Below are 250,239 nucleotides of genomic sequence, written 5' to 3' on the forward strand. Positions count from 1 at the left end.
CAGTGATATACAGGAATTTTGATTCACAAGTAAAATTACACTCGTCCCTCCACATCTGTGGCTTTGATTTTTGTGGATTTGATTATTCACAGATTTGATTAATATGTGCTCTGTAGGAATATCTAGGTCCTCCAGCACAACTATATGGTCAACTGTAATGAAAAATCGCACTGAAGGGCCTTGAGATTCCTAGGGTGAACATTTCACTAGGCATTTGTAGCTCCTCCAGCACAATTCTATGGTCAATGTCTGGCAGATGTTGACCACAAAGTTGCACTGGAGGACCTAGAGACTCCTAGAGAGGTGTTTTCTCAAATAAAAACATTGTGGTTTTGTTGTTTGCTGTTTTTCCACGTTCACAGGGGTCCTGTGCCCCTAACCCTGGTGAATGTGGAGGGATGAGTGTAGTACAAAAAACGTCAGTAAGAATTCTGAATGGGTAGTATGGGAGGAGGTCAATGGGGGGAATGACACCATGAATTACTGTACCAACCCTGGTGATGGCACTGGCCTACTACCAATGAAAACTAATGTCTCTTCCTTGGCTTGCTGTGCTGTCTCTATGTAGGAAGAGATAAGAAAAAAACCAGGACAAACAAAATGTATGAAAAATAATAAAGATAACGTGACAGGGAGTGAAGGTAGTTGGGGTGCCCACCATCTCCCCCAACTTGGCCAGAACCTTATCTGTAACAAAACACCTCACAAAGGACAAATGAAGACCATCCAGAGATACGGCGGAACCTAGAGGCAAGAGAATGGAGATGAAAGACTGGAGACGGAGCAAGCGGTGGTGAGGTGAGACTTGAGTGTGGAAAGTTAAAAGGGTAGAGAGAAGTGAAGAGGTGAGGAAGGTGGTCAAGATAAAAGTGAGCGAGAGAGCAGAGTATGGAAAGGAAGGTGAGGTAGTGGCCATGGTAAGGATAAGGGACAGGAAGAGAGGAGGAACACAAGTGAGGAGACCGAGAGCAGATGAGCTGGACAATAGAGGTTTGTAGATGGAGTGGGGACCCAAGGGCAGTTTAAGGGGCAGGAGGCTACCCAGAGACCAGGTAGAGTGGATATCAGGCTGCTAAAGGACATCAGCAGGAAGGCCAGTGAAGATGCCTGCAGCAGCAGCAGCAATAATTTGCTTGGACAGGTCAGAAAACAGGGACAAAGCAGCCATAAAGGACCTAGGCCAGTAGAAAATGAAAAGGCAAAGTGGGAGACATTGGAGAAACCCTGACTGGGAAGAAACAGAGGGTGGAGTCTCTGTAACAGGACAAGGGAAGGTGGAGAATTGATAAGACTATTTCATTTATACTCCAATCAGATATACTTTGAGTTGTTATTGTTAATGCATGGCTCTCCATCCTACTCCCTGTGCAGCTGGTAGTTGGAGCAGCTACAAGTTGAATAAAGTTGTGTGTTCAAAAGTTGAATGGAAAAGAGTCCTACATGTTCTGTGAGGATGGAAATGGGCCTAAGCTTCCCCAAACTGGGGCCAGGGCTACAGCTGGAATGCCTCTTTATGCAGTATGAAAACCACAAAACTAATGCTGCAGCATAGTCCCAAGGTAAACTTTCATGGAACCAATGAGTTGCTTTAACCAGTTAACTGGCATATGAACAGATTTTGATGAACTGGGGATGGGGTTTGTTTTTGTTTTTGTTGTTTTGCAATAATTCACCACTCAGGGTTAGGAATGGGACAACAAGATATAATTTCTTCAACAGAAATTCTCCAGCATGTCCAGAAGTTGGGTGGTGCAAGTTACTAAAGGTACAGTGAAAGCTTTAATGATTTTTTATTATTATAGATCAGGTTTTGTAGAGTTGTCCTCTACACATAGGTCATCTTTTGTTGTTTCCTCCTTAAACAAAGCTTTGCCATTAAAAAAAATTGCTGAGTGGATTAAATTATATCAGATCATCTCATTTGTTTCTGTTCTCAAATATCAGTTAACATTTAGTTCTGAAAATCAGTCCTTTTCTGTCTCTTACTATAAATGCATAAATTCAGGTTTCAGTATGATCGAACATGACATAAATTTTCATTAAAGAAAACACTTTATTATGACAGCACTAAATGAATCATCTGCAATCACTTTTAAAATCCTTGATTTATTTCCCACTGTTGGGAAAGCTGTACATTATAAAAATATGTTCACTGACAAGTATGAAATATAGACCATATATAAATTTTAAAAAAAACCTGTACCTGTCAATATGGTAAGCCTCCAGGTTATACCTAGTCACATTTACTTCTTTGATAATAATACTAATAGTGTGGGGGAGGGAAGAGAAAATAAATTGACCCCCTCACATAGAATCAGATCAAATTCATCACAACTGAAGATAATATTTTTCCCTCGGAAATGATTCATATGCACATAGCTTTCTGGGATATGTTCATATATTTGGTGACATTGTGAAATGTCATTGAAGAAAAGGCAATTTAGTCTAGCCTTGAGCAAACATGTGAAAAAGTAGAACTGTGCATATGCAAAAGAGAGAGAGAAGCCTCCTTTTTTCTGCATCTAAAAATAGAATTTCTCTCTATCTCTCCTCCCCCTGCCATCAATCAATCAATCAATCAATCATTTTATTGTGGTCACTAACCATTTTAAATAACCATATTCCCAAATTCATATGGATATATAAAATACATGCATACTATGAACATTAGTAAGATACATCACCTATGGACATCAATAAAATACAAATATAAGTCATAAAAATATAAAACATAAAATATAACTCATATGCAAATAGTAAAAGCCTAATCATTTACTACAACCTTATTTTTATGGATCTTAACTGCAGCAGCACTAAATTTTGCTATCTTGGTAAACATCCCTGTATACTGCCTTGACATCAACAAAAAAGTATTAAAAGCCTCTGGATGACCAGAGAATGCCTTTATATACAGTTCAATAGGAGTTTCCCGAATTCCCCTGCAATCAAACGTACATCATACATACAGAAGGGAAGCTAACCTTAACCTAGTGAGGAGGTGCATGATAAGAACTTGGTTAGCAAACATGGTTGTGCAGTCAAATGACTTTAATAACAAAATCCTAGCATAGTGCAAAACTGACTGCATTTGCACTCTCCAAGGAGATCAATGTGTTGTCCTCATTGATTTTCTTCAACCAGGATACCTGGATTACGCATCAGGCAAGATTTCTCCATTGTAACTTCTGAGCTAGCTTTCAGGATGCCTACCTCTGTCCTACAACCAGAAGGTCATAGAAGTATAAACATAGCTCTCATGCTACAGCTGATAAACAGAGCACAGTATAAACTGCTAGGCTGTTGTATCAATCACGCACAAAAATCATTATATTAGTGCTCAACACACTCCTCTTTATTGCCTATGTAGCTCCCAAATAAATGGGCAAAGATACCATGTCTACAAAATGAAACACTTTGCATAGACTTATTTAAGATTGGAAACACTTTAAATGTAATATAGTCCGCTTTATAGCAAGAAATCAGATCTCAAGGTAGCACAGAAAAAGTGGGCTTAATTCCATCCCAATGTAAATTTAGTACATCTTCAGGAATCAAAATAAGCTTACTGTTTACTATGCATACACATTTTTAAACCTATCCATTCACATAATAGCAACATACTTCAGCAGAATGTGACAGCTGACGATCCTTTTGTTAAGGAGTTGTAGTTTCCCCATATGTTTGTTTTGCAAGCACATAACAGAAATGCATCAAATTTCTCAATTCCAGTGTAGACAGGAATTAATATCATGTCATAAGGTTTTCACATACATTAATGTTATAAACTCATATTATAGGGCAAAGCTGGTCACAAGCAAGAGGAGGCCCTGACTACAGGAAGCAAAATACAAAATTTCATCTTTTGGTCTGCAGATCAGTGGTTTTCCCAAGAGTGTTCCTCACGCATTGGCTACCATCCAAAGTCCCTCAGCAAGATGTGAATATCTACATGTGGAGAGATAATTATGCAAGCACTTTCCAAGCCCCATTCAGAATGGCAACATTGTATAACACATGCCAGTGACTAGATGCTATTGTGCAATGCAAAATGCACAACCCAATATACAATATCTTATCCACAACCCTAGTTCACAATGCTCAACTGCAATATGATGAGGTTGGTGATGGCGAGGAACTTAATTCTTCCCACTTCCACCAATTTTTCTTTCCAAACACTTATCTAGGAATTTTTGTCTACCTGTCTCTTTGTTCACCTGATTCTTTATTTGCATCAGTTCATTTTTGTGAGGAGGGAACCACACAGAGAGGAATTTGCAAAGATTTATGCAACCCTTCCCATCTTCTGACTTGTCCTGTCAAGTCCTCTTTACTCTGTATGTGCATTATGATGAAAACAGAAGGTTGGAAACAGAGTTTGGAACAAATACAGCACTCAGAATCTCTGGGCAGCATAGCCAGTGGCCATTCTTACTTTGAGTTGTAGAAACACCAGCAAGAGCTGGAACTGTAACATTTCCCAGCTCTTGTTGGGGTTTCTACTCTCACTAACTGTATGCATTGAAAAATATTGTTAAATTCATTATTGACTGAAGAATACAACGTTCTGTCTGTTTGTCTCATTTCTATCATTTCTTTATTTGTCTGTTTATTCTACCATTCAAAACACAAATTGTTCTCCATAATGGATTACAACACAATTTTGAGATAATCCTTTACGTTTTCTCAGAGGTAAATTCAACTGAATTAAATGGAGTTTATCCTTATGTTAGTGGGTATAGGATTAAGACTTCAAAGCATTCAAGAATTAACAGCACCAGAGTAATGTAACAGCCACAAACAATATATAAAGACATATATAAATCAAAGCCATAAGATAAAAACAAAAATGTTTTCAGCCGATGCACAGTAGTGAGTGAACCTGGGAAAATGGTCAGGAATGAACCTTGATCTTTCTGAGCACTCTTCCAACAAAACACTCTGTAGCCAGAAAGTTAGGTTCAGAGGTTGCTCAGCACTCCACTGTTATCAAGGTTTCACAGCTGAGTAAGAATGTGAATTTGGATGGATTTTCCTCGTGACACTGGTATACTACAATTGCATTGTACAATTGCACAGTTGCACTGTTTTGTCCTGTCTTTGCCTGGAGCTTTCCCACAGTGCAATAATGACACCCCTCCCCCCATCCACTATGATTTAGTAACTTCTTTAAGTGTGAATGTCTCATTCTGCTTCACTACAATATTGGAATCATAGTGGACATGGTGTGGCTGTGGTTTTATTCCTCCTTCCTTGGGGATTGCCAAGGGATTTCTGTAGCAGAAGACTATTTCAGATGTTTGGGCTGTGTGCAGACAGTGATTCCCAAGAGTTCCCAACATTTGTTCTCCGATTACTATTATTTATTTATCTATTTATTTATTTTAATGAGAGTAGTACAGTTGTGAAATTCTGATATAATCCTACTAAGGATTAATGCCTTGAGAAACCACAGGGTTCAGTAAAAGTTTTTAAATCGAATAAAGAGTACCTTTATAGAATTTTAAAAAGTAATATACAAAAGGAGAACCAGTCAAGTGCTGGATCATTAAAAAAAAAAGCATAACAACAATGGTAGAAATTGAATAGTGTGTTCATCTTCTTGTTGGAGTGTGACAATTCCATAATAGCTTCTTTACATTATTCCACAAATGTGAAAATTAAAAAATAAACCATACCATTCATGGAATAGAAGGTGGAGCAAATAGTATAAATGGGGGATATATGTTATTTATGCAGTACAAATTGTGCTTTTTAGTACAAGAAAAACTGTTTTCAAATGGAATGACCTGAAACAACTGACTAGTGTGATAAGCACCATAATCAAACTCTGGATGATATTCATTAATGCCACTACTGTAAACGTTTCAGATCATTTTTAGTATAAATTGGATTATGGGTGGTGGTGGATGTTGTTATCTTGCCTTTCCCCCAGTTCAGGACTCAAATACAAAAGTAAAAACAAAAACCACTGTTTATTTGGATATTGGCAATGTCTATATCAGTAAGTAAAACAAGAGCTTTAAGCTCTTGTTTTTTATTTTTATTTTTTACTCAAACTCCCACAGTTCTTTGGTGGACTTTGGGAATTATCGTCCAAAAATATCTTTGTCAAGCTCTGAATAAACAGAACATATCAGCTTCTGAATTAATCCTGAGATCAACAGCTTCCTTTGATAAACAACCAAGGTTTTGGACAAATCGTTTAAGCTACTTGATTTGTGTTTAATCTAATTAAGTCCTATTGTTTTATTTCAGTACATATTTTAACTCATTTAATTACCATATTGTTAAACCTTCCTGATGTCAGAGCACTGGTATGCTGGCACATTTACAGATCTAATAGAGGAGGTGGTGCAGAGGGGATGATGTTTTAGACCAAAGGATATTTTAAATGGGTAGTGTTTTTTTTTCCTAGTCCAGATGTACATTGACTAAAGTGCAATAAGACACACTTAACAGCCATGTAGACTGCAATGTAAATCTCTGACATGAATGATGGGAAATGAAAAGGAGTCTTCCAATGGAAGTATCTGATTTCTTTTATTATTATTTTTTCCACTAGATTTCAACTGCTGTTTCTTTAACTTTTTAAACTCCTGGTACCAACCAATATGGAGAAATGTGACTCATTTCAAACTTCGTATGCTTGATCTACATGATAGGAAGCTAAATAAACATTGTAAAGTAATTTGATAATGAATAAGTAGAAGGATACACAGAAGGAACTCACACCATTGTTTAACCTCGAAACTATGCTAATAAGTGTTGGGTGATAGACATGAAGCTTTGAATAATGGAGCTGTTATTCTAGCCCAGCAGGGCTGTCTCCAGAGACTCATAAGTGGATTTGCCATGCCATGACTAAACACAGCTCCAGTACTGCATTTTGCATTGCCTAAAGTATCTTGTTGCAGCCTATCCACACATTTATCAAACTAAATCACATTTGGAAGGAAAATGTGTTCCTCTATTCCAGATAGGAGACATCTGTGTACCTTATTTGCATACTGTGTGTTGACATACATATAAAATGTAAAAATTTCTGGAGGGTGGGGAAATCTGCTAGTGAAACATGTGACAGCAGTACTAAGGGACTATTGACCTTTAGCTTTTGGGGGGGGGGGGGAACCTAGGGAGGATTACATGCCCAGTGGTATGAAAAATCCTGAAGAATGCAAAATGTGAAAATAATTTCTATATATAATGTTGTGTGCCTTTAAGCCATTTCTAACTTATAGTGACTCTATCACTAGGTTTTCATGGCAAGTTTTGTTCAGAGGGGCTTTGCCTTTGACTTCCTCTGAAGCTGAGAGAGTATGACTTGCCCAAGGTCACCCAATGGGTTTTCACAGCTTTGTAGGGATTCGAACCCTGGTCTGCAGAGTCATCATCTATCATCCAACACTCAAACCACATGCTGGCTCATACACAGCAAATTTATATGGCAGACTTGGAGGAGGGGGTCATATCTGGAGTCTTGGAATGATATCAACAGTTACAGTATTTGCTATAGATGGACCAATGGTTTTACTCCATCTCCCACAATCCAACAAACATCCAAAAGTTAACTTTTTGGATTACAGCTCTCAGAATCCCCCAGATAGCATTGCCATGCTGGCTGAGAGCATTTGGGAGTTCTAGTTGCAAAGGCAACTTTTCCAAGCCCTGAGACAGGTTCATGTCTTTCTGGCACAATCATTGTTTCTGAAGATCTTAAATGAAGCTTTGAACATGTCCTTCACCAACCCTCCAAAAGATCATATGACATCTTAAATATGTGCTAATTCTTATTATTTTTCTGTGTGACAGACTCTAGTTCCCAAAAGCTGGTGCTAGTGTTGATAATGACAATCTGTAAGGTGTTCTAAAGGCTCCCATTGTTTTTGCTGTAAAAGTCTTGAGTATTATTGGATGAATGCCTTTGAAATCTGAGGTTTTTATAATTGTTTATATGATTCTGACAGACTTAGCTATTTTAAAGAATTTTAATAATATTTCAAAGCCTCATTTATTTTTCAGTGTTAAAAATGGTTAACCTTCTCAAACATCCTGGGGATTTAAATGTTTTTCTATTGTTACTTTTATTTTGCTATTTCATTGATGTATTTTCTTGGTATTTTTTTGGTTTTTATTACTGTAATGTGCTTTGGAAATTATCTTTTTCAAAAGAAGGAAGGAAGGAAGGAAGGAAAGATTAGGGGAAAAAACCTCAAAGAAAAAAAAATGATCATAACTACAAGAAAGACAAAGAGTTATGGCTAGGTTGGTTTGTACCCCTTCCCCCCCACACACACACACATACACAGAGACGTGAAAACACACACACACTTGCACACATGTTTGCTTGACCTGAAACTGATTATTAGGCAGATCATAATGCTAACAATATGAGAATAGCTTCAGGGGAAGCCATCTGCAGTTGTTCAGCTCTGAATACTCAGTGCATTTCTTTCTTTTTACAACAGCCTTGCCATGCCAATAAAAGATCAAATGCTTTCGGTTACTGGGCTGAATTTTGAGAAAGTACTTGATGTTCCCTGTGAATCTGCTCTTAGTTACAGCTCATTAAAGGAACCGGTCTACTGGTGATTCTGTAAACACAGACATAAGTCGAAAGTGCCGTTTTCAAAGCAGAATGCACAAGGCTGATGTTAAGTGATTTCCACTTCGGTCTATCTTGTTTATACAGTCCTCAAAGTGTACGGTTATGCAAAAGGTTTGGGAGAAAAAAGAAAAGAGAGAGCGGGATTGAAGGAGAAATCTGTTAAGGGCTCAGTGTCCAATTTTCAATCGACCTTTTGCCAGCACATAACCACACAATTGCATTTCGGGGGGGGGGGGGGGTCAAATGAAGCAGCACCACCTTCCATATGTTCACAGAGGAATGGTTTAAATAAATGATGTGTGTATGTGCCTTCCAGTCACTTGTCGATTTATGGCCATCCCATGATTTTCATAGCATCTTCTTAGCAAGGAAGCCATACTTTAAAAGCTAAAAAGCAGTATCTTGTGTGGTTGTTTTCTTTCCAGTCACTGTCAACTAATTTCCCTGCTATATTTTCAAAGATTTTTCTTTTTTAGAAGAGGAGAGTTGGTGGGAAGAGATTATCTATAGGTGTTCTTAACCTGCATTTCTTACCTAATCTCTTTTTATTGGCACACCAGGCCAAATCCACACTATTATCATCCATGGCTACTGAAACAGTTGAATCACTGCCAATGTACATAATGTGCTTGAACTCATATTCCTCTTGTGGAACTTAGGCTGCATCTGCAAGGCAGAATTAATGCAGATTGATATCACTTTAATTGTCATGGCTCCATTCTACGGAACCCTAGGATAGCATAATTTAGGAATGACTTGAAGGCACACAACAACAAAGTGGCACCAGAGCTCTGACAGGGTAGGCTAAATATCTTACAAAAATACACACCCCAGAATTTCATTGCATTGAGCTATGGCAGTTAAAATGATGTCAAACTAAATTATTTCTGTCATGCAGATGTGGAAATAGTGTGGATTAGTTCATAGCTTTCCAAAACTCATTTCAGGTTGCACTTTTCTTGCTGTGATGTTTTGAAGGATGTCCCAACCATTCCTTCCACTGCAATATCAGGGGTTATCCACCTGCCCCACTGTTCCTTCAGTTATTGTTACAGCATTCAAGTCATTTCAGACTTATGGTGACCCTAAGGCAAACCTGTCACAGGGTTTTCTTGGCAAGATTTGTTGACTGGGGAGGTTGTCATTGCTTTTCTCCATGAGTGTGTGACTTGACAAAGGTCACCCAGTGGGTTTTCATGGGCAAGTGGGGATTTAAGCCATGGTCCCCCAGAGTCTTAGTTCAACGCATAAACCAGGACACCATGTGGGCACCACCTTCCCTACATTTATGCCTCCCCTTATCCCAATTTCAGCTCTGTCCTGAATCTGCCCTGAGTCCCAAATCCACATTTATACAACCCACTTGGATGCATTTGTGAAATTGTGAGGCTTTGTGAAGACGTTACTGGCACATCTGAAATGTGTGATAGGAGCAACTTTAAATATAGACCTACCACAGAGAAGGTCAACAGGCAGAGGCTAAAGCATGATGTTACTCCCCCAGGAGACTTTAGAAAGTTGAAGCTCTCTGCTGCACCCCATGAAAAAAATGAATGTTTCACTTCCCTGGGAGTGTCAGGGACAATTTCACCATGTTATTAGCCCTCTCCAAGCCAGTTTAGCACAAGTGTGGTATAGTAATTTGAGCATTGGACTGTGACTCTTGAGTCCAAGGTTCGAACACCCACTTGGTGACTTTGGACAGGTCACACTCTCTCAGCATCAGAGGATGGCAATGGCAACCCCCCCCCCCCTTGAAGAAACTTGCCAAGAAAAACCCATGATAGAGTCACCATATATTAGAAATGACCTGAAGGCACACAACAACAACAAAGTCACAGAAAGTGAGGGAATTAATTTCTGGGTCATTTCCTGTTGGAAAAAAGGCCTAAAATGGCTGTGGGGAAAACATGACAAAATGCTTCCCATCCATTTAGGCATCATTTGAGCCATTTTGCAGCAAATAAAGGTGAAAACTCAAAACATCAGGATAGCTGGGAGTTTTGGGGAACTACAAAAACAGTCATTGAAGTTGCCTGTGACCTACAGGCTGCACTCATGCACACACCCCATCATATTAACTTATTTAAGATTGGTGCATTCTTCTAACTCCCACTGGAAGGAAGAAATGTGTCAATTACTCATGACTATGGCTGCATCAGCACTGCAGAAATGAGCTCTTCTGACACCACTATAACTGGCATGTCTCAGTGCTATGGAATTCTGGGAAGTATCGTTGGTTATGGCACCAGAGCACAGCCATGGCATTTAAAGTGGTTACAAAGCGGATGCAGCCTTTGTCATATTTATGATTATTTTTTTCTCAGATGGAGAATTCATCAACTAAGGCCTTATACAGACTGGTCCGAAAGGCGTCCGACCTGTGGGTGGAGTCAAAGCACAGTGTCCTGATGGCACACACCCTGACTCCGCCCCCAGGGCACCATGATGCCACATGCCACTTCAGATGACTCAGTGCTGAAGGGGCGCCATACAGCTGCACCACCACAAAGGCCGAATCAGGGCTTCAGTGTGAGGTTGCCGTGGCCCCAATCCGACCAGGAAAGGGGCAGCCTCCCGCCACCCCTTAGGGGCAGTCTGTAGAGCCCCTATGCTGCTAATTAGACAAAGAATCCAAAACACAGAAAAAGAACCAGTTTGTTTAAGCAAACCACATCTGCTCACCTTTGGCTCTCAGATATCATTGCCTAACACTATGCAAAGTTCTAATTATAAAGTCTAAATATCTTGACCTACAGTGGACCCTTGTTATACTCTGGAGTTTGGTTCCAAGATCCCCCGTGTATAACCAAATCCGTGTAGGCTCAGGTCCCATTAAATATAATGGCATAGCAAAATGGTGTCCCTTATTTTAAAAAAAAGGAAATCAAGGTTTTATATTTGAAATTTATACTTTTTTTGAACATTTTCAAACCATGTAGAAAAAATCCATGTATAAGAAGGGCTGACTCAATCCAGCATTCACTAAGCATACCACAAATATCCATATACAAAGGGATCTTGTAGCACCTTTGAGACTAACTGAAAGAAAGAAGTTGGCAGCTTGAGCTTTCCTAGACTTGAGCCTACTTCCTCAGATGCATGTTTGGAAGTAGGAAGTAGGCTCAAATCTACAAAAGCTCATACTACCAACTTCTTTCTTTCAGTTAGTCTCAAAGGTGCTACAAGATCCCATTGCATACTGATTTTCCAGACTAACACAGCTATGTCTTTGAATAAATATTCATGTGAAGAGACACACTAAGCCAGGACCATGTAGTCGCCTTGAAGAACAGTTACATGTACAACATATGTCAATGGCTGCATGGTGTTGTGCAATACACAATGCATAATGCACAATGCATGCCTGCAATACACAAGGCACAATTGCAATGCACAAGGTAGAACCGCAATATGTATTTGTAGTGCATAGTGCTGCTCTTTGCACAACTCCATACCACTGCTGTCAGCAGAATGTGTCTGTTTTACTATAACAAATAATTCATCCTGCATGAATTGCATGACTGAACACATCTGTATATCATTAACAGCCAATGCCAGAAATATGCAATTCTCCAAAATGAAAGTATAATCCCAAGTGAAAGTCTTTATGATGGTTTCAGAAGGTGCTGCTGAAACATTATTGTACATGGGAGCTCTGCAGTGGGCTGTCTCAAAGTTCAGTTCTGGGTCTCCTGGGACCCTTTTGCACTACACAATCTTGGCTTGTAGGAACAGTGCAGGATTGATTTGCTCTAGAACCCATTTTTAGCAGTCCACACTATCCTTAGGACTCTTCACCACCACATCTAGTTTCTCACATTCCACATTTCTATAATATGTGTTGTGCAGCTCCAGACTTTCTTCTGCTGCAGGGGAAGCAAAGACCATAGGAAGACATTGTCAGTCTGCACAACATAGGAGCCTCTGCTCTACCAGTTGTTTTAATGGGTCTCAAGCTGAGAGCATGTTATATCAACTCCTTCCCAGTCCTTTTAACTGGACTTGGTAGGAACTGAACTTTCCACTTATGAATCATATACATTAACAATAAACTATATCCCCGACAAAAAGATCCATTTAAATTTAGTGCTCCAAACAGCAAAGGAGTCCTTGTAAACCAGTCCCCTTGCCCTCTGAAATACATATGTTGCTTACGATGATGACAGGGATTTGGCTGCTATGTAAATGAAATGTTTACCCTTCCCTGAATGCTAGGTTTCCCTCTTGCTATTCTGTTCCCTTCCTCTTTTCTGCCATTTAGCAGTCCTTATTATCGAACCATTTTTTTAGATCACTTCATTAATTTCCCCACAGAGCTGTAAAACAAAATTAATACCTTTGTTTTCATTGCCAAATTACTGAAAATATATATTAAAGAGCACTTGCCAGGATGGTAGTACTTGAAAAGATCGCTCATAATCATTATAAGCATTCTTCTTCTCCTTGTTCATTAATGTCCTGATTATTAAATGATGAAAATAATCTACATCTCTGAATTATGATCCAATTCATTCCTTTTACGATCCCTAATCAAGGGTGATGCAAATATTGTTTGGCTTGAAAAGACAGAGGAATTGCTGTTTATGAGTTTCAATGACCTCCTGCCTCTGGGATTATCTAAGGAAATGATCAGACATATGGAAACTGCAGGGGCCTATGCTGAGTACACTTAAATAAAATGATGTCCTCATTACCTGGAAGTAATGTTGTTTCCCTGAGCTTGAAAATCTTCCATATATAACTGAAACGTGCATAAAAGTCAAGGTAGAGAGAAGTGTTTTCTGTTAATCTGATCAATATGCTGCATCTGTCGCTAGCTGTGCCGATGAGCAACCATTTATACAATCTTCCCCTCTGCCACATGCACAGAGCAATCATATGTTCAAAATATGTCAAAATGACATTAAGAACCTCAAAGACCTCTTATCAGTCTTAATCAGTCTCATCCAGTATCTGGGAAAAGCCAGGGGAAATAAGCGGATCTTGTAATATGCACAGATCTAGGCTTCAAGAGACCATATGTTGTATCTTTCAGGCACGCATTAAGTCATAGCCCATATAACTTCTAAAATAGCTATAAACATATGAAATCTGGACACTGGTGTCCAGATGCCAGTTAGCACAAATTAGATCAACAGTTTATTTTCTACAGATAGTTGATCTGAATGGCCATTCTTATTATTTTCAGTACTTGAAATGATAATTTAAGTCACTGCCATCTGTTTTTAGATTTCTTTGCTTCTAAAGGTCTTTCACTCACAAAGTGAAAATCAACTGACTAGAAAAATTCCAGCGGGGAGTTGTGTTACCATATTGTTGCAAAATCAACAACAGAGTCCTGAAGGATGAATGATGCCGTTTTACGCATGTGTGTTCAGCAGTGACTTCTACTCAGTTCAATAAAACTTACTCTCATGTAAGTATGTAGCATTTTTACTGTGGAATGAGATTTTGTATATAATAATAATAATAATAATAATAATAATAATAATAATAATAATAATAAATTTTATTTGTATCTTCCCACCTCTCCCGATTGGATTAAGGCAGGATCACAGCAGAGTTTAAAAATACAGTTATACACAATGGGGGATGCAAGATGAACATTAAAATCAGCATCATTTGTTTATTTTAGTTCCCAGTTCAAGCATTTCAGAGTATCATCAATGCCCTACAGCAGAGTAGGGAGCTCAGGTCCTGACGCTAATACAGTCCTCCTAGGGTCCCAATCCAGCCCTGTAAGAGTAACCAGACAGCCATGATTGTTTCACCTAGCAACAATCTCATGGAGAACAAAAGAATAAAGAAACAGAAACCTCACATTTTAAAAAATGGAAATATTCAGAAAGAGATATTTCAATTTTGCAGAACATGTTTGATGATCTGAAGAAACCATTATTTGGGGGCTAGACTAAAGCTCAGTATACACAAGGGGTTACAGACAGAAGGCCCAAGCAATATTCAATACTCAGCATCTTTAGTCAAAGGAAGGTGGTTGTGACAGCCCCAGATAATGCCTAGGATGCTGGTTTTAGGTGACTTCAGTTTCCATGCTAAGGCAGTACTTTGAGGAATGGCTCAAGACTTCATAATTTCCATGGCATCCATGGGACTCTGCCAGCATGTTATCAGTCCAACAAGGTAGCAGAGCAGACCCTTAGTCTGGTCTTCCTTACTGGACAGAAGGACAGCAATGTTGAAAAGAGAGACCCACTGACCCATCAGTCCCATTATCAGATCATGGTCTGTAGAGGTTTAGAGCAGTGGCTCCTTTCCCTCCTTGTAAAGATACAGAACCTGTTAGGATGGTCCTGAGTAAAATGATGGAATCTTTTGGAACCTTGATGGCACACCTGCCAAAGCCCTACTCTCCCCATGAGATGAGGTGAAGAGAGCGGTTCACATTATTGCTCTCCCCTCTCCCCTTTTACCAGGTTCATCTGGCATCAAGGTGGAGCTGAGAGCAACAAAGCAAAACAGAAGGCAGCTTGAATTCAGATGGAGGAAATCTAATGCTGAATCTGGTTGAACACAGTTTCAAGCTCATTACTGAGCATTCTTTGTGGTAGTAACAGTGACAAATAGGCATTTCTTTTTCATGACCATTGGATCTTTGTGGTGTCATCCTTCAGAATTTTCCACTTAGTTCATAGCCTTTCACAAGTTGGATTTTTTTTTAAAAAGCAAAGCAGCCCCTAAGATTATTAACTTTAAATTAAATTAAGCCTTCCAGGTGAAGGAGATTCTGTGGCTTTAATGTAGATATATGCTAGATTATAAAACCACTAGTCTTTGTGGTGATCTATAGAGTTAACACTATTTCAGCTGTAATGGCTCAGTGCTATGAAATTTAGAAGTTTGTAGTTTTGTGATATATTTAGCCCTCTTTGTCAGACAGCCCTGGTGCCGCAACAATCTACAATCCCTGGTTGCCCTCCTCCAACCACCATCTTGAGGGGGAGAGAGGCCTTGGCCTGGAAACAAAGAGCCCTCCCCTCCACCCCCATCTTGAGGTGGAGAGCGCCAGCCCTGGACGACAAAGAGCCCTCCTCCACCCACCATCTTGAGGGGAGAGAGGCCAGGCTGGAAGACAAAGAGCCCTCGTCCAACCACCATCTTGAGGGAGAGAAGGCCTGGCCTGAAGACAAAGAGCCCTCCTCCAACACCCATCTTGAGGGGGAGAGACAGGCGCAGGCCTGGAAGACAAGAGGCCCTCCTCAACCACCATCTGGGGGAAGGGCCTGCCTGGAAGACAAAGAGCCCCCCAACACCCTCTTGAGGGGGAGAGAGGCTGACCTGGAAGACAAGAGGCCCCGCCCCAACCACCATCTTGGAGGGGGAGAGAGGCCAACGGCCTGGAGACAAGAGCCCTCCTCCAACCACCATCTTGAGGGGGAGAGAGGGCCAGGCCTGGAAGGACAAAGAGCCCTCCTCCAACCCCCATTCTGAGGGGGAGCGAGGCCGGCCTGAAGACAAGACCCTCCCCAACCCCACCTCTGAGGGGGGAGGCCGGCCTGACGACAAAGACCCTCCTCCAACCACCCCTTGAGGGGGAGAAGCCCTGGCCGGAAACAAAGAGCCCTCCTCCACCCCCATCTTGATGGAGAGAGGCCAGGCCTGGAAGACAAAGAGCCCTCCTCCAACCACCATCTTGAAGGGGAGAGAGGCCTTGCAATTTTTTGTATTGTTTTGCAATTTTAATGATCATTGCGGAATAGCGGTCTATAAATAAAAATTATTATTATTATTATTACAAATCCCAGGCTTTCATGGCAGATAAAGCTGTGTCAAACTACATTACTTCTGCAGTGTAGATGCAGCCAGTATCTAAGCAGTAATCCAGATGCTTCTAATCATAAGACTTTCCAGTAGAACCCTATGCGCTTGCCAATTGTGTGCATTGGTGTAGCCCAGTAAAGCTGACTGTGATCCCAGAAGCAAATGAAAGAAAACCCAAAATGAATGCCATAAATACATGAAATAATAATAATAAAGATATCACTACTCAAGATGGATTGCTGTCAAAACAATAAAGAAAGCTGAAAAGGTCATTGTTTTACAACCAATTACTTCAGCCAGTTGAAGAGGCTATGAAATATTGCTTGATGCAACATGAACTTTTCAGTAAAAGGATCACATTTCTGTCTGAAATACTGCAACTCATAAAAACTTATGTGAAAGAGAAACTTACAGTTGTGAGGTGTTTTCTGAATATCATATCCCAAAAGGTATTACACTTATGTCAAAATAGATGCAGTTAAGATTGGAGTTGGTTTGGAAACATGCTGGTTAATTAATAAGAATGAAAAATAATTAGGAGATACTAACTAATATCCTCAGATTGCTTAAAATAATATTTTTAATTCTGGAATGGCAGGCACTGTAGTCTTGCTTATACCTAACATATAACAGCAGTCTTTCCTCTCATCTCCCCATCTTTTTTGCACTTTCCACTGTTAGGGTGTAAGTAGAAAATCTGTGGCAAGCAGCCATAAGTGACCTTCTTTTCAATTTGTTGCTGGGTGGTGAGCAGTGTTTCCTATTTAATATACTTCACCTCTGAAAATTACAGCAAGAAACACTGTGCCACACTTAATATTTTGACCTCTGAAAATCTTCTTCCCTTCTGGAAAATAAGAATGACCTCTTCAGATCTTGGAGTGAAACAGAGAGTTGAATTCCATTTTTGATCTTTGTCCATCAAGTCTCAACATTTTAACCTTATCTCCATAGCTGAAATATCTAAAAGGAAGTATCTAGAGAAAGCTCCCAGGTGGTAGTTTGCGTTGGCATTTGAGTGCCCTTTCACATCAACTTTCATGGTACATCTTGTTTCTGACTCTGGTTGCTGAGCAGACCTTTAATGTAGTTTTCTACATCTGTTCCATCAATCCCCCTGGCAGATCTACCAGCCTGACTTTATATCATTTTCTCAGAATCATCTGTCTTGGAAAGAGGAGGCATCTTTTGGCAGAAGTGAGGTTTTGGCTGATGTTCATTGGAACAGCCTCCTCCTAGTCTGGTGCCCTCCAGAAATGCTGGATCACAATTCCCTGCATCCAAAGCCAGGTCAGGCTGTACTTAGCCTTGTCCTCCAGGCATGTTGTACCAAGTTTCCATTGTCCCCAGGCAACATGGCCAGGCTGACTGGAGATGATGGGAAGCATAGTCCAAGCAGGGGGAACAGCTCAAGAAACTCCTGTGTCTTATTACTGTCATTTCAAATTGTAACTGGTTGAGTTATGCCTTCTTAAAGAAGCAATGTTATTCTACTTCATGCACCGTTTAGCATTTTAATCAGGCCAGGTTTTTCTAAAAAAAAAAAAATCTCCAAAGATTTCATGTTCAGAATTTTAAGCATGTTAGGGCAATTATGAGGACACAATCAACCTATATATCTTAAGCTGCTGCCACACTGGAGAATTAATGCACTTTGACACTGCTTTAACTGTCATGCTACAGAACACTGGTATTTGTAGTTTGCTTTGGCCCAGGGCTCTCTGACACAAAACTACGTATTCCAGAATTGGATAGCATTGAGTCATGGCAGTTAAAGCAATATCAAACTGCATTAATTCTGCCATGTAGATGCAGCCCTGGATATGGTAGGAACTTGCTACTGACAATTTTGACGTTTTATTTATAGCCCTTCCCAGCTGATTTTTGCCTCCCTCATTCAAAATAAATGTATTGATGCATCCCCTTTAAAGCAATAAATGGCTTAGGCAAGGGATCCCTTAGGGAAAGGATGTCTTCTCCCATGCTAACTTATTTACATCCCAAAGTCTGGTGGAGATGTCCTTCTCAGTGTCCCACCTACATGGTGGCACATTTGATGGTGATAGCAAAAAGGACCTCTATGGATGGCTGCACCAAAAAAATTGAAATTCCTTGCTCCGGGAGGCTAGTTGGCATACTCTTTGACCATATTTTGCTGTATGGAAAAGTCCTTCCTATTCAGGCAGGCATTTGTTTTCCAGGTTTTACGTAATGTTATCATTATATTATGTCTCTATTTTTAATTATATTTTTCAATTATATTGGGTTAAACCCAAAGTTACTCCCATGGGACACATGTAAGTCATGACTAATCAGTTCCTGTCATTTCAATGGGTTTTGCTGTAGCTGGAATGAACACTGGATTCAACTCATTGTGTCATATTGCTATTAGTTGACTTGAATGGTGTGTAAACACTACAAGAGGAGAATATAGGTTTTCATACAAAACAACAACAACAACAACAAATGAACCAATATAAAATTCCTAAATGGGTCAGGGACATGTATGGAATGCAGACTTCTTGGTCTAAAGGTCTGATCTCTCTGTGGGCCAAACTAGGCATAACAGTAATTATACTAAAGAGATTATTGCATGGCCAAAAAAAAGGTGACACCCCTACTGGGTTACAGTCACTTATGGGATTCAATGGCATGAAAAATGCTGCCAATACCACCCGGTGACTGCATCCCAGCTGCATCCCAGCTGTACTTAGCTGGCTGATTTGCAAACATGGGAAGCTCCCATATTTGCAAAATGGCTGGCTGAGCATGGTTGGGAGCCAGGATGCAGCTGGGATGCAGTCTCCCAGTGGCATCAGCAGCATTTTTCACGTGATAATTTCCAATTGCATCCCGTAAGCAACTGTATCCCAGCAGGTGTTAGTCATTTTATTTTTGCAAGCAATAAGGTCCTAACACAATTAACATACAAGCTATATAGGAATATATCTGCTATGGAACTATGGGAAAATAAATGGAGCGTTTATACTGAACTTGTTTGCCATGATCCCAAATAAAGGCTGCATTTCAAGGGAAGCTCCCAACAGACACCAAGTTGTGACAAGACCACAGGAAGGACAGAAAGAATTAAACTACCCTCTTCTGGTAATTTGGAGATTGCTCAGGCGCGTTACAGACTGCCCCTTTGGGGAGGCCTGTAGGCGCATCTTTCCCAGCCGGATCGGGGCCTCAGTGGCCAGAGCAGCAGCCGCTGAAGCCCCGATCCGCCGCTTTCCGGGCTGCGGGGAAGCGGCAAAAGGCACCTTCCCCGCAGCCTGGAAAGGGGTGTCCTTGGGGCTTCAAGCCCCAAGGACACCCCGTGGCGGCGGGGAGAAGGAGAAAGGGGCCGTTTGGCCCCTTTCTCCTTTGGTCCACTGGGCGCAGCCGTCTGAAGGCTTCGCCCAGCGGACCAAACCAGGAAGGAGCTCCGAAACGGAGCTCCTTCCGGAGTCGCGGAAAGGGCACCCTAGGCGCCCTGCCACGACCCCAATACGTCACAACCGCACCACCTCATTTGGAGGCGGCGCGGTCGTCCCGTATCGATGATGGCAGCCGTGTGGAATGGCTGCCGCCATTTTGTGCGCGCACAGCACACACTAGGGTTAGGGGGATGCGGAAGCACCGCCCTGTCTTAACCCTAGCACGCGCTCCGCGCGTACTTTTAAGCCCGTCTGTAATGGGCCTCAGTTTCCACATGACTGGGTTTCTGTTGTTTGTTTGTTTGTTTGTTTTTTGCATAATTTGAATGCAAAACATGCAGGTGTTGTATGTTTTCATGTCATTAACTACATCCATGCATCTAATGTACTGTCTGGTTTGGCCTGGGGAGCAGGGGTTGAATATGAACTTAGTGTACATTTCAAGAAAGCTTTCACACTCCATTTATGCAAGAATTAGAAGCCATGACAGGTTTATATGAATGACCCTCAACTGATACATGATATGATTTCTTTCAGTCACTATTTCCATGTTCTTTGAATGTTATGGAAGGTGGATACAAAACTAAGTAGAACTACATTCTAAGCAAAAAGATATTCTATGGCAGCAATCATAGGTCGTTGAACTACAGAAGAAAGAGACAGAGTCCCACAATATGATGTTATGTTATATAACCAGCACTCCTATGTTACCTGAGTCTTTTATTATGAAAAAAAATAGTTCAAAATGAAAGATGGGCGTAGCTGTTCTAGACTAAGGAGATTATTTTTGCCTGGCTGTGCACAAGACAGGATCAGGCCGGAATGGGGAAAAACAGGTATTACCACATAGTAAATTGCTGCTTCCGTACCACCAAAATTGACCAGCAGAGTATGCCTGGAAGACGGATGATGGTCGGGCAGCAGCACAGCAGCAATTTACTGTGCAATAACACTCATTTTCCCTGTTTTGACTAATCCCGTCATGTGCATGGCCAGGGCAAAAATGACCATGCAGTAATCTCCTAAATATTGTCTCATTGGCAAAATATATTTATATCATCATATATGTTCATATATGAGAGGCATATATCATATATTAGATTTGGGATATCTCCAAGTACAGCCAGTATACATACAAATCAATGGAGCATGAGTCTTAATGCCATGTTTTGATTATTTATTTATTTATTTGATTAATTTATATCCCATTTACTTCCCAGCATGGGATTCAAGGGAGACATGACATGGGCAACAAAGTTGGAGACACTTCTGGTTTCTATCACCACCTTGCACTTGCTTTGCTGGAGTCATTTGACACTGTAAATCAGGAAATGACCTATCTTGTGCTTTGGATATAGATCTACCTGCCTGGTATTTTTGGGATGGATGCAGGGGAAGCACTCAGTAGTCAGTCAGCATTATTAACATAAGATGATTACTCCTTGATGAGACCAGCAATGCCAAAATACAAAACCAGACCAGGAAATGGCAAGCAATTGGTTTTTCCTACCACCTGTATGCCGATGACACCCAGCTGTATTTTTCCTCCCCTGACCTTTCTCCAAGGCTTGAACAGCAAGTCTCGTCTTGTCTCACAGCTGTCTCGCAGTGGATGCGCTATCGGCGTTTGAAGTTCAACATGTCCAAGACGGAGCTTCTTGTCTTTCCACCTAAGTCCACCCTTCAACACTCTTTTTCTGTCTCTTTGTGCAACACTTCTATTCAACCAGTCCAGCAAGCCCACAGTCTTGGTTTTATCTTTGATTCCTCTCTTTCCTACATTTGTCCTACATTTGTCCCGGTTTGGAGGTCCTGACTTATGGCAACCCTAGGCACAGGGCACCCATGATTTTCCTCTGCTCTGCGTTCTGGATTACCAGTGTCAAATGGCTATGTTGGGAGTCACTGCCTCCCCTCTTCTTCCACTGTCATTGCTCAAGGGTAAGTCTGTACCTCAAAGTGCTGTACATTTTTGCATCATGTTCACTGTAAAATGGTCACATTGCTCGCTGTTCTTATTCAGTGGTATGGATGTTACAGCTCCATCAATGCTCCCCACTTGGAAATATGACCATTCCACAATACTAAACTATGAAATCATAGGTCAGTTCACAACATGGTACATGTTCAACAGGACACCAGCCAATATTTTAAATACCTGATGCTTTTGTTAATTTTATGTTTTAATTTTTCCTCTTTTATTTGACTGCAAGGGGCTTTGAGTCACCTTCTTGGGGAAAAGGCAGTGTATAAGTCAAATAAATGAAGAAACAAAACTCAAATGCTGAATGTGGACATCTGCCATTTCCTTAGCTGCCAGACAAATGTGATGCCAGAATCCAATAAATACTTACTTGGCAATAAATAAGCAGAAGTAAATATACCTGAGTAAATATAGGCAGGTAGGTTGTGTGTGTGTGTGTTGAATAAGCTCTTCCAACAGGGAACCAACCATACAGTATGTAATACTTTTTCTAGTGCAATGACAATCCTCTTCAGCTGTGTAAATGGAGCAGCTCCTAGCATGCTGTGGGCTGGATTGTCAGCATGCTGTGGGATTGCATTCCCAGTGTCAAAATTAAGGACATGTCGACCGATCCTAAACAAGGAAGTAAGATGTTCCCAGGCAACCAGTAATCTAAATAAATAGGATGTCTTTTAGAATCAAGTATGAAAGAGAATGGACATATTATGTTAATTGGGTTATAAATAAAATGGGATTATGCAGGCTTGAAAGACAGGAGTAAATGAAGGAAACATAGCAAGGAAAATGTGACAGTTAAAACTGTGGCCCTTTGTTTTTGTTGCTGACCTTCAAGTTGTTTCAAATTTATGGCTGCCCTGAGGCAAACTTCTCATGGGGGTTTTCTTGGCAGAATTTACTGAGGGTGTGTGTGCCTTTGCCATCCTCTGAGGCTGAGAGAATGTGACTTGCCCAAGGTCACCCAGTGAATTTCCATGACTGAGTGATGCTGTTAAATGCTAAGCCAAGCCAGCAAAGCCAGCATGATCAGGGAAGATGGATATTGTAGTCCAACAATATCCAGAGGTCAACAGCTGCCTCATCCTGGGATACTGAAACTCTCCAAATCTGACACCATTTTGGTTGTAGTGGAATCTTATACAGATCAAAATCCATAATAGATTTTGACAAATAAAATCTCACATTACAAATTTGTGCTGGGTGTTAATGATGATCATGTCTGTTTTCTTTTTCTTTCTGTTCTGCAATTTTCCTTTTGAATTGTTGAATGAAAATTTCCCCAGGGATGATAACCAAATGGACTGGGAGCATCAGAGAAAATACTAAGTAGACCGTAGCTTCTTAAACCAGGCAACAACTTGGGGTCAAATTGCTTAAAAATAAAAATGTTTCATGGCATTAGTACTGGACCATAATACATAAACACATACACGCACACACAAAAGCATCTCTACGTCAGAAAGTATGTACCACAACAACCTTTGTTTTAACATTTAAGTAAGATTAGGCACATAAAAGAAAGAAAGTAATGTGAGGACAAAGTTACACAAGCTACTGTTAAGACAGCCTAAAGGTCAAAATTGTAATATTAAATAAATCTTACATGGTTTTATAAACCTTAATTTATTGTCTATGTGCAACTGACATTTTAGCTCTTGGTTTAATACCACACATTTCAAAGTAGTCTTGTAGAAGAAAGCTTGATAACCCTCTTACGCAGCATAATTGGAATTCTGTATGTTAGAACACTTGGTTTCAGAAAGATTTTTGTAAATGTTAATGGCTGCCTTTTAAAATGCTGTAAGTGTGAAATGCTATGAAAAGCAAAGGTTTAAATGTCAGAATGTCTATAATTTCCCATACTGTGAAAACTAAATACTATTTTTTTTCCAAAGGGCCCGCTTCAGCTTTCAAGAAATGTAAACTACCAATATATTACTGTTTTTTTAAAAATAAATAAATGATGTAACAGTTAGATATAAGAAAACAATAATAGCATTGTTTGTTCCCAAAGTGATTGGATCATTGGATAAAGAAAATTTACTACCCAGATCTATATTTCACAAGCTTTGCTGGTCTTCGGCATCACTCTTTTCTGTTGTTCCATTGTTAACCAGGTTCAGTGGTGTTACTATGGTTGGTGAGGAGGGGGCATTGGGGGGACTGCCCCTCCCTCCTACTGCCTTGCTTGCCTGTCCCCCAGCTGTCTGCAGCCCGCCCAGCCATACTGTTGCTAAGGGGGGAGGGGGGCAATGCCTTCCATTTAGGATCTGGTGTGACTGCTCGGATGTCTCTGGACAACCCATTTAGAGTCTGGCATGCCTGCTTGGCAAAATAGCCATGTCAGATCCTAAGAAGAAGGAACTTCTCCCCAGCAGTGCTTCAGCAATCAATATAAATAATAAATAAATAATAAAATCTTTATTTTTATCCCGCCCTTCCAGAAAGATCAGGGCGGCTTACAAAAGTGCAATGAGTGCACACAAATACAAGTTAAAAACACAAAACACCAATACATCAGTACAACAATAAAACTAAAAGCAGCAATAAAAGCCCCATCGCCCGTCCTCATGGCCACGGAAGAGGAGGGGAGGCCCACAGGATCTTAATCGGGGAATGCCTGCTTAAATAGGAAGGTCTTGAGATCCTTCCTAAATTGGGCCAGGGTGGTAGATGAGCGGAGCTCGGTGGGCAGCGTATTCCAAAGGGCTGGGGCAGCTATAGAAAAGGCCCTTCTAGAAGTAGAAGCTAGCCTGGCCCCAGGCACCTTCAGCAATTGCTGCCCAGATGTTCTGAGGGTGCGAGGCGGATTGTACGGGGAGAGGCGGTCCTTTAGGTATCCTGGGCCCAAGCCATTTAGGGCTTTATAGGTAATAACCAACGCCTTATATTGAGCTCGGAAGCGAACGGGCAGCCAGTGAAGGTCTTTAAGTACAGGTGTTATATGGCTGGTCCTGGATACACCAGTGACCAGCCGGGCTGCCATATTCTGTACCATTTGAAACTTCCGAGTTTGGTATAAGGGTTGCCCCATGTAGAGTACATTGCAGAAGTCCAATCTCGAAGTTACCAGAGCATGTACCACAGTTTCTAGGTCCCTCCGGTCCAGATATGGGCGCAGCTGGCGAATCAGCCGAAGCTGGTAACAAGTGCTCTTGACCGTCGCATTCACCTGAGCAGTCAGATGAAGCGACGAATCAAGAAGCACTCCCAGACTGCGCACGGAGTCCTTCACAGGGAGCGTGACCCCGTTCAGGACAGGTGGAACCACCGCCATTCCTGGACCGGGGGAACCTATCACTAGTACCTCCGTTTTCTCTGGATTCAGTTTGAGTCGGTTTTTCCTCATCCAGTCCATTACTGACTCCAGACAGGCCACGAGAGGAGAGACGCCATCCCCGGTCACTGCATCAGTCGGAGACATAGAGAAAATAATCTGGGTGTCATCAGCGTACTGATAACCCCGCGCCCCATGTCTCCGGATGATCTCTCCCAGCGGTTTCATGTAAATGTTAAATAGCATGGGAGACAGAATGGCTCCTTGAGGGACCCCGGTTTTAAGGGCCCGCTCGCTGGAGCACACGTCTCCCAGCTGCACCATCTGGGACCTCCCAGAGAGGTAGGATCGGAACCACTGGAGCGCAGTGCCCCCGATTCCCACCTCAGCCAGGCGTCCCAGAAGGATACCATGGTCTATGGTATCGAAAGCCGCTGAGATGTCCAAGAGCACCAACAGGGACACGCTTCCCCGGTCAGCGCTCAGACGGAGATCATCGACCAAGGCGACCATGGCCGTCTCAACCCCGTGACCCGCCCGGAAGCCAGTTTGAAATGGATCCAGATAATCCGTTTCATCCAAGACCGTCTGAAGCTGGAGCGCAACCGCCCTCTCGATCACCTTCCCCAAAAATGGTAGCAGCGAAACAGGCCGATAATTGTTATGTACCAGGGGGTCAAGGGAGGGCTTTTTTAGGATCGGTCTTACGATGGCCAATTTAAGATCCGATGGAAATCGCCCATCCCTGAGAGAGGTGTTGATAATCCGGCGTAACAAAGTAGTTACCACCGGTCCCCCCTGGGCCGCTAACCATGAGGGGCAGGGATCAAGAGAGCAGGTTGTTTTCCGAACACTTCCGAGGATCTTGTCCACATCCTCGGTACTCACCAACTCAAACTGATCCAGTGTAACATAGTCCACGGAGGCTCTGGACACTTCTACCTCAGGCTCTGCCATAATGTCGGCGTTCAGACCTTCGCTTATACGAGAAGTTTTATCCACGAAAAAGTTGTTAAACAAGTCACAGCAGGCCTTAGAAGGTTCAAGGATCTGGTTCAGGGCGGGAGGGAGCTGAGTTAGCTCCCTGACCACCCTGAACAACTCTGCCGGACGCGATTCAGCGGACGCAATACGAGCACCATAGAACGAATTCTTTGTTGCTCGTACTGCCTCTCCGTAGTCCTTTAACAATCGGTCTAGGAGAGTCTTGTCGTCTAAGCAAAGGTGTTTCCGCCAACGGTACTCTAGCCGTCGCAGAACCCGCTTCCTTGCCCGGAGATCTTCCGTATACCAGGGCTTACGATTGGAAGCAGGCCTGAGAGGGCGCTTGGGAGCGATTCTGTATATAGCCCCCGAAAGACCGGTATTCCAGATACCGGTAAGGGCATCAACAGAGTCGCCGTCATTTCCAACCGTGAGCCCCTCTAGGGCTTCCTGGAACCTCTCAGGTTCCATCAGCCTTCGAGGGTGGACCATCCTAACTGGTCCACCACCCCCAGGGGGGATCTGGGTAGAAGCCTTGATTTTCGCCTCTACCAGGAAATGATCCGTCCATGACAGGGGGGAAATATTAACTATTTCCGCCCACGGATTTTCCGCGTCCGAACAGAAGACCAAATCGAGAGTATTACCCGCACAATGCGTGGGACCCTGTATCAGCTGGGACAGGCCCATGGCCGCCATGGTCTCCATGAATTCCCGAGCTGCACCGGATGGAACATAGCTGGCCGTGAGGGAGATATTGAAGTCGCCCAGGACAAGAAGCCTGGGCGTCTCCAGCATCAGCTCAGCAACCAGCTGTGTCAGCTCGTTAAGGGAGTCCGCTAATGCACGGGGTGGCCGATACACCAGCAGAATCCCTAGACTGTCCCTAGCCTTTAGGGTCAGGTAAATACACTCGATATAGGAGGTCTGTCGGATGTGGTTCCTGGTGAGGGACACGGTGTTCCTATGTACCAAGGCCACACCCCCCCCCCGCCCACCTAACCTGCGCTGGTCCTTCACCGAGTACCCAGCAGGCAGGGCCTGAGCCCACACAGCATCCCCTTCAGGCCCCAGCCAGGTCTCGGTAATGCAAGCCAGGTCACACTTAGAGTCCTCCAGGAGATCCTGGAGGATGTGGGTCTTGTTATTAATAGACCTGGCATTGCACAGGAGCAGCGACAGGGTTTGTGGCACGGTTGGAGTGACCCTCAGGTCCTTCAGGTTGGGAGGGGGACAGGAAGGTGGGATAGATATGATGCATCTATCTCGCCTTCCCCTGGAACGGAAGTCCCTTCTCCCACCGCCATACCTCCCCCTGCCCCACACTACCTCAATAGGAGCTCCGCCCTCCCAGATGTCATCCCCAGCCCCGGCATCCCCCGCATCCCTAACCTCCCCCCAACCCTCTATGGCCGCTGATGGAGCAGAGGGCAGCCACTATAGGCATCCTCTGGCTCCCTGGCGACCCAACCCTCCCACGCCCGATGGAAGCTGCGCAACTGCGCAGCGTCGCAGCTTCGCCAAGCCAGAACAGTCCAGGTCCCAGTGGGGAAGTTCCCCGAGTCCGAGGGCGGCTCTCCCGGGGCGGTGCACAGATGCGCACCTCTAAACACCACCGGGAGGAGGCCGCCCGGCGAAAGGAACGGTCCCGGCGAGGCTGCAACGGCGGCGGCGTCCGGCGTGGAGGCAAAGGGGGCGTGTCAGGAGGGTCCGGTTCCCCGGCTTTTGTCCCCGCCGCTCTCACCTGGCGGGGCTCCTCCCAACTTCCCCCCAGATGGTCCTTAAAGGGCCCTCACGCCCTTGCTGGCCGCCAAATGCCAAGCCAGAACAGTCCAGGTCCCAATGGGGAAGTTCCCCGAGTCCGAGGGCGGCTCTCCCGGGGCGGTGCGCAGATGCGCACCTCTAAACACCACCGGGAGGAGGCCGCCCGGCGAAAGGAACGGTCCCGGCGAGGCTGCAGCGGCGGCGGCGTCCGGCGTAGAGGCAAAGGGAGCGTCTTAAGTCCCTTCTCCCTTGCCACACCTCTTAAAGGCAGAGTCCAGGGCTGGGGCTCGCAGATCTTCCCAGGGGCCTTGGGAGTTGGAGTTCTTAAGTCCCTTCTCCCTTGCCACACCCCTTGAAGGCAGAGTCCAGGGCTGGGGCTCGCAGGTCTTCCCAGGGGCCTTGGGAGTTGGAGTTCTTAAGTCCCTTCTCCCTTGCCACACCCCTTGAAGGCAGAGTCCAGGGCTGGGGCTCGCAGGTCAACAAGATTCAACAATGCAGACCCTCCTTTCCTTTCCACTTCTCCATCAGAAAACACACATGCACATAAACAAAACTGCCACATAGTCAGCCTTCTCACTCCTTCCCCGCTCCCCAGACACTGTGATTGTGCCACTCAACCATTTTTCTGTAGTCATTAGGGTATATTGTTGCAGACGAAACATTTCGGTCACGTTTATTGCTTAGTGAAAACAAGGAAGCCCTTTGCAGCAGCGGTGACAGTACTAAATCTATTGAGCTAGTTTGCGTGCTGAGGCACTGAATGACACCAGGACAGGTTTTATGGCTCAAAATAGAGGACATTTTGGAATTCTTCCCAGACCCATGGACATAAGATTTAAATGTAGGACATGTCCTGGAAAAGGAGGGCTTCTGGTCACCCTGTGTTGAAATGCTTCCAGCTACAGAGAAACAGCCAGACATTTCATTCCTTTGCTCTCCAATGATGTGGAAATGGCAATGTTGGGGAGGGGCTGGATCACTTAAAAGGTGGGTCATCATCTACACCAGGTCAGCTGCTAGTCCTGTCCTATGTTTTTCTTCCAACACCACCGACTCTCTCCTTCAAAATCATACACACACCAGTATTACTGAAAGACCAGATCCCAGTGCTTTCCCATTGTTCCATAAGCAATATATATCAGCTATATCCCCAAAATATGCCCGTCTAATACTGGCCACACTTGCAAATGTAAGTGGTTTATTTCCTTAATAAGGAATACAACAGGTCCAAAAAACTCAATTATAACATGTTCAGTACACCAGATCCATAAAGGATTGTCCCTCAGTGTTTCTAAAAGTTCTTCCACACTGATCTAAAAAAAATCATGAGTTCTTCTAACATAGCTCTTTTGTTTTTCACTGGCTTTTGTCAGTGATTGTTGCCTCTGCATGCATTTGTTCACTTCTTTGGGGACAGTTGTTTGTAGTGATTTCTTGGATGTGTCCTAGGCCTCTTCCACTCAAGGGCTATAATGCAACAGTGTCACTTCACTGGTGCACTATAATACTAGAGAGAGGGAGAGAGAGAGAGAGACTTTTTTTGTTCCATTATATAGTGGAATGAAAAAGAAACCAACTTAAGGGTGAGAATCAAATGTTGCAACTGATGCTAGGAATCAGAAAATAGTCCAACAGAAACATTATTTAGAGATATATATTATATATTAGATCTTGCATATAATTTTACACACTAATATGTAAAATATAATATATTATATATAATGTTACTATTGGTTATGCTATTTGTCACTGTAGTTCTTGAGTTTTATATTCTGTCTATCTATCTATCTACACTTCTCCCTCCACATTTGCTAGGGTTAGGGGCACAGTACCACCATGAATGTGGGAAAATTGCAAATGATAAAAACACTATGTTTTTACCTGAGAGAACAACTTTCTAGGAATGCCTAGGTCCTCCAGTGCAACTCTGCGGTCAACATCTGCCAAACATTGACCATAGACGTGTGCTGGAGGAGCTACAAATGCCTAGTGGAGTATTCTCTTTAGGAGTCTCTATTATTAATTAATTAATTTATTTATTGCCTGCCCTTTTCCCAAAACTAGTACTCAGAGCAGTTTACAAGATTAAGAACAGTACTATTTAAAAAGTCACATTAAACAGAATTAAATTATCACAATATTAAGACAGATTGCATACAAGAATATAATATAATTAAAAAGATAAAAGTGATTAAAATACTTTAAAAGAATACAACACCCAGCTTGTTCTTTAAAAACCTTCCACTTTAAAAGCCTGTCTAAACAGGTAACTTTTAAACCACTGGCAGAAGGCCAACAAGGAGGGAACCATTCTGGTCTCCCTGGAAAGGAAGTTCCACAGTCCAGAGGCAACTATGGAAAAGGCCTTCTCTTATGTCCCCACCAACCACACTTGTGATGGTTGGACAGAGAGAAGGTCCTCTCCTGACGATCTCAGGGCTTGGGGTGGCTTGTATAGGGAGATATGGTCTGCCAAATAGCCAGGACCTGAGCCATATAAGGCTTTGGGGGTCATAACCAGCACTTTGAATTGTGCCCGGAAACAAACTGGCAGCCAGTGGAGCTATTTCAACAGGGGCATTGTGTGATCTTTGTAACCTGCCCCTGTTAACAGCCTGGCTGCAGCTCGAAGTTTCTGAACACTCTTCAACAGCAGCCCCAAGTAGAGCATTACAGTAGTCCAAATGGGATGTAACCAAAGCGTGTACCACAGTGGTCATATCCGACATCACAAGGAATGGGAGTAGTTGGCACAAGTTTTAAATGTACAAAATACTCCTGGTCATTCCGAAAACCTGGGCCTCCTAGTTTCAAAGCTGAGTACATCTTCAGGGGGAGTATAACCCCATCTAACACAGGCTGGATCTCTATCCCCTGATCTGCCTTCTGACTGACCAGGAGCACCTCTCTCTTGTCTGGATTAAATTTCAATTTGTTTGCCCTCATCAAGTCCATTACAGATGAAAGACATTGATTTAGGACCAGGACAGCATCCTTGGATTGAGGTGGAAAGGCGTACTAGAGTTGAGTGTCTTTGGCATATTGATGACATCTCACCCCAAAACTCCAGGTGACTTCTCCCAGTGGTTTCATGTATATGTTGAATAACATAGGGGACAACACAGAACTCTGAGGGACCCCACAGGTCAATGGCCAAGGAATCGAGCAGGAATCCCTCAGCACCACCTTATGGGTTTGCCCCTTCAGGAAAGAACAGAGCCAGTGTAAAACAGTATCCCCAAGTCCCATGCCAGGGAGGTGGCCAAGATGAATACCATGGTCGATGGTTATCGAAAGCCGCTGAGAGGTCCAGCAGAACTAACAGAGACACACTCCTCATGTACAGTTCCCTTTGTAGGTCATCCACCAAGGTGACCAAAGCTGCCTCTGTTCCATAGCCAGGCCTGAAACCAGATTGAAATGGTTCTAGATAATCTGTTTCATCCACAAATCCCTGGAGTTGAGAAGCCATCACACATTCCAATAGCTTGCCCAAAAATGGTAGGTTGGACACTCGCCGATAATTATTCATTATTCATTATGGTGGGATTCAATGATGTCTCTAAGTCCTTCATAGAATCATAGAATCATAGAATAATAGTTGGAAGAGACCACAAGGGCCATCTAGTCCAACCCCCTGCCATGCAGGAAATCCAAATCAAATCATCCCCGACAGATGGCCATCTAGTCTCTGTTTAAAGATCTCCAAGGAAGGAGACTCCACTACACTCCGAGGGAGTGTGTTCCACTGTTGAACAGCCCTTACTGTCAGGAAGTTCCTCCTAATGTTGAGGTGGAATCTTTTCTTGTAGCTTGCATCCATTGTTCTGGGTCCTAGTCTCTGGAGCAAGTGAAAACAAGTCAGCTCCCTCCTCAGTATGGCATCCCTTCAAGTATTTAAACAGGGCTATCATATCACCTCTTAACCTTCTCTTCTCCAGGCTAAACATCCCCAGCTCCTTAAGTCATTCCTCATAGGACATGGTTTCTAGACCTTTCGCCATTTTACTTGCCCTCCTTTGGACACTTCCAGTTTTTCAACATGCTTTTTGAATTGTGGTGCCCAGAACTGGACACAATATTCCAGGTGGGGCCTGACCAAAGCAGAATAGAGTGGCACTATTACTTCCCTTGATCTAGATACGATACTTTTGCTGATGCAGCCTAAAATTGCATTGGCCTTTAGTGCAACTTTTGGTTAAAGTTGACCATGGAGTTGGGCTGGAGGACCTAGATATTCCTAGAGAGAACATATTAATAAAATCCATGAATAATCAAAGCCACAAAAGTCAAAGCCACAAATGTGAAGGGACAAGTGTGAGTGTGAGTGTGTGTGTGTGTGTGTGTGTGTGTGCAACAAATAGCATAACCAATAGTACAATTTGGCTTGTCTGGGGGGTGCATATTTCTCTTTCACTTAGAAACTATCAGCTGAAAACACCAGGAATCTAAAGCCTCCTTTCTTGACCATTAATGGGGGTGGGGGTGGGGTAGGCAAGGTCCTCCACATATGTATGTGTTCCATCATAATCTTAAAAGGAATCCATTTACATACCCTGATGCTTCCATCACAGTACTAAGTGGCCACCAATTTTCACACATATTTACATGCAACTTTGACCCATGGCCTAAGAATTAACAGACAATTCAATAAGGATCCATGATTCTTTGTATGTCCTAAAAACCTGCTCTGGAGCACTGGGAAATCTTCTGGAGCAGAGTTTTGAAATCATTGAGGGCTGAAGTGGAAGGAAGATTGTGGGACGGAGTCCTGGTTTCACTGGCACTGGATGTGGAAGTATACAACTGGACACTTGGATACATAAGAACATTATTAGATCTTGGCCAATATCTCATTATATCATTGAACCCCAAATTAGATCTCAGAATATACCTACCATAAACGTTAGCTGATCTGTGATTTTTACTCAGTAGTAACAGAAGTTATTTATCTGAATCCAGGCCTTAAGAAAACATGTGTTCTAAGGCAGAAATGATGGCATAAATTATCCAAGAGCATGTTGTCTCCTTATGACATCCACTTTTAAGAAAAGAAAGCACTTGTTGTTATAGGAAATGACCATGCTTTATAAAAATGCTTTGTATTTCCACATTCAGTCCAGTGAGACGGAAAAATCCCACATTGCATATTTATTCACCATCTATCCAGCCACAGCGGTGTTTTGAAGATGGTCATCTACACCACATATGCATCCTGCCACTGTCTGTTTTTAAATCAAGTACAAAATACTAACACCATAATGATATTATGGAGAAGGCATGGCAGCAGTTCGAGAAATGTGCCTAGTTGGCTTGGCTGTGTGATAAATAAAATAGAATCATTTTATAAACTGAATAAAAGTTTGGGGTGGCCACCTTTTCCAATCTTCCTATTTTCCCCCACAGAGAGAGAGAGAGAGAGAGAGAGAGAGAGAGGAGTGTGTGTGTCAGTGGAGACCAAGTGACCTTGAAATCAGCACTGGCATTTTGCTGGCTGAAAAAGAAGCTCCCTTTTCTCATTTGCAAAAATGAATAACAATTTGATCATTCTTAAACTTCTAAAAGGTTAATTATGCTCTCTCCATGAGCACTGAATAAAAGCCTGCTTTATCTCAGCCCAGATGAACCCCACAGGGTTTCTGTTCCTTCTAACTCTGCCTGGAAACCAAAGCATGTGAGCTGTCAATTAACTCCTATCAGCTCATAGATCTGTGTGAGCTACACTTTATTTTCTCATCCAAAAACTGACGGCTCTCAATTGCCAGAGCTGTCTGCTGACTTTAAAAATTTCACAGCAGGAAAAAACATTATCTAGTTGTGGGTTTAGCAGTTGGAAATGGGGGGGGGGGGGGCAGGGGGGGGAGGGCACAGAGAGAAAGCAAAAAGAAACAGACACCAAGGTCTTGCTTGAGAGAGGTCAACATGAGCTAGATTTCTGTTTGCTTGCAAAAACCCTGTTTGAACTCCAGTAGGAGGTTTAAAAATAAAGCAACTCAAAAAGCATAGAGCCAAAAGGTGACACAAGAAAGGCACTATGTAGAGGGGCTTCTCTTCCCTAACACCAGAATAATGGCCAGACCCCTGCAAGACAAATCAAGTTCATCTCAGAGAGAGGTGTAAAGCAGGAATGTCAGCATCCAAGATTATGGTGCTGCTGCTCTTTCCCTATTGGTGCTTTAGTCAGAAGCAATAAGAAAAGTCAGAAGCAATAACAAAAAGCAAATAAAAATGGAGAATATACTCTATACGGGGGAGGGGGATAGTATTTCATGTTTATTACAAGCAGAAAAAGTCATAATCATAAAATAAAACTAAAGGAAAATAATAAGCTAAAAATTATTGGATGGTTAATGATCCCATTTATTGATTAATTGATTGATTGGTTTTCAGGGATTGTACACTGGTGCATGTAGATACAGTGGACAGCTTGAGAAAAGGCCTTTTTTGAACTGCCACCTCACAGGTTATGCTGGCTGGAGAATTCTGATGGCTATAGTCCAAAAAAAGCTCACTTACCCCAGGTTTGATTCAGAGCCATCGGGACACTACCTCATTGGTTTTCACTTGCTAGATCTCCAAATGTATTATGGCTGGCCTGGTCTAGGGTGAATTGTAAAAGCAGCATTGGCCTGGCCTAGGGTGAATTGTAAAAGCAGCACAAATATAAGGTAATAGATAAAAGGCTCATCAAATACACTTTCCTGCAAAATGTGCTGGATGTGAAAGGTTAAAAATAGTGCAGTGCACTAAGTGTGGTCTATCTTTGAAAAAGATATTCCTCTTAATTGAAAGAACAATGCCACAGGTCAAAACCACCAACCACACTGGAAGGAATACAGAAGGGCTATTTCCCCATCTGTCAAGCCCCCTCTGAACAAAATCCCATTATAGCAATAGCATGTACATATCTATACTGCTTATCAGTGAACTCACCAGTTTCTAAGTGGTTTACAGTCTAAAAGCTAATTGCCCGCAACAAGCTGGGTACTCATTTTACTGACCTATGAAAGGATGGAAGGCTGAGTGGACCTTGGAGCCCCTGGGATCGAACTCATAACCTTGTGGCTGCAGGACTGGCCTTTAACCACTGCACGACCAGGGCTCCCTTAGGTGATAGGATCACCTTAGGGTCACCATAAGTCAGAAACAACTTGAAGGTGTACAACAACAATTTCCTCATCATTGGCTCTCTTTACAGGGTTCTGAGCCCAGTCCAGGAGCAGCTGACATGCTCCCACCCTCTCCAGTTGCTAGATGTTGGGATGTAACTGGGATAAATATGACTAGTGGCCATGCTCGTTGGATTCTGGAAGCAGTAGTCAAGAAAATTTTCGAGATTCCAATATGGACATACCCACGTCTGTTACTGGAGAGCTCTACACTCAGCCTGCTTTTAGGGTTATGACTGTTTATTTGTCTATTCTTTTAATATTCTCCCTTTCTCCCATCACAAAACCCAAGGTGGTTTTCAACAGGATTAAAACAAGACAGAGTTAAAAACCAAATGATAAAAATTTAAAGAACAGTTAAGCAAGCTATCACATTAAATCACTATAAGCTTTCTTTACCTCACCTTCACTTTCCAATGCCACCTTCTTTCAATGGTTGCATATTACAGACACATTTTATTAATCTGACACAGATTAATGGGAAGAAGGGTTTTTGAAGTTTGCTGTGAGTGTTGACTTCCCACACCAACATTTCTGTCCTTTTAACTCTTAGTGAAACTCAAATAGATGCCACTGCCAAAAATCATTTGTTGACAGAAAGATAGTGCATGTAAACAGATGCATAAATAAATTGAAGAGCACTTGGTCTGCATAAGAATGTCATGCCAACCAATACAAGCATGGGCAAACAGTAGGCAAATAGTGGAGTGGCTTCTCCTCTAGTTCAGGGATAAGCAAACTGCAGTCGTAGTTGCCTAGTGTGGTCCCAAAGGCTGTTTTTGTGAGCCCTTGACCCCATTAGACTCCTCTGGACTGCCTGTTTTATGGCACAAAAAAGAGATGATCCTCCCGCTTGGGCCCTTTCACTCCCCGCAATTATAGCATTATGATTTCACTTTCGCTGTCAAGGCTGCAACCTATAGAATTCTGGTATATGTATCTTCGGTGAAGCATTAGAGGTCCCCAGCCGAAACAACATGCCCCTCCCTAAAGTGCAAATCTCAAGATTCAAAAAAGTGTTGACACAATTGCAGCAGAGTTGATTATTACCTTTAAAGCCCTGCATGGCTTGGGCCCGAGTTACTTGAGGGAACGCCTCTTCCTACACAATCCGCCCCGCACTCTCAGAACATCCAGGAAGAATTTATTAGAATACTCAAAGATCAGATTAACAACAACTTCCCACAGAGCATATACAGCCATAGCCCCTAAGTTATGGAACAACTTGCCAGAAGAGATCCGTCTTATTACCACTTTAGATGCCTTTAAGAAGGCACTAAAGACAGATCTCTTCTGGCGGGCTTACCCATCCGATCTTCTATGAAGAACCAAAAGAAAACCCTACTTTTGGCTGTAATACTGCATATTAGATGATGTTTTTATTGTCCTGAATTGTATTTTTAAATGATAATATTTTATTGTAATCTAGATGTATTGTGGTTTTATGCTTATAATCTTGCTTTGATCCATTGGGAGAGGTGGGAAATAGAAATAAAATTTTATTAATATTGTTGTTGTTGTTGTTGTAGAGTCACAGTGGTATGCGTGTGTAGTATGAAAGGGTCCCTTGAAACCCCCAGTGGAACATTTAAATAGCTTACAGTTCCTTCATTTTTCCTTCAAAATATATAGTCATTTTTTTCCCAACATGGATGCCTGGCTGCTACCATGTGAGTAGATGGAGGCCAAACCACTTGCAAAAAATTGGCCCCGAGGTCTGCCAAATTTGCTCACCCTAATCTAACTGGAGAAAGTGTGGTGACATTTAAATGATCAGTCATGCAAAATAAAGAGATGTTTGCACTACTGAATCTGTCATTTTTATTTTAGCAATCAGCATGAGGTTTGTAATGAGGGTGGTTGCCACAAATCAATGCCATTGGGCAAGCTGGAGCTAACAGTTTCAATGAAATGGATATAACAGATTGTAGAAAATTATCCCATAGTTTTCCACCTTTCTCATATATATATATATATATATATATATATAAAATCAAAAGTGACTTATCAACATTATAGTGCTACTATTAGTAAGGCATGAGTGCAATAATGGATAATTTTACAAATCTCACAAATATTACAAAGCTGTATATTAAAGTGTTCTAAATGAGTCTTTATTTCCCAGTTCATTAAGCAAGAAAACATGCAGAAATAGACATTTAGGATATCTTATTATTTATGTATCAACATTCTTCTACCACTGCTAAGCAAAGATAATGAAGAAACGATGCTCAAAATTATTTAATTACACTTTAGGAAAGCAAAAAGGATATAATATATGAAACATATGCAAATATAAAAAGTCATAACTGCTGCATAGGCTATCTGAAGGGCCTGAATACTAAGAAAGATCCAGTCCATTGATATACTATAATCACAATGTTCTATACTTAAAAATTTGTCAATGTAATGTTTCATTACAATGTTACAAAAATGTGTTTCATTCTTATCAATAACTAACTGAGCTGAAAACTATCATGTCTCCCAGTCCAGCTTGAGCAAGCACAAAACCTGAAGAAGTTCCCTTTTGGACTGCAACCCCCAGAGTCCCCAGCCACTTCAGTCAGGGTCATTATGGCTACCTGAAAGAATCTGGAATTTAGTGTTTAACAAAAGTAATTTTTCCAAGCTCCCTTCCACCCTTTAGAATAGATCACGTATGATGAGTAGGCTGGCTAGCAGTACAGCCAGCTGGAAAGTAGAAAAGCTTTTTAAAAAGGTGATGCTACTGCCCTGAAAGCACAGTTCACAGTCACCCAACCATCTAATTTCTGGCAGCAGAGGATCAGTTGGTTGCCAGTAGAGCAGAGTATTGTGTTCCCACTCCTACATTAGCTACAGTGAGGGAGCTTTTTGTCCTTTTCCCCTCCACTGTCTCAGTCATGTTAGGTTAAGTATGGGCTGTATTTGGCAGGCTGAATGTGGGATCAAAGGTTGGTGAAGAGACCTAGTGGACTTTGTTTAACTACTTAAGATAACAGAAGGGCACAGTTACCATTAAGGGGAACAGAGGTCAAAAGTAGAAGCCTGAAATGGATAGGAAGGTGGTGCAACTGGGAAAGCCCTGGCATGACATAACTGAATCTGCTAGTCACAGTTAACAAACCAATAGCTGTTCTGGGACCATCTGTAACTTGTAGGACCTTTCTAAAGGCAGCCCCACAATACAAAGCATTGTAAATGTCTAACCAGAAAGTTACCAGAGCAGAGATAACTGTGGCCATTCCTCTCTCCACCCAGGTAGGGCTGGCAGAGGGCAGTCCAAAGCTGATTAAAAGAGTTAATGTGGGATCAGTAAGCACAATCAAATTGCAGTAGTGGTCAGTCTTTTGTTAATGAGAAGAGTGCATTGCCTTGAGGGTACTCAGAGGCTCCCTGCCAGGATAGTGGTTATGGAGGAAGCTTGCACTGGACCAAAGCCGAGATTGGGTGAGTCTAATCTTTCTCTCTCTGCTACCCCTTCTGTCTTCCTCTTCCTCCAGTCTAAAAGGCTGACATGGAAGGGACAAACTGATCTTGAAAACTTGCATTTGCAGAATTCTAGAATTAGTTCAAGGCCTGAGATAAGGCTATGAACTCCAGGTGGTTAAAAGGTGGCAAGCTTCCCAGCCCTGCTTTGAGGAAGTAAAACCCATTCTCAGTGGAGGCCACTGGCTCTGATGTCACTTGGGAAATGAAGCTGCTTTGGGTTTTAATACAGACTAAAAAGAAGCTATCCAAGGCAGTGAACTTCTTTTAGAACTAGGGTTTGGCACCTGGATAATACCTTCATTTTCCCCCTGGATCTCAGAGTAGATTCATGAAAAGACAGAAATAGAAACCAGCAGCATCCACTGCCTATTCTAGGACAGAGTGAACACATACTCACCTTACCAAAGAAGTAGAATGGAGCAAGTAATGCATTCTGGGATGATTTATGAGGCGGAAGATTTTGGATAGTTATGTAGCAGAGGTTTTTGTGATACAGAGTTTCTATCAGCAGATACTTTTTTAATGGGAAAAAAGAGACAAGAGATTTTAAAAACATTACCCTTGCTGCAGTCCAAAATGCTATAATTCCAGTAAATCCACCATGGCATCATAGTCTGAACTGGGATTCTGGGAGAGCAAGATACAAATCCTCATTCACCCATAGAAACCACTGGGTGACCTTGCACAAGTCACATACAGACTCTGTGAGTGTGGCTGGCAAACCACATTGTGTCAATCTTACATGGGCGCGTTACAGACGCACCTATAGTGCATGTTAGGGTTAGGAAAAGGCGTGCTAGGGTTAGAAAGGGGCATCACTTCCTCACACCCCTCAACCCTAGTATGGACTGAGTCCGTACAAAATAGCGGCGCCCGTCCACACGGGCGCCGCCATCTTGACATCGCAGACGCGTAGCGTGCTGACGTCACAACCCGGAAGTGATGCTGTGAGTGCGCAACTAGTGCCTCACGGCACCACTTCCAGGGTGCAAAAAGAAGCGCCATTTTGGCGCTTCTTTTCGGCTGCACCTGGGAATTGCGTGGTTTGGCCTCTGCGGTTCCCAAACGCAGCAACTTTTAGGCGGTCTGTAACGGGCCCAAGAAAGCCTTCTGATAGAATCACCATAAATTGGAGTCAACATGAAGGCATATAAACAACAAGAATTACTACTGCTATTGCTACTGCTTCCCTCCCCACCCCGGAAAAAATAAAATAAAATCCCCAGGAGGTTTGGGCCATGTGATTTTTTTCTGAATCATTCTCATAATCTACGGCCAAGCTGACTGCCCCAGCTACAATAGCATGGGAACAGGTACTTGGATTGATGCTGCTTTATCCCTGTCTTAAATCCAGTATTTGTTTAACTATATTGTGGGCTGGTTTCATTCTCCAGCATTCTGACCTGTATTTGATCTACCAGTCAGCAGGACAGTCTGTGAATATAATGGACATTAAAAAGTATACATATTTCCTTGACAATGTACCAAATTCTTGCTCATCAGTCACTGGCTTTCTATTCATTAATATTTTTTTTCTTTTAGTGTGATCAAACCTCAGAACCAGCTATGCTGCAATAACCATCTTTCATTGTTGCAATACAGAGGCGAAAGGAAATACAAGGAAAGCATAACAGAGGTATTGAGTAGCACAGCCTGCAGAATTTTGCCAAGCATTGGTTGCCAACAGCACATTGATCATCAGCAATGGTGGTGATGACATTTCATCAGTGCGGTGATTTTGGACATTACTGGGAAAACAAATCTAAAGAGAATGAAATCAAAGCAGCAGCATTAGCACAGGAGAATATTCGGGAGTACAAGAGCAAATGAGGAGAATGAGTTGGCAGAGGAACACAGATAATTCATGTGACACCCATTGACATATCACCTCCCATAATAATGTTGATCAGTGTTCTTGGACTCTGCCCAGAAGTCAGTAGGCCACTGGGAGGGAAAGACACTGTGTACACAGAGATTAACATCAATAGGGAAAATGAGCAATTAAACAGTATAAATAGCTCACGCTTTGGAAACTGATCCTCTCTTTGAGACTCAAGTCCTGTTATGGTTATTTTGTCTATCCATTTCATTCCATTCCTTGCATAATGTGTCCTATTTGTTTTTGAAGGAGCCCAGGGTGATCTACCTGCAGTTACCCCCATTTTATCTTCACAACAATCCTTTTGAGATGTCTTAGGCTGGTAGGACTCTGGAGGCACAGCAAGAAAATTGCTTGCCGGTTTTGAAATAGAGATTCTGTAGCTTTCATAGTTACATAACAGGAAAAGTATTCACAGGTGCAGAATCTCCTACCATTAAAAATATTGTGCAAGTGGGTGAGGGAAGTAAGCAGCCCTGTACAACAGGGATTAAACATGCTTAACATAGTATTGGGTTGTTGTGTTAGTCTTTGAATTTCACTGCATTCCACTGAAGGCAATGCTCTCAGCTACCTCTGACTAACTAAAGAGGAACACTCCCAATCCACCAATCACAACCAGATCTGCAGATCATTTTGCCTCCTATTCAAAGAGACTGGAGAAACACACTAAGAACATTACCAGTCCTGTCAGTTCAAAAACCCAGAAACATACAGGTTTCAGAGCAGCCATTTTCACACATCTTCACAATCATGCAACTAGGGCTGCCACCACCATCATACACTCTTCTTGACTCGCCCTTAAACCCACCTCCCTATCCAGTGGGTCTTTCACTTTTTAATGTTATTTTTATTTTTTCAGGCAGTTTCAAAGCTTGCTACTACATTTTTAAAAAACCAATAAAAATAGAAAATAGAAAATAAAAAAGGAACTAGACTGCTTGGGAATTGGAAGTGAGGAAACAGGGGAGAGAGGAGGAGACACTGACACCACATGACTGCTAATATCACAACTGCTCCAGCAGTGATGTTTTGCACCTGGGAACTTGCATGATTGCAAGCTCATTGATGGGTTCCCCCATCAATGAAAAGAGATGTTCTAACCATACTTCAGAGACACAGAAGCTATGGGTCAGAAGTGTTATTGTGCAATAAGTATCATCACATCTCCTAAATCTTCCTAAAATGGGGAAAGCAGAAACACAATCATGCTGTTGTGGGGCCAATATAAATAACATGGAAATACTAAAAATGGAGAGCTAGCTAATACATGAGAAGACAAAAAAGTAATTCAAGATTATTTTGTCAGAATGAGAACTGGCCCAAAACAAAATGAATTCCTTGTTCTGCAGAATTGTCACATAAGTGGAGTATCTGTTTCTTTGTTACCTCCACCAGAGTATAGGACCCAAAACAACATATGCAATCAAATTATAAGAAAGAGGATTTTGACTCATTATTAGGAAGAATTTCTTGGTGTTTCTAGATGTTTGATAGTGGAACAGATTGCCCTTCTAAATCTGTTTCTTCAGTAACTCCCATTGAATGTCATAATATGCTAACAACACCAGATCCTAATAAATAATAATAATACGTTTTATTTGTATTTTCCCAGGTCTCCCGATGGATCGAAGCGGGATTACATCAAGGTATATAATACAATAGAGATATAAATGCAATTACAAACAATTCCAGTAACAATTATTAAAAACAAAGTATAAAAACAATCATCTGCCTAAAAACATGCCAAAAAAAAAAGCTGTCTGATCTTGGAAGCTAAGGACAGTCAGCCCTGGTTAATACTTGGATGAGAAAGTGTCAGCTAATACAAGGTTCTGTAGGCTATATTTCAGAGGAAGAAACTGGCAAAACTACTCTGAGTATTCCTTGCCTAAGAAAACCCAATGAAATCTGTGGAGTCACTATAAGTCAACAGACAACTTGAAGGGATATACATACACACAAGTATGCTTAAGCTTGCAGTTCAGAGTAATTAAATGAAGGCAAAGCCTAGTTCCATTGCAGTACCTTTTACTACTGGATCTACATGACCAGAGTTCTGCATGTTGGCATAGAAAAATAGTGATACTGTGTAACTTACAGCAGATTGAAATATATATCATCTGAAGTACATGGTGCTTATTTTGTGTCATAGCTGCTCTTAATCTTTATCTGTTGTTATATGGTAATAGTGGTCAGATACAGGTTATGCTCTGCCAGAGATAAACAAGTCATTTATTTCTGCTAAGCCACCTATCCCACAGAGCACTGGGAATATTTCCACTTATTTCCAAGGGTGTTAATGAAGACTTCTGGGTTTCAGCCTCCACTTTTTTAAAAAGAATATCTAGAGGAGTGCTGTTAACTGACATTATTTTCTAGACACTAGCAATTGTTCATTGACTCACAATTTTTAGCTTCCCCCATAAAACCTATATATTGATATTCTTTATATGTCTGCTGTATCTGTCCAAATCACAGAAACTTGTTTAACTTATGGAGAGTTTGTGACTGCCCCAATAAAAATGTGTGCAAAAATGTGCTTAAGGGATGTTAGAATATATTCTGGAAGATTGATCAGGATTCATATTTTAGCTGTCCTCACTTCTTTGCAATTATCCCCTCTCTCCACAAAAAAGAGAAAGGAAAGAAAGGAGATTGCTACTCAACAAGTTCTTTAAAAAAAACTTGAAACTGAAATAAATCACCTTCTTCAATTTGACAAGACAAGATGGTTAGTTTTATAGCCCTCAAGTGTTCTTTTCTCAATTCTTTGGCACTACAGGGCCATGTATTTTGAGTAATGCGGGGTTTTTTTCTTTTTAATTCTGTGGACCTTTTCTCTCAACTTCAAAATCACAAGCTCTTTGTCATACTAACAAAAGCTGTGAAAAAGCTCAAGTGAGAAAAGAAAGGGGGATATCATTTTGCCGATTTCTGAATTTTGTATGAACCAGCTCCATTAAACACTGTCAGTCTCTGTGACAAATTACCTCTGAATGATGTTGTGTAATTTGTATTCCACTGGTGTTTATTAGACAACCTATTAAATACCGGTTCAAAGTCACAAATCGAGAGGGTTTGCAAAAAGAAAGAAAAAGGAATGCTGAATATAGCCCATGCCCCACTGAAGAAAATGGCACAAATATTCCTGTTGGTTTTAATGAATCTACATTTTGTTTAAGGTTGCATATCTCCTAGGTCTTTTTCTTCTTTTACAAGGTCCTGCTGAGATTAATAGAATGTGTAAAATCATGGATTCTAAAAGGTTTTGTCCTTGACAAAATTTCTATTGAGTTTTTAAAGAAACAGAACAGCATCTACTGCTTTTAAAGTCTACAGACATAGGTCGCATATTAAAAAGAGTAATATTTCCTGACTTCCATATTTTCTGGTAGATTTTTTTAAAAACCTACAGTATTTTAACAGGGTACATATCTGGAAACTCCTCCCCCCCCCCCCCCCCAAATGCCCTAAAGTAACCTAGAATGGGTTCAGGTTTTAAGGAGATTTTGGTTCAATTTGGAATGTCTGAAGCCATTCCTTTTACTAAATATTTACTGCCCAATCAATTAACTCACTGCTGATTAACAGATAGTGGTGAATTAATGGCTGGCTGATAAGGATTTCTCCAAAGGAAAATTGATTGTGCTTATTCTCTAGGTTCTTTTTGCTTTCAGATATTCTGAAACAAATTTGGAGTCTGGAAAACAGCATTGAAACAAACATTAATTTAAAATGCTACCTTTTCAACCTTCCTTACAGTTTGATTTGTTGGTCAGAATCAAGGCCAGACCTACCAGATGAGCAGAGCAAGGTGGCCACCTCAGGCAGCAGATACTGGTGGAGCAGAGAACGATAGCAAAGTCTGCCAAAAAACCCCAAAAAGCCCTATTGGAAAATGGTATCCTGCACTGGATGATGGTTTTATTGAAGTCAGCAGTCACTACTGCTGGAAGATAGTGTCCTGTCATGAATGTTAATGAAATAAGAGTCAGATGCCTGCCTCTTTGGCTTCTGTATGTGGAAGGGCCAGGGCAGGGGAAGACATGTTATTTTGTGCTTTGCTTTAGGCAGCAAACACCTCAGACTGGCTCAGTTAAAAAGGCGTGCATATTTAATGGTATATACAATTAATACAGAGATAGTGTGGTGAGTTCTAGATGAAAGGTATGGAAACTAGCACCAAGATTATAATAACAGGGTGACAGATAATTGGATTTGGATAAAGTGCTGCAAATTACAGTGCGCCTGGTACAATTAAGAACATAGCTAAACCAGTGGTGATGGAGACCCATGTGTTTAGCTATGTCCTTAATTGCACCATGGTTTGCATAACTTGTAACACCCTCCAAATGTTTTGGACCTCATCTCCAGAAGCCCTTGCTAGCGCAGGCAAGTAATCAGATATTCTGAGACCTAAAAGTCTTAAATATTTGGAAAGCTGAAGACTGAAAAACATTAACCTAAACAAAAGAATCATTGGTCAGAGACAATAATGAAAAAGACTAAGAGGAAACTAATCATAAATAAAATCAAGTGTATTCTATTAAGACTATTGAGGTGTGTAAATTGCAGTAGTGGGGAAATCTCTTGCTCTTTCTTTTTCAGTGGTACAGTAAGCTATCTATTTTGAAAATTTTTGAAATAGAACATTGGTATGCATTTTGACACATAGAGGAAGGGAATCTTTCTATGCCCCATTAAGATTTTGCACACTCCATATGTCACAAGAAGGGATGCAGTGGCTCAAGTGGTTGAGACGCTGACTCTGTTGATTTCAAGATTGGCAGGTTGGCAGTTCAAGGCCCGGATGCCACATGATGAGGTGAGCACCAATCGCTAGTCCCAGCTTTTGCCAACCTAGCAATTAAAAAGCATGTAGATGCAAGTAGATAAATAGGTACCACTCTGGTGGGAAGGTAAACAATGTTCTGTGCAATCATGCTGGCCACATGATCTCAGAGTAGTCTCTGACAACGTTGGCTCTTCAGCTTAGTAACAGAGATGAGCACCACCCCCTATGGTTGGACATGACTTAGCAACCTCACATACTCAATTGACGTACACTGCTCCCTCGGGTTACGAAATTAATTCGTTCCGCGGCCGCTTTCGTAACCCGAAAAGCCTTCGTAAGCCGAATTGCCATAGGCGCTAATGGGGAAAAGCCGCGTTTCGTGCGAAAAAGCGCCGAAAAGCACCAAAAAAATTTTTCGTAACCCGAAAAACATTCGTAACCCGGAACAATTATTTCCAATGGGATTTTTTCGTATCCCGGAAATTTCGTAACCTGGGTATTTCGTATCCCGAGGTACCACTGTACTCTAAAGGTAAAGGTATTTCCCTCGACAAGATTGTCTACTTGTGACTGACTGTAGGGGGCGGTGCACATCTCTGTTATTAAGCCGAAGAGCCAGTACTGTCAGTGACAATTCTGTGATCATGTGGCCAGCAGGACTTCACAGAATGCTGTTACCTTCTCACTGAAGTGGTACCTATTTATCTACTTGCACTTTTACATGCTTTTGAACTGCTAGGTTGGCAGAAGCTGGGACTAGCGATGGGTGCTCACCCCATCATGTGGCATCTGGGCCTTGAACTGCCAACCTGCCAATCTTGAAATCATCAGAGTTTAGATGGGACTAAAAGTAGGATATAGGCCCTTATATACTCTACTAGAGGCATCACAAGGAACCTCTTTGCTTCATTTCATTCAGGCCCTCTGAGAAATGCTTGCTCCAAATGGCCAGGACTAGACTGGCAACAGTTTCCCAAAGGACCTTTTTGTCTACTGCCCTCAGACTGTGGCATGCCAGAAGAGATGTGACAGCTGAAAATGTTGGCAGCATTTAAAACATTAAAGGCTCATCTCTTCCAGCAGGCTTACCCAGTCAATTTTAAAACATGACTTTATAGTGTGTGTGTGTGTGTGTATTAGCTCCATCAGGACTAGCCTGGAAGAAGGAAGAGCCCTCCCTCCAATCCATCTGCCTTGGTCCAGGCCTCAGAGGGAGAGAAGAATCACTGGACCTCATCCCCTTTCCCTCCACCTTTCCCTTCTCCTTTTGTTTCGTGTCTTTTAGATTGTAAGCCTCAGGGCAGGGAACTGTCTGATTAAAACTAATAATTGTAAGCCACCCTGAGAGCCATTCAGGCTGAACGGCAGGATATAAATACCTAAATAAATAAAATATTAAAAATGTACTCATATGAATGTACTTCAATGGTTTAATGGCATTATATTTTAAGTGATGATTTTATATAGTTTCTTTTTAATTGTGTTTTGCATTTTAACATGCTGTACCCCTCCTCAAGCCTTGAGGAGAGGCAGGACAGAAATAAATTTTATCATTATTAATATTATTTTAGTATTTGTCATCAGCCTCTGTACACCTGAGGATTCCCACTTTGCCCAAGAAATGAAACAACTGGCACAAAAGCTATATAGGAGAAGACAGATTCATGTGTTCCAGTAACCAGAATGGTGCCACAATATGCTGTACTTTAAGACTGCCTATTGGTAAGGCTGAGCCTTACTGGGCTTTTTCAAAAAGCTTCAGTGCTGGCAAAACCCCAGCATTATAGATGCACAAGTCAGTCTCTCTCAGCATATCTGTATGCTGGAGCCATCACTTAATGACAAAAGCACTTGCTAAAGTTCAGTCCCTGGCATCTCCAGATTTTTGAACTCCTAGAATTCCCCAGGTAACGTGAGCAGTGACTGTGCTGATTGGGATATTCTGGGAGCTACAGTCCAAAGAGTAACTTCCAAGCTTTGTTGGAGGTAGAGCTGAGATTGAATTCTATCTGAAACCCTTGAGAGCTGCTGCCAGTCAGTATAATAGGCAATCCTGAGAAAGATTCTGATTTGGTATAAGGCTACTTCCTGAGTCAGTTCCAGAAAAGCAATCTGACATTTTACACCATTTCTAGCAGCTCTCCTACATTTGCCAAAGAATCTTCTTTCAAATGAAAAAGGTCCATTAAAATGTTTCCAGTGAACAATGACACCAACTTACTCATGAGAGAAAAGGTTAATGAATCTGTCATGCTCTCTCTTATTAATAAAGACTGCCTCACTAGTCATGATTTAACTGACTTTTAATGGCCAGTTATAAAGCCAAATCCTCAAGCTGCTCCTCTAACACAAGGCAATTTAAACATTTCAAAACTTAGCCTAGTAGAAGTGTGTTGGACTGGATTGGTAAGAAAGATGGCACCATCTGCCACCTCTTTAAGTTACCTTGTTTACTCTGATTTTTTAAAGAGAAATTCTGGGGATCAGTTTTCCAAACAGAAATAGATTGTTATGAGCAGTTCCAGTTGTAAATAAATGTATTTTGGAGTGGCTTGATATTCAACGGCCAAATAAGTTTTATTACTTCTATAACAGACCTAAACTTGGTGGAAAGGAAAACTGTGACAACTATCTTTGCTGACTTTCAGCTAAAGTGTTTGTCAATAGTACTGAAGAAAGTATCACAATAAGAGCCTGCACTTCAAAATTTACCACTGCCTATCAGCTTTTAGAGTAGGACCTCAATAGGAGAATGGACCATACCAGCCAATGCATATAGGATCTCAACGTTTGTGGCAAAGCATGATTTTCTTTGTAGGTATCATCTGTCTAATGGCAAGTGGATCAAATGTAATCAGTTAGCGGTGCCTGTAGCTGTTATGAGAATATATGTTGTCCTGCTTCAAAGGACAAATTCAATATATATACTAATGTAATAAAATCAAGGTTATAAGCAGTCAGACATCCTAGTAAAAGAATCTAATAGAAAGCTACACTGAGCAAAATAATAACAGAAGGGAGTGGGAAAATGTGTAGGAAATGACTGGAATTTTTAATACTGTTCTCTCCTACCCACCATCATTACCATATTTTCCCTTTGTTCCGTGTGTGTGTGTGTATTCTCAAGTATTTGTGCTGTATTTGCTCACACTGCATTTACATAAAATCTGGTAACTAAGGGAACAATCCTAATGACTGGGTAGGTGGAAGTGTGGTGGTTATTGGTGCTTCTTACAAGTCATTATGGAAAGCTGGTTGTTTTCTGATGATTTCTCCATCTACTTTATCTCTTGTTTCAGTCTTCTCCAGTTGTTTTCTATGGAAGGTTATTAACTATGGCAGGTCAAAATTGATGTAAATCAAGAACTGGGGACTCTCAGAAGGAAGGAAAAGAGCTTTGGACAAGGTCATGACCAATGTGTCTTTGTCCTGGCCTGCCTCCAGAAGGTCTTGCTTCACAGCCTATCCCAACCCAAGCACCAATTTTTTTTCCAGTAGTAGTTCCCATTAGTTCTTATGTCAACAGCCTACTGGTTTGCTATTTGTAACTTTTTGATAATTAGTAAAGGGATTATCCTCTGTGTTCTATTTTAAAAAACAACAACAATCTAGTGGACCAACAAGTCATTTAGCTTTAAAACTTTGTTATTCTGGACTTTTTCATTACAAAATCATTAATTATCCCCCCGTCAATTTTTTTTTTAATTTTATTATTTTTTTTTTTTTTTTTGCAAGTTCACACTGAATAGACAAGACAGTTTGCTCCACTGTACACTGGCAGTTTTTAAAATAAATGCTTGTTTTTTAATACTTCTTTCAGTTTCTGTTAAAATCGGTGGCAGTTAGCAGAAAATGCAAGGGGTAGTATATATTTCTCTGACAATTACTTGAAGCTTTTTCCTCTAAAGGCCATATACTAATATAAGTAGGGGCTCTTCTTATTCTTTTACAAAAAGAGACTTGGATGTTTTTTTCCAGCTGCAACATTGTACAAGAAAAAAAAACTCAGAAATATCTGTGGGATACTATGAACTGTTCTAATGATGTATACTTTAAGGTCCAGTAGAATGTATGCCAGATATTATAGGTTGCTTGCAATCTGTGCTCTTATGCATATGTGGCCTTTTCCAAAAATATATCAAAGCTGTGACTGAGTAATTAGACACAAAAGGGCCTGCAAATCAGGTGAGGGGAAAACAGCAGAACCTCTTCCTGCTGTCTTATGGTTATAGGCTTTGCCCATCCCAACCTTTTACATACCTACGCACAAGGAAGTCCAGGATATGTATTTTTTGATGTGACAGACCATGTTGAATAGAGGAAAACAAATCTATCTGTTTCTCTGACTCATACAGCCCACGTTTAACTGGACAAGTACCTTCTGTCTTTTCTAGATAAGGCCTTTACTCTATAGGCAGGCCAAGATGTGCAACAGTTTAGAAAACTGCTTCAGATTTACCTAACAGCTTCTGATTCGGTACATTTAATTAGCAAAAGAGTATATGGACTATGCAGTTATAGCAACTTGATCCCACTTTAATTTGCACCCTATAGAATCCTGGAGAAGAAGGACTGAAAATAGGAGGAAGGAAAATCAACAGTCTAAGCTATGCAGACAACATGATAATACTAGCAGAAAACGTCCAAGATCTGAAACAACTACTAAGGAAGATCAAGGTAGAAAGTGCAAAGGCAGGCTTAATGTTGAACATAAAGAAAACAAAAATAATAACCACAGAGAATCTATACATATTCAATTTAGACAATGAAAAAATAGAAATAGTAAAAGAATTTGCATATCTGGGATCAAACATTGATAGGAACAGGAACTACAGCCAGAAAATCAGGAGAAGATTAAAAATGGGGAGAGCAGCTGTGAAAGAACTAGAAAAGTTCCTAAAATCCAAAGGTATATGACTGAGCACAAAAGTTAGAATCGTACAAGCTATTTTATTTCCTAGTAGCATGTATGGATGTGAGAGCTGCACAGTTAAGAAAGACGATAGGAATAAAATCAATTCATTTGAAATATGATGCTGGAGAAGAGCACTGAGGGGCTGTGCACCCCAGCCATAAAGGCTGGCCTGGGGGTGGAGTCGGGGTGTGGTATCCACTTGGCATGCAGCATCATGGCATTCCTCTGGCACTGCGTCCACATGATGCAGCGGCAAAGGAGCACCTTAAAGCCAATCCAGCACAGCTGAAGGCAGCTGCAGGCCGCCCCTTTAGAGTGATCTGCACACCCTCTAAGGAATCTGTGGACAGCTAAAATAAAATTGAGTCTGTCATACTTTGAACACATGAGAAGGCACAACTCATTAGAAAAAACAATAATTCTAGGAAAGGTGGAGGGAAGTAGAAAGCAAGGAAGGCTGAATGCTAGATGCATGGACTCTATTAAGGAGGTCAAGGGCCTGAATTTGCAGGAACTAAGTAGAGCAGTTGAATTCAGGGAGTTTTGGAGATGACTCATCCACAGGGTCACCATGGGTTGAGATTGATTCGAGGGTGGTTAACAATAACAACAAAAGAATCCTAGGAATTTTTGTTTGTTCTGAAAAATGCAATTCACACCTAATGCACTATAATGCATATCATGTACAGTACTGGCGCTCTAAAGTGTAGCATTGTAAGTACATCACCAAACTTTAAAACCCCAGTATTGCAACTGATGGTTAGGAAGTACTGATGATAAGGTTTGTATGATGTGATCTGTTAAATATTATAAGCATTGGATACAAATAGTTTTCTTTATTTGTTTTTAAATGTCGAAACCTTAATAAAAATTATTTAAAAAAAACAAACCCAGTATTGTGTATGATGGAACCATAGCAGTTAAATGGGATCATACTACTTTGACTCTCTAATGCAGAAACATCCTACATTTCTTAAAGACTTTACTGATGTGATGTACTGGTTATACTGGTTCTAATATGAATTTAGTAGATTCTTACTTGGTAGGGAACAAGCATGGTGTAGTGGTTTGACTTTGGAGATATGGGTTCAATTTCCAGTTTGGCCATGAAACCCACTGGGGGACCTTGGGCAATTCACATGCTCTCAGCCTCAATGGCAAAACTTCTGAACAAATCTTTCAAGGAACTTTAAGAGCTGGATGTGTTTGCTGGCCCTTCGGTTTAACCTTCACAACATGGAGAGAGCATGGTTAGTCCAAGGTTTCCCAATGAGTTTCACGCAGGGATTTGACTAGCATCTCTGCAGTCCTTGCCCTAAACTTTAATCCATCCTTCTCCAGTCTGATGGTGTTGGGTTAGCTGAACCTGAAGACAATTGCAGACCAAAACATCTGGAAGGCACCGGATTGGGCTGTAACAATGCCATGCATGCTGTGTAGAAAAGGAGTGTCATTTTCTTGATTCCAACTTGCACCACTAATTATATATTTTTTAAAAAATAAAAGCAAAAGGTAACGACAATGAAATGTTATTCAGTCTTCATATACACAATTTTGACCACATATATTTTTACACTTGAAGTTAAAGTTGAAACCACTCATGCACATTTCATCTGTATCACATCTGGGCAGAAGTGAAAATCTAGCTGTGACTACCGTGGGTAGAAAGAAAAGGGGCTTGGGCTTTTTTGTTTCAGGCAAGGACTTTTTTGCTTTGGACAGTTACAGATTTACATTAATGAGCAGGCTAAGAGATAAGAAAATATATTTTGTTCCTTTGAGTGAAACACACAGTTGTAACATTATTTTAAAAAAATAACATTTTTTCTCATTTGTTTCTTTTCTTTAAATATATTTTTCTATGCTTTGTTTTCTATCAGCAATATTTTTGTTCATAGTCCTTGGAAAATCCAAATTTTCATTCCAGTGGATTTCTTGAATGAAAGTGAATTGTGTTATTTACCCTTTAATCTTCAGTCTGTTTTTTTTTTTTCCTGGGTGGCTGTGTAATCATGTACACTAATCTTTCCCCTTCCATCCACAAGCTTTTTCCAAGAATTTTACAAGCTATTATTACAGGAATGTACTGTCAGTCAGAAATGAGTGAGAGGAGAATTTTGGATACAGAATGGCTTAGTAAGGGAGTCTCAATGTTATGTATTTATTTTATGCTTTGTTTTCTATCTGCAACAATAGCTTAATTTTGAAATAACTGGGCTAAGACCTTGCTTTAGTTGACCAGTTCTTGTTAATATTATCTGATATTTAATACCACCCACCCACCAACACAGTGTATGTGAAATTTTCTTATGAACTTCAAACACAGTTTCAAAGTCCTCAGCTTGGTTTGCCAGCAGCCAGTTGCATATGATTGAGATTACTGAATATATCAAAATCTCAAGGTAGTATGATAGTCTTGCAAGGACACAGTGTTATCACTGTTGTCAAATGTATGACCAGATCTATGGGATAGGGTTTCCATAGTAAAATGGAAGCAGCATTATTCATTTTCTTCAAACTAGTGACTTGGGGAAAAAATGATATGAGAGCAATTTGGTTTAATTCACCTAGTAAAAGGCATAATATTAGGGTTTACACACTCAGTATTTTATGAGGTTGAATTTATCTAATGATTGTTTCATGTGTATATACAAATAATATATAAATAAGTATTTAAAATTCCTGTACATTAACAATACTTTCCAGTATAACAACATCTGGAAATATCTGTTAATCTTTTTTATTGTTAATCAAATCATTAGCTTGGGGATTGTGGAAATGCTATAGATGTAAAGTATCTTGATTTAAGCAAAGCATTCTGAAAAAATCTCCAATGTATTTTGGTTAGAAATTGGTTTAATGTAAGTTGGGGTGAAACAATTGGACAAGAAAAAGTGGCTTGAAACTGCTTTTTCCGACACCGCATTGAAACCCCACCAACCGCACTGCCTGGTCCCAAGGCAGCTATATTATTTAATACATACTGCATTTCAGTTCCAATCTTCATCAACAATTTGTAATGATTATTCACAGAAACCCATGAGCTTTATATTTTCTCAGTGAATATTCTGAATTTCAAAATTCCTTATTTCAGCAAAATCACTTTTCAGATTGATCTCCCTTATCTGAAGAAAGCTTTAAAGGATGATTCTGCTGTGAAGTATAATTTATTACAAATAAAATAAAGAAAGCCTCTTAAATAATCCTGTGCACAAATTTGACAGTCCTTTTCAAAGCACATGACAGACCCTTGGAAAGGTTTAACAGAACAAGATCTGACTCATGCTTTCAAAAATTCATCACTGAATATTTGTTAACCTTGCTGTCTCTGATAGCTGTAGAACCAAGATAATAACCTTCAGATGGAGATAAATTGCTATCTTTCAAAAGATTATCCTCCATCTTAATCGAGTTTGCTGCTACAGCTGAACAGGCAGTGACCTTGTTACGTATATAACAAACATAGCTACTCTTTTATGTTTATACTAGTAATATGTAGCCTACTGAGCACCCTGTCAGGGTTGTTGTTGTTGTAACTTCCATAAGTTTACAGCTGCAATCCTATACAAACATATTTAGGAGTCAGTTTTACTTAAGTCAATAGAGTTTACTTCTGAGCAGGCATATGGGTGACTGGGTTGTAGGACAAACAAATTAAATGGCTTTGAAGAGGTGTCTGAACCAGAGTATGAAGAATATTATAGGTAATATTTAAACTATAAACAATGAAACAGCACACATCCTTTGGGACCTGAAAGACTTGCTTCACATTAATAGTAATGCCACTAGATGAAGATAAATCCAAATGGTTAACATACTTATTTAGGCTGCATAAGACCTTTAAAAAAAAACATTCTTAGACTGTTATAGTCAAACAATAGTTTTATATTTAATTTATGCCATCTGAAATTACCCTTCAGTATCTGTGATGTAATTCTTCATATTTCCAACAATCAGCAACTTCAGTTGTGTAAAGTTACAAATTAATACAAGGGGGAGCTTGCTATGAATTAATTGCCAGCCCTGATATTGGGCAAAGTGAGAGGGCTAGCTCAGGCATCTCATTTGGGGGTGTTCTTTTTATTTAATCATAGAATTTGAAGTCAAAGGCTTTCATGGCTGGCATCCATAGGGTTTTTGTTTGTTTGTTTGTTTGTTTTTGGTGGTGGGTTTTTCGAGCTATGTGGCCATGTTCTAGCGAAACGTCAGGAAGAAACTCTGCTAGAACATGGCCACATGGCCTGAAAACCCCACAAAAAAACTATAATCATAGAATTCTTTTTAAAAATCTATTGATTGTTGTAATTTTGTTGTTGTTGTTGCCAGGAAGGAAAAGAAGACTAAAAGATTTTCTGACTCAGATGCTAGAATGACTTAACTAGTCTTGGATAGCACTGTTTTTAGGCCTTAGAAGAGTGATATCTTTCCTTTGGAGGTAAAACGCCACTATTTGCTCTGCCTCAGGAAGCAAAATGTTTTGGGCCAGCCTAAATATGAACCCACTGAAACTGCCACACTTATACAGCTTTTTCCTAAGAAGGGACAAGTCTGGAGGGTGAGGGAATGCTTATTCAACTAAGAAAAGGCACTTTCCATTTTTTTATTTATGCCACATTAAAAATCTTTTACACTTTCACAGTGTTGTGTATCAAAACGTAGCAATGCTAATGGAATCCATTTCAATTCCAGGTCATAACAAAAAAATGTGGAAAAACCCAAGGGTAGGATTCAATACTTTTGCTATGTATGCTATGTACTATATATATATAGGTACTGGAAACTACAATTTAAATAAGTTAGCATTAAAATTGTTGTTCAAGTCATTCTGCCTTAGTACAACCCTAAGGCAACCTTATCACAGTGTTTTCTTGGCAAGATTTGTTCAGTATCCCAGAAAGCACACTCAGTATATGGCAAAAAAGACACAATCTTTTTCTAGTCTGCAACAGGAAATAAATATGAAACCACACTTGCTGGTGTACTGAGCAATGTGGGATGCTCTAGAGGAAAACTGGCAGGAGATGGGCACTGTTTTTACTGGATTTATTTGAAAAGTATTAATGCAGGCGTGTGAGAAAAACACGGGCATGTCACTCTCCTCTTTGCTTTGGCTCAGAGGGCTGACATATTTACTGGATATGCCACAGAGTTCATCCTCCACAGAAAGTATCAGAGTGGGAATTAGAATAGAATTAATTATTAAATGATGACATTTCATCTCACTACTGTGCATTCTATGCCAAACGTAAGTGCGTGTGCAGATAGAAACTGTGCTCTGTCTGGACTAGCTGTGTTGAGAATGTTTAGCAGGCTTGGATGAAGCATCCTAGATATATGGCATGCAGCTATTCAGGCAAAGCAGCATTTTTCCCCCTCCACTAACAAAATGACCTTTTCTGAGTTGAGTGTTTCATGATGTCAAACAATGGAACAGCATGGCAAGAGATCAAGCCTACATAATGGAATGGCCTTTTGCTCTCTCAGACAGCCTCTGCTCCAATGAGCTGTGCTGTCTGAACAGAGTTCAAAATAGGTTGTAACTTGAAAGAAAAGCCACTGCCAATTTGAGGTAACATATCTGGTGCTGGCGCAAATTCATGCATTGTAACCATTAGGGCATTCTAATCTCTATCTCTTAGTGATATAGAAAACTGTTAGATTAGTTTGCTAGGCAATAAAACTGTGAAGGAAAAAAACCTGATAGATAAATAGATGCTTGATATAGCTAAACAGGATACTTCTGCATGACTTCTAAACCAAAAATTAGGTACATGCAAGGTGACCAGATGTCCTCCTTTTCATCTTTCTGTTCAGGAGGAATTTCAAATGTCCTCCACTTTGAGCATGACTAAGAAGCATGAATGTATATTTATATTAGTGTTTTTAGCTTCCTCTTTGTAATGAACTACATTTTCCCTGAATGTCCTACATTTGGAGGTGCTTTGTCCTCCTTTGTAGTTAGGACATCTGGTCACCCTAGCACATGTACCCAGGACACACTAATTACATACATCTAGAAGAAGAGCTTTTATATCCCTCTTTTCTGTAAAGGTTGCCACTGATTTAGCATACCCTAAAATAGCTGAAGTATTTTATCACTTAGAAATATAAAATGTTGTGCATAAGTACTTCAAAGAAAGTTATGCACAAATAATCCTGTGTTCACCAGAAGAAGCTCAATGTTTTGTAGGATGTCTATAGGGAACAAGAGGGGGAAGTGGTTGGCACTGAAGGTGGTGGAGTGGAAGTGGTACAGTTATGCAGGAAAGCATTGGGTTCTATGAATCAGTGTGGAAGTTCTGTTTCAGTTATCCAGCCTTCTGTCTGCAAGTACTTTCCTCATTTGCTCTTGAAAAATTGTCACCTTGCCAAGTCTTTTCTGAATTGATTCACTTCATATATTGCGATTCTTTCCTATCTAGCCCTTTTCAATTTCAGTCAGTGACCAAAAAAGAATCCCCCAGCCCTCTCCAAAGCTTCCAGTGACACTCTTCAACTGCATGACACATTTGGGTTTAGGCCACATTTTCAAAAACAAAGATTACAACTGACTCTGCAAGAGACATCTTGCTGTTCCTCAGCTCATGATTCTTTGTATTGCCTCCTAGGAAGCAATACAAGTTCTCATGAGGGTGAACTGAATATAGTAGCATTGCACAGACCTTTCTGCTGGCTACTCTTAGGCTGTGTCTTCCTTCAAAGATAGAAAACGCTTGTAGAATATTCAACATATGGACTTTTTCTAAATATATTTTCAGAATGGGTCTTTTGGAGTATGTCTCAACCCCTCCCCCATGTTTGTTGCTTTTTCCATCTGTTCATTTATTTTTACTGTTCTGCTTCCTTTGGTTGTTCCTTTACAGAAGAAAATTGTCCATACTTGTAACTTTTCTTGCAAATAATTTTCTAGTCACATACACATGGTTTTTCTTCTGTTATCCTCGCTTCTTACCAATTTTAGTCTTTGGATTCTCCAGACGAAGGGTCAGAAAGAGAACTACCTTAACATTTCAAGAGTCACTGCCTGTTACAGGAGCCAACAATAATGGGTTAAATGGACCAACATTTGAGTCAACCAGTACTCTTTATATATTCAGCATAGTTAGCTTCAGAAGTTAACATCTGCTGAGATAGTTAGGCTTTTAAGAATTACCAGCCTAGTTAAAAATTACCTAACTGCTAATATTTGCTGAACACAACAGATCTCTTTTCATTACACTTCACTCATATAAGGAAATAATTCTATCACAGTGTCTATTTTAGTTCTACCACACCGTCTATGAGGTTCTACCACACTGTCCATTTTTGTGGACATATATTTGTTTAATATAACCTTGTATAATATACCTGTATTTAATATAAGATGTTTCCTTATATTAAAAGCATGTTTTGACATTGTCAGAGAGTATCACCATAGAATACTGTAGAATGTTACATATAGGGATTATTGCACAGAAAAAAAGCATCTATTCACAAACAACTCTTAATAGTTCTGTAGTATTCTTTATGTGGATTCCATACTTCATGCATCAAATAAAATTGATTTGTGTAAATACACTACATACTTGGTCCAGAGTTCATAATTATGTCTATATATAGATTTAATATAGGGAGCCAGTTTGAGTGTTGGACTACAACTATGGAGACCAGGGTTTCATTCCCAGCTCGGCCATGAAACCCACCTGATGACCCTGGGCAAGTCACAAGCTCTCAGCCTCAGGGGAAGGTAATGTCAAGCTTCCTCTGAACAAATCTTGCCAAGAAAACACCATATTTTGTGTTAGGGTCGTCATAAGTTGGAAATGACCTGAAGGCACAGAACAACAACAAATATAAAAATTAAGTCAAATATGAATTCACTGAGCTGTTTCCACATTCCCAGCTTCTGATATTCAGATATTATCAATTCATCTCTTTCTAACTAGTCTTCATGCTATCTCTGCATGCCCTGGACTATCTCATCCTTCCTATATTTCTCCCTTTTAACACTAACCTCTGGATTATATCCTATTATCACTAATCCCTCCCCCCTCTAGCCTTCAATGACCAGCAATTGGCTGATTGGACTCAGCCTTACCACCTTCTTCACGCTCCTTAAAAACAATCACCAAAAATTTACCCATCCTTGATTTAAAGGTTCCTCTGGTGCTCCTCTGACATTTGGCATTTGGTTCTCCCCACCACCCCCATCCAATTTAAAACTTTCACTGTCTTGTTTAATTCTTTGTGAACTCTTTTTTTTTTTTTTTGTCTCCTATTAACTGCTCATTGATCACAATTTTCACTATGTGGCATGGGGCTAGATCCATTTCTGTGTCTTTTGCAGGATCCCTTAAGGGCCCTTGGGGTTGTAGACTACCAGGCCCAAGCCCAGATTTGAGGTTGCTAGACATACCTTGTACAACAAATGGCTAAGAAACCACACCATGGCTGGCACCCACATAGATTTGGACAACTGAACATAATGGATATCAGATGGATTAGAAATACAGAATTGTAAAATATTAAGAGTTGTAAGGGGCCATAAAGGCCATGTAGTCCAACCCTTGGCATGTGGGACCTTGCAGCTGAAACATTCCTGAGAGATGCCTATCCAACTTCTGTTTAAAGACCTCAAAGATGGAGAGTCCAATGACTTCCAATACAGTCCATTGCTGGATAGCTCTCAGAGTAAAAAAAAAAGTTCTTTCTGATGCTTAGTTGGAATCTTTCTTGTAATTTGGATCCATTGACACATATTCTAGCCTCTAGAGTAGCGGAAAACAATTGGCTCCATCTTCTACAGGATGACTGAGTTGTCGAATATGTGGATCAATTGTCTCATGCCAAGCCAGGCCTAAGCAGCTGTAATTAATGAAGAGAAGGAGTCATTTTCTCCAAATATGTTGTATCTTTATGTTGTGCCTTTTCTCTCACCTCTTACCATGAGGACCATAATACAAATTAGGCTAAACTTGACATGTTCACATCAAGGGGAATTATGTTATTATCTTCAAAAGGAATAATGTGAGTCTCTTTTGAGGCAATTCACATAACCATGACTGCATAAAAGACATGACTGTAGACTTAAATATGATACTCCCATCTTGCTTTGACCTAGGAACAACCACTTTAGCTAAGATGTCTCTCTTAATTTCTGAACAGGAAAATAGGTTTGTGCTCTGTGTGTGTGTGTGTGTGTGTGTGTGTGTGTGTGTGTTTGAATAAAAGACAAACTGTCAGCAATTGTCATGAGATCTAGGGATACCACCAAGGCATGTTCCTACATCCCAGGTTTTGGCCTGGAAACCTCAGTGTCTGGGACAATGCTGACCTGGCATTGCTAGCTAAAAATGCAATTACTAAAGATTTCAGAGAATTCACTGCCTGTGTAATTGACTAATTGGTCAGTAACATTCATTAATATAAATGGGTGTAATCTAAAACCTTTATATACAGGTCTCTTGTGTTCAGGGCTATGAAAGAAATGCTCTGTATAATTGGGGTTTCCTCCTTGCATCCACTAAATAACTTGCTGCTTATGAAACAAAATCAAGAATTCATTGTACATTCTGAGCACATTGCATCAAAGTCTGCATCAATCTTCTTTTTGATCTCATACATCGAATTATTTGCTGTTAACCATTATAACATGAAATGAAACAATAATAACAGAACAGTGCATTTACATAGCACCACCTGCATTTTCTCATTAATCTGTAATATAGACCAGTATTAATTTATTCCTAAAGTTTACATGGGGAAAGAGAACATGGCTCACAGCAGGCTGCTTAGCGAGCTTATGATGGAGCAGTATGTTAACTAAGGAATGCTCTGATTCATAGCAGTCTCTTCACTAATATATTATATCAGGTCTGTATTATACCATCTTTGCCACATATTACATCATCTCTGGTGTGAAGGAGAACATTAATTAAATATGTTACCTCCACATTTTGGTCACTTTTCCTGTTAATCAATATATAAATGCTAGGGAAGTTGTTTATAAATTTTGTCATGATTAATAGGCCTCGGAGTATCTTCTGTCTACACAAGATTGTTGTGCTGGAGGGTGGTTCATCCACCTGTAGAGGGTTTTTTTTAACCTATTCTGGATATGATATACCATCAATAAGGGTCAGCTTCAAAATCCAATCATGCTCAGATCTATTGCTTGATTTGTCCTTTCTTGCTTTTAAAATATGTGTTAATTATGCTTTAGCTTCTCTGGATACAGCAATATTAGCAATGGGTATATACATTTTGAAATAAATAAAATAGGAGTTGCTAGTATTACTGCCTAAGATCCAACATCAATGGAACACAAAGCCCCATCAACACAGCAACACAGGGACATCGTCACTTGTTCATGTACACATAGATATCCCTATCAGCATCAGTGATGTCTACTTCAATTTCAAGACACATGTCTTGTGTGTGCAAGTGATGAAATTGTCAAAGTGCTTGTCAAACACTTTGACATAATAGGATCCTGGCCACTGTGGATCAGGCTGCTGCTAATTCCTGTGTTTGTTCTGAAAAGGTTGGTTGTTGTTGATTTGCTGCTGCACAGAGCTAAGCTTGTATGGATGGAAACACGTGTATAGAATCAACCATCCTGTCTAAGCCACAGGATTAGGCTGTCTATCTGTTTAGCTCTCACTAGTATTCTGCATTTTACATGAACAATTGAGGTTAAGAAAGTATATATCTACTTTTAATTCTTTCAGAGATAGCCATCATTCAAAACATGAAGAAAATAATATGACTTGTTTGTATTGTATTCCCATCTTGCGGCACAGTAAACAATGGGGAAAGGCTATGTTTATTTTGGTTAGCCGGAAGCAAAGAAGTTAATTTTTTTTCAAGTAACTTCTTACAGTGTGAAATATTGCAATGGGTCACGTGTTGTTTACTCAAAAAACTATCTCTACCATGCTTCCTCACCTTCTGTCAATAGCAAGCTAATTGTCCTTCATAAAATTAGAGGGAAGGACAGGTAAGAAGTGGATTAGATATATTTTTCTAATATTACATTACATATTTTCTAATATTACACCACACTATACTAAAGTAGATGCATTCTGGAATAAAGATATTTGTAGCATAAGCTTTTGTGGACTAACATCCATTTCAGTTCAACATACCACCATAAATAGCCAAATGTGTAGGTCTACAGCACTGTATAAACCAGTGTTTCTCAAACATTTCAAGTGTCTTCCTCACACACATGTCAATGAATCTTTTGAGACAAGCTTGCCATCAAACCTTACCTTCTGAAATGGATGTTCCCCTTCTGCAACAGAAAGTGAAAGAATGTCCATTCATTAGTTAACAAAAGACAAGTTAACATTTTAGTTTCCATATTAATTTTAATACAGCTCTGTGTTGTGTATGTTGGCAGTATGAAGGCACTGAATGAAGAGAAGGCCTCATAATCATAATGATGTGCTAACAGCTTGGTGAATGGAAAAAAAGACCTGGGAAATTAAAGAGACGTAATTGTGCAAGTCAACCAAGAACAGATTGGAAAACACCTTTGGGTCACCACCTATTGTTAAGGAAGTGATGGTGTAAGCTGTTTAATCCAACACATGAAGGTGCTAGTACCAGAAATGTACATATGGCCTTTTCAAGACCCACAATATGAACAATAATTAGGCACATTATTTTTAATTAGGAGATTCATTTTCTTTTCTTTTCATTTCATTTCATTCTTTTCTTTTCTTTTAAAAGCAAGTCCTTGAAAGTCATATGAAAGTAAACAGTGCACTAAAGCAAATCTTTTCATTCCTCTCTCAGCAGTACAGCAAGAACACTTCTTACCGTACAACATCAGACTGGTCAGTACACTTAATGTCATTATAGTAATTAAGGCTGGCAGCTTGTAAGGTCAAACAAAGGTAGCTGCAGAACAACAATATGCCAGCAGAAAATTACGGACATTTCCTAGTAAATTATATTCTCCAAATTATTGTCTTAATGCTAAATAAATACTGTTATGCTAATAACAGGACAGATTACAGCCTGAAAATTAGCACAACTGCTTTTTTACAGGCTGCTAGGGTTAACATTTTTTAACATAATTAATAGGTTTTGCTCAGTGTATCTGGTTATAACTTCGTGTATCTCATTTACATTCCTTTGTAATATGCTGACAGTGCTAAATGTCTCAGGGAAAGGAAGAAGGGGAGGTGGGGCACAGATTTCACAGACTGGAGCAAAATGGTTCCCCTGTTTGCCAGCTTGTAAAAGAAATGCTGCAATGGGTGTGGGTGTGTGTTCATGTTTTACCCTATATTAATAACAGCCCGGAAAGGTGGTGGTAGGGAGTGAATCTTTTTGCTGTTTTTCCTTTTCATTGATGTGTTCCAAGTCTTTCCTGGAGTCAATGTGAAATGTAATTGCTCTTTTGACCTCTATCTTCTCTCTCCCCAGGTCTGAGGAAGAGCTACACTGGTTGATTATTGCAGGAATGAAAGGCACTCTGACCTTGTCGACCGAATGCCTTGCTGCTTTGAATGCTGCCCATTATGCTGAAGGCAGGCAACTCCTGGAGAGAGGCTGGAATCTGTAGGAGAGCTGCTATCTGGGCAACCTGCCAGCACAGGCTTAATCATCAGCAAGTCAGTCATGGCCAGGCTGCCTGGGCAGGGAAGAGAAAGAAGCGAGGGGAGGGAGGAAAAGCATCTCAAGCCAGAGTTAGCACACAGCCTAAAGAACCTGCAGGTGCTGATCACAGATTTCTGTCTCATTAACATGATTTTGTGTCATCTACCTGAATAAGCAGGGCAGGGGTAGGAAAGCAGAGGAAAAAAGAGAATCTGGGTTGGGCAGTGGGCAAGAAGGTTCCACTTACTTGGAATGGAATGTAACAGTCTTTTTTATTATTATTATTATTATCCAAGCTGTAAACAACTGGTTTTTATCACACTAGAAATATGATGTAGGCATTTCTTTTTCAAACCAGAACAGACCATGTACTGAGTCTATAGCTATGGTAATTTAGAAGATACCTACTGGTGGTGGTGTTATTTAAACGACAGATTATTTCTATAACTGTGAAAATTGCAAAATACTGCCTTGAAACCCCACTTACCTTTCCATGTCATTAAAAAAAATTCTCCGAAACTTCATCAGTGTGTTAAAGAGGGCTTCAAGTGAAACTATGGTTTTCCTTTGAACATAACTTTGCTTCCTCCTGTTCTCTGAAGAAGAAAACTCAAGCTATGACCTGAGAGCAAATGTAATGACTGTGATGGATTTCTTCACCAGCACTGGTTTTAACAAGGCCCTCTGAACTTTCAAAATGAAGAATTAAAACATGAATTCATAAAGAGTTAACCTTTTTCAAGTTCCTATCCAGCTTTACCATCTCATTCCAATTGGACAATATTGGACATCTATCACCATCAAAAAATTTAGATACATCTATAATCTATAATAATAAGAGAATATTTGTCTGGCAGCCATAATTCAACTGGGTATCATGCCAGAGGCTGAAAATAGGACCAAGTGTTGCTGCTTGTTATCCAAACTAGAGTGCTAACCTAAGTTTGACATTAAAATTCCAATCTGAGGAGACAATTTCCAGAAGCAATAAATGGGACAGCCATAACTCAGTGGAAATTTTGATAGATTCTTAAGTTTTGACAGATATTTTTTGGTTGTTCAGGTTATAGTGGCCAGTTGCAAGTCAAAAAGTTGAAATTCTAAACAAGGGACTCACAGGGAAAACTTACGCTTTTCCCAAAGTGAGGAAAAGGCAAAAACAAAGTAGTAGTAGTAGTAGTAGTGGGCCAAGACTCTCCTCTAAAAATTCTTGAAGTTAGGAAAAAATAGCAAGATTATGAGAGATGGCTGCCATGCAGCCACTGGGATTAAAAATGTTGTGTTCCCCTTAGATGGTGTGGGTGGGGCTGGCGTAGCTGGTTGCATGATGTGCGTCCTTTCCTAGCTCCTCCCACCTTGTTGGCCAGCCAACAGCAACAAACTTTCAGGACTTTGCAAGTGAAACAAACTTTTAATAACAATGCTTCAACCGTCCCCAAAAAGCCCAACACCGACACCGGCTCTCAGCCCTGTGTGAAAACTATAAGTCTCTGTCCGGCCCAAACCAGGTCCTTTCTATTCAGGCGTCCTCCTCCGCCGCTTGACTCCGCGATGAGGCTCGTCCTCCAGAATGCTTTTCCAGAGGCTCCAAGTCAGCCTTCTCCTTCTCCCGGGGTTCAGGGCCCGTCTGCCACTGCTCTCCCTTGGGGTCCCACTAAGCACCCTCCAGAGAGTCCTCCTTTCTGCTAGCCCAACTCTCTGCGTCAGGGAAGGGAAAGTCTCCCTCTACTCGAGGGTCTCGTAGGAAAACCTCCTCATGGGGCCCTTTCCGCCGAGCACCCGACCGGGCCTGTAATATTGCTGGGCTCCCGTCCCTTATGGGCTTTCTCTTTACCTCCTCTCTCCCTTATCCGACCACAACTCCCCGTCCTCCTCTTCTGCCATGTGGTTCTCCTCCCGTTCGCCTCTCTCCTATTCTTATTCCCCCTGGAATGGCTCCTCCTACTCCTAACTCCGCCTCTCGCCCCTCCTCCTCCACCTGACCCTCATTAGCCCCTTCAGCCCTCTCTCTTAAGGGCACCCCTTCGCTACACATGGGCAAACCAGTTGAACTCTCTCAATCTAAATTAGTTAAAGATTGGACTAAAACAGCTGGAGACATGGCTCTGTAAACATAAGTAGTCAAGGCATCATGCTCCCAAAATATTTACTCTTATCAATTAAAAATAACTCTTTAATTTCTCTTTCCCAAGAATACCTAAAATTGTTTGAGCTACTTTTAGCTAAATTTCCTGGCTTCTGGCATTAAGGAGAGTGTCCTCCTGCCCACCTGCTATCACCTCAACATCCACAGCACAGCGTCAGCTAGCACAACAAAGTTAGCATTTGAACTACATCACCCTATTCTTCCACAATTTAAAGAGACCACAACCTGTAATTGCAAAAGTAACTAAAAGTTACAGTTATGTCACAAAAGAGCCATCCCTTGTTAAAACTATAGCACAATATGGTTAGCCTTTGCTGCTGGAAAAATGAATTAATTACAAGTCCATTATTTATAGTTTGGTATTTTTAACTTTTTATTTATAACTAGTTACAGTCAAACTAGCAGCAAGAAACAATTATCAGCTTTCACAGCCCACTGGCTTAATGGACCTTAAATCCTCAAGCTTTTTTCAGTGTCAGTGGGTTAGCAATGTCAACAGTTTGAACATTTGAATTGTCATTCATTAGTCACTGCTGTGGCCTTTGTTCCCTCTAGATCTTGTCTCACAGTCTTCCTTTAGCAGTGTAATGTCAAATGTCAGGGTGTGCCTGAAACAATGAAAATCATGTTCAGTGACCATTTATTGCTCTGTTGATAACTGAAAGCACTTATGAGCATGCCTTATAACAAACGCAAATCCTTCTTATTTCAAAAATATTTACAAACTGCTTACCTTTTTGAACTTTCTCATATCTCCTCAAAGTGTACAGCCTTTTCCTTCAAGTCCCAAGAAGTTTTTTAGGTATTCAGAAAGCTTCGTGGTATGAAAGTATAAGAACAAAGCATTCTTTCTGTATAATGCAAACAAATCCTATAAGGCTGAATTAGAAACCTACTTGCATTATAAATAGTCACTTAGGCGTGGAATCTACCAATCACGGCCCCTGTGCCATTGCTATTCATATTTAGCTCAGTTATTGAAGAAGAGAAAAACTACAGCTTGGTGAATTGCACTGACATTACCAATCTGGAAAAAATCCAAGAAATGTTTTTAACATAGTTGCTATGTAACTGCATGAAAGAGATACTATATTCTATCAAGCAAGGATTATTTGTTTCTGTGCTAACAAGCAGTGATCTTTATGAAGCAATTGCACAAGGATATAATAAGTGTATACAAAAGAGATATGATTGGATTCAATGATCCCAAATGGGGATTAAGTATGAAACTGTACATTAAACAGGTGGAATACAGATCCAAACATGTCACTTTTGCTTTTTAGAGTGGCAGGCACATTTTTCTTTGCTTGATTGGGATCAGTTAGTAATTATGTAAAGGGGGTGGCAAATTCCAGGAAGTCACATCATTTCCTATGTGTTTTTCCCCTACTTCTTAAAATTGATACCTGCATATTCACGGTGCTACATGCACACACCTTCTCATATTGCATTTGGAAATGATAGCATTCAATACATATCCATAAAAAAGTAGATCAAGAAAGACTGTTATTATATTATTAGTAATTTTTACTTATAACATTTATAGTTTGTTAATACTTCTGCCCAGTATTAACAAAAGTTAGAAACAATGCCACTGCAGTTGTTGCCACAAGAAATTCTGCCATTGTCACCTCCTGGTACCGCTGCCATTCAGTATCTTCCATTCTGATCTTCTCTACTGTCCTTATTACTAGAACTTTCAGTTCTGTGGCCCTAATTTCATGAGGAGGATGGAGGTATCTTAGTCTGAAGCCCTCCCATTAAACATTCCAGCTGCCCAGTAGTTATTTGACACAGTCAGTCTTCATCCTCACCAAAAGCCTTTGTAAATTGGGAGAGCCCGATAGCCTCTTGCCTCTCAAGACCATTCAATACCAGAAAGGTTTTAACTTTCTGAGCCAACTTGGCTCTCACATCAGGAGAAAGGCACCATATAAATGTAATGGATGGATGGATGGATGGGCAAATGAATAAATATATGAATAATAAAGAAAGCTAATGCCAAGGTGGAGTGATCTGAACTGTGGTGCTAGAGAAGGGTTCTATGGCTACCATTGGGGGCGGGGGGGGGGGGAGAGACACAGTCCTTAGAGCAAATCAACCTTGAATTCTCATACATTGGGCATATCAAGTGGGACTCATGAGAAAAGACTTGGCAAAATGGAAGGCAGTGGGAAAGGAGAAAAACCACACTGCAGGTGGATTGATTCAATCAAGGAAGCCATGGCCCTGATGTTGCAAGATGTGAACAGGGCAGCTGATGACTAAGGATCTTGGAAGTCTCTCATAGGGGTACCATAAGTCAAACTCAACTTGATGGCAAATACCACAATGACAGCAATGACTACAGTCGCATGGATACTGTGTGACATAGCTCTTTGGCTCCACCTCCTCTCTTGTCTCCTTATCTTTGCAGTCACCATGTGTCTCCAATCACTTCTATAACAAAGGAGCCTTCCATACTCAAGTCAACTCCACATTCATTTAGAAACCTGGTATAAAGAGTGCTAAACCAAACTAGAAGGCTACCCAAGGGCTCCCAGTGCACTTCTATGGGAACAGATAATAAGGCAAATTAGGAAAGTTTGGCCAAATGGATTCATCCACCCACTCCCCCAACATATTTGATTCTAATAGCATGAAATGGACCTTCTGAATAGGTGTATAATATCTCTGATATGTATTATGATAAATACAATGAGGCCTCCTTATCTGTGGACGTGCCATCTGCATATTTAACCACTGGTGGATAGCAAGTCCCCTTTGTCCTCAGTGGTGGTCCGTGCATGGTGGTTCATGCACACAGCCATTCTAGTGGACATGCTCAGGTTGTACTGCCATTAGGGAGAATGGGACTTGAGGTCCCACATTTTTCGGTCTTCACCGGGGGGGGGGGGGGGGGGGTCCAGAATGGATCCCCTGTGGATACCAAGGTGCCACTGTACAAACCAAAGTAATCTATAAATACAAAATTCAGAACATCTGAATTTTGTTATATAATTCTGAATATCTGTTATACAGTGTGCCCGTGTCATACGCGGGCACGCCTTACGTGGCTTGAGCATACGCGCTCAAGCCGTGGGGCGCGCGTGGAGCGGAAGAGGCGGCGCGTCCCATTCAATTGAATGGGTGCATGTGCCTGTTGCGCCCCGCCGCGCTGCCGTGCTGCCGCACACGAGCCCCATTATTTACAATGGGGCTTGAGCATAGGCGGAATTTGCCTTATGCGAAGGGATCCGGAACGGATCCCCGCATAAGGCGAGGGCCCACTGTATTATTCAGCTCCACTATAAATCACAACTCCTTTCAAATCAGGAGTTGTTCAGTGACAGGAAACAAAGGGAAAGATTTTTTAAAAAAATATATATCAATTGTATTAATATTTAACAAATGAGAAATAACTATTTAAATCACATTTATATTAATGAATTCTATACTTGGACATTTGTTTTTGGATAAGACAAAATTATGTTTTGTCTGGTTTCTTTTGCTTTTGTGATTTATTCATTGACAGAGAAGAGGACAACAGATGGAAATGAAAGGGTTTTGAAAATATATCAGGGCTCACCATTGTACCATGCTGTTTATTTGGAAAAAGTAACATTTTCAGACGTGTCCTTCAGTCACAGACTAGATGTGTCATTGGATTTTTGTTTAAAATCAAATTATAACTCACCACTTAAAATTCAACTTACTGTGTTCCGTTAAGCAGTGAAGAATGCATGTCAATTATTGTTCACAGGCTTGAATAAGTAGACATTTGTTACACTGTTTTAAAGATTCAAAAATTAAACAGTGTGTTTTCCTTTATTTTATTAACACCAGAATACTAAAATGGCTCTGTAAACTAGTGTTGATATGCCAGTCATGCCCCCAAAACATTTAAACATTATTATATCGTAGCTGAACATTCCAAGGTTTTTTCCCCCCTCCTCCTATGAAATTAATGCTTTTAGGCTGAATTTATGTCTGTCAACAAATAATGATCATAGATGTGAGCTGGCTCATAATCCAGAGGTAGTAGGTTACAATGTGTTGCCATGGAAACAGTGTTTTATTGCATTTTCTCTACTTGATTTAAGCCATTTGACAATCATAGCAACTGTTTGCCTGTCTTCCCACATCATAAAAAATTCAAAAACACAAACAACCGATAGCAGAAAATATACCCGGGTTGGACCTCAGTATTAAAAAGAAGGGGGGGAAGTCAGGGGGAGGAAATGACAAGCTTATATTTAACACAGATCTTTTGTGAACAGTTTATCTCACAGAATGTCCAGGAGTGTTGGAAAATTCAATCAGGGGTTAGTCATCAAATGGTTCTTTCTTGCCTGTGGTTCATTTTGTTTATTGCATCATATATCTTTTATGTTCACTAGGACTTTAGCTTGAAACAGCATTTTCTTTAACAAGAGCCATGTTTCCTCTAACACTGTTTATTGCATCTGAAACACTATTCTTTCAAACCATGGTCCATTTTCAATTGAGCAAAGGTCTGTAACTGAATACTGCATGTCTGTGTTTATTCAGGATCTGGCGTAAGAAATATCTCCATTCATGTAACATTAATCACTTTCCCAGTGTTCAGCTGAGGTCATTGCCACATTCCTAGCAGTATTAAGCCGAGTCAAGATTAATCATGTACATTAAACCCTGCAAGAGAAGGACGTGAAAAGGATTTGAAATTAGACATTTGGAATGGGGTGGCAGGGAGGGAGGGAGAAGGAATAGGAATAGTGTAACAAAATATGTTTGTGTTGCTGTACCAGGCATTTAGCACTGCTTGGGATCTTTCTTCTGTTTTGACATAGGTTACCAATGTCGATATTTTTTATTAGAAAATTGACCACAGGGAAACAATACTTATTGCTTAACTGTACTGATAATTCTTGTAAACTGCTTTGGGATCTCCTTTTTAGAGCTTAAAGGAAATAAATAGTCTTAATTCTGTTCCTGAAATAATGCCCTGAAAAGTCCAGATAGTTAATGGGGCATTATAGCATACATAAACTTCAAAGAGGTTATGCTAAGGTTGTTCCTAAAGATACATAGTTCCATACCTTTATTTCTGCAAGTAATACTCAAACAGGACCTATAGTCTTAAACCTAAAATAGGGGCTCAAAATGCATGGGCCAAATAAAGCAGTTTCTGGCTGCTTTGGGGGTGTAACATTTAGATGACGCATGCCCCTAAAGGGGCCAGAAGCCACACCAAGTCTGCACTAGAGGGCTAAAAGCTGGTCCAAAAAGGATCAATGCCTGTTGAAGCTTGGGACTGTGTCGATGGCTCACTTTGGGAATGGGCCATGCAGTTGCCTGGTCCCAGCCTGATTCTGGCTACAAGTAGCAGAACATACTTTTAATTTGGTCTTATGACTCCACTGCTGAACAAGAGGAAGAGACTGTAGAAGTGAAGGTTGCAATCAGTTTTATTGTCCTAGTCAGTTCATGTTCTGTTGAGATTTAGTCTTGTAGTTTCTTTGCCCCTCTATAGGGGTGGAGGAACCTATCAGGATGGTCTCTGTCCCTTGATAATGATGGAATCCAATGGATTCCTGAGGGCTCAAGAGGATTTTCTTGCTGGTATGGCTAGCAGTACTTTATAGCTTTGGTACTAGTGGAACATGGAAATGACTACAATCATTGTTGAATGTCCTCTTCCCTGAGTAAGATTGGGAAAAATTATTCAACTCTAGTCAGAAAAGTTCAGACCGTGCAGAGCAGAGCAGTGAGGTTGCTCACTGGGACTGCCAGCTGAGGAAATTACTAGTCAGTTTCCAAGCCCAGTTCAAAGTGCTGGTGCTGCATTTTAAAAGCTCTATACTCAATTTGAAGGAACACTTGTTTCCATATGTTTTGGGCTAATTATTAAGACAATGCTTGGAAAGTCTTCTCAGGGTGTTGCTGCCCACAATAGTGCAGTGGGTTGCTCTCAGGGAAAGAAACTTCCCTGACATCTGTTGAAAGCTCTCCCAAGAGAGATCTTCCTGCATTTTCATTTATACACCAGGCTAAAATATTCATCTTCTGGCAGACGTATAATTTTGAATTTCAGGATTTTATTATCAATTTTATTGCTACTTTTTTACTAACTAAATAGTGACATCGGCTGTATGATAGTTTTGATTGTTTTTTGCTTAACTGAATTTCTTTGGTTCTTATGACTGTGAATTACCTTGACAGCATTTGCCATTATAAAGATGGCTTAGATATATACATGGAATGACATATAGCAGGTATGAGAATTACCATTGGAATGAACCTGAGAATCATGATTACATGTGATAACAGAACGCCCTACTGAGAATCTTGGCAGTTCCATTAAAAAGAGACCCACACTAGATGACAAACCATATGGCAACTTTGGCTCCTTAAGACAAATAGAATTGGGAGAGGAAGAATTAAAACATTACTTACTCTATATATACCACAGCATGATTCTTAAGTATTATTGTCTAGAAGATGACAAATAAAAATACCAGTCTGTTAAACTCTATGGCCCAAAACAAATGGCCAAAAAATCCAGCTTCAGCTGCTTTGGGAGTGGCCAGAAAAAGGAGCAACAAAAACCTGCTCCTTGCCAGTGGCTAGTTTGGGACCACAGCAAACTGGCGGTCAATCGGGGGCTGGAGTGGTCAGAGGCTATTCCAAGCTGCCAGTCTGCTTCGCCCTTAAGATAAAGGAACACCTAGAAACAGTTGCTGGGAGGGGGGAGGTTATTATGGTTTCTAAAGTTAGTTTTACCATATCCTTTTCCAGTAACAGAAAAGTTGTACTCTCCTCATTACTGAGAATAACTGTAAAATGAAATATAACTGTTTTTAACTATATATATCACTGATTAATTTGAAATGTGGTGCTGGAGAAGGGTTTTATGGATAACATGGACTGCTAAAAAGACAAATGAATGGCCTTTAGAGCAAATCAAGCCTAAACACTCACTAGACGTGCAGATGACTAAACTGTTGTACTTTGGACATATCCTGAGATGATGTAACCCCTTATAAAAGGCAATAATGCTTGGACAAGTGGAAACCAGTAGGAAAAAAGGAAGACTGCATCACAGATGGATTGTTTCAATCAAGGAAACCACAGGCCTGAATCTGCAAGACCTGAGCAGGGCAATTGATGACCAAAGTTATTAGAAGTCTCCCTTTCAACATAAGGTGAAGCTGATTTGAGGGCAAATGACAATTAATAGCATTGGCACTTATGTCTCAGGAAGCATACATAAAAATCAAATGCAGAATGCACAAGTACAGAACAAGCAATAAAGCAAAATTATTTGACCAGTATAAATTCACTTTATTGTATAATCAATCAATATTTTATTTATTGATTATGCAATTATATCCAAGATTTGATCCAATAAGTGCAGATAGTTCAACCTAAAATAGTGGAGTGGGGTACCCCAATCTGCTTAGATCATTAGCCTCCCCTGGTTAAATTCATCTCTCACTTTTCCTCAAGTAAACTCAGATTGGTGTATCTAGCTCTCATCTTTGCTACTTTTATCTTGACAACAACTCCATGAAGTCGCCCAGACTGACAAAGAATGATTGCCTCAAATTTCTGAGTGACTGAACTTCACAGCCCAGAGGGAACTAGAAGATGCATCTTGCAAATCCCACTCCAGCACTGTAACCATTATCTCACAGTGGTTCTCCTTGAGAAGCCGGTTTTATACAGGTGGAACCACATTTGTGCATGTGGAAGCACACATTTTCAGCATGCCCAAACTCTGATGTTTTCATCTTATAGCTTCTAAAGAACAGCTCCCACCAATACTTGCTGCTATGATATCTAGAATCCAAGTCTGAGGATGAACCACCCTGAATTATAGTCTTCACAGCTATTTCAAAGTAAATTTCCATTGGTTATCATCATGGATATCAACAGACTTTCTTTGAAAGGGAGGGAAATAACATTTTTTTTAAAAACCACCACAACAATAACAACAACCAAAAAACCCCAAAGGATACAGCTTTCCCCAGTTTCAAATAGTAAGTATAATGTCTTTATAATGCAATAATTAGAAGGGGGAAAACAATTATGGGAGTCTTATCTGGACCTTGCAGCTGTACTTCCTCATTTTGCATTAGCAGTGTGTGTTGGAAGCTTATGACAAACCATGAAAATTGCATCTTAAGAAGAGTTTTATTTCTTTTCCTATGATTTGATTGAAACAGACAGCTACATTTTGTGTATATATAATTAGGCAGTAAAATAGTCTTTGAAGGCAGATTTCCATTTAGTATGTGAGTCACACACACAACAGGCTTTCATTCAACAGCCAAAGACTGATCTTTTTAATGTTGCAGCTCACTCAGCCTGTTTTCTGAATGCTATATCCTGTGGAAAGAAAGCACGCTGGAGGTGGGGGGGGGGGGGAGAAAAAATATAGGAGAATGAGCTTTTAGGCCACATTTCTCCGTCCCAAGCAAAACCAGCAATCCAATTGGGCAAAGTCTGTGGTGATTCTACCGCACAACAACACACTGGCTCCCCAGCCCCCTTCTGGCTCCCTGACTGTTGGTCAGCATGGCAATGAATGCTGCACCAGTTCTAGGCGTATCTAATCCCCCTCATAAAAGGCTATTGTAGCAATAAAACTGAAACCAATGGCTTTTTTTTCATTTATTCTCTGCCTCTCAGCACTCCAAACTAATAGCATGGGGGAGGTGTTTGTCTTCACATTTTCTTTTCCAACACACCATCTCCCCTTTTTTTTAAAAAAAATGAAGAAATATTATAGAGTTACATGTTGTTCAGTAGGTAGTTAGAAGGAACTATTCACAAACCAACACTGCTCCCATGGAATGTGTGATTTACATATTTAGTCCCTCAGCAAAATATTTTCTTACTGCCTCTGACAGATACGAAAATCACACTGAATGAGTGTCAGCATCTGTCCTGATGCTTTCTCAAGATGTTTTTTTGTTCCCACTTTGTTCCTTGACCTCAAGGTAATGAAACAGGTGATAAGGGATACTTTGTGGGATGGGTGCCTATTTCTTGTAAACAGGTGGCTGAATTGTAGTTGCATTAAAAGCAGGCCAGTGGAAGGAGGGCTGTGCTAAGTATTGTTCTTGTGCATTCAGTTGCCGGACACAGAATTTTTGTGTCATATAAAGGGGAAGAGCAATCTGGGTCCCTTTCTCCAAGTCAAAGCGTCTCACACCCAAAGCCCTGGCTCTTGTTGTTGTGTGCCTTCAAGTCGTTTCTCACTTATGGTGACCATAAGATGAACCAATCATAGGGTTTTCTTGAGGGGTGTTTCTTGAGAGGGGGTTTGCCATTGCCATCCTCTGAGGCTGAGAGGGTGTGACTTGCCCAAGGTCACCCAGTGGGTTTCCATGGCTGAACAGGAATTCAAACACTGGTCTCCAGAGTCATAGTCCAATGCTCAAACCACTACACCACACTGGCTCTCTCCTGGCTCTAGTATCCAAAGTTATTTGGCATTTGAAGCAGAAAAATCCCACTAATCTCTCCCCACTCTTCTGGCCCTTGAAACACAAGATTTCTAAGCTAAACAACTGACAAATTGCTGGAATGCCACTGCACTCCAAAGCAGCAGCATAAAGCAACCACTTCACTCAGCTCCTCTTCAGCAGTTGTCCAAATTTATGCCAGTACAACTACACTGGAGGCACACTGCGCCAGAGAATATTGGATTGCTCTGTTGCACAACCCAACAACAATGTCTTTTGTTTATCTCTTTTCTAATGGATATCGTGCTCAGCAAATCCTGATTAGGATACCACTCTAACAACTTCCTAGAAAGTGTAATAGCAATTACATCAGCTTAAGTCTTCAACAGAATTCTAACCAATTTTGGTTTTTTACCACACCCATTGATTCTGTGATGAAAACTCATTGATCTGCTGTACACTCAGGAGGCCACGTCTGTGTGAGACAAGGTGTGGAAAGTATGGTCAATACACCACCTGAAGCATCCCAAATTCATTTTTTACTTCCAAGAGCCCCCAGCACCACCTACAAAAATGTTGCTGTCCCCAAATATGCTGAGGGAGGGATGGGGACTATTTTACCATGTCCCCCTCCCACAAGCACTTTTAGGACCATGAGAGCCCTTTATAACAAGAAGTTGTCTTCCTGGATTTTTTAAATACAGTGGGCCCTTGGTATATGTACTCTTATGAGTGTATTTTAATAATTTCATAGTGTTGTATTTTAACTGTGGTTTTATGTGTTTTAACTGTGTTTTGTATTTTAGCATGTTGTAACCTGCCTTGAGCCTTTAGGAAAGGTGGGAAATAAATAAATAAATAAATTTTATCCACTGGGATTTGATTCCAGGATCAGTTGTGGATACCAAAATCTGTGGATGTGCAAGTCCCATTAAATACAGTAACATAATACAATAGTGTCCCTTATATAAAATGGCAAAATTAAGGTTCAAGCTGTGGATGATTGAATCCATGTATTAAAAAATATGTGGAGATGGAGAACTGACTGTACCTCTTCTAGGCCTAAAATAGTCCAGGAGAGATAATATGTGACAAAAGTTGTACCTCTCCCACATCTCTAGGGGTGGCTGGGTACATAGAGGCCAAAGTTCTTTTGCAATAATGTTTCAGAGGCAGGACCCCCCCCTCCATTAGAAAAATGAATGGTGTGTGCTGCTGCGCCGAAGCACTCAAGCCCCATTATGATGGTGGCACTTAGTCTGGACCCCCCTTCCTAAAATCCTAGCTACATCCCTGCTCCAAAGTCTCCCACTAATGTGTTCTCACCAGTGGCAGACAGTTGCTCACCCTTGATATAAGGGAAAGATAAAGTGTGGTTCTTCCAATGTTGTTGAACTAGTGTTCCCATCATCCCTTACCATTGGTCATGCTGGTAGAAGGTCATGGGAATCAGAGTCCAACAAACACTGGAGAACCAGCCTTGTCCTATGGGACTGTTTTCAAAGTGGCTATCAGGCTGACTGTGTTTTTAGTTTTAAGATAGAGCATTATTTTATTTATGATGGAAATGCATTAATTACATTAGTGTAAACTAACCAGCTGAGAGGGAAAATGATTCCAAATAAGGTTAACAAAACTGTAAAATATACTTTTAAAAATGTGTTTAATATATAAATAGAATGACTATCCATATGGGGCATGTGTAATTTATGCTAGTAAACTGTGAATGCATTAACTGGTTCAGAAACCGCTCTCTTTTTGAAATTGGAATGCAAGGAAGTGTCACACTGCATTAGATTACAGCCTTTAATTTTGTCCTTGCAGGATTTTTTGTTTCCTCTGAAAAGGAGGAAACAGTAAAACAGAACAGAATAAGTTGGAGCAAATCAGGCTGGCTCATATTAAGAAACGGTTTAACATAAACAGTAAATGTATTTCCTGTAGGATTAGGTTACTTAGACCAGCTCGAAAAATGGACACATCAAACCAGCTTTGCACTAGTTTACAGGCTCTGCCACCAATGCTGCTTTACATATGGCACGCACATTTAAGAAATGTACAGCTTTGCTCTAAGGTGAAGCACCCAAGGTTTAACACAGGTGGTGGATTGGATTTAAAGATGTGAAACTGGTCTGTAAAGACAGACTTCCTTGTCCCTGCATCTACCTGGCAATTCCCCCAGCCCCTGCCTCTCATCAAATGCAACACAGATGTCCAAGGGACTGGAAAACATCAATTGATATCTGGAGGCACTTTCTTTGAGCAAAGGCACCTTCTGACAGTAATGTTAAAAGTCACAGGAGAAGAAGAAATCACCTCACCTTCCAGTATCTCCCAGCCAAAGTTGTGCTTATAATGAGTTCTGAGTCTTTCATGTATCTGAGGGAAATCTGGCAAATATAGAACAGGGTCTGAATTTAATTTGTCTTCCATTTCCTGTTCTTGGGGTATTTGCAATCAAGCAACTCTGAATGCTACCAATTACAGTTGGCCGTCCTTATCCACGGATTTTTTATACATGGATTCAAGCATCCACGGCTTGAAAATATTTTTAAAAAAGTATAAATTTCAAGTATCAAAACTTGATTTTCCCATTTTATATAAGGGACACCATTTTGCTATGCCATTGTATTTAATGGGACTTGAGCATACACGGATTTTGGTATTCACGGGGGTTCCTGGAACCAAACCCCAGTGGATAACAAGGGTCCACTGTATTGTAAGTGACTAAAGATGTATCCTCACTACAGAAACAAAGCAGTCTGGCACCACTTTAACTGCCATGACTCTGTCCTGTGGAATCCTGTGATTTGTGAGGCACCAGAGCATTCTGACAGACCAGGCTGAATACCTCACGAAACTACAAATTCCAGGAATCTACAGGATGGAGCCATGACAGTTAAAGTGGTGTCAAACTGCTTTATTTCTGCAGTGTGGATTAACTTTAAGAGAATTGCTATTAACATTCCACAGTACCAGAGAGCACTTTCTATGGGTATATCCTGTTATATTCCATCAGCATTACTGGACATGACTTTACTGCAGTAAGCAGAAGGCAGAGGGAGGACTAATTTACCTTTGTGGATATTCTAAAATAGCTTTATTGATGAGCAATTGTTTTGAAAAATAGATTAATTAGCATTAAAATAGCCATTCTTCTAAACAGGATAGCTTCATTTGTGTCCATTACCACAAAATGTTTATAATAATAATAATAATAATAATAATATTCTTATATGTCACCCACACATATATTTTAGTATTAATGAAAAATAAATGGGGTGATAAAATAGATTCCATACAATGTTCTAAATGACCTCATGTAACAACCATCAAAAGATTTTAAAGGTAAGATAAAACAAGGTGAAACATGAGACATTTCAGTATATACCCCAGGTTCAGTCAACCATTATCTCTAGAACAGTTACAATGAATTTCACTTGGCAGGTATGTCACTACACATGTTGAAGCCATGCCTCTTACTAAAATTACATGTGATCCACATATGCTGAGATTGTACTACTGCCCAATCTCTTTCAGATAAATCAGATTTTCTGTGATCATTTAAAAAAAGAGCCACTGAGAAAACACAGGTGGAATATGTTTTGATGTTACAAATTTGGATAACCTGTGAAACATGAGTGAACTAAGAATGGCAGTTCCCCACTAAAAACCAACTTAGATTGCCTGTGAAGAAAACAACATTCAGAGACCACAGACACACACAGACAAATATCAGATTCTCCCAATATTTTTTATTACAATTCCCATAATCTCTGACCAACCTGACGAAGATTTATAGAAGCTGTAGTCCAAAACATACTGTATGGATGGTATCATATTATCACCTCCTGTTTTCATCCATACTACTGCTGTTCTTTCTATAGTGCCTGGCCAATCACAGGCTGGAGACAAACAACACAGATTCTCCTTACCTTCAACTCTTATCTCTAGTCAAACAGGTTTTTTATGTTATAATGGGAAAGAAACAACATTGGCAACAACAGTTCTACCATATCCTTTTCAATTTTCTGGAAAACATTTTTTTTCCTACAAAGTTATCTCAGCAAGATCCTAACCTAACTACCAATCTCTCTTTTCTTACTGACTATTTTCACAAGTTTGGCAACAGAATAAATTGACACGGTTGCAGGATGTCATGAAGAAATCTTTTCCACTGTTTTTGCTTCTAGTTGTAGCAGTAAACTGATACAACAAAAACATAGCCTCCTGATATCACATACCTTGAAGGTTTGATTCATGGAGAGAAGCACTGTAGTTCTATGGAAAGAGCACCTCTTTTTTTTACACAGAAGTCCCTATTTCAGTTTCTGGCATTGTAATTCAGATAAAAATCCTGGATCAGTATCCACTGACCTCGATCAGGAGTCAGCAATTTGGTGACCTTCAAGTATTATGGCCTATAAATGCTATAATTCCAGACCACTGGCCATATGATTGTGGTGGAAAAATCAGAAGAATATCAGATTACCTGTTCCTGAGCCAATGGTGTGACCATTTCAGAGCTAGATAAGACCAATATTAAAACTGCTTTAACATATTGTTGTCTTACTAGCACAGTGATGGTGTAATCATTATATTCTGATTTCTTATTAATTAGATTAGTTATTTTCTGCATTTCTGTAAATATTTTTGCCAGAATTCTTTAACTTAACATAGCTAACACAGAAAAAAGATACCTATTTCCTCACATTATCTTGAATATTTCGGTGATATTTTACTGATTGGCTTTATCTGTGTAACTGAGTTTTAATGGTGTATTACACCAATAAAAAGATGAAGTAAGCTATGCTCACTCACCTGGACAAAGATTGATGAGAGATGAGGAGTTCTGTAGAGACGACCACCAATTATCCTCATTTTCAAAATCAAGGTCTTTTCCCCAAGATTAAAAGTGTATAAAGTAAATCTAGATGGACTGATGTTCGTAATAAACATAGACATGATTTGCTATCCAGATATATAGAATATATCCACACTCATTACAGAGTTATGGGAATCTGATAGTGCTTTAAACATCATTAGTTTGTCCCATGATATTCTGGGATTTGTTGTTTGATGAGAATTCTCTGCTAGCGAGTTCTAGGGAACTGCTCTGAACCATAGCACTAGAGCTCCCTAACAGATAATTATAAATATTATATCTGTGTAGTCCACATAGACTCAATTATTTTAATTCCACCCCCTTTCTACCAGTTTATTCACTCAGTTATTAAGAAGAATCCATACAATTGTTCGTTCAAAATGTTCTACTCTAGTGTCTTCCATGCTGTTATTCCGTTTTCTCAAATATTTGGGTCTGGGTGATTCTTCCACCTCCTCTTTGAATGAACTTACAGTGCTGGGCTATCCAAGTGTTACTGAAACACCTGGTAAAGCAGTTGTCTATGAGACAGGAAATGGCACTGATGGTGATGCCTTACCTTTCTGCATTGTTAGCCTTGCTGTTTGCACTATTATTTAATATGTCCTGCAATTACTTTCTACATAATGTTTCAACAGCTTGTTTAAAAATGTTCCAACTTGTTTAAAAAGGTCTATTTGTTGCTTTGTACAAAAGTATTTAATCCTTGGAACAAGCTGCCAAATCCAAGCAAGAGACAGAGCCTGGAAACATTACTTTTTTTAGACTACAGCTCCAAGAATCTTCTTTGGGGAAAATGTCAGGCAACTAGGAAAAATAGACAAAAGAGACAGTGAACTGTGCGACTTATACTGAAGATTTTCATGATAACCATAATGTTCATTCTAAGCAAAGAAGAAAGAAAAAGAAATGTAGAAACATTTTAAATACAGGCACTTTCAGTGAACTACCTTCCATGTAGCTGTTATGTTCCCAGAAAGGAATTATGTACTTAGTGCTTTTATCTTAATGTACTTAAAACAGGGCTTAACTTCTTTTGAAATCCAGAATTGCTTGTTTACAGAAATGTCTCTAATACAGAAGCAAGAATGGAAAAGGAGTGGCCCATCAGCAGCAGATTCCTATAGATAAGGCAAGTGAGTATGCATAGTTATACTATTTTCAAAGATCAGCCAATGAGAAGCCATAAACTGGATTTCAGAATGCATCCATAATAAAGATTGGTTGTCCCATTGTTACATAATCTTTTACTGGACGGACATCCTGCAGAGAATATAGACAAATTTCTAGCTTAAATTTATTTTTCTGGCTGATTATTCTTATTTTTTAAACTAAGTGCAGCAACGTTTGGCTAAACCAAATTCAAAATGCTGGTTGTGACCTATAAAGGCTTAAGTACAAACTTTGTGACAGATTATGGTTGTATCCAGATTTTAATACCATTTTAAGTGCTATAGAAATGCACATATCTAGGTTGGGGAACACTTGGCTTGACAATAGTATATGTGAAAGGGATCTTAGGCCTGAAGCAGATGGCCAAACGTGCCGGTTTTGGGCTGCATTAGGGGCATGGCATTTACATGACACATGCCCCAAACACGGCTGGAAACAACCCCAATCCAGAAGAGCCATCAAAAAGCTGCTCCTTGCTAGAGCACAGTGGCAGTTCAGATCAGGGCTGGGTGCGTGTGGTTGCTGTGGCTCTGGCATGATTGGGGCCAGTGCAGCCATGCACCACTCTTTCAGGTCCATCTGCATGACCCCTAGGAATCCTAGTAGACCACAAATTGAATATGAGTCAACAGTGTGATGCAGCAGCTAAAAAAAATCAATGCAATTCTGAGCTGTATCAATATACAGTCGCCCCTCCATTTTCATGGACTTCGAATCTGTGTCTCTTGCCCATTCGCGGGGAGCGAATGGAGGGGGACAAAATGGGCCCACACCCAGAGCGTGCTCATGGGTGACCACAGGTGCACACTGCCATTAAAGCCAATGGGGCTTGAATACCGGTAATTTTCCATTTTTGTGTGTGGGGGTCTGGAATGGCTCCCCTGTGAAAACGGTGTGGGGGGGGGTACTGTAGTGTCTAGATTGAGGGAATTAGTAGTACCATTCTATTCTGCTTTGGTCAGGCCTTACCTGGAGTACTGTGTCCAGTTCTGGTCTCCACAATTCAAGAAGGTTGTTCACAAGCAGGAGCATCACCAGAGCAGGTCAACTAAAATGGTGAAAGGTCTGGAGTGACTTAGGGAGCTGGGTATGTTTATCTCAGAGAAAAGAAGGCTATATGACAGCCCTGTTTAAATATCTGAAGGAATGTCATGTTGAGGATGGAGCAAGTTTGTTTTCTGCTGCTCCAGAGCAATGGTTGCAAACCCACCACATTCTCTTGAGCCTTTCATTCTTCCAGAGCTAAACTATGGCCTGTTACACACAGCCAAAATAAAGCTGCTTCGAGTCACAGTGGAGGTATGGTGTTTCAATGATGCATGCGTCCTAAGAGTCCAGAAGCCACACCAAAGCCACGCTCCAGTCTTTAGGGCTGGTGCGTGGCTGTGGTGCAACTTCTGGACTCTTAGGACGCATGCATCATTGAAACACCATACCTCCACTGTGACTCGAAGCAGCTTTATTTTGGCTGTCTGTAACAGGCCCATGATTGCATCTTGGCTTATTATTATTACCTCCTCCTCCTTCTTCCATCTTTTAGTTCTATTCTTCCTTACCAATATTTGTGACAGCATCTCCCTTTGTTCAGATACCTTCTTAGGTTCCTCCTCTTTTATGGGGCTATTGAAAATTCTGTATTTTCATTTTACATTACTGATTTTCTTCAATCACTCTTGTCTCTCCAATTCATATTCTATCATACCTTTGCAGACTGTAAAATATGCCAACTTTTCATTTTTGTACACATAAGGTATTGTGCATTTTTTTAAAAAAAATTTCAGCATCTAACTGGTATTTGGATGGATATTTTATGCCTGTATAATCTCATAGTAGTATAAAAGTGTGAAAAAAAATAAGTAGATTAATCAAAAAATGTTTTGGTGATTAATTTATTTGATTAATTTGTAAACAATTTTAAACTTCTGAAACTCAGAATAAAGAAGCATTACTTTTGGTTTATTTAATCATTATTTTGAAAATGTAATTACAGTGGGGCCTCCGCATACGCGGACTTTTTATAAGCAGCTTTGAGTGTACGCGCTCAAGCTGCTGGGTGCGCGCGGGGCGGAAGGGGCGGCGCGTCCCATTCAGTTGAATGGGGGTGCGCGCGCCCGTTGTGCCCCGCGCACCTCTGCACCGCCGTGCACGAGCCCCATTGTTTACAATGGGGCCCAAGCATAGGTGGAAATCGCCATATGCGGCAGGATCCGGAATGGATCCCCCGCGTATGGCGAGGTTCCACTGTATTCTGAATTTTTACTAACATACAAATGTACTTAAAATTCATAATTTTGGTTAATCAGCACACATTTATTCAATCAGCTGACAGAACTGAATAACAACAACACAATGCAGCCAAGATAACACATTTCTAAAATCCACTGTTATTAATGACAGAGATTTATACATATGTACCTACCTGTCCTGCTGAAATCAAAGTAATAACAAAGTTAAAAGCAACTGCAATTAAAAGTAGTTTCACTCTGATGCTAGAATAGTATAGAAAACTTGAAATAAGGCATAGGTTTTAAAGAGATGAAAAATTAGAACAGAGGAACGCTGACAAATCATTTGATATGACTGATAATAATAACTAATCAGTAGGAAACATGTTTTCATGACCAATGAATTATCATCATCATTATAGAAGTGGCAATTAATTTAAGTAAGTTCAGCGTTGTTATTCCTCAACATAACAGCTACTGTAAGCAAGTAGACCAAGAGTCCAGCAACCCAGTTATATTCATGCCAGTTGTATTTACTCTCTTCTCTAGTTTTATTTCCTCACAACAGTAAGGAACTCTTTTACAGAAGATAACCTTTATGGTTTTTTGTGGGGTTTTTGGGGCTATGTGGCCTTGTTCTGGAAGAGTTTATTCCTGACATTTCTTCCAGGACATGGCCACATTGCCCAAAAGCCCAACAAAAAACTATGGATGCCAGCCGTGAAAGCTTTCGACTTCACATGACCTTTATGCTTTATAAATATGTTGCTGCCAAATACACAGTAACCACATGAGTGTGCTAATATGCTCTGGGGAATTATACCTTTTAAAGGACAGCATGGTTCAAAATCCACAGCCATTGAAGTAGGCTTTTTTTAAACACCTACACACATTTCCACTGAATATTTTCTGAATTATCAGAATGGGGTGGGATGATGTTTCACCCTTGTCAGTTTCAGTTACTAAAACATTTGTTCAGTCAGCCATCCTTCTGTAACATTAGGATTGTATAATACAGATAAAGTAGAAGCATGTTTGCAATCTCACCCAGTGACCATTCCTTGGCAAGTTAACAGACTAACTATTCAGAAGCAATTTTCTTCAGGCTGAATGTATGTGCTGACCGTAGCAGATCACTTCCCAAAATGACCCTTCCCCCACCCAGTGCTAAATACAATCTGTCTCCCACTCACTATAATAATAATGTGCAAATGACTGTAATTTTGCAGACATGAAACAGCCTAAAGTGAAACAAGTCTAAACAGAGGTCGCTTTTCAAAAGTTGGGGCTATTACCCAAATAGGTAACACACACACACACACACACACACAGTATATATGTGTGTATGTATGTATGTATAATTTTTTAGAAACTACCAGCGACCTGTGTTGTATGCATTATAAGATATTCAGCTCCTTCCCTTCAAGAAATAAAAATTAAGTCCCAGCCACTTCAATTTTGCTTTTCTGAAATACACTAATGGATGATATAACACTAGCTGGAGAAAAAGAGGGAAGGACATGCCCTGAAATCACATGCAACAGCATGGTTTTTTCAAAAAAAGCAGAAGTGTAGGAAGCTGTGCTGGCATGAATTCATTCAGGAGTGGTTGTAGCTGAAGTCATTATGGCCAAGTCTGGCAGTCCCGGATTATAATCATCATTTAGTGCACATAGGGAATGCTTTATGTTTTGACAAACGCTTTGAGAAAGCAATGGCAACACTCCAATTGTTAGTCCCAACTAGAGCAGGCCCATTAAATCAAATGGGAATTTGATAAGGCACACATTTGATAAATGCAATAGGACCAAGGCTACAATAGGACCAAGGCTGCATCTGCTGTGCAGAAATAATGCAGTTTTACATTACTTTAACTGCCATGGCTCAACGCTATGGAATTCTAGGATTTGTAGTTTTGTGAAATACTTAGCCTTCTTTGTCAGAGACAAAGAAGCAAACTACAAATTCAAGGATCCCATAGGATGGAGCCATGACAGTTAAAGCTGTGTCAAATTGCATTATTTCTGCAGTGCAAATGCAGCCTCAGTCCTGTGGGGCTAATAATTAGGTTTAGACCAATGTGTAAATCAAGGTAGGAATTATGCAGCCCTCCAGTTGTTGGACTACAACTTCCAGCATTCATCACCTTGGATGTGCTAGGTAGGGCTGGTGGGGGTTGTATGCTAATGACATCTGGTGCTCTTGCATGAGTTTCACTTGCGGTGGAAGAGAGAGTTGCCCATAACAAAATCTATATGACTATAACTAATAATTACAACCAGATATAGATATAATATATATAATATGAAATGAATTCAATATTTTTTTTAAATCGCATACAATATTTCATATTTACTAGCAATGTAATTTTTACAATTATAATGCAGGTCAGTATTATTATACCACAATGCAGATCAGATTGGGGCTCACAGTTCAAATGCTTAAGTTATAATTTTGCACATTTACTTGATTGTTAGTCCCACTAATAGTTGTGGGACTTATTTACATGCACAGGATAGATTGGAAGACTGAAATTCTGTGTTTACACATAGCAGGCTGTATGTAGCAGACACATTAATGGGGCCTACTTACTAGTCTAAAGGGTCATTTAATGTACTTGTAAAAACATTATTTTCACAACTGAAACCAGAAAACTGGCACCATCAAGATATTCTAGAAAGGTTTACAGTGCACAGAACTTTATTACTGTTTTTGAAAGTGTTTAGACTTAGCTGAATTTTGCTAATCAGTGGTCTTATCTTATTTAGAAAACACCCACTTTGCAAGCACTCACTCTTGTTAGCACAGAACTATGTATTCTGGCAGCCTGTGTGGGAAGACCTCCTAAGAGCTGACACAACAGCCCTTATTTACATTGCAACTACACTACTATAAACAGAACTATTCTCAAGAATTTCTCTTTTCATTTCCAGGAAGCATTCAGTTTTGCAGATTAGCAATACTATGGTAGTTTAGACTGCTCAAATAAGTATTTCTTAAGCTTTTGAATGTTCACAAGCCCAGCTCCAGCTCTTTATTAATTCACTCCAAATCATCTTCTCCCAGTCTACCACCAACTATTAGTTTTGTGGTCAAATGCACAATGATCCTCTCATTAAAAGTTCAGTGAACATAGCTCCCTGTAGCATTTGTGGAGCTTGGGTACTGTATTGGGACATTTGAAGAGGAACAGAACTTAACATCTCAGTACCTCTTACAATTGCATTGATGGAAACAGCATTTCTCTTGAATTTTAAAGACATAACACTAGAGAAGTAGTCATACTTCCTTTCTGGATCCATCCTGGAGCAATGAAATTCTTTTGCATCTTTGCTCAAACAATACAGTGGGCCTTACTTTTGAGTAAACAGTAATATGATGGAACTGGTGTTTTTTATCATCATAATAAATGACTTGAAGTTTTTTAAATGGTACAGGGATGTCTCAGCCTCTGCCTTAATGTTCATCCAGGTAGATTTTTTTTTTTTAAAAAATGAAACTTTCAGTGAGTGACTTAATCTGTGGCTTCTGACCCCAATGAGAATTCCACTGTGTTACAAGGAATAAAATACTTCACACCCACAGGAGGGTTTCAGGATATAAAGTCAAATGTACTTCACAATAACCAAACATTCAAAGCCAAAAAACAAATGTTCACATGAGCTGGTCGAACATTTGAGTAGCTGACAACCGGCTTTTTTGGATAAATATTTATCCAGCATAATTTCTGCATCTTAAAAACACCACTATTTTGCCTGTTGAAACACAAACTAATCTATGTGTGGCTTGTGGCTGAAATTCAGCGATATTAACTCTTCAGGTACAATGCCATAAAATGTCTCCTTTGCAGGTCTAGCTCTGAAAAAAAAGGCAAGATGTGACTCTGGGGATTAAAATATCCTGTCTACCTCGATGAGCTAATGTTGTATAGTGATTTGAACACTGGACTAGGACTCTGGATACCAGGATTCAAATCCCTGCTCTGCCATGGAAAGCATACTCTCTCAGCCTCAGCAGAAGGCAGCAACAACCACCCCTCCGAACAGATCTTCCCAAGAAAACCCTGATAGCTTTGCCATAAAAATCACCATACGTTGGAAACAACTTGAAGCTACACAACAACAAAACTTGCATAAGAGTTAAATGTCAAAGGAAATACAATAGTACATATCTATGTGTAGGACTTGTCATGGTAGCATGAAGGAACTAGACAAGATCCTGAAGTGTAAAGATATATCATTTATCAAATTTAGGATTATCCATGTCATCAGAGTTTCCATTTTTATGTATGGTTGTGAAATCTAGACAGGGAAGTCAGCTGATAAGATGAAAATCAACTACGTTTTGAGATATGGTGCTGGAGAAGAGTTCTGAGAATGCCATGGACCATTAAAAAGACCACTGGGTGGGCAGATCAGGCCTGGACTCTCCCTAGAAGCAAAGATGACTAAACTTGGGTTGTCATATTTTGGTCATATCATGAGAGGAAAGGACTCACTAGAAAAGACTACTATATAATGCTTGGTAAAGTGGAGGTAATAAGAACCGACAGACTCAGTCAAAGAAATCATGGCCATGAATCTTAAGAATTCTGAAGCAGATGGGCAGGCTAGTTGAGGATAGGGTGACTTGGAGGTCTCCCGTTGATAGGGTCAATGAGAGATGTGTGTGTGTGTGTGTGTGTGCGTAGTTTGCCATGGGCAATGCTTTTAACAGAGTCATTTTAAAGGGAAGGAAAACGCGTAAGATCCAGGTAAGGAAATTTGATTCAGTAATCATGACCCTCCATGTTGCTTACAATTGTAAGCCTTTTTTCCAAGTCAATAGGATTTATGAGCATGCAAAGTAGCTCAGGGCTGTAGCCTCAGTCAAAGGCAATTTTTAGTCAAGCAATTTTTTAAAAAGTGCTAAATTCCAGAAATGAGGAGGCTCATCTAATGTTTCCCCATTGCACAATTTTTTACAATAAGTACCATTCTTGATGTTCTGATATAAACACTAATGCACATAACTTTGCTCAGTCAGACACAAATCTGTTGGCATTTCGTGCTGCACATAGCAAATTTCATGCTTCAATTTGGGGAGAAAATTGTCTATTATCTACTCCAAGATGTCTTCAAAAAGGCATTCTTGAGTCCCGCCGTCCATAGCCGTAAAGACAAAACCTTTCAAGCGAACCAATATAAAGAGACAACAAACAACAGCACACCCATTTCAACAAGGATTGCTATTGGGGAGTGTGCATATGTTCAATATTGTATTAAAAATGTGTGGCATTTGGAAAACAGTGCCCATCTTGCAAGAATTATTATTAGATGAGTTTTCAAGTCAGGTGAGTTCAAGCCACCTGGGCAGGTTACAGAGTAGATCTGGAAGGAGAAGAGGGGTGCTCTGCAAAAAGGAGGGCCAGGAGGACAAGCTAAATGCAAAGCTTTATTTTTTCTAAACAGAGGGATGGCCTGATTTGTAAGATGTTGGAGTACATCCTTAAGCTGTTTTTTCAAGGGAAGGAGGAAAACTACAGGGACCAAAGCAGGGGATAGGCAAAGAGCAAGCCAGAATTGTCTTCTCACTGCTGCAGATTCATATGGGCTGCATCCACACTGCAGAAATAATTTTTGGGAAAATCCCCAAAGTAAAAAAGCAGTGCAATTCTGTGCACTTTTGACACAAGTTAATATCATGTTAATGCTCAATTAGCCCAACATGTCTGAAAACAATCCCACTATTGCGGGATATTCCTGGGATCTAAACTGCATTTATCCATGGGATTTGGGTACTTTGCCTCCCGTGTGATAAGGTCCTAAGAAAGAAACTTGAAGTAGCCTGAAGCTTTGCCTATTACTTTGCTATGCCGGGTCACACCTAGATTAGTGATGGGAGCTGGCATATTTTGGATAATGTATGGAAAACTGTACCTTGGTAATTTATTAATGGCACACAGGGCCCAAAGGTTTTTAACAGGAGAGAGAACAATTGTTAAATATTTGCACTGACTGTCTTGTATTTTTGTTTGTTTTTGCTTTGTCTTTTTACACAGGTCCCGTGAATCCACCATACCCGAGGAAAGAAAAAGGAAGCGCCTGAGGACCAGCAGCCCACATGCCCTGAGAGAAGGCAAGCCCTTCTCCAGAGGCAGGGGCATTGACTGCATGGCACATTGAATACTTGGAATGAACAGAAATATTTCTTCAGATGAAAACACCAAGATGATTAAGATCTTTTGGTTTGTGTTGTGTTGTGGACTGCTATAGGGGAATGAGACAAATTGTTGGATCTGTGCCCATGCGCCAATACACATTAGGGCTGGAATCCTAATGATTCAGGGTCAACTCAGCCTAGCATCCTTCTGAGGTCGCTAAAATGAGTACACAGCTTGTTGGAGGCAATTAGCTTACAGTTGTAAACAGCTTAGACACTGCTCAGTGTGGTATGAAGCAGTCTATAAATGAAGCTGCTATTGCCATTCCACTCAATAATACTCAAAATGATCAGCAATACCTGATTCAGCTATTGCCACTAGTGCAACTTGGTACACTGCTTATTGCATTTATCATTACAAGTATTATGATTTGCATTTATATGTCTTTTTTTCGTAATTACTAATGTGTTAAAAGCTTGTCTGCCTGCTAAGAATCCCGGAACAGAGAAAGTAAAATGCAGGCATTGTTGTTTCAACCTTGCAGCCTTGAGAAAGTGTGTTGTGTGCATGCCAGTATATGAAATGTCTAGGATGTGCAGGAGCAGGAGGTGGGGGCCAACCAGCAAGAGGTGATCATGCACTCAAGTAGCTAGGATGGTCTGTACAAGATAATCACAGTGTTAGCAACCAGTAGAATGGCAGAATTTGTATTATTGAGGACAAAGGATGATGTAATGATGTAACCAGAGTATAAAAGATAACTACTCCCCTTGATCTGGGCTGCTTGCTTTCTGCTTCTATTGATATGCATTTCACTGCCTCATCTGCACAGATGAATTAAACCTTTACTACTCCAGCTACCTGGCTTGCTTTTTTGGGATGGCGGGACAAGTAAAACAGGGAGGGTTTTTCTGACAACACTGGCACTAGTCAATCCACAAAGTTGGACACAGTTAGTCCTTTGCATAATAATGCAGGTGAGGGAGGGGAGGAGGAAATTGAACTGGCCTATTTAAGCCCTCCATGCACACCAAATGAGAAGATGGAAGGAAGTGAAGACAAAAAGCTTGGAGCAGCCTGGATACAAAACCCTGCAAAGCAGGGAGGATGGGGAAAGGGAAGTCTGTGGCATCATTAGGGTTTCCTCCAAAATCCCCTTCTCCTTCCTTTCAGGGGAAAAAAAGCCGTCACATCTGCATTAAAAAATCCACCAAACACCAAGATCTCCAGTGTCAAGTTATGACAAATATGCATGGAAGAGCCATTTGGTGAAAGGATGAATGAGATTTTCAATGTCTCCTTGGAAAATACACATACACACACAGAGGGAAGCCATTAGTGGCAGCATTTGTAAAACCACCACTAGCAGATAGATATATAGATATATCTGATAGTGGTGGCTTTGCAAAATACACACACACACACAATAAAAGAGTTTGTAGCACCTTTGAGACTCACTGAAAGAAGTTGGCAGCATGAGCGTTCGTAAACTAAACTCTACTTCCTCAGATGCATTTACTATATACTTGCATTTTTATATATGTGTGCGCATATATATATATATATATATATATATATATACACGCACACACATATAATGCAAATATATAGTAAATGCATCTACGTAGACTATGCAGCATGAGCTTGCGTAGTCTACTTCTTCAGATGCATTTACTATATATTTGCATTTTTATAGATGTATGTGTGCATATATATATATATATATATATGCAAATATATAGTAGCTGCATCTGCGGAAGTAGACTAGTTTATGAACTCTCATGGTGCCCACTTCTTTCAGTGAGTCTCAAAGGGGCTACAGGATCTCTTATATATAAAAGATCTCTATCTTAAAAAAATAAAATAAAAAAAGATGTCAATTGAAACGAATGGGAGAAAGGAATCTTCCCGCCGCCCCTGTAAAGCGATATTGGCTCGCTCTTCCTTCCTTCCTTGCCTCCCTCCCTCCCTGATCCTTTCATTTAAATAAAATGTATAGGCTAATGCCCTAATTGAAATGGGAAACATGATGTGTATCTTGCTGGAGCAGGAGGCTGCCTATTGGAGCCCCGGCTGCAGGCTGGCGATTGGGAAAAAGACAAGGCTGTTCTGTCTCGTCTTCTGGGCGCGCGTGCATTTCTCACCCGGACAGGGAAAGAGGAGCAGCCAGCCAATCAGAGAGCCCGGTTCCATAAAAGCTGGCCTCTGATTGGACGGCTAGGGGAAGAGCCCTGGAACAAAGAAAAGTCCCTTTTCCCAGGTACAGCCTGTGCTTTTGCTTCAGTTCTGATTGCTGGCTGCTGCTGAGTCTGACTCTGGCTGCAAAGCAGCAGCAGCATTTGGGTTGTGTAGTGTCACTAGGTTTGAGCGTGTGTCTGCTGTGTGAAAGGATTTTTTAATTTTTGCACTATATATATATATATATATATATATATATATTCATGCAAATCTTAGGGGGGGAAAAGGCAAACCAAAGAATAAATCCCCCATAAAATCTATGGAAGACCTTTAGATGTACATCTTTTCTTTTTTCTTTTTTGCTTTCACTCTGGACTTCCAAAAATTAGTATATATTAAAAAACAAATCGTCTGCCAACCCAAAGCCCCTCAGTTGCAATGCAGTTGGTAGAAGGAAAAGGTCAACTCGATTCAATACAGACCGTAAGTACGTGCTGCTATTGCTTCTGCTGCTTGTTGGTGGCTTTTTTATGGCACTCTTTTTTAGGAAAAGGGGGAAGTGATCTCTCTTAATCTGGACTGGCTCAGAGGCAAAAACAAAGGAATGTGTGGATCGGAAAGGAAGCGTGGATTTAGGAACAGGGAGGACTCTGGGGTGTGTGTGTGTGTGTGTGTGTTGTGTGGATAGCACTGCAGTTTTCTCTCACACAAATCATCCTTAACGTGAACTTGAGGAGATGGAAGGGAGGGAGCATTAAAAGGCATTGCTTTGGGGTTGGTTGCTGTTCTTCTTTAACTGCCCAAGAGAGGGAGAATAAAACTGACAATTAGAGACCCTTATTCCCTCCCTCCCTCCCCAGACCCCTGCCTTGCAGTCATGGAAGAACTAGGGGTTGAAGACACAGAAGATGTTTACATTTATGTCACATGCAAACGACCCATACACAAGGAGGGAGGAGCGGGGGGAAGGTGGGGATGAGTGGGGCTTTGGTGCAGGGAGACTGTTCCTCCATCCACACCTCTCCCCTGCCCTGGATATAGAGATACGTATATAGATATAGATGGCTTTCAAATTAATTTTTCCTTTTTATTGGGCAGCACCAGGCTGAGGTGATATATAATATGGAAATGTAGGGATGTGTATAAGTGTATGTATATATCTACACACACAAACACACACCCCCCCTATATCCATATTGTATATCATACTATATATGTGTGTGTGATTATATATATATTATATACATTTATTATATATACACACACACACCCTATATTTCCATATTATATATCATACTATATGTGTCTGTGTGTAGACACAGTATAAACACCTATATCTTCATATATATCATACTGTATATGTATATATATATGTGTGTATACATACACCCCCTGTATCTCCATATTATATATCATACTATATGTGATATATATGTGTGTGTGTGTATACACACACCATAAATACCTAGATCTACATACCATAAATACCTGTATCTACATATATACTATATCATACTATATATGTGTATATATATATATATATATACACACACTCCCATTTCATATTAAATAATATACTATATATGTGTGTGATATATATGTGTGTGTGTGTGTACATATACATACACACACACCATAAACACCTCCATATATATCATATATCTCCATATATATATATATATATATATATCATACTATGTGTATACATATGTGTGTGTGTGTATATACACCCCCATATCTCCATATTATATATATATATTATATGTGTGTGTGTGTGTGTACACCTATATCTCCAATGTCTCCATATTACATATCACCTCAGCCTGCCATTGCCCAATAAAAGCAAAGATTCATTGGAAAGCCAGGAAATGTTTCTTTGAAGTGGGGAGGACTGAGGGAAAGCAACGCCACGAAAACCATCCCTCACATGTCTTTTTTATTTTAAACGTCTCCCTCCAAATTAAGCATTCAGAGGAGTCCAGGGAAGAAGAAAGGTTGGCAGGCGCTTATTCCTCTCTCTCTCTCTTTTTGCAACACAGGCTTTGCAAAAAAACCCCAAAAACACCTTGCCTTCCTCCTCCCCTCCCTTCTTTTTAACTCCTGAGGCGCCACTTTCCTTCACATTCAGCACTAAGCACCAGAAGCAAAATAATCTCCATATACTGTATATAGTACTGCATGTGTGAACGTGTGTATACACACACACACACACAGAGTGATATATAATATGGAGCTATAGTGCGCGTGTGCAGATATATTCTTCCCCCCACTCTCTCTCCCGCCCTTTAAAGGCCAGATCAGTATTGCTTGCCACCCATATTTTATAAATATTATTTACACATATAATTTATTCATATATTTGTATATAAATTTATATACATATATTTAAATTTATATATTATTTATAAATTATTCTAAAATATATTTTATTATTTTGAATATATATATATATATATATATATATATTATTTATGTATTATTTTAAATGTGTATATATATATATATATATATATATTATTTTGAATATATATATATATATTATTTATATTATTTAGAATTTATATATATATATATAATTAATAATATATATATATATATTGTTCTGAGGCCAGCCCACAGAGCCCTTGCTCCTCGCGTGACGTGGAAAGCTTGAGCTGTGACCAAACCGCTCCCTTTTGAACCCTGGATGGTGGTTGCTCCCTCTTCTCACGCGCCCATCCTCCCCCTTTGCTCCCCTCCCTGGTTTCAACCGTCGCCAGTCACCCCTCCATTTCTCCCTCAGCAGACACTGTTTTTGCCACAGAACCGTCTCTCTCTCTTTCTCCTCCTCCTTTGCAAACCTATCAGCAATTCATTACAGCTTTTAGCCTCCCCCCATCACCACACACACACACACACACACAACACAGCCAGCTAATTAAAAATCCTCCTCAGGAAAAAGAAGAGGAGGAGGAGGAGGGGGAAATGGAGGCAAAAAAGATGAACCAGCCTTGGCTCTTCTGAGGGGGAGAAAAACCTTTATGTCCCTGAAACAGGGTCTCCCATTTTTTAAAAGCTCTCTGGACTCTTTTAATGACTGAATGAGCCCCCACCATGAATGCCTCACTTTTTTGAGCTCTTGTTGTAAATAAATAAATAAAAAACAAGTCTCCCTCCTCTCCATTTAGTGTAGGAGACTGGATTATTATTACTACTACTAATAACAAAGCTTAAAAAGCCAAATGAGCCTCCCTATTTTGGTTTGCTCCCACCCCAAACTTTAACTGGTGGGGATGGATAATGAGCCCCATGGGACTCTAATGACTGAATGAGTCCCAACAGTGATGACTGGCTCACTTTTTGGGAGCTCTTTTTAAAAACAAATATCTTTCTCCAAGGTTTTATCAATAAAAAATAAAAAACCCTAGACCCAAAAGATATCCTCCATTTTCTCCCACCCCAAACTTTAAATGGTGGGGATGGATAAGCATCAGGGGACAGAATGAGCCCCAATATGACTGTCTCACTTTTGGGAGCTCTTTTTAAAAACAAACATCTTTGTCCAAGATTGGATTAATAAAAAACAAACAACCCTTAAACCCAAAAGACATCCCTCCTTTTTTTCTCCCACTCCCAAACTTTAAACAGTGGGGATGGTCTGAATGATCCCCCAAGACGAGTGTCTCACTTTTCAAAGCTCTTTTTTAAAACAAATCTGCCCCCTTCGAAGATTGGATTAATAAAAAACACCCCAAAACCCTAAAAATAAAAGCCACCCCCTTTTTCTTTTCCAATCCCAAACTTTAAATGGTGGGAATTGATCAGCATTGATAAGCTATTGGCTCCATTTTAACAGGGTCTTCTTCTTATTGTTGTTCTTCTTCCCTGCCACCCAGTGTTTAGATAACTGGTTTTTATCAGAGTCTGGGTTTTCTTCCCTCCCTCCCTCATCTTTTCTTTCTTTCTTTCTTTCTTTCTTTCTTTCTTTCTTTCTTTCCTGCTCCTTTTCCTTCAAGTTAGTTCAAGAAGTCAGATCTGTCAGGACTAAGGAGGAGGAGGAGGAGGAGGAGGAAGGGGGGATTGCCACTTCCCGACTAACAGGCAGAATCCAGCCCAGATTTTCAATCCTTTCTTTCACTCCCCCCTTTTTTCCTCTTCCTCCTCTTTTTCTCCTTCTTCTTTTTCTCTTTCACTAATTTCCCCCCGATGTTCGCACATCCAGCCTTGTAACAACCGGACGCCTGTAGTAGGTTTTTCTCTCTGTCTTTTTTCCTATGGAGCCATTACTTTTGCTGATCAGGAGGAGGATGGCTGCAGCAGCAGGAGCTGGGGCTGGAGGCCGGATGTGAAGTTGGGGGCAAACCTTTTTTTTTGCTATCATCATTACCATCATCATCATCATTTTGCAATCTCATCTTGGTGCTTTGTTCAAAGCCAGAGAGGAAACAAAAAGCAAAAGGAGCAAACAAAACAAAAGAGATTTATCTGGTGTTTTTTTCCTTCTCTCTCTCTCTCTCCATATTATTATTTTGCCTTTCCCCCCCAACCCTCTACTTTTGGGGAGGAGGAGGAGGCTTCTGGTGTTGTGAATGTGAAATACTACCTTCCAGCCTGTGGAGTTGTGAGGAACAGCAAATTATATACATACATACATACATATATATATATTGAGGAGGAAAAGACAAACCAAAAAAAAAGTGGAAGAGGAAAGAAACCTCTGCTTTTTTCTGTGCCATGGTGGAAGGAAATATGTTACTGGAGGATTACTCTGGCAGAAATGTTACTTGGCTTCTCCTTTATCCCTTGCTCTTCTTTAAGTAAAACAAACAAAATGAAATGGGGCACTGAGTTCTTGCTGAGACCAGGAATTTTTTTTCTTTTCTTTTGATTTTCTGTCATAATTAAAAATGATAAAGGATTAAAGGTAAGCAATGTACGTATTGTAAATATTTGGACACTCAACTATTGGGGGGAAATGGGGGGTGGGCAGATTTCCTTAAAAGATGTTTTAGCTGAGCTGTGTCAAAGACACACACTCGTTTGCGGTTAGAGAGGCCACCTTGGTGTAGATCATTTAAAGTGTATGTCTTAATCAGTTTCCTGTACAGTCAGTAATGCTATATTTAACAGACAGAGGTGTGGGTCGCTCAAGAGGGCATTGGGAGCACTTTTAGATGTTATCTGCTGGGCATTTTAAACAAAAATAGCTCATCCCACCCGCTCCCACCCCCCTGTTTTACAAAAATGTAAAATGAATGCACTTTTAGTGCCTCTTTGTGTGTACATGTGAATGCCCTCTCCTACCCTCCCTCCTCCTTTCCAATGAGCTAATCTAATCTAGGGAAAAGTAACAGAACTTGAAGGGGGTCTGGTTTAAAATGACACAATTTGTGGAATGCATTTTAGGAGGGAAGCTTCCTCTCTCTCTTTGTGCCAAGGTGATCCAGAATCACATTCCCAGCTTGGATTCTTGAGCTTTGTGGATTTAAATCCTGCAGTATAAAAGGTTTAATTTTTAAATTTTTTTAATTTTCATTATTTTTTGGTGGCTATATGGCATTTTAAAGAGAGGTCCTGGATGATGGGATGCAACTTCAGGGAAGATGCTCATTATCAAAGGCTTCAATTTAACAGACCTCTTAAAATTAATATATGGAGTGTCCTTTCTCTCTCACTTGCCTCTCTGTTATTAATTTTATTATATTCTGGTAACACCCAGCAAAGAAATATTCGACTTTTCCCCTTCCTCACAGGAAAAAGTGGGATCTGGACTTCATGGTACATACCCAGCTATACCTGGGGAAGGAAAGGAAGAAGAGTTACACTTTTAAAAAGCCCCACGGAGATAAACGAATGTCCCCTCATCTCCAAAGGAAAGTTCGTCTGATTTTTACTCAAGAGGTCTCATCTTCAGGATGTCCTTGAACACTTCGACTGCTGGCAAAGGTGTGGATCCAAACACGGTTGATACTTACGACAGTGGTGATGACTGGGAAATCGGGGTCGGGAATTTGATAATCGATTTGGATGCTGATTTGGAGAAAGACAGACAGAAATTTGAGATGAATAATTCTACCAATTCCAAGGATTGTGGGGGTCTTGCTTCTAGTGGAGTGAATGCTACCTCAGCCTTAGCTGATGGCCTAAAATTTGCTTCTGTTCAGCCCCCTGCTCCTCAGGGGATTTCTTCACACAAAGAAACTAGCAAATCAAAAGTGAAAAGGAGTAAAACTTCGAAGGATGCTACTAAATCTCTGCCTTCTGCTGCCTTGTATGGGATTCCTGAAATCAGCAGTGCTGGCAAGAGGCAAGAAGTCCAGGGGCGCCCAAGCGAGGCAACTGGCATGACTCCAACGTTGGGTCAAAGTGTGAGCAACAGCCCAAATGGCAATAATACCACCACCAGCAACAACAACAACACTATTGCCTCTTGTGGGAAAAATAAAGAGGAGAAACCAGGTAAAACCCAAGGCAGCAGAGGCTCCAAGCGGGATAAGGATGGAGGGAAATCTAGGAAAGACAAACAACTTGACCTGCAGCAGGGACACCCCAACAACAGTAGCCAAACTTCTCCTGGGCACTTGTATGGGTTTGGGGCCAAGGGAGGTTGTGCTGGAAGCAACAGCCCTTTCAACTGTGCCTCCTCCACGGTGGGGGATGTGAACAAAAACTCCCTGGATTCAGGGTTAATGGGGAACTCTATTTTGGTAAAGAAAGAAGAAGAGGAGGAGGAGAACCACAGGAGAATAAAGAAACTGAAAACAGAAAAGGTAGGACATGTGGTTCCCCCCACCTTGTTCTATCCCTTTCTTCGTTGTCTGATAAACTTTCAACAGTTCTTATTTGCTTATGGTGTTTGCATATTGTTCAATATTTCAAACTCCTTTCTTTGTGGTTAATTTCCCCCCAGCCATCTACTTGTACTATGGAGTAAAGGTCATCTTGGTTTTTCTGTGTGTTTTGTTTTGAAAGAAAAAGTACCTGCATTGTAGTTTTTATTAGTTTTGGCTTCAGTATGTTTATCTTGCAAGTTGCTAACTTGCTGGAATTAACTGCCTGGAATGCAAATCTTGCGTGTGTTTGTGTGCTTGTATTTTTCTCACACCACTAAAAAAGTGGCAGTGTCCCGCCTCCCAAGTGGGAAAGTCACTTCCTTCTCAGCAACCACAAAGAGAGGCATGAAACAGATATTTGACTCTTCTAACTCCACAAGGGGGGGGGGGGGGGGGGGAATCCACAATGAGGTGTGGATGTGTGAGTGTGTGTGTTAGAGAGAGAGGGAGTGAGACAAGGAGGTGCTGTAAGGTGGAGGGAGTCACTTGCTTGTACAAAACCCAAGCAGCCCTACATAATTCAGAAATGGCCGTAAGGAGTGCTTTGTCAGCAGGCATGCAGTGTGCTTCTAACCTGTTTGGAATGAGGGTCGTGGGGGAAGGGCATGCTGCAATGAAAGCTATGTGCAAAACATTTGTCTCCAAATACAGGGGAACACTTTGTCCTCTGTCCAGCAATCTCTCTCTTTCTCTCTCTTATCTGGATTCTCAGTGAGTTCCTGGATGGGCACTGCTTGTTTGTGGAGTAGCTGAAAAATGTGTGTGTTTTTCTTTCCTCTTCACTAAAGTCTGAAGGATGTTCTCTGTTCAGGATAAATGGCCTTGCATTGTGCAGGGAGGTGGAGAGAACTGGTTTCTCTTGGCTTATTGTTATTGCTCACTGGGGCAAGGTTTGGTGTAAGCAACAATTGTTCTGTATCCAGAAGGACAGAAGGTTTCTTTGTCATCCAAGGAGCTATTGTTGGCTTATAATTAAGAGTCAAATTAATTCTACAGGTTGTTTAAACAAAGACAGCCCCTCCTCACAGCCTCTGCTCAGGGTAATAGCTTGTGACTACGTGAGTCAGACAATAGTTCTCACGTTACTCCTTTTTTACAGTTCCCAGGCTAAAATGTTCAGAAATGGGAAACTTCCTAAGTGATGCATGAAGTGTACACCAAGTTGTTTACAGGTGTTCAGGAGGGCTGAAGGTGTTGGACTGGATTGCACTGTTTACAAGATGGATGACTTCTTGTTTCAGGATTGGCACTTCAGTAAATACCACCCTCAAAACTCATGGTTTTATCCTGCAACAAAATTTTTCCTTAATTTGATAAATCACAGTTTACAAAAGAGCTGAGTATAATTAGAAGACGTAGCCTTCTCTCTTGTTCAGTGTATAATACATATCTCCTCTCTGATTTAGTACTTGCTAATATGGCTTGTACTGGTCTGTGTAACTCTTTCCTAAATCTGTTTATTTTATTTTATTTTTTTAAAAACAGTTTGCTTTGCTCCCAAAGTCAAAGTGTATCTGTCTTCTGAGTTAGCAAAATGCTTCTGCTTGTTCTGAAAAGTATCCTAAAATCCCATGCTCGTTTTTATTAACTCAGTACAGTAGGCATTTGCTTTTGTTGCCAGCAGTCTTCAAATTGCAGCTCTCTAATCTGCTTTAACTATCTAGATAAATTGCCCTAATCCAGTCTTCACAATAGTTGTGGTTAAAGAGTCAGAGCCATTTGATTGGATTCAGTGGATGCCTGGAATGTGGGAGGTACTGCCCTTTTGTAACCCCCTTAGCCTTTTAATCTTTCAGCCAAATGTTCACATTCAACAATTTTGTTTAGCTTGCAATCTGAACATTTCAGTATCTCAAAGGCTGTTGTCATGGCAACAAGAGATTAGAGAGTGGTGTGGTTTTCTCCAGTTTTTGTGTTCCATTTCATACCAGTCACACAGGATATTATATGAGGAATGAATTCATATATAACAAGTACATTTCAGTCAGTGTAATGTAAATGAGGTAATGTGTAAACTAGGAACAAACCTGTCTGGAGTAGCTTTTTGCCAGAGGAACACTTCTCCTTGCAGCCCTTGCCTTTATAGCATTGCTGGAGCCTGAATTGCCAGTAACACCCCCTGCTCTTGGCTTGTACTGACTTTAATGGCTTTACTTGTTAGAGCCCTGCAGTGCTGCCAATTGTCTGTCACACTGGTGTGTTGGCTTACTGTCTAAAACATCCCTCAGGTTTTTTACTTCTGGGAGAAATTCCTTTCAATCAAGGCTTCTATATGTGAATGTGAAACCTTGCTGGAGAAGGATGTGGCAGTTCTTGTTTTTGTTATGTGTTTGTGTGTGTGTGTTCCCCCTCTTTTTGGACAATCGCATGCTGAGATCTGGGAAAAGAGATATAATCTTTCCTCACCAATTGATGCAAATATGTGACTTGCACAAAAATGATGTCTTTAGCATGGATTTATCAGCAATGGGTGGTCAAATCAATTTCCATACTCAGATCTGAATATCCTTTAACTGGTTTTGCATTTAATTTAACAACAAAGCATTTAAAAATGTTGGACCTCTTATGTAGAAGAGTGCTGGGCTCTCCCAGTCCCTCCCATTTCAGAGAAAGCTTAGATCCCTCAGAGGTGTAGTTACTATTTAATTTTTGCGTCTGCTGCAACTCTCAGATTTAGGGTTGTTCTTCTGCTGTAAATGCATGCAGAACATGTTCACTTGAGTCTTGTGGGATCCAGTTGCTGTGTTTCTGTATTCTCTGAAAGGTGCCACTCCCCTAATGTGTAGGTGAAGTCAAATCCTGTGTTGGGATTCTGTAATGTCTGAGGTTACCTATTTGTTTAGACCATTTGGTAATCAGCACACCAATGACATGTTTAGAGGAATACTACAAAGGGAATGGTTTGGTTGTCAAGTTGTGACAGGTGGATTAGGAACCCATTCATGTCAGAATAAGAATGTTAAAAGGTGATCCCTTTCAGCATTGCCAAATACCAACTGTAATAAGTTAGAGAAATAGTTAATCAAGTCTGCTGAAGGCAGGTTTTGCAATGTTCTACGGTTGTTGCCCTGTGTGTACTTTTAAATGGTCTGGAGGGATCTGGAGGTGTATTTCACATAAGTTCACCTGTGTTACACATGCTTAGTTGAGCAATTTGCAAAGTAATTAGTCACTTGGTATCTTTTCCAAATCAGTGCATAAATAGCTAGCAGAAATAGATACAGTGGATCCTTGTTATATGCTGGAGTTTGATTCCAAGATCCCCCATGTATAACAAAATCTGTGGATGCTCAAGTCCCATTAAATATAATGATAAAGCAAAATGATGTCCCTTATAAAAATTGAAAAATCAAGGTTTGATATTTGGAATTTATACATTTTTGAACATTTTCAAACCATGTATGCTTGAATCCGTGTATAAAAAATCTGTGTATAAGAAGGGCCGACTGTATTTTGTACTTTGATCAACAAAGAGTTGCCACTCATTTTTTAGAATTAATTTCTTACTGTATATTTATGTACATTTGCCATGGCTTGGCACCTGTAAGTCTGGTGATTGGTTATTGTGTGCATAGGCACACGTTTCATGTTTACTGTAATGTCATGGGATTCTGGACATAATTTGCAAAGTGAAGATAGCCAAGCCTGTTTTGATTTAATGAGTGATGATGATGCATTTTATTTGTCTTAAAAATATGTCTGCAGATGCTAGTGTTTGGGGCTCATTTATTCACTGTGGCAGGGAGAATGGGGCAGAAAGGTCACTGGCTGTAATTAAAGAACAAAAGTCCATTGTTTGACAGCAAACCGTTGTGAAAGCTGCATTACGATTTAGATGTTGAAAACACTGATAACTATTGGGTGCTTAACAATAAACACAACTCTGGGTTCTTAATGTTCTATAGTGCTGTCTAGTAGTGTGACAACGTTTTTGGGATCTAGGTGAGGAGGTGCTGCCCTTTGGCTGACTAAAGCCTTCTTTGTGAACCCAGTGACCTTTCAGACCAGACCCATTTTGTATTGAATTCCTTTGGAAGGTTAAAGTAACACTGAAACAATACAGAACGGCCTGGAACATTTATAAAGCAAAGCATTTTAAAAGCATGAGGTTGTTTTGAATTACCGGGGCAGGAGTGGGGGCAGGGATACAGTTCACACAGGACACTAGTGCGTTTTACTGTTTAAATAACTTCATAAATACAATGTTACAAAAAAAGAAAAGAAAAGAATAGAAGGGATTGTCAGGATGTATTTGAGGTTAAGGTTGTTGGCCATATTGTAAAAGGCTTTCCTGCAATCCTGTTTTAATTATGGTATATAAATACTGTACTTCTTTTTTTAAAATAGTATTTTATAGTCCCGTAAATGAAATGTATGTTAAAGTGCTAAGCAAAAATCCCCTGTAACCACAGAAGTGTTCAGTAACCAGATTTCAGGAATGTACCATCTGTTCTTAGTTTCCAGTATAAAAACAAGGCTTGAATAAACAGATTTGCCCACAGTTTTACTTTTTCTTTAAGATGCTCACCTGTAACTTTGTACTAATGCTCTGATATGCTCATACATGTATTTCAATTCATTGCAATTTTTGAGGAAAACTTAGCTGGCACTGAAGAATAAGGAATCAATTCTAGTACACAAACATAATGACGGCCAGTTTTTCAAAGATCTCATTATTTTGCAAGCACTTACATGATTCTAGCAATTTTTCCCCCAGAGGAAAGTGGGGGGGGGAGGAGGAAAAACACCCCAATGATAATTTTAGTAAGTTAATAACCACTTTTCAAATTGTACATAATAAAAGCTGTTTGCTAAAATTTCCAGGAAATAGGCTCTTAAAAGTTAAATGAAACGGTTGGTACATTAGGTGGTGGTGGTGGTGGTGGTGGTGGTGGAGAATCATTTTTAAATACTGTATTACAAATGGAATTTCTGAATTCTTAGGCAGTACAAATCTTGGCTGCAGACTATGTATCTTGGATAAAACATCATCCGGCCTTTGTTTGAGGTCTGTTATTGAAGCTAATGACTGGTCTTGTGCCGCCTTGAGATAAATGGCATTATCTCTGAGTAGGCTGACAGGAAACAGACATGTTAATGGTGAAGCTGCAGGGAGGATCTGCTGTAGTTCTGACAAAAGAGTTAAGCAGAGACCCCTGGTTGCAATCATTAACACATAATGCATTCCTGCTTTTCCTGGCAGGTCTGTGATAATTGGAAAGCTATTTTATCTACAATTACTTACACCACAACACTGATTCTTTAGTACCACTGTGTATAAAAACTTGTGGACCTTTTGTTGGGGGCAAGGAAGCAAAAATATTGAAAGAGCAACAATTCTGTTCTGTCTGCAACTGATATTTACAGAATGGTGGTCTTTAACCATAGAGTTTGTTTGTGTATGTGTATGTGACGTGAACAAACTTGATTTGGAAATTAAGCGCATTCTTAGTGGTTTGGAAAAATAGTATTCTTACAGTGTTGCTTTAAGAAGTGATAGGATCTATCTGGCTTAAGTCTTAGAAAAGCATCTGTTTGGATTAGAACAACTGTGCATCCATCCTGTGGAAATTAATTAGTGGAAATCCCATTGTGTTGTGGAGCCTTAAGGGTGTCTGCATAAGTTCATGGAGATGATGATGGGAAATTTTTAAGGGCTCTTCTTATGACTCAGAAACCATGTAAACAGCATACAGGTTCACACACCTTTCCACTCCCTGTTGATTAGAGAGGTACCTCAGTTGATGAAATTGATATGTTCTTGGGCATTACTTCTTTAACAGAACATTTGATACTAGAGGCAGAAATAACATGGAAAAACTAGGTGTTAGATTCATATATGACACACACAAAAAAGTAATTCAACATATGTCAGCAAACCCTTTATTCAGAGCTAACAATATGCACACGTGAAATTAAATGACCAGGTCAGGTAAGTCTTGTGTTAGTAAACAGAAATATTTTGACAGTTCTAGAAATCACTTGTTAAGCACTTGAGGGCTTCTTCCAAAATCAATCCAGGGTTGACTTTTCATTCTTTCATTGTCTTACTTCCAATTTCCATTTTGGACGCCAGATTGCTAGATCTATGGTGGTTTTTTTTAAATATTCTGGGTGGTAGCTGCTTGCTCTCTTCCTTTTTCTTTATTTTACTATTAACACATGCTCAGCAAAGGATTATGGAAGTGGGTTTAGCTTGCCTGTTATAGGCCCTGTACACACGGGCCCTTTAGCATGTCCTGGCGACGTGCTAGGGTTGCCTTGGGGCGCCATTTCCAGACGCCCCACAACCCGAGGACGTCGCCAGGAAGTCACAGCTGTGTGGCGCTGTATACACGGCGCACACAGCTGTGACTTCACTGCCCCACACCTTCCAGATGGGCGTGTGCGGCAGCGACGTCCTTGCACCTCCACAGGCAGTTTGCTGCGGCACTAAAAGGAGCCGTTTTTAGCAGCCCTTTTGTTTCTGCATAGCTGCGCTGCGCAATTTGGATGATGTGGTGTGGTTATGCGGAAAAGAGAGGCGGCTGCTGGCTGCCTCTTTCTGGCGGTCTGTACCCCGCCATAGTCTTGTACACACATACACAACTACAGTAAAATCCCACTGGGGCAGAATTCTACTCTTTCCTAGATTAAGCTTTTAAAATTGCTTTGTTTACTAAAGACACATTGCTGCAATCCAACACTGACAGTCTGTGTTTCTCTAGTCCCCTTTCACCATCCAATCCAGTGCTGATGTGTCTGAAAATTTCCCATCTAGATAGAGACTGAGAAGGAAAAGTGAAAAGAGAAAATCTTTTTAAGGACGATATATAGCTTGATTTGCAATGTAATAGAGCTGTATTCTGCTTTAACTGCAGTGGCAATGTCGTGTGGAATCCTGGGGTTTGTAGTTCAGTGAAGTCCAAGAGCTCTCTGGCTGAGAAGTCTAAATACCCCCTCCTTAAACTGCAAACCCCAGGATTCAATAGAATGTTGCCATGCCAGTTAAAGTGAAATATAGCACTACAACAATATAGTGTGATAAGGATCTTTAAAAGAAGCTGCGCTGTCAGAGTATTCATTAGCTGAGGTATACCTGTAAATCCAGAATTATTGTCACCTCTTCTGCACTTGAAATACGGTAATGGTTACTGCTTAGAATTTTGCCTGTGCCCTTCAAAATCTGTCCATATGTCATTTTCAAGCAAGCAGTTGACAGTACTTACAGAATAATATGGAATAATAATTCCTGTTTATTTATAGAGATTATTGATTTGTTTAAGTATTCATTTTCTCAAAAATTCTTATAACAATAGTACAAGATAAAGCAGTCTTATCATATACAGACTGAATATCCCTAATCCAGAATTACGACATCTGAAATATACTATTATATACAATGGCATAAAATGCTGCCCCTTATATAAAATAGCAAAATCAAGGTTTGCTTTTTGGATTTTTTTAAAAAAAAATCTTCAAGCTTTGGATGCTTGAATCTATGGGTGCAGAATCTGTGGATATGGAAGGCCAACTGTATTCCTAAATCTTAAATGGTTCACGTGGGTGGTTGAGATAGTCACAACTTTGCTTTCTGGTAGTTTGGTGTACACAAACTTTGCTTCATGCACAAAGCTATTTTTTAAAATATTATGCATAAAATTACTTTCAGGCTGTGCTTATAAGGTGTATATGAAACAAATGAATTTCATGGTTAGACTTGGATTCTATCTCTAAGATACCTCATTATATATATATATATATATATATATATATATATATATGCAAATATTCCAAAATCTGAAAAAAAAATCCTAAATCCAAAACACTTTTCGGATATGGGAGACTCAGCCTGTATTGCTGGAAAAAGAAGGAGGTTGAGAAATTGTTGCTAGCTTTATGCATGGAATGAATTTGCAGCTAAACTGAAACTGGGACACCCAGTCCTTAGCTCTTGTTCTTGACCACTAAACTACATATGTTCCTAGAGTCTAAGAAGATAATTTCTTTTTACTGGAATTACTTTATCCAAAGTCAGGAGGCCACTGGCTCATCTAGCTCAGCATGGTCTGTGGATACATGTTCTCTAGGGTTTAGTCTGAAGACTGAACTGAGGATCTTTTGCATACAAAAGGTGTACTGCATAAAGTTGTACACACCCAGCCCCTGAACTATGGCCCTTTTCCAAAGGAGTCTTTCCCCTAATTTCCTGATCTATATTCATAAGCATTATTTAGAATCTTGATTACACACAAATAACTCAGTGAAAGTGGTGGTGTTAGTGGGATTTTGGCAACTTTCCCGAAAGCTCAAGATAAATTACTGTATTCTGCCTGCATCTGTCCTCCTTTTGTGTCTGCATGATCTGTTTTCTAATGCACTCCTATTCATGTTCTGTGTGATCAGGTCTACAAATAACAGTACCCTTCCTACCCAATGTAAAAAAGCACATCTAAATGTAGTTTTGGTAAATGTGTTGATAATAGGGATAACAGTAAATCAGGGTTAAGATTTTTCCCCCCAGTTTGGAAGCCTTTATACAAATGACACGCACAGTAGATTTATTTGTTTATTTAAAGCATTTTAACCCTATTTTTAAGCATAGAGAGCTCTCTGAGCAGCTGCATATATATGTGTCTTCAAATTGCTTGTCCATGCATAGTGACCCCATGAATTTCATAGGGTTTTCCTAACCAAGAAATACTCAGAGTTTATAGGATAGAAAAAACAACACTTCCTGAATCAGGGAACTAGCACTGTTCTGCAGAAACACTGTAAATTACCCCCGTTCTCCATTACAAATCAAAGCAAATGGTTCCCTAAACTCTGAGAAGGATGCCTGATATTGATAGGTTTGTCCTTTGGTGTCATTATGAGAAAGGTGCTTGATCCAATTTTTAATTCAAACTGGAGTATTTACAGGAACACCTGTAAATACTCTTTCTGTTGCTGAGTTGCAGCATGTTGCATGGCTAAATAACTGCAACAGGATGACGGTTTCTCTCTCTCAGTTAAGTAGATCCTTCTATGCCTTAGAAGCAATTTGTGTGTACTTTTCCTTTTTTTAGTAGTGAAAGAGGAGGAACGTGAGTCCTGGGGCTGCATATGGCCTCTAAATCAGTTTTTGTAGGAAGGCTTTGAGTCTTTTAGACTGTTGTCTTTTTGGTTATATTTTAAAAAGGAGGGATGAAATGCCACTCTTAGAAGCATCTGGGAACAGTGATTCTCCTTTGAAATAGCTCACAGGACCCCCAGTGCTGTTTGAAAATAAGAAAACTTGTTTTTCAAAACTACAAATGAATGTCCAGTCATTTCCAGTTGTTGGCTCTGTGAGAATGGGTCACTGAATCAGCAGTAGCAAATTGTAAAAACAGTCTTTTCTTATGCTTATTTATCAATAATAACAGAAAACAGTCAGTGTTGTATCACAGAGTCCTGGTTTGAAATGGGGACTTGTTTAAATTACAATTAAATCTTCAACATGTCTATTGAAAATATTCGCCATTGAGGTCTGTGGAATTTATTCCTAGATAAGCCTTTATTGTTGTGTGCCGTCAAGTCCTTTCCCACTTACAAATACCATAAAGGCATTGGATCCTGACTGATCTTGGAAGCTAAGCAAGGTCAGCTCTGGTTAGTACTTGGATAGGAAATTGCCAATGAGTAACAGAAGCTGCAGGCTACATTTCAGAGGAAGGAACTGGCAAAACCACCTCTGATGATTCCTTGCCTAGGAAAACCCAATTAACTTCATGGAGTCACCACACATTGATAGGTGGCTTGAAGGCGCGCGTATGCACATGCACACAATATACATGTACAGTTTTAGCCTTTCACTGGTTCTATTGTGTCCTTTGATTGTTTTCTCTCAGCTTCCTGATATTTTGTTGAGATAAAACCGGGGCATCCCCAAACTCTGTAATCCAACGGCAGAGTATAAACTTAAATTTTATTTTAAATTTTAAACTGGGATTGGCAAGTGCTTGTTGGAGGCCAGTAAATTGGAGCTCAGTTCTGCTAAAACAGGAGTGTTGTTGATAAATGATTTTCTTCTGACTTCGAAGGTAATGATTATGCATGCAGCTACATTCCTGTTAAGGATCTGGTCCACAAATTGTATGGGTTGCTACACTGGTCCAGTATGGTGAACTTTGAGGACATTTTGAGCAGGTTTTGTTGGTTTTGCCTGATGTGGTTGCTGTGGCACTTCATAAGTAGTCTGACTATACCTGTTTGTTCTCTGTGGACATCTCATTTGGAATTTTCCATGTGACCAGAACACAGCTTGGAAGAATTCTTTTTTTAGACTACAGCTCCCAGAATCTCCTAGAATGGCTGGGGGAGTCTGAGAGTTTTAGTTTAAGCACAGTAAATTTTCCAAGCTTGGGTATGGCCATGTGTGTATCTGTTATGGGAGATGTGAACTGTAATCTGGAAATGGTGTTTAGTACAAAATATAGTAAAGAATATAGCCAGTATGATTTTTGATTTGCATATTGGACTAGGACTCTGGAGACCAGGGTTCTAATCCCTTTTCAGCCATAGAAACCCACTGGGTGATCTTGGGCAAGTCCCACTCTCTCAGAGGAAAGCAAGGAAAAACCCTCTGAACAAATTCTGCCAAGAAAACCTTATGACAGGATGACCTTAGGGTCACAATAAATCCGAAACTACTTGAAGGCACACACTAACAATTTAATATAGGACAGGGCAGCTAGGTTATTAAATGGGACTGGACACATCTTGTTAGTCCGGAAACAAAAGAATTGCCTCAAAATTTATTTTGAGGCCCAATTCAAGGGGCTCTTTTTAATTTCCACATCCTTAAGTGGTTTTGGAATAGTATTCTTTTGATTTCTTGTGCAGAAGTAATTGGCCTGAATAGAGATACTCAACATAGGGGTTTCTGTGGGTTCCTGTTTTAGGTGAACTGGAGCAGGACATGACATTGGATAGGGCCTATTTCTGTTACTGCACCTTACTTTTTGTTGTTGTAGTATGGCAGAAGGGTTTGGATGTAGCCTTAGCAGATGAAAAGGTCTCCCCCCCTCCTGCCTTTGCCAAATGCTTCTGATCCACAATGGAGAAGGTGGGAGGAGAAATGATCTTTTTCAATTTTTCCTATTCTTCCAGTATTTCTCAGCTTTTCATATGTTACATCTTGTCATCATCAGAGGAGCTGGACCCCATCACAGATAAAAAGCAAAAGCCTAGTTTTCCCAAGACAGACATTTATATGCTCACAGACATTTATTTAATGATTATGTTTAGCATTTTAATAAGTTTAAAGAGCCAGCATGTGGGGTAGTGATTTGAATGCTGCACTACAACTCTGAATACCTTCTCAGCGATGGAAATCCGCCAGGTGACTTTCCCTAAGAAGAAGGCAAGGACAAACACCCTCTGAAAAATCTTGGAAAAAGCCACCCCCCATAGATTTTCCTTAGGTTCGTTATAGGTGGGGAATGATTTGAAGGCACATGACAACAAAAAGTAAGTTTTAAGGACATTAAAATCTAGTCCTAGTATTGTTGGGAATCAACAGTATTGTTGGGAATCAACAGAATCAACTAATATTATTGGGAATCAATAAGATAGATCCCATCTCAGGAGAAAGGTAATTTTAAAAAAAAGGAAACACAGGAAACAAAAATACTAATTTCACTAGCACTTGAGAATTGTTATGGAAATCCAGTGTCCTATGTGTACTACTTCTGCATCTTACAGATGGTGCCCATACAACTGTCTGAGACCTATTGGCGTGTGCCACTGGGGTTCACCAAAACAAGTAAGGGAAGTGTTTCTTGTGGGGGAGGGGGGATAGAGGAGGGGAATGATTGGTGAAGATCATCCTTCTTTGTTTTGCTGGTGTGTGTGTTTTGAGGAGGACCTTGCTCAGCAGTTGTTCCCTCTGAGGGAACAAAAGCTGGATGCAACCCATTATTTTCACAATGACAGTGTAAAACACATGCCAATTATCAACCATTATTATTTTGAATTGCATGCATCCTTTAATATAGCTCATGGAAAACGAGTAGTTTTGCAAAGCCATGAATTGCTAGTTAGGCATACAGTAAAACATTTAGATCAGCTCATTTTTGCTGACTTGATTTTACTAATTGCTGAGCTTGGCAGAAAGCCCTTTGGTTCTGAATGAAGGGTTGTAGATAATATTGGTTTGTAAATTTGTGTTGAAAGAGGATGGGTGTTAGCACTTAACTCCTGTATCCAAACTTACTTTGAGTTTTACTCAAAGAAGGTTAGACGATCCGAGAAGTAAAGCTGAATGAGGCAAAATGTGTAATCGTGTAATATAAAAATGTCCCAAAAGTGTTTAAGCCACACCCATAATTGCAGAGTCTTTTTATTCCCAATACTTTTCTCATTTTATGATTAACTCCTTATGTCACAAAGAGCTTTTACATTACCAGGTTTTAGCCGTTTGATACCACATTAACTATCATGTCTGTATAGTTTGGCAAGGCAGTTAGAATACTCTCCTAATTAATGCCGCAGCTCTCCTTTGAGTTCACAAGAATTCTCTAGCAGAAAATGCAAGCTCCTTAGCAAACTACAAATCTCAGAATTCCACTTCGTTTGGTACTGAACAGTACCAAACCATTATTGATATAAATTAAGCTTTATAAGTGGTAAATGATGCTGCAGATAGTGAAGCTTTTACATAGACTGGTAGATTTTTTGACAATCATTTGACTAGTTTCATAAGGAGAGGATTGCAGGCAAGTGGTTGAAAACAGCCTTCCTGGGTTTTTTTACCATTTCTTTTTCCTGTTTCATACTAATTCTGTAAGAATGTTATTCTGTATCCCTGTTTGAGGTCTAAATTACCCTAAAGCAGTGCTTCTTAATTATTTTCTGTCATGCCCCCCCTAGGAAGAAGAAAACATTTCATGCCCCCCGCGCGACTGTAAATACTATCATTTGTCTATAAAATTGTTATAAGTACACTTCTGCATAACAGAGCCTTGCGCCCCCCTTTACGGAGCCTCGCGCCCCCCCTGGGGGGCCCGCCCCACTATTTGAGAAAGGCTGCCCTAAAGGCATGAGAGCCTGTCTGATACTTAGATGTTAAATAGGGTCTAGTTAGTACTTAGATGGGAGATGGCCAATTGAATACCAGGTGTTGTAAGTTGTATTTCAGAAAAAGTAACTGGCAATATCATCTCAGTCTTCCTTGCCTAAAAAAAGAAAGAAATTATTGGAGCTGCCATAAATCAATAGGTGGCTTGAAGGTGTGTGCGCACACACATGCAAACACACACACACTATTTTGAGTATGCATTCATGTTTCTTGGGAATTGTCACTGTAAACTAGCATGAGGATAGTAAGTTTGCAGGGATGTTTAAACCTGTTCCATGTGAATGCAGGTTTTAAAATTAGAGATACTTCCTTAAAAATGAGAATGTGTCCATTTAGTTTTGTTCAGTAGTTTTGGAAAGCTGATATTTTAAGCTGTAGAACTGGGTCGTGTTAACCAGGAAGCAGATGGCATTGTGCCACAAAAGTATAATTTTACTTAAAAAACTTTAAAGGTTTTGATGTTTTTCTTTTCCCTCTTATTTCCCTGATGGTTTCTTTTTATTGAAGGGTAACTTGAGGAGACCTGGTAGCAATTTTATTCCCTTCCCATGACAGTTTCAAATAATAGCATGGCCTTTGGTTGCCAGTCAATTTTATATCAGTCAGGCTGATTCTGGTTTTTATCATGTTGTAATAGACTATAAAAAGTATACACTTATAGTTTTGCTGAAGAATCTGACTCTGTTTTTATGTTTCTGTTAACAGTAGAAAATTAGGTTTCACATGGTCACAATGTGCACTTCCTATTTCATTTTTCTTTGTTTTAAGAAAACATCTGAGTATAGAGACTCAATCTCTTTAGACTGTGTCAGTAAGAGTTCATAATATATTGTTTAATTTTATATATGTACATTATTTTTATTAACTATTGGTTTTATCCGAAAGTGTTGTTAGCCATAAGATTTCTTTGTATAGAAACAATTTTTCTAAATGTGCTCCATCTATGTCATACATTTCTAGCATGATGGGAAAATGCCATGTTTTTCCTTTCCAGTGAAATTAGGTTGTATATTTTACTGTATTATGTTTGCTTCAGTTTCAGATTAGGAAGAGTAAAAAATAACATGTAAATGTCTTTCAAAAGTCATACATAGCCAAACAATACTATTTTTTGGTTTCCGATAATCTTCTTAGGTGATTTGTGTGGTTGACTGATATTAAAAGGAACTACAGTCCTCCCTCCCTATTGGCGGGGGTTAGGGGAATGAGACTCCTGTGAATATGGAAAAATTGCGAATAACTCCACTCCCCACTTAGAAGCCAGTTAAATGAACGAGTGAGTGGGAGAAGAGGAGCAGTGCTGCATGGCCCCCTTCTCCTACCCTCCTATCCCTTTAATTGGCTCCTTGCTCCTTCTCCTTCCCGATCCTTTTCCCTGGGCAGCTGAAGGAGAGGATTGGGAGGAGAAGGCAAGAGATGCCTTGACCCCTCCGAGACCCTTTCACTCAGCAGTCCTTCCCCTGGGAAACCCAAGGAGAGGATGGGGAGGAGAAGGCAAGAGGTGCCTTAGCCCCTCTGACATCCTTTGCCTCCTCATCCTTTCCTTAGGCAGCCCAAAGAGAGGATCAGGGAAGAGAAGGGTCATGGGGGGGTGCAAGGCATGTCTTGCCTTCGCCTCCCGATCTCTCCCTAGGCTACCCAAGGAGAGATCAGGCAGGGGAAGGGGGAAGAATCCCCACATTAGCAGCCTTGATCTCATGAATAATCAAAACCGTGAGTCTTAAGACCGTGAATATGGAGGGCTGACTGTATAGTATCTATACAGGAAAGTATGGATGATATTAACAGAGTCTTTCTGCCAGTGGACTCGATACCATTGGTGGAATGGGTTTGCCCTCACCCAGGGATGGCTTGCATACCCCAAATTTCCTATCTGAAAAATTGAGAGAGATTTGAAGTAGTTTTGGTGTGTTAACAGGGGAAATAATGAGAAGTTCTGCTGCCTAAAGACATATTGGTTGGCCAATGGTAGCTGATAGCTTTGATATCAAAACTACATTTGAAAAAATTTCTCACTTATATTCCAGACTTTAAAGGATCTGTCTGAGGTGCTGAATAGAATCCCCCAAATAAGCCGAGCATCTTGTAGCACTCCTCCAAGTCTGAAATAAAATGCGAAGCAGATTGACAATACTTCTACCCTGTAGCTTGCACAGTGTTGAATGTCACCCTTGGGACTTTTAAGTTATCATTCTGTAAGATTAGTGAGAAATTTTTGCTGATCTATACAGTGGACCCTTAGTATCCACTGGGGTTTGGTTCCAGGATCCCCTGTAGTTATCAAAATCTGTGGATTATCAAATCCCATTAAATACAGTGACACGGTGAAACAATGTCTCTTATTAAAAATAGCAAAATTAAGGTTTGAATTTTGGAGTTTATATATTTTTTAAATATTTTCCAGCCTTGGATGGTTGAATCCATGAATAAACAATCCAGGGAAATGGAGGGCCAACTGTATTTTGCCATAATAAGCAGATAACACAAGGGGGGAAAATACTTTTGGCTGTAATTAGTTATGAGTAGTAATAATAATAAAGAATTGTGAGTAAAGTCCAGAGTTATTGCAGGTCTCTAATGTAATGCCCAGTCTTTGAAGCTGAGCAAAATTAGCCATGCATGGAAACGATAACAGCAGTAATTTATGTGGAATAACTAGGTTGGATGGAGGATAGCAGGCTATATATTGGAAAAATATTTAGAGATTGCACACGTCCCCTTCCACCTAGAAATGTCCACATGGTATGCTGTTCAATGTGGTGTCAGCACCAAGATAAGTAGGGTATGTTGTTCCCCTTGCTTCCTTTCTCACAGGTTCCAGTTTTCAGTGTATGTGTACATATTCACTTTTAATTTAGATTTCCAGCTCAGTACCACACTTTAAAGTATTTGTCAGTGGCTCTTTTTCTTTTTAGTTTATGCTTTCATTTTGGTTTTCTTAGGGCTTTATTCTTAGCACCTTTCTCTTTATTCTTGTTGCACTTCCTCTTAGCAATCTGATTTCTTTTCCTGGCTTTCAAAAACACTTTATACTGATCATTTCCAGCTCTGTCTTTTCTGTTCTCTCCTTTTCTCTTAGTATTTTCACTTATCTCTCTCTGGGTATCAGATGATTATCAAACTCTAATCCAGCAAAAGAATATTGTATCTACTTCCACTTTCTCTTTCAGTTAATAGCATCACCTTTATATCTTCTTATCAAATAAAGTATGTGAATGTTTGATCCTTTGTCTCTTTTGCCTCATATTATTGCCATAGTTCAGTTTTGTCAGTACTGTCTTTATAAAATAGAGGGTAATTATGATATACAGTACATTTTAATCTGGGGAGTCTAGTAATTACTTCTTGACTTACATGTGAAAGAAGTAACAATATTGATCATAATGATTTTGTAATGTTCATTGGTTTTGTTCATCTCTTACCTTTCCTTAGCTATCTGTTGTGTCTCTTCTCAGTTATTCCACTTGTTCAGTTTTTCTAACTTGAATCTTTAATCATATTTCATGACTTCATGATTTGTATATTGGCTTCTGCCATTGTGTCATATTACACGTAAATATAATCCTATCTTTGTTTACTCAGCAGTTAAGCCTCTGTTTCTTCCTGATGTATGCTTAGGACTGCAGTTCTATACCCATTTATCTGAAAGAGTCATATTGACTTGTGTACGGCTTACTTCAAAGTAAACATATACAGGATTGTTCAGATAGTTTCTTGTCCAATTTGGCTGTTTTTCCCTGTTCTCTTCTTCAAACTCTCCATTCATTTAATCTTAATCTTATTAAACTCTACTTGCCTGTGTTCTTTCTCGTCTAGATATGTACTCTATTGTTGGCCTTTGTGTGGAAAACTCTGCAACAGCACAATATTCTGCATTTTTGTTCAGTGATAGGTCCCATTGATATCAGTGAGATGTCCTTGGTAAATGGATATAATATTGTAATCCTGTACCTATTGTCCCACTGAAGGCGAAAGGGTTTACCCCTGAGACATAAAAGTAGACACCCAGAAATGGTGGTACAGATTTTTGGTTTATTTGTTATTTGCTGCACTCTTTAAGAAATAATCAAACATTATATGTTATCTTGCATTTTATTCTCAATATAGCCAGCCCTCTATATCTATAGATTTTTTTATTCACTGATTGAAATATTCAAAATATTTTTAAAAATATATAATATATAAATTCAAAAAAGCAAACTTTCATTTTGCCATTTTATATAAGAGACACCATTTTATTATACCATTGTATTTAATGGGACATGAGCATCCATGGATTTGGTATTCACGGGGTGGGGGAGGAGGATAGAAGTCCTGGAACCAAATCCCAGTGTATACCAAGGGCCCACTGTATTGTGTTTCAATTTTAATAATGTACAGTCTGCCCGTGCCATACGTGGGCTTGCCATACACTGCTTTGAGCATACTCGTACAGGAAACCCAGGGGGTCAAAATGGCGCATGCATGCCTGCACACCCCCATTATTTTCAATGGGGCTTAAGCATACACATTTTTTCCTTTACACCAGGGAGGGATCCAGAACGGATCCCCGCGTACTTGAATATTAAATCATTACCTGCAGCTAGTTGGTTTTTTAAAAATATTTTTCTTTCTTGTATCATAAAGTGGGCCTGATGTGGGATGCTTATTAATCTCTTTATTGCTACTACAGTTGCATGTCGCCTCTGTCTTAAGAGTACATTGTAGTAGTTTAGGTAGTATGGTGGTTATGAATCTTCCTGAACAGGAATGACTCTGCTTGAGCCATCCATGCTCTGATGACCTTCCATTTGGATGACTGCAGTGCATTCAAAATGGGATTTCCTTTGAAAATGGTACAAAAACATTAGTTCGCTTAACTTACCCTGTGTTGACCCTGTAGTTACTATTCTTACACCTTTCCATTTCAGAAACAAACCACTGGATGGATGCCTTTCCCCCACTTGGAGTAGCATTTCGCATTTCAATTCATGCTTACTGCCAGTCTTCCCACACTTCCCTGGAAACTTGTTCCTTCTTAACATATCAACACAGAGTATTACTATACAAATACAATTTCACATCACAATGACATATGGGTGTGAAGTTCCTAAATGGGATTGGATGTAAGACATAACACCAACAGTCTGTAGTCATCATTAGAGTCAAGACTGCTTTTGGGTGCATTTCAAAGTGTTTGCTCAGCTTTTGACAAAAAACTTGCTGAAGATTTAGGTTTTGTTTTTGTATGTTTTTTTGTCCAGGAAGATAAAATTCTTGAGGCTAAATGACAGTGGACAGGAATGCTTGAAGAACCTAATCAGTCCCTAATTATGCATAAGATCATGGGCCTTATGCATAAGAAGAAGCCTTTAAGTAGCCTCTGTCCTTGTTTGCATTGAGTCAGGAAGGGGAAGCTCAACAGATTAGGAGGAGCAGGAACAGCAGGCGAAAATGGTTCAGAGTGTGTTTTGTATTGCATGAGTTTTCATTTGCATTTCTGTTGGGAGGGAAAGAGAGATTGTTCTTGGTGCTTAAGAAATGTATGTGCGGGAGGCTTCAAGCCTGATGTTGTCTTTGTGGGTTTGCATTTCTAGCATCAGGGAAGGTCCTGAGACATGATAATATCAAGGGCATGGGAGCAGGAGGAGGGAGCTCATCATGTTTTCAGGTAGGTTTGGAATTTGGAGGTGGAACAGACAGCACATCTCTGGTGGCCAGGGGAGTGAAAAATTAAAGAAGAGGCATTTGGCTGCATTTGGACTTGGAAACATTACAAATTAATGATGAGGACAGAATGAGATCCGAAACACATACAAGCTACCAGGAGCTAGGCTGAAAAGCATCTTGTTCTACCAAACTATCTGCAGGAAGGGGAAACAAAAGGGGGACCTAAAAACTGAACTATTTATTTTATCACACATTCATACCTGTCTGTCCCTTCAAGAGTATGCCCCTCTGCAGGTGTTGTGTGCTATCTGTATATTTGGTAGGGAGAACATTGTCAAAAGGTTTTATGGAGCATTTCTCTTATAGTCATTAACACTGTGACTTAATAAACCGGTTGAATCTTTCTCATGAGAAAGTGTGAAAGTGATTCAAAAGTGAGTGTGTAGCAGAAATGTCTATTTTATGGGCCTGGGTTCTTCCTCTGTTCTTCATGTTCATTTACCTTGGGCTTAAGTAAATGTGCATAGAAATGCACTGAAAGTCTTCTGTGAGCAAGAAGGTTTTGCAAGAGCAGACAATTCACAGGGGATCTGCAACTGGAATAATGTCTTGTTCTTTTGTTTGATTTTCTTCTGTTTGAAAGAGTCAATTTGTTCGTGCATTAATGAGGTCAAACTCATTTTTATACCCACCTGTTGTAAATATTGAATTCCTTTAAAAATTATTTTAAAATAAGTTTTTAAAAAAAGTTTCAAATATGGATTTTCATTTGTACAGTACCAGTTCTGAATATTAAGACTCGATCACTAATGGGTGTAAGAGTGATTACTGTTGAGTGCTTTCAAGATATTTAAGACTTAAGGTGACCCCTAAGGTTAACTTATCACAGTTTTCTTTTGGCAGAATTTGTTCAGAGGTGAATTGCCCTCACCTTCCTCTGAGGTTGAGAGAGTGTAATTTGCCCAAGGTCACCAGGCAGGTTTCCATGGCTGCGTAAGGATACAAACAGGCCTCCCAGTGCCCTAGCCCAACACTCAAACCGCTACACCACACTGGTTCTCATCAGAATGTTAATCAAGAGAAATTAAAAAAAATTAAAATAAAATTGCAAAACAACATCAACTTGAATGCTTCTTGACCAGTTGGTGCTAAGAAACTTCTGTTCTTCTTCCTCTGTCCTGTGGCTTGTGGGATGCCCCAAGTTCCATTTTGTCCTCCATACTAATTAACATCTACGTGAATCTGTTGAGGAAAACTCCAATGACTTCAAAGCTGTAGCATCACCAGTATACAGGTGACACAAAGCTCTGCGTCAGTTTTGTGTTTACAAATCCCAAAAGCTGTATAACACATGAAAAAGATATTTGGAGGTAGTTTTGGGATCAGTGAAAGTAAATAAACTGAAGGCTAATTGTGACATGAAATAATTCAGGTATGGAAGCCTTATGATCAGGACTTAGCGGATTTAACTGATATTGGATGAAGTGGCCTTTTTTCTTGAAGAACAAGCTTCTTATCGGTACTCTCTAGACAAGTGGTGGTGGCAGAGGTGGCCAGGAGTGCCTTTTAGCATCTTCTGTTGATATATCAGCAGTGATAATTGTCTAGTAAAAGGATAACGGCTTGTTGTGCACATATTACTTATATTCAGACTTCACTGCTGTAATGTGTTCTGGATAGGGCTGACCCTTAAAGGGGTCAGGAAATTTCATTTGGATCATTACACCATTGTTGAGATTTTCCTTTTAAGTGATAGGACTGATGTGATCTTCAGTATTCTTCTTGGAGTATTCTAACCGTATATGTATTTGAATATTAATTGCTTCTATGCTATTTGCAGCTTTAGAATTTGCTTGCCATATCATCTTAGCTCTGATTATGAAAGCTTCTTCTTATCAAGAGTTAGTAATTAACAGCACTTCAGTTTGATAACTTGTATGACCATGCAAGTTATCTCATTGGAATAAGATATCCTGCACAATTTGTTTTGTCATCTCCATTGTTTGTCATTTCATTTGTTCTCTGGATGCAAGTCACTTCTCTGGATTATGTCATACCAGAGGAAGGCAGCATGAACCATACATTTTCTGGTATACATTTTAAGCCCAAAACTCCTCCCTTCCCCTCTCCCCCATCTTGCAAAACAGAATCTGTTTATCTTATTCCATGTGGACTGTTTGCTTTGTAGAAGCAGCTGAGTTAGAAGCCATGTGCCTGACAGTGGAAGTGACTCTTAAGGTTGTGCATCATCTAGTCAGAGCAGATGGCTGCCTCAAATCCTCCAGTAATGTGTTTTTTTGACCCTCTGACAGTATAACCTTGAGAAATATATATTTCAGGGTTAATAACATACATAATATTTGTTTTTAATTTTGTAACTACATCTCTTTATAATTTTAAATAGTAGTCATGGAAATAGCTGTGGGAATACCTGGATGAGTAAATATTACTCATGATGAATAAGGGATGCAGAAAGGCCCTTAAATTAATAATTTGACTGATTATTGCTCTAACAAATTCCAGTTATGTGGGCTTTTTATATATGCAGTATAAATAGCTGCTTTACATTTTTATATGTACGTTCTTCGCCTCCACTGAAAATAATAGTTTCATAGCTGTATGCTATGCTGAGATATGAGTGAGAGAACTGCATGCAGTACAGTGAAGCACATTCATTTTCATCTAGTACCCGTTTATTGCCTTGAGCACTGTAAATCTGTCAGCTCTTCACGATGCTTTCACCTCTTTCTTCATTTGCTCCAGCTTCTAGTTTGACAATGTTCCCCTGAGGCAGAATTCTAATCTGCTTCCAATTAGTTGCAAAATGTGACTGAAATTTCCACATTAGGACTGCTGTTTTACTTGCATGAACACATCTAGAAACAAATTAATGCTCTTGAATATTTATTTTCTGAGCACTTGGATTTACTTTTGAGGGGAAATTGCCAAATGTTTTCAAGTGATGTCCGTGGGCTATATTTTTTTTATTAAAATTCTGATATTTACTACATGCTTTCCATTTAAATTCTGTTTGTGACTGTTAAAAATTTCTTTTCATAAAATGTTTTTGGCATCCTTGGGTTACTGATAATGTAGTATAGATAGTAGAGGGCTATGTGTATGTGTGTGAGAAATGTTGTTGCTTAAGTGTTGGGAGTCATTTCTTCTTACTTTCACAAAGGTTTTTAAGCAGGACACAAACATATATAGGGCACTCCTTTTAAACCCCATGCCTGTGTGTTGACCCATGATATTTTACACACAGTGGCCAGAATCCAAGGGGTCTTGTGCAGCATTTTGCATGTACATAAAAACATTTCAAAATCTTCCTTATACCATAAGGAAGGTCAGAGAGACTGTCCAAGTATATTCAACACAGTGTGTGATAATTCATATCTAGAAAGGAGAATTAACAGCCATTTCAAACACATGTGGAAGTGTCTTAGACACATACACTGGGATGCGGAGAGATGTGTTTTAAGACTTCAGATAATATATTGCTACATGTGCTTTTATGAGCAATAGAAAATCATAAACAGAGTGGAGCTATGGACATTATTACTGGATGTTAATAGGTAATCTGCATACAACTTTACAGAATGCTGATGCTTTACACTTCCTCCCAACCAAGAGTCACACAAATATGTATATATACCCCACACACTTCCATGCCACCACCTTCAGAAGATGCCAGCCACAGCTGCAGGCAAAACGTCAGGAATAAATTCTTCCAGAAAGCCCAGAGAACCCATAGAAAAATAAGAATGCAGATGGGTTGGACAAAATCTGACATCAGCAAATCAGACAAGTGAACAGGAATGAAAGAGTACCTTCTATACTCATGGTCTGTGTATTTTTGCATTCTCTTACCTTCTAGCCCATTCGCATAACTGTAGGAATCCTTAATACCACTGGGAACCTGAAGCCTTAATAACACATGGCACTGCACATGAAGAAGTGGATTTATATCTGTGAAAGTTCATGCAAAACTAAAAACCAGTTAGTCTTAGAGTTGCTGCTACATCCCCCCCTCCCATTTCCTTTCACCTTTTCATACAGAATAGAAACGAGGGGAGGAAAGATGGTATCCACTAAAGTCCTCTGACATCATAAGGGCTGTGAAGTGGTAGGTGATTAAGAAGCTCCATACTAATGTCTTCTGTCTTTGTATTAAACAAATGAGCGTTTATTATTATGTTGCTCACAGTATCTGGTGAGGAGGATCAGCAGGTTTACCTCTCTTGTGTGCTAGGGCTAGTATTATATTCGTGCTCATTGGCTACAGTTAGTTTTTTATTTCCTTGAAATTTGCTGTGGAATAGCAACTGATTGGTTCCATACTGACACCAGTCTATGGAACGTTACTTTGAGTAGCGCTGATGTAGACTGTTTATTGTATAACACGTTTTAAATGAATGCACTGTAGCATGCAACACACATACAGTTGGCCCTCCATGGACTTGCCATCTGTTAATTGGAGCATCTGCGGATGGCTCCATTCAATTCTTCCCAATGGCAGTGTGTGCATGTGGTCATGCCAATGTGGGCGCATGCAGGATGCACTGCCATTAAAACCAATGGGACTTGAGGTCCTGTGGTTTTTGGCATCAGAGTGGGTGGGTTCTGGAACATAACCCTCATGGATATGAAGGGACGGCTGTATTATGGCGTTCCTCCCCCCCCCCCCAATCCATAGGACTGAATATGGTGTCATGATATTTTGCTATTACTTGTTTCTAGGCAGTGTTGGATCTTACTTAGATACTACTGCTTTGGAGAGGACTGCATTTTATTATCACAAGTAGCTTATCAAGAGAAAGGAGCTGTGTATTTAAGTATATAGTGGCTAAATTTATAACTAAATTTTTCATATAGCTTAGCACTCTGCAAGTTGGCAGATTGATGTCAGCAGCTGTAACTGACTTAAAATAGGCTTGGAGAATTTCATTGAAAATAAATTGTGAAAGTTGATATTATTAAGTACGTACCTATCATTTCTAAAAGAGATTTCTACATGTACATTTAGCTATTGGAGTGTCATCAATAATTCTATTATTTATTGACAAGGACAAATAATAATACAGTTGGGCCTCCATAGCCATGAATTCTGCATTCACAGATTTAACAATCCATGGCTTGAAGATATATTTTTTAAAAAAATTCCAATAGGTAAACCTTGATTTTACGTTTCTTTTAAGGGATACAATTTTACTATGCCACTGTATATAATGGGACCTGGACATCTACAGATTTTGCTATCCATGGGGGTGGGGGGGTGGGTGGGTCCAGGAACCAAATCACAATGGATATAAAGAAATAACCTCATCCGAACCTGTATGTATAGACAGGAGAGGTTATAGCATATTATTCTGCTCTGGGGGCATACTTAATATGTGTACATTTGCTGTTAAGCTCTATTAATGCTGATGGTGGTGGTGGTGGAAGTAAGCCACTAATTTTGATTTATACCAAACCATATAGAGTTGCAATCAGGATAAAACTGGTAGAGAAATTCTGTGTACTCTGATTACTTTGAAGAAAGGATGGGATAAAAATGTTTACCCCCCCCCCCCAATCTATTTGTCAATCCATTTCCCATACCTACGAAAAGAACGTTCACAGGATTTTGATATTGTTGTTGACAGCTTGATTTGTACAGCATTTACTGTATTTATGAACTTCCCCAATTACATCACAGCCAGGGGCTTTGCTACCACAAAAGTGCCTAGCACTAAATGCTAGATGTTGTTAGAAAAACCATAAAACAAACAAAAATTTTGGAATTTAAGCTTGTATTGCTAAATAATTTAGCAGCAAAAGTTCTGTAACAAAAATGAGTCTGTAGTTCCTTAAAGTCTGACAGATGTATTATGGAATGAGGTCTGTGGACTAGAGGCCAGATGTATGATGCATTGAATGTACTGATGAAGTGGGCTATAGTCTGCAGAAGCTCACACTACTGTAATTATGTTAATCTCTATATTGCCACTCTTTACTGTTTTTGTTGCAACAGACACAGCTATCCTAAAATAGCCCAATGATGACTCACCATCATCAGAATCCAATGATAGGGGCAGAGGGGGAGAAAAATGGAAAGCTAGAAGGAAGAGGTGTTTTGGAGATGTTTGTTTTGTGTTTTATTTTGTTGAAAACGTGTGCCCCGGTCTAACTAGGGATAATAATTCCACAGCAATAGAATTCAAGGATATAGCTGTGATAGATTATTACCCCCCAAAATCCCACTGGGATAGATGTGAGATTTAAAAGTCAAAAATGGGTGTTTTTGCACTTGCTCGTTCCCAGGCTGTATGCAGCCTGTACCCATCCTGGGCAGACCATCTGAAGCCCGGATCTTTTCCAGGAAAAATAGGCTGCCCGGGATGGGTACAGGCTGCATACAGCCTAGGAACAGGAAAGTGCAATAACACCCATTTTTTAATTATTTTTTTTAAATCCCACATCTATCCTGGTAGGATTTCTGGGTAGAGTAATCTCCTTAGTCTGTAGAATTAGTATGTGGAGAGATCTTGTAGCACCTTTGAGACTAAGTGAAAGAAAGAAGTTGACAGCATGAGCTTTTGTAGACTACAGTCTGCTTCCTCAGATGCATTTAGACTTCCACAGCAGTAAGCTGTATCCCTGGCAGGATAGGGAACTGTGACTGGGAACACAAGAATTCTTCCAGTTCTGTGCATGCACAGGAACTTTAGATTCATATTTCTTAATTTGGGTCTTTTAAGCTGTTTTTAAAGCTGAGGATACATATCTTATATTCTACTTGGGGTACATATCTTAAATTCTCCTTGGGAACTCACAAGTCCCTGGTTGCCTGTTTTAAAGCAGCATTTAAGTCCAGGACCATATGGTGCAGTTTGGTGGTGCAAATATATTTCTTTGTCCATGTGTTTATGTGACACCTTCAGATGAAAGAAAATCATTTGTAGTACATACCAGTAATCTGGGAGGGACAAATAGAATTGTTTAAATTTCCCAATCCACTGTCCCATGTGTGTTGGGCAACCCTATCAGCCCTATCACCAGTTATGTACTAGAACTATATGAACAGGCTTATAAGGTGTGTGTGCATACCTGAATCAGGAACATAAGCTTTGTTTGCATTTGGAGAGTTTGTTATTTTGTAAATGACTTTTTAAAAGAAAAGTAGCAAAAAGAAGAAGGGTGTCCATCATGTGTAAAATGCTTATGGCATAAAATATAAACTCTCAATTAGCTTATTGCTCTTTAAACATCATGAGGACTTTAATAATAGAAGAACCTGTGAGCTTACACATTGGACTGCAGCCAAGCAGCCAAAGGAAGAAGTGAGAAAGGGGAAGGGGCAAGAGGAAAAAAAGGTGAATGGTTTAATTGTAGATCAAATCATTTGTTTACAGATTAAGACCTATTTGGTAGCCAAATCCTCTGGACAAGGAGGTGAAAGAATGAGGCTCTGAGGTACAGGAAATGAACGTCTGGCTTTATATTTTGTGACTTTGATTTGTTATTTCTACCCCCTCCTGAAGCAGGGAATCCAAGGGGAGAAGGAAAACGTGAATTGTTTAATGGTAAGGACCACTGAGCAAAGTGTATATTTGAGAAGGCAACAAAAGGGTGGGGGAAGGGAGAGAATTGGTAAGCCTTGCTGTCTGACAGCAGCCTGACTACTATGGGGCACCAGTTGTTGGCAAATGAAGCTGCCTCTTTTGTTTGCTTGAATTTAAAAGGGAGAGAGAGCAAGACAGAGAGACGAATACTGCTCTTAACCTGAACAAACATAATACATTTGCTCAGATTTGTCTCCATGAAGTGCGAGTTAGCTTGCGTACAGAACCTTATCCCTCCTTTCCTTAGCTCCACTTCCTGACAAAGATGTAGGGAAATTGCATGAATTGGCTTTTATTCCACTCTCCTAATTAATTAGGGGCTGGGAAGGAGCTCATAAGAATAATTACAAACCATGAGTCAACTGTATTTGAACTATTACGGTACTTGTTGCTCTTAATGTTAATATTTTCAAGACTGTAGTTTTTTATTCTTACCTGAGAGTAAATTCCCTACAATCTTCTTGATTTAACTTCTGAATAGGCATGCACAGAATTGTAGTATAAGTCAGTATTTTCAGAAATGGCTTTTCAACAGAAGCTCTTGATTTTAGGATCATTTAGAAGATTTGTATAGGGGGATACAGTATTCAATAGTGTTCATGCATAACACCAAGTAAGCTGTCCCTCTGAATTGTAAATATTTACAGTGGGTTACAGGCTGGCTTGATATGACACTTAATCATAGTGACTTGTTAATGGATAACTGCATTTCCCAGGGCAATTATAGCAACCCACTAACTTTATCTCAACAGATGCTTGAACCCTCTCATTGTGTGTTACATTTTTAAAACATTGTGGCGCTAAATAGTATTAAAAGCTGCATCCCCCCCCATCATATAGTTTTTATAGTGATTACAATGTGTTACAAATCGTTCTGTAAGAGGTTGAGCTAAACAAATGACCAGTTCTTTCTTTAAAAATAGAAGACTAAGGCGTGGGACAGACCACCCAAAAAGGGCGGACTCCCAGCGCCTGTTTTTCCGCTGAAGGGAAGCCACAGCTGCCAAACCATGTGGCTTCCCACCGGCGGGAACAGAACCCACGAAAAGCAGGTTCTTCTAAAGCTGCAGCGGCATAACGAGTGCGCACGGCGCCGTATGGATGTCACACGATGCTTACATAACAATGGCGATGGTTGTGGCAAGGATTGTGGGGCGTGTGGGCACTCCACCCCCAGGCAACCCTAGCATGTGACGAGGCGTCGCAAAGGGCCCATATGTACTAGGCCAAAGGAAGGTGCATGTCTGTGAATATAGGTGCATTTGATGTGATTTTTGTTTTGAACCTAGAACATTGCTGTTTACTTGATACCACATGCCTAGGACATTTGAGAAGAAAGAGAACATGAACACTAAATGTTTATGAAAAAAACTCCAACTCTGAAATCTTCCAAGGTTTTATGTTCCCACCAAACTACAGCACAAAGTGGGATTTTCCCCATTGGTTGCAATATCAGGATTATATATGTACATATGGACATTAAAATACGTGAGAAATCCTTTTTTGTGTTTGACAATGCATGATTATTGTCATTCCCATGGTTACAAAATACATATCATTCAGGGCATGAGTCTGCAATTGTCCACCCATTTTCTTGTCAGTTTGTTTCTACTGATCTCTGTAGGACTAATTCTCATACAAGGGAGTAGAGGATTGCAGTCTGTGTATTAGATGATTGTATCATGGTTATCTCATTAGCTGCCATGCTATTTTGTACCCTATACCCTGGACAGGCAATTGTATTAGCTCTGTGAAAAGAGATCTCCAGACTTTGGATACTTGGGTCCTACCTGCTATGCTTTCTTCTTTTTCCTTCTCTTTTTCTTTGCACTTTCAGGAGAGAGCCTAGGAGGCAATATAACTTACCTCCATGGTGGTTTAAATCCAAGATGGCAATATAAATGGATAGTAAAAGGTAAAGGTTAAACATTCATTTTACCATGTTAGAAATCTTTATAGTATTACTTGCAGTGATTTTGCTGTCAGAATTTATGCTGTTTCTGTGTAAAGTGAATTACAAATGAATATTTTATCATGTTCTGTGGTCAAGGTGAGCTTGTCTTCCTTCAAAACAGTTAGGTTATGTTTGGAAGGAAGAGACATAGTCATTGACTATACCAAGAATCCAAGATGTAATTTGGGAAATGAGCATTTATTTAAAATTTCATTTTATCAATATATAAATCTTCCCCTCCTTTTACCTTTGCAAAATGAGAACATTTTCCCTTTAGTATCCCAAATTATTTTATCTTAACCAATGTTTCTTAAGATGTTCTGCCACTGTATATTAAATGACAGGAAGCAGGAATCCTCAAAATCCTTGCAGTGTACTACTTTGCATTACATATTGATGTTTCTAGCTGTTCAAGCTTTCTTATCACAAACTTTGTTGTTGTTGTTGTTGTTGTTTGGCAAGACGAGGGTTTGCCTTTGATTCCATGAGAGAGGCTGTGGCTGAGAGAGTGTGAATTGCCTAAGATTACCCAGTGTGTTTCCATTGCTGAGTGGGGATTAAAACCCCAGCACTCAAACCACTATACCACCTTGGCTTGTTTATCACAAACCTACATACCATTATTGATTGATTTACCATGGTAGTTCCCAGTTGAGCAGTACAGTTGGCCCTCCATGTCCAGGGACTCTATCCATGACTTCAAGCATCCATGGCTTGAAAATATTAAAATATATCTATGAATTCCAAAAAGCAAACCTTAATTTTTTAATTTTATATAAAGGACACAATTTTGCCATCTATTGTATTTAATGGGACTTGAACATCCACAGATTTTGGTATCCTTGGAGACTCCTGGAACCAAACCCCAGTGGATACCGAGGCCCCACTATATTAAAGTTGGGATGCAAAAATCAAAACAAACAAACAAAAACCCACCACTTCAAAACAGTAGTTTTCCTTACCTCTTTTTCATTTATGCTGTTGGCTGACAACAGCAGTGTTCTTATGCCTGCATGCTTTTCTTGCTTAGGCCAACTCGCTTGGGCACACCATATCAGTCAAAACTGTTGTATGATACAGAGATATGAATAGGGAGACAGATGGGCAGCTGGGTTGCAGCCAGTAAAAGCAAGGCAGCTTGTGTTCAAGTAGGCTTACTTAAATGAACTGTGACTAGCAGCCTAAATTAACTAGGGGAATTTTAATAACTTGACTTCATTGCACAGGGAAAATGGTAATTATACAAAACACTTACATTATGTTGAGTTCTCAAAGCCCATCACGTATGCTATTTTACTGACAGTTTAGTATTTCTTAGTGGTCTTTTGTTAGTGCTGTAAAATAATAATAATAATAATAATAATAATAATAATAATAATAATTTATTTATTTATTTATATTTTCCCGCCTCTCCCAGATGGATTGAGGCGGGATTACAACCTGATAAAATATACAGAACCACACAATATAATACAATAGCAATTAGCAAATAGTTCTGTTAAAACAGATTCTATCAAAAAGCGAGAGTGGAATAGAGGTCCAGTCGTCCCTTCCCTTACGCGGGGATCTGTTCCGGACCCCCCCCCCCGCGTAAGGGAAAAATGCAGATGCTCAAGCCCCATTCAAATGAATAGGGCTCGTGCCCATGGCAGCACAGCAGTGGCGCACAGGGCACATGCCACAGGAGCATGCACCATTGTTTTCTTCTGGGGCGCGGCTCTCTTCCTTCTGGCATGGCTTCCAGCATGTGCTGGAAGCCTCATAAAACGCGTCCGCGTATGATGCAGGCGCACTATATACAGTTCTTGATCAAAAAAGATGGAACAATGCTCCTTATACAAGGTCAGGTGGGTAAGCCCACCTGAGAGATCCGTCTTAACTGCCCTCTTAAAAGCATCTAAGGAGGTAATAAGATGGATCTCTTCCGGGAGGCTATTCCACAACTTTGGAGCCGCTACCGTGAAGGTTCTTTGGGAAGTTGAAACTAATCTAGTCGTTTGTACTTCTAACAGATTCTTCCCAGATATTCTGGGAATGCAGGGCGGATTATGTAGGGAGAGGTGTTCCTGCAAGTAATTCGGCCCAAGCCACGTACGGCTTTAAAGGTGATAACCAACACCTTGTATTGGACCCGGAAGCTATAAAGTTAGTAAAAATAAATATATCAAATCACAATGATCCAGGAGTTAAAAGCCAAGAGCTCTAAGGTGTAAATTAAGTTCTTTTGTTCACAGGTGTTCCTGTTGATTTTGTTGGATAGGACAGTTTGGGCCCGTACAGACAGGCCAAGATAAAGCTGCTTCAGGTCACTTTGGAGGTATCTGTTTAAGTGATCCATGCATCCTAAGAGGCCGAAAGACACACCAAAGCCATGCTTTAGTCCGAAGGACTGGAGCACAGCTTTGGCACAGCTTCTGGCCTCTTAAGATGCACTTGTCATTTAAACAGCATACCTCCAAAGTGACCGAAAGCACTGTTTGGGCCCTTCCTTGTGTATAAAGGTATGCATGTACCATTTCCTCTTCCACTGAAATGAATGGAGATGTCCAATTGTCCATCACACATTGTGGATTCCAGATTTGTGTTGCACTTCTCCTCCTCCTCCTCTTCCATCTTTGAATGACTGTTTAATCTCTTTGGGTGAATCCCTAAATGGTAAACCATACCTTTTAGTCCTTTCCCCCTTAAGTATAATAGAGAAAGATGGTGCCAGAAACAAGGACAAGCCTTAGCTGTATTACATATTTAAAATACTGGGATAATAAAAGCGGTGGTGGGTGATCGGGGCATTGAGATGACAGAAGACATATTTGGTCAAGGGAAGTGATGGGAAAAGGGAGACCCAGAATGCCAACCAACACTATTACAGTACAGTACTAGGAAGTACTGTACCCATTATTACATAGTTATAGCAGTAGAGGTAGGGAAAAACTCATCTTCCAGATGTTCTGAGCTCAGCAGCTAGAAACCTTAGATACTATGGCCAGTGGTGATGGTTGTGAGGGAAGAGTCCCGCCCTTACTTAAATGCTTTCCAAGGATGGGGTACAGCTTTTCTATTCTAATGGCCACAGAAGAATTATCTCCCTTAAACACGATAGATTATTTCCCAGCAAAGACCGCTAAGTACATTGACAGTTCATGTTGTTCAGCTATACAGTATTCCACTCTGGCTACACACTCTATACAGGCTGTTACATGCTGGGCAGTCCTGTCTATATTCTTCAGCCTCTGTTGTAGAGAACCTTAAAGAAAGAGCTAGTGCCTCACCAACTGTAAACTGTGTCCTAGTGCATGCTTGCACCTTCTCTCTCTTACTGATTCTTCAGGCCCCCTTGAAGGATCAGTTGTTTTGTAACTCTCAGGTGGGCGTATTTACTCCTAGTGGAAAAAATGAGACTTTTGGAGGTAAGTTTCTTTTTTTAAAAAAAGTTTTAAAACAAGGTTGAAATGTGTAGAAAGGCACAGTTTGTTTAATATCATTTGTGAGTTAGGCAGAGAATAAAATGGATAAGACAGGAAACCTACCTTCAAGTTAATGCATGAAGGGGGATCCCAGTTAAGGACACCAAAGAACAGGCATTTAAGTCTCAAGTCCAAAACACACTGAGACAAGCTTTATCCGCTCTGGCTGAATGTTAAGGAATCCTGGGAATTGTAGTTTATTGTGGCACCAGAGCTCTTGGACACAAAAGGTTAAATGTCTCACAAAACTACAGCTCCCAGAATTCCCTAGCATTGAGCCAAGACAGTTAAAGTCATATCAAACTGGATTATTTCTGCAGTGTGTTTTGGACCTCAGTCATAATGCAAAGCATTTATACAAGAAAATGAAAGGCTAAGTAGATGATACTAGAAAATGAAGAATAATATCAACAGTGATTTTTGTTGCTAACTGCCATCAAACTGACTTTGATTTATGGCAACCCTATGAATGAGAGACCTCCAAGTTAACCTATCAGCAGTAACCGTGCTCATGTCTTACAGACTCAGCCTGTTTACTGAATTCATTGTAGGAGGTTTATGAATTTGTTGCCATTTCTACAATATTTTTAGCAGCATCCTGGTAGAAAGATATTTAGTACTGTAGATGAAGCTTTACTTTGGCATGAAGAGGCACTGGATATGCATGTTGTGTATAGCTTCCGTAGCTAAATTTATTTGCGTTTGGCTGTTGTTGAAAGCACTGAAGAAAGCCTAATAAAAACAGGAGGCAACCCTGGATATTTGCTGTACACTATTTAAAAAGTTTATCAGATTTAAGATTGTGTTGGTTTATGAAGGGTGAAAGTCTACAAGATAGAGGCTGGCACCAGTTTCTATTTGTTGTCTGGCAGTTAAACTATTTGTGACCTTTGGCAGTTCTGGCAACAGTGCAGCATTTTCAGTTCAGAAAAGCCGGTAGATTGTTACTACTGCTCTTTCAAACTAATTTGTTTTGTTTTAATTTATTCTCCTTTGTGTGTATTGACATAGGAGAGCTTTATATAGTATTAAGCAGTTAACGGAAGATTCGTATCTTTGGTGTTTATTCCCTTTGGGCCACTTGTAAGCAAGGTTTTCCCTTCTGTCTCAATGGGATTTAGAAGAAATATAGAATATGCATATTACCCCATGATTTCCTTTAAGGATATCGCCTGAAACAAAAAATGGTTATTTTCCACCCCCCCTCCCCTGTCCCCCAGTTTCAACTGGCACAAGTTCATCACTGTGTTCTAGAACTTTCCCATCTGAATGTTTACAAAAAGAAGTTATGGGAGTTAACTAGAGAGATGAGTGATACCGTTTCACTCTGGACAGGAGATAGTCTACCCCTAGTTTAAGTGGCCTTGTCTGACAAGTTGAATGTGAAAAGAAAGGGAAATAAATTTTACTGTAAATCCTAGGGAATGTGTGGATTGTCATACTGTACTGTTTTTACATTATTTTGCATTTTTTAAAAAGGCATAATTGAAATGAGAAGGATGTGTTAACTGTGCAGGGTGTAGGTTTAATCCCTAAATTCATTATATGAACATTTTTGCCCAGTTAGGATTTGCAGTCTGAGATCTTCTTAAGTGCAATGAATAGAGTCCACTAATTTTCCAAAGTCACTGTTTTAGTTAATAAATATGGAATCAAGCAAAAAACTTGAGCTGGTTCCTTTAGACCTTTACTGCCTATCCCTTTGTCTCCTAATTAATTTTGAAGCAGCACACATTAGTTACATATTTTATGGCAAGATTTGAATATTTCCTTGCTAACCATTCATATTAAAATTAGGTTCTTGCTACCATTCTATAAAAATAGTTCCCAAGTTAGCATGTCTTTACTGTCTGCATTGCTTTGTAAAGCTTTAGGATTTCTTAAAATAGCTGGAGGTTATGATGTATCATTCTTTCAGTAAAACTACAATTTGGAATGTGAATGAGGATATGGCCATGTTGAATTGGTCCTTTAGGCAGCCATTAGCCCTACATCTGCACAAGCCTTTCTTCCAGTTGAATATATTCTCTTGGTTCCCCTTCTAAAATGAACGTTTTATTGAAATTGAATCATCTGAATGAGAATTGCAGTGGACCTCATGCCATTCATGTTTTTTCATTAAAAAAAAATTAAATAGATTCAACTGTCTTTTAAAATGGCTTTTATATTCTGCTGCATGGCCAACACAGCTATCCCTGAATATGTTTTAGTTATCCTTTGTCACTCTTCCTCATTTGGATATTTTAACCACCCTTCCCTTGTAGCATGGGTATTGCTTGAGAAGAGAAATCATTTCAAACAAATAAATAAACAAAACCTTTCTCTTAGTACTGTAATTCCAATCACCCTAGTATTTTTAAACTGAGTTATATAAAAAAGTGAGCTCAGTTCTGAAAGGTAATCATTCTGTTCCAGCGTAATATACCTAACTAATGAGAACTCTTGCTCTGTAAGGGATGTAACTATTTTAATGGTTCATGTTGCTTGGGTGCAATAATAGCTTTCTCTGAGTGGCTTGAGCTGCATGTATATTGGGCTCTTGGAATCCACTGGGGCTTGGCTCCAAGACTGCCCTCACCAATTGATACCAAAATCTGTGGATGCTCAAGTCCCATTATATACAGTGGGATAGCAAAGTGGTGTCCTTTACATTAAATGGCAAAATCAAGGTTTGCTTTTTGGAATTATATATTTAAAAAATATTTTCAATCTGTGGACACTTGAATCTGTGGATATGGAGGACCAATTGTATTGGGACAAATCCAGTGCCAGTCCCACAGAAAGGAGACTCTCTGAAATCAGTGAGACTTATGTAAGTGATGACTAGCATATTCCATTCATTTTGGTTGGGTCTGCTCTAGTTGAAACTCACACTGGTTTACTCCATTATAATTTTTCTATACAGTCTGTGTAGAGAACGATGAATATTTTGTGTTGGCCATGGAGTTGGACGAGATGGCTCTTGGGGTTTCTTTCTCATAACCACATTGAATCTATGCCTGTAGACTACTTCTCAGTGTACAGTGATTCATCGCATGATGGGGTATAAATTGAAGATGGGGGATTTCCTCAAATGTGCTAGCTGAACCATTCCCTACTATAATCCTCGCTCTAAGGTGGCGGATGACAATTCCATACTATAATCCTGGCTGTAAGATGGTGGATAACAGGCTGGTATATACCCTTTTGAGCTGCCGCTAAAATTAGCACATTCTTCAAATACAGTGGACTGGTATGCAGAACCGTCGATTATTTTAACAGGATGGTGAGGTATACGTGTAAAAATTTCTTAGAGTAACAGAGTTTTTGGAAAATGAAATTTGATGGATATAATGGTTAATTGGGAAGACTGACAGAGTGGAAAAAGAAAATGGCGAGGATGTGAAATGATGCTACAAGAGAGGTTGCACTATGACCTCCTTGCTTTTATAGGGAAAAGAGGAAAGTTGCAATAGAAACTGAAAATCTGTTAGTAATGGGAACATAAAGCCATGTGCTCTGCCTAAAAATGGAGGAAGTAAGGCCCCCTTTGGTCACCAGTTAACACAAGAGATACTTCGGCAGCACATATACTAAATTTGGAACGATACAGAGAAGGTTAGCATGGCCCTTAAAGGCAGCCAGGTTAGTGGCTGGAAAAACTAGGAGTGACTGAATAACACCTGTCCTAAAATCTCTTCACTGGCTGCCTATTAGTTTCCAGGCACAGTACAAGGTGTTGGTAATAACCTTTAAAGCCCTACATGGCTTGGGCCCTACCTATTTGAGGGATTGCCTGCTCCCACATAATCCACCCCGCACCCTCAGGTCCTCTGGGAGGAATCTATTGCAGTCTTTAAAAACCAGACTAACTGCTACCTCCCAGAGGGCCTTCTCTGCAATTGCTCCCAAATTATGGAATGGCCTGCTGGACGAGATCCATCAAATTGCCAGCTTAGACAGCTTTGCTGTCAAGACACTCTCTTCTGGTAGGCCTTTCCTGAATAAAAAATGCCCAGCCACAGAATGACTGCCCCTCACATCATGTATTAGCCCACCACTCTGTCCTCATTATATATATATATATATTTAATTTTGTTTTAATAGATATTTTAATTGTAACATGTTTAATCCTGTTTTAAGGGGGGGAGAAATTTGGGACACAATGTTGTAAATGTGGATTTTAATGTGTTGTGAGCCGCTTTGATTGTCTCGTCACAGAAAAGCGGGATACAAATTAAAGTTTAATTATTTATTTATTATTTATTACTGCAAAAGTCCGCTTCCCTGCGGCCTGGAAAGGGGTGTTCTGGGGCTTCATGCCCCAAGGACACTCCAACAGTGGCGAGGAGAGAGAGAAAGGGGCCGCTCATCCCCTTTCTCTTTAGTATCGCTGGCGGGGCTGTGTAAAGGCCGTGCCAGCGATATGCGGCGCAAAAGGAGCTCCATTTTGGAGCTCCTTTGGGCACTGCTGAAAGGACGCCACAAGCGCCCTTCAGCGGCGCCAAGATGTAACGGCTGCGCTGTGCCGTTTGGATGCGATGTGGCCGTTACGTCAAAATGGCACCCATGTAGACAGGGCGCCGCCATTTTGACATGCTGAGTATGTCCTAGGGTTAGGGAGCGTCTAAAAAGGACACTCCCAGGCAACCCTAGCACATACTGAGTACGTGCTTAATGACCCATCTGGACAGGGCCAATGTTTGGCTACCAGTTCTGAAAAACATCAAAATCAAGACCCAGCCCATGGAAATGAAAACCACCCAGGGTCAGGAGTTTTCCTAGCAGACAGTGGATCATTAAGTAAATCGACACCATGAGGCCTTTCCATTCAGCAGTAGATCAACACAGAGATTAACACTTAAATCGCTTCCTCTCAATCAAGGGTCACAGTGTGTGTGTGTGTGTATGCCCCACTCACTCCCATGCCAGCATTCTCTGAAGTTGCCAGCCAGAGATACTGGCGAAATATCAGGAATAAACTCTTCCAGAACATGGCCACATAGACCGAAAACGCCACAAAAAACTAAGGCCAGACTAAGTTACTCATTCGCAGTAGGCCAGAATTCTCCAGAATTTTGACTTACTGTGACATCCAAATGTGTACATAATTGATGCCAGATAGTGCCAACATTTTTGTTGTTATGACCTTTACAGAAGATTCTTGAATATCTACACTATTTAATATTTAGAGTGGCTAGAAACTAATGTGACATAGTGGTTTGAGTGTTGGACCATGACTCTGGAGACCAAGATTTGATTCCCAGTTCAGCGTTGAACCCACTGGGTGACCTTGAGCAAGTCATGAGGGCAAAACAGACTGGCAGTAAGCACCGGGTTGAGGGTAGCATCTGGTGTTTAGATGCCACACACACTGTCAATGCCGCAATGCCGCCAGGAAACTCATGGCTGATTGCCCGTGTGATGACTTCATGGCATTTCGGCGGTGCAGCATTTACATGTACTGCCAACAAGCCACAGTGGCGGCCCCAAAAAGGAGTGGCATTTTCCCGCTTCTTTTTGGACCAGAAAAACACTGGATTGGGGCTTTGGTGTGCAGTTGCTGCAGCCCCAATCCAGCACTCAAAGGGGCAGTGTGCTTCGGCCCATAGTCTCTCAGCCTCAGGGGAAGGCAATGGCAAACCTCCTCTAAACAAATCTTGCCAAAAAACCCTCCACAATAAGTTTGCCTTAGGGTCGCCATTAGCTGGGAATGACTTGAAGGCACACAACAACAGCAACAACAAATAAGTTGTACTGTATAAGCACCAAGTTACAGGTTGCAGGTTAATATTGTCTTACCTACGTAGCATTTAAGATTATTTCAGTCAGGTTAGGCCTGAAACAGATGCCCCAAAAGTGCTGTGCCGGCGCCTAAATTAGAGTTCCAGAGGGTGCAGCAGCTCTGGAACACTAATACGTATGGACGGCACCATCTTTATGTGGTGCCGTCCATAAATGGCGCTTGTGTGTGACGCAAGCACCGCGTCTGCACCGCCAGGCGCCGCGCTTGCATCTTGGATGTGTCATGGTGCGCTAATGGCTCACTGGTGACTTTGTCCCGGCACACCAAAAAGAACCCAGTTTTTCCAGGTTCTTTTTGACCCGGAGGGACGCCACGCAGTTAGGCTGCTGCAGTATCCCTCCAGAGGGAAACTGGGCGTCTCCAGCCTGTCCCTTTGGGGCGGTCTGGATTACCTCTCAGATAGGAAATTAAAGGAGCTGAGTGTAGTGAGCTAATAAAAACATTTTCTGTAGCTGGTTAACTGGCTTACTTACTGCTAAGTTTAAACCAGTACTAATAGTGTGAAACAATCTTTGTCCTAGTTTTCAATCCATTTTACTGAGTTGGCAATGGGAAATGGAAGCCTTAGCTTGGGACATTTTCTTTGTTACATTCACTAGTAATGTTTGGATTCTTGAAAGTGAACCGCTAGTAAAAGCCTTATCTTTGTTAATAGTATAGTCAGTCCTCCATATCCATGGATTTTTTTTATCTATGGATTCAAGCATCCACAATTTGAAAATATTTAAATAATGTATACATTTCAAAAACCAAACCTTCATTTTGCTATTTTACATAATGGACACCATTTTACTATGCCATTGTATTTAATGGAACTTGAACATCCATGGAATTTGTCATCCACGGGTAGAAGGGGTCCTGGAACCAAACTCTACCAGATAACAAGGGAACAGTGTACTAGGAATTACTTTGAAGATTACATGTGCAGCATATTTTGTTTATGCAGTTGCCTTGTTTTGCGACACACGTCCCTACCTGTTCCCGCCCCATTCCCATCAACAATAGTCTAGGCTGCAATACTAGATGAGAATCATTTCACTATTTTCCTTTGCTTCTTATGTTTTTGGGTATGTTTTAATCACTAGAGATGTGTGACAGACTGGTAATGTTAAAGGTGTCCTAAGCAACCAGCACAGATAGTGTCTTTAATAACAACATAGGCCACCGTGTTAGGATTATGAATACCGGGCATTTTTTTACATAACAAATAGAAAAAGATACACTAAAATGTGACTTGTACAGTTTGTATTGCTTATTTCATGATGTCAACATTTTTTTTTAGGTTGTGTTGTTGTTGTTTTTTAGTTTTGCCTTACAAAATTGTAACCTTGACATCAGAGTTTACTTCCATTAGTCTTTAGTGTTCATCAACTAATAGTGAAAAGCTACATAAACCTGAAATGTAGTGACATAGATAGCCTTGGGAATTGAGTTCAACAACTGTATATGACCCTTGTAATTTGAGCCAATATATTTCATTAGCATATCATTACTAGGAAACACTGAAGAGTTGTTTTTAGTGAATTGATTATTTTGTTCAGTTCCTGTATGGCTCTCCTGCAGACAGAGGCACTGGAGAAAATCTTGGCACTTACTTATGTAATTGCTGCTTAACAACCTTGGATAGGCTAATGGAGTTTAAAAGAGCCAGGACTCAGTGACCTGTGAGTGACTTCAGATAGTGAATGATGAAGTATGATGGGAAAGGGGGAAAACACATTGAGATTTTCTATTTCCCAAAGTAAAGTTGCATTTTCATAATCACAGTCCTAAGCAAAACATCACAGAATTCTAAATTTAGAATGTCAAATAACAGATCTGAAAATTAATTGTTTAAAGTCAAACAATAGAATTCACAATATTAATTTATTTTCACTAACCTTGATAATTGAAATCATTCAATTTGTTGGATTAACAGAAATGTTAGTAGTTTAAACATTACAGTGGGCCCTTGCCTTACGCGGGGATCCGTTCCGGATCCCTCCGCGTAAGGCAAAACAATGGGGCTCGTGCGCGGCGGCGCACGGGGCGCAACGGGTGCGCGCACCCATTCAATTGAATGGGATGTGCCGCCCCACGTGCGCCCCGCGGCTTGAGTACGTATGCTCAAGCCGCGTAAAGCGAGCCCGCGTATGACGCAGGCGCGCTGTAGTTTGCAGAACAAATTGTGGGTGTTATGGAAAAAGACATGGAAGTCTTCACCACTGACCATGTAATGTCACATTTTTTTAGCAGTGCCTTCAGAACTCATTTGTTTTTTTAAAGTTGTCTGCCCACAAACTTGCAGTTGATTCTAACTGCATTATAGATCTTATGTTACTGTTCTTGCTTGGAATGGTGGGAGCCCAGCTTTGGAAAGACTGTCATAAAGCACATTTTATAACTTGTTCTATTGAGTTTAGTCACTGGCGTACATCTCTCCTTCCTACTTTCCATGTCTCTACTAATATGTATACTGCTCACTCAGCCTTCAAATATCTTGTTGGATAAAGGTTGGTAAGAAATTATGTTGAAGATTAGCAAGACATGATGTATATCTTTCAACTAAAGGACATAGATCCCCTGCACATTCAGCAATAAATGGGTGGATTGGATACAATCAGTCAGGGAGCGTAGGGTGGAGAATTCATAACTGCTTGCCTGTGAGCATATGCAGAACAATTTGGGGAGAGGAGACACAAGTGAATCAATGCCATAATCACAAAAAGTCAACATGGGTTTCAGAGAAACAAGTCATGCCAGACTAATCTGATCTCCTTTTTTGATAAAATTTCCATGTCACATTGAAGATGGAGCAAGCTTGATTTCTGCTGCTCCAGATACTAGAACACGGAACAATGAATGCAAACTACAGAAGAAGAGATTCCAGCTCAACATTAGGAGGAGCTTCCTGATAGTAAGTGCTATTAGACAGTGGAACACACTCCCTTGGAGAGTGGTGGAATCTCCTTCTTTGGAGGTCTTTAAACAGAGGCTGGATGGCCATCTGTTGGGAGTGCTTTGATTGTGAGTTTCTGCATGGCAGGGGGTTGGATTGGGTGGACCTTGTGGTCTCCAAACTCTATGATTCTATTATTCATTTCTCAACACATAACAGATAAGATATAGGTGTAGGTATATGAATCCTTTTGCTCCAGACTAGTAGCTCCACCCTTATTCAACCTCTCAAAATATGTGACCCACATAATCAATGGTTGACTGGAAAACAGAAGAGAGGAAAGAGTAGAAATCCAAGAAGAGAAAAAGGGAATAGGGCTTTAAGGGAAAGTAATCAATTATCCAAGTGCTCAACACTGTGCATGCAATAAATACATTATGGGAACTGAAATGGGTTCATTGAATTAAATAATCATATACAAAACCAGAAAATGAAATAATTACAGGACATTCTGAAAGGCCGTGGTTCCTTGAGGTCTCCTACTTGAGCAAACAAATAACTTGCCTTCTCATACACATTTTCTTCCTACATTAAAACCAAGGCATAAGCATTTTTCTTGCTTCACAGTCATTAGGCAACAGGCATATTAGAAGAACAAATTAGCCAGGACAGTTGTGTCATACATTTCTTCCTATCTTAATTATTCTCATGGGTCCCTCTTACTTCATTTATTTTTTCAGAGAAAGAGTCCTACCCCCTGAATTACAATGATATGTAGTAGTAGTAGTAGTAATCTTAATTTACAACATAGATTAAAGTACAGTATATCAGACCATTAAACATATACGTTAAAATATATAAACAGAATTTAAAATTACAATTACTCATTGGAATCTTCCAGATTAAAATATATTGATATAAAATTCATAGTTTAAAATTGACTGGGTAGGCCTGCTGGAATAGATAGATCTGCTATTTTAAATTCAGACATCATGTCTAGCTGTCAGGTCTCTCCCACTAGGTAATTCCACAGTCTAGGGGCAGTTGATGAAAATATACTCTGTTTAACAGTTATCAGTCTGGTTCTGGCCACTTGAAGTACAGTGGAACCTCGCCATATGCGGGGATCCGTTCCGGATCCCGCCGCATATGGCGATTTCCGCCTATGCTCGAGCCCAATTGTAAACGACGAGCAGGCGCACCCATTCAATTGAATGGGACGCGCCGCCCTGCGTGCACGCCGCGGCTTGAGCGCATATGCTCAAGGCCGCGTATGGTGGGCGCGCGTATGGCGAGATTCCACTGTAAATGTCCCCCAGAGGACCTGAATGTACAGTATGGGGTATATGAAAGGAGGTGATCCTGTAGGAAACCTGGGCTTCAAAGGTACCAACACTTTGTACTTTGCTGGGAAACTAATTGACAGACAGTGGAATAATATTAGTATTGGTATGACATGCTGACTGATACAGAGAGGAGGAGGAGAGAGGTAGCTGGGCAGCCATTCTGAGTGGTGACTGTTTAATTTTTTTTAAAACTCTAGGGAGAGTGTGCTTGTTGCAGAGGGGGAGGAGCTTCAGTGAGTCACATCTGTGAGCCACTAGGGGCGGAGCTAGCAGACTAGCTCCATCTCACTCCTCTCAGAGCCTCTCCAGAGCAGTTCCTGCTACAGAGAGGAGGAGGAGAGAAGTAGCTGGGCAGACATTTTCAGTGGTGACTGTTTAATTTTTTAAAAAACTCTAGGGAGGGAAACAACAAGGATTTCACTTTGGGAGTCTACTACAGACCCCCAAGTCAGACTGAGGAATTGGATGATATCTTTCTAGAACAGATGACCACACAGTCAGAAAAGAGAGATGTAGTAGTGATGGGTGACTTCAAGTAGCCTGATATTTGCTGGAAGTCAAACTCAGCAAAATCCTCACTTGCCTGGAAGATAATTTCATGGTCCAAAAGGTGGAAGAGGCAACAAGGGGGTCAGCTATTTTAGATCTGATCCTAACCAATAAGGATGACTTGGTTAATGGGGTGCAAGTGGTGGGATCCTTAGGTGGAAGTGGCCATGTTCTCCTGGAGTTTGTTATACAATGGAAAGGAGAAGCCAGGCATAGTCAGACATGCATTCTAGACTTTAGGAGAACGGATTTCAGTAAACTTAGAGAAATATTGAGGGCGATCCCGTGGTCAGAAATAATAAAAGATAAGGGAGTTGACGGATGGGAGTTTCTCAAAAGGGAGATACAGTGGTACCTCGGGATACGAAATACCCAGGTTACGAATTTTTCGGGATACGAAAAAATCCCATAGGGATTTATTGTTTCGGGTTACGAAAGTTTTTTCGGGTTACGAAAAAACTCCGGCGCTATTTTAAATGGAGCCGCGGCAGAGCCGCGGCTTTTTCCCCATTAGCGCCTATGGGTTTTCGGCTTACGAAGGCTTTTCGGGTTACGAAAGCGGCCGCGGAACGAATTATTTTCGTAACCCGAGGCACCACTGTACTGAAGGCACAATTTCAAACAGTTCCAGTGAGAAAGAAAAACGGGAGGTGTCTCAAGAAACCAGGATGGATTACTAAGGAACTTTAAACTGAGCTAAGTTTTAAACGGAACATGTATAAGAAATGGAAAAAGGGGGAAATCACAAAAAAGGAATTCAAAGAAATAGCAGGCATGTGTAGGGGTAAAGTCAGAAAAGCTAAAGCGCAGAATGAACTCAGGCTTGCTAGAGAGGTTAAGAACAACAAAAAGGGCTTTTTTTGGGTACGTCCACAGCAAAAGGAAGAAGAAGGAAATGGTAGGGCCACCGCGTGGAGAAGATGGCAAAATGCTAACAGGAGACAGAGAAAAGGCAGAATTACTCAACACTTTCTTTGCCTCAGTCTTCTCAGAAAAGGCAAAGGGTGCTCAACCTGAGGATAATGGAGCAGAGGACAGATTAGGGGAATTTCAGTACAGAATAAGTAAAGAGATAGTAGAGGAATACGTTGTTAATCTAAATGAATTTAAGTCTCCAGGACCAGATGAACTCCATCCAAGGGTATTAAAAGAACTGGCAAATGTAATATTGGAGCCATTGGCAATCATATTTGAAAACTCCTGGAAAACAGGAGAAATCCCAGCAGACTGGAGGACGGCAAACGTTCCCATCTTCAAAAAGGGGGGAAAAGAGGATCCCAACAATTATCGTCCAGTTAGTCTGACATCTATACCAGGAAAGATTCTAGAGCAGATCATTAAAAAGAGTCTGTGAACAGCTATGCCATAATCAGAAAAAGTCAGCATGGGTTTCAGAGAAACAAGTCATGCCAGACAAATCTAATCTCTTTCTCTGATAAAATTACCAGCTTGGTAGATGAAGGGAATGCTGGGGACATAGTATATCTTGATTTCAGCAAGGCCTTTGACAAGGTTTCCCATGACATTCTTGCAAACAAGCTTGTAAAAGGTGGGCTAGACAAGGTAACTGTTACATGGATTTGTAACTGGTTGACTGTCTGAACCCAAAGGGTGCTCAACAATGGCACCTTTTCATCCTGGAGAGAAGTGACCAGTGGGGTCCCACAGGGCTCTGTCCTGGGCCCAGTGCTATTCAACATCTTTATCAATGGCCTGGATGACAGAATTGGGAGCATACTTATCAATTTTGCAGGTGACACCAAATTAGGAGGAATAGCTAATACCCCAGAGGACAGGATCAACATTCAAAATGACCTGAATAAACTAGAAAGCTGGGCCAAAGCTAACAAAATGAAATTCAACACGGAGAAATGTAAGGCACTGCACTTAGGGCGGAAAAATGAAATGCACAGTTATAGGATGGGTGACACCTGGCTGAATGAGACTACATGTGAAAGGGATCTAGGAGTCCAAGTAGACCACAAGTTGAACATGAGTGAACAGTGCGATGCGGCAGCTAAAAAGGCCAATGCAATTTTAGGCTGCATCAATAAAAGTATAGTGTCTAGATCAAGAGAAGTAATAGTGCCACAGTATTCTGCTTTGGTCAGGTCCCACCTGGAATATTGTGTCCAGTTCTGGGCACCACAATTTAAAAAGGATGTTGAGAAACTGGAGCCTGTCCAAAGGAGGGCGACTAAAATGGTGAAAGGTCTGGAAACCATGCCCTAAGAGGAACGACTCAGGGAGCTGGGGATGTTTAGCCTGGAGAAGAGAAGGTTAAGAGGTGATATGATAGCCCTGTTTAAATATTTGAAAGGATGTCATATTGAGGAGGGAGCAAGCTTGTTTTCTGCTGCTCCAGAGAACAGGACCTGGAACAATGGATGCAAGTTGCAGGAAAAGAGATTCCACCTCAACATTAGGAGGAACCTCCTGACAGTAAGGTCTGTTCGACAGTGGAACAGACTCCCTCGGAGTGTAGTGGAGTCTCCTTCCTTGGAGTTCTTTAAGCAGAGGCTGGATGGCCATCTGTCGGGAATGCTTTGATTTGGATTTCCTGCATGGCAGGGGGTTGGACTGGATGGCCCATGCGGTCTCTTCCAACTCTATGATTCTATGATAGACTTACCAGCAATCAGTGGGGCTGCCATATTTTGAATTAATTGAAGTTTCCAAACTTCAATTCCAATTCCAAACAAAAGTAGCCCAATGTATAGGGCATTGAGATGTTCAGCCATGAGGTTACTAGAATGTTCACTAAAATGATAATTTTGTTAATTATTTAAATGTAAGTTTATTATACTGTATATACTCATGTATAAGTCTAGAAATTTTAGTGAAAAAATTTACCCTAAAAACCTAATTTGACTTATCCATGGGTCAATGTAAGTACCATACTCTAACTCTTAAAACAACAACAACAGGAACTAACCTCAGATGAAAGGCAAGAACTTAATCTATCTTGGAAGCACTTATTCCCCTCTGTTCTCTCATCCATCTAGCGAGCCTTTAGTGTGAGCACAAACAGTGATGTCTGCTTGAATTTTGTAAGTTGTTTGACATGATTTCCCTCTGCTTCATTCTTTACATCCTTTGTTACATACTCCTAAGTTTTTACCTTCGACTTATCCACGGGTCATATCAAAAGCCATAATTTTGGCCCCCAAAATCTATCCTAGACTTATACATGAGGTCGACTTATATTCGAGTATATACAGTACCTTCGGTGTTAAATCCGGAAACCCATGGAGTCATTGAGGAGGGGAGCTAACAAATTCAATGAATTAATGTTTTTTTCCAAGATCTGCTTCAGATTATTTTGATAGTATACCATATATTATACTCAACTATAAATCAAGAAGTTGTAGTCTAAAAATTTACCCTGAAAACCTGGGTAGAATTATGTACTGGTCAATGCTGGTTTCCATAGAAGTCCAGTTAACAGCAGACTATTAAGACAAAAGCAATGGCCTTGGAGACTGACAGTTACATCTGAGCCATCACAATCAACTGCAGGGGCGTCCAGTAAGGTTCATTAATTGTTGTGCAATACCTTCAGTTGCTGGATGTTTTTCTTCTTTTGCCATCTGAAGCAACCTTATCCAGATGCTCAAGATGGTCACAATGTACTGGTAGCCATTTTGTCTGCTTTCATTACTTCCAACCACATGTTAATCATTAACAGAAAATAAGGCCTTACTATGGTACTAAGGCCTTCACTTATATAGGTTTAATATTTCAGTAAATTCTACTGTAAGTCTATGATCAATATTGTGGTCATTATAGTAATATACAGTAGAATTACAGTGCACCCTTCTTTTATGTGGGGATCCGTTCCGGACACCCACCCCCCGCGTAAATGAAAGAGCGCGTATGCTCGAGCACCATTACAAGTAATGGGGCTCATGACACGGGCGCACTGTATAACTTCTTTCCCTCTGCAAAATGAGAGCTTCTTACATGGCAGCATTCAAACGGAAATTTATTGAATGTGCAAAAGAATCCAATGATTGTGTAGTTGCAAGAGAATTTCATGTCAGTGAAAAACTTGTTAGAGATGGGAGAAAAAAGAGGCTGAACTACAAGAAATGCTGAAGTCAAAGAAAGTGTCATGTCACAAATCTGTACCTTTTGATAGAATGCAGACAAAATAGCATTCAGCATCAGGCCTTGGTTGAATATATGGCTAAGGGTGCTTCAGATGGCAAAAGAAAAAAAAGCATTGAGTGACCAAAGGCATTGCACAATTTAAAACATCAGCTGGTTGGTATATGTGTTTCATAAACCGATATGGATTGTACTTTAATCTATGAACAAAGATCTTGCAGAAGCTGCCTAAAGAGTTAGGTGAAAAGGTCATTTCATTTCATAAATTTATTATAAAGCAGAGACAAAAGAATGGCATTTATATGACTAACATATGGAAAAGACCCCAATGACCTGGTAATCAAAATGTAGCAAGTGTTGGCCAGAAGACCATACTTGTAGAAACAACTGGTCATGAAAAGACCCTTTTCACAGTCATCCTATCTTGTCTGGCAGGTGGTACAATTCATTTCATGTGTTTTATTTGTTGATCATTTCAATTATTTTTCTAAGTTATTTCTGTTCAGTTAATTCTGTAGAAGACATGATTGAGAAGTTGATTGATTTATTATTATTTCAAAACTCTGTGATTTTGACTGAGAGGATAGGGTGATGTTTTCTAAGATCTGTGCTGTGATTTTCTTTCCCAATTGTTTTTAATAATAACTGTGCATGTGTCATTGTCATGTTTAAAAGAAGAGGCGAAAAAGGCTTTTCTGTTGTTAACACACAAAATAGAGCTGCTGCAGCCTTTTACCACTTCCCATATGTTAATGAAAACATTTTCCGAGAATTGGCAGATCCACACATAGAGGCTGATGCCAACTATTTTCATGGGCCAGTTCAAGGCGTAGCAGGAGGAGAAGAATGCCTTGTTTTAGTGGCTGAATCAGTCTGACAGGCTTTCACATTGCCCCTCCTCTTATTAATATTCTTTTTGATGCGAACTTGTAAAACAGAGGATTGGCTGTTAATCTCCAGGATCTCAAGGGCTTTTGGCATTGGCCCGTAATTGATGTGTTCACATGGCTGTTGTCTGACTACTAATGATTAGACAGCCATGTTATCTCCCAGCTAAATCAGTGTTGCTTATAAATCACACTTGATAAACAGCAGTTTCATTTCTTCAAAGGCTCTGTACATGTCTACACACTTTGATAAAACTGCCAGAGGCATCTCATGATTTTACAAGGCTTTAGGGTGGGTTTGTTTACATTTTCCTGGGCAAAACATTTTGCATTTCTGTGAAGTATTAAAACATTTTTCCAGTGATCAAAACAAAAGGGATGCATGCTAGAACAGTAGAAAATTACATATCCTTGGGAAATGGTTGATTATGAAGAACAGAAAGTTCATGGCTCTTTGTAAGCAGCCAAAGTTACTAAAGAGTTACTTTCACTAGAAGTTTAATTGCTGGGAGCAAAAAAGAGAGGAAAATCATTTCTCATGTTCATGTTCATAACTGGACTGTAGTTTCACTTTATTCACAAGCGTCTGCTAAGGCATTCAGTCTTTCTTTTGTTGTTTCATCTTCAAAAACAGGAATATCGTAACCCACCAACTCACCCACTCCCCTGCCTGCCAGCATGGTAGGTGTCAACTAACAGCACTTTCCAGCATACAATAAGGCAGCTCATTTAATATTATCATTGGGAAGTCTCAGGTTTAAATACATTACTTGGCTCATCAGTAGATGACAGTTTTAATAATGCAGAGAGATACGTTGGCTAAAAGGATGGTGTCATTAAGTAGCTGTGAGATTTTATTTTATTTTTTGGTAAAAAAAATGTTTTGTGCTTGTCTTAATTGAACTAAAGTGTGTTCAGTTAGTAATTTGTATGCGAGGAATTCATTCACCTGTGTCTTTCCACTGTTTCTGTGAATATTTAATGGGATGTATCATTAACAACTGTTTTAATGACCTGGCATTTGGGGTCCTGGTTCCTTTTGCTACACTTCATAGCACAAAACTCCCATGTTGTTGTTTTTGCCACTTGAGGACAGATATCTCTCCACTTTTTTTCCCCTCTGTCTCATTCTCGGCTCCCTCACCTCCTAAAAATTCATGTATTTTGAATTTAACTGTGTAGTGTAGATCTTAACTCTGCACTGTGAAGCCTAATTTTGTAACTGAATAATTTTAGAGTAAAACAGTGGGTTTTACACTGGGGTCCAGGAAACACTGAAGTTCTTTATAGTACTTTCCTAAAGTTGTTAGCCATGTTCGTCTGTGTTCAGCATGACAAGGAAAAGGGGGGAGGGAGGGAGTGTCAAACTCCACCTTCAAAACCCTGATGTATTTTGTGGACCTGAGGAAGTGGATTAATATTCATGAAAGTTCTTGTTAAAATAAATGTTTTCAATATCCACAAAATGCACAGAATATATATTGCAGTCTTTAAAAGCTCCACTGTCTTCTTCATTAGGCAAAGGTGTTAAAAACAATACAGGAGAAAAAAAACTGAAAATGTTAGTCACAGGCCTGCATTTTGCCATGCTGTTGTTGGTGTTCTGAATATGGAGGGATATCTATGCAGGCAGGCCATTTCTTCTTCTGGCCATCTGGTACTGGGCCACTCTAAGATGAACCTATCACAGAGTTTTCTTGGCAAGTTTCTTCAGAAGGGGTTTGCTACTGCCATCCTCTGAGGCTGAGAGAGTGTGATTTGCCCAGGGTCATCCAGTGGGTTTCATGACCAACTGGGGATTTGAACTCTGTTCTTAGTCTAAAAGGTACTACTGGTGTCTTTCTCTAACCACCCTTTTACTTTTGCTTCTGAAGTTCTTCGGAAGCTTTTCAGGGGTTCCATAAAGAACAGGAATGGTGGAGAAACGTCCTTGAAATATAACTGAGCCAAATAAATTCAGTGTGTTTAAATTTAGGTCATACTTATAGCTCAAATGCTTTGTCAGGAAAGCCCAATATTGCAGCGCTATTGAAGTCTAATTCTTAGTTGAGGTAGTCCAAAATTGGCCTGGGTTTTCCTGCTGTAGAGGCTATTGCTGATTTTTCATATTATTCATAAGACAGAATAGTTTGCTATAAAAAAACAAATGAACACAATCCCTCCACCCAGAAAGTTTGCATGCCTATGAGGCTTCCATATAAGGGTGATGTCTTTTTATGGTCTGTATTGGAATTTTATATTCCTCTTAGTTTTAATAACAATTGTGCTTGTGTGGTGGTTGTGTTTGGGCGGTGCCACTGGCACTCCATGCATTTAGTGAACAGTGGAAAGCTAGTTAGTGACAGCAGGTTCCACCAGCCACTGCCATCTTATCATTTCAGTAGAATATCTAGGCACAGAGACAAGAGTCCCAGTCCCAGGGAGAGGAGGTTTGAGGAGGGATGGGGAATTCCAGGCAGCCTCCTGGTGTATACCCTTTTTGTTTTGTTTTTTTTCAAAAGGCTAAATGAGCATTCCTAGAGTTATTGAGAAGAAAAACCTTAAGGAATAAAATGAACCTGAAACATGATTCCTACCAGGGTATGGGGAAGGTGTGGTAGGAATGTGTCGTTTCTCATTGATTATAGCGTTAGAAATATCTACTTTGAGCCAGTGATAACCAGCACAAAGTGTCTTCTATCACATGTTCTCATGGAATGACAGGTTATAAATTTAACAGATAAATATCATAGTGCAGTGGACTGTTGCCTTCATTGGGAGTTTACTTCCCACCCTCACTCCCCCCACCCCCATGGATGGGAAGAAATGCAAACGGTTATATTCCATATTGCATCACCATTGAATAATGGCTGAATCTGTAAATTGCTAGCCCACTGTAGCTCTAAAATGTTGTATCTTGCCTGTTCTCATCAATATAACCATTCTGTAGACTGAGTGATTGTGATATGTATGTGTGGATGTGGATGTGGATAGATGTTTTGCAAGAAAGATACTTAGTGATCAGCTTCTATACATATAGAGCAGTGCTTCCTAACCCATCTGATGTAGGGGATGACCCTTTTTCCCTCTCAGTGTGAGGAGCCCAGGTGGCACAGTGGTTAAATGCCAATACTGCAGCCACTCACTCACAAACTACAAGGTTGTGAGTTCAATCCAAGCTAGGGACTCAGGGTTGACTCAGCCTGGCATCCTTCCAAGATCGCTAAAATGAGTACCCAGCTTATTGGGAGCAATTAGCTTACATTTTGTAAATCGCATAGAGACTGCTTAGTGTGGTATGAAGCAGTATAGAAATGAAGCTGCTATTGCTATAGTGTGCCAAGGTCTAGTATTGTAGTGCCCATTGACTAAAATTGTTCCTGTCTTCCCTGGAAACTAAACAGTGACCAGCAGCCTATTGTTTATGCACCACCACTTAAGTAGCCCTGCTCTGGTGAATATAACTAGAAACCAGGATTATTTCATAGATAACTCATCCTGGAGTAGTACAGGCTCATAGGCTGGACCTGATCCAGATGTCCATGAACACAACCTGCTCCCACTATTTTTGCCTGTGTGGTGGCAAGTAAGGTGGGTGTTTATGAAAACAGTTGAATTCCTTGATCTTTTAATCAACTGATTCAATTTTTAAATTTATTCATTTATTTATTCATCTTACAGAGGCTGCATTTTATGCATTGTTTACCTTGATAGCTGCAGAGAAAAAGCTTGATGGAACTTAGAATCTTTGGTTCCTTGCTATTTTATAAGAACTGCTTGAAAAGAAAGCCTATAGAAAGATAGTAGACACAATGTTGGTAGCTGAACTATCTCTCGATTATGTCATATTTAACATAGATGTTTGTGTGTGTTCATGTGTGAGCATAAGCAAAAACAAGAATGTGATGGCTCCATTTTGGGGAGGTTTATTTGGTCTCCGAATGATGCCTTTTCTTTGTTTAGCTTTCTCACCATTAAAATGAGAAGAGAAAGGAATCAGGCACTCAAATCTCTACACATCCTCCTATCCAGCTGGAAAGAAGTGTTTAGTCTACAGGAACTCTCTCTTGTTCAGTGGAATCCACCCTGCAGGGCAGGAAATCCCCTCCAGGAGAGGTGGAATTTTATTGCTCCAGGAGTGTAGTTCTGGGGATTTGTGAACACATCAGAAAGTCCAGCTTTTATATGCACAGCTTAATTTAGTATTAAAAAAAAGCAGCAAAAGAAATGGAGCGTCTGAGTACATAAAGAAAAGATTGCTTATCTTTCCAGTAATGGTGACATTCCCTTTTCCAACTCATTCTGCCTCTCTCATGCATTTTTTAAAGAGTGTGTATGTGAGAGAGTGTGTATCGTGTTCAGAATGAAAAGTGCGCACTGGGACACTTACTCTATTTATAGTCTGATATTCACTGTCAGCTTCCTAGTACAGTATGGAGAGCCATCATTGCCTGATGCAATCATACACTTGGGGAATGGAAAACTGCCAAGCACAACACTGAAACTTTGTAGCCTTCATTGCTAATCAGGTCCCCTAAAGCTCATGAAATAAGGCAACAGGGAAAAGATTGCTGCAGTATTTCTGTCGGTTTTTAAAGCTGCCCAACTGGCTATGGAAATGGTGCAATCTGTATAACCAACTTGTCTTGGGTATTGCTTGTTGTTGTTTTTCATCCTCCTTGGAACCTGTTTGGTGATAAATAGCAAGCTACTGCTCAGCATGCCCTAACACCTGGGAATAATCATGCAAAAATAACAGTGAGGAACTGCAGAGCGTCTGTTCTTGATATTAACTTTCCTCAGTTTGACAGACTGCCACCAGCAGATGTTGTACCTTTTCTTTTCACCCCCCCCCCCCCCCCCCGATTCTTGGTGGCAGCCTTCCTGATCTTTGAAAATGGGTTGTTCAGAAGGCTTCCTACAACTATTGTTGAGAAACAAGCACTGTACTGTATTTTGTTTCTCTTGTGCTTAAGAAATGTTATCAAGGTGTAGTTTAAGCTGAATGTATTTTTGTACAAAAATTGGGGAAATGTTACTTAACTCCAAGCATAAGTTTTCACAGTCAGTTTGTATGTGGGAAAATAGCTCATGGTACCATCCTTCTGGGACTATGTTATTTAATACTGCTGTTGGAGGCTTACATACCGGCTTTTAATGTTTAGGAGTTACAGTGTTTCCATATGTTTGTATAGATATACTGTATGAAGTAGAATCTTGTTCTGTAGTACCTGCTCTGTCACTTGCCCTTCTTAGACATTCAGAACCCGTAAGCATGAGAGGAGCTGGGCTGTATCCTCCAACCCCACATCCTCTACTCACAGAAATTATGTGTTGAAGAGAAGGATCAGCCATGGAAGGGTAATTGCATTTGTGTAAACATAACTACGACATTTGACATAAGCAGGAGCCCATCCTTCCCAGTGCTGTAGATTGTATCGGGCTTCATAACTGTGTGTACCCCAAAGAGATTATCTTTTTCCTGAAGTCCTTCCCAGTCAGTATGGGAATGTTTCTAATATTGGGGGAAGGGAGTTTGGATAATTTTTTTAGAAGTATAATTCACAGAATTCCCCAGCCAGTATGGCACTTATAGTTGATAAGTTTTCCAAGTCATGAGGTCGAAACATACAAAACAGAACTGGGGACTGGAGCATGGCTTTGGTGCGGCTTTTGGACTCTTAGGACGCATGCATCATTGAAATGCCATACCTCCAAAGAGACTCGAAGCAGCTTTATTTTGGCCTGTCTGTAACAGGCCATAGGGACTGTGCAGACCGCCCCTAAGGGGTGGTCAGCAGCCACCTTCAGCTGCGCCAGGTCTGGGCTGCTGCAACTGCACACTGCAGCCCTGATCTGGTGCTATGGCTTTAAGGCGCTCTTTTGGCACTGCGTTGTGATACTGTGTGCCTTGTGGAGCAGCGCGTGGCATCATGCCACTCTGGGGGTGGAGTTGGGGCGTGCGTCATGTGGATGCCACGCCCAACTCTGCCCCCAGGCCGGCCTTTATGGCTAGTGTGCACAGCCCCATAGTGTTGCATATTATTGTGAGGGATCTGATGTTGCAATATAATAGTTTTCATTATCTCATATTCACAGTGTCCTTTGGAAATCCAGCCCTGTTCCCCCTATTTACATCTCAACACAGTAAGCACAAGCAAAAGGTATTATACTGTTGATACTTCTAAGAGTCAATAACCTAAACTTCCAAGGCACTTTTGCTCAAAATACTATAACATAGACTCCCAACATACATAGAGAGAGAAATTCCAGAGATGTAAATATGGTTAAGGAAAGGGAAAGGCACCAGGGAAAATACCTCAAACATACAATGGCTAATAAAACTCACAAAAGAATTCAAGGCAAAAATCAGTATTTGCTTTATAGACTATAGCAAAGCATTTGGCTATATAGATTATGAAAAGCTATGGAACACTCTCAAAGACATGGGAATGCCACTACATCTCAAAGTCTTAATGAGAAATCTGTACTTAGGACAAGAGGCTAATATTAGAACAGAATTCAGAGAAACAGATCAGTTCCCAGTTGGCAAAGGGGTTAGGGAAGGCTGCATTCTATCAACCTATTTGTTCAACTTGTTCACAGAAAACATCATATGAAACACAGGTTTAGACCCAGAAGAAGAAGGAATGCAGATAGGAGGAAGGAACATCAATAATCTAAGATAGGTTAATGACACCATAAAACTAGTGGAAGACATTGCAGACTTGGATTAATTACTAATAAATGTCAAAGAAGGAATTGCAAAGGCTGTTTTAATGATGAACATAAAGAAAACAAAAATAAAAACCACAGACGAAATACATAAATTCAACGTAGACAATGGGTAAATTAAAATAGTTAAAGGAGTTCCTGTACCTTGGATCAAGCATTGATCAGAATGGTGACTTGAGCCAAGAAATAAGAAGACTTGGAATAGGAAGGGCAGCTATGAAAGAACTAGAATAGATTCTGAAAAGTAAATATATACATCTGAACACTAAAGTCAGAAATGTCCAAGTCATTGTATTCCCCATCACAATGTACTATGTATGGATGGTGAGAGTAAAGAAAGACAGAAAAAAAAATGAACATATTTGAGATGTAGTGCTGGGGATATCATGGACAGTCAAAAAGACAAACAAATCGGTCCTCAAATAGATCGAGCCTGGAATTTTCTTGGAAGCCAAGATGATCAAATTGAGGCTGTTATGCTTTGGCCATATCATATTATTAGAAAAGACAATAAGGCTACAAAAAGTAGAGGGTAGCAGAAAGAGAAGAAGACTGCATGCCAGATGGATAGACGCAATCAAAGATCACAGACATGAATTTGCAGGAAATAAGGAGACAAGTGGAGGTTAGGGGTTCTTGGAGAAGTCTCATCCACAGGGTCACCATGGGTTAGGTCAACTTGAGCGCAGTTAACAACGATTACCTGGGAACAGCTACTTTCCTCCATAACCAGAAAGGCTACAGTAAATAGGAGAAATGACAGGCACAGCAGAGGCATTGTAGCACACCAAAACTCTGGAAGAACTGAAAATGGTGCATACCAGCCCTCTGGGTTCTGGAAGAATCTGAACTATTTATTTATTTATTCATTCATTCATTCATTTTATTCAGCCTCATTTCACATGATTCAAAGTGGTGTACAGAGTTTTAAAAGCAAAATACAGATATAAACCTCTTAATACAACAGTTAAAGACAAAAACAAATTTCTGTTTAAAAAATACAAATAAAAATAGTTAAAAGCAGAATTAAAGGCTGGATAAAAATAGCATTAAAACGCACTTCAAAATATAATAGAACACTACAACCAGTCCCATCTCCCACCCCCTATTATCACTAACATCTTCAATGCAGACTAGACTTGGCAGTCCCCTGAGTTCCTTTAAATGGGATATAATATCCTTCCATCTTAGCTAATATCCTGAAAGCAGTTTATCTGTTGTATTTAACACTCACTTTCTGGGGCATCCTCAAGGGTAGAGTAATCTAGTGGGAAAGGTACTAGTGAATTAATATGCCCAGATTATCCCTATCTAGAGGTGGGTGTACCTGGCAAGCCAACCAGAGCTAGACAAAAGCACTATAGGCTACCAAGGTCACTTGAACCTTCAGTGAATTTTGGAGTCCTCAGCCAAGGAGCTATGATAGCATCACAAACCCTCTGTACCCACTTATTTAAAATGTGATCAAGAGGCTTGTTTGTTCATTTGTGGAATATGTGCACACATAAGATGTGAACAAAGCTGACACAAATGATTACCTATTTTCTCATGCTTCTCCCCCTTCCCCAGTTCTAATAAAAACGTACTATCACTTTTGACAGTCTAGCGCAGCTTAGACACTGAACCCTGGCACATTCAATAAAATTTTACCCATCCCTCTGTGATAGCTTTTTATGGAATTTTCAAGTCCATGTGGAATGGTTTCCCTACACTGGAGTGGGCAACTATTGCAAGTTGGGGGCAATGCTACCATCTCCCATTCCAGTTCTACTCAAAGTGGTGATTCATTGTCCAATGCCAGGCCCTGAACCATTGGCTTCTGGGTGGTGGTGAATCCCCAGAAAGAAAGAAACCAATGGGCACAAATATGGCACCAATCTTTGCCACATTAGAATAGCTTGAGATGCACTATCAAAACCTATCAGACCACAATCCTCTATTGTGCAACTGAAATTCAGTGGTAGAGTGTGCTAATGGCAAAAATGCCATTTTGTCCTTAAACCGGTACATGCGCATAAAACAAGGTATGTAGGTAGCCTGTGCCTTGTTTGTTAGCCTGTTATCATTTCCATGAGTGCTGGTTGGCTCCCAAACTGTTTAATAGCACTTCAGTACAAAATGAGAAAATACCTTATCCTTTCTCTAACCTTTTTGAAATGTTCAAACAGTTCCAGGAGAAGCAAAGTATTCTCTGAAACATCAGTGAGGTTTAGAATGAGTAATAAACAGCTGTTCTTATCTTTTGCATATCTCCAAGGTCTTTTGCCTATAGCACAAATGAGAGAAATACTTGTTTGTTTGTTTTTTGTCCATGGCCTTTGCATATAGTTGAGTCATGGGAGAAAAAACCACACAGTTAAATCAGAGGTTCCCAAACATTTTCAGCTCATGGCTCCCTTAGTGTCTCAGTAATTTTTTCAAGGCTCCCCAAGCCAAAAGAAATACCTAACAGTTCCATTTGTTAAGCAGTTTAATCCAAACAAGTTGAATATTTTGTTCTAACTATTCAGTACTGTAGCTGTTTTATACACATTAATCAAAAGGTTTTTTTAATTTCTATCTTAAATAACCATAAATACTAATAGGTTGTGTGTGCTTGCTGGGCACTGCACAACTTCACAAACCTTGGAATCAGATTGACACTGCCATCCTCTTTTCCTGTTCCACATTGATATTCATGAGGTATTTGCAACTGCCAAAAAACCCAGCTTCATAAAGATATGATGTCACAAATGGAATTAGGATTCACTGAGCTTCAATACTTAGAAGTATTGAAGCTTTTACTGAGATTCAAAACTCAGTTAGTTCTATGTTGCCAAATTTTAGTTACAAAGTCTTGTCACAAGACAGTTCAATAGGATTTTCTTCTGAAGAAGTAAATTCAGATGAAGCCTCAGCCTTGGACAAATTTTTGATCCACACAAACTTCTTCCTATCTTTTGGAAAGTATTTTTCAAACCAGTCATTGAGCTATTTAGGTGTTCCTCAAAAACAGATTTACGTTTGTGAGTCAGATGAACATTGCTGGATGTAAGAAATTGCTGCAACAGGAGGAAACTGTCTTTGAAATCATATTGATTTAAGGGAGCGGATAGGAACATTGGTTCTTACCTGTGATATGTTCATTGTCAGTGATGTAGGTGGGAATATCCTATAACATGGGTTGATTCCATCTCTTGCACCAAAATAGGCAGGAAAAACAGACTTGAAGGAGTCGCCACCAGAGGGAGCAACCCCCCATCCTTCAGTCAATATTATAGCCGAGGACAGAAAATGAACTCAGAGAGCATTAAATGTAAATATAAGTATAATAAATAGAAACTATCATAAAGTCAAACTAAAAATAACTATCTAACAGCCACCCTTGCAGAACCAAGGGAAACAGCCTCCTCAGTTCTGGGTGGGGAGGATATACCCACCTACATCACTGAAAATGAACATATCACAGGTAAGAACCAATGTTCCTTTTTCCAGCAATGGAGGTGGAAACATCCTATAACATGGGACTTACCAAAGCTCGCTGACCAATGGGTGGGTGAACTGAGGCATATCACTTATGTGAGAACCATAAGATGTGTCTTCCAAAGGAAGCCTCTTTTGATTCAAGGCAACCCAACAGTGGTGGCATGTAAATGTGGAAGATAAAGGCCATATCATGTCCTACATTTATCTTAGATGGATGTGATTGTTGCTAGTGCAGAGGAAGTAGCTGCACTGTAAATTAAGTGATCAACAACTGATCACAACAGAGATATCTCAATCTTCTTGTAGCATGTTAAAATGCATCCAAGACAAGCCACAATTTTATCACAATTTTCTTTGCCTTCCTGTACCTTGAAGAAGCAATGAAATTGTCATGAGAATGGTATAGAAAGTATATCAGATCACCTTTTTATTTATTTATTTAGAGAAAATGAAAAATACAGCCTACTCAGAGCAGAGGCAGGGAAAAGACTGAGGGATGGTGGGATTGCTCCCTCTGGTGGCGACTCCTGCAAGTCTGTTTTTCCTGCCTATTCCGGAGCAAGAGATGGAACCAACCCAGGATGTTTCGCTGGAAAAATTCATCTTTTACTGATAACCAAACCTCAGTTAGTTCACTACTCCTTACCCCCCCCCCCCCCCGGCCCTCAACAGCAACTGTGAGGTTTCTGTTTAAGTAATCTCACCACTAGCCAAACATTGGGTTTCTATCGTTTAACTCCCACCCATCTGAATACTTTCGCAGTGCTCACTGCAATCACCAAAGTGAGAGTTTTCCCTGATCCCCACCTCCACCATAATCTAAAGACTTCATGTTTTCCCACCAGGGAAACCATCAATTATAGGGACCATCAAAACACCCTCAATGAGGATTTTCTCAATTTCTATCTCCACTGGACACCACCCTTCTTTATTCAGTACTGCCACCACAGACACACTGTCTAAATCCACACTTTCAGTTAAATAGCGTTCTTGGAGGCTGACAATACATAAAGGCAAAAGCAATTCTTTATTTAGAAACAATCATAACAAAGCAGCATAATTATTTATTACATTAAAACACCACACAGTCTTTCTTCCACTGCTCTCTAATTAAGTATCTTTAAAAGCACTCATTTATTAATTAACCTGAGTGACACTTTACTCCAAATCTTCCATAACCTTTCACCCAGACAATCAGTCAACTTTCTCCTATGCCCCCAATGATACTCCACTAACAGATTCTGCTCCAAAACTCTGCAGAGCCAAGAGTTAAGAACTGTTGTAATGTAAGACAGCCAGTGTGTCATAGCATCAAGGTTCGATTTTTCACTCAGCCATGAAACCCCCGATGACCTTGGGCAAATCACATGCTCTCAGCTTCTGGGGCAGGCAATAGCTAATCTCTTCTGAACAAATTTTGCCAAGAAAACCCTATTATAGGGTTACCATAAGTCGGAAATAACTTGGAGGCACACAACACACACACACAGTGGCAAGAATAGTGGAGCTTTTCCCCTGAAAGGAAAGCAGCCAAATTAGACAAAAGAATTGGGGAGGCTCTTTTACCTGAGAGCTGCCAAGTAAGGCCTTATTTACCTTAGGGTCAGAAGAGGCAACATCTCCTCACACCCCCATTGTGGATAGGAATTGGTCACTTCATGGCCAATCAATGGCAAGTGGAGTCTTGCATGCATCCCATGGACCCTGGTGTCTTGTCTCCCATTTTGAACTAAAGAATCAGTTGCCATTTCAATCAGCATCTATTAGAAGAATTGAGGAGAGGGTGATGGTATAATTGGGGCTATGACGTCTTGCCACTGAAAATGCCACCCAAGTGGCTACTCCAAAAGGCTGCTCCCCCTAGGAATCTTTCTGCCTTACCCCTCTTAAATATCCTTTCTTCCAAGTGCTCCTATTCCGCCTCCCCTGTGGTCCTGCCCTCCCCTCTTTTCCCTCACAAGACCTCCCCAGCCTCATTCATTTTGCTCAGTTCCAGCTAAAGAAGACTCAGGCCTGAAGCAGATGGGCCAAAAGGAGCAACTTTGGAGCATGGCATGCAGATGACACACGTCCCTAAAGTGGCTAGAAGCCACTCTGAGGCTACTTAAGTTGGTCCAAAGCTGCCAGCAAAAGGAGCAGTAAAAAACTGCTCCTGCCAGTGGATCATTTGAGACCCCAGTGGTGGCCTGCTTTGAGAATGGGCCATACAGTCCCCAGCTAATCATGGACCGTTCCTTCATGCCCATCTGCTTTGGGCTTCAGTTAATCATTTCTTGAAGATGGTTAACAGACAGATAAATCCCACTGACTCTGTGGGCCTACTCCAGAGGAGACTAATCAACAGATAGCTAAATCCCACTCACTCCATGACAAGAGACTAGTAACAGAATTCATGTTCACCCATTAGTCCAATGCAGAGGACTGGTATTGAAACTCACCAGAGCCCAGAAGGAAAGAAATGCATCCAAGGCTACACTTGGAGGAGAAGGAGAAGGAGAAAGGCAAAAGAGGACCTGACTTGGGAGACCAAGGGCTGCTCATCTGCTTTGGAGAACCAGGATCCTCCTCCCATTTCTTATCCTCTCTACAAATCCAGCTCCTTTGTTCCCTTCCTTCAACACTTCCCTACACCACCAAACTGCAGAGGCATTTCTCAGCAACCACCTCTTTAGCAGATCCTTATCAGAATCTTTTTCTTTCTCAGTTCACTATTTGATCCACCAGCAGCAATTCCCACCTGGCTTCCTTCTTTCCATGGTCCTGGCTTTGTTTGCCTTTAGAAAAGAGGGAACAACTGATGATTAGTGCAACACCCTTTTGTGTTCTTTTAGGCATCCCAGGGTGCATTGGTGCACACTTTTGTAAGAAACAGTGATCTAAGTAGAGAGTTTGGTAGCAAGTGAAAATAGCAGCTGATATTGATGGTCCCCTGAATTAATTGACTCTTGTGTATATTCTACAGAACAACTGTCTGTCTTAGAAATGGAACATTATGAAAGTGCTGGGAGAATAGTGAGACATACATTGAATGAATGAATGAATGAATGAATGAATGAATAAAATCCATGACATAGGAATTAAATCTGTTTCTCAAAAATAATTTAAAATTACCCTTAGAATCACATAAATGAAATCAAAGTGTTACAAGTGAAGGGAGCCCAGGTGGCACAGTAGTTAAATGCCTGTACTGCAGCCAGTCACCCACAAACCACAAGATTGCGAGATCAATACCAACCAGGGGCTCTGTGTCGACTCAGCCTTGCATCCTTCTGAGATCGCTAAAATGAGTACCCAGCTTGCTGGGGGCAATTAGCTTACACATTGTAAACTGCTTAGTACATCAGTACTTGCTGTTGCTATTGCTACTCAATTTTTATTTATTAGATTTATATCCCATTCTTCTTTGAAGGACCTCAGAGTGTTATATGTGGTCCCTCTCCCTTTTAACATCACAACAGTCCTGTCTGGAAGGTTAGTGTGAGAGATGTTAACTAGCCCATAGTCAGCTAGGGAGCTTCATGGCTTAGTAGGGAAAGTTACTATCTACTCTGTTTCTAGCCCAAAACTGTATCTGCTATACTACACCAGAGCTATTTTAATCTGAAATAAAAGCATTTCAAAATAATTTCAGACAATTCAATCACAATAAACTGAGGCTGTGCCATGCCACATCTGGAGAACTGTTGCAGGGCATTTTGGAATAAACTGCATTGAGATTACTTTAGAAGCATGAAAGAAAGCTAGAAGCTTCTGTTATGAGATGTCTCAGCAGTCGCCAAAACCCATGTAGTGCAAACTCTGGCCCAGTGTCTTGAATGTAGTTCAAAGATAAATATTGTTTTATTTCATCCTTGCTTAGCTGACAACTAGTTTGCAAGGAACATCTGTTTTTTAGGTCAGTTGGTTTTACATTTGCTTGCATGCTTGGCTTCTTGCTGCTGAAAAGCTCTTTTTGCTTTTAATGTTGCCAACATCTTAAAGTGTAATGGCAGCAGGATAAACACATAACAGAATGCAGCTCTTCTGTACTCTGTTGTTTTTGTCCTTTTCTCCCCCCCCCTTTTTTTTTTTTTTGGTCAGGCAATTGTCAAACCTAGAGATTCAAAAATCACGTTTTAACCTGCTTAGAATATGTTTATCTCTAAGGTTTTAAGTAAGGATTACTGGTAGGGCTATCACACATAATAGAATTATGTTCTGTTCGTCTGTGTACTGCATTCGTTTATGTTTAGAGCTCCAGGGTGTCTGTTGTATTATACAATTATTTGTACACTGCTGAGTTTGCTGAATATCTTCTTTCCGTGTATATTTCTAGCAACTAATGGTGAAGGATCTTTCAACCAGATTAATTTATCACAATAAGGGACAGTGTGGAAATCTTGGTGTGGTTTGTTGAAATCTAGGTTGTTCTCAGATGCAACTCTGTCTCTGCTAAAAAGTCATACTTCGTTAAACGGCAGAGACCACAGCCTGACCCCAAAGTTCATTATTAGTTCATGGGCTCTGCCTTGTTAAACCATGGCTTGTTATGACATCTAAAACAACTGTGGGGTTTTTTTCCCCTAGCTTATTTTCCCAGTTTATCATCCTGAAACATGCTGAAGTGTGAGAGAAACTGAAAACTAACTGAAAATGGGAGAAATCTGGTTTGTTTTGACATATGCCATGTCATCCATGGTTTAGTCATGTTTAACACAAAACATGGGTTATCATGAGCTGTATTGACCCTTTAGAAGGGAATGGTAAAGGCCTTTTTCTGAAGCATAGTCTCTGTCCATTCACAGTAGGGGAGAAGAACAGCAAGATAAATGAAGACAAAATAAAACTTTTTTTTTTTGTCTTTCTACATCTCTCTCCAAATGATTGTTAAAAACACAGAAGAAGGAGAATAACTGAGGAGAGATAGTTTGTGAGCAAGCTGATACCTGTCATGGGTAAGGTTGATGCTAGGAATAATCTGTTCTTAGAAACTGGTGGACTATGGAATGAATTTTTGTAGGCTATCAAATGCATGAATGAATAAAAGAAGTGTGTGTGTGTGTGTGCGCGCGTGCGTGCGTGCGTGTGTGTGTGTAAATATAGTTATAGAAATGGTTTGTCCAATGGCAGTTTGAGTATTCATGTGGAGGCAAAGACCTTCTAACTATCCCTTCTGTAGCTCTGTTCTACCTTTAAAGTTTTTCTAGAGACTTGGTCAAAATCCTCAGTTGATGCTTTTCAGGGTTCTAAGATCTACAAAATTCCCATGTGTGGGGTAGATTTCAAAAATCACACTTCACCCATTCTATTCATGGGGTCCCATTAGATTATAGGCTCTTGTGTGAACAGAAGAGTGTCATTGGCCCTAACCCATAATATTAATGAACTGTTTTCTAATATTTTTCATGCCTCAGATGGTTTCATGTCACAGGAAAGAATTTTAAAGATGGTTTAACTAGTTTTTGTTATATTGTTACCACAGGGTGAGTCTCCCTTATCCAGAATTCCAAAATCCAAAATATTGCAAAATCCAAAATTGTGCACATGGGTAGGTGAGATAGTAATACCTTAGCTTTCTCATGGTTCAGTGTACACAAACTTTGTTTCATGCACAAAATTATTAAAAATATTGTGTATAAAATTACCTTCCGGATATATGTATAAAATGTATACAAAACATAATGAATTTCATGTTTAGACCTGGATCCCATCTCCAAGACATCTCAGTTATGTATGGTGTAGTGGTTTGAGTGTAGTGGATTGAACTCTGGAGACCAGGGTTCAATTCCCCGGTCAGCCATAGAAACTCACTGGGTGACTGGGGTGGATCACACCCTCTCAGCTCAGAAAACCCTGTGATAGGTTCACCTTAGGGTCACCATAAGTTGGAAATGACTTGAAGGCACATTAAAAAAAATGGAAATATTCCATAATTGGAAAAACTCTGAAATTCAAAACACTTTTGGTCCTAAGCATTTCAGATAAGGGAGACTCAATCTGTATATTGTAGTTCTTTAGTGTGTTAAAGAATAAGTAACATAATTTCCACTTCATCTTTTCCATGGTCATTGTATGCAGTGCTTTATGAACCAAAACTATAATGTGAAAAGGTCAACAAATGAGTTTGGGTGTCATTTATATGAGGACAGATTTTTGCTCTAAATATCACCCATTTTATATTGTTAGTGTTAAGACATAAGATTGCATAGGGCATAGTCATTAATGGAGTGTTGTTATAGTGTCTATACAAATATACCAGTATGATTCGACTTTAACTGCCATATCTGCATCTTATGGGGATCCTGGGGTTGTAGTTTGGTGGGAAACAGAGTTCTCTGGCTGGAATTAATTACGCCCCCCCCCCCCAATGCAAATATCAGTACAGTATTGGCAGAATGTTGTCATTCCAGTTAAAGTGGCATCATACTGCTATAATTGTGTAATGTAAAAGAGCCCTATATTTCAGCCAGAGAAATAAACTTTTGCTTTGGACTTATCAGTAGCAGTAAAATATTCATTGTGCAAACAATGTCTTCTTTTGGTACAAATAAGAAGCACATTACTGCTGTTCTCTTGCTAGTTTCTGGTTTCTCTTGCAATGAGAATAAAGATTTCTCTTTACTAAGCAATCAAAAAGCCTTCGAGAAATTACTAAATGAGAGTTCTAAAAAAGATAAAAATAGCACAAGTTAGTAAAACAGACTGGTAACTTCTTTTACCAGGTGCATTTTGCTAATAGAAAATAATTGACAAGTTAATTTCACTTTTTAAAAATAATTATTTTGACCAAAAGTTTGTTTAGAGACATTCATTTCTTGATATCCAAGTGCAAGTTGCTCAGTTTTGCATGGAATCAATATGTTCAAAGGCTGGTGTTTGTTTAAAAACAATCTTGGCTTATAATATCCTTACAATAACAGAATATTTCTTTGCCTTTACTTTTAGGTTGACCCCCTCTTTACAGTGCCTGCACCTCCACCTCCTATTTCCAGTAGTCTCACACCTCAGATTCTGCCTTCCTATTTTTCTCCATCTTCATCCAACATTGCAGCCCCAGTTGAGCAACTTTTGGTACGGACTCGTTCAGTGGGTGTGAATACTTGTGATGTTGGAATAGTAACAGAACCTGAATGCCTTGGACCATGTGAACCTGGGACCAGTGTGAATTTGGAAGGAATTGTATGGCATGAAACTGAAGAAGGTAAGATGGTTGTTTTCAATTTTTCTCTAAGTTTTCATTTTGTTTCAAATATATATTGCAGAATATTGAACAGTATTTTATAACTTGAAGCAAATCTTCAGCCTATTCATTTGCATCCCTTCCAGTGATTCTAGGCAGCAATTTTTCATTTGTTTGGGGTTTTAAAAAACTCATACTAAACAATTATACTAACTGGCTTTATTGTCTGGATAAAGTTGAGTAGATATTTTGAATATTCAGTGTCTGAAAAATAAAATTGTTCATAGAATCGCAGAAAAAAGTTAATAAAAATATGCAATACTAGAACTATATTAAAATATATAATTTTGTTGAAATAGGGCAGGGAACCGTCTGACTAAAAAAATTGATGTACAGCGCTGTGTAAACTTACAGCGCTTTATAAATAAAGGTTAATAATAATAATAATAATAAAATAACATATGGACAATCTGTACATGTATCTACATTTTGTTGTAAAATTACATGTGGTTTGTGTTTGCAATTGTTCATATTTTGCTGTAAAATGAGTGAATGTCATTTGTATTTGAACTGAAGATTTCTGAGGTACATCAGTCTTTGTGATGCAGAAATTATATTTCAATAAAATGGAGGTAAAAGTTGTTTAAAAATATATAGAGAATTTTCTGGGAAATAATGGCAGAATTGACACTTGGCTCAGGAATGGAATTTGATAAAATTGTTGTTAAAATTAATGCAACTTGTAAAAAACAGATTTGTCAATTGTCTTTCAAGAAGATCTTCCTTAGTTCTTGTACCTCTTTTTGTTCATGGCTGAGTTGTTGCTTTTCTCAATTTTATTTGTGCTAGTGGTGTAGATTATGGGCTCCAAAAAGAACTGTTTCAATAGATTCATTTAGAGATATTGTACTAGCCTAATCACCATAATAAACATCATTCAATCCATTATAGAGACAGTACATTATCCTGTTTGTTTGAATAGTATTTAATTAATCGTGATTTAAGAGTTTTTCATTGAAAACAAGATAATCCACTTCCAGAGTGCAGAACAACATAATGAACCAGTGATAAATCCTAACATATTATAGGTAGTTCATCCTATGTAATGATAGAAAAGACATCTCCAAAGTGCCTAACACTGTTTCTTTGAAAATCATTAGACAGTCTGACATACTGGCTTTTATATGGTTTCAGCAATCCCTTTCTTTTCTGTGTGTATGCCTTCACCATAATCATCAGTGAGATTGACCATTTTAGGTTGCTTTTAAAGTATATATAAATTCTATTTATAAATATCCTGACTGAAATGGCTACCTGTCTTGGCTCCAGTGTTTTCTTTCACAGAATTGCATTAGCCAGGAATGCTTGGCTGTGAATTGTGGTGACGTGAAAGAGCATTACCTTTTAATAGTGTTATTCTTGCTGAGTAAACTAAACTTCTGACCCCCAATGAATTAAGAAGTGATCCTTGGTAAAGGGAGGGGGGCAGCAGTGTGAAATTTTATAATATGTTTTTGTGCTCACAAGAATGATGTTCTACTACTTTCTTGCTCAGATACACTTAGTTGAGGAATCTTTTCCTTATTGGTGACTGATGTTTGGTCCTACCAAGAAAATCCTAGTAGTCTTTATCTGTTTTGTTTGTGCCTCTCCAAATCTGGAACTTTTGTGTGGCATTAACAAAACAAAATAAACACTCTACCTGCAGAGCCTTTTTGAGAACAGAATAAAATTGTTACCTGCTGAGGTTTGGTTCCAGGAGTCCCTGTAGATAACAAAATCTGTGGATGTTCAAGTCCCATCCCATTCAATCCAATGGCATTAAAAATGGTGTTTCTTATGTAAAATGGAAAATCAAAGTTTGCTATTTGGAATTAATGCTTTTTTGAATATTTTCAAGCTGTGGATGCTTGGATCTGTGGATAAAAAAATCTGTGGATTTTGTATCAGGATAACAAAAATCTTCTTCGTGTCTTACACAATGTAATTGATTGATTGATTGACTACTTTTATATACTGCCAGCTGGCAAATCCTCCAAAGGTGGTTTGCAGGCTGAAAACCTAAGATAAAAAAATAGCAACCAGAGCAACAATACAGCCAATTTTCAGTACTAAGATATTGAAAAGCCAACAATAAAATCAATTATAAAGCAGGAAGTTAAAAATTAAATGTCTGCCAGAAGAAGGTCTTAACATGACATTGAGGATACATGGTGGATATCCCTGTGGAAGCGTTGCCACAGATGAGGAACTGTTGATGTGATAGCTATCCATCATACTGTTGTGAGTAGCAATACCCAGACAAAAGCCTCCAAGTTTGATCTTAATGAGTCAGAAATAAATAAATAAGATGCTAACATTCATAAATCATTAAGAGTAGATAATCTTATGTTGGTTATTTTGTTAGCTTCTTAGAAAGGAAAGAAGACTGCTTTAGAACCTGTTTTAACAGGAATTCATTTGCTATATATTGCTATCTGTATGTAATGAAAACATTGTTTACTCTTCATTCTAAACTCTCTAGTGAAAATAAATACTAATTTTAAGGATATTAATTTTATAGAAACTTTATTCTACATTATCTTCAGAATTTGTTTAGAATGATCTGATTTGGAATTGAGGTGCATTTCCAGCTAATAATCCAGTGTTACATCTGCCCTGGCATGTCAGGTTGTTGTTTTAATGGTACTTATTCTACATCATAGAGTACAGTTTATTTAGGGCTGTGATATGGTGCATATGCATCCTTAAATATCATTGTGGGTAAAGTTGTGAAAGTTATTATTGGCATGCAGTGTGAAACAGGATTGGTTACTTTCTAAGAACTCTTCTAAACTGTTACCGGCTTTTTAAATGTAACCATGATACTGGAATGTCAACAACTTATTCAGGAAATGCTTGCCCAGTTTGTGTCAACATGTACAGAAGGAAATGTCTAGCCCCACTGCTCTATTGTCATTTTCTTCATCTGGAAAGTCAAAAGAGGTGAGGTTCCTGTTCACATCAAGAGTTTCCACACAAATAAGATCCCTGATTTTTCCATTGTCTTTGCTCATGTGAAGAACCTACACTCTTCAGTGAAGTATCCTCAAAGAAAGAGTTCTCATTTTCATTGTGGCATCCTGAGGTTGGCAAACAATTCCTTATGGGAAAAGAAATCACACTGGATGTGTTTGAAAGCCTAGATGTCTAAGCTTACCAGAAATTGCTCTCTCAGCTCCCCCCATACCTGGATTTTAGCCAGAAAATATTATTAGCCTGTTTTCTTTTTGTAAAAGTATATTGTTCTCTATCTCCTCCTAAGATAGTAAAGAGAGACCAGAGAACAGGGAAGTGAAGGTAGGGAGCTGGGGGTGAGGTTGGAGCTGCTGGGCACCATTGGGCAGCTGTTACACAGCCTGACAAAACTATTGCATGAGAAGGTATGGCATAATACCAGCATAAGTCACCATCAGGATTCTGGCTTGAATATTTTATTTTGTGTTCATGGTTGTTTCTGGGTGAACTCTTTACTGTGTGGTAATATAGGGAAAAGTCTGTTTCTTGTATAGTGGCTGCCTGGTATTTGTAATAACATGAAATGAGTTGTTAAATAAAGTAATAACTATGAATGCTTTTACACACTGACAGCACACGAGAAGGCATGACAGAGTTGTACCACTTAACTCCCATCTTAGCTACCAGCCGCACTACCACCAGTTATGCCTTTGGAAACTATATGAAATGATCTTTCAATAGTTTCAGCTGTGATACAAAAAGCCATATACACATACTGCTGTTGAACAGGCAAAAAAGAAACAGAAAAAGAAAGAAAGACAGACAGAAAGAGAGAAGAGAAGAGAAGTGACAACCCTCTACCAGTAAACATACAAGTGTACCCTGTTGTAGAAGACAAAGTACAGTTTGGTAAAAATAAAAGAAAAAGAAATTATTAAACTTCAGTTTTACATTTTATGTAATGTATTTTGCCTATTCAATGGAAGACCGTTCCACCATCTGATATTGCTCAGAGATTCAAGGATCATGATGTAGTTGCACTCCCCCCTTCTGAACAAGAACACAAATCATCTGGACTTCAACTAAAAATTAATGCCTGTTACATATTAACTTCTCTATTCTGGTACTGTCAAGCCAGTCTCCTTGTCCTGTGTTTTTATCATTCCTTCCTTTCCATGTCCAATCATTAAAACATCAAGTTAAAGACAGTGTTTGTGTCATATATTGGTTTTTCTCTGTACTACATCCTCAGAACAACATTGCATAATGCTTTTAAATTATTTGTATTCAAATTTAACTTATTCTGACCCTTTCCAGGAGATCATTATTTCCTAAGAACAGGATAAAAATGAAATAAAGATTCTGCAGATTTTAGGCAACTTTAAAAATTTGCCACAAAACTGATCTTATTCACAACTGATCTTTTTCACTAGTGGAAAGGAATAGTTATTCAGCCCAAGCCTCAGCCAGTGCAAGAGATACACCTAAAGTATGACAGATGGCCATTCAATCTCTGTTTACATACCTCCAGTGAGAGAGAATCTACTGCTTTCCAACCCCATTCCACTGTCAGCTGCTTCTTACCATCAGGAGTGCTTCTTCATGCTTATTTAAGATCTCATTTCTTTTAATTTGTTGGTTTGAATTCTCCCAGAAGAGAGACCCCTTCAGGTACTTGAATGTGTTCTCTTTATGCTGAAAATACCCAACTCCTTCAAGTTTTCCTCACAGGACATGACTCTCAGACCATTTACCAGCTTGGTCAGCCTTCTCTGGACATGTTGCAGATTGTCAATACACTTCTTAAATTGTGATGCCCAGGTGAGATCTGACAAAAGCAGAACAGACTAGTACTATTACAGTCTGCCCTCCCCTTACGTGGGGGATCTGTTCTGGACCCCCCTGCATAAGGGAAAAAATGCGGATGCTCAAGCCCCATTCAAGTGAATGGGGCATGTGGCCTGTGGCGGCCTGCACCATTGCTTCTTCCATCATATGCTGGAAGCCGCGTATGAGGCGGCCGCATATGACGAAGGCACACTGTACTTCTCTTGCCATGGATACTATCTCTGTTGATGCAGCCTAGAATTTTACTTTTTGGGCTGGGGTGGTGTTAGTCTCACAATACTGCTGTTCTTATTTCACTCATTTTCACATTTTTATCGGATTTCTAAAGGTATGATTACAAATAAAGAAAAAAAGAAGCTGAAGAAAAAATTGGTGGGGAGGCTGTGAATACCGTTTATACTGAACTATAAGTTAATCTAAGTCGAGGAAAGGTTTTGAGGCCAAACGTATGGATTTTGATATGACCCGTGGATAAGTCAAGGGTAAAACTTAGGTACATGTTACAAAGGATCTAAAGGATGAAGTAAAGGAAAACAATGCCAAAGTATTTACAAAATTCCAGCAGGCATAACTGTTTCTGCGCACACTGGATGGATAAGAGAGTAGAGGAGGGTCAGTGCTTCCATGACAGATTACACTCTTGCCTTTCACCAGGGGATGGTTCCTATTCTTAATAAGAGTTAAAGTACAGTATTACATTGACCCATGGATAAGTTGCCTCAGGTGTTTCTGGTCAATTTTTTGACTAAAAATTCTAGATTTATACATGAGTATATACAGTAGATATTTTCTGACTACTGAAATTAGATGGATCTTTTTCACGTACATATAATGCTGCCAGACTAGGTGTCTTCTTAGTCGTGAATTATGTCAATCCTAAGGCAAACCTATTGTGGTGGTTCTTTTGGCAGAATTTGTCCAGCTGGGGGTTGCCCTTGTTTTCCTGTAAGGATGAAAGAGTGTTACTTGTTTAAGATCACACATTGTTTCCATGGTTGAGAAGGAATTCAAACCTTGGTTTCCTAGTCCAGCACTCAGACAACTATACTATTCAGGCTCCCTGGGCTAGGTAACACCCTTCCTAAATTTCTGCATCTGATTTTTTTTCCTGCCTAAATATAAATATTGCATTTGTGTCTGTTAAAATTCATTTTTTTAAGTCCAGTTCTCTAGTATTTTAATGCCATTTTAAATTTTATCTTTTATGGTATCACCTGCGTCTCTCAGTTAAATGTCATTTGAAAGTCTAATGAGTATCTCTATTGTTATTTCATCTAAGTCAGTTATAAAGATATTGAGCCAAGGCAGAACCATGGAACACTCCACTTGTCATTTCAGGATGACAAAGAACCCTTGGTGGGCATCCTTTGGTACAGTCTTATCAGCCAACGTATTTCTCCAGTTAAAAGCCTTGGGAAAAATCTGCATGTCTGAGCAGGAGATTACAAAGTTGGTTATGGTTGTGGTCATGGTGGTGATGATTTGAGCTGTTAGGGGAGGTTTCAAGAAAAGATTGAAGACAGGTAGGGTAACAGCTTGCCATTAATGACATTAATGACATTTCCCTGCTGAAATAAAAGTGGCAGCTAGGCAAAATGACAATTATTTCTTACACTACATGCTGCATTAGTTCATTGCAAAGCAATTTTTTGTGAAGCAACTGAAAATGTGTTGCTTTGAGAATCATAAGAAACTTTTCACTTCATCTTCTTTTAATATAAAAGCCTGTAGTTGTTTAGATTGACAAATCTCTGTAACATGTCAGCCTGCATTAAAATGAAGTATCTGAGTAGAGAACTCGTTATATTACAGCATTTGGGCTGTGACGTAAGATAGATGAGGATCAACATAGTCAGCCTTGGTAGTAACTTTCAAATAGCCCATAGGTTTGCCAGATCCTGAGCTCAAACAATTTTTAGAGGCAAATTTCAAGATGTTCATATTGAATCAGATATTTGGTGGCTGTAGGATAGGCTGCATATTTTCTTCTTAGTTCAGCTGCATAAACCTCCCATATTGTATGGCAAGAATAGTTGGTGGGGTGAGGGTGGAGATAGTTCCAGCTACTGCTCCTAAGTAATTATTGTAATTGTACCAGGTGTAGTTTTCTTTCAGTGACCAGCAAGCTGTAAGGAGGATGCAGAGAAGGAGAGACTTTTTAAATCAGCAACTGAAGTTTACAAATACAATCATTCTTAAGCAGCTTAGGGCCAGAATCGGGTCGGAACCCCGCTGTCCACAAGGCCCACTCCCAAGGCGGACCATGAATACAGGGGTCAGCTTGTGCCTCCAGGAATCAGAAAGACTGGAAGGCAGCTTTGGCATAGGTTCAGGCCACTTTGTAGGTCTGCATCATGCAAATTCCCTGCCTCCAAAGTGGCCAGAAGCCAGCTTGTCTATTTCACACTTGTAAGGAGTAAGGAGCATATTGGTCACTGATCAGATGTAAGGATAAGGCTGCTCCCTCTTCCTTAGGTTTTCAAGGACAACTGCAGTCCACCTAAGTTCACCTCCTCAGCTGATCAGTGGCTGGTAGGATGGAGTTCTGCACAAGAAACCCCTCCAAGCCTCTGGTGCATACCCAGGGCAATAGATGCTCCTTCCACTGTGCCTAAAAAATATCTCTGCTGGGTTATGCCAGTGTCTGTAACCAACAGGACACTAGACAGCCTAAAGTAAATATTCTCTTTGCTGGACTGAATTGCACCCTTATTTTGGCTCTGGATGTAGGAAACACTGAGTTGTAGCCATGAGAAGTTTGTTTTGATGATGACATACTTGTCTGTATGCTAATCAAGAGACAGCATCTCCACGCCATTGGCTGAAGAAAAAGCTATCAGGTTGTAACATTTGTTTCTTCTCAGATTGATGGAATGACATTTCTGTTGTTGGAACAATGTGTTTTGTTATGCAATAAGTGTAGAATTTATTTTTAAAAAGCGGTATTCTCATTGGAGAGCCAGCATTGTGTAGTGGTTTGATGTTGGACTACAACTTTGAAGACCAGGACTCAAATCCCCACTCAGCCATGGAAACCCACTGGGTGACCTTGGGTAAGTGACACTCTCAAACTCAGAGGGAGGAAAAGGCAAACCCTCTTTGAACAAATCTTGCCAAGAAAACCCTATGATAGTTTGCCTTAGAGTTGCCATAAGCTGGAAACTTGAAGGCACACAGCAACAACATTCTCACTGTGCTTTGTCTTGATACTTCAAGATACATTTGGAAAATGGAAGTAATGAAAATTTGTTTATTTGTACTTTTGTCAGCCATAGATTACTTTTCAGCTCTCCATTCATTATCTGATAAGAAGGAAAACCCAAACAAGATTTTTGTTATTTGTAGTGCTACCTTCCTTTTCTATATTTTAACAGATATTGAAGCTCATTAAACAGTGCAGTTGAATACACCCCTACTCAGGAGTGAGCCTCACTAAGTAAATACAGTGTGGCCATGCCGCATGTAGGTGCACTATACACAGCTTCAAGCTTATGCTGAAGCTGTGTGACAATAAAACATACAGCATGAGTGCCTGTGGTGCACTTGGCGCCATGAGCACACACCCCATTGTTTTTGATGGGAAGCAGGCATACATGGAATTCCCCTTACACGGAGGGATCCAGAACGTATCCCCCATGTAAAGGAAGGCCCACTGTAGTATATAGGATTGCAACTTAAAAGAAGAATCATCGGTGTCATGGGTGTAGGGAGAGCTGTATGGCCATGCTGACTCTGCAACTGGGCCAGGAAGTCTTCTAGTTATTTTTTTTTTCCTGATATGCCATGCTTTTTAGCTGTGGCCTTCATCCGATATCTGAAATTCAGCTTTTCGTCTGTGTCCTTATGAAAAAGACCAGACTCATCAAAGGGCATGTCTTCGATTGCCGCTCTTGCATGAGGTGTTAGGTCAGAGCATCTCAGACAGGCACAGATAAAACCCATTTGTGTGAATTCACGTATGACCACTCGAAGAAATGCAGTTACAGGTAACCAACCTGTCCATATCAGGTTCAGATTGGTTGATATAGTTTATAGTCCTGATCTGGGGCCTTATTGGATGATTACTTGGGCCTTGCAAATAGCATATATAAGGCTGGCCTGAATACACATAGACACACACAGAGCGCCTTGATAGCGCTGCCTCATCCTAATCCAGCAAACAGTTTCCAGCAGGGAGTACAGTTGTTCTGTCCATCTGGTTTGTTTGTCATTAACTTTGAACTTTTGGTCAAGAGATTGACTTCTGCTTTCTGATGTTTACTTTGCCTTCCAGTTTAATCCACATCTTGTTCTATTATGAATTGCCCCATTTGTAGTATTATCAAAGTTAAGGGTAGTCAAACATAAAACCATGTCCATAGACATATTTGGCAGAGGGAGGAAAAGCTCACGAACTGTCAGATCAAAATCCTGCCTCCAACACACACCTTTTAAAGGCAGAATTCAAAGATATAGCTGTGTATCAGTATGTAGAGAGATCTTGTAGCACCTTTGAGACTAACTGAAGTAGACTGAAGTCTACGAAAGCTCATGCTGTCAACTTCTTTCTTTCAGTTAGTCTCAAAGGTGCTACAAGATCTCTATATACCTTTTAAAGGTTTTAGAGTCACTTACATGTAGACTATACATGTTAAAAGTGCTTTATGTGCTTTATTTGTTTGCTTTTTTAGGAAACTTATGTTAAATCTATTGACTGCCTCACTATCAGCTCCATTATTCTCAACAAAGTGTGTGTGTGTGTGTGTGTGTGCGCACACACACGTGTGTGTGTGTGTGTGTGTGAGAGAGAGAGAGAATTCATAATAAGCACACATTTTATTCCAGCTGCTGTGGGATAGGAAGCCAATCAGCAAGCGTAAAAAGTTTGTGAATCTCTATTGAATGATGTACAAGGAGGGATGAAAGCTGCACAAAGAATGTTATTGTTTACACTGCATGATTATGGCCACAATTGTACCATTGACAACACCCCATAAGGATCCTCTTTTGTCTTCCTTTTTAAAAAGGGGAAAAAATGCCTACTATTCTTCAGAAACATCTAACCAAGATTTTTGGATTTAATTTGTATTTTATGTAGCACCTTACCTCAACTGTACGGTTGCACACTCTGTGCTCTCAAAAAAGTGGGCTTTCATTACCAGTTGTATTTCTTTCATGAGTTATGTAGAAATGAGTTGATTTCCAGTTATTCTATTATTTACTAAATACTGTATTGTTAAATTATGTAATACCATTGGCTCTCTCTATCTATGGATTTTTTATCCATGGATTCATCCATCCATGGCTTGAAAATACTCAAAAATAATATAAATTTCATATAAGGGACACCTTTTCATTATGCCATTGTATTTAATGGATCTTGAGCATCCACAGATTTTGGTATCCATGGCAAATCTTGGAGCCAGACCCCAGTAGATAGCAAGGGGCCACTGTGAAAGGGTCAATAGAAAATGTAAACATCTGACTTTACACTGCTGTCATAGAGAAGCTGCAATTAGAAAAAAACATGAACAGGGGAGGTCAAATATGTTTGAACCAAGAAAATTCATGCCTTATCATTATAAATGTCTACAATGTATAGATCACTGGTAATTTAGTATAAGGTAAGTTTTTGAAATATTTATTATAATTTTTGGATACAAAATAAAACTACTGAAATATATTTTTCCCTGTAGAGTTCAAAAATGTGAAAAAAAATCCATTTAAAATTTCTTTGTATTAGAAACAGCATATGGCTTTCAGGGAAATGTAACATGTGTCTCAACTGCATCTGTTCACTCCTAGTTTCTTCCAGAGTTTGTCTTGTTTATTCATATTGAAAAGCACAGATGTAACGTTAGTCCTTTATCACATATTGTTTTGACTGTAGTTTAAATAGCTGATTGAGAATGCCTGTGGGTTAAATGTGCTGGTAGTTGGAAATAAGTTCCATTAGACTCAGTAAGATTTACACTGAAGTAAATATGCATAAGATCAGACTTGGTCTCATATTTCACTTGGGCAACTAGGGCCAACTTGTTAAAAGGAAATCAGCAAAAGTCACTTTTCATAGATCAACGAAGCTATCTTTTTAAAAATCTAAGGCAGAAGCCTGAGAAAATATAATTTTATTCTATCTGGCCACCTACTTCACTTTCTTATCTGTGGATTATTGTTGGATTATGATTATGGAGACAAGGGTTCAATTCCCTGCTCAGCCATGAAACCTACTGGGTGACCATGAACAAGTCACATGCTCTCAGCCTCAGAGGAAAGCAATGGCAGACGTCCTCTGAACAAATTGTGCCAAGAAAGCCCCATGATAGGTTCACCTTAGGGTGCCATATGTTGGAAACAACTTGAAGGCACACACCTCCAACAACAACGTGTGGAAATAGCTGTTGCTTACAGTGTGAAAAAATCTGTTAGAAATCATAGAATCATAGAGTTGGAAGAGACCATTAGGGCCATCCAGTCCAACCCCCTGCCATGCAGGAAATCCAAACCAAAGCATCCCTGACAGATGGCCATCCAGCCTCTGCCCAAAGACCTCCAAGGAAGGAGACTCCACCACACCCCGAGGGAGTGTGCTCCACTGTCGAACAGCCCCAACCGCCAGGAAGCTCCTCCCAATGTCCAGGCGGAATCTCCCCTCCTGCAGCCCGCACCCACCGCTCCGGGTCCCGCCCTCCGGAGCAGCAGAAAACAAGCTTGCTCCCTCCTCAACACGACATCCCCTCAAACATCCAAACAGGGCGATCATATCACCTCCCAACCCCCTCCTCTCCAGGCCAAACATCCCCAGCTCCCTAAGTCATTCCTCATAGCTCACTGTACTACCACATAAATAAACTATAATAGTTACACCAGCAATTATCAACATTTTATTATAGAAAACTGCTCACACAATTTTGTGATGGTATTAAACTTCTTCACTGATGCCTTACCCTTGTCTGGAAGTCACTCCTGTTGTTTACTATGTTCATTTTTTGTTTTTAAATCTGATGCTTAGAGAGGATAACATCAACATTCAGTTTCATAGAAAGCTAATTTAAAGCAAATATTCAAAAAGCGAGTGGGTTTTTTGGCCAAATAATACCAAGATTACAAATCCTTTCTCTCCTACTTGGGTTAGAAATGACATTTTGGAAGTCCAATAACAAAGATGAAGAAAGGATAATCAGAGAAAAGTTTCAACTCTTGCCCTATTTAAAAACTAGCCCATTTCCAAAATTATTTTCAATGAAATAAAAGCAAAACTAGGGAGCACCATTTCTCCTAAGTATGAGCCATTTGAAAAATGGGTGCATTTGTCTCAGAAGCTTAATGATATTACTTAACTGAACAAATTGTTGTTGGCTACAGCAGATTAAACTAAAGTCTATTCAGGCCAGAATATTTGTGTCTCCTTTCAGGTAGTGTGGTGGCTACTTTGGACTTGGAATTTGAATTGGAATAGTTCTCCTACATGGTGTTCAGCCATTACACAAAGCAGCGGACCTCAGTATAAAGAGAGTTATTTTGTAATTTTTGCTTGGTGTAACCAAACCAACTGATTTTATGAGCTGATTACTGGTGCAAAGTGGCATATACATCCTGATCTAAATTGGATGTATTCTGTACTAGGATGCTTCACTAAACTATGTCCACGCCATTGTATTTTTGTTTTCCATTTATGTTTGTGAAAGCTGGACAATGAAGAAAGTTAATAGGAAGAAAAGGAACTATTTTGAGATGTGTTGCTAGTGGAGAATTCTGCAGATAACATGAACTGCCGAAATTGTAAATAAATGAGTCCCCCCCCCCCCCCAAAAAAAAAAACCACTTGCCTGTTTGAATGAAAAGGTGACAACTTGCAAAGTGGAGGAGAAGAGAAAGAGTTTAGTCTTTCTCATCAGGAACTTCCAGAGCCTGAGAGTACATGAAGAAAGTGCTCTCCAAAAATGCCACTGAAAGTGACAAGGCTAGGAGAAGGTCCTTATGAAGATCATAAAACCCAGAGAGTCTCATGCAGATGAATGCCATTTTTCAAATATTCTGGTCTACAGACATATAGAGATTTATATGTCATAACCAGACTTTGAATTCCACCATTCCCTTCTTCTGTGTCATGTCTTTTTAGATTGTAAGTCTCAGAGCAGAGAACGGTCTAATTAAAAATACACTGGTGCCTCGGGATACGAAATGATCGGGTTACGAAATTTCTGGGATACGAAAAAGTTGGATTGGCAAAAACTGTTTCGGGTTACGAAATTCATTTCGGCGCGAAATTCAAATGCTGCAAGGTGCAGCTATAGGCTTTCCAGTGCTAACGGAAAGCCTTTTCGGGTTACGAAATTTTCGGGTAACGAAAGGAATGGCGGAACGAATTAATTTCGTAACCCGAGGCACCAGTGTAATAATAATTGTAAGCCACTCTGAGAGCCTTTAGGACTGAGGAGCGGGGTATAAATACAATCAATCAATCAATCAATCAATTGTACTCCAAAGCAGGACAGTAGCCAGCATTTTGTTACACAAAACAAAAAAAGAAGCACACCATACTTACGAATGTCTATTTTCATGTTACCATGGCCCTGAATTTGCAAGACTCAAGTGGGGATGTTAATAGCATGGTCTGTTGGAGGTTTCATACATAGAGTCACTATCTGTTGAAACCAGTAAGACACAGAAGAAAATAAACGTACACATATGCCCTGTCAAGAAATGCACATTGCAGCAGCCTGCCCATTGTGACAAAGTCCATTTTCTTTTTGGAATGTTTCACCAGAGAACTTCAGTTGACAAACAAACATCAGCTGCCTTCCTGATTCTCAATCAAATTACTCATTAAATTAGGACATTTGAAAATTTTCAGTAGTACATCAATGTTTACCAAACCAGCCAAAGAAACCAGAGCCTTACACTTGAATTCTGACATCTAATCAACCCAAGGAGAAGTTTAAAGTACCTTTTAGGTAAATGTAGAACTGTTGCAAACATAGGTCTTTCAGTTCATTATAAAAAGGCTGTAATAGAACTTTTTCATTTCTTCTTTTGCAGCATAATCACATTGTGAGACATACTCTCATAAAACACATTCTCCCTGCCAAAATTTTTCACAGAGAGGATAAATACCCTTGATTCAGCTGTCTAAATGACAGCATGCTGTAATGACTATTAACATTAAGAATGGGGTCATTCCTGCAGCTCTGTAATTAAAATCTTAGGAATCCAACAGTATTAAGCTTTATATTGACTTACAAGAAGCAAGTTCTCCAAGCACACAGAACATTTTCCATGACGTTTTACATCTCAGATGCAAGGGTAAAGGTGACAATTGGGTTGCAAACTGTTGGTGACAATAGGAATTACAAACCTGTCCAGATGAGAAAGGTGCAGCTAATAAGCTAGAGAAAATGTATTTTAAAGCAACACAATTTAATGAGACTGGTGGAAAGTGGAAGGCATCCTCTACTCAGATAGACAGCATGAGTCAAGTAAACCTGCTAATTTGTTTTCACCTTCAAGGAGATTTAGACACTCTTGCATCTTGGCAATAGCACACAATGTAATTGTTTCCTGCTCCTTAATCTTCAATCTGGTTGCCTAGGATTAGCATGCCTAGAAAAGGATGAAATGTGGGCTGAATTTGCTGCACTGTTCCCTGTCTTGTAGTCTTTGGAGAAGCTGCTCGTGGTTTGTAAAATGTAAAAAAAATAAAATAAAATACAGTAGTGCTTTTAAATATGTCTGATAATGGAAATTGTTTGCACCAGGACAAAGTGTGTCATAGTGCATGTTGCAAGGCGCAAGATATACAATGATAGTGTTCGGTGGCAAGGCTATTGGTTGATTCATTCAAAAATTAATTTGATATCAAGCAACCCCCCCTCCCCCCAGCAGCCTCATCTCTCTTTTTGGCTGTCATTCAGCCAAGAGAAAAATGCTATACAGGCAAAGCCTGGGGACAGCTTTGTGGTGAGGGATAGTCTAATGTCAGGATGTTTATCAATAAGGTCTGTTTTTAATTCAGCACTAGCAGCATATTCAAAAGAGAGGAGTTTTGTTGGGTTGAACTACAGCTGGTATGAGTTCTGTGCTATTTGGTCACCAAAGGAATAAAGGCTGGACCAGCACTGAAAGATGTATTTCATTGCTCTCATATATTCTTCACCGTGAATACATTTTGAAACATAATTGCTTTGAATCTTGAGATATTTGGTAGTCACAAGGTGGTTGAGATATGTGGAACTATTATTTATGTTTGGCTTTTGAAATGTTCATCCTAATTTTACACACACACATGCACATGTAGATTAATATGTGTTGCATGTCAAATTGCCATTTCTTGAAAATAACTCTGGATATCCTGGCTGGGAAATCAGAAAATAAGTTTCTTTCCTTGATTTTTTTTTTAAGTAACTCTTTGGCTCAGTACTTTTGTAATGCTGAGAAAATGGTATGAGGAGGGATGAGGTAAAGAGGAGAGATCCTTTTCTTTGTCGAGACTGCCTAATAGTCTGATTGCTGAAAGGATTTACTTTATTGATTATTGTAAACTCTTCTATTACAGTCATACCATGGAATCTGTTTTTAAGGAGTTCTTCTGAGAATTAGTTGGAGAAAAAGCAATTTACTTGTGTTTTCTAATCATGAACAGGCTGAACAGATGGGAGGCCAGACCTGAAATAGTTTGTTGGCTGCCTGCCACCATCCTATGAATTTTTATTTGTGCGAATGTAGAACAGTTTTATTTTCCCCCTTTTGGATAGAGTATGCATGTAAGTCTTGGGAAGATTAATCCTTCGTTTCCTGCAAAATGTGTGCTTGTAAAACAAATGTTGCAGCAATGTGCCATGCAGACCCTGCATTGTGTCAATTAGGAGGCGTGACATCAGGAGACTGCACAAGCTGTCAAAGGCTAGAGCCATTCTCAAAAGCGTCTCTTATTCATGACTTTTCCAGAAAAAAAAGGGAGGGAGGAGAGAAGCAGCCTTTCTCCTTTCCCCATCTCTTTAAAGAAGAGCAGTTAAATAGCATTCCACACTAGTCCATTGTTGAATCGCTGCCCTTATAAGGCCGTGTATCCATTTGAGAAGAAAATCTATAAACAGAAAATTCCAGCCAGAGCTGCTACATTTTCCAACCACTACCCATAAAGTAGGATGAAAAGTTCTTACATATGCTGGTCATCACTGCTGTACATGTACATGTGGTCACTACTAACACCAGACTGGAAGAATGATCACTCACATGTCTGTTTAATATACTTTAAGAAATGTGGCTTGGATCCTGATGAGGCTCATGACTGGAAGAGATCCTTCTCTTCATAGACAAAACTGACAATGAATCCTGATGGAGGAATAGCAATGGGATTTTGCTGATTTCCTTGGGAGCTTCTTGTTGTGTGCCTTCAAGTCGTTTCTAACTTATAGCAATTCCAAGACAAACCTGTCATGGCAAGAGGAGGATTGCCATTGCCTTCCTCCAAGGCTGAGAGCATGATTTGCCCAGGGTCATCCATAGCTATGCAAGGATTCAAACTCTGGTCTCCAGAGTCGTAGTCCAATGATCAAACCATTATGCCACACTGGCTCTTGTGGATGCTTCCTTACCTACCTCCATTTCCATGGGCAGCAGCCACCCATAAGGGAAATTCCAGTCAGGTGACACTTTCTGGTGAAATCAACCCCACCCAGTACAAACAATGTATCATCAGAAAAGGAGCTGTGTTTGCTTATAGCAGAAACAAACAAGAATATTATGGCACATAACAGACTAGAACTCAGGTGATACTGAAGAATGGTTTTTAATCTTCATCTGGAGCTACATTATACTCACAGTCCTTCCCAATCCTCTCAACAACCTTGGGTGACACACATGGATACAGGTGTCAGGTCCACTTTTCAAATTATCTGAACAGAATTCCTAGCAGCTTGCATACCTTCTTCTTGGTGCTAAAATTTAAGCTTTGTTTTGAGAAGGATAGCAGAAACTCTTTTGAACAGCTGGAAAAGCACCAATTGTGTATTTTCTTTCTTTAATGAGAGAAAGCACAGACTCTATCCAAGCCAATGAACAAAACCACTGGCTGCCTAATAATCCAAGCTGATATCTGTGGTTAGGATCTTGAGCATCTGTAGCTATGGCATAGTGTCAGCCATACATTTTCTCCTTATTGTTTTTTCTCTCTGCATATTTACCAGATCTTCACTGATTTTGGAAAAATCATTCCAGGGGAAAGATCATTCCAAGCCACATGATCCTTGCATAATACCCATCATGGAGTCTGAACATGGCAACTATCATAAGTTTTGTCATTACCTTATATCATATTTGTCAAAAAAAACAACAACAACTTTGGACATGATTGATCACTGCAGAATGAGCAATCAGAAGAATTCAGCAAAAAATTCACCACACTTCTACATATTAGAAATAGCATTTTAATCCTAAGGAGAAGCAGTAAGCCAGATATTTGTATAGAATTTTAATTCTATACAGGTTAAATCTTCTTTATATAGAATGCTTAGGAACATAAGTGTTTTGGACTATGGATTTTTCTTCTCCAAATTTTGTAATATTGCCATGTACATAATGCAATATCTTGGAGGTGGGACACAAGTCTGAACACAAAATCAATGTGTTTAATATACATTTTAAACACATAGCCTGATAATAATTTTATACAATATTTTAAATAATTTTGTATATGAAACAAAATTTGTTACACTGATCCATTAGAAAGCAAAAATGGAACTACCTCATCCATCCATGAAAAAAGTTTTGAAATTTGGAGCATTTCAGTTAAGGGAGGGAGACTCAACCTATGTGTGGTGGAGGAAGGGTGTATGAACATTATCCGTGACCCACTGAGCAGTCAGACTATTCCTGTCTTGCATCCACAGGAAGCACAAACACATTGTTAAAAAATGAAGAGCAGTCATATTTGTGTTTTGCTCAATATATCACACCAGTGGGCCAAGATGAAAGGGTTTTAAAAGTCATTAATTTATTATTATTGTACCCTACTTTTCAGCCAATATGTTTTTCATTTATCAGAGATGTAGCTAAAACAAAATAGTTCTGTGGCACCTTAAAACTAGCTTATGACAGAATGAGCCTTTGTTGACTACAGCTGCCTTTGAGCCGTAGTCCACCAAAGTTCCTGATATAATGAATTAGTATTTCAGACTCTTTATTTATCATTTTCTACAAGACTTAACATTTTATATTTCGCTTCTCACCCTCATGTAAACCAAGAACTGAGCATTGGCTAGTTACAAGCTGAAGAGATGCCAGAGATTTACCACATATCAGAGAGCATAGGTCATAGTTCGGTTCTGCAGTTTCTCCTTGGTAATGCAAAGAACTCAGACTCTCACAGTTCCACATTTGAACCTTTCAAGATCAAAAGGGACTTTTATTTCAAAGAGCTTCATGTTGTTATTTAAATGGTAATGGGCCCCATCTTTGGTTTCAAGCACAGGAGGCTTTAGCAGGGTTTGGACTTTAATTTCATTGTTTTGGTATTTATAAGAGAAAGGAAAACTTAAGGGCCAGTGCAAAGACTAAAGCCAGTAAGAAGCCTGTTCTTGTATAAGGAGCTGGTAACTTTTTGAAAGGCACTGAGTCATTTGAGAAGCACATGTTTTAAATGCCTGGTTCTGCTTTTATAATTGTGTGCGTTGTATTGAATTTCACATCTGGAGCCATTTTCTTACAGACAGCTGAAAGTTTTCCTTATAGTGTGGACTATTTAATAAGCTCAAACTGTGAAACTTGATCAAATCACTTCCCTGAAAATGTTTTGTCTGATTCAGTAATCTCCGTAGAGGAAAAGCCTATGCATCTTAGTACCTTTGGATTTGATTCCTGTATAAAATTGTATGGATAATCGTTTGTCCAAGGTTTCTTTGTTAGGGCTTAAATTTCAACCAAGACTCAGCCCTATGACTTACTTTGTACCAGTGGCTGCACTAGCTGGAACATTTCTGGCTGGAAAATATCTGTTAGTATCTTTAAAAAAAAACACTCTGTTTTTCTTCCTATAGAATAACCACAGCAATTCTTTATACATCAAGGCTCAGATAACATGACTTCCAGTAGAGTTTGAGCCCTGCCCCTGCTCAATTTACAAATTAAGTCCAATACTGTACTTGCTATTATAATCCTCAGAACTGCATATACAGTGTATGATCCATTGATGTAGCACTTGCTGTGGTCACTCTCATATAATAAAATGTCATGTGCACTGCTGGTACTGTACAAATTAATAATGAGAATAAGAATAATATTTAGAGCAGTTTCAACCTACTAAATGTCTCTGTAAACAGAACTTATGCAGATGGCATATTTCTAAAACTATCTTGGGCTTTGTTATAGGTACCACCCATGTTAAGTTTTAAAATTGTCAGTAAGCTCTGCCTTACAGTTATCCATATATGTTTCTGATTTTCTGTGCTTTGTGTGTGTGGTTTCTGGCTTACATTTTATCTTTGAAAAATTAACAGTTTGCTTATGTTTTAAATTTATTTGGAGCCATCAAGGTACTAGCTGCTATCTAAAACACAGGAAATATCTAATTTGGGCAGGGGGGTATTTAATGCCAATTCATTAAGGTGGGCTTTGTATTTAATGGCGTTTAGACACAGGGTAGTGTTGTTGAATTCTTGAGAAGTTAACCACCTTGTATAGGTCCCACTGAATTTAATAGGGTTGACCCCCAGGTAAGAAGTAAGTATTACATCCCTGATGTCCTTTCTTGTATTTCCTGTTTGCTTCTGAACCTAGACCTTAAAACAGATCTATCCTGTAGCCTTTCCCCCATTCTGTTCTTTGCCCCTATTCAAATGCATGTTGCTGATGTATCTATGGCTTTGCTTTCCTTTCACAGAGGTATCCAGCTGGGAAAATATAATGTGTACAGTACTCAGTGCTTCAACTGACATTTCTCATAAATTGCAACAGAAACACTGCTATCAGCAGCTTAATAGCAGGTAGAATACAGCTCTACATATCAAATCTCTGCAGGATACAGAAACTATGGTTACCAAATTTCTGGTGCATGGGGGAAGGGGAAGAGAAGCTTCTGTAACAGACTTACTGTGAAGGGAAAGCCCATTGAAAACAGATTCATTGAAAGCTGCCTATTTGAGAAGATTTTATGGGGTTTGAAGCAGGAACTGCTTCACTGTTCCATTTTGCTGAATTGTTATATTTTCAGGCTTCATGTAAGGTTTTTGTGAAAAGTAGTGAATTACAGCCTATATACAGCCATTTCCTTCTGGATGAGATGGCAGGCCACAGTTAACTATAAGCTGTATATATGCTATTTATGAAGGAAACATATGTTACAGCATAAGCGACAGTATGATTAGTAAATGACATTCTTGTTCATTTTATTATCAAATTGGTAACAGGATTTGTGTATCTGGTACACAATTAATTTGGTATCTGGTTTCCATGCCTTACAATTATGCCGATCTTTCTCCATATATCTCAGAGCTCCTTGGTTTTCTAACCCATCTCTCTAACCTCTGCATTACACTGATCATCCTTTATGTTAAAACACATTCTAAATTATTAACCTAAATGTTTACCTTTTTTCTTCAACCAATGTGAATGTAGTCATAGATGGCAATTTATTTTATTAAAGGCATCTCTCTACAGAAATAACATTATTCTGATTTATAGTCACACAAAAGCTGATGAAGAAGTCAGCAATAGCAATAGCAATCAATAGCAAGTACATTTCTATACTGCTTATCAGCGCACTTAAGCACTCCCTAAGCGGTTTTACAATGTGTAAGCCAAATTCCCCCAACAAGCTGGGTACTCACTTTAGCGACCTCGGAAGGATGCAGGGCTGAGTCAACCTGGAGCCCCTGGCTGGTATTGAACTCACAACCTTGTGGTTTGTGAGTGAGTGGCTGCAGTACAGGCATTTAACTGCTGCACCACCAAGTCAGAACAAAGATTACTGCATATGGTCTTTGAATGAGTAATAGTTTTAAAACATTTTAGATGGTTTAAACTACAGAACTACACAACAGTAAATGACTTTGTAAATTGTTATCCCTCATACCATGTAATGTCATAACTACCATTTAAAAGTGTATCATGTACACAAGTGAAGCAAATTAGAATGCATCCCTTGTTCTCCACATAGTTCTGCTCCGCTGCCACGTCATGGTGTGGAGCTGACCACTTCCTTGGCAGATTAAATGTCTACCATCCAAGTGTTAGCCTCATTATAATTAGAGTGAGTTGTCACCAGAGGGTAGGCCACCAGTTAACAAATTGGCCACAGCAATTCATTGGAAGATTGTTTTTTGCATTCTTTCTTCCCCTCCTTAGATTTTAATACATGCAAATCCTGCTGTCTCCCTTTATTCAAACATCCCATTTGCTCCTACTGAAACACAGGGCAATAACTTTGCAAACTGGTATACAAACCATGTGATTCAGGTTACTTCCCCTTTTGGGAAGTACAGTCAGCTTTCACTATCTGCAGGTGATCCATTCCAGGTGCCCCCGCAGATACCAAAATCTGTGGATGCTCAAGTCCTATTGTCCTCAATGGTGGCATGGCCTCATGGCCACACCACCATTGGGGATAATGGGACTATGCCGCCCTGGCTGCCCAAAGCCCATCTCACCACTCTCACTGCAGCAACCAGGAGGGGGCTGCCTCCTCTTCTACTTCCTCCTCCCTCCTCTTCCTCCTTCCTTCTCCCTCCTCCTATTCCTCCTTCCGCCTCTTCCTCCCTCCGCCTCTTCCTCCCTATTTCTCTTTCCCTTCACCACGTTTTTCCCTCCGCCTCATTTTCTCCTTTGCTGTCTCCTCCTCTTCCCTCCTCTTCCTCCTCCTCCCCTTCCTCCTCTGCTGCTCCCTTCCCTCCACAGGCTTGCTGTCTGCAGATGCTGGAATTCGTGAATGGCAAGCCCGCTTGCCATGGAGGGCCTACTCTACTTTCTCACACAAATATTTTTTCCTGTCCTGCTGGGTTCCCCATCTTCTTCCTCTCTCAACTGTCTTTGGAAAGATGGTGAGGTAAAGATTTCTTCTTTACCTGAACTATTCATTAGCTAGGTTAGAATATAGGCCTCTATACATATACAGATTCATTAGTAAACTTTAGTTTAAACTGCAAGCTACTTTTTTGAGACAGTCTCAGTTCTTGGAGAAGTATAGTTAGACAAGGACACATTTCTGCTACTCTGCTGATTGAAAGCTAGAGCTTAACAAGCTTGGCTTTGATATTTAAATATTTTTGTTTCTTTAACAAAGACTGAAGCCTTAGGAAACTTTAATTGCCATTCCGGCCCCCCCCCCCCCCCAGTGTAAGGGGAATTCCACGTATGCTCAAGCCCCATTCAAAAGACTGCTTCCGGGGCCTGCCGAGCCTTCTTCTGGTGCGGCTTTCAGCGTATGCTGAAAGCTGCGTAAGTCGCGCCCGCGTATAATGTGGGCACTCTGTGCTAAGCTGATCCTGCTTAACTTTCAATATCAGATGGGATCTGATGCCTTTGTGATATTTACATCATATAAACTCAATAATAGATTAGAACAGATTAAAATAGTTTTCAGATGCATCAGTGAAAGGACTACCTAGATGATGGATCAAGAGTCCTGGTCGTATTTTGATTTATAAGGAAGTAAACATTGATGAAGTTGGTGGAATACACAGACTCAGTAGTGCTTTTGAAACTTAGCAGCTGTGGACCAGATCTCTGTTTGGATGGGAGAGCTGTGCTCATACTTGCACAATGGTAGAATTTTAGATTTGTGTTTGAAAGCAATATTGATACTGAGACCATAGAATTTTAATGCCTTCCATATGTTTTTGAACTGTATATCCCATGAATGACAGCAAGCATGGCCAGTGGTGGACAATGGGAGTTATATTTCACACCTCTGGAGGGTACTGTGTTGCCTATAGCAAGATTCCAAAAGGAGTGGACATGTTGCAAGGGTTAAGGGTGTGGTTATATTTCAAGGGTCATCCTCCTGACTCTCAGCCTCACCACTGCCACAGTGTGGACAGAGGGCATGCTTCTAAAGAGTTACCAAACAGCTTCCCTTACTGGTCAGAGAAAAAAGCAAATGTGAACAAATACACTGGAAAACTGTTTAAATCTAAAAATAGCATGGTCATAAAATATTTCTTTTCCCCACTACCAACCACTAATCCCTTCTTTTGTTAATTTATTTGGTACTTCAAAAAGTTTAACCAGCATAGTAGGGTATACCAGTATGCATCAGTCAGAATGCTGGTCTGTGATTTGCAGAGCCGGGAAGTGAATGTTCACCATGAAATTGTCAGTCAGTGAAAACTCACAAGGAATTATTTGGTAGGACTGCATATGTACTAAAATGCACTAAAGGTAAAGGTATAGATCAGTGATGGCGAACCTATGGCACATGTGCCAGGGGTGGCACTCAGAGCCCTCTCTGTGGGCACTTGTGCCATCGACCCAGCACAGAGTTTGCCAGAGTTTGTTACTAGAAAGCCAGAGGGACATGGCACTTTGCAATAAATAAGTGGGTTTTGGGTTGCAGTTTGGGCACTTGGCCTCGAAAAGGTTCACCATCACTGGTATAGATACTCCCTTGACATGTATGTCTAGTCGTAAAAGACTGTAGGGGGTGGTGCTCATCTCTGTGTTTCTAAGCTGAAGAGCCAGTGCTATCTGAGGACTATTGTGGTGGTCATGTGACCAGCGTGACTACATCAAACACTGTTACCATCCCACTGAGAAGTGGTACCTGTTTATCTACTTGCATTTGCATGCTTTCGAACTGCTAGGTTGGCAGAAGCTTGGACTAGTGACAGGAACTCACTTCATCATGCAGTACTCGGGCCTTGAATTGTCAACCATCTGATCTTCCGAGCATCAGAACTGGTGTCTTTACCACTAAACCACTGCATCACCCATGCAAAATGCACTACCTGTTCTTTAATGATGGGGAAAGGCAACCAATCCTCAGACTTTGGGCAGGAATTCTCAGTGTGACATTTCTTTTATCAGACTGATACACAAATAAACGATTGTATAAATGTAAAGTTTATTTTGTTTTCCTTTCTTTCTTTCTTCTTCTTCTTCTTTTTTTTTTGTATAATGTTTCATTTAATATCATTGCTTTTAATTTCCAACCTATAAGCACAGTTTACCCAACATTATGGGAATTTACTGATTCAGCAGCTGTGTGGTTGATTTGGCTGTTTAATCTATTGGTATGGCAAAAGCTACAGAAATAAATGTTTATTTGCATAAGATGTGATCCAGAAGTCTGCACATAGTGCAAGAGTTCTTCCACAGCTTCCTTTCTGGAGAAATTCCTTCCCCTTGTAATCTCTTCAACTGCTTTTTAAGGTCCCTCAGAATTTGTTATGCCAAATCAATTATTTGGATTGTGCCAAAGGTTCCCTGGGCTAAAGTTGGCAAGTCTAGATACATAGACAATTATTCTTGGTGCCTGTCCCACAAACACAAAAATCCCTTCCATCTGAGAGTCATCAAATTTAATCTTGACCATTTTCTGAAAATATTACAAGATTTTCTCTGGTTGTGTTTTCCTCAGAGGAATGGTTTTATAAAGTAGTAGTGCAGTTGCAGAGAGGTGTTATATCATACTAATTGAAATGTGAGTTAGTTAGAAATGTTCAGAAGTATTACTGCTTCTGTTCACCTGTTCTCCACTATCTATAAGTGGGATGCTGTTTTGTGGTTTAATTTTGTGGTTTTAATGAAACGGGGGAATGGGAGAGGGGAGCCCCCTCTTTCTCACAGGTCTTTATCCATTCCACTTTTGTCACAGTGTGATGGGTTCCTGTTCATCCCTGCATAAATAGGAATATCCTTTACTCTTACATGTGAAAAGAATGGTTGGGGGTGACACAAGAATTTTGAGGGAGTCATCTGGAAATAGTTTTAGGCAGCCATTCAAGCTAAGTGGTGAAGTGAAGGAACAATTAAATGGTTAAATTGGTTTTAAAAGTTCAAAATATGAATGTTTATTAAAAAGTTATAGCAGGATATCAATTTAGGAAATGGGACAAACTTGCAGAGATGTGGAACATTTAACTGAAGTGTTAGAAGGTTTGATGCCTATAGCAATATTTATCTGGCTTAACTCTTGGGGATATAAACAGTGTACACTGCAACCCTATAACAGCTTCATCAGAAGTAAGTTCCATTGGTCAATGGGCTTACTCACAGGTAAGTGGGCATAGGATTGCACAAGTGGTCAACTGGTGGTGAAAAAGAATCTATAAAATAAAATATAAAATAAAGAGATACTCTTTATTATCATGTAGTGGAAAAAATTGCTTTCCTATAATACAATATGCTAGAAATTATCTATATTTCTGAGTAAATCTCCTTGAATTCAATTTTATATAATGGCACTTGCAGATTGAAGAATGTGAGCTTAAGATTTACATTTTGCAAATAAAATTTATGTACCCTGAAAGGCAAAGGAGACTTTCACTTCATCCATAATATCTTTCACTGTATATTTCCCTTTGGTACACACAGCCATTTGGTACACACACCAGTGCACATATTTTGGATGAACAGCTTTATGCTCTGTTGCATTTGCTTTATAAAAACCCAGTTTTCTTTATTGCCTTTTTCTACTACATCTGTAAAACTTATTTAAGCAATGCCAAATCTCTCTTTTGGGCCCAGTGTCTAAGACAATAACCACTGTCAAGCTGTTGCGAGGAGATTTGTTGGATATGACTGTTCATTAAATTGCAAGGAGCTGAGGATGTAGCTATCTGGAGTTGATATGGTTAGCAAGTAGACATTAGTTAAGAGACAGCAGTATCCTGTTGATGTAGTTGTATTGAATTTTTGTTAGCTTTTAATGCTATTTTTAATTTATTTAAAATACTGTTAAACTGCACTGTACATTCAGGATTTCCATTAAAAATGTCATACAAATACGGTATGCATTAAGCAATGGGGAGGAAATAGTAAAACATATAACTCCAATGGATGGTGAACCCCCTCTGGGATTTAGTCTAAACTTTAAAGCCACCCAAAGTGATGCACTAATTTTGGGAATAAGATTCTACACATTGGAAATCTCCCTTAAGGACAGGCTAAACCTGAAGGGGATTCACTGCCCCTTTGACATGGAAGTCACCTTTTGATAAATCTCATTTAAAATGCCCTGCCAAACAGAAGACATCAACATCAGAAAGATTACAATGCTGGCTTCAGTCTATGTCTCTGGAGAAGTTATTCCAGAATCAAAGGTGCAACAACAGAGGAGCTTCTTTCCTTCCTAGACAGGGTCACCAGGGGTCGAAATCGACTCAAAAACAGTTAGCAACAATAACAAATACAAAGAACTTCAAAAAGAGTTTCTCCCTAGGATCTTAAGCTGCAGGAATCTGATGTAGGCAGGGCACTGCTTAGGCAGAAATGCAGCAGCCTCCCCCCCACACGCCACACTCTTTGGCGCGCGTGCGCACATACACGCACACACACACACACACACAACTGGCATCTAGTGAAATACTGCAGACCATTTAGCTATTATGAAGTCGAAGGCATGGGGTAGCTGTTAAACAGCATAAACAGGATAATGGTTGGGCTATGACCAGAGAGACTTCATTTTATACCATCAACCGTAAAGCTTTCTGTGGACCAATCACTTCACAGCATTGCTGTGAGATCCAGTAGGATGGAAAATACCCATGTGTATGATGCTATGGGTTTTGGGAAAAACTAATTGAGTATAAATACAAGAAACTGTATAAATGTGTTCTCTATTAATTTATTCAATCCTTCTTCATATAATCTAAATGAGTGTTCATCACCACACTTTAGTTCATGCATTCTGTAACTGATCAGAATCAATGCACAAGGATGGAAATGCTTGAGGTGCTACTCCCACCCTTGTCTTTTGTTATTTCAGTCATGCTCCATACATGGGAAACCAAGATTGTGAAAGGGAAACTCTGCTCTATCCATTGAAGCTCTCTCCATACGAATAGGAATGCTGCCAAGTCAGAGGAAGTCTCCTGGTTTGTTTAGCTACTCTCAAATTCAAAGGGAGTATTTTGGTAGAATGTGCCATGAAGCTGCTCATAAACAATAAAACAAGATTTCCCTGTAAAAAAAATATCTTATCAGGATATGTATAGAGGGCCATTTTTTGTAGAGCTATCCAACACAGTCCGAATATTATCCTGGGTTATGTTCAGACTTCCATTTGTGTGCATGGGGTTTGCCTCAACATTCATCATTTTACCTTCATTTATTTGAAATCTCATTCTCTACTTGTATCCTGTTCAAGTTTGAAGAAATCCTTTTTCAATCGCTTCAGGGGTTTATTATCCTGAGAGATTTGGTGTCATTTGCAACTTAATTGTCTCACTGTTCACCCTTAACTCTAGGTTAAAGGCTAAATAGCAATGACCCACAGATCTTTGATATGCCCTCCTCCTTTTTTTTTCCAGGAGTCCAGTTACTCCTGTTTACTGCTTCATGTTGTTTAACCAGTTACTAGTCCATCAAGACTGAAAATATGTTCTTTCTTTTTCTTTAGACTCCAAGGTAATAGATTTTTAAAATGGCTGTATCTGATTTGTGACAAGATGATCAATAGCTATCTTTATGGCAGAACAGCAGTGATATTCCTTTGCCTCCTTTTACAGGATCTTGTTAAACTCCCAGTTTTAATTTTAATTTGTAAAAGATTCCAGATTAAGCAAATCACAGTTCAGGTTAAAAGAGTACTAAGCATAGCAAAAGCTTCAACAAGAGCAATAGTTTAGCTATTTTGGGATGTACTCATAGTTAGGATTTAATATACTGTACATTCTGTGGCAAACATAAAATGTGTAATTCATATACAAATTATTTACTATTACTACTGGGTAATACTGCTTTCAAGACCAAATATGCTTTCTCTGAGTCAGTTATGATTGAAGAATAAAAGAAATTTCATTAGGCTTGGCAGCCTCAACAAAAGTAACAGTTGCATACTTCCCAATATTATTGTGAAAAAGGTGTACCTCACTTCAACTATTTGCACTTTTGCAAGGCATTGAGGACATTTTCATTACACACAAAACAATGAACATATTTTAAAATGTGAATGGCTTTAGGATGTATGCAGTGGCTGTTTCTCATCCACAGGGTTTGGTTCTGTGGGGGCAGATGGGAGAAAATGCAGATAGTTCCCACCCCCCATATTACTGAATGGCAGCAGCATTCAGACAGATGTGTGCATGCATCACCACTGAATAATATGAGGCATGGCAATCCAAGGGTGGTCAAATATGAAGGGCCCACTGTAATTGTAAAAGGCCACAAAAATGCTTTCATCAGTGTTTATAAATTAGTTTATAAACTAGTTAAATTGTATAAATAAATATACTCAGAAAAAAGCATTGAATGTGTGCAAATTTTGGCACAGGAAGAAAACACAAAGTCTCACAACCTGATAAAAAACAAAAGCTGAGAATAATATGCAGGAGGAGATTTAGGAGAAAGATCAAAACAGAGCTATTTTCACCTAGCTAGTTCTGACTTAATTTTGTGGCATAAAGTATGTTTCAGAAAGCCATAAAATAGGGCAAGGAGAGAATGTGCAGTAAGAACTACAGGCCAGTTTTAGCTACCAGGAAAAGGAATTGTAATTTTTAAGGTTAAAAAGGTCTGTTCCCTGGCCACTTAAAATCTTGATTATTGCCTATGGCTGTATCTGCACTACAGAAGTAATCTGGTTTGATGCCACTTTAACTGCCATGGCGCAATGCTATGGAATTCTAGGGACTGTAATTTGCTGGGGCACTAGAGCTCTGGCACCCCCAAAAAACTACAGTTCCCAGAATTCCATAGCATTGAGCCAAGACAGTAAAGTGGTGTCAAAGTGGATTATTTCTGCAGTGTGGATGCAGCCCACGTGTGGTATCTGAATCTACAGCAGTCTTTACTTACATAATTTGAAAAAATGAGCACAGAGCCCTTTTTTCTTGTTGAGTTTATACAGATAAGAAATTGGAGTATTTATTTTAAATAGATAGAAGACTAGAGTCATAACAAGTTAAATTTGGACGTATTTCTGTGCATATTCATTTTTAGCGGTTTGGATTACATATGGCACATGAATTGCATCAGAAGCAGTTGATACAAAATTTGGCCACCCAAATGCTGATAGGAACAAAGCCCTCATCCCTGTATTGTCTGCTAGTCATTTTCTAGGTTCAGTTTAAATACTGGCAATAACTTTTTAAAATGAGCAAAACAGTAAAAACCACAGGGTTTGCCATAGAAAGCAAGGTTGTTTTAAAAAAAGGTTCTGTTTGAGATCTCTCATTCATCGGGTCACCATGAGTGAAAACAATTTAACAAGCACATAACAATAGCAATAACCTTTAAATCCCTATATGGAATGGAACAGGTTTATCTTAAGGATTCGCTTTTTCCCTGTGTGAACCTTAAGGTCAGCATCTGTGAAATCCTGTCTTCTAGCCCATAATTAGTTGCTTAATGGGTACCAGGCACAGAGTTTCTTCAGCACTGGTGGCATAATTGTGGTATTTTATGATTGATTGATTGATTGATTGTATTCCTAGGGAAGCCCAACAGGCTTCCTCTCGTCTTGTTTTTGTACACATTTATTCCAGAAGGCTTTCTCTGCTGAATCTGTGGTGTTTTTCTTTTGTTTTTTTGTTTTTCTTTTTACCATTTGGCCTGCCCTTAAGTCCTACAAGATATCTTCTAAATTTTACCTGATTTTAATATTGTATTTTATCATCATTACATTTTTAATGTAAGCTGCTTTGGAAAAATGCATTTGAAATAATAGAATAAAATTCCAAATAAGCTGCAGTAGACCAAATGGTTAGCACACCCCATTATTATTTTTTTCTGTGTGTTCAAGAATTAGTGTGAGAGAGGAAATACTTCTGTCTCTTTTGTCAAAAGGAAATTGCTATTACAGTCAAGAAAAAGAAAATTGGTGTATAGATTAGAGAGAGTAAATTTTGAGATGCTTATATTGTTGTCCCTTAGACTTGCCCTAAATGGATCAGAGGGAGCAAAGAAGAGGAAGAAGAAGAATGAGAGCAGTAGGTACTATGAGTTTAACTGGACCTAATGTGAGGAGGCTGTAAAAACAGTCAAGCATAGTGATTGATTGGCTCTCATGCTGCCGTCCCCAGTGCAAAGCAATAATGTTCCTGCCTCTTTGGAGAGGGTTTTTATGTGCCATTGGGGTCATCACTTATCAGACAGAAGGGCCAATGCTTCAGATGAGGCTAAAGTGCAGTCGATAATTCAGATGAATTTGTGCATGTACTCCCCAAATGAAACAAGTCAAAGCACTTTATGCTGATAGTGATATTTGAACAGAAATATGTGAGAGTGAAGAATCTTAGCCAGCATAATTTGTAGCTGATTTTATTTGAGATGGAAAATAGTAGATGCATCTATGGCCTGCCTTTAGTGTCCAAAATAGTTTTGGCCCCAATCTACTAAGGTCAGAGGTAGACTAGCTTAAACAGTGTACGCAAGTGAAAGGAAACTGTAGTAGCTCCGGGGTTCACTGCGGGTCAAGGAAATCGCAAGTCAGTGTGTTCCTAATAAACAAAGCAATCAGCACAGTGTGCTGGAAATATATATACAAGAAAATTGGGCATTTAATCTAAAGCAGGTGAAGAAGATGTATACAAAACCCCTTGGTGCTTTTGTAAGGGCAGTTCCCAGTGTATCACAGTACCTTGGAAAAACCACATCAAGTGTTTTACTCCTTTCAGTTGCTGCGAAGGAAAGCAACAACTGAAAAACCTGACTGGATATTAAATACTGACACCTACTCAGTTTGTTCATGTGGCAGCCAGCTAATTACTACGTTCCAGCAAACTGACAACCTACTTTCAGTTGATGCTAACCAAGATCCATTTTACTTTTCATCTGACATAGAATGCCATTATTTATACTTCATTGTTCTAATTTAAAAGGCAAGTATGTCTAGGAAAATTACAGAGATACTCGAAATATATTTGAGCCCCTTTTGACTAAATACACTATCTCTAAAGTACAGAGAGAACAAAGATATGAATCAAATTTTTTCCCTCTAGAAAATTTAAACCTTTTACAAAAAACAAAGAATATGCTTCACTTCTTTTCTTTCCCTCTTTTGCTTCTTGTTTTTTTTTTAAAAACTTTCATTTTGTTTTGATTTGACTTTGTATTATCTGTTCCAAGAAAATAGTATTATCTAAATGTGAGCTATGTGTTAGAAACATGAGGCTCTCAAAACCCATGACTTTATACCAGGATCGGATCAGATCAAGATTATTGTGACATACTATTCTGATCAAGTTTATAGAAGCTGCTGGTATAAAATTATTATATATATTCAGCCAACAAAATTATATAATCATCCAACAAAATATAATGTTTAAGCAACACACAACACCACAGTCCTTTCCCCCCCAGTGGTGTAATGTCTGTAAATACACTGCAGGTTCTTAATAGCTCCAGCTATGCCGCATGCTGTGGGTTATGTGTGAATGATGGATCATCAGGGCTGATGCCAGTGGTGTGCATTTTTCCCAGGAAATTGGTCCCACCCTTGTGGTTATATCAGTTCAAAGCCACGTGCAAGCAGCTGTTGTTGAGGCAGGTACATATGAAGGGAAGAGCTCTGTTACCAGCTGCCAGTGGATAAATATAATACAGTAAAGCTCAAACGAATGGGTATTATGATCTTAACCTGTAATCCGAAAGACCCACAGAGCACAACTGGAGAATAAATTAGCAAAAGTGTAAATACATAATCCTCAGTGCCTGTATACAGTATAGTGATTCCCACAGGACCACTCTGACGGGAGTTTTATTGATAATTGCACAAAGGTGAGAGTTAAATGCCCACAAATTTCAGTTATTTTTATTGGCATTTCATCCTGATGGCTTTGAGCAGTTGACAGAAATTTTGATAGCGCAGTTGAAAGCTGGTGGGCTCATTTGTTAAGGATGCATTTTCAAAAATAAATCCTATTTGACTCATGTCCCTTATTTGTTATGGGTACATCTGTCTTAGGTATTTTCCCCATTCCTGACGCTTTCCTTCAAAGTAAAGACAATGAAGTCTTTAAACGGTACATGAATTTGCACACACACTTGCATGTTGGGAAAATGTAGTTCAGTGACTTTCACAATTTTTCAGCTGCTGTTCTAAATTGCTGTTTTAAATTCCTTTGAGTGGGAATAAGAAATGAGTGATCATGTCTAGTAACTGCAGTTGGCCTTTGTAAAGAATGGCTGGTTAAGAGGCTTTATGATTTACCAAGGCCACAGCTGGCTGCCAACAGAGCTATAGGAATGTGTTCTCTCTTGGGTCTGATAGCTAGAGATGAAAAGGACCCCAGAGCTAGCACAAAAGCAAATAAAATGCTTTGACTTTAAATAAAGCATCATAATTCCTTCTTCTCCTTTTCAACCCCAGTGAGATGCATGGATCAGTAGTAGCTTTGGGAGATTGCGGTTATCTTCAGCCTTATCCCACGGCATTTTGATATCCATTGCCTGACACAGAAAGTGGATTTCCCTCTCCCCCCCACACCACTATTCCTGTCATCAGCAAACTGAACCTCTTCCTTCCTTCCTTCCTCTTAGTATTTAATTATGTGATGTTGGACAATTTGCCATTGTTCACACCTGACAACCTTTTATCACCATAGAAAGCAGTAAGGGAATGATCACCAAATGCATCTGGAGATTTATTTATTTCTGGCTTACATATGCCCTTCCTCCTGAGAGCTTTCTGTAGATGCAAGCCATAATAAGTTGATAGGTAACTTGAAAGTGTGTGGGCGCACACACACATACACACACACAAACACACCTTTATAGGTCCACTCTTTTCACAGGAACAGGCAGTGCAGAATTACCAACCTCTTTTTCCAAAGGTACCAAGAAAGGTTTTGAGTGAGACAACTAAATGATTTTCAGATTGGACATTTGAAGAAAAAATAAGAATAAGAATTTTTTCAGAGGTATATTTTTGTGCCAGCCTTATTCCAATAGTTATACATTTTTCTTTCCAAATCGTAATGTGATAGAAATTGTACTAGACTTTGGATTAAGATGAAAATAGACTTAACTGGGTAACCTGATAAACTTGACACATGTAATCTGAAACAGTTTCAATTTGTCTCTGGATCTAAGCAGAAAATGAAAACTGCTGTTTTGGAAATTTTAAAATAGAAGCTGTGTATCTGTACACACCATTCCCATGAAGCTATATAATTGGGGATTAGGAACTCAGAAAGAGGAGCATCATAAAGCCAGAAATTAATGGTAAATCTTCATTTGTTTGTTCTTATATGTGTTTCATCAAGAATGACAATATTACTTAAAAAAACAAGCTATAAAATAGTTGATATCGCAGATCATGATTAATGATTAATAAAACAGTTCTCACAAATTTTAATGGTAATATCCATATTATTTATCAACATGCGCAGGAAGAGAGAATCACCTGCCCTTTCCTCTGCCTCACATACTGAATTTTGCCGGACCAGTGAGTGAACTGATTCTGAGAGAGTATTTTCAAGATGTGGTGATGGCCACTAACCTTAAGAGACCAGACACACTGATAAAGTGTGAATCTACCAATAGCTACCAGGGGGACACCAATGGAAGAGTGGTATTGTGCTCATGTCCTGCTTATGGGCCTCCTGTAGCCATCTGATTGGGCACTGCAAAAAGGAACCAGGATACTTCATCTGTTGTCTTATCCAACAGGTCTCCTCTTATGTACATTTAAATACTATTTGGAAGCAAATTCCATTTGCCTCCCTACTTTTATAGGAATGGAGTATTCCTCCTGTGAGTTTTCCTCCATTCGAAATTGTTAACGACAGTTTTCGTGATTTTTTCTTTTAGTTTGTGATTAATGTGATGATACAGCTATATTTTGTTTCTACACCACAGTTGTTCGCTTTTCTTTTCATGGGATAACATTCAAAAGGTTCAACACATGTGGCAATATAAAGTACCTACATCTGACATTCCTAGTCATTGCCTTATTTGTTTAGGCAAAGAGAACAACACCGAGTGCTGTGTTCACTGCCAAAAATATACTAAGCAGGCTTGAATAAATAATTCATTCCACTATTTGCTTCCTTCTGAGAATGAGCCAAACAGCAGCTTTTTTAGCCTTGACATCTGTGGGTGAGAGGGCTAAACCTTTAAACTGTATGATCTTCATCTGCTCTAGTTTCTATTTTCCATAGCTTCTAACTCCAATAGATGACCAGTTTACAAAAGCTGAATTGTACATTCCTTATATATAAGCAACGAAAGGATTTGCAAAAGAGTATGTAAGGGACCAAGATTTTCTTCACCCTTATGTATGCTGATGAACCAGAGAAAAGGAAGAAACACTGCACAGTAAGAAATTCACCATTAATGCTTGGAGACTGCCTATCCTAATCTGTTACTTCACTGGTTGCATTCCTTCAATACTGGCAATATTCTCTAAGTAATCCATATCTGGCACTATTACAGTTATTGTGTCCCATGATGATGCTGATGTCTTTATTGACTTGAGAAGTGGTGAAGTTGGAAGACTGTACATCATAGACTTAACAAGTATCTCTGTCCAGTATGAACAGGTTGCATACCTGTAACCGTATTTCTTCGAGTGGTCATCTGCGAATACATACAAATGGCTTGTACTGTGCCTGCGCAGTTGAGCTCAGAACCTTCTAGAATCACTGGGCAAAGTTTACTTTGCAACTTTTTGGCGGTAGTTCTGCCCAAGCCTTATAGGTCCCCTGCATTCCCGCTCTTTCTTCACTTCCAAAATTTATGCCACGTGAGCAACATAAGAATGAGCCAATGTGGAGCAGGACACTGAGGGGAGGACAGGCAGGATTTGTATGTATTCGCAGATGACCACTCAAAGAAATACCGTTACAGGTATGCAACCTGTCCTTCTTCATGGTCTCTGCGAATCATACAAATGGGTTTAGACTGACAGACTTAGGTCAGTGGTGGAGGGAGTGTCATGACACCAAGGTTAGGTTCAAAAGGCTGTATTTATTGAAACAACACAATAAGGACTTGAACCAAAACTGTTTTGGAGTATTTAGTACCTCAATGAATAGTACTTTCCAAATAAGCTATCAATAACACATGCATTGCGTTTTCAGAAATGCTTTCAAGTCATAAGACACATGTGCAAACCATGTCAGTATAGCAATTGAAAAAATGAACAGTGTCAACAGCTTGTAAACAAAGCACAAAGGCATTGGTCAAGGTGTCATTGTAATCATGTAAAGTCAAGTTTCAAGACATAGATAACTTGGAACACATAAAGTCAACAATCAAAGGAATGCAGTGCAAACAAATCAGTGTAAACCTGAAACCAACACTGCCCTCCCAAAAGTTGTGTCTTGTTTGGCCCTGGTGTCTAGCCTATAGTGTTTGATGAAAGTCAAGGGGTGGGACCAAACCGCAGCTTTACAAACATCCTCCAGAGGCACCTCAATCAAAAAAGCGGAGGATGCCACTACCACCCTAGTTGCATGGACTCAAGCCCTGGCAGGAAGGGGTCTACCCGACAGTTCATAGCAGAGGAGGATGATACCAACCACCCATTTGGAAAACCTCTGTGCAGTCACAGGTAGTCCCTTTTTAGGCTCTGAGCAGCACTGAAACAGTCTCTTGGACCGGCTTAAACCCAGGTAGAAAGCCAAGGCCCTCTGAACATCCAAGGTATGCAAGCGGTGTTTGATATTGGTGGTTGGGTTTGAAATGAAGACACCACCTTGGGCAAAAAGGTAATGTCAGTTCGGAGGACAACCTTATCCCTATGAAACCTAAGGAAGGGCTGGTCTCTCAGCAAAGCGCAGAGCTCACCTGCCCAGCGAGTGGAGGTAATGGCCACCAGGAAAGCCGTCTTCCAAGTCAACAGCCTTAAATCAGTAGTGGCCATGGGTTCAAAAGGCTTGGATTGCAAACAAGACAACATGGTGTCCAATCTCCAGGTTGGTGTCGGTACCAACACTGAGGGGGGTGTAGGTTATTGCAACCCTTCAGGAAACTTTTCACAAGAGGATCTTTGAAGAAGGAAGGTCTGCCCTCAAACTGGTAATGAGAGCAAATGGCAGAGAGGTAGCATTTGATGGAATTAAGGCATAGTTCCAAATCCAGTAAGGACACCAAAAGCTCCAGCACCGTAGATGTTGACACCTGTGATGGAAGGAGATTCTTTGTGGCAAGGAAATCAGCAAACTTCTTCCATTTAGAAGTGTAGGATTTCTTTGTAGCCAGCTTCTGGGCAGCTCGGATCACTGTCTGTACCGAGGAAGTTCCTCTAGGGACGGAGCCTCCAGGCCACCAGCAGCAGGTTGTTGATGTCCAAATGACGAACCCAGCTGTCTTGAAGAGTGAGCAGGTCAGGAAGGGGCTCAAGTCAGAAACTCCCCGTGAGACAGGTGGAGTAGTGATGCAAACCAGATCTGTCTTGGCCACCAAGGAGTGATCAGGATGGAATCCAAGCAGTCGGCTGTCATCTTGGACACCACCCTGGTGAACAGTGGGAAGGAAGGGAATGCATAGAGCATCTGTCCCGACCAGGCAAAAAGGAGCGCGTCTCCGAGAGAGCTTCTCATTTGTGACCAAGAACAGAACTGGGAGCACTGGGTGTTCAAGGCTGTCGCAAAGACGTCGATCTGAGGTGTTCCTCACCAACTAAAGAGGTCGGCCACCATATTGGGATGGAGCTTCCATTCGTGACAAGGTGCTGACGATCTGCTGAGCTGGTCGGCCAGATCATTCTTGTCTCCTGGTAGATGGACTGCTTGGAGGAAGATTTATCTCGGGATGCACCATTTTCAAATACAAAGTGTGATCTCGAGTAGAGACTGAGACTTGGTGCCTCCTTGCTAGTTGAGGTAGTACATCACCGTGGTATTGTCTGTCAACAGAAGTACTACCCTGTCCCGCAGACTTGTCTCGAATGCCCTTAGAGCTTTCTTGACAGCAAGCATCTCGAGGGCGTTGATGTGGAGAGTCTGCTCGTCCTTTGACCATTTGTCCTTGATTATCAGGTCTAGGATGTGGGCTCCCCAGCCCTCCATGGGGGCGTCTGTGGTCAATGTGATCTGCGGCTGAGGAGACAAGAAGGGCATGCCAGTGCAGACGTTCTCGGAGTCGAGCCACCAATGGAGCGAGCGGGTGACTGGTCTCGGTACCGTGATCCATTTGGACGGAGGGTCCATCATCGGGTTGAAGGCCGACAGGAACCAGGAATGGAGCAGACAGAATCGGAGCCTTGCCCACTGAGTCACAAAAGTCGTGGAGGCCATATGTCCCAGAGCCACCTGGACGTCCAGGCAGGACTGTACTACGGTTGAGAGGGCTTGAAACCGGTCTAGGGGGAGATAGGCAATACACTCTTCAGAGTTGAGGATGGTACCGATGAATCTGATTTGTCTGGTTGGAGTGAGATGAGACTTCCCCAGGTTGACAATGAGCCTGAGAGACGAGAGGAGGGAGAGGGCAAACATGAGGTCCAAGTGCAGCTCGTATTAGGAGGAAGCAGCGAAGAGCCAGTCATCTAGATAAGGGAAGACTTTGGTCCCTCTCTGGTGAAGATAGGCTACAACCGGTGCCATGCATTTCATGAAGACTCTTGGGGCCGTGGAGAGACCGAAAGGAAGGACATTGTATTGAAACATCTCGGTGCTGGCGGCAAAGGTTGGGAATCTCCGGTGATTCTCCCGAATTGCCACATGGAAGTAAGCATCTTTCAAGTCAGTCGTGGTGAACCACAGGCCCTGGTACAATAGGGACAAAATAGAATTGAGAGTTACCATATGGAAGAGACAGTAAATCAAATAAACATTTAACATACGGAGGTCCAGTATTGGTCTGAGACCACCGTCAGTCTTGGGCACTGTGAAATATCTCAAAAAGAAACATCTGGGAGATTGAGAGGAGTCTATTGGTGAGATCGCACCCTTTGATAGAAGAGCGCATACTTCGTTGAGAAGGGTGTCTGAGGTGTGTGTGTGGAAATGACAGCTCCGGTGGGCGGAAGCTCTTCGAACTCAAGGGCATAGCCCCTACAAACAATGTCTAGAACCCAGGAGTTGGAGGTCAGGGTGGCCCAGATGTTGCGAAAGGGCCTCAAAATATTTAGGAATGAGATGGGAGTGACGGAGCACGCAGAGACACTTCAGGACCCGTAATTGCTTCCGGTAATTCTTTCAGTACCATGATGGAGCTTGGCGACAACCGGAAGAAGATGACTGAGAAGGGTAGCATTGCCTCTGGTGGTCTTGTTGTTGGTACTGGTAGTTCTGCTGTACCATTGACGCTGCCCTCCGAAGCGCCTGCGGGAGGAAGACTGAGGTGTGGAGGACATACCGTGCTTCTGTGCCGCAGCCTTCATCCGATATTTGAAATTTAAACAATCATTGGTCTCCTTGATAAAAAGTCCGGACTCATCGAAGGGCATATCCTCAATCGTTGCCTTGGCATTGGTGTTGAGGTCAGATGGCACGGAGCCAGGAATGCCTTCTGAGAGCAACAGAAGCAGCAATGGACTTGGCTGAGCAGTCTGCAGAATGCCTAGCAGAAGTTATTAGCCATCCTCCGATGGAATGAGCCTCTTCCCTGATTTCATTGGCTAACAGCTGTCTGTCTTCGGGCAAATCCTGGATGATGGGGGAGAAGCTTTCCATCCAATATTGGATGGAGGCCCCCATATATACGTTGTAATTCACCACCTTGATACCGAGGACCGAAGAAGCATAGCTCTTCTTAGCGAGGCTGTCTATCTTTTTTGCGTCATGGTCAGCCGGGGTGGTTGACGTCTTGGGGGTGAAAGTGTGCTGTGAGCCCTCCATGATAGCCGAGTTTTGTTTGGGGTGAGAGAGAAGTCATGAGGACTGAGCAGGTGTGATCTTGTATAGGCTCTCGATCTTCTTGAAGGCCTGGGGTACAGAGGCTGGAGTTTCTCATGAGCGTTTTGCTGTGTGCTCCAAAGATGGAAGAAATGGGATGGAAGGTGGGGTGGGAACCTTGCCATGAACGCGCCTTTCTATTGGGTCCGCTGCATCATCGTCCAGATGGGTGACCTCAAGACCCAAGGCTCTCCCCATACGAACCACATGAGCAGCAAAGAAGCGAACATCGTCAGTCGTAGATGAAGGAGCAGGATGGGACAGCCTCAACTTCAAAATCTTCAGTTTCAGCATGGGAGGAATGAGAAGCAGCCCGAACTGACTCATCATCATCGGTGCCTTCTTGGAGGAGGATGACAGGAGAGGGCAACTGGTCCCTTGTTCAGGTGGCTTGAATTTGTGTGGCTGACACAGGAGCCGGTTTGGGCTTCATCGGTACCACTGGTGTCGATGCCGGGACCGAGGCAGCTGGTGGAGCTGAGACTGATGTTGGGACTGAAGTCTGATGAGCAATCCACCGGTGAGCTCCTTCATGATCCATTTGCACATAATAAGTGTTGGTCTCGCTATCATAGATGTATTACGGCTGGTGTTGGAGTGGTCAACTCGGCACTGGAGTTGGGAAGTGACAAGCATGAGGCAGAACAGGCGCAGAGTGAGGACCGGCAATTCTTCCTCACAATGATGATCTGGATCCGACAGGACTCTGATATCAAGATCCTCAATAGACTTAGCAGTCATTTGGCAAGGGGATTGAAGAGGTTGGTGGTCTCCTGAACCCAAGGGGTCAGAACACACCTTTTTGGAGTGTGAATGTTGAGGGGAAGAGTCTTTGGCACCCGAGTGCTTCCATTTGGAAGAATACTTGGAACCATCCTTGTCTCTTTTGGAGCCTTTGTCTTTTTTTGAGCCTGAGTCAGCCTTTGAGCTGGTAACATGTTTGGACTTTTTGACGGACTTTGTCTTGTCCTTGTCCTTAAACCGTGGTTCTTCAGGTTTGGTCTGGTATCCAGAGCTCTTGTCTTTCGGCTGAGCTCCATCAGACTCATAATCACGGCCCAGGCTATGGAGGGTAGCCGAAGCTGCAGCCGCAGCGGGCTGTTTTGAGGCAGACCCAGAAGTGCCTTGGACAGCCTTGCCTTCAGCAGCCGCGGGTGGAGGGGCCAAAGTAGACCAGATGGTCTCCTGAGGCTGGAGTGCCTGCTTATGCAAAGCTGCTTTAACGCATGCCTCCCATTTTTTTCTAGCCTGGGGAGTGAGGGACTGGCACTGAGCACAAGTCTTAGGATTGTGCCCTTCTACAAGGCAAAGGAGGCAGGTGGTGTGGTTATCCTTCTCAGGAATCTTACCACTGCAAGTGCTGCAAGCTTTAAACGGAGGAGGCATCATATCCAAATCGAAGTCCAAGCCGAAGTCAAACGGGCCAACTGGTCAGAGTCAGGGTCAAAGTCACAGAAGAAGAGAGAATGGTCAAACTAGTCAGAAACAGATCAGGATAAACCGAAGTGATTCACAAGCGAGGTTCCTAAAGCTGCTAATGCGGTGGAAAAAGGAACTGAAGAAAGAGCTACCGCCAAAAAGTTGCAAAGAAAACTTTGCCCAGTGATTCTAGCAGGTTCCAAGCTCAACTCTGCAGGCGCAGTACAACCCATTTGTACGATTCGCAGAGGCCACGAAGAAGAAATATACAATCTCTTGTATAACCTCATTGAACATTCACGTTCTATTATGAATATTTGAAGGGTAAATTTATTATTTCTTCACCCTGTCATTTTTATTCTCAACTGAAGTAGTATTTCGCAGCCCTGGCCTTTCCTGATGCCACAGTAGAGTTTCTCATGGGTACCACATGGCCTACTGAATATGTGTCAGAGGATGTATTTCTATCATCCTTCTTCAACAATTTCTTCTTAGCTCTGCGATGTGGCCTTTCCTTCCAAATTTTCCTTTTCCAAAGATCAGAATCCATGTGGATGTTATGCAGTATAAATTACTTCCTTTCACCACAATTGCAGTTGGTTTTCCATTTTGGCAACCATTTGGTTAATTTGGTAATTACACTGATACAGTCAGCCCTTGATATCCACAAGGAGATCTGTTCCAGATCTCGTCATGGATACCCAAATCTTTGGATGCTGAAGTCCCATTGTCCTCACAAAGCCAGCCTCATCATTCTCATGGTGGCAGGAGGCTGCCTCCTCTTTCTCCTCCTCCTTTCCCCCCTGCTGCCACTGCTTCCTCCTCCCTTCTTTCCCCTCTGTCGCCGCCTCACTCTTCCTCCTTTTTCTTCCTCCACCACCGCCACCTCCTTCCTCCTGCTTTTCCTCCTCCCCTTTCCCTCACTGCTGCTACGTGCTTCCTCCTGTTCTTCCTCCTCCTCCTCCCCCACTGCCTCCTCCTTCCTCATTTCTCCTCTTCCCCTCCGCCACCACCTCCTCATCATCTTCCTCTTCCCCCCTACCTCTTCCTCCTCCTCCGCCTCTTCATCTTCTGCTGCCATCCCCCCACAGGCATGCCATCCGCAGAAACTGAGATCTATGGATGGCAATTCGTGTAATTTTGTTTTTGAAGGACTATTTTCTAATATGTCCAGGTCTGCCTGTTTTTGCTAAAATGAAGAGGTGTGTGTGTGTTCAAAAGCAGAATGTTTTCCCCATTCCATGTTCTTCTAATTTATGCATAGTCCACAAGTTTTTATTGGAAAGTGTAAATAAAATATGACAGAATAAATGTCATTTGGCAGATGAAATTTTCCTTTGACACACGGCTTGGCTGATGAAATTTAAAAAATGGCAATATTTGTATAAGAGCTATTTTTCATCATCCACCTTGTGTATGTTTGCATCAGAGATTGACAACTACATGGAGGCCAAAGATCAAATTTCTTCCCAATTCTCCATGGGCCAGCCCACAAACACATAGCATACCCAAATATTTCTGCTTACCTCTGCAGTCATCCTCAAAATGGCAGCAGGAATTGTCATTTGGTTTAGGGGTAGTGTGGGATTCTAGGGTACTTGTGGGGTGTATTTTCTCATGTTTTTTGCACATGAGGGTCTTCCTGCATATTTTCAGGGCAACATTTGCTAAAAATTGATACTTTATAATTTATTTATTTTATTTCTTTATCATTACAATAATGATTTATTTTAGAAAAATTGTTGGGATTTTTGAAGGAATGTTGCGGGGCTTGAAGAGCTACAAAAGTGGGGTCCAAGGTCCACAATTTGCCCACCTCAGTTTATATTATAGTTGTAGAACTGATGAATTTGTGGAACTGTATAGAAGAAAAATAACGTATAGTATATATATATAACTGTACAGCCAACTTTATTCATTACTGAAGTACTGTGGGGAATACATTGGATTGTGATGTATGAGGAATCAATTTTAGATAATTAGCACCTTCACCATTGGGTAAAAGGAACTTGAATGAAAAGGTGTATTGCATCTGCATAGGCAATGTTGCAAGGCACAAATAACACATGGCTGCCATTTGGAAGGAGAAAAGGCCACAACTTTATTATTTACAGCTGATAAAGTAGGTTGGCCCCAAAGTATGGGTCCAGATCTGGCATCCACCAACCCACCTGTTGAGCAATGAACCCCAGCCTGGCCCAGTGCCGGACACCAGGGATGTCAGAGGAGACTGCTGGCCAAGACCCAGCGTGTTTCCTATCACCCCACTTGGCAGTCCTTCAGCTTGTCATACACCCGGGCCCTCAAGGGGACCCTCATACAGTACCAATGCCCTAGCAGCACTGGTGAATGATGCCACAGATCCTAGACCCATGCTGCCACCCATATATAGCTGTGACAACAAACCCTGGCTGTGAACACACACACACAACGGTGAGGTGCCGGCCAGCACCCAGAGTGGGTAGGAAGGTTCCAGCAGGATTGGCTGAGTGGAAGCTGAGAGGTGAGATAAGCCCTCCCCTCTGACCTGAATTAGGCCTGCTGGTAGGGTGCCTCAGCCAATGAGGGAAAGGCATGCAGCTCCCTCATTGGCTGCTATTCCACCAATCCCCAGGCAGCACCTGGGAAGAAGACACCGGAGGCTGCCATTGCTCTCTAGCCCCACACTGCAAATAACTGGCACGGTAAGTTGTGCAGCCAGGTTTCTCATTTCCCTCAAGAGCTATGGAAGGTCTTGGAGGTTTGTTGAATAAAGGAGCAGAATTAAATTTTAAGCCTCTGTTTGGAGGATACTAGTTGCAGGAAAGAAATGTGACCTGTTGAACGTAGTGAAAGTGAGTAAGCATGCGCTTAACCCTCCACTGAAATCAGCTTAAACATGCTTGATTTGGATGGAATTATTGCCTCGTCTGTAATTTTAAAAGGTTGTGCTTGAGTAAAAATGAAAGAATTGCTGCAGTCACAAACAGAAATGGACTATTGATCTGTGAATTGTATCAAATGTTTATCTGCTTTTCCTTCCGTTTGCATGCCACCGATTCAGGAAAACAGCATTTCACATTTTTGTTCATTAAGAACTGTATATTCTTATCCTGTTGTATCTACTAATAACTAAGTAAATTTAAAGAATTTGAGACGACTTCTAAATTACACTGGGTTAGATCCAATTCTTTATCCCAACAGTTGGAATATTCCCAAATGAACTCCTCTGAGAACACTACTGATGGGTATGTAGAGAGATCTTGTAGCACCTTTGGGACTAACTGAAAGAAAGAAGTTGACAGAATGAGGTTGTGTAGACTAAAGTCTACTTCCTCAGATGCATATGGATATATGCATATGGAGGAAGTAGACTTTAGTCTACGAAAGCTCATGCCGCTAACTTTTTTCTTTCAGTTAGTCTCAAAGGTGCTACAAGAGCTCTCTACATACTGATTCTGCAGACTAACACAGCTATATCTTTGAATTTTACCACCCTTGATGGGTCAAAGGATGTGGGAAGTAATATTTGCCAATTCTGGCTCCTTTCAGCAGCTCCCAGTGTTATCTTCCCCATTCTCCAGAGGGTCCTCCAAACTGCTGGAGCAGTTGGTGGGGAGTAGAAGAAACTAACTAATGCGGAGAATAATGAAAAGTATCTTATCCATCATTCAGTCAACAGAAAAAGTCTAGTGAGCCAAAACGGAAAACCTTAGGTGATTGAAGGACTCCAGCCTTCCATCTGTGGTTTTTTTTTTTTTATTGGATCCAACCTATTGTTTACATTTATTTAGACTTTGCAGAATACATCTTAAAGAGAGGACTTTGGAAAATGATTCCAGAGGAAACCTGATGTAAAAATATTTCATCTTTTAAAAGAAGAATTTAAACATTTATCTGGGTTTTTCTTTATTTTTACACTAATACCCTACCCTAGTTCCACAGTTGGGCAAGGCTCTTCTTTCATTCATTTGTAATTCATTTCACATTTGCATTCAAGTTACCTAGCTGCAACATGGAAACCAAATGCTACTAGAGATAGAAATAGAAAAAAACCCGTAAGAACCCAGCCAATAGCCCAGCCAGCTGAATATTGACCAGCTGTCTTCCTGAGAGAAATAGATGGTAGTGAACAAGCTAGAGTCTAGTTTTCCAAGAAGCTCAATGATTTTCCCAAATCAATACAACTCATCAGGCCTCAGAACAAAGGCTGCAGGGGATATGACAGTGATGGAAGTGGCCATATGTTCTTTTGAGTATTAAAACGTAGCAGTCCATGGAGAAACAGACCCCTTTTGGTTATGATTTTCATTCCTCTGTGTTATTTAGGAGAAATCTTTGAGGGGGATTTTGCATGTAAAAATAAAGCAAGGAATTTTAAAAATGGTATCCTCAATGGCCAGAAACAATAACTTCTAGAAATAATATTTCTTGCAGTAATGCTACTTATTTTATCATTCCCCCTGTGCCTTGTATGACTTGTTTCATCAGTGACTTAGATTCTCTTCATGTGTGAATTTTTTACTTTTTAGGAAATAATCTATAAACAGATCATTCAGGTTTGAATGCACTTATTATTGTACATGGGACGAGCAGTTTGTATTGAATATCCACAATAAGTTAATACAGTGCGCCTGCGTTATGCGGACTTGAGTGTACACACTCAAGCCGCGGGGAGCACACAGGACTCAAGGGGCGGCACGTCCCATTCACATGAATGGGGTGCACGCCCATGGCGCCCCGCACACTCCCATGCCTCCGCACACGAGCCCCATTCAAATGAATGGAGCTTGAGCATAGGTGGAATTCGCCTTACTCGGGGGGGGGGGGTCCGGAACAGATACCCCGCGTAAGGCAGGGGCCCACTGTATATTTTAAAGTTTTGGGAGAAATAGCATGAAAATAGGAACATGAGTGTTTGAATGAGCAATTAGTAAAACTGAAATAATGCCAGCTTGATCAAATGATAATTGTTGCATTGTAGCTATGTTTAGCTTCCAGCACTTCAATCTTTAAATTCACAGTGTGTTTATGGATCGAGACTACAGCAGTGTTTCTGAAAGCTTTATGGTTGCTAGCAGTGCATATCTTCCTCCTCTGCCTTACTTAAATTATTGGGATAAAGTTCTGGTGACTAATCATAGTTATAGTCCAGATGGTTTGATTGCAGGATACATTTAAAAAGGTGAGTCTTCAAACATATAGCTTAGTGGTAGGTCCCTTTAAAATACTATTAGGCAACTTTCTTCTCTTTTACATATTCTGTTATTTAAGGAATATGATATTTTCAGACATTTCCAATATTAACTTTAGTTAAATACACACATTGATAGGCAAGCAGTCCAGTCCTCAAATAAGTGCCAGAGTGAGTTAATTTAGTCTTGCTGAAAATGGGAGGACTCACAGCTCTATTCTTAGAGACTTTCTTAGGCGCTGAACAGTGCATATAATAGGAACGTGGACAGTGAGAAGAGTGAACCCAGGAAAGCTAGACAGTGTAAAAAAGTGGAACATATAAATATTGCAGTAACTGGGATAAGCACACTAAGTGGACAGGAATGGGACTTCTTGAATCAGATATTGTGTTTTATTAAGCAAATGAAAACTAAAAAGGAACTAGAATGTCTTTAATTGTGATGAGTGATGTAAGAAATGCAGGCACAGTATAATGCAAAGTCTGGCCAAATTATGTTGATAAGACTCCAGGGAAAACCCATCAATATAACTATAATTCTAATGTATGCTTGAACTACAGAGGTCAATGAAGAATTGAAAAATTCTGTGCTGGAATCCAGGAACAAGACATGTCGATAGTGGTAGGCAGTTGGAATACAAAAGCTTGAAACAGAACAGAACCAAACATTATTAGAGATGTTGGCCTATGATCCAGTAATGAAGCAGGAGAATTACTTACTGTATATACTCATGTATAAGTCGAGGGCAGTTTTTGGATCCAAAATCATGGATTTTGATATGACCCATGGATAAGTCGAGGGTCAAACACTGGAGGATGTTACAAAAGATCTAAAGGGGGAAACAAAGCACCACTTCCCTCCTTATATCTCCCTCTCTGGACATCTCCCAAGCATCAGTCTCGGCATGGAAAGGGAGAAACAAACCTCGGCACACGCACACATTCTTCCCCTTACAAAAAAGGAGGACAGACCCCACTCTTTCTCTGCCTTTCATCCCAGGACTCCCAAGGTTCATAGCTTGCAAAAAAGGAGGACAGACCCCACTCTTTCTCTGCTCTCCACCCCAAGGACTCACAAGGATCAGGTCTTGCAAAAACGAGGACAAACCCCACTCTTTCTCTGCTTTCCACCCCAAGGACTCCCAATGATCAGGGCTTGCAAAAAAGGAGGACAGACCTTATTCTTTCTCTGCTCTCCACCACAAGGACCCCCAAGGATCAGGGCTTGCAATAAAGGAGGATAGACCCCACTCTTTCTTTGCTCTCCACCCCAAGGACCCCCAAGGATCAGGGCTTGCAAAAAAGGAGGACAGACCATTCTCTCTCTTTGCCTTTCAACCCCAGGATTTCCAGGCAAAACGGGGACAAGCCAGGGCATACAGTGTGTTTGTGTCCTTTGACACAGCAGCAGCTTGTTAGCTCTGCGCAGGAAGGCTGAGAGGGAAAACAAAGACACAGAGAGAGAGGAAGAGAGTGCGCACTGTGGCTTCAAACAGGGAACCGTTACAAGGCTACAGAGAAAGGTGGGCACTTATTATTTCAGGAAATTTATAAACATAAATTCATCGCCCCATCTATAAGTCTACCCATGATTTTGGATTCCATTTTGGGGCATAATTTTTTTGACTTATAGTCGAGTATATACGGTATTAAGATCTGTGAAGTCAACAGTTTGTTATTGCAAACACATTCTTCAGGCAAGCAGAGAGATGACGGTATACATGGGTGTCATCTAATGCCAATATAGAAATCAAGTAGACTGCATAATTGGAAGCAGGAAATGGAGAAGTTCACTTCTCTGAAAAAACAGGACAAGGAACCGATTGTGACACAGACCATGAACTGCTATCAAAAATTAGAGAAAAGCTAAAGAATAATAAAATAATAAATAAAACTTTTATTTCTATCCTGCTTTTTGTTAAAAACAATCAAACCGACTTACAAGAGTTAAAATACATCCATTTATACAAAATATCCCCCTTAAAAGACAATTAAACAATATAGAATTTAAAATTACACAACAATTAAAACCAATAAAAGTGGCAGAGTCATAATATATGTATGTGGTGGGAGGGGATCACCATATGGCTGAGTAGTTCATTCCGGAAAGCTCCGTCTTGACAGATTTCTTGAAGCTGTCTAAGTTGGTTGATTTGATGGATCTTGTCTGGCAGGCCGTTCCACAGGCTGGGAGCAGTTGCAGAAAAGGCCCTCTGGGAAGTTGCAGTCAGTCTAGTTTTTATAGGTTGCAATAAATTATTCCCAGAGGACCTGAGAGTACGGGGCGGATTATATGGAAGTAGGCGATCCCTTAGATAGGTTGGGCCCAAGCTATGTAGGGCTTTAAAGGTAATAACCAACACCTTGTACTGTGCTCGAAAACTAATACGCAGCCAGTGGATTGACTTTAATATTGGTGTTATATGGTCACTCCTAGATGTTCCAGTGATCAACCTGGCTGCCATATTCTGTACCAATTGAAGTTTTCGGACTAGGCACAAGGGTAGCCCCATGTAGAGCACATTGCAAAAGTCAAGTTTTGAGGTTACCAGTGCATGTACTACAGTTTTGAGGCCATCCAATTCCAGGAAATGGTGCAGCTGGCGTATCAGCCAAAGTTGATAGCAGGTGCTCTTGACCATCGCATTCACCTGATTTCTCATCTGAAGTGGCGGATCAAGAAGCACCCCCAGACTGTGAACACAGTCCTTTGAGGAGAGTGTGGACCCCTCTATGACTGGAGGTTTCAGCCCAATACCTGGTTTAGGAGTCCCTACTGTAAGTACCTCCGTTTTGTCTGGATTCAGCTTGAGTTTGTTTTCCCTCATCCGGTCCATTAATGCCTCAAGTCACTGATTGAGGGGAGATATGCCGTCTGTCGTCGTCGCTTATGACCTAGACATAGAGAAATATATTTGGATGTCATCAGCATACTGATAACACCCCACCCTGTGTCTATGGATGAGGGACCCTGAGGGACGCCACAAATAAGCTCCGTTTTTGAGGAGCAACTGTCCCCGAGCATCCCCCTCTGTCAGGAACCTGCCTGAGAGGAAGGAACGGAACCACTGCAAAGCAGTGCCTCGGATTGATAACTCTCTCAGGCGTTCCAAGAGGATGTTGTGATCTATTGTGTCAAATGCTGCTGAGAGGTCTAGGAACACCAACAGTCATGCTTCCTCTGTCGATGCCTAGACGAAGGTCATCAGTTAAGGCGACCATGACAGTCTCCACCCCATATCCTGTCTTGAAGCCAATTTGAAATAGATCTAGATAATCGGTTTCATCCAAGACCACTTGGAGCTGAAGAGCAATAGCCCTCTCGATCACCTTGCTCAAAAATGGCAGATGGGATACAGGCCTATAGTTTTTCATGTCCAGGGGGTCCAGGGAAGGCTTTTTCAGAAGTGGTCTAATAACTGCTTCTTTTAAAGCAGATGGTACATGACCTTCCCTAAGGGATGCACTGATGACACATCTAAGAAGTGCCATCAAGGCATCGTCCCCCTTGATGAACAGCCATGATGGGCAGGGATCTAAATCAATCGTTGTGCAAAAATACAACCTGGAGAACATCCTTGTAGATTTTAAAGATCATGTAAATAATGGATTTGTACTATTAACCCTAACCAATGAGAGCCAGAAGAACTCTGAGACAAAACAGGGTATGGCTTGGTAAGGTAGAAGGCAGTAAGAAAAGGGAAAGACTGCATTACAGATGGGTAGATACAAACAAGCAAACCACAACCCTGAGTTTACAGGACCTGAGCAAGGCTGTTGATATCAGGGGATCTGGGAGGTCTCTCATTCACAGGGTTGCCATTGTTCAAAATAATAGTAGTAGTAGTAGTAATAATAATAATAATAATAATAATACAACTATTGTTTTATTATAAAGGCATAAAAAAGAATCTTATTCTTCAAACCTAAGCACACAGACTAATAGCATGCCAGTTGTGTTATTACTAGATGAAAGCAACTTTATAAGGCTGTAGTCCGTGAACTATACTGTAACTATGACCTGAAAATATTTTAAAATCATGGTTAAACATAATGCATTTATTGTCCATATTATTTCAGTCAGATGGCTGGGGGATAAGTTCTCCATTCTGAAGTATACGCATTCCTCCACATTTGCGACTTTGACTTTTGCGGATTTGATTATTTACGAATTTTATTAATATGTTCTCTTTAGGTCCTCCAGCGCAACTCTGTGGTCAACTTTAACCAAAAGTCTCACTGAAGGACCTAGAGATTCCTAGAGAGAACACTCTACTAGTCATATGTAGCTCCTCCAGCACAATACTATGGTCAATGTCTGGCAGATCTTGACCACAGAGTTGCACTGGAGGACCCAGAGATTCCTATACAGGTGTTTTCTCAGGTAAAACAAAGTGTTTTTGTTATTTGCTGTTTTCCCACACTCACAGGGGTCCTGTGCCCCTAACCCCAATGAATGTGGAGGGACAAGTGTATATTTTTAATTGGTTAGATTTCCCAGTGTGTGTTTATCTTCATTAGCCCATGTTTAAAGGGATGGTCCATTCTTCAGTGGCTGCTTTGCAATCTTGTGTCCCATCTTTCATCTTCAAAGACAGAGTCCATCTTCTCTGTTTAGAGGTAATTAACTGTAAGAATCCATCAGGGTATTTGTGAACGAAATACAATGGGCTCTCAGTATATGCAGGGTATCCGTTCTGGAAACCTCCAACCACAGATACCAAAATCCACAGATGCTCAAGTCCCATTGTTCACATAGCCATAGCGCCATTAGAAAGAATGAGACCGCCCCTACCTTCCCTCCACCTCCTTTCCTCCCTCCACCCACCTCCTTTCCTTCCTTCCCCTCTCCCTCCTTCTTCACTTACTTCCTTCCTCTCTGACCTGGTTTGGATTTGGAGGCAGAATCTGGCTCTCAGTTAGCCGGGAGTCTTGGAGCCCCTGTCCTCAGGGCTAGCACCCAGGATGAAGCCTCTGGGCCCTGTAGCCCAAGCCCTGGCCCAGGCGCTGGCTCCCTCTGGCCAATGGGTCTCTGAGGGAGCCAACGCCAGGGCCAGGGCTTGGGTGTCAGAGCCCAGAGGTGCTGGCCCTGGGGACAGGGGCTCCAAGACGCAAGCCCCAGCCCCGGCTGACTGGGAGCCAGACTCTGCCCCCAAAGCCAAGCCAGGACAAAGAGGAAGGAAAGGTGAGGGGGGATGAGAGACTTTTGTCCCCAGTAGTGGCGTGGCTACATCCGTGCTGCCATTAGGGACAATGTGGGCTTGCCATCCGCAAATGCTCAAAATCACAGATGGCAAGTCCATGGATAAGGAGGGCCCACTGTATCTTTGTTCACTGAATCAGAATCTTTGTTTGCTGAAGATGGTCAGCGTTTAGGTCTCAGTCAGCTTTTTCTTGTTTACACTACTCCAGAGCGTAAAATATAGGCACATTCTTGTTCTTTTGGTAGTCAAATTGCCGTTAGTCTGATCCAGCAATCCTCTTCCTCTGCTATTGTTCTTGTTGTCAAAGGATAGTCCCAGTTTAGTCATTTTCGGCTTCTAGGGAGAATTCTTCATTGAACTGGAATTGTCCAGTTTTCATATCTTGCATAGTTATTGGAAATACATTGGCATAGATGGTCTTGACTTTGGTAGTCAGTGGTAGTTTATTTATAGCCATCTTTCTTCCTCCAGACTAGGCTTTAAAGTGGCTTATAATATATATTTTTCATTCTCTTAATCAGGATTGGATTTAGCATGCTTTTGACTTCATTTAGTAAGTATAACTTTCAGTGTTATCACTGGTAATATAAGCAGCAGCATTTGAATTTATATCCCACTTTTCCCCAAACTGATTCAAGGTGGCTTAAAAAAATAAAACAAATATAGTTCAAAGTACTTGCAAAGACACAAAATAAGTTAATTCAAAAAAGCATCAAACTACTCATAGAATTAAAATCATTTTTAATCCACAAAATGTAAAAGTCAGTAAAATTGCACACTACATTTAGGCAGTAAAAATGAAAGGCACAAATAAAGGTGACACTGGGCCTGATAGCAGTACATATGAAAAAGGTATAGGGGTCTTGATAGATCACAAGTCAGGCATGTATTATATGTGATGTGATGGCCAAAAGGCTAATTCAATTCTAGGCTGCATCATGAATATATTGTCCAAATGGAGGGAAGGAATAGTACAGTCTATTCTGTTTTAGTCAAAACATGTCCAATTCTAGGCACCAAAGACCTAGAAATATATTAGCAAGCTAGAACATGTCCATAGGAAGGTAACCAAGATAGTTAAAAGTCTGAAAACCAAGCATTGTGTGGAATGGCTTGGGCAGCTGTGTATGTTTAGCTTGTACAAGTTTGAAAGGATGTGGGAGTCACCTATTCTTGTGTGGAAGAAAGCTGGGCTACTTGGTCTTTATAATCCCTTCTAATTCTTTGATATAATGATTCTATGAAATGTTTTCTATTGGTTCCTAAACATCTTGCAGAATAGAAATGTTTTTTTTGCTTGTCAATGGAAGGAATTTGTCACTTGTTCACAGAATCATTCACCTGGAAGGGACCTTGGAAATTGTCTAGTCTAGTCTTTCTCAATCTTTTTACCCTGGGCAAACTCTTGAAATAATTTTCAGATCTCAAGGAACCCCTGAATAAAACTCTCTCCATCTGTCTACATGGACCCCCCACACACACACACACAGCTAAGATATAATGAGAATTTCAAGGAGACATCACATGATAGAAAAGTAAAAATAAAGTAACCAGTCTATCTGATACTATAGTGAGAATGCACAGATATGCTTGATCCTACTTGAGATTCAAGTGCAATGAGATGACTGATGGGAGATAAAACATTTGCGCTATTTCTTGTCCATGAATATTTATATATTACATTAGAATCCTCTATTTCTGCAGAGGAGCTCAAGGTATTATATATGCTGCTCCATTATTTATTCTGAGAACAACCCTTCAGGAAGTTTAAGCTAACAGCTAATCTAGGGTCACTCAGTTCAAACAATTTTTTCAGGAAATCAGGGTAAAAAAGTTATTTATTCTACTCATAGATTTTTTTATTTTTAAATATGTCCTGACACTGTTGTTGTATCCGTCATTAAACTTGAGTTTGAGTAGACCTGGGTTTCTCAACTAAGGTTCTGGAACTCTAGGGTTCCATGAGAGATCACCAAGGTTTCCACAAGAGAATGTGACTCTACAGGTTTTCTAGGGCCTTTAGAATGCAAAGATGTTTTGGTCATTGAGGCCCTGTATGGACCGGCCTGAAAGACCGGCATGGGTGTGGAGTCGTGCCATCATGTCCAGATGACACATGCCTTGGCTCTGCCCCCATGATGCCGCATACCACTCCTCACGGCATGCAGTGTCATGACGCTCCAAATGACGCAGCGCTGAAGGAGTGCCATATAGTCGCAACACCGTGGCTATGGCGCCCTTTTGAGGGTGCAAAAAGGAGCTGCTTTTTGCAGTTCCTTATTTCACCCTCAAAAGTCCAGATTGGGGCCGTGGCTTGAGGTTGTTGTGATCCCCATCAGGCTAGGATAGAATCATAGAGTTGGAAGAGACCCCAAGGACCATCCAATCCAACCCCCTGCCATGCAGGAAATCTAAATCAAAGCATCCCCGACAGATGGCCATCCAGCCTCTGTTTAAAGACCTCTAAGGAAGGAGACTCCACTACACTCTGAGGGAGTTTGTTCCACTGTCGAACAGACCTTACTGTCAGGAAGTTCCTCCTAATGTTGAGGTGGAATCTCTTTTCCTGTAGCTTGCATCTATTGCTCTAGGTCCTAGTCTCTGGAGCAGCAGAAAACAAGTTATCTCCCTCCTCAATATGACATCCCTTCTAGTATTTAAACAGGGCTATCATATCACCTCTTAACCTTCTCTTCTCCAGGCTAAACATCCCCAGCTCCCTAAGTCATTCCTCATAAGGCACAGTTTCCAGACCCTTCACCATTTTAGTCACCTTCCTTTGGACACGCTCCAGTTTCTCAACATTCTTTTTATGTCATGGTGCCCAGAACTGGACACAATATTCCAGATGGGGCCTGACCAGAGCAGAATAGAGTGACACAATTATTTCCCTTGATTTAGACACTATACTTCTATTGATGCAGCCTAAAATCTCCTTGGCCTTGTTAGCTGCCACATCACACTGTTGACTCATGTTCAATTTGTGGTCTACTTGGACTCCTAGATCCCTTTCACATGCAGTCTCGTTCAACTGTGCAAGTTTTTTTCCCCTCCCACTTTTGGGTACTTGCACTGTTTGTCTTGTTCCCTCTATGACAGTTAGACTATTTTTTCAGCCCTTTTGCCTTCCAGAATACTGCCTCCCTCCCCCACATAACTCAGTTTAAAGCCCTCCTGATCAAATTTTTGAGACTATTGACAAAATGTTTTTACCAACTGGCATGAGATGCAACCCATTCCTTGCCAGAAGTCCCTCCTCATAGAATCTCAGACCATGATCCAAAAATCCAATTCGTTCTTGGCGGCACCATCTGCAGAGCCAGTTATTTACCTCTGCTATTTTCCTTTCCCTTCCTGGACCATGCCCTTCAAATGGGAGAAGAGATGAGATGAAAACCTGTGCATGCCCAAAGTCTCAAAATCCCTTATGATATTCTGAAGGCTCTGCTTTGCAGTATCATTGGTTCCCACATGAACCAAAAGAAAGAGGGACAGTCAGTAGACTTGTCAGCCTCTCTGTCACATCATGGATCTTTGCCCCAGGGAGACAGCACACCTCCCGAGACATCTTCTCAGGCCCACAAACCACTGGATCACTACCGCTCAGCAAGGGGTCCACCATCACCACCACATGCCTCCTCCGAGGCTTAGCAGTTGCTGTTCCCTTTGGTGGTACTCCCAAGGTCCCCTGCTCTGTCCCTGAAGTCTATCCATGCTGCTCTTCCTCATCATCCTTGATAAATAGATAGATTCAAATTGATTCTGTAACTGCAAGCTCACAGAACTTTCCTTGGTTTCCCTACTTATGTGTGTGACATTGCTCCAACTATCTACTTCTGTTGTATGTGAAGTGACCTCCTCCTCCCCAGCAACTTCCTCTGTGTGTTTCCCGTCCAGGACCATCTGGTCCGTTCTGGTCAGGAAAACTTCTTGCTCCCTATGATGCTGAAGAGTATCTGCCTGGGACTCCAGCTGCTGTACTTTCTCTTCTAAGAGGGCTACCAACTTGCACTTAGTGCAGGTGAAGTTCCTCACATCTGTAGACAAGAAGACAAACATCCCACAAGTGTTGCAGGTGACTGCAGCAGGTCCCTCAGTGCCCATACTAAAAAGTCTTAAGGAGGCACTGAAGAAGTCTGTGGGCTTCCCCTGTTAAACACTAGTGTAAAGAACCCCTGTGGGCCTGGCCTTTGTCCCCAAACTCTGTTAGCGAGCTCTGTCCACTGGGACTATGGTTATGGACAGAGGTCCTGGCTACTAGCTGGTTCCAGAGGCAGATCTCTGACTCACTCCCTCTGAGCAAGTCCCCACAAGCCTCTTAAGGGAGCAGTGAACAGAAAAGTGTAAAATTGAAGGAGATGTCCTCCAACACTGTGCCCAGGTGACCTTCTCCTCTGTACTCCAAACCCTCCTTGACTATAAAAAATAAAAATGAAAGTGAAAAGAAAAATTTGCATGCTGTTAGGAAAGGGGCAACTTCCCCTGTCGAGCCCTTGAGTCACTGTTAGTAAGTGCTGCATCTCTCATTGCCACAGATAACCTCCCATCCAAAATTGACCAAAGTCATTTAAGAGTGAATGACATATTTATGTAAGTTGGTGTCTTCTAGGAGACATTAGAATAGCTAAATTGCACCCTGTCTCTGTTGTATCTAATGTGTGGCCTGAGACAGTGCATCTCAGATAGTAATCCACTTCCTTTATCCAATAGATTTCAGTAGGAGCCATTCTGAACAATCAATTCCATATGTACTATTTATTTAATTTTTTTTTATAAAACCCTTCATCTTAACACTATTAGGGCATTTCACAAAATGTAATATTTATTGCAATCAAGAAATAAGAAGAATAGGAATGGGGAGGGTACTTATAAAAGAACTAGACATGATCCTAAAGTGTAAAAATATACAACAGAGTACTAAAGTCAGAATCATCCAAGTCCCCATCACCATATACGGATGTGAGAGATAGACCGTAAAGAAACTCAACAGAAAGAAAAACAGTTCATTTGAGATGTGGTGCTGGAGAAGAGCGTCGAGGATACCATGGACACCCAGAAAGACAGACAAATATCTTGATCAAATCAAGCCTGAACACTCTGGAAGTCAAGATGATGAAACTGAGGCTATCGTGCTTTGGCGACATCATGAGAAGGCATAAATCACTAGAAAAGACAATAATGCTAGGAAAGTTAGAGGGCAGTAGAAAGAGAGGAAGACCGCATGCCAGATAGCTAGGCACAATCAAGGAGGTCACGGGCCTGAATTACAGGACCTAAGCAGAGCAGTGGGGGAAAGAGAGTCTTGGAGATGCCTAATCCATGGTGTCACCAGGCGTCATGGTCAACTTGAGGGCAGTTAACAACAACAGAATAAATAGGAGTAGGTGGGTGTGTGCACACTTTGAAGTCACCTGTTGATGTATGACAACCCCATGAATTTCATAGGGTTTTCTTAGGCAAGGAATGCTCAGAGGTGAGTGCCAATTTCCTTCCTCTGAAATATCACCTATAGCACATGGTATTTGTTGATGGTCTCCCATCCAGTTACTAACCAGGGCTAACCGGCTTACCTTCCAAGATCAAACTGGATCAGTGCCTTAAGGGTACTTAGGCTATAATAAGTAGTTACTGACAAATTAATGCTTGGATAAAATAGGTATGAACGTAGCACCAAAAATAAAATACTTTTACCACCAGCCACTGCACCATGGTGAGGGTGTTCTACGCTTGGGGTGCCACAACAGAGTGGGCTGTTGCCCTTGTTTTCACATAATGTAGCAAAGGTTCTTGAAGAAGCCTCCCTTGAGGATCTCGAAGCACATGAAGGCTGGTGTAAGGAAGGAAATTTGCTCTTTTCAGTATTTGTATCTCTAGCCATGTGTGGCTTTAAAGATAGTGACTCACACCTTGATTGGCCTTGAAAGTGAATAGGTCTTTTTAACTCCACCTTTAGGCCACTACATTCTACACGAGCTGAAGCTTCCAGGTCTTCATCAAAGCCCCACCACAAACAGTGCAACACAGGCGCGTTACAGACTGCCTAAAAGCGGCGGTCTGCTGCCACCACCAGTTGCTGTGTCCGGGAACTGCAGCAGCCAAACCATGCGGTTCCCAGGCACAGCAAAAAAGAAGCACCAAAATGGAGCTTCTTTTTGCGCCCCGGAAGTGGCGCTGCGAGGCGCTAGTCATGCACTTGCGGCGTCACTTCCGCTGTGCGACGTCCAGACGCTATGCGCCCACGATGTCAAAATGACAGCGCCCGTGTAGAACGGGCGCCACCATTTTGTACGGACCCAGTCCGTACTAGGGTTAGGGGCGTCAGGAAGTGATGCCCCTTCCTAACCCTAGTACGTCCTGGGGACGTACTATACGCCCGTCCGGAACGGGCCACAGTAATCCAATAACCGGAGCATGAAGCACTTGCCCTATTCTTTCCCAGTCCCAGAACAATCAAGGCCAGTAGCAAACCAGGGAAAGCTGATGAAGTGTGTTCCAACCCATCAAAGGCACCTGGGCCTCAAGGAACAAGAATCAATCAAGGCTACTACTAGAACAGTGATAGTGAAAGTAGTGATCCATGGACTGGTGCCTGTGCACAAGCCATTAGCTGCTGGTCATTGAAGAGTTTCCAGGAAAGAAAGGAACAGTTGTGGTCACTGGGCACAAATGCCGATCTTGACACACTGAAAGAAATTGAGCCCCACATCAGAAAGCTCAAGAAGCACTGCCCTAGAGTACATATCTACTGTTGCAGGGAGAGTATCACCCTTCTTCAAGTGTGTTGAGTGCCCAGTTCCTGAATATAAGGACCATGCAGGGTGTCAGTTTTGGTGGAATTGCATAGGCAGTGCTCCCTTTCATCTAGATATCTCCAACTTCAGCTCCTGTTTCTTGGTGTCAGGCTACAGTGTGGTCAGATCTAAAGGTGATAAGCATAGGCAATGCTTAGTCTGATCTCTTCTGTTACACTATACCCTTTCACACCTCTCTCGTTGGATATAGGGTTTTATAATTAATATCTTGTGTTGGGTATATTTTGAGAAGCCATGATGACCTGTGGAAACTAGGAAGTTAAATGTGTAAGGAGTCACATTGACTTGAGGACATGCAGAGACCTAAACAGTGCTAAAATAAACACTAAATGGGTTTGCTAATCATCCCCCCCCCCAGCTCTTTGCATTTTCTCTCATGATAGAGACAAAGGGAGTCCCAATGCAAAGCAGTGAGAGACCATACCCTTCGCCATAGTTCCTGATGTATTTCTATTCACCTTTCCTGCCCAACCACCAGGGATTGTCTCAAATCTAATGAATGTTTTGTTACTCCAGAGCTAAAGCTATCAGCGATTCTAGACTTTAGTTAGACCCCTTTAGTCAGTTCCATGGGAAACCCATCAAAGCCTTTGTTACACCTTGTGGTAACATCAAACATCAAGGGGCTGAAATGGGATATAAATATCTGCCCCAGCCATCGCCATGGTATTCACAGGTGGGGGAGTGGTTTACAGGCCAGAACTCCATTTCATTTCATTTATTACTGCAAACAGCCAGCATAGAACTCCATTCCACTCTCACTGTATAACCCTTAGACACTGTCTGAGCCGCTCCTGTTTCCATGCACCTCTCTTCATGACTGGCCGTTATTGCTCTCTTTAACTTGTGATTCCTCTCTATCCAGCCTTCCACACCTTTCTTTCTGATAACCTAGTATGGTTCTTGATGTTGCACTGTTTTTTCTGTTACCATGTCTAAATAAATTTCTAAATAAAACCCTTCTGTTCACTGAAACTGGACTGCTCTCTGCAGTTATTAGTGCTATATACAGCTGAAAAGATCCCCAAAGTTAACCTTCTCTCACAGATCTCCTTTTGAGCTATAATGTCCCCACAATTTCAAAGAGATACTTGCACTGCTGGTGGGGATCCTCAGTGTCCCCCATCTTTTAGATTAACACTTCCACCTATATTTTTTTTTAAAAAAAAAAACTTTGAGGGGCTTCCTTTCAGAAGACCCATAGCATAAATCTGCCATCTATGCCTGTTTGTTCTATGTCTGTTTTGTAACAGAGAATCCTTAGGTTAGAAAGAGTGTGGGGATTCAGTGGTAGAGGAACCACTGTTTCCTATATCCTGGGCAGAAAATAGGATAAGGATATCTCCCCCGCCCTAGTTGTTTTCTTTCAAGGGGGGGGGGGTACAGATCACTTTGTCAGCTCATCCTTGCAGAGATCTGCAGATCCACTGGGTCTAAGGCTTCTGACAACATGCTTCTTTTCAGGTCCTGCCGTTTATACAAGATGGTGTCTAGTGGCAAATATCTTTCTCTGACAATGGATAAGCTTTGAGGGTAGAGGGCAGGTTTGCCATCACCAGCAATCCCCCATGGCCACTCTCAATGAGAGCTTAGGTTTTCTCCTTTAAAAAAAAAGAAGTGGACACAGTGGTATTTTTTTATGTATGAACAATTTGATGAGTAGCAGGTTTGGTGTCCTTTATGAAGCCCATTTTGAATGTGGATTCTGAAGCCAGCCTTCTGTCCAGCTGAAAGCTGTGACAGGAAAGCTATTTCATTCCTCTCTTAATATGTACATACAGCAAAACGTCTTAAGCCATATGGCATACAGAGTAGAAGGGAACCAGGATGGTGTTTTCATTATATCCATTTCCATCTACCGCTGTTGTCTTTCCAGTTGCATGCTTCCTGGTGTAGCAGTTTATTCGCTTGACCCACTTCTACAATAGGTTTGCCGAATTAAATGCTCATACTTCATTGCTTGCTCTCACAGAGCATTCCTGTGACTGAAGAGGGGAGAGCAGATTTTTCAAGGCAATGAATCAATCCTCCTCTGGCCGTTTTCAGAAGGAAATCTTTATTTCACTAATATTCCCTCAACCATGTACACATCGGTGATTTTTGTTAGAACAAATTTTTTTAATGTAAGGAATATATATGCATCTAATAGAGAAGCTATTTCGCTGAAACTAAAACCACATGAGAAAATATCTTTAAAATGTCATTAAAGTAGTGTTTTATTAAAAAAAAAATAAACCATTAAAAATAGTGCATCAGAAATTCAGCCTGTATCTTTAAAATGTAAAAAGTAAGAAAAGATTGCTAGAATTAAGGTATAACTGAACTTCAAAAGATAAAGTCTTGGATTTTTTTTCCCTTGACATATGAAAGTAGTTCACAATTTTCCTGTAAGAAAAATCAAATAGCAATCTCTCTCTCTCTCTCTCTCTCTCTCTCTCTCTATATATATATATATATGCACACACACACACACATACATACACACACACACATATCTGAGGAGGAGCAAGAGTCCTGCAGCACTTATCTGTGTGTGTGTGTGTGTGCATGTGTGTGTGTGTGCATGCACACCTTATTTAATGGACAATGTTTATTTTATCAGAAAATACTGGGGGGGGGGGGGTAGGATTTATTTATATCAGTTATTATTGTTATTAATGTTGCCTACTGAACCTTTTCTCTGTATTTTCCCTACACTTCTTTACTTTCTGATTCTCCTTTTTTTTCCTTTTTGCAATTTTGCTTATAACTCTTTACTTTGAGGGCTGAGTAGGTGCTTATTCGATTTTATTCATCAAGCGGGGAGTAACATCATCTGCCCTTTGTCTGACACTTAAAAGCATCCAGAAATAGCTACCTTATTTTAATCATCAACTGATGTCAGGTTTTGCTTTACTTCTTGCCAGCCTTGGCATATCAACCAGAGAGCCAGTGGCTCATTAACTCCCTCTATAAGTCACTATGTTCACAGCCAGTAGGCAAACTGCATGGTTGTTGAGTGTTTTTTTTTTTCTTTTCTTTCCTCTGACCTAAGAATTTTAATGTTATCTGGAGTCAGGCCTGGTTTTATATGGAGAGCATGCAGCTGAGCAGAGAGCAACCTTTCATCACATGGACCAGCCTAGTTAGAGCAAACAAACCGGAGTGAGCTTACAGAAGCAGGAAGCATTTAGCCTCTCCCATGGCAGAATATATTCTTGGCTGGGCCACCTTGCCTTGCTTTGCCTTGCCTTCCCCCTCCCCCTACTGCCTCCTGCTTGCACCAGATTGTGGTGTTACATCACTGTTTTCCTTTGCTCTTTGTGGCCTGTGCTGCAGTGTCGGGCTTGGCCAATGAGACAGCAGCCTTTCCAGCCTGCGCCAGCCAATCCAGAATCTCCCTTTGCTGGAAATATGAAGCCCTTAGGGGAAGGCAATAACAAAAGCCTTTCACTGCAGACAAATGTTAAGTGTCTGTGCAGACTTTTTTCCTGTTTTTAATTTTATTACTCCCAAGAATGGAGGGGCTTGTTGTTTCTTTCATGTTTCCCTTTCAAGCAATTTTAATTATACATTTGTGCTACATCAGAGATTCGGGAACAAAGTGATTCAGCCTATTGCATCTTATGCTAAAAATGCGGTCACCTTCTGGCAATACCAATATATTCCAGGGCTGTAAATATAGCTGACATGCTGAAGAATTTTAAGCAGTTGGAAAGGTCTCTGACACCACACGCAATGCCCTAGAGAGTAAATGATGAGAAAAACAGACCACTCTCCCCCACCCCCTTTTCCAGTTTTATCGGGTGTCTTTCCTTTTTTCCCCCCCTTTTCTTTAAGGGGTGGAAATGAAGTGTGTTTTCCCAGCTGTTACATTTGGTAAGAGCCAAAAGAAGCATAAAAATAAACTATTTTAATTACTGTTAGTCTTACCTCAGCAAAGATTTTATCTTTCATATCTGGAGTTTATTTTTTTAAAAAACACTGAAACCAGGATACGTATTCTATCTGATATCCTACTGTCATTTTACAATAACAAGCTAAAACCATGCAGGGAACCATTTTTTCCCTGATACGCTGTTGAAAATGCTTAAAGGAAATCCCTTCTTCCCTAGTACTTTAGCTAATAGCATTTCAAAATACTTTCCTGCTGTTAAAAGGACCCAGAGGAAATAAGTTGCAGGTTACATGTTTTCTTTACATTGGTGCCGCAGTCTGGGGAAAGTTTAATGCAAAATTAGAAATCACAGTAGTGACGTAAAGCAAGCTGACAAACTGGGAACATGAGGCATGATTTCATTATTAATTTATTTACTTATTATTTCACTGGTTATAAAGCAGGAACTGGAGCTAGAAGATGCAAAGGTCTAGTAAGGGGGGAAACTCATTCTGACTTGGCAACTGGTGTTACATATTTAGAAGGGATATCTTTGCAGCTAAATTATATTATTGCTTCAGGCCTATTGGATCACATATTTTAATTCTGAAAAAAGAAATGACTGCTACGTGTATATATACCATATCTAATGAATAAAAGATGTCATTGTGTTCAGTAGCCCAAGAGCCTAATTGTTATAAATGGTTTTTATCTGTGAGAGTAGTGTTGATGAGAAACCAAATAGCAGTTGTTTGTTTAATAAGGAATTGGAGAAGAATATTTACTGCCACAATGAATTGCATTTCTTATCTCTTTCCAGAGGGAAAGCATATATAAAGGATGGTATTTAAAGTTGATTTCCTGATACTATCTCTTTGTCTATTTAGATTGTGACTAAGATAAATGAAGGGCATCCCATATCTTGTAAAGAAAATATAGATATTATCTGTGTTTAATGGTATCTAGGGCATAATGTGTATCAAATATGTATAATTTCCAATAAAGAAAATAGTTATATTTTTGTAGCATACACAATATGTACCGTGGCTTTAAAATATATGTAAGTCAAATAAATAGAATCACTATTGTTGTGCTTTTAAAGATAAAGCAGATCTTTCACAAGTCACGTACTGCTTTTAGCTCTCATTATTGGCACTCCATTTATGTTAGCCGGCTGCCAAACAAAAGCAATTGTGTGCCATAATAGCAAAATTAAGAGGTGACTGTTGCCATTTTACAGCAGGACATACTGAAAACCATTTCCTTCTCACAGCTGTATCTTGATTATGTTCTCCTTCTGTGACTTGTCTGCACGCTAGCACATATACCTTCCTGTGGATTTTAAGTGGAGGTCACTGAAACCCAAAAAGAGGACACCTATAAACCACAGATTTGAAAGCAAATGAGAATGGAGCTCTGTGTTATTATTGTTGTTGTGTCATTCTATTTTTAAAGAACGTTCAGAGACTCTTGTTCTCACTGTGATAATTTTTGTTTCTCTCTCATCTGCAGGTGTCCTAGTTGTAAATGTTACATGGAGGAATAAAACATACGTTGGAACATTGCTTGATTGCACAAAACACGATTGGGCTCCTCCCAGGTAAGCCGTCATGTTGAGTCTGCTTTTTCTCTGCTTTCTCTTCTAAATTCTGATAGGAAAACTGAATAGAGAGACTCATAAAAACAATTTTATGTGACTGAAACCATACATGAAAAGAGTATATTCTCAGGTTAGGTGCTGTAAAATATAGATCAGGGGTAGGCAACCTTTTTGAGCCGGGGGCCGGGTTGCTGTCCCTCAGACAACTGGGGGGCCGAAGCCAAAAAATAAATAATTAAATAATTTTTAAAAAATTTAAATAAATAAATAAACCACACAAAAAAAATTACTGATTTTTTAAAAATGTTAATATAAATGCATGTTTCTGAGGCGTCTATAGACAATTGCCCCCCTTGCCCCAGCGCGCAAGAGGCCAAATGCCCCGGCGGCAATCGGCAGCAGGACCAGGCTGGGGCCGGTCCCAAGGCCTCGCCAGGCCGCATCCAGCCCGCGGGCCGCAGGTTACCTACCCCTGATATAGATATTAAGGGGAAATATATTATGGTGTTGGAAAGGAGTTCACTATTAAGATGTTCCTTCTTATGGCATAAAATCCTGTCGGAGAAATCCTGTTATGGAAGCCCTCCTCTGATACGTTGCGGGTGGTAATCAGCCAGAAACTTTTTCCATTATGACACTCAGCCTATGGATTGTCTTGCCCAGGGAGGTATGGCCTGCTTGCCCACTCTTCTCCATTTCTTCAGGAGGTTAATTAAGATCATTTGATTTTTATGTTTCATGCTGCTATTTTAGCATGATGATTCTGAAGGTCTTATTTTACTTTTACTACATTTTTTGCATTTAACCTTGTTTTATTGTTAACTGCCTTGATGGCTAGGAAGCAGTGTACAAAGGCACATAATGAATGAGAATTCAATCCTCACTCCATTAAAATACATACAGATTTGTCTCACCCATTCTCCTTATTCAGATGATATGACTGAGGCTGTCTTTTGTCATGAGCATTGTTGGTTTGATGTGTACTCAGTCTGTTGTTTATGGTATTTTCTCCTGTCTACCCAATTCTGGTTTTATTTACATAGGTTTTGTGAATCACCAACAAGTGACCTGGAAATGCGAGGTGGTCGGGGAAGAGGAAAACGAGCAAGGTCTGCAGCAGCTACAACCACACCTGGGACTGATGTTAGCTTTACGGAGTCCAGAGGATTGCAGAACAAGAATAGAGGTGGTGCCAATGGAAAAGGGAGACGGGGCAGCCTTAATTCTAGTGGCCGCAGGACGCCTCCAAATTGTGCCATAGAAGACATAAAAATTAGCCCCTTGTCCACCAATAAAAGGAAAAATAAGCCACCCATGGAACTAGATTTGAACTCTAGTTCAGAGGACAATAAATCTGGAAAGCGTGTTCGTACCAATTCTAGAAGTACTCCAACCACTCCCCAGGGGAAACCAGAGACTACTTTTTTGGACCAAGGCTGTTCTTCTCCAGTTTTGATTGATTGCCCCCATCCCAATTGCAACAAAAAGTACAAGCACATTAATGGGTTGAGGTATCACCAGGCTCATGCACATTTGGACCCAGAAAACAAATTGGAGTTTGAGCCTGACTGTGAAGACAAAATCTCAGATTGTGAGGAAGCACTCAGTAATGTGGCACTGGAATGCAATGAGCCAAGCACAAATGTATCACATTTTGATCAGCTGAAGGCACCTACGTCTCCTTGTTCACTCAGCACTCCTGGGACACCAAAAGGGAAGAGGGAGCAGGCTAACAGCGGTAGGAATTCTGGGAAAAAGAGGAGTTTAAACAGTGAACTAAACAGCCTGCCAGTCATTTCTAACATGACAGTGACTTTGGAGAACTGTTCAGTGGCAGAAAGCATTTTAACTACTGAAATGCCCAAACTAGAAGCTGAGGGATTAATAGACAAGAAGAATATGGGAGAGAAAGACAAAGGCAAAAAAGCCAGTAACTGTAAAGTAGATAAAAACCTTTCAAAGCTTAAAGCTGCCAGACCCATTGCACCAGCTCCAGCTCCAACACCACCTCAGTTAATTGCTATACCTACGGCAGCCTTTACAACCACTACCACCGGTTCAATGCCAGGATTGCCCTCACTAACAACTACAGTTGTGCAGGCTACACCAAAGAGCCCTCCTCTAAAACCTATTCAACCAAAGCCCACAATTATGGGAGAGCCAAGCACTGTAAACCCTGCTCTCACATTACTCAAAGACAAAAAGAAAAAGGAGAAAAGAAAGCTGAAGGATAAAGAGAGCAAAGAGAGTGGAAGTCCTAAAATGGATTTGAAGCTGGGAAAGTTAGAGGACACAAAAGGGTCTGGGAAAGAGATTGCTGGGCATTTTTTAAAGGAACATCTCAGCAAGAATGAAGTGTTAGCTAATGGACTGTCAGAATCTCAAGAGAGCAGAATGGCAAGCATTAAAGCTGAAGCTGATAAGGTTTACACTTTCACAGACAATGCACCCAGCCCTTCTATAGGGAGTGCCTCAAGAATGGAATGCAGCACTTTGGTGAATGGACAGCCTTCAATGGCACCACTGCATGTGTTGACACAGAATGGAGCAGAGGGTGCTGCTGCTAAAACTAACAGTCCTGCTTACTCTGATATCTCTGATGCTGCAGATGATGGTGGCTCTGACAGCAGGTCAGAGGGTATGAGGTCAAAGGCCAGCTCCCCTTCAGATATTATTTCTAATAAAGACAGTGTTGTAAAAGGGCATTCTTCAACCCCTGTACAACCACCACAAGTAAAAGAGTCCAATTCTCCATATTACCATGGCTATGATCCTTATTATTCCCCAAGTTACATGCACTCTGGACAGGTTAGCACCCCTGCAGCTGGGAACAGCAATAACACGCAAGGAATGAAGATAAAAAAAGAAGCAGAGGAAGAAGCTGAAAAGAAAGACAAGGCCGAGCCAACAGAGCCCAAAAAAAGTGAATCTAACTCTACCAACTTGCAGCCTCAACACCAGTCAGTAATAACTCAGAGGCACCCTGCACTTGCCCAGTCACTTTATTATGGCCAGTATGCTTATGGACTTTATATGGACCAAAAGTCCTTAATGGCTTCTAATCCAGCTTACAGGCAGCAGTATGAAAAATATTATGAGGACCAGAGATTGGCAGAACAGAAAATGGCGCAGAGTGGGAGAGAGTGTGAAAGGAAAGGTGAACTCCCCCTTAAGGAGGCATCAAAAGATGACAAACTGAAAAACATCCCCTCAGCTACTATTTCAAAAGCCCCTTCTACACCTGAGGCCAGTAAAAACACTAAAATAGGGGCATCAGTCCCTAATAAAACTGAAGAAACAAACAAACCACAGATTCTGTCTAATCATCAACAACAGATTCAGTCAGATAGCTATAAAGCAAAGCAAATGGAAAACCACCAGCTCATAAAGGAAGCTGTGGAAATGAAATCTGTCATGGATTCTATGAAGCAGACGGGAGTAGATCCTGCTACAAGGTTTAAACAGGTAAGACCTCAGGGTGGAGAAGCAATGATTTCAAGCCTAAGGAATTTGAAACAGGTTTAGCCTTCATTCGTATCCACATTTCCCTGGAAGTAAGCCCCTTTGATCATGGTGGGATGCCTGCATAGGCTTGTGCTGTTGGTGTCTTCTTTGCTGCAAGAGTTATTACTGTGCTATCATTTCCTAGCTCTGTTTTACCTTGATGTCAGAATTGCATCAGAGTTTACAAGAGAACTTCAAGCACAATCTCCCATGACACAGTCCCATGTTAAATACATTATTAAGCCTATGTGCTGCATTCACTCTGATGTGTCAGCAGGGACTTCCTGATCTGCTGGTGATTGTTTTTACTCACCTTCAATGACCAGACAAATAGCCAACTGGAAACATGGCAGGATGCACAGTCTCTTTAGAGAGACAGTAAATCCAATTATCCCTGCACTTAAGGTAAATCAATCACACCATTTTGGAACCGCTGCTTGTATAATTAGAGAAGAGCCTCTTCTTGGCTTCCCAATTTCATCATAATTTAGTTTTTATATTTTGCATTTTAAACATCATGCATATATTCTCTTAGTACTTCCCACTACACTCTGCATGGGAAAAGTTTTGTTCATGGCTAGTTGATCAGTAGGTGACTGTGGACTTTCTGGCCTGATAAATTGTGAAACCACAGCAGGGTTATGTGAAAGGAAAGCTTCTGCCATGCATGCTCCTTAAACTGTGTGCATGAATCCTCATTTATGAGTACAGCTTGACTGTAAGATAGTTCTGCTGAGTGGAAGCCAGTTTCCATTTCCTATAAAAAGAAAGGGTGTGTATAAGTCGCATGCATATAATACAAAAGAAATGTTTTCTGTCTTTTAAATTATTCCATTCTGTACCTGATGGCAGATATGCTCCTCACCAGTTTGGTTTATCATATTAGGACGTCCTCAGATACAAATATATCACAGCCAAACTTGCAGTTTTGTACTTGCAAAAAATGTTCAAGCACAAAAAGGAGAGGTCTTGCAAGGATGTAAATAACATATCTCCATGTTAATCACTGCTTTTTACTCTGTCCAATCACAGAAATCTAGTCTCAGGTGCTTTTTACTATGCAGACTAATATTGATCGTACCTGGTTTGTACACTATTCATCCATTCCCAAACACTGGAATTAACAAACAGAAGTTCCCAGTTTGATTAAAAATATGGCAATTTTGTTTCTCTTTTTTTTTCCTCACCGTTCTAGAGCTAGGAATTTCCTTAATTAAGAAATCACAGATGGAAATTCCTTTCTGCTAAACATCACTTTAGGCTGCCTTAGTCCATGTTTAATAGGAAAATTCATTAATCTGGATTACCATATATTCATCTATATGTTATGAGTCTGAAGGCTGTTGAATTCACTTTTCTCTGGAAAAACCTGAGATGTCAGTGTATTTATATTGAATTACATGAAGTGTGAGCATTATCAAGAACATTCTTGATTTTAAAGCTCTGTATAATTTACATGCTTGCTCCTGTCTCGTTAAAATTAGTTATTCCAATAGAATTCTAAGGCTACAGTCTTCAGAAACCACCACAACTAATGTGAAAGCCCAGGGATGTGAAGACTGCCTGAGGGTCAATCCAACATGCCAGGATTTTCAAGCTTGCATTGGGTTAGATCCCAGTTTAGTCACCTTAGAGACCTACTGAAATCAGTAGGGCTTACCGTACATTAGTATGGTTAAATTTACATGTAATGCCTTATTTTCTGGAATGAACTTGGTGCCTAACTAAATATAGGTACAGAATAATTAATTTTGTCTCATTGATTACAGTATTTGTAGTCCATTTTTGAAGGCTTCAGCATTACTAACCCTACATAAGGAAATGCTGAAATATACTCATACTCCTTAATTATGCATGCATCCTGGAGAAGTAATCCTGTAGTTTTACAAGGTTTTGAGCCTTATCTGCTAGCTCCTGACAAAACTACAAATCCCAGGATTCTGTAAAATAGACAGTTAAAGTGGTGCCAAATTGTATTATTTCTCCTATGTAGATTAGTGGTTCCCAACCTTTTCTATGCTCCACACACCTAGGAAATGTTTGATTAATGTTCGCACCTCCTACAAAAGTAATACCACATTTGAAGGTGAAGACATCTAATTTCTAATTTTGTAATCAGAAATTGAACCACATATAATACTGCGGGTGAACAAATTAAACTTAAAAAAGCAAGCTTTTAACTAAATGCATAAAAGGCAAATCTAAATTGAGCAATTAAATTCTAATTTATTCGGAAGAAAATGTAAACAGTAAATCACAGTTGTGAACATAAAATTCATTTACTTCTTTGCGCCTGCTTCTAACATGATTTTAGAAAAACGTGTCACTTTCTTGCAAATTGCAATCCACAGGTCTGCCTGTGGATTCTGGACACTCCAAGTTTTTTTTTTCTTGACTGACAAAAGTGAACTTAATATAGATTCACATTAGTATCTTTATCACACCCCCTAAAATTCCTTCCCCATACCCCCTGGGAGTATGGGTACCCCAGGTTGGGAACGCCCTCGTGTAGATGCACCCTAAAGTGTTTCTGTTCTCAGCCTTTCTGGTGGAGACCATGAGGGTTTTTTTTTTTATTCCTGTGTGATAATGCTGAGCTGTGTACAGGCCACTTTCCAAATAGCTATTTCAGGCGTGGCCCAAGAAGCTGGAACATACATGAAAGGACCTGTTCCTTGAACAGCACTTCGCACTGCCTTCTTGACTTTAGTTTCAAAAAAAGATTGGCTGTGAGGCAAAGATTTTAGCTGGAAGTGAAGAAGTCTAAAGTTTTTCCTAGTATTGATATAGTTCTTTCATCCTGGTCATTCTTTGTAACCCTAGTTAGGAATTGGTTATTGTATGCCTTCAAGTCATTGTTGTGTGCCTTCAAGTCATTTTATGGCAATCCTAAGGTGAACCTATCATGGTGGTTTTTTGGCAAGTTTCTTCAAAGGAGATTTGTCATTGCCATCCTCTGAGCTTGAGAGAGTATGATTTGCCCAGGGTCACCCAATGGGTTTACATGGGCCAAAAGGTGCTCAAAGATGGCTCCTTTTCATCCTGGAGAGAAGTGACCAGTGGGGTCCCACAGGGCTCTCTCCTGGGCCCAGTGTTACTCAACATCTTTATCAATGACTTGGATGACAGAATTGGGAGCATACTTATCATATTTGCAGATGACACCAAATTAGGAGGAATAGCTAATACCCCAGAGGACAGGATCAACATTTAAAATGACCTGAATAAACTAGAAAGCTGGGCCAAAGCTAACAAAATGAAATTCATCACAGAGAAATGTAAGGTACTGCACTTAGGGCAGAAAAATGAAATGCACAGATATAGGATGGGGACACCTGGCTGAATGAAACTACATGTGAAAGGGATCTGGGAGTCCAAGTAGACCACAAGTTGAACATGAGTGAACAGTGTGATGCGGCAGCTAAAAAGGCCAATGCAATTTTAGGCTGCATCAATAAAAGTATAGTGTCTAGATCAAGAGAAGTAATAGTACCACTGTATTCTGCTTTGGTCAGGCCCCACCTGGAATATTGTATCCAGTTCTGGGCACCACAATTTAAAAAGGACATTGAGAAACTGGAGCCTGTCCAAAGGAGGGCGACTAAAATGGTGAAAGGTCTGGAAACCATGCCCTATGAGGAACGACACAGGGAGCTGGAGATGTTTAGCCTGGAGAAGAGAAGGTTAAGAGGTGATATGATAGCCCTGTTTAAATATTTGAAAGGATGTCATATTGAGGAGGGAGCAAGCTTGTTTTCTGCTGCTCCAGAGAACAGGACCCGGAACAATGGATGCAAGCTACAGGAAAAAAGATTCCACCTCAACATTAGGAAGAACTTCCTGACAGTAAGGTCTGTTCGACAGTGGAACACACTCCCTCGGAGTGTAGTGGAGTCTCCTTCCTTGGAGGTCTTTAAGCAGAGGCTGGATGGCCATCTGTCGGGGATGCTTTGATTTGGATTTCCTGCATGGTAGATGGTTGGACTGGATGACCCTTGCAGTCTCTTCCAACTCTTTGATTCTATGATTCTATGGTCAAGACAGGATTCAAACCCTGGTCTCCAGAATCATAGTCCAATGCTTTTTAATTGTTTATTGTTGGTAGTTTCTATTTTAAACTTTTCCTAGTGAGCCCAAACTTAAATGAACTTAACTTCTTTACTTCTGCCTCTAAAACAGTGCATATTTTTAATCATAGTTTGGATAAAGTTCAGCCACTTATATTTATACATTTTCATAAATAAGCCAAAATATACAGTTTCATCTACTAAGTTACATGTAGTGACTTTCTTTTACAAAATAATAATAATAAAATAAACTATGGGTGTAACCAGACTGACTGAAAAGTTCCAGGTTTTGTTCCTGTTCTTTCTGATTTTATACTGGGTTAATGCCGTGACTCAAGCGGTTAAGACGCTGATTCTCTTGATTACAAGATCATCAAGTTCATCAAGAACATCAAGGCCCAGGTGCCACATGATGGAGTGAGTTTCCATCACTTGTCCCAGCTTCTGCTAATCTCACAGTTCAAAAGCTTGCAAATACAAGTAGATAAATAGGTACCACTATTTACCACTAGATAAACAGGTACTTTGGTGGGAAGGTAAACAGCGTTCTTTGCAGTCATGCTGGCCTCATGATCACAGAGTAGTCTTTGACAACGTTGGCTTTCTGGCTTAATAACAGAGCATCACCCCCTACAGTCAGGCACGACTTGACAATGTTATCATAGGGGAATACCTTTACCTTAACTAAAATAACATGACCTGGGAGCTGGTATAAAAAGTACCAGGAGCTGACAGAAAACTTTCTGGGGTAAAAAAAATATTAATGGATATCAAAATTAAAATTGGAATGAACAAGAATAAATCTGGGACTTTCTGCTCTTTTAATTCAGTCTTGATGCATTCTAAGTTTATGCCTGATTATTTTAAGTGTTATCTGTATTTCAGGTTTTCACCAAATTGTATTTTCTAGCTTCAGATTTCCAAAAATGTTATTTTTCTAGGGCCGACAGAATGTAATTACTCAAAACTAAGCTCCTGTCCTGTGCTGCCTAGCAAAGTGCTTTTGCAACTATACTAATACAGTTTTCATGTCATATGGCAGTGGGCCAGCTTTTCCATCGAATGAACACTGAGCATAAAGTAGCTCTTAGGTTGTGCCCCTCTCACTTTTTCCGTGCACACACACACACTCACACTCTGCTCTGCTGGAGTAAAGTAGCTGTGACCATGTTTCTTTTATACACTACATTTTTAAAAATGAACTAATGTTCCCCCCCCCCCTTCTCCTCCTATATTAGGACCCAGATACAAGAACGTGGCATCATTATGTATATCAACCAAAATATCTTGATCAGCAGAAAACAGAGGAACTAGAACGAGAAAAAAAGTTAAAAGAAGACAGCCCCAGAAAAACACCTAATAAGGAAGCCTCCTTCCCCAACCTTCCTGTCTCATTAAACAGCATTAAAGAGGAGCCTAAGGAGATGAAGCGTTCTGATTCCCAGTCGTTGGAGGAGAACAAGATAAAAAATGATGATCGAAAGACTCCTGTAAATTGGAAGGAGTCACGGGGTGCTAGAGTGGCTGTTTCCTCTCCAATGACTCAGCATCAGTCATATATACAGTACTTGCACGCTTACCCTTATCCACAGATGTATGATCCTAATCATCCTGCATACCGGGCTGTATCTCCTGTTCTCATGCACAGTTATCCAGGTATGTATTGAAATTTGGTGAAGCAGGCACAATTGAGACAGTAGCCATTCTATTTTGACACTCCCTTTTAGTAGCAAAATAAAATTAGAAGTTTCACAGTTGAGATTTGTTTTACAAAGTTCTAGGAGTGAAAGAAATTTAACAAAAGCTGTTACTTTTTTATGAACTGTCAACATTCCCAGATACAGAAACAGTGAGGATTCATTGACATTCTGGTATGACCATTATGCTGAAGGATAGTTTATTGCCTATAAAAATATTCTAAGCACTTACTGTCAGAACCATTATGCTTACTATTTGTTTCACTTTAAAGGACCCATAAATGCTGGAAATGGCTCTAAGCTCAACCCTCTTTATAACCCTCCATTCATTAGCATGAATTATCTGAGGTGCGGGAGGAAAATCAGATTGCTTGCATATTACTTTTGTAGTTTGAATTGGATGTATTTAGAATTGTCACCACCACCACCACCCAATGTAAACAGTTACTTGATATGACATTTATTGTTTATCTGCAGGGGCCTATCTCTCGCCAGGATTTCATTATCCTGTTTATGGGAAGATGTCCGGGAGAGAAGAGGTGGAAAAAGTCAGTACCAGCCCTAGCATCAGCGTAAAATCAACCACTGAATCTAAAGCACTGGATTTGTTGCAGCAGCATGCCAACCAGTATCGCAGCAAGTCTCCCGCTGTAAGACATCTCTTATTGTTTTAGAACTGTGTATATTGGGCACAATCAGAGTGGTGGGTCTTTGGCAGCATGCTTCTAGAATAGAGCAAGGATTTTTCAATACTCACTGTCTACTAATATGAAAGGCCCCAAACAGACTCTCTAGGGTCCTCAAAAAACCAAGCCCTGAGCCTAATTCTTCACTTCCTTCTCAGAGAATTATTCCTGCTTATAGTGGTTTACAGTATTTGAATACAGTACATAATACAGTTCATGCGCACTGCCATCAAGTGAAGATTCAGATGCCAGCAACCACTACAGGAATTGTTCTTTCTCCAGATCATCCTGAGGTTTAGTTGTGGTTTAAAGTAAGATTAAACCCCATAATTGATGAGTACTAGTAAGTGTGATTTGGCTTTGTTAAAAAAAAAAGCTGTGCAACTGAAGCACACCTACAAATCTGTACAGATAGCCAATGCTGTATGTTGCAATGCATCAAGAATGTATTTTCGAACTAATAAAGTAAGGAGTTAGGTTGCATTACTGATATAAGAAGACATGGCTAATGGTTTAGTTGGAGTTTAGTTTTAAATGTCTGTGGCCTAAATAGATTTACTGGTTCCAGCTAGAGTTGACACACATAATCAGTGGAATATAAAGAAGTTATGACTTACCACATTTCCATTGATTCTGTGGGTCTAATCTAGTTGGAAATAGCAGTTAGATTTAGATTGGTTCTGTTTGATGTGTAGTATTGCATTTTCCTTTGATGAGTATTTAAGTTAATTTGACAAGATAAGGCATAGTAGAGAAGCTGAGTTACCTAAAAACATAACATACCAGAACAAGAAATACAATAATCTACTCTGAAAATTTGCTTGAGTTTCACAGTTCACAGTTAAAATGTAAAATGTTGGTTTTTGTTTTTGTTTTGTTTTGTTTTGTTTTTTTCATTTTAATTGTTGAAACAAAAGGCCATTCTAACCTATGTTAAAATTAGGATGGGTGGGGCTGTTGCTTCTCAAGCAGTGCTGATTTGGTTCCAGAATAAATTGTAGTTACCCTACAGCAAGCTGACATAGCCTGCCAGTGGTTCAGACTGGAGGTGCCAGACATCAACTGAATGTAAAATTGGTTAAATCTACAGTGTTGATGAGAAATGAAATAGTTTGGACTAGTTGTTTGATGCTGAAAAATCCTTCAGTGCCTTTTTACAAAGCATCATGCCTGTAGAGAAATTAAATGTGCTGTACTGTAAAAGTGTAAAACGTTCCTAAATACCCTAATGGCACTAGATACTGATCTAGGAAACCAAGCAGGGTCAGCTCTGGTTAGTACTTGAATGGGAAACCACCAAGGAATGCCAGGTGCTGTAGGCTATATTTCAGAGGGAAAAATTGACAAAACCACCTCTGAGTGAATATTCCTTGCCTAGAAAATCCTATGAAGTAAATGGGGTTGCCATAAGTCGACTGGTGACTGAAGGCACATAGACATGCATAAAAGTATCCTGAGTCAGAGAGAAAATTGTAAACCACATCATTTTATGGATCTTTCAGTGTGACATTGTTTTAACACCCTTTTGTTATCAGCCTGTGGAAAAATCTACAGCTGAGCGTGAAAGAGAAGCAGAGCGGGAGCGAGATCGTCACTCTCCTTTTAGCCAGCGGCATCTTCATACACATCACCACACTCATGTTGGAATGGGCTACCCACTAATTCCAGGTCAATATGACCCATTTCAAGGTGAGCAGCAGCAGCAGCAGCTTCTTTTATTTTATTTTTTAATTTTTTTTAGAACTACTGAAATGATTGTACTCATTTTGGGAACTTGGTATAAAGAATTATACATATAGTAGGATAAAGAGATTAGGTTTTCCTGTTTCTGCATGACAATATCTTTATTTTTTAAAAAATCCTTTTTGTTAACATGCTTAATGTACTATGAAGCCTAACAGGAATATTTCAAAGTAAAGTGTTAACTTGAATTAAACTGGTAAGAGCCATCTAAATGACTTTTTGAAGTAAAGTACTGTATTCCTTATTAACTGCTGTTTGCAGACAGTTATACGCACACATATACACAATAAAAATATTTTGGAGCAGTTGTCTGTAAGAGAAGACCTACCAGTCAGTCCTAAAATTCTTCCGGCTCCAGAATCAGGACTGTTTTTACAGGTCACATATGAATTGAGGTGCAGATGGGTTCATAGTAAGATAATGCAAAGGTACTTTTTCCCTTCTGCCCTTGTATTCTATGAATATTAAAAGGATATTTTTCTCACATGCAGAAAAGAACTGCTATAGTATTTGTAGTTTTAATAGCATTAATTCATTACATTCACTCTGTGCCTTAGCAGTTCCTTTTCTTTCTTGTGTAGAAGTCTTGACTGTTTCAGAATGCAATTCAGTGGGTCCATATGCCTTATGGGATACATTATGTGCATTCAAAAGGGAAAATGTTAAAATGATAGCTATTATTGAAAGTATTATGTTCAGAGTAGCTACCACGTCGTTGCTGTAACTCACTGTGGCTTTTGATTTTTGTTGTTTCCTGGTGCCTATTATTTCTACTGAGCTTCCTATTCAAGAATTCATACAAGCCATTTAGCACCATGCAGTGCAGTACTTGGAAAAGAATACAATAAGGCGGAATGCCTTCTTCCTTATAAAATGCCTATTAGGTGGAATCTTAAGAAGGCATGCTGGTTAGAACAGGGAGGCAGGTTTTTTTTTCTGGCTTGCCTGCAATAATTATGTATGCCTTCTGCACAGAGTATAGCAGTGCTATTGTGATTCATGTCTTATTAAAACTGAGGTCTGTACCTATTGTTGACTCTCCCAAAGACCAGCAAGCTGAGGAAATGCATCCACTAAGATACACTGTTTCATCTTTCCTCCAGGGCTGACCTCTGCTGCCCTTGTTGCCACTCAGCAGGTAGCTGCTCAGGCATCTGCATCTGGTATGTTTCCTGCACAAAGAAGGTAAATATCCTGGAAACCACAAATTATTCTCAGGCAGATATCTTAATAGGAAAAGGTGGGGAAGGCAAATTGCAGTGTTTGAAAACGAAGGTTCTTCATAGATTTTTGTTCTTATATCACAAATGCTTTGTTTGTTTGATAGCAGCATTATTCTATTCACCATAGCAGTTTCCACTGAGTTGTTATCATAGCATAGACAATTAATCACTGGAGCTGACTATGTTCTTCTGAAATATTTGTACATATCTTGCCCATCATGTCAGAGCAAGTCATTTAGAACCTCACAGAGTAGCTAGAGCTTTCGAGTTGTTTTAGTATATGTAGTGTATGCTCCTTTGTAATCCACATGTACATCTGAAATTTTGTATACTTGCGAGAAGACACATATTAGTAGAAAATACAGCACTCTGTCTTCACATAACATGTGATATGTATTTCTTTATAAATAATGCATGGGCTTTTAAACAGTATTACTTTTTGACCTTTCAAAGGAAATGGAAACCTTATATATAATTAAATGCAGGGTTAATTCAAGTCCTCCCAATATTGTTACAACATTTTTCATTTTTTCCACTCTCTGTTCTTCATTTTATTGAGATTGTTGAGAGATGATTGAAAATATGTCCTTCTAAAACCACTGTTTTCTGTTTTCTCTTGTTTTTCAGAGAATGATAAATATGGAAATGTACTTCAACATGTGACTGGATCACATGAAAAAAGCGCTTTATTACAGACATCAGTTCCATGGTGTTAATTTGAAATGCCTTAATGGCAGGCAAAAACCAGTCATTTCATTTTTGTAAATTGCAGATTTTTATCACAGAGTAACCAATGTTGCTGTATTTAGACTTCTCTGTGTGTGTGTATATATATATATATATATATACATATATACATGTGTGTATATATATATATATTCTTTTTTGTATTGGTAATCAGGCTCACACAAAGAGTCTGCTGCTAAGTTGTAAACCACAAAGTAAATGAAAAGAAGTGTATTTGTCTTGTTTAGAAAACGTTAACCACAAAAAGGTTGTTTGTTTCTTTTTCCTTCTTTATGCTTTTCTCAAATTGTAAATAACTAATGTTATGTATCTGTGTGCCTGAATCTTGCATACCCTTCTAATATTGCCCACAACTCTCAGTAGAGGGTAACTGTGATGATGACAATGACACTTTGGTACAATTTAGATGTCTATTTGGTGGCTCCTATTAAGATGCATCAGTGTAAAATGTTACTGTATTAACTGTTTCATTGTAATTGTGTATTGTGAAGAATATACATTTGGAAGGCATGGGCTTGCCAGTACCACAAAAACTGTGTTGTACATAATGTACAGATTTTAAATGGGGAAATAATGAGCATCTGTGAATAATGAATTGTCCTTTTTATAATCTTGAATGGCAAATAACCCAATAGCCTGCATACCAGAAGACGTCTGTGATTGTTCTATTACTTGAATAGTCCTGCAGTCTTTTTTTTAATGTTTACAATTATCCCGTTTTAGAAGAGAGACTTTAATGCCATTGCCTGGTTACTTGTTTTATGCTGTAATCTAGTTTATTTTATGTAAAATGTATATTGAATGCTTTCATTTTTATACCTGCCTTAAATAATTTGGCAATCAGAATTAAAAAAAAAAGCTGTTTTTGTACTTTTGGTGTTGTATGACTCATTTAAAAATTATTGAGCATAGGACACCTTATCACCTTATCATGTTCACATTAGAATTCTGATCTGCATTTGAAAAAGGGTATTTCAGTATACTCTAAAATGGAGAAGTATGCATCTCTTTCTTTGACTAAAATATAGTAGAAGACTGTCTTGATTCTTGTAACTGTGTCATTGGTGCCCTAGGAACTATAATACTATGCAAGAGCTAGGAGACACTAGAATTCTCATTGGTCTATCCTCCTCCTCATCCTAACATTAAACTTGTATAGACAAATGTTTATCAGTTTGCAAGCAAAACAGGACCACTTAACAAGGTAGTAGTTTTACATTTTCAGGGAATCTGTCTCGGGCTCTTCAGAGCAGCAATTAAGGATGTCCTGGGGGTGGAGTCGAGGCATCGCGTCCACATGACACACACTCCAACTCTGCCCCCCAAGGTGTTATAACGCCGTGCACCGCTCCACACAGTGTGCGGCATCACAGCACTCGTCTGGCACTGCATCCACATGACACTGCACCGAAGAAGCAACGTATGGGCATGGCTGTCACACCCTTTCCAGGGCGCAAAAAAGGAGCCACTTTTTGCACGGGCCTTTTCACACCTGGAAAGGGCAGATTGAGGCCACGGTGTGCGGTTGCTGCAGCCCTGATCTGACTGAAGAAGGGGCGGCTGGAGACACTGTGAGCACTGTGATGCTGTGTGCCGTGTGGAGTGGCACCCTGCACCATGGCACTCTGGGGGCAGAGTCGGGGTGTGTGTCATGTGGACACCATGCCCTGACTCCACCCCCTGGCCGGCCCTAATGGCTGGTCTGCACAGGGCCTAACTCAGCTTTGGAAAAGGCTATAGAAATTTGATATCTAACTTGCTTTGAGAAAGCACCACAGGGCAAGCCAATCCAAATATACAACTATTAAAGACTGTTGTTGTTGAAAACTGCAGTCTCCAAGGTAGATTTCTCTGAAATGTTTCCTGTTGTATGTGAACACTTAGCTAGACAGGGAAAGACTGTTGTTGTTGTTGTTTTGACTTATATCCCACCTTTCTCTCAATAATGAGACTCAAGGTAGGTAACAGCATAGGCTTGCAAGCCAAGCTCATGCAAATAAGATGATAGTGTGGGAAGGATGATTTGTTAGGCACTGTAAAACATTCTGGCCCCAAGCCTGCACAAAGGTGACAGCACCTATTTGAACCATTAAAGCACCAGATTACTAAGGTGTAACATTAAAAAAAGTATCACAGCAACGTTTAACTAAACACTGGGGTAAAGCTGACAGGACCTAGAAAGCATCTGGTTCTGGTTGAATCATCTTCAAGAGGTATAAGTGAAAATGTTTCTAATTGCTCAAATCGCAACAAGATGGATACACGAACATACAATTAAACAAAACAATCAATTGAAGAGGCCTTCATTTCTACATAGAAAATACGGCAGGGTACAGACTACCCAAAAAGGGTGGTCTGCCCACGCCTTGTTTTGCTCCACGAAGAAGCCACAGCGGACAAACTGCGCGGCTCCCTCGTGGAGCAAAAAGAACCCGCAAAAAGAGGGTTCTTTTTGTCGTGCCATAATGATGCCGTGATGCACCAGTGACGCAATTGTGACGTCATTATGGTGCCACGACGTGCAGACTCTAGGTTTCTGTCGCATCAAAATGGTGGCGCCCGTCTGTACAGGGCGCCGCCATTTTGATGCCCTCATCACGTGCTGGGGTGAGGCACGTATGGACGGTACGACCTCGGCCAACTAGCACATGATGAGGGCGCACTATAGGCCTGTCTGGATCGTGCCTATGTGTCTGAGATATCTGAAGGTATATGCCATGTATTGGTGTTTCTATGCTAATGCAAGAAGATACTCTAGAGTGCTTGGAGTTAAAGGAAAACATACTGTGTCTGCATTGCATATAGCAGATACCTGGAGGAAGTGATAGAACTACTAAGGTACAGTCATCTCTAGATAAAAATTGTAGGAATGATAAGGAAGGGTGTAACAAAGATGGTGTTGCTCTGTATATTAGGGCACAGCAATCAGTAAGCTAAAAACCTTAAAAGAGTCTGGCTGCCCCACAAAACAGCTATGGGTGACAATACTAGGCCCCAAGAACATAAGTGTTCAAAGGCGTGCTGTGCTCTCCCTAATTAAAATGCTCACAGGGATGTTGAGATGGAAAATAAAATCAAGAAAAGTGGTGATTCAGCTTTCACATTCACTAGATAAATACATGTTCGGTTCATAACAAATAGAATTTCTAGATATCCTAAAGGACAGAGTCTTAGAACCAACCAGAAGGGAGGCAACACTAGACATAATCCTGTGTGGTACTGCCACAGACGTAGTGCAATATGTGATTATGGTTGAGTCACCTAAAAACAAGGCCTAAATATATTTTTAGTCTCAAGTAGATTAGATGATTAAATAAATGGAGCCCACACAAATGCTGAATAACCAAATTTCCATTGATTCTTTAGGACAACTGAAGTTTCTAAGCACTTTTCAAAAGCAGCCCCTTGTAGAATGTATTCTGGTAATTCAAACTTTGGTGTGTTACAGACTGCCTGAAAGCGGTGGTCTGCCGCCACCGCCAGTTGCTGTGTCCAGGAACCACAGCGGCCAAACCGCGCAGTTCCCGGGCACAGCAGAAAAAAGAAAGAAACACCAAAATGGTGCATCTTTTTGCGCCCCAGAAGTGGCTCCGCGAGGTGCTAGTCGTGCACTCGCGGCATCACTTCCATCACGTGACGTCCGGACGCTATGCATCCGCAATGTCAAGATGGTGGCGCCCGTGTGGAAGGGCGCCGCCATTTTGTACGTACCTAGTATGTACTAGGGTTAGGGGCGTCAGGAAGAAAGCAGTCTTATGCAAGACTGGAATATTGTCCATCCAGCTAACGATTGTTTACTTTGACTGGCAGTGGCTGTCCAGGATCTCAGGAAGAAAGATGTTTTGTGGCTCCTGTAACCTGACTCCATATAATAGGAGACATCAGGCCTTAAACCTGAGAGCTTTTATGTGGAAACAGCAGGCTCTCTCCAGAATACATTCAGTACTGCCCAGCATTTTCTCTACTGTACTATAATAAACCAGATGTTAATAATTCCATGAGTGTGAAATAATTCATGGCCATAATGTTGCTTTACATTATATCTTTAAGCCTTAGGTAAAAATGATACACTGATTGACACAAAAGTCACTCACGGTCAGTACTCAGAAAGTAAGAACCAGATGAGTGAACCACAATGAACAATATGCCTAATATTTGTAACAGAAGCTATATTAGGAACAATATTCCTAATAGAAAACATATGATGCTTTTCTGTACGGTTACAAAGAAACTGTCATTACTATTCTTTCTGCTGCAGTATTATAGATCTAAAAAGAACCTCTTTAGTGGCTAGCAGTAAGAATTATTGATTAACAACCATTATTTATCCCTCACCAATTCATATCATCCCATTCTGAATATCTGTATGCTAACATAAAGGCTCTAATGCTGCACAATTTAGATTTCATTAAGTAATATGTAGGGGAGAAAACTTACTCATTGTGGAGACCTTTTGTGGACAGAATTATCAGACAATTAAGTATATTTCCCTATCTCCCCTCTATTAAAATCTCAGAAGAGTTTTATATTGAAATGTGCCATTGATTTTCACCCCAGGGCCATTAAGACTTCTCCAGCAAGGCAGATCTTATAAATTTATACTATTGGCAATTCAGACCTATGTGATTTAAAACTGACTGAAAGTAAGCAAAATAAATTTCCTTGATGAATGAAGCTTAAATAATTGATATTAAAGATTTTATTCTGTATTTGAGCCTCGAGGAACTAGTTTATAGCTATTCCTGGCTATGGTTTCCTTTATTATTATTTTCTGCCCTTTAACTATAAAAAGAAGGGGGTTTAACATTAGCTCTGAGTCTCCTGTTTTATACTATTAATGTTGTCTTTTAATTGTGTGATAAAAGGAGAGGCTCTTCTCAGAATTTATGGAAAGAATCGGTTAAAATTACAGTCAGATCATACTACAGAGCATCAGTGCGCCAAAAAGAGAATGCACTGGAGAGTTTAGAGGAGAATAGCTACATCATAAGAAAAGTCCATGTGTGGGAACAGGAGGTGGTCTATGCCGAAATGGCAGGATTATAAGTCCCCCTTTCTCAAACCACAAACAGAGCCACTTCCAGTAACAAAATATCCATCTAAACCTAATGACCAAAATACAGAAAATATGCAGGTGTAGCTGTGTTGGCCATTTAACAAGTACAAACAAAACCCATCAGTGATATCTTTATTGGCCAATCAAAATGCACAATAAGCTTCATGGGCTTCTTCATCAGCCAAGATGTTACAAACCAAACAGGAGAAGAAGAAAAAAAAACAATTGCAGATGTTAATCATGAAGAGCAGCCTGTGGACTGGGACTTCAAGGTAAAACAATTTTTCTTCTTAAATTTGGACTGAATTCACATGTTTTACCTCTACATCACCAAAATGTTCCTGATGCAAAAACATGGAGACTTCTTGAGGAATCTATTCTTCTCTGCCTACAAAGATGCCTGTGACCTCACTGGAATGGAGACATATTGGATTGCAAAAGAGGGGTCCCTGTTGAGATGCAAATGAACTTTAAATTTCCTGGACTTTGAACATCTCTCAATTGCCACATGGCCAGAATGAGGAGGAACCTGCCTGCAAAAGATATCCTCCCCATCATAACATCTTTACTAAGGACTGAAACAACATGTAGGCATCTGACTAACATCTCCATTTGTTTTTGTTTTTGTTTTGTTTTTTCTCTTGTTTGGTTTATAACGTGATGAAGAAGCCCATGGAGCTTCCAAAGTTTGCAACAAATATATTGTGCATTTCGGTTAGATAATAAAGGTATCAGTGATGGATTTTTGCCCAAAAGACAGTTATCATGGTGTCACAGTTTATCACTGGAAGGAATTCCACAATAATGCAGATTTTGATTTTTCTCTTCAGAGGTTCTCTCTAGCCATTGCTGTCTACTCTTCTTCTTGTCTTGCTTTGAAGTCTCAAGCTATTCTGAATGCAGTTTTACTCATTTTGCTCTGCTCTGCCATCTCAGTTAGTCTTGCTAACTTGCTGTTATTTGCTACCTGCCTTTAAAAAAAACTGGCTTCTTATAAATCTCCTTTTAAACACTGGAGACATTGTCCTGAATAATAAGTGTGTCGTTGTTAGGGAAGTCTGCTGCATAGTAACGGAAGATGGTACAGTGTGCAACAGATAAATGTAAATCCATTCAAAGTAATTAATATTAAAAACTAAATGACGCTGAGGTACACACCCCTGAGTCCCATTAGATTCCATGCCAAGTTTCAAATGTCTTGGCTTTACAGTCCTGAAGCTATGGAAAAACCTGGGACAGTTTAATCATTATAGAAAAGCAGTGTGGTCTAGTGGGCTGAGGTGGTCAAGACAATGTCACTGGGAGGGATGTTTTCTCCCAATAAATGGCAAACCTCCTCTGAACAAATCTTGCCAAGAAAACCCCATGATAGTTTCACCCTAGGTTTGCCATAAGTCTGAAATGACTTGAAAGCACACAACAATAACAACAAATATTATTCCACAAGTTCCAAAGCAATTATTAGGCCCATTAAGGCTGAAGAATAGGTACCTCTCCCCTACTCACCCTACATCTATCCCAATAGTGGCTAGACAGAGGGAGGAGGATTGATAAATGAGTGCAGAGGACCACGGAAATATCAGTTATTCAACACCAATAACATGGCACAGTCTCATCCTCTGCTTATATTTTTATGAAGCAGGGCCAGTTCTACCATCAGGCAGAGCAAGCTAGTCACTTCAGGGAAGAAATTTTGATTTCATAAAGGGCAGCAAGTAGGAAATGGTTCAGTTATGCAATCCTATGCCTCATTGTGCCAAAATAACTTAGCTGGCTTTAAAAATAAATTCCATCTTGTTGCCATTTGCTGATCTACCTTAGTAACAAAATGCCTTGCCCAACCTTGTTACCACATCATTATCATCATCATCATGAAAAAATGAAAGGTGTTCCCATCATGGAACACCCATATCACTTCTGTTTCATTTCTGCTCTTAGACTCAGCTGTCTTGCAAAATAAGTACTCATGGGAAACATTGCACATTGTACTCATGGGAAACATTGCAGTTTGCTGCCATGACACTACTGTCTTGCCTATCTCTCTCTCTCTCTCTCTCTCTCTCTCTCTCTCTCTCTCTCTCACACACACACACACACACACACACACACCTCTTGCTCCCTCAAGCTGTTAGGAATATTTGTAACAAATGAATAGGTTAAGATCACACAGACACAAGATGGGCTCTAATGTTAGATAGATGAAACAGCTGCCTCAGGCAGTAGATCTTGAGTGTCATTTAAGGGCAGCAGATTATTAGTGATTTCATTTATTGTGGTTGTAGTTTTACTATCAAGTAGGAGGGGGACATGCTCTGTGCTTTTTTCTGCCCAATTTGCCAAAATGACTTGCCCATTGAGTACCATGTATCTTGATCTGTGTGGATGACGGGTTCCATTTCCTGTTCTCCGTCAGGCAGGAAAATGTCTGTGACTAACTCCATGTGAATGGCCTCAGAGGAGAAGATGGGATGAAAATGGGATGAGCAAAGGACACCCACTTTTGACAGAAGCAATTTGTAGGAGCCAGAAGGAGAAATAAAATCCTGGGTCAAATTGCTCACCGACATTTCAGTAAGCTTTTTAGTAATTTTCAGCTGTTGCTATTACATATCTTCAAGTCAACTCCAGCATATGGTGACCATATCGTAAGTCTTGCTTGACTAGCTTTCTTCAGAGGAGATTTGCCATTTCCTTTCTTTTAGACTGAGAGAGTGTGACCTGCCCAAGTATTTGCACCCTAGTCTCCTGGAGTCCTAACCCATCAAACCACTACATTGTGAACACCATTAGAATCAATGCAACACTAAATAAGCATCCACTGTTCAATGCAAAGTGTGTAATGAAGGATTTTTATTTTGTTTTTATTTTTGCTTTCGTGAGTTGGCTCTCAATAGCAACAGCATCACAGTGCTAATGTATGAATCAGGGTATGAGTCCATCCATCATTTTCAAGGTGTTCCCAAATGACACTCCGAGTAATGCCCATAGCCAAGAACTTTAAAAAGTTTTGGATGACAGCTAACAGAATCTTTAAGTTAGTGTGGGTACTAGTCCAAAACTTTTTTTTTCAAATTCTGGCCACAAATCTCATTTTCATAATTGTCAACTGAAGTATTCGCATGCATAGTAAAAGAGGAAGGACCCAAAGATTAAGGTTATTCTCTGCGCTCACTCCAAGGGAACTTTGGGCTTCAGTCTTTCAAGCAGTATTTTCCTATTCTATATGACAAAGTACTTTCAAAGCAAAGATAGCTTTGAAAAATAGTGTGTTACAGTCAGCCCTTCTTATACACTGATTTTTTATACATGGATTCAAGCATCCACAGTTTGAAAATTTCCCAAAAAAGTATAAATTTCAAATATCAAACCTTGATTTTCCATTTTTTATAAGGGACACCATTTTGCTATGTCATTATATTTAATGGGACTTGAGCATACATGGATTTTGTTATAAACAGGGGATCTTGGAACCAAACCCCGGCGTATAACAAGGGTCCACTGTATATGGCATAGTGGTCTGCTGATTTGTTCATAGAACAGGGGAAAAATAAATAATTCCATTGTGTGCATCTGTACCCTTGAACTTGCCTCAAATATTCAGGCAAAGTCTTTGCAAATTATGTAGTGATAAACCCCCCTGAAAACACTAGATCCTGTCTGCTCTTGGAAGCTAAGCAAGTTCAGTCATGGTTAGTACTCGGATGGGAGACTATCAAGGAATACCAAGTCAGTAGGCTATACTTCAGAGGAAGGAATTGGCAAAACCACCTTTGAGAATTTCTTACCATAAAAATACCCCATGAAATTCATGTGGATGCTGAAAGTCAGGCCTGCACAACATATGGCCTGAGGGCTACATGTGGCCTGCCAAAGGATTTGAAATGACTTCAGGGCTCCTTCGCCACTCAGCTTTCTTCCAGGAAAGAACCAGGAGACAGAGGACAACAGCTGAACACTCACTCTTCAAGGCTCCTCTGCCAATCACCCTTCTCCTGAGGATAGGGCCGGTCAGAGGAAGAGGAAGAAGAGGATAGAATTAATATTAATAAAATTGTTATTAATTAATAATTATTTTAATTAATAATTAATACTTAATGATTAGATAGTTTAATTATTAATTATAGCTTTATTTGGAAACTGAGCTGCTAACAACCTATCTGTGGCCCAAAGAAGTTTAGCCTATTTTAATTTTGACCCCTACCTACTACCTGGTTGTGCAGGTCTGCTATAAGTCAATTGGTAACTAGGAGGCACATACAGAGAGTGACAAATCTTTATCAAGTCTGAAATTTCTCTCTTGGTTTGGTGTGTAAGCAAGGCAATCCATGAGAATTGGCTTTAAAAATAAAGCTGATAGCCTGCCAAAGTTAATTACTTGGAATATTTCTTATTTCTCACTAATATAAGAAGTTGCAATGGATACTCTCAGAAACAGCTTTTATTACTGGCAAATGAACCATTGCACTGCACTGGTACTGGCAGCCTATTTCAGTGGATTCTTATACAGTTCTTTCAACAACACTCTAAAGGGCTTTTGAATTTCTATAGCATCGTACCTTAATTATACAATTCCTGTTATTTGAGCTTGTGGTTAATAGAGTAGTGCTTATTTATTATTGTTAGCATAATGCGACAGTATTTGTCCATAACAGATTGTAGAATAGAAATTTCCAAAGCATATCTCGGCAGAAAGTAAGCTTCTGAAAAGCTTACTGGGAAGATGCCAGAGAGACACTTAAAAACAAATATGTTCATGTGGCAGTGATTTTTGTTGTTTTAGGGCCAAACTAGATGTTGAATCAGCTATATGTTAATGCAATACCGATGGCCTAGCAATGACAGTGAAGCACATGCCTCACTATGTTATTCAACTGTGGGTAACTTATGGCCCTCCAGATGTTCTTGCACTACAAATCCCAGTATATCTGCCCACCAGAGCCAATAAGGCAAGGTGATGGGAGATGTAATCCATCAACATCTGGAGGGCCACAAATTACTAACTCCAGATTATTACTGATGAACCAGAATTCACTGTGCTTATTTTGTCTATGATCATGTGAGACCATGAGAGTCTTTTATCAGGAGATCCTGATATTTATTGATATACACCTGTTATATAGCAATATGCAAAGGGGTCTTGTAGCACCTTTGAAACTAATCCTGTCTCCCGTGCTGTTTAACATTTACATGAAGCTGCTGGGCAAGATCATCCGGCGACATGGGGCGGGGTGTTATCAGTATACTGATGACACCCAAATATATTTCTCTATGTGTCAGACTGATGCAGTGACTAAGGATGGCATCTCCCCTCTGAATGCCTGTCTTGGGGCGGTAATGGACTGGATGAGGGAAAACCGACTCAAGCTGAATCCAGGTAAGATGGAGGTACTTGTTATAGGAAACCCGAGCCCGGGTAAGGAGTTATGTCAGCCAGTTCTGGATGGGGTCACACTTCCCCCAAAAGACTCTATTCGCAGCTTGGGGGTGCTCCTCGACTCATCTCTTCACCTGACAGCTCAGGGGGATGTGACAGTCAGGAGCACTTGTTATCAGTTTCAGCTGATGCGCCAGCTGCGCCCCTTCCTGGAACTGGGAGACCTTGAAATAGTAGTACATGTGCTGGTCACCTCTCAATTGGACTACTGTAATGCACTCTACATGTAGCTACCCTTGTGCCAAATTGGGAAACTTCAACTTGTACAAAATATGGCAGCCAGGTTAATTACAGGTACTTCTCGTAATTATCACATAACAACGGTTTTGAAATCCCTTCACTGGCTGCCAATTAGATTCTAGGCAAGGTACAAGGTGTTGGTGATTACCTTTAAAGCCCTACATGGCTTGGGTCCAGAATACTTAAGGGAACGCTTTCTTCCGTACTGTCTGTCCCGCACTCTAAGGTCCTTGGGGAAGAATCTACTTCAGCCAATAAAATCTAGGCTAACTTCAGTCACCCAGAGGACCTTTTCCATCGCAGCTCCGAAGCTATGGAATGACCTGCTGAAGGAGATCCATGACATTTCTACTCTTACAGTCTTTAAGAATGCTCTTAAGATGGATCTCTTCCAGCAGGCCTTCCCTACCTAGTTCCTCTCCCTGTTTACTGTGACTTATGTCATCTGTCCACTAATTCTTCTCTTAAATTTAATGAGAAGAATTAAATTAAAATTAATTAAAATAAAATTCTTGCCTCAAGAAGAAAAGCCCTCCCTCCATACCTACTGTCATCATTAGACCTGGGAGGGAGTGAAAAAGACAGGCCCAGTTGCATCAGGTCTAGCTGTGAATTCTGTGACTTACGCCACTCTCTTTTATCTTATCTTATCTTATTGTATTTTATTTTATTGTATTCTCTGTATTTTTATTGCTGTAACCTGCCTGGATTCCTTGTGATTGAGCAGGCTATAAATAC

The 250,239-nt window shown here is 40.2% G+C and overlaps 1 protein-coding gene and 1 non-coding gene across 6 annotated transcripts; both read left to right on the forward strand.

The window, feature by feature from the left end:
- Positions 1 to 91,004: 91,004 nt before the first annotated feature.
- ZNF608 (zinc finger protein 608) lies at positions 91,005 to 239,641 on the forward strand. Of its 5 annotated transcripts, none has more exons than XM_042451506.1 (10): positions 91,005 to 91,308; positions 96,554 to 97,570; positions 162,044 to 162,299; positions 225,017 to 225,104; positions 226,148 to 228,569; positions 233,914 to 234,331; positions 234,850 to 235,022; positions 236,594 to 236,747; positions 237,905 to 237,986; positions 238,652 to 239,641. In XM_042451506.1, the coding sequence occupies exons 2-10, from the start codon at positions 96,716 to 96,718 to the stop codon at positions 238,656 to 238,658; spliced, it is 4,455 nt and encodes a 1,484-aa protein (XP_042307440.1). In that variant the 5' UTR covers positions 91,005 to 91,308; positions 96,554 to 96,715; the 3' UTR covers positions 238,659 to 239,641. The 5 variants fall into 5 exon arrangements, with proteins under 5 accessions (XP_042307440.1, XP_042307439.1, XP_042307442.1 ...); XM_042451505.1 differs by having other exon boundaries at positions 91,005 to 91,304; XM_042451504.1 differs by lacking the exon at positions 91,005 to 91,308 and adding an exon at positions 94,827 to 95,724.
- On the forward strand, positions 132,935 to 133,038 carry LOC121924546. The gene has a single exon (XR_006102651.1). It is a non-coding gene; the product is annotated as a U6 spliceosomal RNA (small nuclear RNA).
- Positions 239,642 to 250,239: the final 10,598 nt, after the last annotated feature.

The sequence above is a fragment of the Sceloporus undulatus genome, chromosome 2 (genome assembly GCF_019175285.1).
Source record: "Sceloporus undulatus isolate JIND9_A2432 ecotype Alabama chromosome 2, SceUnd_v1.1, whole genome shotgun sequence".
In the NCBI taxonomy this organism is placed as follows: domain Eukaryota; kingdom Metazoa; phylum Chordata; class Lepidosauria; order Squamata; family Phrynosomatidae; genus Sceloporus; species Sceloporus undulatus.

Bases quoted from the DNA above. Each gene is read 5' to 3' on its own strand.
- ZNF608 (XM_042451506.1), top strand. From the start codon at position 96,716: ATGTCCTTGAACACTTCGACTGCTGGCAAAGGTGTGGATCCAAACACG. The intron at 162,300-225,016 runs GTAAGATGGTTG...TCTCATCTGCAG, and splicing joins ATGGCATGAAACTGAAGAAG to GTGTCCTAGTTGTAAATGTT. The intron at 236,748-237,904 runs GTGAGCAGCAGC...TCTTTCCTCCAG, and splicing joins TCAATATGACCCATTTCAAG to GGCTGACCTCTGCTGCCCTT.